Below are 220,521 nucleotides of genomic sequence, written 5' to 3' on the forward strand. Positions count from 1 at the left end.
GTCTTCTGGCTGAAAGTCTTTAAGCTGAGGAGCAAGGGCTGTCAAGGTCAGGCTCAAAATGGTGTCTCGCACATCTGGATTTTGGATGAGGGTGACATTTCTCTGAAAAGAGAAGGGGATCATAATAAGGTCAGAGAGGAAGTTCTGAAGTCTTTGTGGAAATGCGGAGATGAGGGGGAGCTTATCTAAACTAAATCTTTGTACTTCTGTACAGCAGGGATGCCTCAAGGCATGAAGCATATCAGAAATGGATCATTTTCAGTTAAACACTTGAGCAGGTTTATGAAAGAACACTGTTAACATTTGTTGATGTTTGCGCTGAGGTAAGGTTACCAATGAGAATTCACCTGCTTGTTGATGTTTGCAAAAGCCTGGAAGAATTGGTTGAGCTGCTCATAATCACTGGTCTCTGTCAAGCTTGTCAACACCTCCCTTACAACATGTGCATCGTTTAAAGCACCACTGTTTGGATCTAGGATTAGATCAGCCTTTTGCGATGGTGAAAGAACGTCCAGAACTGCCAGCTATGGATACAAAAAAGTAGAATTCATGAAATGCATGTCTTTTGTATAATTTCCAGAATTTTGCTTTGCTATTCTCAAGAAAGACAGGAAGAGTAATAAGAGTAAAGCTTACCGTAGAGATGTTGAAGTCTTTGAGGTCAGAGTATGATGTATATTGGACGAATGGACCCAGATTTGCTTTAACCCATTGGGCATCACTCTCATTTTGTTGCCTGCAAGCTAAGGCATACAAACAAAAGTTAGGATGTGCCAAATTTAGGAAGGTTTTTGACAGGTAGACATGAAAGAATATGTGGGCAAGTTTTTTGTCTGAGTGCTTTTCAAGACATTTCACACTGGAAAGCACATAACGCACCCTATGTCTGCCCTACCTGGCTCATTGATGGCATTTTCAGCATTTCTTAGGTAGCCCAGCAGACCATGTGTGATCTCTTGCCGTCTGTACAGTGGCATCTCCTGGATAACTGAAGCCAACCCACTCACACTGCAACAGTTGAAAGAAAACGTTCTCATGCTGTTCTTTGTCAGTATTGTCATTTTCATTTGCAACAAAATCTTGATTGCTCCAAGAAAACTACTCACATGACTTGGTAATTCATGCAGCTGATGTTTGTGGTTGTGTTTATGAGCATTTCTGGAGTAAAACTGGCAAGGATAGGAATCAGTTTCACATGGAACCAAAGTTCATAGTCGTTTGTCGTGAAAGTGGAGAAATGTGGACTGATGATGATGAAGGTCGTATTCATGATCCGATCTCTCACAACAGGCTGGAAATGTGGGCTCTGTCATATTAAAGTGGAAAAAGACATAAGCAAAGGTGAGATTGCATGTTGGAAGTACACCCATACAACATGGTACAAAAGCTGTAACCATTTGTTTTCTAAGATACAATAGCCAACAATGGATGTAGCGGTTGAGACCTATGTTTTATTCTGTGTTTACTTCTGGAATCAAATATCTGCATTGTCCTCCTTCACCCTTTTAGGAGGCTAGCCTACCTGTCCATTGGCTGTCAGCTGTGTCAGGAATTCATCCACATTTTTTAGAACATTGCCCTCTTCAAGTTTTTCAAACACAAGATCAATAAAATCTGTGTTATTTGAGGCTCCAGAGCTCAGTAGCAGCTGTGCCACCTCAGAGGGATTGAGCGTTGACAACAATCCAGCCTACAACAGGGAATCAACATAATATCAGACAACAGTAATGACCAATGCTGTGGGTAAAGGAATAGTGTTTGCAACCAAAGAAAGTGTGCTCTATGATTTGCTTGTATTTTTGATATGGCAAAATAAACTCCTGTGTTTGTCTTCTTAAGTCTACAATTTTGTTTTCCTGTTCTTAAGGGAGGACTAGAAGTGCAATGTAGGGCTTACCGTAGAGATGTTGAAGTCTTTGAGGTCAGAGTATGATGTATATTGGACGAATGGACCCAGATTTGCTTTAACCCATTGGGCATCACTCTCATTTTGTTGCCTGCAAGCTAAGGCATGCAGACAAAAGTTAGGATGTGCTCAATTTAGCAAGGTTTGTGACTGATAGACATGAAAGAATTTAAGTTTTTTGTCTGAGTGCTTTTCAAGACATTTCACACTGGAAAACACATAACGCACCCTATGTCTGCCCTACCTGGCTCATTGATGGCATTTTCAGCATTTCTTAGGTAGCCCAGCAGACCATGTGTGATCTCTTGCCGTCTGTACAGTGGCATCTCCTGGATAACTATAGCCAACCCACTCACACTGCAACAGTTGAAAGAAAACATTCTCATGCTGTTTTTTGTCACTATTGTCATTTTCATTTGCAACAAAATCTTGATTGCTCCAAGAAAACTACTCACATGACTTGGTAATTCATGCAGCTGATGTTTGTGGTTGTGTTTATGAGCATTTCTGGAGTAAAACTGGCAAGGATAGGAATCAGTTTCACATGGAACCAAAGTTCATAGTCGTTTGTCGTGAAAGTGGAGAAATGTGGACTGATGACGATGAAGGTCGTATTCATGATCCGATCTCTCACAACAGGCTGGAAATGTGGGGTCTGTCATATTAAAGTGGAAAAAGACATAAGCAAAGGTGAGATTGCATGTTGGAAGTACACCCATACAACATGGTACAAAGGCTGTAACCATTTGTTTTCTAAGATACAATAGCCAACAATGGATGTAGCGGTTGAGACCGATGTCTTATTCTGTGTTTACTTCTAGAATCAAATATCCGCATTGTCCTCCTTCACCCTTTTAGGAGGCTAGCCTACCTGTCCATTGGCTGTCAGCTGTGTCAGGAATTCATCCACATTTTTTAGAGCGTTGCCCTCTTCAAGTTGTTTAAGCACAAGATCAATAAAATCTGTGTTATTTGAGGCTCCAGAGCTCAGTAGCAGCTGTGCCACCTCAGAGGGATTGAGCGTTGACAACAATCCAGCCTACAACAGGGAATCAACATAATATCAGACAGCAGTAATGACCAATGCTATGGGTAAATGAATAGAGTTTGCAACCAAAGAAAGTGTGCTCTATGATTTGCTTGTATTTTTGATATGGCAAAATAAACTCCTGTGTTTGTCTTCTTAAGTCTACAATTTTGTTTTCCTGTTCTTAAGGGAGGACTAGAAGTGCAATGTAGGGCTTACCGTAGAGATGTTGAAGTCTTTGAGGTCAGAGTACGCTGTATATTGGACGAATGGACCCAGATTTGCTTTAACCCATTGGGCATCACTCTCATTTTGTTGCCTGCAAGCTAAGGCATGCAGACAAAAGTTAGGATGTGCTCAATTTAGGAAGGTTTGTGACTGGTAGACATGAAAGAATTTAAGTTTTTTGTCTGAGTGCTTTTCAAGACATTTCACACTGGAAAACACATAATGCACCCTATGTCTGCTCTACCTGGCTCATTGATGGCATTTTCAGCATTTCTTAGGTAGCCCAGCAGACCATGTGTGATCTCTTGCCGTCTGTACAGTGGCATCTCCTGGATAACTGAAACCAACCCACTCACACTGCAACAGTTGAAAGAAAACATTCTCATGCTGTTCTTTGTCTCTATTGTCATTTTCATTTGCAACAAAATCTTGATTGCTCCAAGAAAACTACTCACATGACTTGGTAGTTCATGCAGCTGATGTTTGTGGTTGTGTTTATGAGCATTTCTGGAGTAAAACTGGCAAGGATAGGAATCAGTTTCACATGGAACCAAAGTTCATAGTCGTTTGTCGTGAAAGTGGAGAAATGTGGACTGATGACGATGAAGGTCGCATTCATGATCCGATCTCTCACAACAGGCTGGAAAATTGGCATCTGTGAAATTGAGGTGGAAAAGAAGCTAAGCAATACAGAGACTGCATGTTGTAAATGTACTCATACAACATGTCACAAAGGTTGCAAACAAGTCTTCTCTATGATAGACTCCTTGAAGAGTTGTGTAGCGGTTTAGCAAATGTCTTATTCTGTCTTATCCTGCTGGAATAAAACACCAGGATTGTCCTCCTTCACCCTTTTAGAAGCCTAGCATACCTGTCCATTGGCTGTCAGTTGTGTGAGGAATCCATCCACATTTTCTAGAGCGTTGCCCTCTTGCAGTCGCTCAAACACACGATCAATCAAATCTGTGTTATTGGAGGCTCCCAAACTCAGTACCAGCTGTGCCACCTGAGAAGGACTGAGGACTGACAACAATTCAGCCTACAAAAGAGAACCAGCATAATATCAGACAGCAGTCATGGAAATGTTCTGGGTAAAAGAATTCCGTTTACAGGAAGATGTACATCTGCAGTTGGCACTCACAGCGGACAAATTAGGATTGAAGGCTTCCAAGTCCTGCACAGTTGCAAAATCAGAGAAGTCGCCAAGGTTTGCCTTTAGCCACGCTTGGCTCCCCGTGATAGATGAGACACAGCCAGGATCTGCAGAAAAAGCAAGAAAGTTATTGACAGGGTAATATACCACATGTTGTCATGGAAAAACCAAAGTGAGCTTGAGTTTCTCCTTTTACCTGTTGAGTCATTTCTTGACAAGAACGGTTTGATGAAGTGAGTGAAGACTGCTTGCTGTGTGTCTCTGTCCATGGATGCCTTTTGGCTTCCAAATGCCTGAATGCTACATTTGAGAGAAAGCTTTCAACATCTAAACTTCTAGTCAACTGCACATTTGCAGAACAGAGCTATATGTCTCATATTTACTTACACAGTCTGGTATGTCTGGCAGCTGAAGTTTTTGGAGCTAAGGCAAAATAGGAAGTTGAAAGATGGAACGGCCAGAAACGGACGGATCTTTGTCTTGAACCAGCTGGTAATGAACTCCTCACTCTGTAGTTGTGCCTGGCTGAAGTTGTCAATTCTCACTTCTCCAAGAGCCTCGAGCACATTTGACGAGGTCGGGTAGGTGTTGTTGACGGCCTTGAATTGGCAGAAAAATAATTGTAGCTGGACCCAAACTTCACGCAGGGAAATGGCAATATTGTGAAAATGTGATTTTGTACTTACCATGTTAGCAAATGTCTCAAGGGCCTGGTCCAGTACAGCAGAGGCTTTTTGGAAGAAAAGCTTCCAGACTTCTACTGGGTATATGTTTTGGCTTTTCAGTGTGCAGTTCAGCAGTGTGACCAAGTTGCTGGATGTGAGATAGGGAGCCTTGAAAAAGAAAATTGACAAAGAATACAGCCATTTTGTCAGAGCTCATGGAGATTTGTCTCAGGACCATAATGGGCAAAATCCATGTTCTGTTTTTGGAGTTTAAAAAGGAATCTTACAGAGGAACAGGCATGTTCTGTGATGGTGAAATTGCACAGGGCTGCCGAGGAATTGCCAGCTGACAGGATTTGCTCAAGTTTTGAACTGTGGAAAAAACACAATAAATTGAAATCCAATGTCCCCTTAATTACACTGTTAACAAATTTTACCTAGACAGAATCAACATTGAACAAAACGGCATTTCACCCACCCATCAACTCCATTACAAATGAGATTCACTGTGAAAAGAGAATGGTTGTGTGTCAGATAATAGTCCTTCAGAATGCATTTATATCCTTAGAGTTGAAATGTGTACTTCTAGACAGACTTACCATGAACTGGGGTCACCTTGCACTGAAGACAAAGAGAATATGAGTGTTAGTATAGTGGAAACATCTTCTTCAAGTGTAAATACCTTGACTTTGTCACAGTTGGCCCAATTAGTGTGCCAAACCTGGATCAAATATTGGATAACCCATGTAAGACACCCCCCACACCCACCCACCCACCCCCCAAAAAACTAATCTTACCACAAAGGAAGCTGGAACTGAGCAGCCTGTTTGAGAAGAAAAAGAAAGGAAACAAATCAATGGAGTAGTCATTACAGTGCTGGTACTGGGCTTTTGGGAAAAGTTTAGTCAGGAAAGCCCATTTGCCACATACGTGGGAATGTGTCCTGGAGGTACTGCTTGCTTGATCTCACGCCCTGTGAAAGGTCCAGTGGCAATGCTGCCAAACTCTGCGCAAGACCATCGTATCTAAAGGAAGAAAAGAATTCATTGTGACTTGTCAGGAGCCTCAGCTTGGCATTGTGCACACCCAAATGTCTAACTGTGGATATCAGAAATATCTTACACAGCCTGGTAGGATTCACAGGTGATGTTACTGGGGATCACCCGCAAGCTGCTAGGAAGGATGCTCGCCATCACAGGAACCAAATAAACCTGGAACCACTGTTGATAGTCTTCTGGCTGAAAGTCTTTAAGCTGAGGAGCAAGGGCTGTCAAGGTCAGGCTCAAAATGGTGTCTCGCACATCTGGATTTTGGATGAGGGTGACATTTCTCTGAAAAGAGAAGGGGATCATAATAAGGTCAGAGAGGAAGTTCTGAAGTCTTTGTGGAAATGCGGAGATGAGGGGGAGCTTATCTAAACTAAATCTTTGTACTTCTGTACAGCAGGGATGCCTCAAGGCATGAAGCATATCAGAAATGGATCATTTTCAGTTAAACACTTGAGCAGGTTTATGAAAGAACACTGTTAACATTTGTTGATGTTTGCGCTGAGGTAAGGTTACCAATGAGAATTCACCTGCTTGTTGATGTTTGCAAAAGCCTGGAAGAATTGGTTGAGCTGCTCATAATCACTGGTCTCTGTCAAGCTTGTCAACACCTCCCTTACAACATGTGCATCGTTTAAAGCACCACTGTTTGGATCTAGGATTAGATCAGCCTTTTGCGATGGTGAAAGAACGTCCAGAACTGCCAGCTATGGATACAAAAAAGTAGAATTCATGAAATGCATGTCTTTTGTATAATTTCCAGAATTTTGCTTTGCTATTCTCAAGAAAGACAGGAAGAGTAATAAGAGTAAAGCTTACCGTAGAGATGTTGAAGTCTTTGAGGTCAGAGTATGATGTATATTGGACGAATGGACCCAGATTTGCTTTAACCCATTGGGCATCACTCTCATTTTGTTGCCTGCAAGCTAAGGCATACAAACAAAAGTTAGGATGTGCCAAATTTAGGAAGGTTTTTGACAGGTAGACATGAAAGAATATGTGGGCAAGTTTTTTGTCTGAGTGCTTTTCAAGACATTTCACACTGGAAAGCACATAACGCACCCTATGTCTGCCCTACCTGGCTCATTGATGGCATTTTCAGCATTTCTTAGGTAGCCCAGCAGACCATGTGTGATCTCTTGCCGTCTGTACAGTGGCATCTCCTGGATAACTGAAGCCAACCCACTCACACTGCAACAGTTGAAAGAAAACGTTCTCATGCTGTTCTTTGTCAGTATTGTCATTTTCATTTGCAACAAAATCTTGATTGCTCCAAGAAAACCACTCACATGACTTGGTAATTCATGCAGCTGATGTTTGTGGTTGTGTTTATGAGCATTTCTGGAGTAAAACTGGCAAGGATAGGAATCAGTTTCACATGGAACCAAAGTTCATAGTCGTTTGTCGTGAAAGTGGAGAAATGTGGACTGATGATGATGAAGGTCGTATTCATGATCCGATCTCTCACAACAGGCTGGAAATGTGGGGTCTGTCATATTAAAGTGGAAAAAGACATAAGCAAAGGTGAGATTGCATGTTGGAAGTACACCCATACAACATGGTACAAAAGCTGTAACCATTTGTTTTCTAAGATACAATAGCCAACAATGGATGTAGCGGTTGAGACCTATGTTTTATTCTGTGTTTACTTCTGGAATCAAATATCTGCATTGTCCTCCTTCACCCTTTTAGGAGGCTAGCCTACCTGTCCATTGGCTGTCAGCTGTGTCAGGAATTCATCCACATTTTTTAGAACATTGCCCTCTTCAAGTTTTTCAAACACAAGATCAATAAAATCTGTGTTATTTGAGGCTCCAGAGCTCAGTAGCAGCTGTGCCACCTCAGAGGGATTGAGCGTTGACAACAATCCAGCCTACAACAGGGAATCAACATAATATCAGACAACAGTAATGACCAATGCTGTGGGTAAAGGATTAGTGTTTGCAACCAAAGAAAGTGTGCTCTATGATTTGCTTGTATTTTTGATATGGCAAAATAAACTCCTGTGTTTGTCTTCTTAAGTCTACAATTTTGTTTTCCTGTTCTTAAGGGAGGACTAGAAGTGCAATGTAGGGCTTACCGTAGAGATGTTGAAGTCTTTGAGGTCAGAGTATGATGTATATTGCACGAATGGACCCAGATTTGCTTTAACCCATTGGGCATCACTCTCATTTTGTTGCCTGCAAGCTAAGGCATACAAACAAAAGTTAGGATGTGCCAAATTTAGGAAGGTTTTTGACAGGTAGACATGAAAGAATTTGTGGGCAAGTTTTTTGTCTGAGTGCTTTTCAAGACATTTCACACTGGAAAACACATAACGCACCCTATGTCTGCCCTACCTGGCTCATTGATGGCATTTTCAGCATTTCTTAGGTAGCCCAGCAGACCATGTGTGATCTCTTGCCGTCTGTACAGTGGCATCTCCTGGATAACTATAGCCAACCCACTCACACTGCAACAGTTGAAAGAAAACATTCTCATGCTGTTTTTTGTCACTATTGTCATTTTCATTTGCAACAAAATCTTGATTGCTCCAAGAAAACTACTCACATGACTTGGTAATTCATGCAGCTGATGTTTGTGGTTGTGTTTATGAGCATTTCTGGAGTAAAACTGGCAAGGATAGGAATCAGTTTCACATGGAACCAAAGTTCATAGTCGTTTGTCGTGAAAGTGGAGAAATGTGGACTGATGACGATGAAGGTCGTATTCATGATCCGATCTCTCACAACAGGCTGGAAATGTGGGGTCTGTCATATTAAAGTGGAAAAAGACATAAGCAAAGGTGAGATTGCATGTTGGAAGTACACCCATACAACATGGTACAAAGGCTGTAACCATTTGTTTTCTAAGATACAATAGCCAACAATGGATGTAGCGGTTGAGACCGATGTCTTATTCTGTGTTTACTTCTAGAATCAAATATCCGCATTGTCCTCCTTCACCCTTTTAGGAGGCTAGCCTACCTGTCCATTGGCTGTCAGCTGTGTCAGGAATTCATCCACATTTTTTAGAGCGTTGCCCTCTTCAAGTTGTTTAAGCACAAGATCAATAAAATCTGTGTTATTTGAGGCTCCAGAGCTCAGTAGCAGCTGTGCCACCTCAGAGGGATTGAGCGTTGACAACAATCCAGCCTACAACAGGGAATCAACATAATATCAGACAGCAGTAATGACCAATGCTATGGGTAAATGAATAGAGTTTGCAACCAAAGAAAGTGTGCTCTATGATTTGCTTGTATTTTTGATATGGCAAAATAAACTCCTGTGTTTGTCTTCTTAAGTCTACAATTTTGTTTTCCTGTTCTTAAGGGAGGACTAGAAGTGCAATGTAGGGCTTACCGTAGAGATGTTGAAGTCTTTGAGGTCAGAGTACGCTGTATATTGGACGAATGGACCCAGATTTGCTTTAACCCATTGGGCATCACTCTCATTTTGTTGCCTGCAAGCTAAGGCATGCAGACAAAAGTTAGGATGTGCTCAATTTAGGAAGGTTTGTGACTGGTAGACATGAAAGAATTTAAGTTTTTTGTCTGAGTGCTTTTCAAGACATTTCACACTGGAAAACACATAATGCACCCTATGTCTGCTCTACCTGGCTCATTGATGGCATTTTCAGCATTTCTTAGGTAGCCCAGCAGACCATGTGTGATCTCTTGCCGTCTGTACAGTGGCATCTCCTGGATAACTGAAACCAACCCACTCACACTGCAACAGTTGAAAGAAAACATTCTCATGCTGTTCTTTGTCTCTATTGTCATTTTCATTTGCAACAAAATCTTGATTGCTCCAAGAAAACTACTCACATGACTTGGTAGTTCATGCAGCTGATGTTTGTGATTGTGTTTATGAGCATTTCTGGAGTAAAACTGGCAAGGATAGGAATCAGTTTCACATGGAACCAAAGTTCATAGTCGTTTGTCGTGAAAGTGGAGAAATGTGGACTGATGACGATGAAGGTCGCATTCATGATCCGATCTCTCACAACAGGCTGGAAAATTGGCATCTGTGAAATTGAGGTGGAAAAGAAGCTAAGCAATACAGAGACTGCATGTTGTAAATGTACTCATACAACATGTCACAAAGGTTGCAAACAAGTCTTCTCTATGATAGACTCCTTGAAGAGTTGTGTAGCGGTTTAGCAAATGTCTTATTCTGTCTTATCCTGCTGGAATAAAACACCAGGATTGTCCTCCTTCACCCTTTTAGAAGCCTAGCATACCTGTCCATTGGCTGTCAGTTGTGTGAGGAATCCATCCACATTTTCTAGAGCGTTGCCCTCTTGCAGTCGCTCAAACACACGATCAATCAAATCTGTGTTATTGGAGGCTCCCAAACTCAGTACCAGCTGTGCCACCTGAGAAGGACTGAGGACTGACAACAATTCAGCCTACAAAAGAGAACCAGCATAATATCAGACAGCAGTCATGGAAATGTTCTGGGTAAAAGAATTCCGTTTACAGGAAGATGTACATCTGCAGTTGGCACTCACAGCGGACAAATTAGGATTGAAGGCTTCCAAGTCCTGCACAGTTGCAAAATCAGAGAAGTCGCCAAGGTTTGCCTTTAGCCACGCTTGGCTCCCCGTGATAGATGAGACACAGCCAGGATCTGCAGAAAAAGCAAGAAAGTTATTGACAGGGTAATATACCACATGTTGTCATGGAAAAACCAAAGTGAGCTTGAGTTTCTCCTTTTACCTGTTGAGTCATTTCTTGACAAGAACGGTTTGATGAAGTGAGTGAAGACTGCTTGCTGTGTGTCTCTGTCCATGGATGCCTTTTGGCTTCCAAATGCCTGAATGCTACATTTGAGAGAAAGCTTTCAACATCTAAACTTCTAGTCAACTGCACATTTGCAGAACAGAGCTATATGTCTCATATTTACTTACACAGTCTGGTATGTCTGGCAGCTGAAGTTTTTGGAGCTAAGGCAAAATAGGAAGTTGAAAGATGGAACGGCCAGAAACGGACGGATCTTTGTCTTGAACCAGCTGGTAATGAACTCCTCACTCTGTAGTTGTGCCTGGCTGAAGTTGTCAATTCTCACTTCTCCAAGAGCCTCGAGCACATTTGACGAGGTCGGGTAGGTGTTGTTGACGGCCTTGAATTGGCAGAAAAATAATTGTAGCTGGACCCAAACTTCACGCAGGGAAATGGCAATATTGTGAAAATGTGATTTTGTACTTACCATGTTAGCAAATGTCTCAAGGGCCTGGTCCAGTACAGCAGAGGCTTTTTGGAAGAAAAGCTTCCAGACTTCTACTGGGTATATGTTTTGGCTTTTCAGTGTGCAGTTCAGCAGTGTGACCAAGTTGCTGGATGTGAGATAGGGAGCCTTGAAAAAGAAAATTGACAAAGAATACAGCCATTTTGTCAGAGCTCATGGAGATTTGTCTCAGGACCATAATGGGGCAAAATCCATGTTCTGTTTTTGGAGTTTAAAAAGGAATCTTACAGAGGAACAGGCATGTTCTGTGATGGTGAAATTGCACAGGGCTGCCGAGGAATTGCCAGCTGACAGGATTTGCTCAAGTTTTGAACTGTGGAAAAAACACAATAAATTGAAATCCAATGTCCCCTTAATTACACTGTGTTAACAAATTTTACCTAGACAGAATCAACATTGAACAAAATGGCATTTCACCCACCCATCAACTCCATTACAAATGAGATTCACTGTGAAAAGAGAATGGTTGTGTGTCAGATAATAGTCCTTCAGAATGCATTTATATCCTTAGAGTTGAAATGTGTACTTCTAGACAGACTTACCATGAACTGGGGTCACCTTGCACTGAAGACAAAGAAAATATGAGTGTTAGTATAGTGGAAACATCTTCTTCAAGTGTAAATACCTTGACTTTGTCACAGTTGGCCCAATTAGTGTGCCAAACCTGGATCAAATATTGGATAACCCATGTAAGACACCCCCCACACCCACCCACCCACCCCCCAAAAAACTAATCTTACCACAAAGGAAGCTGGAACTGAGCAGCCTGTTTGAGAAGAAAAAGAAAGGAAACAAATCAATGGAGTAGTCATTACAGTGCTGGTACTGGGCTTTTGGGAAAAGTTTAGTCAGGAAAGCCCATTTGCCACATACGTGGGAATGTGTCCTGGAGGTACTGCTTGCTTGATCTCACGCCCTGTGAAAGGTCCAGTGGCAATGCTGCCAAACTCTGCGCAAGACCATCGTATCTAAAGGAAGAAAAGAATTCATTGTGACTTGTCAGGAGCCTCAGCTTGGCATTGTGCACACCCAAATGTCTAACTGTGGATATCAGAAATATCTTACACAGCCTGGTAGGATTCACAGGTGATGTTACTGGGGATCACCCGCAAGCTGCTAGGAAGGATGCTCGCCATCACAGGAACCAAATAAACCTGGAACCACTGTTGATAGTCTTCTGGCTGAAAGTCTTTAAGCTGAGGAGCAAGGGCTGTCAAGGTCAGGCTCAAAATGGTGTCTCGCACATCTGGATTTTGGATGAGGGTGACATTTCTCTGAAAAGAGAAGGGGATCATAATAAGGTCAGAGAGGAAGTTCTGAAGTCTTTGTGGAAATGCGGAGATGAGGGGGAGCTTATCTAAACTAAATCTTTGTACTTCTGTACAGCAGGGATGCCTCAAGGCATGAAGCATATCAGAAATGGATCATTTTCAGTTAAACACTTGAGCAGGTTTATGAAAGAACACTGTTAACATTTGTTGATGTTTGCGCTGAGGTAAGGTTACCAATGAGAATTCACCTGCTTGTTGATGTTTGCAAAAGCCTGGAAGAATTGGTTGAGCTGCTCATAATCACTGGTCTCTGTCAAGCTTGTCAACACCTCCCTTACAACATGTGCATCGTTTAAAGCACCACTGTTTGGATCTAGGATTAGATCAGCCTTTTGCGATGGTGAAAGAACGTCCAGAACTGCCAGCTATGGATACAAAAAAGTAGAATTCATGAAATGCATGTCTTTTGTATAATTTCCAGAATTTTGCTTTGCTATTCTCAAGAAAGACAGGAAGAGTAATAAGAGTAAAGCTTACCGTAGAGATGTTGAAGTCTTTGAGGTCAGAGTATGATGTATATTGGACGAATGGACCCAGATTTGCTTTAACCCATTGGGCATCACTCTCATTTTGTTGCCTGCAAGCTAAGGCATACAAACAAAAGTTAGGATGTGCCAAATTTAGGAAGGTTTTTGACAGGTAGACATGAAAGAATATGTGGGCAAGTTTTTTGTCTGAGTGCTTTTCAAGACATTTCACACTGGAAAGCACATAACGCACCCTATGTCTGCCCTACCTGGCTCATTGATGGCATTTTCAGCATTTCTTAGGTAGCCCAGCAGACCATGTGTGATCTCTTGCCGTCTGTACAGTGGCATCTCCTGGATAACTGAAGCCAACCCACTCACACTGCAACAGTTGAAAGAAAACGTTCTCATGCTGTTCTTTGTCAGTATTGTCATTTTCATTTGCAACAAAATCTTGATTGCTCCAAGAAAACCACTCACATGACTTGGTAATTCATGCAGCTGATGTTTGTGGTTGTGTTTATGAGCATTTCTGGAGTAAAACTGGCAAGGATAGGAATCAGTTTCACATGGAACCAAAGTTCATAGTCGTTTGTCGTGAAAGTGGAGAAATGTGGACTGATGATGATGAAGGTCGTATTCATGATCCGATCTCTCACAACAGGCTGGAAATGTGGGGTCTGTCATATTAAAGTGGAAAAAGACATAAGCAAAGGTGAGATTGCATGTTGGAAGTACACCCATACAACATGGTACAAAAGCTGTAACCATTTGTTTTCTAAGATACAATAGCCAACAATGGATGTAGCGGTTGAGACCTATGTTTTATTCTGTGTTTACTTCTGGAATCAAATATCTGCATTGTCCTCCTTCACCCTTTTAGGAGGCTAGCCTACCTGTCCATTGGCTGTCAGCTGTGTCAGGAATTCATCCACATTTTTTAGAACATTGCCCTCTTCAAGTTTTTCAAACACAAGATCAATAAAATCTGTGTTATTTGAGGCTCCAGAGCTCAGTAGCAGCTGTGCCACCTCAGAGGGATTGAGCGTTGACAACAATCCAGCCTACAACAGGGAATCAACATAATATCAGACAACAGTAATGACCAATGCTGTGGGTAAAGGATTAGTGTTTGCAACCAAAGAAAGTGTGCTCTATGATTTGCTTGTATTTTTGATATGGCAAAATAAACTCCTGTGTTTGTCTTCTTAAGTCTACAATTTTGTTTTCCTGTTCTTAAGGGAGGACTAGAAGTGCAATGTAGGGCTTACCGTAGAGATGTTGAAGTCTTTGAGGTCAGAGTATGATGTATATTGCACGAATGGACCCAGATTTGCTTTAACCCATTGGGCATCACTCTCATTTTGTTGCCTGCAAGCTACAAACAAAAGTTAGGATGTGCCAAATTTAGGAAGGTTTTTGACAGGTAGACATGAAAGAATTTGTGGGCAAGTTTTTTGTCTGAGTGCTTTTCAAGACATTTCACACTGGAAAACACATAACGCACCCTATGTCTGCCCTACCTGGCTCATTGATGGCATTTTCAGCATTTCTTAGGTAGCCCAGCAGACCATGTGTGATCTCTTGCCGTCTGTACAGTGGCATCTCCTGGATAACTATAGCCAACCCACTCACACTGCAACAGTTGAAAGAAAACATTCTCATGCTGTTTTTTGTCACTATTGTCATTTTCATTTGCAACAAAATCTTGATTGCTCCAAGAAAACTACTCACATGACTTGGTAATTCATGCAGCTGATGTTTGTGGTTGTGTTTATGAGCATTTCTGGAGTAAAACTGGCAAGGATAGGAATCAGTTTCACATGGAACCAAAGTTCATAGTCGTTTGTCGTGAAAGTGGAGAAATGTGGACTGATGACGATGAAGGTCGTATTCATGATCCGATCTCTCACAACAGGCTGGAAATGTGGGGTCTGTCATATTAAAGTGGAAAAAGACATAAGCAAAGGTGAGATTGCATGTTGGAAGTACACCCATACAACATGGTACAAAGGCTGTAACCATTTGTTTTCTAAGATACAATAGCCAACAATGGATGTAGCGGTTGAGACCGATGTCTTATTCTGTGTTTACTTCTAGAATCAAATATCCGCATTGTCCTCCTTCACCCTTTTAGGAGGCTAGCCTACCTGTCCATTGGCTGTCAGCTGTGTCAGGAATTCATCCACATTTTTTAGAGCGTTGCCCTCTTCAAGTTGTTTAAGCACAAGATCAATAAAATCTGTGTTATTTGAGGCTCCAGAGCTCAGTAGCAGCTGTGCCACCTCAGAGGGATTGAGCGTTGACAACAATCCAGCCTACAACAGGGAATCAACATAATATCAGACAGCAGTAATGACCAATGCTATGGGTAAATGAATAGAGTTTGCAACCAAAGAAAGTGTGCTCTATGATTTGCTTGTATTTTTGATATGGCAAAATAAACTCCTGTGTTTGTCTTCTTAAGTCTACAATTTTGTTTTCCTGTTCTTAAGGGAGGACTAGAAGTGCAATGTAGGGCTTACCGTAGAGATGTTGAAGTCTTTGAGGTCAGAGTACGCTGTATATTGGACGAATGGACCCAGATTTGCTTTAACCCATTGGGCATCACTCTCATTTTGTTGCCTGCAAGCTAAGGCATGCAGACAAAAGTTAGGATGTGCTCAATTTAGGAAGGTTTGTGACTGGTAGACATGAAAGAATTTAAGTTTTTTGTCTGAGTGCTTTTCAAGACATTTCACACTGGAAAACACATAATGCACCCTATGTCTGCTCTACCTGGCTCATTGATGGCATTTTCAGCATTTCTTAGGTAGCCCAGCAGACCATGTGTGATCTCTTGCCGTCTGTACAGTGGCATCTCCTGGATAACTGAAACCAACCCACTCACACTGCAACAGTTGAAAGAAAACATTCTCATGCTGTTCTTTGTCTCTATTGTCATTTTCATTTGCAACAAAATCTTGATTGCTCCAAGAAAACTACTCACATGACTTGGTAGTTCATGCAGCTGATGTTTGTGATTGTGTTTATGAGCATTTCTGGAGTAAAACTGGCAAGGATAGGAATCAGTTTCACATGGAACCAAAGTTCATAGTCGTTTGTCGTGAAAGTGGAGAAATGTGGACTGATGACGATGAAGGTCGCATTCATGATCCGATCTCTCACAACAGGCTGGAAAATTGGCATCTGTGAAATTGAGGTGGAAAAGAAGCTAAGCAATACAGAGACTGCATGTTGTAAATGTACTCATACAACATGTCACAAAGGTTGCAAACAAGTCTTCTCTATGATAGACTCCTTGAAGAGTTGTGTAGCGGTTTAGCAAATGTCTTATTCTGTCTTATCCTGCTGGAATAAAACACCAGGATTGTCCTCCTTCACCCTTTTAGAAGCCTAGCATACCTGTCCATTGGCTGTCAGTTGTGTGAGGAATCCATCCACATTTTCTAGAGCGTTGCCCTCTTGCAGTCGCTCAAACACACGATCAATCAAATCTGTGTTATTGGAGGCTCCCAAACTCAGTACCAGCTGTGCCACCTGAGAAGGACTGAGGACTGACAACAATTCAGCCTACAAAAGAGAACCAGCATAATATCAGACAGCAGTCATGGAAATGTTCTGGGTAAAAGAATTCCGTTTACAGGAAGATGTACATCTGCAGTTGGCACTCACAGCGGACAAATTAGGATTGAAGGCTTCCAAGTCCTGCACAGTTGCAAAATCAGAGAAGTCGCCAAGGTTTGCCTTTAGCCACGCTTGGCTCCCCGTGATAGATGAGACACAGCCAGGATCTGCAGAAAAAGCAAGAAAGTTATTGACAGGGTAATATACCACATGTTGTCATGGAAAAACCAAAGTGAGCTTGAGTTTCTCCTTTTACCTGTTGAGTCATTTCTTGACAAGAACGGTTTGATGAAGTGAGTGAAGACTGCTTGCTGTGTGTCTCTGTCCATGGATGCCTTTTGGCTTCCAAATGCCTGAATGCTACATTTGAGAGAAAGCTTTCAACATCTAAACTTCTAGTCAACTGCACATTTGCAGAACAGAGCTATATGTCTCATATTTACTTACACAGTCTGGTATGTCTGGCAGCTGAAGTTTTTGGAGCTAAGGCAAAATAGGAAGTTGAAAGATGGAACGGCCAGAAACGGACGGATCTTTGTCTTGAACCAGCTGGTAATGAACTCCTCACTCTGTAGTTGTGCCTGGCTGAAGTTGTCAATTCTCACTTCTCCAAGAGCCTCGAGCACATTTGACGAGGTCGGGTAGGTGTTGTTGACGGCCTTGAATTGGCAGAAAAATAATTGTAGCTGGACCCAAACTTCACGCAGGGAAATGGCAATATTGTGAAAATGTGATTTTGTACTTACCATGTTAGCAAATGTCTCAAGGGCCTGGTCCAGTACAGCAGAGGCTTTTTGGAAGAAAAGCTTCCAGACTTCTACTGGGTATATGTTTTGGCTTTTCAGTGTGCAGTTCAGCAGTGTGACCAAGTTGCTGGATGTGAGATAGGGAGCCTTGAAAAAGAAAATTGACAAAGAATACAGCCATTTTGTCAGAGCTCATGGAGATTTGTCTCAGGACCATAATGGGCAAAATCCATGTTCTGTTTTTGGAGTTTAAAAAGGAATCTTACAGAGGAACAGGCATGTTCTGTGATGGTGAAATTGCACAGGGCTGCCGAGGAATTGCCAGCTGACAGGATTTGCTCAAGTTTTGAACTGTGGAAAAAACACAATAAATTGAAATCCAATGTCCCCTTAATTACACTGTTAACAAATTTTACCTAGACAGAATCAACATTGAACAAAACGGCATTTCACCCACCCATCAACTCCATTACAAATGAGATTCACTGTGAAAAGAGAATGGTTGTGTGTCAGATAATAGTCCTTCAGAATGCATTTATATCCTTAGAGTTGAAATGTGTACTTCTAGACAGACTTACCATGAACTGGGGTCACCTTGCACTGAAGACAAAGAGAATATGAGTGTTAGTATAGTGGAAACATCTTCTTCAAGTGTAAATACCTTGACTTTGTCACAGTTGGCCCAATTAGTGTGCCAAACCTGGATCAAATATTGGATAACCCATGTAAGACACCCCCCACACCCACCCACCCACCCCCCAAAAAACTAATCTTACCACAAAGGAAGCTGGAACTGAGCAGCCTGTTTGAGAAGAAAAAGAAAGGAAACAAATCAATGGAGTAGTCATTACAGTGCTGGTACTGGGCTTTTGGGAAAAGTTTAGTCAGGAAAGCCCATTTGCCACATACGTGGGAATGTGTCCTGGAGGTACTGCTTGCTTGATCTCACGCCCTGTGAAAGGTCCAGTGGCAATGCTGCCAAACTCTGCGCAAGACCATCGTATCTAAAGGAAGAAAAGAATTCATTGTGACTTGTCAGGAGCCTCAGCTTGGCATTGTGCACACCCAAATGTCTAACTGTGGATATCAGAAATATCTTACACAGCCTGGTAGGATTCACAGGTGATGTTACTGGGGATCACCCGCAAGCTGCTAGGAAGGATGCTCGCCATCACAGGAACCAAATAAACCTGGAACCACTGTTGATAGTCTTCTGGCTGAAAGTCTTTAAGCTGAGGAGCAAGGGCTGTCAAGGTCAGGCTCAAAATGGTGTCTCGCACATCTGGATTTTGGATGAGGGTGACATTTCTCTGAAAAGAGAAGGGGATCATAATAAGGTCAGAGAGGAAGTTCTGAAGTCTTTGTGGAAATGCGGAGATGAGGGGGAGCTTATCTAAACTAAATCTTTGTACTTCTGTACAGCAGGGATGCCTCAAGGCATGAAGCATATCAGAAATGGATCATTTTCAGTTAAACACTTGAGCAGGTTTATGAAAGAACACTGTTAACATTTGTTGATGTTTGCGCTGAGGTAAGGTTACCAATGAGAATTCACCTGCTTGTTGATGTTTGCAAAAGCCTGGAAGAATTGGTTGAGCTGCTCATAATCACTGGTCTCTGTCAAGCTTGTCAACACCTCCCTTACAACATGTGCATCGTTTAAAGCACCACTGTTTGGATCTAGGATTAGATCAGCCTTTTGCGATGGTGAAAGAACGTCCAGAACTGCCAGCTATGGATACAAAAAAGTAGAATTCATGAAATGCATGTCTTTTGTATAATTTCCAGAATTTTGCTTTGCTATTCTCAAGAAAGACAGGAAGAGTAATAAGAGTAAAGCTTACCGTAGAGATGTTGAAGTCTTTGAGGTCAGAGTATGATGTATATTGGACGAATGGACCCAGATTTGCTTTAACCCATTGGGCATCACTCTCATTTTGTTGCCTGCAAGCTAAGGCATACAAACAAAAGTTAGGATGTGCCAAATTTAGGAAGGTTTTTGACAGGTAGACATGAAAGAATATGTGGGCAAGTTTTTTGTCTGAGTGCTTTTCAAGACATTTCACACTGGAAAGCACATAACGCACCCTATGTCTGCCCTACCTGGCTCATTGATGGCATTTTCAGCATTTCTTAGGTAGCCCAGCAGACCATGTGTGATCTCTTGCCGTCTGTACAGTGGCATCTCCTGGATAACTGAAGCCAACCCACTCACACTGCAACAGTTGAAAGAAAACGTTCTCATGCTGTTCTTTGTCAGTATTGTCATTTTCATTTGCAACAAAATCTTGATTGCTCCAAGAAAACTACTCACATGACTTGGTAATTCATGCAGCTGATGTTTGTGGTTGTGTTTATGAGCATTTCTGGAGTAAAACTGGCAAGGATAGGAATCAGTTTCACATGGAACCAAAGTTCATAGTCGTTTGTCGTGAAAGTGGAGAAATGTGGACTGATGATGATGAAGGTCGTATTCATGATCCGATCTCTCACAACAGGCTGGAAATGTGGGCTCTGTCATATTAAAGTGGAAAAAGACATAAGCAAAGGTGAGATTGCATGTTGGAAGTACACCCATACAACATGGTACAAAAGCTGTAACCATTTGTTTTCTAAGATACAATAGCCAACAATGGATGTAGCGGTTGAGACCTATGTTTTATTCTGTGTTTACTTCTGGAATCAAATATCTGCATTGTCCTCCTTCACCCTTTTAGGAGGCTAGCCTACCTGTCCATTGGCTGTCAGCTGTGTCAGGAATTCATCCACATTTTTTAGAACATTGCCCTCTTCAAGTTTTTCAAACACAAGATCAATAAAATCTGTGTTATTTGAGGCTCCAGAGCTCAGTAGCAGCTGTGCCACCTCAGAGGGATTGAGCGTTGACAACAATCCAGCCTACAACAGGGAATCAACATAATATTAGACAACAGTAATGACCAATGCTGTGGGTAAAGGATTAGCGTTTGCAACCAAAGAAAGTGTGCTCTATGATTTGCTTGTATTTTTGATATGGCAAAATAAACTCCTGTGTTTGTCTTCTTAAGTCTACAATTTTGTTTTCCTGTTCTTAAGGGAGGACTAGAAGTGCAATGTAGGGCTTACCGTAGAGATGTTGAAGTCTTTGAGGTCAGAGTATGATGTATATTGGACGAATGGACCCAGATTTGCTTTAACCCATTGGGCATCACTCTCATTTTGTTGCCTGCAAGCTAAGGCATACAAACAAAAGTTAGGATGTGCCAAATTTAGGAAGGTTTTTGACAGGTAGACATGAAAGAATTTGTGGGCAAGTTTTTTGTCTGAGTGCTTTTCAAGACATTTCACACTGGAAAACACATAACGCACCCTATGTCTGCCCTACCTGGCTCATTGATGGCATTTTCAGCATTTCTTAGGTAGCCCAGCAGACCATGTGTGATCTCTTGCCGTCTGTACAGTGGCATCTCCTGGATAACTGAAGCCAACCCACTCACACTGCAACAGTTGAAAGAAAACATTCTCATGCTGTTTTTTGTCACTATTGTCATTTTCATTTGCAACAAAATCTTGATTGCTCCAAGAAAACTACTCACATGACTTGGTAATTCATGCAGCTGATGTTTGTGGTTGTGTTTATGAGCATTTCTGGAGTAAAACTGGCAAGGATAGGAATCAGTTTCACATGGAACCAAAGTTCATAGTCGTTTGTCGTGAAAGTGGAGAAATGTGGACTGATGACGATGAAGGTCGTATTCATGATCCGATCTCTCACAACAGGCTGGAAATGTGGGGTCTGTCATATTAAAGTGGAAAAAGACATAAGCAAAGGTGAGATTGCATGTTGGAAGTACACCCATACAACATGGTACAAAGGCTGTAACCATTTGTTTTCTAAGATACAATAGCCAACAATGGATGTAGCGGTTGAGACCGATGTCTTATTCTGTGTTTACTTCTAGAATCAAATATCCGCATTGTCCTCCTTCACCCTTTTAAGAGGCTAGCCTACCTGTCCATTGGCTGTCAGCTGTGTCAGGAATTCATCCACATTTTTTAGAGCGTTGCCCTCTTCAAGTTGTTTAAACACAAGATCAATAAAATCTGTGTTATTTGAGGCTCCAGAGCTCAGTAGCAGCTGTGCCACCTCAGAGGGATTGAGCGTTGACAACAATCCAGCCTACAACAGGGAATCAACATAATATCAGACAACAGTAATGACCAATGCTGTGGGTAAATGAATAGAGTTTGCAACCAAAGAAAGTGTGCTCTATGATTTGCTTGTATTTTTGATATGGCAAAATAAACTCCTGTGTTTGTCTTCTTAAGTCTACAATTTTGTTTTCCTGTTCTTAAGGGAGGACTAGAAGTGCAATGTAGGGCTTACCGTAGAGATGTTGAAGTCTTTGAGGTCAGAGTACGCTGTATATTGGACGAATGGACCCAGATTTGCTTTAACCCATTGGGCATCACTCTCATTTTGTTGCCTGCAAGCTAAGGCATGCAGACAAAAGTTAGGATGTGCTCAATTTAGGAAGGTTTGTGACTGGTAGACATGAAAGAATTTAAGTTTTTTGTCTGAGTGCTTTTCAAGACATTTCACACTGGAAAACACATAATGCACCCTATGTCTGCTCTACCTGGCTCATTGATGGCATTTTCAGCATTTCTTAGGTAGCCCAGCAGACCATGTGTGATCTCTTGCCGTCTGTACAGTGGCATCTCCTGGATAACTGAAACCAACCCACTCACACTGCAACAGTTGAAAGAAAACATTCTCATGCTGTTCTTTGTCTCTATTGTCATTTTCATTTGCAACAAAATCTTGATTGCTCCAAGAAAACTACTCACATGACTTGGTAGTTCATGCAGCTGATGTTTGTGATTGTGTTTATGAGCATTTCTGGAGTAAAACTGGCAAGGATAGGAATCAGTTTCACATGGAACCAAAGTTCATAGTCGTTTGTCGTGAAAGTGGAGAAATGTGGACTGATGACGATGAAGGTCGCATTCATGATCCGATCTCTCACAACAGGCTGGAAAATTGGCATCTGTGAAATTGAGGTGGAAAAGAAGCTAAGCAATACAGAGACTGCATGTTGTAAATGTACTCATACAACATGTCACAAAGGTTGCAAACAAGTCTTCTCTATGATAGACTCCTTGAAGAGTTGTGTAGCGGTTTAGCAAATGTCTTATTCTGTCTTATCCTGCTGGAATAAAACACCAGGATTGTCCTCCTTCACCCTTTTAGAAGCCTAGCATACCTGTCCATTGGCTGTCAGTTGTGTGAGGAATCCATCCACATTTTCTAGAGCGTTGCCCTCTTGCAGTCGCTCAAACACACGATCAATCAAATCTGTGTTATTGGAGGCTCCCAAACTCAGTACCAGCTGTGCCACCTGAGAAGGACTGAGGACTGACAACAATTCAGCCTACAAAAGAGAACCAGCATAATATCAGACAGCAGTCATGGAAATGTTCTGGGTAAAAGAATTCCGTTTACAGGAAGATGTACATCTGCAGTTGGCACTCACAGCGGACAAATTAGGATTGAAGGCTTCCAAGTCCTGCACAGTTGCAAAATCAGAGAAGTCGCCAAGGTTTGCCTTTAGCCACGCTTGGCTCCCCGTGATAGATGAGACACAGCCAGGATCTGCAGAAAAAGCAAGAAAGTTATTGACAGGGTAATATACCACATGTTGTCATGGAAAAACCAAAGTGAGCTTGAGTTTCTCCTTTTACCTGTTGAGTCATTTCTTGACAAGAACGGTTTGATGAAGTGAGTGAAGACTGCTTGCTGTGTGTCTCTGTCCATGGATGCCTTTTGGCTTCCAAATGCCTGAATGCTACATTTGAGAGAAAGCTTTCAACATCTAAACTTCTAGTCAACTGCACATTTGCAGAACAGAGCTATATGTCTCATATTTACTTACACAGTCTGGTATGTCTGGCAGCTGAAGTTTTTGGAGCTAAGGCAAAATAGGAAGTTGAAAGATGGAACGGCCAGAAACGGACGGATCTTTGTCTTGAACCAGCTGGTAATGAACTCCTCACTCTGTAGTTGTGCCTGGCTGAAGTTGTCAATTCTCACTTCTCCAAGAGCCTCGAGCACATTTGACGAGGTCGGGTAGGTGTTGTTGACGGCCTTGAATTGGCAGAAAAATAATTGTAGCTGGACCCAAACTTCACGCAGGGAAATGGCAATATTGTGAAAATGTGATTTTGTACTTACCATGTTAGCAAATGTCTCAAGGGCCTGGTCCAGTACAGCAGAGGCTTTTTGGAAGAAAAGCTTCCAGACTTCTACTGGGTATATGTTTTGGCTTTTCAGTGTGCAGTTCAGCAGTGTGACCAAGTTGCTGGATGTGAGATAGGGAGCCTTGAAAAAGAAAATTGACAAAGAATACAGCCATTTTGTCAGAGCTCATGGAGATTTGTCTCAGGACCATAATGGGGCAAAATCCATGTTCTGTTTTTGGAGTTTAAAAAGGAATCTTACAGAGGAACAGGCATGTTCTGTGATGGTGAAATTGCACAGGGCTGCCGAGGAATTGCCAGCTGACAGGATTTGCTCAAGTTTTGAACTGTGGAAAAAACACAATAAATTGAAATCCAATGTCCCCTTAATTACACTGTGTTAACAAATTTTACCTAGACAGAATCAACATTGAACAAAACGGCATTTCACCCACCCATCAACTCCATTACAAATGAGATTCACTGTGAAAAGAGAATGGTTGTGTGTCAGATAATAGTCCTTCAGAATGCATTTATATCCTTAGAGTTGAAATGTGTACTTCTAGACAGACTTACCATGAACTGGGGTCACCTTGCACTGAAGACAAAGAGAATATGAGTGTTAGTATAGTGGAAACATCTTCTTCAAGTGTAAATACCTTGACTTTGTCACAGTTGGCCCAATTAGTGTGCCAAACCTGGATCAAATATTGGATAACCCATGTAAGACACCCCCCACACCCACCCACCCACCCCCCAAAAAACTAATCTTACCACAAAGGAAGCTGGAACTGAGCAGCCTGTTTGAGAAGAAAAAGAAAGGAAACAAATCAATGGAGTAGTCATTACAGTGCTGGTACTGGGCTTTTGGGAAAAGTTTAGTCAGGAAAGCCCATTTGCCACATACGTGGGAATGTGTCCTGGAGGTACTGCTTGCTTGATCTCACGCCCTGTGAAAGGTCCAGTGGCAATGCTGCCAAACTCTGCGCAAGACCATCGTATCTAAAGGAAGAAAAGAATTCATTGTGACTTGTCAGGAGCCTCAGCTTGGCATTGTGCACACCCAAATGTCTAACTGTGGATATCAGAAATATCTTACACAGCCTGGTAGGATTCACAGGTGATGTTACTGGGGATCACCCGCAAGCTGCTAGGAAGGATGCTCGCCATCACAGGAACCAAATAAACCTGGAACCACTGTTGATAGTCTTCTGGCTGAAAGTCTTTAAGCTGAGGAGCAAGGGCTGTCAAGGTCAGGCTCAAAATGGTGTCTCGCACATCTGGATTTTGGATGAGGGTGACATTTCTCTGAAAAGAGAAGGGGATCATAATAAGGTCAGAGAGGAAGTTCTGAAGTCTTTGTGGAAATGCGGAGATGAGGGGGAGCTTATCTAAACTAAATCTTTGTACTTCTGTACAGCAGGGATGCCTCAAGGCATGAAGCATATCAGAAATGGATCATTTTCAGTTAAACACTTGAGCAGGTTTATGAAAGAACACTGTTAACATTTGTTGATGTTTGCGCTGAGGTAAGGTTACCAATGAGAATTCACCTGCTTGTTGATGTTTGCAAAAGCCTGGAAGAATTGGTTGAGCTGCTCATAATCACTGGTCTCTGTCAAGCTTGTCAACACCTCCCTTACAACATGTGCATCGTTTAAAGCACCACTGTTTGGATCTAGGATTAGATCAGCCTTTTGCGATGGTGAAAGAACGTCCAGAACTGCCAGCTATGGATACAAAAAAGTAGAATTCATGAAATGCATGTCTTTTGTATAATTTCCAGAATTTTGCTTTGCTATTCTCAAGAAAGACAGGAAGAGTAATAAGAGTAAAGCTTACCGTAGAGATGTTGAAGTCTTTGAGGTCAGAGTATGATGTATATTGGACGAATGGACCCAGATTTGCTTTAACCCATTGGGCATCACTCTCATTTTGTTGCCTGCAAGCTAAGGCATACAAACAAAAGTTAGGATGTGCCAAATTTAGGAAGGTTTTTGACAGGTAGACATGAAAGAATATGTGGGCAAGTTTTTTGTCTGAGTGCTTTTCAAGACATTTCACACTGGAAAGCACATAACGCACCCTATGTCTGCCCTACCTGGCTCATTGATGGCATTTTCAGCATTTCTTAGGTAGCCCAGCAGACCATGTGTGATCTCTTGCCGTCTGTACAGTGGCATCTCCTGGATAACTGAAGCCAACCCACTCACACTGCAACAGTTGAAAGAAAACGTTCTCATGCTGTTCTTTGTCAGTATTGTCATTTTCATTTGCAACAAAATCTTGATTGCTCCAAGAAAACCACTCACATGACTTGGTAATTCATGCAGCTGATGTTTGTGGTTGTGTTTATGAGCATTTCTGGAGTAAAACTGGCAAGGATAGGAATCAGTTTCACATGGAACCAAAGTTCATAGTCGTTTGTCGTGAAAGTGGAGAAATGTGGACTGATGATGATGAAGGTCGTATTCATGATCCGATCTCTCACAACAGGCTGGAAATGTGGGCTCTGTCATATTAAAGTGGAAAAAGACATAAGCAAAGGTGAGATTGCATGTTGGAAGTACACCCATACAACATGGTACAAAAGCTGTAACCATTTGTTTTCTAAGATACAATAGCCAACAATGGATGTAGCGGTTGAGACCTATGTTTTATTCTGTGTTTACTTCTGGAATCAAATATCTGCATTGTCCTCCTTCACCCTTTTAGGAGGCTAGCCTACCTGTCCATTGGCTGTCAGCTGTGTCAGGAATTCATCCACATTTTTTAGAACATTGCCCTCTTCAAGTTTTTCAAACACAAGATCAATAAAATCTGTGTTATTTGAGGCTCCAGAGCTCAGTAGCAGCTGTGCCACCTCAGAGGGATTGAGCGTTGACAACAATCCAGCCTACAACAGGGAATCAACATAATATTAGACAACAGTAATGACCAATGCTGTGGGTAAAGGATTAGCGTTTGCAACCAAAGAAAGTGTGCTCTATGATTTGCTTGTATTTTTGATATGGCAAAATAAACTCCTGTGTTTGTCTTCTTAAGTCTACAATTTTGTTTTCCTGTTCTTAAGGGAGGACTAGAAGTGCAATGTAGGGCTTACCGTAGAGATGTTGAAGTCTTTGAGGTCAGAGTATGATGTATATTGGACGAATGGACCCAGATTTGCTTTAACCCATTGGGCATCACTCTCATTTTGTTGCCTGCAAGCTAAGGCATACAAACAAAAGTTAGGATGTGCCAAATTTAGGAAGGTTTTTGACAGGTAGACATGAAAGAATTTGTGGGCAAGTTTTTTGTCTGAGTGCTTTTCAAGACATTTCACACTGGAAAACACATAACGCACCCTATGTCTGCCCTACCTGGCTCATTGATGGCATTTTCAGCATTTCTTAGGTAGCCCAGCAGACCATGTGTGATCTCTTGCCGTCTGTACAGTGGCATCTCCTGGATAACTGAAGCCAACCCACTCACACTGCAACAGTTGAAAGAAAACATTCTCATGCTGTTTTTTGTCACTATTGTCATTTTCATTTGCAACAAAATCTTGATTGCTCCAAGAAAACTACTCACATGACTTGGTAATTCATGCAGCTGATGTTTGTGGTTGTGTTTATGAGCATTTCTGGAGTAAAACTGGCAAGGATAGGAATCAGTTTCACATGGAACCAAAGTTCATAGTCGTTTGTCGTGAAAGTGGAGAAATGTGGACTGATGACGATGAAGGTCGTATTCATGATCCGATCTCTCACAACAGGCTGGAAATGTGGGGTCTGTCATATTAAAGTGGAAAAAGACATAAGCAAAGGTGAGATTGCATGTTGGAAGTACACCCATACAACATGGTACAAAGGCTGTAACCATTTGTTTTCTAAGATACAATAGCCAACAATGGATGTAGCGGTTGAGACCGATGTCTTATTCTGTGTTTACTTCTAGAATCAAATATCCGCATTGTCCTCCTTCACCCTTTTAGGAGGCTAGCCTACCTGTCCATTGGCTGTCAGCTGTGTCAGGAATTCATCCACATTTTTTAGAGCGTTGCCCTCTTCAAGTTGTTTAAGCACAAGATCAATAAAATCTGTGTTATTTGAGGCTCCAGAGCTCAGTAGCAGCTGTGCCACCTCAGAGGGATTGAGCGTTGACAACAATCCAGCCTACAACAGGGAATCAACATAATATCAGACAGCAGTAATGACCAATGCTATGGGTAAATGAATAGAGTTTGCAACCAAAGAAAGTGTGCTCTATGATTTGCTTGTATTTTTGATATGGCAAAATAAACTCCTGTGTTTGTCTTCTTAAGTCTACAATTTTGTTTTCCTGTTCTTAAGGGAGGACTAGAAGTGCAATGTAGGGCTTACCGTAGAGATGTTGAAGTCTTTGAGGTCAGAGTATGATGTATATTGGACGAATGGACCCAGATTTGCTTTAACCCATTGGGCATCACTCTCATTTTGTTGCCTGCAAGCTAAGGCATGCAGACAAAAGTTAGGATGTGCTCAATTTAGGAAGGTTTGTGACTGGTAGACATGAAAGAATTTAAGTTTTTTGTCTGAGTGCTTTTCAAGACATTTCACACTGGAAAACACATAATGCACCCTATGTCTGCTCTACCTGGCTCATTGATGGCATTTTCAGCATTTCTTAGGTAGCCCAGCAGACCATGTGTGATCTCTTGCCGTCTGTACAGTGGCATCTCCTGGATAACTGAAACCAACCCACTCACACTGCAACAGTTGAAAGAAAACATTCTCATGCTGTTCTTTGTCTCTATTGTCATTTTCATTTGCAACAAAATCTTGATTGCTCCAAGAAAACTACTCACATGACTTGGTAGTTCATGCAGCTGATGTTTGTGATTGTGTTTATGAGCATTTCTGGAGTAAAACTGGCAAGGATAGGAATCAGTTTCACATGGAACCAAAGTTCATAGTCGTTTGTCGTGAAAGTGGAGAAATGCGGACTGATGACGATGAAGGTCGCATTCATGATCCGATCTCTCACAACAGGCTGGAAAATTGGCATCTGTGAAATTGAGGTGGAAAAGAAGCTAAGCAATACAGAGACTGCATGTTGTATATGTACTCATACAACATGTCACAAAGGTTGCAAACAAGTCTTCTCTATGATAGACTCCTTGAAGAGTTGTGTAGCGGTTTAGCAAATGTCTTATTCTGTCTTATCCTGCTGGAATAAAACACCAGGATTGTCCTCCTTCACCCTTTTAGAAGCCTAGCATACCTGTCCATTGGCTGTCAGTTGTGTGAGGAATCCATCCACATTTTCTAGAGCGTTGCCCTCTTGCAGTCGCTCAAACACACGATCAATCAAATCTGTGTTATTGGAGGCTCCCAAACTCAGTACCAGCTGTGCCACCTGAGAAGGACTGAGGACTGACAACAATTCAGCCTACAAAAGAGAACCAGCATAATATCAGACAGCAGTCATGGAAATGTTCTGGGTAAAAGAATTCCGTTTACAGGAAGATGTACATCTGCAGTTGGCACTCACAGCGGACAAATTAGGATTGAAGGCTTCCAAGTCCTGCACAGTTGCAAAATCAGAGAAGTCGCCAAGGTTTGCCTTTAGCCACGCTTGGCTCCCCGTGATAGATGAGACACAGCCAGGATCTGCAGAAAAAGCAAGAAAGTTATTGACAGGGTAATATACCACATGTTGTCATGGAAAAACCAAAGTGAGCTTGAGTTTCTCCTTTTACCTGTTGAGTCATTTCTTGACAAGAACGGTTTGATGAAGTGAGTGAAGACTGCTTGCTGTGTGTCTCTGTCCATGGATGCCTTTTGGCTTCCAAATGCCTGAATGCTACATTTGAGAGAAAGCTTTCAACATCTAAACTTCTAGTCAACTGCACATTTGCAGAACAGAGCTATATGTCTCATATTTACTTACACAGTCTGGTATGTCTGGCAGCTGAAGTTTTTGGAGCTAAGGCAAAATAGGAAGTTGAAAGATGGAACGGCCAGAAACGGACGGATCTTTGTCTTGAACCAGCTGGTAATGAACTCCTCACTCTGTAGTTGTGCCTGGCTGAAGTTGTCAATTCTCACTTCTCCAAGAGCCTCGAGCACATTTGACGAGGTCGGGTAGGTGTTGTTGACGGCCTTGAATTGGCAGAAAAATAATTGTAGCTGGACCCAAACTTCACGCAGGGAAATGGCAATATTGTGAAAATGTGATTTTGTACTTACCATGTTAGCAAATGTCTCAAGGGCCTGGTCCAGTACAGCAGAGGCTTTTTGGAAGAAAAGCTTCCAGACTTCTACTGGGTATATGTTTTGGCTTTTCAGTGTGCAGTTCAGCAGTGTGACCAAGTTGCTGGATGTGAGATAGGGAGCCTTGAAAAAGAAAATTGACAAAGAATACAGCCATTTTGTCAGAGCTCATGGAGATTTGTCTCAGGACCATAATGGGGCAAAATCCATGTTCTGTTTTTGGAGTTTAAAAAGGAATCTTACAGAGGAACAGGCATGTTCTGTGATGGTGAAATTGCACAGGGCTGCCGAGGAATTGCCAGCTGACAGGATTTGCTCAAGTTTTGAACTGTGGAAAAAACACAATAAATTGAAATCCAATGTCCCCTTAATTACACTGTGTTAACAAATTTTACCTAGACAGAATCAACATTGAACAAAACGGCATTTCACCCACCCATCAACTCCATTACAAATGAGATTCACTGTGAAAAGAGAATGGTTGTGTGTCAGATAATAGTCCTTCAGAATGCATTTATATCCTTAGAGTTGAAATGTGTACTTCTAGACAGACTTACCATGAACTGGGGTCACCTTGCACTGAAGACAAAGAGAATATGAGTGTTAGTATAGTGGAAACATCTTCTTCAAGTGTAAATACCTTGACTTTGTCACAGTTGGCCCAATTAGTGTGCCAAACCTGGATCAAATATTGGATAACCCATGTAAGACACCCCCCACACCCACCCACCCACCCCCCAAAAAACTAATCTTACCACAAAGGAAGCTGGAACTGAGCAGCCTGTTTGAGAAGAAAAAGAAAGGAAACAAATCAATGGAGTAGTCATTACAGTGCTGGTACTGGGCTTTTGGGAAAAGTTTAGTCAGGAAAGCCCATTTGCCACATACGTGGGAATGTGTCCTGGAGGTACTGCTTGCTTGATCTCACGCCCTGTGAAAGGTCCAGTGGCAATGCTGCCAAACTCTGCGCAAGACCATCGTATCTAAAGGAAGAAAAGAATTCATTGTGACTTGTCAGGAGCCTCAGCTTGGCATTGTGCACACCCAAATGTCTAACTGTGGATATCAGAAATATCTTACACAGCCTGGTAGGATTCACAGGTGATGTTACTGGGGATCACCCGCAAGCTGCTAGGAAGGATGCTCGCCATCACAGGAACCAAATAAACCTGGAACCACTGTTGATAGTCTTCTGGCTGAAAGTCTTTAAGCTGAGGAGCAAGGGCTGTCAAGGTCAGGCTCAAAATGGTGTCTCGCACATCTGGATTTTGGATGAGGGTGACATTTCTCTGAAAAGAGAAGGGGATCATAATAAGGTCAGAGAGGAAGTTCTGAAGTCTTTGTGGAAATGCGGAGATGAGGGGGAGCTTATCTAAACTAAATCTTTGTACTTCTGTACAGCAGGGATGCCTCAAGGCATGAAGCATATCAGAAATGGATCATTTTCAGTTAAACACTTGAGCAGGTTTATGAAAGAACACTGTTAACATTTGTTGATGTTTGCGCTGAGGTAAGGTTACCAATGAGAATTCACCTGCTTGTTGATGTTTGCAAAAGCCTGGAAGAATTGGTTGAGCTGCTCATAATCACTGGTCTCTGTCAAGCTTGTCAACACCTCCCTTACAACATGTGCATCGTTTAAAGCACCACTGTTTGGATCTAGGATTAGATCAGCCTTTTGCGATGGTAAAAGAACGTCCAGAACTGCCAGCTATGGATACAAAAAAGTAGAATTCATGAAATGCATGTCTTTTGTATAATTTCCAGAATTTTGCTTTGCTATTCTCAAGAAAGACAGGAAGAGTAATAAGAGTAAAGCTTACCGTAGAGATGTTGAAGTCTTTGAGGTCAGAGTATGATGTATATTGGACGAATGGACCCAGATTTGCTTTAACCCATTGGGCATCACTCTCATTTTGTTGCCTGCAAGCTAAGGCATACAAACAAAAGTTAGGATGTGCCAAATTTAGGAAGGTTTTTGACAGGTAGACATGAAAGAATATGTGGGCAAGTTTTTTGTCTGAGTGCTTTTCAAGACATTTCACACTGGAAAGCACATAACGCACCCTATGTCTGCCCTACCTGGCTCATTGATGGCATTTTCAGCATTTCTTAGGTAGCCCAGCAGACCATGTGTGATCTCTTGCCGTCTGTACAGTGGCATCTCCTGGATAACTGAAGCCAACCCACTCACACTGCAACAGTTGAAAGAAAACATTCTCATGCTGTTCTTTGTCAGTATTGTCATTTTCATTTGCAACAAAATCTTGATTGCTCCAAGAAAACTACTCACATGACTTGGTAATTCATGCAGCTGATGTTTGTGGTTGTGTTTATGAGCATTTCTGGAGTAAAACTGGCAAGGATAGGAATCAGTTTCACATGGAACCAAAGTTCATAGTCGTTTGTCGTGAAAGTGGAGAAATGTGGACTGATGATGATGAAGGTCATATTCATGATCCGATCTCTCACAACAGGCTGGAAATGTGGGCTCTGTCATATTAAAGTGGAAAAAGACATAAGCAAAGGTGAGATTGCATGTTGGAAGTACACCCATACAACATGGTACAAAAGCTGTAACCATTTGTTTTCTAAGATACAATAGCCAACAATGGATGTAGCGGTTGAGACCTATGTTTTATTCTGTGTTTACTTCTGGAATCAAATATCTGCATTGTCCTCCTTCACCCTTTTAGGAGGCTAGCCTACCTGTCCATTGGCTGTCAGCTGTGTCAGGAATTCATCGACATTTTTTAGAACATTGCCCTCTTCAAGTTTTTCAAACACAAGATCAATAAAATCTGTGTTATTTGAGGCTCCAGAGCTCAGTAGCAGCTGTGCCACCTCAGAGGGATTGAGCGTTGACAACAATCCAGCCTACAACAGGGAATCAACATAATATTAGACAACAGTAATGACCAATGCTGTGGGTAAAGGATTAGCGTTTGCAACCAAAGAAAGTGTGCTCTATGATTTGCTTGTATTTTTGATATGGCAAAATAAACTCCTGTGTTTGTCTTCTTAAGTCTACAATTTTGTTTTCCTGTTCTTAAGGGAGGACTAGAAGTGCAATGTAGGGCTTACCGTAGAGATGTTGAAGTCTTTGAGGTCAGAGTATGATGTATATTGGACGAATGGACCCAGATTTGCTTTAACCCATTGGGCATCACTCTCATTTTGTTGCCTGCAAGCTAAGGCATACAAACAAAAGTTAGGATGTGCCAAATTTAGGAAGGTTTTTGACAGGTAGACATGAAAGAATTTGTGGGCAAGTTTTTTGTCTGAGTGCTTTTCAAGACATTTCACACTGGAAAACACATAACGCACCCTATGTCTGCCCTACCTGGCTCATTGATGGCATTTTCAGCATTTCTTAGGTAGCCCAGCAGACCATGTGTGATCTCTTGCCGTCTGTACAGTGGCATCTCCTGGATAACTGAAGCCAACCCACTCACACTGCAACAGTTGAAAGAAAACATTCTCATGCTGTTTTTTGTCACTATTGTCATTTTCATTTGCAACAAAATCTTGATTGCTCCAAGAAAACTACTCACATGACTTGGTAATTCATGCAGCTGATGTTTGTGGTTGTGTTTATGAGCATTTCTGGAGTAAAACTGGCAAGGATAGGAATCAGTTTCACATGGAACCAAAGTTCATAGTCGTTTGTCGTGAAAGTGGAGAAATGTGCACTGATGACGATGAAGGTCGTATTCATGATCCGATCTCTCACAACAGGCTGGAAATGTGGGGTCTGTCATATTAAAGTGGAAAAAGACATAAGCAAAGGTGAGATTGCATGTTGGAAGTACACCCATACAACATGGTACAAAGGCTGTAACCATTTGTTTTCTAAGATACAATAGCCAACAATGGATGTAGCGGTTGAGACCGATGTCTTATTCTGTGTTTACTTCTAGAATCAAATATCCGCATTGTCCTCCTTCACCCTTTTAAGAGGCTAGCCTACCTGTCCATTGGCTGTCAGCTGTGTCAGGAATTCATCCACATTTTTTAGAGCGTTGCCCTCTTCAAGTTGTTTAAACACAAGATCAATAAAATCTGTGTTATTTGAGGCTCCAGAGCTCAGTAGCAGCTGTGCCACCTCAGAGGGATTGAGCGTTGACAACAATCCAGCCTACAACAGGGAATCAACATAATATCAGACAGCAGTAATGACCAATGCTGTGGGTAAATGAATAGAGTTTGCAACCAAAGAAAGTGTGCTCTATGATTTGCTTGTATTTTTGATATGGCAAAATAAACTCCTGTGTTTGTCTTCTTAAGTCTACAATTTTGTTTTCCTGTTCTTAAGGGAGGACTAGAAGTGCAATGTAGGGCTTACCGTAGAGATGTTGAAGTCTTTGAGGTCAGAGTACGCTGTATATTGGACGAATGGACCCAGATTTGCTTTAACCCATTGGGCATCACTCTCATTTTGTTGCCTGCAAGCTAAGGCATACAAACAAAAGTTAGGATGTGCTCAATTTAGGAAGGTTTGTGACTGGTAGACATGAAAGAATTTAAGTTTTTTGTCTGAGTGCTTTTCAAGACATTTCACACTGGAAAACACATAATGCACCCTATGTCTGCTCTACCTGGCTCATTGATGGCATTTTCAGCATTTCTTAGGTAGCCCAGCAGACCATGTGTGATCTCTTGCCGTCTGTACAGTGGCATCTCCTGGATAACTGAAACCAACCCACTCACACTGCAACAGTTGAAAGAAAACATTCTCATGCTGTTCTTTGTCTCTATTGTCATTTTCATTTGCAACAAAATCTTGATTGCTCCAAGAAAACTACTCACATGACTTGGTAGTTCATGCAGCTGATGTTTGTGATTGTGTTTATGAGCATTTCTGGAGTAAAACTGGCAAGGATAGGAATCAGTTTCACATGGAACCAAAGTTCATAGTCGTTTGTCGTGAAAGTGGAGAAATGCGGACTGATGACGATGAAGGTCGCATTCATGATCCGATCTCTCACAACAGGCTGGAAAATTGGCATCTGTGAAATTGAGGTGGAAAAGAAGCTAAGCAATACAGAGACTGCATGTTGTATATGTACTCATACAACATGTCACAAAGGTTGCAAACAAGTCTTCTCTATGATAGACTCCTTGAAGAGTTGTGTAGCGGTTTAGCAAATGTCTTATTCTGTCTTATCCTGCTGGAATAAAACACCAGGATTGTCCTCCTTCACCCTTTTAGAAGCCTAGCATACCTGTCCATTGGCTGTCAGTTGTGTGAGGAATCCATCCACATTTTCTAGAGCGTTGCCCTCTTGCAGTCGCTCAAACACACGATCAATCAAATCTGTGTTATTGGAGGCTCCCAAACTCAGTACCAGCTGTGCCACCTGAGAAGGACTGAGGACTGACAACAATTCAGCCTACAAAAGAGAACCAGCATAATATCAGACAGCAGTCATGGAAATGTTCTGGGTAAAAGAATTCCGTTTACAGGAAGATGTACATCTGCAGTTGGCACTCACAGCGGACAAATTAGGATTGAAGGCTTCCAAGTCCTGCACAGTTGCAAAATCAGAGAAGTCGCCAAGGTTTGCCTTTAGCCACGCTTGGCTCCCCGTGATAGATGAGACACAGCCAGGATCTGCAGAAAAAGCAAGAAAGTTATTGACAGGGTAATATACCACATGTTGTCATGGAAAAACCAAAGTGAGCTTGAGTTTCTCCTTTTACCTGTTGAGTCATTTCTTGACAAGAACGGTTTGATGAAGTGAGTGAAGACTGCTTGCTGTGTGTCTCTGTCCATGGATGCCTTTTGGCTTCCAAATGCCTGAATGCTACATTTGAGAGAAAGCTTTCAACATCTAAACTTCTAGTCAACTGCACATTTGCAGAACAGAGCTATATGTCTCATATTTACTTACACAGTCTGGTATGTCTGGCAGCTGAAGTTTTTGGAGCTAAGGCAAAATAGGAAGTTGAAAGATGGAACGGCCAGAAACGGACGGATCTTTGTCTTGAACCAGCTGGTAATGAACTCCTCACTCTGTAGTTGTGCCTGGCTGAAGTTGTCAATTCTCACTTCTCCAAGAGCCTCGAGCACATTTGACGAGGTCGGGTAGGTGTTGTTGACGGCCTTGAATTGGCAGAAAAATAATTGTAGCTGGACCCAAACTTCACGCAGGGAAATGGCAATATTGTGAAAATGTGATTTTGTACTTACCATGTTAGCAAATGTCTCAAGGGCCTGGTCCAGTACAGCAGAGGCTTTTTGGAAGAAAAGCTTCCAGACTTCTACTGGGTATATGTTTTGGCTTTTCAGTGTGCAGTTCAGCAGTGTGACCAAGTTGCTGGATGTGAGATAGGGAGCCTTGAAAAAGAAAATTGACAAAGAATACAGCCATTTTGTCAGAACTCATGGAGATTTGTCTCAGGACCATAATGGGCAAAATCCATGTTCTGTTTTTGGAGTTTAAAAAGGAATCTTACAGAGGAACAGGCATGTTCTGTGATGGTGAAATTGCACAGGGCTGCCGAGGAATTGCCAGCTGACAGGATTTGCTCAAGTTTTGAACTGTGGAAAAAACACAATAAATTGAAATCCAATGTCCCCTTAATTACACTGTGTTAACAAATTTTACCTAGACAGAATCAACATTGAACAAAACGGCATTTCACCCACCCATCAACTCCATTACAAATGAGATTCACTGTGAAAAGAGAATGGTTGTGTGTCAGATAATAGTCCTTCAGAATGCATTTATATCCTTAGAGTTGAAATGTGTACTTCTAGACAGACTTACCATGAACTGGGGTCACCTTGCACTGAAGACAAAGAGAATATGAGTGTTAGTATAGTGGAAACATCTTCTTCAAGTGTAAATACCTTGACTTTGTCACAGTTGGCCCAATTAGTGTGCCAAACCTGGATCAAATATTGGATAACCCATGTAAGACACCCCCCACACCCACCCACCCACCCCCCAAAAAACTAATCTTACCACAAAGGAAGCTGGAACTGAGCAGCCTGTTTGAGAAGAAAAAGAAAGGAAACAAATCAATGGAGTAGTCATTACAGTGCTGGTACTGGGCTTTTGGGAAAAGTTTAGTCAGGAAAGCCCATTTGCCACATACGTGGGAATGTGTCCTGGAGGTACTGCTTGCTTGATCTCACGCCCTGTGAAAGGTCCAGTGGCAATGCTGCCAAACTCTGCGCAAGACCATCGTATCTAAAGGAAGAAAAGAATTCATTGTGACTTGTCAGGAGCCTCAGCTTGGCATTGTGCACACCCAAATGTCTAACTGTGGATATCAGAAATATCTTACACAGCCTGGTAGGATTCACAGGTGATGTTACTGGGGATCACCCGCAAGCTGCTAGGAAGGATGCTCGCCATCACAGGAACCAAATAAACCTGGAACCACTGTTGATAGTCTTCTGGCTGAAAGTCTTTAAGCTGAGGAGCAAGGGCTGTCAAGGTCAGGCTCAAAATGGTGTCTCGCACATCTGGATTTTGGATGAGGGTGACATTTCTCTGAAAAGAGAAGGGGATCATAATAAGGTCAGAGAGGAAGTTCTGAAGTCTTTGTGGAAATGCGGAGATGAGGGGGAGCTTATCTAAACTAAATCTTTGTACTTCTGTACAGCAGGGATGCCTCAAGGCATGAAGCATATCAGAAATGGATCATTTTCAGTTAAACACTTGAGCAGGTTTATGAAAGAACACTGTTAACATTTGTTGATGTTTGCGCTGAGGTAAGGTTACCAATGAGAATTCACCTGCTTGTTGATGTTTGCAAAAGCCTGGAAGAATTGGTTGAGCTGCTCATAATCACTGGTCTCTGTCAAGCTTGTCAACACCTCCCTTACAACATGTGCATCGTTTAAAGCACCACTGTTTGGATCTAGGATTAGATCAGCCTTTTGCGATGGTAAAAGAACGTCCAGAACTGCCAGCTATGGATACAAAAAAGTAGAATTCATGAAATGCATGTCTTTTGTATAATTTCCAGAATTTTGCTTTGCTATTCTCAAGAAAGACAGGAAGAGTAATAAGAGTAAAGCTTACCGTAGAGATGTTGAAGTCTTTGAGGTCAGAGTATGATGTATATTGGACGAATGGACCCAGATTTGCTTTAACCCATTGGGCATCACTCTCATTTTGTTGCCTGCAAGCTAAGGCATACAAACAAAAGTTAGGATGTGCCAAATTTAGGAAGGTTTTTGACAGGTAGACATGAAAGAATATGTGGGCAAGTTTTTTGTCTGAGTGCTTTTCAAGACATTTCACACTGGAAAGCACATAACGCACCCTATGTCTGCCCTACCTGGCTCATTGATGGCATTTTCAGCATTTCTTAGGTAGCCCAGCAGACCATGTGTGATCTCTTGCCGTCTGTACAGTGGCATCTCCTGGATAACTGAAGCCAACCCACTCACACTGCAACAGTTGAAAGAAAACATTCTCATGCTTTTCTTTGTCAGTATTGTCATTTTCATTTGCAACAAAATCTTGATTGCTCCAAGAAAACTACTCACATGACTTGGTAATTCATGCAGCTGATGTTTGTGGTTGTGTTTATGAGCATTTCTGGAGTAAAACTGGCAAGGATAGGAATCAGTTTCACATGGAACCAAAGTTCATAGTCGTTTGTCGTGAAAGTGGAGAAATGTGGACTGATGATGATGAAGGTCATATTCATGATCCGATCTCTCACAACAGGCTGGAAATGTGGGCTCTGTCATATTAAAGTGGAAAAAGACATAAGCAAAGGTGAGATTGCATGTTGGAAGTACACCCATACAACATGGTACAAAAGCTGTAACCATTTGTTTTCTAAGATACAATAGCCAACAATGGATGTAGCGGTTGAGACCTATGTTTTATTCTGTGTTTACTTCTGGAATCAAATATCTGCATTGTCCTCCTTCACCCTTTTAGGAGGCTAGCCTACCTGTCCATTGGCTGTCAGCTGTGTCAGGAATTCATCGACATTTTTTAGAACATTGCCCTCTTCAAGTTTTTCAAACACAAGATCAATAAAATCTGTGTTATTTGAGGCTCCAGAGCTCAGTAGCAGCTGTGCCACCTCAGAGGGATTGAGCGTTGACAACAATCCAGCCTACAACAGGGAATCAACATAATATTAGACAACAGTAATGACCAATGCTGTGGGTAAAGGATTAGCGTTTGCAACCAAAGAAAGTGTGCTCTATGATTTGCTTGTATTTTTGATATGGCAAAATAAACTCCTGTGTTTGTCTTCTTAAGTCTACAATTTTGTTTTCCTGTTCTTAAGGGAGGACTAGAAGTGCAATGTAGGGCTTACCGTAGAGATGTTGAAGTCTTTGAGGTCAGAGTATGATGTATATTGGACGAATGGACCCAGATTTGCTTTAACCCATTGGGCATCACTCTCATTTTGTTGCCTGCAAGCTAAGGCATACAAACAAAAGTTAGGATGTGCCAAATTTAGGAAGGTTTTTGACAGGTAGACATGAAAGAATTTGTGGGCAAGTTTTTTGTCTGAGTGCTTTTCAAGACATTTCACACTGGAAAACACATAACGCACCCTATGTCTGCCCTACCTGGCTCATTGATGGCATTTTCAGCATTTCTTAGGTAGCCCAGCAGACCATGTGTGATCTCTTGCCGTCTGTACAGTGGCATCTCCTGGATAACTGAAGCCAACCCACTCACACTGCAACAGTTGAAAGAAAACATTCTCATGCTGTTTTTTGTCACTATTGTCATTTTCATTTGCAACAAAATCTTGATTGCTCCAAGAAAACTACTCACATGACTTGGTAATTCATGCAGCTGATGTTTGTGGTTGTGTTTATGAGCATTTCTGGAGTAAAACTGGCAAGGATAGGAATCAGTTTCACATGGAACCAAAGTTCATAGTCGTTTGTCGTGAAAGTGGAGAAATGTGCACTGATGACGATGAAGGTCGTATTCATGATCCGATCTCTCACAACAGGCTGGAAATGTGGGGTCTGTCATATTAAAGTGGAAAAAGACATAAGCAAAGGTGAGATTGCATGTTGGAAGTACACCCATACAACATGGTACAAAGGCTGTAACCATTTGTTTTCTAAGATACAATAGCCAACAATGGATGTAGCGGTTGAGACCGATGTCTTATTCTGTGTTTACTTCTAGAATCAAATATCCGCATTGTCCTCCTTCACCCTTTTAAGAGGCTAGCCTACCTGTCCATTGGCTGTCAGCTGTGTCAGGAATTCATCCACATTTTTTAGAGCGTTGCCCTCTTCAAGTTGTTTAAACACAAGATCAATAAAATCTGTGTTATTTGAGGCTCCAGAGCTCAGTAGCAGCTGTGCCACCTCAGAGGGATTGAGCGTTGACAACAATCCAGCCTACAACAGGGAATCAACATAATATCAGACAGCAGTAATGACCAATGCTGTGGGTAAATGAATAGAGTTTGCAACCAAAGAAAGTGTGCTCTATGATTTGCTTGTATTTTTGATATGGCAAAATAAACTCCTGTGTTTGTCTTCTTAAGTCTACAATTTTGTTTTCCTGTTCTTAAGGGAGGACTAGAAGTGCAATGTAGGGCTTACCGTAGAGATGTTGAAGTCTTTGAGGTCAGAGTACGCTGTATATTGGACGAATGGACCCAGATTTGCTTTAACCCATTGGGCATCACTCTCATTTTGTTGCCTGCAAGCTAAGGCATGCAGACAAAAGTTAGGATGTGCTCAATTTAGCAAGGTTTGTGACTGGTAGACATGAAAGAATTTAAGTTTTTTGTCTGAGTGCTTTTCAAGACATTTCACACTGGAAAACACATAATGCACCCTATGTCTGCCCTACCTGGCTCATTGATGGCATTTTCAGCATTTCTTAGGTAGCCCAGCAGACCATGTGTGATCTCTTGCCGTCTGTACAGTGGCATCTCCTGGATAACTGAAACCAACCCACTCACACTGCAACAGTTGAAAGAAAACATTCTCATGCTGTTCTTTGTCTCTATTGTCATTTTCATTTGCAACAAAATCTTGATTGCTCCAAGAAAACTACTCACATGACTTGGTAGTTCATGCAGCTGATGTTTGTGATTGTGTTTATGAGCATTTCTGGAGTAAAACTGGCAAGGATAGGAATCAGTTTCACATGGAACCAAAGTTCATAGTCGTTTGTCGTGAAAGTGGAGAAATGTGGACTGATGACGATGAAGGTCGCATTCATGATCCGATCTCTCACAACAGGCTGGAAAATTGGCATCTGTGAAATTGAGGTGGAAAAGAAGCTAAGCAATACAGAGACTGCATGTTGTAAATGTACTCATACAACATGTCACAAAGGTTGCAAACAAGTCTTCTCTATGATAGACTCCTTGAAGAGTTGTGTAGCGGTTTAGCAAATGTCTTATTCTGTCTTATCCTGCTGGAATAAAACACCAGGATTGTCCTCCTTCACCCTTTTAGAAGCCTAGCATACCTGTCCATTGGCTGTCAGTTGTGTGAGGAATCCATCCACATTTTCTAGAGCGTTGCCCTCTTGCAGTCGCTCAAACACACGATCAATCAAATCTGTGTTATTGGAGGCTCCCAAACTCAGTACCAGCTGTGCCACCTGAGAAGGACTGAGGACTGACAACAATCCAGCCTACAAAAGAGAACCAGCATAATATCAGACAGCAGTCATGGAAATGTTCTGGGTAAAAGAATTCCGTTTACAGGAAGATGTACATCTGCAGTTGGCACTCACAGCGGACAAATTAGGATTGAAGGCTTCCAAGTCCTGCACAGTTGCAAAATCAGAGAAGTCGCCAAGGTTTGCCTTTAGCCACGCTTGGCTCCCCGTGATAGATGAGACACAGCCAGGATCTGCAGAAAAAGCAAGAAAGTTATTGACAGGGTAATATACCACATGTTGTCATGGAAAAACCAAAGTGAGCTTGAGTTTCTCCTTTTACCTGTTGAGTCATTTCTTGACAAGAACGGTTTGATGAAGTGAGTGAAGACTGCTTGCTGTGTGTCTCTGTCCATGGATGCCTTTTGGCTTCCAAATGCCTGAATGCTACATTTGAGAGAAAGCTTTCAACATCTAAACTTCTAGTCAACTGCACATTTGCAGAACAGAGCTATATGTCTCATATTTACTTACACAGTCTGGTATGTCTGGCAGCTGAAGTTTTTGGAGCTAAGGCAAAATAGGAAGTTGAAAGATGGAACGGCCAGAAACGGACGGATCTTTGTCTTGAACCAGCTGGTAATGAACTCCTCACTCTGTAGTTGTGCCTGGCTGAAGTTGTCAATTCTCACTTCTCCAAGAGCCTCGAGCACATTTGACGAGGTCGGGTAGGTGTTGTTGACGGCCTTGAATTGGCAGAAAAATAATTGTAGCTGGACCCAAACTTCACGCAGGGAAATGGCAATATTGTGAAAATGTGATTTTGTACTTACCATGTTAGCAAATGTCTCAAGGGCCTGGTCCAGTACAGCAGAGGCTTTTTGGAAGAAAAGCTTCCAGACTTCTACTGGGTATATGTTTTGGCTTTTCAGTGTGCAGTTCAGCAGTGTGACCAAGTTGCTGGATGTGAGATAGGGAGCCTTGAAAAAGAAAATTGACAAAGAATACAGCCATTTTGTCAGAGCTCATGGAGATTTGTCTCAGGACCATAATGGGGCAAAATCCATGTTCTGTTTTTGAAGTTTAAAAAGGAATCTTACAGAGGAACAGGCATGTTCTGTGATGGTGAAATTGCACAGGGCTGCCGAGGAATTGCCAGCTGACAGGATTTGCTCAAGTTTTGAACTGTGGAAAAAACACAATAAATTGAAATCCAATGTCCCCTTAATTACACTGTGTTAACAAATTTTACCTAGACAGAATCAACATTGAACAAAACGGCATTTCACCCACCCATCAACTCCATTACAAATGAGATTCACTGTGAAAAGAGAATGGTTGTGTGTCAGATAATAGTCCTTCAGAATGCATTTATATCCTTAGAGTTGAAATGTGTACTTCTAGACAGACTTACCATGAACTGGGGTCACCTTGCACTGAAGACAAAGAGAATATGAGTGTTAGTATAGTGGAAACATCTTCTTCAAGTGTAAATACCTTGACTTTGTCACAGTTGGCCCAATTAGTGTGCCAAACCTGGATCAAATATTGGATAACCCATGTAAGACACCCACCCCCCCCCACACCCACCCACCCACCCCCCAAAAAACTAATCTTACCACAAAGGAAGCTGGAACTGAGCAGCCTGTTTGAGAAGAAAAAGAAAGGAAACAAATCAATGGAGTAGTCATTACAGTGCTGGTACTGGGCTTTTGGGAAAAGTTTAGTCAGGAAAGCCCATTTGCCACATACGTGGGAATGTGTCCTGGAGGTACTGCTTGCTTGATCTCACGCCCTGTGAAAGGTCCAGTGGCAATGCTGCCAAACTCTGCGCAAGACCATCGTATCTAAAGGAAGAAAAGAATTCATTGTGACTTGTCAGGAGCCTCAGCTTGGCATTGTGCACACCCAAATGTCTAACTGTGGATATCAGAAATATCTTACACAGCCTGGTAGGATTCACAGGTGATGTTACTGGGGATCACCCGCAAGCTGCTAGGAAGGATGCTCGCCATCACAGGAACCAAATAAACCTGGAACCACTGTTGATAGTCTTCTGGCTGAAAGTCTTTAAGCTGAGGAGCAAGGGCTGTCAAGGTCAGGCTCAAAATGGTGTCTCGCACATCTGGATTTTGGATGAGGGTGACATTTCTCTGAAAAGAGAAGGGGATCATAATAAGGTCAGAGAGGAAGTTCTGAAGTCTTTGTGGAAATGTGGAGATGAGGGGGAGCTTATCTAAACTAAATCTTTGTACTTCTGTACAGCAGGGATGCCTCAAGGCATGAAGCATATCAGAAATGGATCATTTTCAGTTAAACACTTGAGCAGGTTTATGAAAGAACACTGTTAACCTTTGTTGATGTTTGCGCTGAGGTAAGGTTACCAATGAGAATTCACCTGCTTGTTGATGTTTGCAAAAGCCTGGAAGAATTGGTTGAGCTGCTCATAATCACTGGTCTCTGTCAAGCTTGTCAACACCTCCCTTACAACATGTGCATCGTTTAAAGCACCACTGTTTGGATCAAGGATTAGATCAGCCTTTTGCGATGGTGAAAGAACGTCCAGAACTGCCAGCTATGGATACAAAAAAGTAGAATTCATGAAATGCATGTCTTTTGTATAATTTCCAGAATTTTGCTTTGCTATTCTCAAGAAAGACAGGAAGAGTAATAAGAGTAAAGCTTACCGTAGAGATGTTGAAGTCTTTGAGGTCAGAGTATGATGTATATTGGACGAATGGACCCAGATTTGCTTTAACCCATTGGGCATCACTCTCATTTTGTTGCCTGCAAGCTAAGGCATGCAGACAAAAGTTAGGATGTGCTCAATTTAGCAAGGTTTGTGACTGGTAGACATGAAAGAATTTAAGTTTTTTGTCTGAGTGCTTTTCAAGACATTTCACACTGGAAAGCACATAACGCACCCTATGTCTGCCCTACCTGGCTCATTGATGGCATTTTCAGCATTTCTTAGGTAGCCCAGCAGACCATGTGTGATCTCTTGCCGTCTGTACAGTGGCATCCCCTGGATAACTAAAGCCAACCCACTCACACTGCAACAGTTGAAAGAAAACATTCTCATGCTGTTCTTTGTCACTATTGTCATTTTCATTTGCAACAAAATCTTGATTGCTCCAAGAAAACTACTCACATGACTTGGTAGTTTGTGCAGCTGATGTTTGTGGTTGTGTTTATGAGCATTTCTGGAGTAAAACTGGCAAGGATAGGAATCAGTTTCACATGGAACCAAAGTTCATAGTCGTTTGTCGTGAAAGTGGAGAAATGTGGACTGATGACGATGAAGGTCGTATTCATGATCCGATCTCTCACAACAGGCTGGAAATGTGGGGTCTGTCATATTAAAGTGGAAAAAGACATAAGCAAAGGTGAGATTGCATGTTGGAAGTACACCCATACAACATGGTACAAAGGCTGTAACCATTTGTTTTCTAAGATACAATAGCCAACAATGGATGTAGCGGTTGAGACCGATGTTTTATTCTGTGTTTACTTCTGGAATCAAATATCCACATTGTCCTCCTTCACCCTTTTAGGAGGCTAGCCTACCTGTCCATTGGCTGTCAGCTGTGTCAGGAATTCATCCACATTTTTTAGAGCATTGCCCTCTTCAAGTTTTTCAAACACAAGATCAATAAAATCTGTGTTATTGGAGGCTCCAGAGCTCAGTAGCAGCTGTGCCACCTCAGAGGGATTGAGCGTTGACAACAATCCAGCCTACAACAGGGAATCAACATAATATCAGACAGCAGTAATGACCAATGCTGTGGGTAAATGAATAGAGTTTGCAACCAAAGAAAGTGTGCTCTATGATTTTCTTGTATTTTTGATATGGCAAAATAAACTCCTGTGTTTGTTTTCTTAAGTCTACAATTTTGTTTTCCTGTTCTTAAGGGAGGACTAGAAGTGCAATGTAGGGCTTACCGTAGAGATGTTGAAGTCTTTGAGGTCAGAGTATGATGTATATTGGACGAATGGACCCAGATTTGCTTTAACCCATTGGGCATCACTCTCATTTTGTTGCCTGCAAGCTAAGGCATACAAACAAAAGTTAGGATGTGCTCAATTTAGCAAGGTTTGTGACTGGTAGACATGAAAGAATTTAAGTTTTTTGTCTGAGTGCTTTTCAAGACATTTCACACTGGAAAGCACATAACGCACCCTATGTCTGCCCTACCTGGCTCATTGATGGCATTTTCAGCATTTCTTAGATAGCCCAGCAGACCATGTGTGATCTCTTGCCGTCTGTACAGTGGCATCTCCTGGATAACTAAAGCCAACCCACTCACACTGCAACAGTTGAAAGAAAACGTTCTCATGCTGTTCTTTGTCAGTATTGTCATTTTCATTTGCAACAAAATGTTGATTGCTCCAAGAAAACTACTCACATGACTTGGTAGTTCGTGCAGCTGATGTTTGTGGTTGTGTTTATGAGCATTTCTGGAGTAAAACTGGCAAGGATAGGAATCAGTTTCACATGGAACCAAAGTTCATAGTCGTTTGTCGTGAAAGTGGAGAAATGTGGACTGATGATAATGAAGGTCGTATTCATGATCCGATCTCTCACAACAGGCTGGAAAATTGTCATCTGTGAAATTGAAGTGGAAAAGAAGCTAAGCAATACAGATACTGCATGTTGTAAATGTACTCATACAACATGGTAAATGGTAAATGGCCTGTATTTATATAGCGCTTTACTAGTCCCTAAGAACCTCAAAGCGCTTTACATATCCAGTCATCCACCCATTCACGCACACATTCACACACTGGTGATGGTAAGCTACATTGTAGCCACAGCCACTCTGGGGCGCACTGACAGATGGTACAAACGCTGCAAGCAATTCTTTTCTATGATAGACTCCTTGAAGAGTTGTGTAGCGGTTTAGCAAATGTCTTATTCTGTCTTATCCTGCTGGAATAAAACACCAGGATTGTCCTCCTTCACCCTTTTAGAAGCCTAGCATACCTGTCCATTGGCTGTCAGTTGTGTGAGGAATCCATCCACATTTTTTAGAGCTTTGCCCTCTTGCAGTCGCTCAAACACACGATCAATCAAATCTGTGTTATTGGAGGCTCCCAAACTCAGTACCAGCTGTGCCACCTGAGAAGGACTGAGGACTGACAACAATTCAGCCTACAAAAGAGAACCAGCATAATATCAGACAGCAGTCATGGAAATGTTCTGGGTAAAAGAATTCCGTTTACAGGAAGATGTACATCTGCAGTTGGCACTCACAGCGGACAAATTAGGATTGAAGGCTTCCAAGTCCTGCACAGTTGCAAAATCAGAGAAGTCGCCAAGGTTTGCCTTTAGCCACGCTTGGCTCCCCGTGATAGATGAGACACAGCCAGGATCTGCAGAAAAAGCAAGAAAGTTATTGACAGGGTAATATACCACATGTTGTCATGGAAAAACCAAAGTGAGCTTGAGTTTCTCCTTTTACCTGTTGAGTCATTTCTTGACAAGAACGGTTTGATGAAGTGAGTGAAGACTGCTTGCTGTGTGTCTCTGTTCATGGATGCCTTTTGCCTTCCAAATGCCTGAATGCTACATTTGAGAGAAAGCTTTCAATAAATAACATATTCAAAATTCAACATAATTCAACATAATTCAATCACAACCATTTCAAACTTAAATCCCATTGATATTTTAAAACATTGTAATCAACGAATTGGTACATTTTGTCACAACCTCTTCTACACAGAATAAGACCTATATTTCTTTCGTTTATTCATCCACATTTTCATTTCCTTTCATAATTTGATCATTTCATATGGTATTCTAATATGGGATAGTGAACTCTTTTAACCTCAGTCTTTTCATGTCTGGAAAAGTTTCCAACCGCGTTTTACATCGTGGGTAGCAATTTTCAGTTGAAATTCTCCTTTTGACTTATTTTCAATTACATAATTTCTGAATCATTATATAACATTCTTATTTTAAAGAAACACCTTCACAAACGACCACCTTATATTAAGGTGTATGCCTCTTTTACAACAGCTGGGTCACACAGTCATAACTTGTTTGGTCTGACTTGTAATTTAACAATTATGTGATACGCATTTTTCTTTCTTCCTTTTTTTAGTGATTTCAGTGGACTTTGGGACCCTGACATCAACATTCAATGCAATACACAGTGAGAAATGTGTTACATGTTAGAATATTCAATTAAAATTGTTTATGTCTTTAATGATTTCCATAAGCAGTTAACAGCAGTCACCAGCAATAATTGGTAAAATGGAATTTATTCACTTACATCTCTTGGAAAGAGGTGCAGCTGAAGTTCCACTTGCTGAGCTGGTTTAGGAAGTTTCCATTGACATAAGGCAAAAGAGGAATCATCTTCACAGAGAACCACAGCCTGATGAATTCGGGGTCACTGTCATTACCCAAACGAAGGCTGTCCAGGACTCCAAATACATCCAGAACATCAAATCCAGGGACATTGTTGTTCTGTTACAAGACAAATTTGCCATTTACCATTCTTAAAAGCTGTTACATGTTTTACACCTACACTATACTGAAGTAAAGCATTAGCTCATTTACCAGGTCAAAGAACACTTGTAAAGTCGACTCTACAATCTGCCTGAGATTTTGTTCCACCATCCTCGACTTTTCATCTGTTAAGCTTGCATTTTTACCCCTTTTACAGGATAACTCGCCTGTCAGTTTGTCCACTGCAGCAGAGCTCTAAGAACACATAGAGCAGGTGAAAGCACTGGGTTACTGTCAGTAACTTAGCACAAGGGGGAGTCATTTATCAACAATGCTTTGTGGGGACATTTAACAATTTAAGGTTTAACGATGAATTTATCATTTTTTACTCAAATTAATTCCAAAAGGCTTACTCTTTGAGTGGCATCTTGTAGATTTGCTGCATGGCAAGTTTCCTGGAAACCGTTGGTATGAGTGGTGGCTTTGCTTAAATAAGAAAAAACACGGTAACAGAAATTAATAATAAAGTCATCTTTAACTAAAATAACATCCCTGGAATGTATTAGGTCTACAAACTGTTATTTGAGTTTGCATGCCTACCTGTTTTCAGATAAACCTGGTCCTATAAAATGCAAAAAAGAAAATGAATGAACACATGTATTAACATTTTCAAATTAATAATTAATGGAACATGGATAAGAATTATGTTAATGGATTAACTTTTAAAAGAAGAAAAAGGTGACATTTTATTTTATATTCATATAAAATTGCATATGGTTTATATGTATAAAAAAACTTACCTTGTGTTGTGTTGGACTGTAATGTAAATTTATAAAAGAACATGTTAATTCATGTATTTCATTGTATTTCATTGTTTTTGATTTAATTATTTAATCTTGAAAAAAAAAACACTTACAGTTGCAGAGACCAGTCCTGACATACATACTATAGATTTTTTTTTTTATAAAAAAGAAAAGTGTTAGATAAGGATATATATTCTATTAAATGACTAATTGAATGTTCAGAGATACTTACCAATGCCAATAGATGACAGTAGCAGAACTTGCACTGACATTCTTATGCCACCCATCGTGAGAACTCAGTTCTCACTTTTTTTTTTTTGCCCCTCAGTTGATTTTCAGATTATTTAATTTTTATTTTAGATAAAGATGTAAAGTGATACTGGAAAAGAAAAATGAAGTGATAAAAGGGCATTTTAATTATTGCACTGCATTAGATCTAAGAATTTTTGATACAGAAACTCAATAGTAAAGAACATAAAAGTATGACGTTTGAATGACATGTTATACATACACAATGCATACATTTTCTTTTTAATCCCTCCAAAGCTAAAAGCAAGATTAAATAGTATGGATTATTTCTTACTTCTGTACAGTGATTATAAATTAATAACAGAGTATATCAGAAAGCGAGATAAGCCATAGAAAGATGTTTAACTGGTTGAACTCACCTCTCGAACTCCTTCACTCTGTGAGAGAAGACTGAAGATCGCTGTTAGTGGTGAAGCAGGTATATACTGGGTGGGGTAAAAGAAAATTAGAGCAGATGAAGCAAAACATGCTGAGAATGTTCTAAAAGATTCCATTGGGTAAACACATTGCCAAACACTGTGCACAAACAGTATGGACTACACTTTGGATAGATGATCATTATTCAGTCAACAGAACATGGAATTTGCGAAATATGATTAAGGACTGTTGATATGTAAATGCTTTGGTTATAACTACCTACAACGGGGTTAAAGGAAATGTTATGATTTTGGATAAAGTTTGGCAAAATCAATGTTTATGGCTAAAAAGAAAACAAAGAGGATATGATTTTGGGTTACCTAGACCTCCTTTTTTCCACCTCAGTCTCACATTACTCAGCAACTGCTGAGTAATAAAATTGTTACCCCTTATGAAGGCAGTCCATCGTTACCTTTTAGAGTTTACATATACTGTAGTGGTACTGGCAATAATTTGGATGCAAGCATGAACTTTGAAGACCAAATCAGGGAATACAATCTAGCCTCCATTGCTTTTCACTTCCTTCACCTAGGCACCTAGGCAAATCTCATGCATCTCAAATAATAATCTCGTTACCTGAAAACATCCTCATTTCTGTGTCCTTATCACTGACATTTCCCAGATTTGGTACCTTATATGCTTTTAGTCTAGCATAAATCTCTGTTCTGTAATTGGCATGAAAATTCTGGACTATCTGCTTGAATGCTTCCTAAGCTTTTAATTCAGCTGGCTTTTTCTTTTGAACTCTTCATTAAGCATTAGTTCATGGACTTTAGGAGAAGATTTCAAAAACACCTTCCTTAATTTTGGCTTTACTTTTCTTGAGACCAAACATACTCCTTAAAAGCTGAAACACATCACTGTTTCTGCCCAGTCACTGTAGTTGTTTAGTAGTAGTTGGAAGATCGTAAAGAATTTGCTTCTGGGCTCAACAAACACTAGTACAACCGGGTTGATGAGTTTCCAGAGGTGTGGACTCGAGTCACATGACTTGGACTCGAGTCAGACTCGAGTCATTAATTTTATGACTTTAGACTTGACTTGAAAAAATGTTCTAAGACTTGTGACTTGACTTGGACTTTTACACCAATGACTTGGGACTTGAATTGGACTTGAACCGGTTTACTTGAAAAGACTTGATATTTTACCCCAAATATAAAATTTAACATGCATATTATATAGAGATTGAAAATGTGACGTCATTCACGGGTAGAACCGCAAAGGATTCTGGGAACTCGTGGCAAGCGGTACTAGCGCACGCAGGCTTTCAATTAAAATCAGTTATACAGCGATAAAAAGAAACACAAAAATGTCAAGAAGCCGTTTTATTATTAACTGCAATAGCCGGTCGCATGACAGCCACTGGAAGCCGACGGGTAAAGAGATCGGTTGTTATCGGATTACGTCGTTGAAGAGAAATTGTTCAAGCCATGTTTCCGAAGTAACAAAGACGCGACGGATGGCCTGGATTGCAGCCATTCAAAGATCAAATATAACGTCCCAGAACACTCCAGCTCACAGGTTAGTCTGCTCCAAGCATTTACACGAAGGTCAGTGTTTTTTAGTAGTTAATACGTCATTTTTCATAACATAATTGGTGATATAGGTTACAAGCAAGTCTGGCGCTGAACAGAAATTGTCACGCTATGCTCCTTTGTTTATTGTGCATAAACAGTGAATTGTCCTGACACAATATTGCGTTTCGCCTCTGTTATTATGGTACATTGACAAAAACATATACTTTTATTCACAGGATAAAACAGGTTTTTTGTATCACTAATTGCCCAGTACGATTACAGCATACAGTATTATTGTCACTGCTACATTTCTGTAACGCATACCAGAAATTATTTCCACTACTAATTAATTACCGTTGAGCTCAAAGATCCTATTAATAAACGGTTAAGGAATGTGTATTTATGACGACAGTTTGTGAGACTGGTAAACTTATGATACGTACGATGGTCTTTCGTTCTACACGGTGCATTTCAAGGTCCTGCACCCATCCGTCGGTAAACTGTACCTGGGCTTGTTGCAGTGACCTGAAGTTACTAAACTTCATGAGTGTATGCACTCACTCCAAGAACCGTATGATTATAAATATACATATAAATATGCTACGATGAGATAGCTGACTTCATCTAACTAGCAAATGTTGTCCAGGCTACGTTGGTGATGCAGTTTTTTTTAATATGTATGATATTTTTGTCATGCGATTTTAAAGCCGGTCCTATAACCGCATCCAAGAATAACATGCAGCTTATCTCAGAACTGTCGGTGAAAATTATTCTTGGAGCTAGGTTTAATTGAGCTGCATTTTAAAGAGGTGCAATTTCACAATTTGTGTATATTTTCTAAGTTCACTATTTTGTCATGTGTTGAGAAAAACACAGATTTTAAAATTACATGGTCTAATATTTACATTTAGCATATAACTGCAACATTATTTTTTCATTTTTTTTTTTTAAAGACTCGAAAGGACTTGAAATTCAAAGTTTCAGACTTGTGACTTGACTCGGACTTTTACACCAGTGACTTGAGACTCGACTCTGACTTGCCTGACATTACTTGAGACTTGACTTGAGACTTGAGGATAAAGACTTGAGACTTACTTGAGACTTGCAAAACAATGACTTGGTCCCACCTCTGTGAGTTTCAATGTTATGCAAAATCTACGTAGGTTACATCAGTGTCGTTTGGACCTGTTGTTGACATTGTTATATTTTTGACTATAAAACTGGTCAGAAAGTTATACTGATACATCCCAACAAAACCATTCACAAAATTTACAATAAAACAGTAACATCGTCAAGTTTTGGTTTTACAACCGAAAGTAAAGTGAAGCTGTGCAATTACTGTTGTGTCATTACTAAATTATTAAAACTGTTACTCCTTTCGATGTGGAGGAAGCAGCAGCTTTACTCTGAGCCCCTCTTGGATGACTGAACTTCTCACCTTATCTCTAAGGGAGAGGCCAGCCACCCTTTGGAGAAAGCCCATTTCCGCTGCTTGCATCCGCGATCTCTTTTTTTCGGTTAGTACCCACAGCTCGTGACCATAGGTGAGGGTAGTGTCATAGATTGACTGGTAAATTGAGAGCTTCGCTTTTACACTGAGCTCCCTCTTCACCACAACAGACCGGTGCAGTGTCTACTGCGGCTGCAGCACCAATCCGTCTGTCGATCTCCTGCTCCCTTCTCCCGTCACTCGCGAACAAGACCCGGAGATACTTAAACTCCTCCACTTGGGGCAGGAACTTGTCCTGGACCTGGAGTGGGCACTCCACCCTTTTCCGTCTGAGGACCATGGCCTCAGATTTGGAGGTGCTGAGTCTCATTCCCACTGCTTTACACTCGGCTGCAAACCGTTCCAGTGCGAGCTGGAGGCCATCATGAAGCCAACAGAACCAGAAAAGCAGAGATGAGATTCTGAGACCAAAGTGCTTTTCAAGACACTCAAAGACACCTTACAAGCAATTAAATACCTAAAGAAGTCACTGTGATGAGTAATGAAATGTTTATCCCACTGAAAACTGTCACGGTCCTGGGTCTCCTGACCCAGCGTTTTTAGTTCTTTGTGATGTTTGTATTATTGTACTTGTGTGAGTTATTCTATGGTTTCTAGTTTCGATCCCTTGCCCTTCATGTTTCTCTGTGTCCCCTCTGTTCTGTGTAAGTCTGTGTCTGCATGTTTGATTTCCCCTCTGTGTCTTTCGGTTCTTAGAGTCCTCTGCCTTATGGTTTATGTCTCTGTGTTTCTTAATTGCTGTCTCCACTGTGTCAAGTTCGCGTCTCTGTGTGATCCTTCCTGTTTTACTTTGAAGGTCCGTGTCTTATGTGAATGTGTCCTGCTTTGCTTGTCTCATCAGTCCTGATTTCTCCCAGCTGTGCCCTCCTTCTGTGTCTCATTCCCCTCGTTACTCCCCAGTGTATTTAAAGTCAGTGTCGTGTCGTGTCATCCCTCATGCTGTGTGTTTCTACCTGTAGCTCCCTGTGTGTTTTGTTAGAGTTTTTCCAGTTTAGATTTTGTAGAGTTTTTGTGTTCAGCAATAAAAGCTGTCATTTTGAGTTCAGTCCTGTCTCCATTGAGTTTGCGTTTGGGTCCAATTCCTGCCGGCACACAGCCGAACTATGACAAAAACACTACTTCCAGATGAACAGAATCAACTTTTGGGGAAATAAATACAAAAATCACAATATTCCAGAGGCTCCAACAGTTGGAAAACATCATATAATTAAAAAGTCAGCAATACAGAATGAAAGAGAATAGGAACGCTTCATAAGATGTGTTTTAACACTGGCTTTGGAGATAGGGGGTCAATAATGCAAATGTGGTGTGAAAGAGTTCCAGATATGAGGCACCACTTGGCTGAAAGCTCATAGTTCAGATAGTCAGGCGAGCAGGGAATATAACAAGAGCAACCGAAAAGGAAAATCTCAGAGTACAAGAACGAGTGGCCATGTGCAGAAGATCAGAGATATATGGAGGTGCGAGATCATGGAGAGATTTGAAAGTAAGAAACAGAATCTTAACATTTATGCAATATTTTTACAGGAAGCCTGTGAACCTGTTGAAAGACAGTATTAATATTTTCTATAGAAAGGTCTGGTAATACGATGAGCACCTGCATTTTACACCAGTTGATGTCTATAGAGACGTTTGGAAGGATAGAATTGTAATAATCAATCTGACTGTCACGGTATGGCATGGCACACCGTGGAAGGAGTGGGGAAGGAGGACCCAGGCGCGGTGCTCTATGTACAAACAGTGTTTATTTACAGAGTGAAAACAACGTAACAATAAATCCCCGTGTTCTCCCAGACTCCCGTGTCGTGTCTCCCGTGAATAGTCCGTGTGCTCTCTGCTCCCGTGTCAGCACCCCCCGGTGCTCGCTGCTCTCCGTGCCTTCCACGCCCTTCCTGCGGGAAACAATAGCGCAGCTGTCAGGACACTCAGAAATGGCAGGCATACACTTTCTGACTAAACTTAGACAGTGTGACTAACGTGGAGTCTCATGCAATGATCCCGCGTCGGTGGGAGCTCCAAGACTCTCTTAAGTAGCTCCCCCGACGAGGCCTGATCAGCAGCAGGTGTGTGGCTTCGGGTGTGGCCAGTCCCCTTGCAGGGCCACACCCTCCAGGCCTGACGCCGCCTATAAACAAGTGCTCAGCCACCCACACACACATATACACAAGCACAGGGAAGGGGGAGCAACACCAAAATACACAACAATAATAATAATAATAATAATATAATACAATACATGACTGCTCAGGGATCCTGGGTCGCCCAGTCCCAGGGCCCTGACACTGACACGTGACCAGAGCATGTACAGAAAATGCAGCGTTGTATTATGTGGTGACAAAATGTGACACCATTTCAGATATATTCACCTATTAACATTCCAACGTAGCACTTATTCTTTGATGCCAGTAACTGTAATGTGTTAAAATAGGACACGCCTAAAAAGCAAAACCACAGTTAAACTTGTTTTTTCAGGTGCAATTACTGTTGTGTCATTGCTAAATTATTGAAAGTGTTACTGTTCTTCACCCCCGTGACACATTTTCACATATTGTCTAAAAAGAAGTAGTTAAAAGGGGTAGTATAATCTTTGGAACCCAGAATTGTAAACGTCATATTGTGACGTTATTGTTGATCAATGGTTATGACAATTTGCATATTAATGATCAAGAATCTGACCTCACTGCCCATGTTTCATTCAGTGGTGCTAGTTTCAGTCATTTTGCAAAGGTACTGTTTATAAGGTTGGGGAAACCTCGAGTGAGCTAAGACTCAAGAAGTAACTTGGAGGAGTGAAGAAACGTTTCTCCCGCTGAAAACGTTACGTCTAGATGAACAGAATTAATGTTTTTGGGATTTCCTCACCTGGATGATTGAGCATGCATCAAGACATTGAAAATTTGGTACATTCTAGAAAAACAAATTTTGCATTGCCATCGCTTATTAATATCGTATAGTTATCAGATGTTCAGTGATAACGTTTGTTGCCCAGGAGATGCAAAGAGTTGTGAAAATTTTGAGAGGGTTTTGATGTTTATGTTATATCTATTGTGCAGAACCTTCAGGAATAGCGTTACAAAAGACTACATTTTTCAAATGCTCACTGAAATGCACACTGAAAGACTGCACAAAGCTAAGGAGAAGCTATCACAATCTTCAAAGCACAAGCCGGTCATTGGTAAGGTAAGATAAGATAATATCTACAGGGAGTGCAGAATTATTAGGCAAGTTGTATTTTTGAGGAATAATTTTATTATTGAACAACAACCATGTTCTCAATGAACCCAAAAAACTCATTAATATCAAAGCTGAATGTTTTTGGAAGTAGTTTTTAGTTTGTTTTTAGTTTTAGCTATTTTAGGGGGATATCTGTGTGTGCAGGTGACTATTACTGTGCATAATTATTAGGCAACTTAACAAAAAACAAATATATACCCATTTCAATTATTTATTTTTACCAGTGAAACCAATATAACATCTCCACATTCACAAATATACATTTCTGACATTCAAAAACAAAACAAAAACAAATCAGCGACCAATATAGCCACCTTTCTTTGCAAGGACACTCAAAAGCCTGCCATCCATGGATTCTGTCAGTGTTTTGATCTGTTCACCATCAACATTGCGTGCAGCAGCAACCACAGCCTCCCAGACACTGTTCAGAGAGGTGTACTGTTTTCCCTCCTTGTAAATCTCACATTTGATGATGGACCACAGGTTCTCAGTGGGGTTCAGATCAGGTGAACAAGGAGGCCATGTCATTAGTTTTTCTTCTTTTATACCCTTTCTTGCCAGCCACGCTGTGGAGTACTTGGACGCGTGTGATGGAGCATTGTCCTGCATGAAAATCATGTTTTTCTTGAAGGATGCAGACTTCTTCCTGTACCACTGCTTGAAGAAGGTGTCTTCCAGAAACTGGCAGTAGGACTGGGAGTTGAGCTTGACTCCATCCTCAACCCGAAAAGGCCCCACAAGCTCATCTTTGATGATACCAGCCCAAACCAGTACTCCACCTCCACCTTGCTGGCGTCTGAGCTCTCTGCCCTTTACCAATCCAGCGACGGGCCCATCCATCTGGCCCATCAAGACTCACTCTCATTTCATCAGTCCATAAAACCTTAGAAAAACCAGTCTTGAGATATTTCTTGGCCCAGTCTTGACGTTTCAGCTTGTGTGTCTTGTTCAGTGGTGGTCGTCTTTCAGCCTTTCTTACCTTGGCCATGTCTCTGAGTATTGCACACCTTGTGCTTTTGGGCACTCCAGTGATGTTGCAGCTCTGAAATATGGCCAAACTGGTGGCAAGTGGCATCTTGGCAGCTGCACGCTTGACTTTTCTCAGTTCATGGGCAGTTATTTTGCACCTTGGTTTTTCCACACGCTTCTTGCGACCCTGTTGACTATTTTGAATGAAACGCTTGATTGTTCGATGATCACGCTTCAGAAGCTTTGCAATTTTGAGACTGCTGCATCCCTCTGCAAGATATCTCACTATTTTTGACTTTTCTGAGCCTGTCAAGTCCTTCTTTTGACCCATTTTGCCAAAGGAAAGGACGTTGCCTAATAATTATGCACACCTGATATAGGGTGTTGATGTCATTAGACCACACCCCTTCTCATTACAGAGACGCACATCACCTAATATGCTTAATTGGTAGTAGGCTTTCGAGCCTATACAGCTTGGAGTAAGACAACATGCATGAAGAGGACGATGTGGACAAAATACTCATTTGCCTAATAATTCTGCACTCCCTGTATGGCCAATGTTGGGAAATTACTGTTTTGTGTGTTGTGTATATATTGTGTTGTGAAAAATATGAAAAACAAAATTGCTCAGTAAATGAAATACAATATTGTATGGAACATTATGATACAATAAAATATGATACAATAAGGAGCTTAAATCTAAAGTTACTGCTGGTGCTATGAGAGGTTAAAGATTTCCTGTATTTTTCCATCTTTCTGGCAGTGGCACTCAACTGTGTTCAAGTGCTCAGCTACATGAGCATGCATCAGAGTAGGTAAAGGATTTAGATGAATTTTCAATTCAATTCAATTCAATTCAATTTTATTTTATTTATATAGCGCCAAATCACAACAAAAGTTGCCTCAAGGCGCTTTATATTGTACAGTAGATACAGAGAAAAACCCAACAATCATATGACCCCCTATGAGCAAGCACTTTGGCGACAGTGGGAAGGAAAAACTCCCTTTTAACAGGAAGAAACCTCCGACAGAACCAGGCTCAGGGAGGGGCGTCCAGTGATTAATAACAGATATGATTCAATGCAGAGAGGTATTTTAACACATAGTGAGTGAGAAAGGTGACTGGAAAGGAAAATTTAAAAAAAAAAACATCTATTTAAAACAATCTATTTAAAATGAGAGCAAGCCTTTCACTATAGATATCTAAATAATATCCTGCGTGAACTCTACCTAGATTTCATATAATAACTTCTATAAGTTCTAGAAAAAGGTACGTCTTTACCAGTTAGTTGCAATCTGCAGTGGACTGTTTTAGTCAGTAAACTCTCGATGGATAATAACTGACACCTATTCATACTTACAGCATGAAGGTGGAAACATCTTCCATCTTTTGCTTTCTTGAAAGCATGTCATATAAACTCCAAATGGGATTATGTGCATGCTCATATGACTGACTGATGTGAGTATTTACTACATATGTGAGATATTTTTTTCATCACTGATTCATTAGTTTGGGAAAACAAAGCAGGTCCATGAAACTAATCATTGACTTTAATGCTGAGTGAGGGAATGAGGTTTGATGCTAAAACTTAAGAAAGTCATGAACTGATTAAAGCAGAACTACAGCTTTATTAAGGCTAGAGATTGCATTGGCCACTGCACACTGTTCTGTATTCAGTGTTAAGCAACAATGATGCATTGTGGGTAATGTGACAAAACCAGTTGTGCCATGCAGAAAAGTGAGACGGCTGCAAGGAGTTTTTGTAATACTGCCTACTGGAGCAGTGTTATACTCTAGCTACAGTCATATGAATAAATTGAATGGATATCATTGACTTTCCCAACATACCTGTACAAGTAAAAGCTTGTTTTTCTTTGAAATACTTATATATATATATATATAACCCAACAAGAATAATTTCATCAAAGTGATATAAGATTTGACTAAGCTATCCTGCAACTGTCTACCATCTACAAATAGACAGTTGTAGGATAGCTTAGTCCAGCGGTCCCAACTCCCGGGCCTCGGACCGGTACCGGTCCGTGAGTCGTTTGGTACCGGGCCGCGAGAGTTGAGGCTCAGGTGTGAAATGTATGGTTTTCAGGGTTTTTATCGGTTTTCAGCATTAGTTTGTTATCGTTTTTATCGTTAACTCGGTTTTCCTGGGTCTTTTCACGTGTGTTATGAATAAATCTTCTTTTTTTCGGTACCGGTACTAGTTTTATTTTGTTGTATTTATCCGCGACACCTTAAAGGCCGGTCCGTGAAAATATTGTCGGGCATAAACCGGTCCGTGGCGCAAAAAAGGTTGGGGACCGCTGGCTTAGTCCACTCTTACATCATCAGTCACACAATTCTAGAGAATAGTCAACAACTTCCTGTTAAAGTTTTTGGTTTTCAGAGAAACAGCCCATGCATCTTTGTGAACAGTTTCCCACCTGTGAATGCCAGCAACCTCCTGCAACCATTTGCCAACCAGTAAGGAAATTCATACTTTATATTCTTTAGACTAATAAAGGATAGAGGGTCGCTGACTGGTCTCTAGGTCTGTGTAACTGAGGCCTGCCATGACTGGACCAAAGAGTATGAATATTTTCTAGCAGCTGATGGGTTTGATCTTTATTTAGGATTAGTAGAATCTATAAGTTTTTACTGATTGAATAATTACTTAGAAACCTGCAGACATATTACTATAAAAGAATGTGCGGGGGCAGCTGAAGGCACGATAACTGGCGCCTGGTACCGGTCACGGCCACCTCCCATAGCTCAGTGCCTGCAAAGCAAGTAGCTTCTCCTCATCGGTTTTAACTGATCAGATAGATGCAAATTCTCATATAAAAATCTGTGAATTGAGGTTATTCTCTTCTGGAAAGATTGACTCCAGCTAACTCTTTTACAGCCTAACAAATTTCTAAACAGAAGAGATCCATGTACATGATAATTTTTAATTGTTCAGTGCTTTAATAAATAATAATCATAATAAAGTGTTTCAACTGGTGATTCCTCAAGGTGGATAAACAAACACGTTAGCACAACAGGTGGTTACCTGGGAGTCATTGACCTGTCTTGAGACTTAGTTACTATTTTAGCAATCGATTTCACAGTGACTGTCAAACAACCAGCTGCAACCAGCTGTGGAATAAATATTTTTCCCACCCAACCACTCATTGCTACAAGTGACTAGAGTATCTTCTTTTTGACATCCTAAACAAATATTTATATGTTTTCCTCTTATCTAGCTCATTTAGGTTTGTTAAGCTTTTTTGTGCATTGGGCCAGTGTTGAATATATTAGCATGTCATTTCATGCCACATTTCTATTGGTTAGTGGTTAGATTTGTATTGTGGAAGCATCATTCATGGTAATTCTATGTAAGATCCATTACCTAAAATGCCACATTTTCCATAGAGGATACATATTTCTACACTTATCAGTGTTACACTGTATCATTTACTTAACAAAAAATGTCTCAAAATGAAGGAGCAAAAGAAGGTACTTCCCATCACTCAACAGTGTGTTTTATGGCCTTCAGCAGCAAAATAACTTTGTTAGTTCCTCATGTTCTTGTAGAAGACTTTTGGGTCACTCTTCTTTAAAATGCTGTTCATTAAAGTTTGAAGGCATTTGTTTATCCACATCTCTCCTAAGACCCTCCTACAGCATGTGAATCCGGTTGAGGTCTGGACAGTTTCTGGATAATTACGACACCTTGGGATCATTTTGCTATTGCATGATAGAATTTCAGCCAAGCTTTAGATGGCCTCAAATTTGACTCTAGATCACTTTGGTACAGTATACATAGGAGTTCTTGGTCTACTTTATGACTGTACAGGTCCTGTGACTACAAAACAGACATTCCACCACCATGTTTTACAGACAGTATGGGATGTTTGTTTTTCTCCAAACATCTCAGCTATCCAGACAAAATTTTTACAGAGGTCTTGTGGTTTATCAACTTTAGAAACTTAAATCCTCCTTTCTCCTGGCGAGCCTTCCGATACTTGCTCAGGCTTTTTTCTGATTGTACTGTCATGAACTCAAACATTTATCATGCTAACTGAGGAAAGTACAGTCTTGAACTTACGTATTATCTGCACTCTGCATGGTCTGACCTTGGGAAGAATTTGCTGAGATAAAAACTTCTAGGAGGATTGAATGTTCTTGAATGTTTTTTGGTTGCGCTGTACTTTCTTTTTAACATGACAGCAACGACAGAAAAAAAAATCACTCATTTTACTTTAGAATTTACTTTTTTAGAAAATACCAGAGGAATGTAGATATTCTTACAGCAACATTGCTATTTAGACAAAGGCACTATATTTCACACTTGGTGTCAGAAAATAAGACTTATATAAATCAGTAAGAAAGATGTATCACGGAGGTTTCCTACTGCACATTTGACCTGTTTGTAGTTATAATTTCGCAGAATAATTCCACCAGTGTTTAAGTGTTTATTTTTAGACCAGTGTTTTAGTTCCCACACACACCCAGCACATTTTTTTACTCTGATTGTTTAATGAAGTCAGCGAATGAAGTTGAATGAAGTTGTGTTGTTTCTTTACTTACTGATGTTAGGAATTCTAAATTGAAACCCTGCCTTGATGGGGCTGAACAAGATGACTCATATAGCAGCCTCAGGAAAGTTTTAAATACCTACATTAGGAGTACACCAGAACTTATAACACAAACAAAAATGGTCACATAAGACAGGAGGAGTCCACAAAAGTTCGCCACCTCTTTAGAAATGATAAGGATTGTTTCACAAGGTCTCTCATTTTTTATTGCATATTCCCCAAAAGAGTAATCTCTGAAACTCTGCTGTCTAACACAATCAATAGATTTGATTGGTGGTCTTGAAGTATTTCTCTGGCATCTGTCTATACTATGTGTCTGTAGCCATGAAAGTCAGAAAGCAGAGCAGTAGGCAAAAGTGTCCAAAATACCTTATCTGAGAGAAGGGATTTTGCCTGATGAACTGTTGTGAAAAAGTCTATCAGTGTTACCACTAGTAATGTCAAAGTATTAATATCTATATCCTTTATTTATTCAGGTAGGTCTCACTGAGATTAATAATTTGTGAAGACAGTTATGGCCTAGTGGGCTTTGAGATCTACAACTTAATATACTAAAAAGCTTTGTGTAAAGCTTTTCAAAATATAGTTACAAAGTTGCTTACAGAATAATAAAATAGAGCTCCAAGAAGGATACAATGGTTATAACAGCAACAAATATTGAAATAATATAACTGTTCACTGACCATGAGATCCCTCAGATATCAGGTGTGAGGTGTAGACGAAGCTAAGAATATTTCATAGAGGCTGCAAGGTAACTGAATATAGACAGCTCCTGTATTGTTATCAGTAAGACTTGCCTGTAACTTCATTACCTGAAAAGGGCAAATTATGTGCCAATTATTTTATTCCCACTTTCGTGACCACTTATTCTTGAAGTTGTGGGAGAGTCTGAAAGGCATCACATGTAACGCAATGTGATAGGTGGAGTACACACTGGGCAGGTTGCCAGTTAGTCACAAGGCCATAATAGAGAGACAGAGATGCGCACTCGAATCTGCACATATGGGCAATTTAGAAAGGGCAGTTAGCCTAACGTCTTGATGCAAGCTCATTGTGTTATCAGGACATTGCCACACAGAACTAACACCATCCCAACAGACACAGCAGCCATGGAAGAGAAAATGCAGTGTTGGTGTTAAGTGCCAAGAAAATCGCTGTGAATTATACATTGTTGAAACTAGCTAAGCTAATGGCACAAAAGTGTCACCTTGTGCTACTTTTATATACAGAGGGATTTTGGTCAACTCAATGACTGCGAGGTGATGCCCAGGTCCAAATCATTACTTCTCCACGCACTGTGCTGACAGTTGGCATGGTGTTTGGCTTTCTCCAAATGTGGTGCTGTGTATTATGACCAAACATCCTCAATTTGGTGTCATCTGTAAAAAAAGATTACTCTTCAAGTCTTGTGGTTTTATCAAATGTTGCTTTACAAACCTAAGCAGTGCTGCCATGTTTATTGTATCAGAGAAGCTTTCTCATGACAACCCTCCCAACCGAGCTGTGCTTGTTCAGTGTTTTTCCTTCTTGTGCTGTCATTAATTTTAACATTTGAACATTCATTCATACAATCCTTATCTGTTGGGGACTTAAATGTAGTTTAATACTAGTAATATTATAAAAAACAAAAACATCAGCGCCTTTGTTCTTGCCATGTGAATGGGCCAACTCTTTTTTAAAAATAACTGTAAGAAATACTTGATTAAAACAAAACAAAACTTAAATACATATGTCTGAAGTCATAGTTAATGATTCTTGATCATGTGAAGGATAAACTGTCATTAAAGTAAAATGCCACTCAGATAATTCCTGGCATGTTCTTCATAGTGCAGATGTCTGCACTATGCTGTGCTCAGCAGGCTTTTTGTTACATAAAAGAAAAAAATAAAATATATAGTAAATGTTTATATTATACAGGACGTCTTTGTCTTTTGCTTAAACTGTGGGTGTTTTTCTGGTGCAACATATTTAGTTGAACTTACTACATTTTAACCAGATATCAGTCAAAATTCCAATATTGGTTACTTTCTATAAATGTAGAAGACTTTTCTGTGCATGTTGGATGAGGTCGCGATGAAGAGAGTTACAGAAAGAATAATAAAACTTTTCACAGCTTTGTTTCTTGCACTTCTAGGTAGCATGCAAAGGGTTTTCTGTGTTGAGTGGCATCACACAATAAGGCAGACCGGCGCAACCAACACGTTTTTGGCACTCAGTACGTGAAACAGGTGGCTTGTATGAGTCATTTGGACAGATTTCAGAAAAGGATCGTATTTTATTCCCCATTACGGGAAAAGGCTGTTTTGCATCCACTGTGTTAGCAGTGTTGCTCAGGATTCTGCTGCGAGACTTCTTTTAAATACTCACATGTCACACTCCAGCTGCACTGGGTCTTCTTTAAATTCAGACTCCACTTTTGGAATTGGATTTTGGCCTTTAGAGTGCTGCATGGTCATCAGGGCCCTACTGGCTATGCATCACACCGAAGGAGACAAAGCTTTTGCAACACTGGCACTCTCTCCCTCTGAGCGAAAAACTCATCTTTATGAACTTGCTTTAGTTTTTACATTCTAGCAGTTTGTTTTGAAGCACTTTGTAATGTTTCTTGAAAGGTGCTTGGGAGAGTGTGTTCAGGGTGTGGTGTCAGGAGAGGGAGGCTGACTCACACATATCTGAATTCTTCCCTTTCAAGTATGCCGCCGGGACCTGAATAGAGATCTGTGTGTGGTATGAGGGCAACTGAAAATCTGCTGCAGAAATAGACTGCAAATTGAAAAAAACACCACAGGTGTAACGCTGTGTGCGTGGACGTTTATTATCACAGAGCTATACAAGAATTTACTTTTTTTCTTACCTTTTGTGAAATAAAAATTAAAAATCACATGCGTGAAGAGAAATGTTTACATATATAAGTACATAAATATTAGTATTTTTTTCCAAAGTTAAATGTTGCAGATAATAAAATCAAAGAAAAATCATGTGAACTTGATTATAAACTCATGTAGCATTTCCCATTCTGTTGCATCGCTAACATCTTAGGGCTGATTCCCTGTAAAGGAAAACAAAAACATGGTGTTATTTTTATTGTCTCACAGAATAATACTGAAACCAAGGCCCTGTGCTTCGTACGTCGCTTACTACATCCAAGATTAAATGAAACATCCAAGATCAAATCATCGCGCTAACTCTGAGCTCGCTATTCCGGTTCCCCGAACACACCTGTTGTTGACGATTAGTATAGCTGGATGAAGTAATGTGAGATCACTGGGTGGCCCAACAGGGGCTACGCATCGATAGTAGAAACATTGATCGGCAACCCTTTGATTGGTCGGCGAAAATGTCGAAGGAGCGCGCTCGGTATTTTTCGGCAGCAGAGCAAGAACTCTTGAGTGAGGGATTTCAGGAGTTTCAGAGTTTAATTAAAACGCAAGGGAACACTGCAAAGGCTGCAAAAGCAAGGAGAGAGGGCTGGCAGAAAGTTGCTGACAAATCAAACTCGTAAGTAATTCAATAATAACAATAATAATGGAGTGGATTTATATAGCGCTTTTCAAGGCACCCAAAGCGCTTTACAATGCCACTATTCATTCACTCTCACATTCACACACTGGTGGAGGCAGCTACGGTTGTAGCCACAGCTGCCCTGGGGCAGACTGACAGAAGCCAGGCTGCCATATTGCGCCATCGGCCCCTCTGGCCAACACCAGTAGGCGGTAGGGTAGATTTATCATATCACACCATATTATCCAATATTATATTACATTATATTATATTATAATATGTTATATTATATCCCCTTTCACATTAGAGCCACAACAGGACCCACTAGAACATGGGAACAAGTAAAAGTGAAATATAAGAATATTCTACAGAATGGTAATATTTATCACTTATATTGCTTGTCGTCTCTTGGACAGAGACCCTGAAATAATCTGTTTGTTTGTTCATAACAGCAACCAAGAAAAGGGCAGGGCAAAAAAAGACAGGTGGTGGTCCTGCACCCCCTCGTCAACAAGTTGGTTAAGTGAATAATACCCTCACGGGAAAATCGATATCTCTCTATGAGCACACTGTCGCGCTGAGCTAAAGGATCCTGTCTGTCCCGCAATATACGCTGAATTCTGAGGACTCTCCTTATCAATCTTGCACCTTCCGCAATGGGTGGCTCGCGTAAACGGACAGGATATGACTGCGACAGACTTCCCAAATCCACCTTCGCTTTTATAGCCGTGGTCTCTCATCTTGATTACACGAAGTAATTTACAATTACTACTCTGAAATATGAATTACATCTGTAATAATCACATACATGTAATAGAATGTTAATAGTACATTTCCCTTTTTTAGGAAATGACCTGTATGTATCTGTGTGAAATCAATAAAAGGATCAAGTGCTGCATTATCTTTAGTTACATTGATGTTATTTATTTATGGGCTTCGGGGAACCGAACGATCCAGGATCACGCGAAATCGTCAACAATCTCATCCAGCTAACTCACTTAGCGCGGTACGAAGAACAGGCCCCAAATCACTGCAGTCAATCAAAACGCAAACACCCCTGCTAGCATAACTTTAAGACAGACAAGTGTTGTTTTACTGTGCACACCCAACTTACCAGAGTAAACTGAAACTCATATGGCATTGTTCGCTTTCTTGACAGTTATGAAAAATGTGACAGGCAATATTTCTTTCAGTTGATCGACAGAGTCTCAAGTACCGACAAACACAATATAAAATTTTGTCCAGGAACTCGTGCATTAAGACGCTCACTATTACTGCTTTGGAGAAGTTCTGTACTTTATTATTATTTTATTTTTATCTTGTGTTTTAAATCTCGTCATGTTAATCAATTTAATCATATCAAATCAAATTCACATTGCCTTGATTAGAGTAAAGCTATCTTAAGATTAAATTGAGATGATGTTTATTGTACTTGACCTAAGCCCACCCGTAACCACTTTAGTTAAAGCATTTGCTTAACATGAAAGGCAACACAGCGCAGTGACACAGTATCCTTCTGTACTGATTTCTTACTTTATATTTGTTTGGAAGTTTTTAATATTAGATAAAAGTAACTCAAATAAAAATAAAATGCAGCTTTTAAGTGAAGATGTAATTTATTAAGTGAAAAATGTTTCCAAACGTACCTGGCCATATGTGAAAAAGTAATTGCCCCCTAAACTTATTACCTGGTTCTGCTCATGGATGCCATTTTTGAGTCTCTTTTTTATTTTGTTGTATCAGGAACACTGAACTTGACGTGAGCCTGCAGTTCTTTAGTTTTTCTGGGTTCTTTTGCGACCTTATGGATAAGTTATCAATGCACTCTTGTAACCCTTTCCAGACTGATAGATGTCAGTGATTTTATTTCTCACCTGTTTTTAAGCTTCTTCAGATCGTGGAATGATATATTGCATTTTGTTCTATTTAAAAGGTTTCTTGGTTTACCAGGTCTGGCAGTTGTCAGGTGTAGGTCTGGCAAGTGAAACTTAATGCAGCTTTCTAAAAAACATTGTTGATCACAGTTGATTCGTGATTTAACTAGCTGGTCATTTACTTTTTCACACGGTGCCTGGTAGGTTTGGACAGCCTTTTTTCTCCTAATCAATGAAGTCAACATTTAAATCATTTTGTATTTACTCACTTTGGCATTGTCTGATATAAAAATTTGTTTGATGATCTGAAATATTTAAATGAGACGTATACAAAAGAAAACTAATAAATAAGAAACAGGAAAAGTACTTTTATTTAGCATTAGGGGAGAAACTGTACGCCTAAAACATAGTCTTATAAAAATTAGCAGATGGCAACTGGTTATCTTAACACAAGTACAGGGTTCACAGTATGACATTGAAACAGCCAATCAAATAATGATTGACACAGCCATTGGGATGTTCTCCATTACTTTGTGAAGTCCTGTTTTAAAGGTTCAAGTTTAGCATTATGTCATTTTAGCCACCAGTTTAGTTTGGTTTTGTTTGTAATCTGAAGTCACCTTATTTGAATTAGAGGGCAGAAATGTAGCCCAACATATTGTGAAAAAAATTGTTGGGCTACATTAATGAGCTGCTGACCTCGAATTCACTAAATAGAAAAAGGAGAAGTATAAGTTTAAATCACAAAAACCCTGCGTTTTGGGTTCTGTCACTTATCCTACAGTTTTCCTGTAACTCAGATTTTCCTAATAAGTCTGACTTCATGTAAATGAGAATGTTTTATGCTGTTTACATGCATAATAATAAGTGTGTATATTTTTAAATGGTCTATATTGATATACTTATAAGGGATCAAGCAAAATTCTACTATTATACATCTGTTCACAGGTTGGTTTTATTTGAAAGAGTCATTGGAGCCAGGTTTATTTGATATCAGCTGTTGCCAACTTAAGAGGAAACCAACCTGAAACCATTCATCATTTTTTATGTCAACAATGCATGAATACACTTATAGAACAGCTTAATAAAAATGAGCTAAGCGAGAACAACCTGAATGTTTAAGATTGCTGACATAACAGTGAGAGACCCACCTACATTTTGACACTGACAATCTATCAGTGTAAACCTCCAATCAAATTAATCCTTTTGATCATTGAGGTTTAATGTTGACGCAGTTCTCATAATGGTATCTTATTGCGTATTTTATAGTAAGAACATCTTCTGAGAAACACAAACATTTTCCCAGCATTAAACGAATGTGTTCATAGAAAAAAACATACAAATATTTTAATTGTCTTCCTAGAATTACGAACTGCACAGACAAGATTTCAGAACAGAAAAATGCTTTAATGAGTGCAACGTGCTTGCCAAGTTTTTATTAGTGGTGAGTAATTCTCTTATCGTGTTCCCACAAATACCTGAAAACATGAAGGAAGTTTTTTTGTTTGTTTCTTTTTTAAAAAACAGACAAAAAACCAAAACAATGACCGGATTTACAAAAAATGAGAAAACATTTTGTTTACCGTAACAGCCTGAAAGAGGCAGTGTTTGCAAGATCATTTTTAAACACCTGTTATTTGTAATTACCTGATTATACTTTTAACATAATAATAAGTGTGTATAGGCTTACAAGCGTATTGAGTCAGTGATCTTTAGCAAATGGCTCAAACTATGAAGAAACCCTGCTAAAACACTTCACTCTCCTTTAGTACCAGCAGATAGCAGTAAAGCACCACTCAGACAGTAGTTCTGCACAAGCATATACACCCTGCAAAATGGGGAATGTCTGTGGTGCTCAACCAAATCCTACAAAGGTGGATCTGCATTATAAAGTATATTTCAATGTGAATCCCTCACATAAAGTACTGCAGGTAAACATCAAGTAGATAGTTCATAAATAGTTTACATACCTGTTACATTGTGGAGGTTGATTACACCATCGATTGCCCATGCAAACTATGACAGCGGCACCCTTTAATGTGAAACCATGGTAACAAGAGTATAGAGCAACCAGTTTTCGAGATGTAGAGGACAAGATATAATCTCCATTGTTGATCTGTTTAGGAAGGCCACACCGTTTTAAGTCTGGAATTGGGTAAATGTTTCTCGTTAATATGTGGCAGAAAAAAGGAAACCAATTTAAGGCAATGATTTTTTAAATAATAGGCGAAAGATTTGCCAAAAATTTCACAGGCTGACCTTCGCCCATTTCGTCTTTCCAAGCTTCCAAATTCATTGAGGGTATCTGATCACAGGAGACATAATGAGATGGATACTTCCCCAATCTGAAAGGATCAAGAGGAACTTCTCCTATGTCGCTATTATCACAGATCAGATGGGATAGAGAAAATTTTAAAAGTTCCTCCTTCTGTTGCTGGGTAAACACACCATCAGCTTCCCACCAAAACCTGAAAATGAAAAATACACAAGTTTCACTGAAGCCTTGATTTCATTTGAATGTTCAACCTAGACAAATCTTACGTACCTGTCACCATCACGGAGCACTTTCATCTGCCTTCCAATCAGGCAAGCAAAGAGAGGACCAGTTCTTGAGCCAGGCAAAAGCCTTTCAACAAGTCCTCCTGGATATACATCGATGTTGTCGGGATGTTTGTATATGTCAAGTATTCTCTTAGCAACCCTGGAGTCTCCCGCAGCCAGTGACAAATCATCCAATGTCTTAATGCGCTGCAATCCACAGAATTCCCTCCAATCGTTGTATCCTGAAAAGGAATTTTAGCACAGTGTCATTTAAAAGTGGATGTCTTGTCAAGAGTTCTCTTTATGAAGACTACGTACAGGAAGCTATTAAAGCTTAGCTAGAAACAGGAAGAAATGGGACGCCAGCTGTCCAAATAAAACCCATTCAGCAGAACTGCTAGAGCTCACTGCAGCATCGTTTCTCTGATTTCTCTGACACAAAAATATGAGCTTGACCAAATGAAAACAACCCATTGATTTAAAACTAAAGTCTAAGATGGTCTGTCTTGTTTTTAGTTGTGCACAAAGTTGTCTTTCTTATGTTGTATATGTAAAGACATATAAAGATACAAATAAAGAGAGTGAAAAAGATAGTCTTGATAACCGTTTTACTAAAAGTTCCAGGGAAAAGGCATGGTCCTTGGATATGAGATTTAGCACAGCTGCACTGGAACTGCAAAAAGCTTTTTCACATTGGTAATAACTATTCCCAAGAGTCTGATGTGTAAAGTCAGTGGAGTTAAACTAGGCAATGCAAGATTTTGGCACCTTTCAGACACAAGGCAATTCAAAATGCTTCAAAAGATTTAAGTACAGTAAAAAAAGATTAAACTTGCATGGAAAGTCAATAGAATGCATTGCAAAAAAATAGAAAAACGTTGACCTATGAGTGAGCACGAATGCCACAGGCTTTCCTGCTACAGGCATAGGTGCTCTGTGAATCTAAACCAGCACTTTTTACAGCTTTAAATATATTCTCATGCAGCATTATATCACAAAATTAGCATTCAGTTTCTTTTCAAAGGCATGAAATATGAAATAACCAGATAACTTTGAGAACACGTCATATACAGATCAACTGTTGAAAATGTTGAAAAGAATAGCTCAATTTCCATTTTGTCAAACATTACTTGTGAAGCAATTAATACCTTTTAAATTATTTGTTCTCACTTTCATCTTAGTCCCTTTTCAAGTTATCACAAAGCACTTTTTCCCCTCAAGTACAGACGTTGTATTTTAAGTGAATAACAGATTGTGTTCCAGGAGACTCAGTCTGTGCATATTTTCAGTCATTTTCCCTTTGAGATTTCCTGTCATGTAAAAACGTAACTAAGTTGATGCTAGCTTCCCATTCTATAGCTTTAACATCATTGCTAAATGTTAAAGAAAAGTACTGTGACAAAAACGAATGAAAAGAAAAAAGGGAAGCATGTAGAGTGCAGGTGAGAGAATCAGGTGATATTACTTTCTGATTTCCTGAGTTCGTGTCATCATGGAAGCTGGAAGAAATGCCAGACTGCAGGGCAAGTAAAATCCACCTGATTGATATGATTATTAAACTGCCTATCTGATTTAATTATTTATTAACTCAAGATGCAGGAAGCCAGTGACTGGCAACCTATCCAGGATGTACCCCGCCTCTCTCCCTATGACAGCTATATATGCTATGTAGATTGGTTCATTCATGGATGGGTGGATCCTGGTTAACGTGTGCTTATCACAATCAACCACTGCTGGGCTGCTGTGGACAGTGACTTTAAATTGGAACATCAAATTGCTGTAAAACAAGCAGCATAAAAGAAGGCTAAAAACTCATGCGAGTTCTTCCATACAGTATATATGCAGCCCTAACAGATCTCTACAGCTATGCAGATAGTGCTCTCTCACCTGGAAAATGAATCAAAAGATCATTTTTGCTGATTACAGCTCACCCTTTGGTACAGTTCTTCCCCATAAACAAACTGTGCAACCACAGCCTGGATGCCACACTTTTTGCTTTTTTTTTGTTTTTTCTGGCACCCATGTGATTATAATGGATGTGTCCCCTGTTGAGTAGAGGTGACCATTCTTCATATTTAGCAATGGCTGTGGAAATTTGGCATGACATTAAGAATAAAAAAATCAGGAGATCAAATCCAGTCTTTCCACCTTAACCCGACTCACCATACTCTCATTTACTTCCCTTAAGACATGAAGGGATCTGAACAGAACTGCACACAATAACCTAAATCTGACTCTAGCTGCTATGACACTATTGAACTCATCTATCATTCTGCACTAATGCTTCACACGCACCTGGCTGTATAGGATTCTTTCACAGTGCTACTTTCTATATTGCCGTTTTCTTGTGATATTCTGGGGGTTTTTTTTCTTTCTTTCTCATGACTCCTCTTGTGAGGGGATTATTTGAATCTGCAAGTTTGCTCACTTAGAGAAATGCTCACAAAGCAACAAGACCATCAAAAAGCTTGTTGGGAAGATGACAACTGTTGGTGGAGTTGTTTGGAAATGGAAGAAATATAAAACAGCCATCGACAGACCTTAATCTGGAACTCCGTGCAAGGTCTTGTTTCATAATTTTGAGGATGGTGGTGGATCAGCACAAAACTACACAGGAGGAGCTTGTTCATAATCTGAAAGCAGTTGGGACCACCGTCACCACCAAGAACACCACTGATAAGGCACTGCCGACAAGTTCCCCTGGCTAAAGAAGCCATATCTACACGCCCATCTTAAGTTTGTCTGTTTGCCAGTGAACAGAGAAGGCTTGGGGAAAAGTGCTTTGGTCAGATAAATTAAAATTGAGCTCTTTGCAATCAATTCGACCCGTTTGACATAAGAGAGTATGACTCAAAGAGCACCACCCACACAATCAAGCACAAAGTCGGGAACATTATGCTTTGGGGTTGTTTTTCTGCTGCTTCAGTGGACAGGTCCATGTACCATATAATTATCGACAAGAACCTCCTTTACTTTATTAGAACACGATCCTATGGAAGAAGCTGAAGCTTTGAGTTGCCAAACAGAAGCAAAGAAACCTAAAAGTTTTACAGTGTCTTTCGAGTTGTGTAAAAAAAAATGGTGGCAAAGTACAACAAAGGGTTCACTGCAGTGCTTGCCAACAAGGGTTTCCCCACAAAGTAGTAGAGTAAGGTATGTTTTGTTTGGGGATTAAATGCTTATTTCATTCAATGACTCTCTCCATTAAAATAGAACTACCATAAAATTAGAGACAGTTCATTTCTTTCTTTTCTAAGTGGGCAAACTTACAAATTCAAATAGTTATTTTCACCAGTGTATATGAATACAAACTTTATCCTCACAGACTGTCAACTTTAAAAAAGATGCACAGCTATTTCATGCATTGAGGTGTGTGTGTTATATTGATTACCAATCTCAGAAAAAAAGGGACTTAACTTTCAAGCTATAGCTGCAGTCTTTTTTTATACATGTCATAATGAACGTGAAGTTTTGTTTTCCACCACCTGCGTTCTGCCTGTCTGCTCTCTTTTTTGAGCTTTTACCAGCTTGGCGTTCCTCCATGGTGCCTTTTTTTCTTTTCAGGGATAACTTTGATCTTTGTGGGAGCAATGGCATTAATACAGTCAAAACTTTAGAACTGAAACAAGATCATTGACAGGAGCAGAAGGCAGAGCTGGCTTGGGCATGAAAGCTTGGGTAAATAATGCACAGGTGTTTCCGGTGATATAGAGCTTTATGATTGCCTTGGTTTTTATTCTCCTGGTGTCAGGAGAGACGGTAAGAAGAGAAAACGCAGAAATGAGGAGAAAGGACAACATCAGTCACTGATCATGTTGTTTGCATGCTTGGTGAGAGATTAAATAAATTTAATTCCCATACTGTGTTATTATTCCTTTAAATGAACACAAATAGCGTCCCAGAATCAGTGTGAAATGCTCTGGGATGCTCAGGGGAGTGATGTGTTTGATTTGGATCAGCGTAGATAATGTTTTTGTGCTTATCAGGCTTTATGACTCATCTGTCAGCTTTATAATAACAAATCAAGAAAAGCAGGATTGTTTGCCAGATCACTTCTTTTCTTTTTCTTTTTAAACAAATACCAAAATTCATGTTGTTCTTGTATTGTTAGTTTTAAAATTTCACTTCTATATCTACTTCGTCCTTGTGGGCCTACATAGCTCCAAGCTAAAAAGTAATTTATTACAGCACTGCTCATTCCTTATTGTCCACACTGTAAGGAACCAGGAAGCAACAACAGAGTACTCATATTAATGACCACCCATTAAATATGTCAATGGTTTGTCAATGGTCACTAAGAAACACAGTTTGTTGACAAAGGGAAGGACAAATGATGTGGGTTTTTTTTGTTTGTTTTTTTAAACAGGGTGTGGAGTGGTTACTGACGCTTTGATTTGACGAGGATAATCTAATGGCATTTGAATGACAGATCTGACTCTCAGCCAAGATCTTACCTGGGAGGCCGTGATCTCGTCCTCTCTGCAGGTTCAGCGCAGCCAGGTCCATCTGCTTCAGTGTATCAAGGACCACTAGCCTCTCTGTTACTTCATCAACCAACAGCATGTCTGCGCTAACAGCTGACGCTGCAGATCCAATTACGCCTCTCAGGACTGGTTCAATCCCCCCTAGAAACAAAAGCCTATTACTTATTTTTCCAGAGTCATTAGTATTAATTATTATTTATAGTTCATGTGTTGTTGTGGGTTGCTGTTAAGACTGTGACTTTGTATTTCTTTTTTGTTGTTTTCTCTATTAAAAAGATAATATATTGCAATGTTATTAAACTGTGAAAACCTCATTGATTTTTTTGGAATACAGCCCGACTATAATCCAGGGGTTGACCACAATGACAAGAAAAACAACATATGGTTGGAAGGTACTGTTTTCTCTGGACTGGATGCTTTCATTGTTGCTGCTCAGAAATCACTCCCGGGCTTGGATTTGGTACTTCCCAGGGGCCCTCCATTGTCCAAACATTTCTTTTCAGCAAATAGAATGAATGGACTGTTGAGGATGAACATGCTGGTTATCATGACAATACATTTTTATAGTTTTATAAAAGTAATAAACATGGTTTTCAGTTGTAAGGCAACTGAACACAGCAAGGAAGCAGCAAGGTAACAGCTTCAGCCACTGGAGGTCAGCAAAACATCCCAACTGGTGTCAAGATAATATTTGAGGTAGCATAATCCATTTAAATGTGAGACCAGCTGGTGAAGAGCTAAGTAGACCACATTTTATTGTACAATGTCATGGGGTCAGGGCAGTAGAAATAATAGGATCCACAAAGTCAATCTACCCAGATGACATTTCTCAGCAGAAAGGCTGAGAAATGTCATCTCAGTCTTTCTGCTGTGACGCACCCATAGTGAGCATCACAGTGGAGATGCTCACTATGGGTCCCAGTAAGAAAAAGCAACACAAGGTTTTCTGGGTCAGTGAATTGCTGTTAATAGGTTTTTGTGCAGTATGGTTTTAATGTACTATAAATATTATTGTGAATTGGCCATAATATAATATAGTATGAATATTATAATATATAACTATTTGTTTTGTGTTTGTTTTTTATTTCAAAAATGGATGTTGAAGTTTTAAAGTGGATTAAATATCTCTCATTATTTTTATATTACAAAATATCAAATGAGATTCATGAGAACCAATTGCAACGTTCTGACAACCTAAAAGATCGTTTTAACTGCTTCAAAAGACAATGAATGATGACGTATGGAATGGCGATGGCAAGTGGAGGTCGATCGCAGAGCCACTGTGGGGAAAAAATGACACTTTTCACAGTCGCATTCTGTCAGTGCATCAAGCTCCATCCGTGATACTCCTCCAGTGTGTCCAAACAGTGACCCATCAACTTGTTTTTCATTTTCAAGAAGTGGACTAAGTTGCAGAGAGCCAAATCCGACGAGTGGTCCAGGTGGTGAGCGAAGATTCTGTTGGTGTGGGCAAAAAAAAACAAAAAACATCCTGTGTTTTCAGTTAGCTCTGAGCCAGCATGAGATGTCCTTCTGGCAAGCACTGCAGTTCAGATCGTTTCTTCTGAATGCTCTCCCTCAGGACATAACAGTCAAATTTGATACCGGCATTCCCACCCTGGGGGATGAATTTATGGTGCACAGCCTGATGAAGACTAAGGGAAAGAAAGAAAATAAACAAGCATACTCTTGATCTCACTACTCACCTGATGTGCTCAATCTAGGTTTGGAAATTGATCCTTCACACAAAATTTGAGCTAGTTTGAAACAGAACAGAATGTTTGACTTCCAGGATAAAATTGCACACCATATAGCATATGTGGTTGTAACAGTATTTCCAAAAGCATGGTACAGGAATGCTGGAGGCTGTCTGCACATGCCAGAGAACATGATCTTCAATGTGAATTTCAGCCAAGTAAGTGTTCTAATTATTATGGATCTGTTTTTCACACTTTGCACACAGCTATGACCTTAAAATACTTTTCACTGTATGGAAATACAGTGAAAAGTATTTTAAAGTAAAAATGAAAACACCTCAAACTTTTGTAAGCAGACCCAGAAATTCTGATCCTTAGGATATGATAAAAGGTGAGTGTGTCACAGTTGTTCATCGATCCATCCATCCACTTCAGGTTATCCACTTCAACATCACAAGGGAGCTACATGTCGAGCCTATTCCAGCTATCAAGGGGGCAAGAGGTGGGGTGCCAGTCTGTTGCAGCATCAACACAGAGAGTCATGCGCTGACTCATATCTACAACCAATGTAGAATCAGTCGTTAACCTAACCTTATGCATTTGGGGGGGGGGGGGATACTGGAGAAAGCCAGAGTAGCATGCAGACATGAAGAGAACAGCAGAAAGACTGTGCGTGGCATTTCTGATTTTGTTGAGACTCAATGTATCATTTTCATTCCCAGCAGGCAAAAAACTCTAAAAAAAACAAGTATACACAGCCTCAACCTGAATAAGCTGACCACTGAAGTATTTAGTGGCTAGAAAACAACATAATCCAAGTATGAACACTGAACCCACATTCCCCAGTGGTCATGAATACAGGTGGGAATGAATATAATTGTTGTAGGCTTAGAAAAGAAGCTGGTTGCAACATTTTACTTAATAATTTAGACAAAGCATATTATTCTTTTTCAGATTTAAAGACTTAACATACATACAATTGCTCTCTCATATAACCCATCACAATCATCAGAATGATTTACAGTCTTCTTGCTGTTATTTAATATTGAGGAAAACAGTGAATAAAAGAAATGTGGCAAAACAAAATATATGCAAACGTCGGAAAGCTAAGCTACACGGCTGGACCAAACGTCCAAGTGGAAACTTGACACTACTCACTAATACATGTGTCCCTTTGCTGCTGTTTGGGTTTTCAGTTAGTTTGATCATAATGGTCACAATACCAAAATGTTCTGCTGAAAAATGTATAACCTTAATGTTCTGGTCAAATTAAAGAATAGGTTAAAACATGAAGTGGCAATGAATAAAAAAAAGGTCCCTACAGCCTGTACGATCGATTATTCTTCCTGTGAATGGGTGCACTCTGTATCGCTCATTTTCTGGGTTTTTTATAGAAAACAAAAATTCTGATCCTGCTTGTGTAAATTTTTTTAAACTGCATGTATGCAGCTGATTCTGGAGCTGACCTAAAAAGAGTATTTTTCTTCTTCCTCCTTTCTTTCGGTGTGTTTACTGTGCTTGCAGGATGTGTTATTGGTTTCCATTCTCATACGAGTGCACTGACCTTCTTTGACTATTCTCCATGGACTGAATAAAGTATTGTGCAGTCTCAAGTGGGGGAAGCGCTCATCCTCCTGGAAGCTCTCATTCAGTCTGCAGAGGATTGGGGAGATGGTAGCATGGCCGAACCTGAATGCGGCTGCGGCGAACACGTTGGCGATAGAGGGGTCCACAGATGGATCGTATCCCCTGTAGGGACCAATGTAATGTTTGAAGGACTCTGGGCCAATGATTTTTGGAGCATAGTCTCTTAGGGTTATGATCTGGGAATCAAAAAAGAAAACGGATGGACATCAGAAAAAGGGAAAAAGCGCAAAAGATTTTATGTGTCTATCACCAAATTCTAAAGTCTATACTGAGTTTGAATAGAAGCATACTTTACAAATAAATACAAAATATCCTCTTTGAATACCTGAAATGATATCTGTGAATGTGTATATACATACAGCTAAAGGAATCCCTGTAGGATTACCAGTGAAATGTCTACTTGTATAATAACCCTGGCTGTGATTGCACGCTTGTTTCCTCACGGTTTACTGCAGAGAATTTCATCTGTCCTCATCACTATTTATAAATGCCTCACTTCAGCACCCGAATCTCGACTCATGTCACAAGGGTGCAACCCCACACACACAAAAATGCACGGAAGCCAACACATACATTAGTGAGATATCGTCCATCATTTTTACATCAGTTAGTTATTTATTGCAAAGGAAGCACTGGAACCACACACAGTAAAATAACCAATTTGGATTTTATGCACATTTTTTAGATGAAATGATTAGAGCACAATGGGAAAGATGGAAAAACCAGGTATTCCCCTCAGGGTTTATGTGGCCCACACAACCTTCACCAATACAGAGTTTAGCAGGTCTAAACTCTGTACTGCCTAAACAGAAAAAAACAGGAGGAAAAAAGAAAAGTCAGAGAAAAGTCACAGTGACAACTGACAGAAAATCAGCTCAAATTCATATAAGATTTTTTATGAACTCAGGCCACATCACATCTGGAATTTGGCTCCTGGAAAAACAATTCAAAGAGGTTTTGAGCATGACCGAAAAGTGAGAAAAAAAACTTTCCTCAGGTTCAAGACAAGAAACTGAAGTATCTACCAAGTACAGGAGCCCAGTGAGTCATATATTACAGGATAGTAACCAAAACCATATATTAGACTATTGTAGTCCACCAATTACAGATCAGACAGGCTGATCAGACATTACATTAAAACTATCAACAAGTGAAGTTAATAAAATTCATCATCATATTAAACTGGAATGTGCTGCTGGTAACACTGATGCAAACCGTTTACTCATTCCATGGTGACTCAGGCAGCCTTCCATTGCAGACACATGCAGATACATCACAAAACTGCAAAATAATTACTTAAAAACAGGAAATATCCCAAGGTTTGAACCCTCAATCCACAGAGGGCCCACTTTACAATTCACAGGTTGCAAAGGACCAACTGTCAAACACCTTAATGGATCTCATTTCCAGGCCTCAGTGGGTCAAAGCTGTTTTAGCAGCGTGAAGGCCACGTATACAATCTTATGCAGGTGGTTTTCATGTTGTGGCTGATGAGTGTTGGGTTTAGTATTCCATTTAATGAGCTTGTGCTTGTGTTTAACCTTTCACACACTTCATTTTATCTCCTTTACAACATGCCAGGCTTTTTTTTTTTTTGCTTGAAATTTATTCCTCACCTTCTAATTCACCCAGCTGCATTATAAGAAGAAGGCTCCTGGAAATGTAATCCATACTGTACTAGGGGTTAAAAGCCAGGCTATCATGGGATGGCCTTTGATTTTTCTGGCTTGGAGAAAGCCCCAAACCTTAATAAAAGTGCAGTACGGAATTTTAAAAGAGCTCCTTTAATAAAATATCAAGTAAATTCACAGAATTATTTTCTAATTGTTATTGCACGCTGTATGATTTGCAGTTGAATTGCATTTTTCAGATAATGAAGCTCATAAATGTGATGCTGTTCAACAGCTGAGGCTCTTACTTAATGGACTGAAGCACTTTAGGCGAAGCAGGTCTGGCCCTTCAAACTGTATCGTTTTTTTTTCTCCTTTCTTTTTAACAATAATTCTCCCGCTATGTCTCTCCCATTTTACAACTAAATAGAACATAATGATATTGCCTCTACACTTCTGGAAAAGCAAAAGCCCTTCACAACTGTGCACTGTAATTGAAGTCAGAATGAAACCAGATGTTGTTAGCTGATCATTTCTTGTTTCCTGCAAATAATAGACTTTCTCTCTGTATTGAAATGGCTTCTGACCTTTCAGTCTGTTTGTTCTGCAAGTCTTGTAGAGTGATGTTTTGAAATGGCTGCCCACAAACAGTCTACTGGAAACAAAGTACGGATAGTTTCACCTGCCTGCTCCCCACTGTTTTCACTCACAGCCTGAGCTGCAGATTTTATGTTACTTTTTTAGTACATGGGAATATTTAATGATACAAAATAATAACACAAACCTTTTGCTGACTCGGGTGTAAAGCTTTTCATTAAGTTGTTTCCATATGGTGACCTGTTTTCTTCTAATTAGAGTACGTTGTGAGTGTGTGCATTTCTGGCTTTGATTTTTATCTCCATGCTAAAATGTGTAATCTTCAAAGAAATGTTTTCTGTATATACTTTAAACACACCCAGTCTCTGTTAGTGTTGTAGCATACCCGGTGTAGGAGGAGCAATGCAGTACGACAGCCACACGGTCAAAAAATGTAAACATTGTTATTTGCTCGAGAACATATTTGCTCGCATTCCTGTTGATGTCCAACCAGAAGAAAACAAATCTCCATTTCTATGCCAATCAGTTAAATTAGATTTTTATAATTAGTATTCCAGTACAGTTAGAATGGAGGGGGCAACTGACCAATATTTTTGGATTGATAACTCTGACATAAACAGTGTAGCCACAGAAACATACTACGTCTGCAGGTATGCATCAACTGGCATCCGCCTTAAAACACTTCCCAGCCTAATTGCTCGCTACAGTACCTTTGGCCTGAAAGTGGGTTTTTCTGTTAGCAATTACTGATGTAGTGCATAATTTAAAGCATTAAAGTTGTGCTTTTACAGTAGCTTGTCAAGAATAATGCAAAATGAAAACAGCATTCTAAAAAACACTCACCCCGTGTGAGCTTGTTTGTCGGGAACAGCTGCAGGAGGATTTTAAAGTGGGGTGGAGGGGGTGGAGGGCTTCGTGAGAGCTGTTGGGATTCAACCATATGGACCGAAAAGCACAACAAGGAGCTGATAGCTGCTGAAAGGACTGCAGTTAGATGCTTTTCCCCCCAGAGGGACACAATTACAGCAAACTTCCACATTACAGGAAGACATTTCAGTCCTGATATTAAAGATCCTTCTCAGTGGCGCTGCTATGTATGCCTCAATTATTATTAAGAATTAGAAGTTAATAGCTGTGGCAGGTAAGTTGTTTAGACAAGTGTTACTGAATGGTTTCTCGAACACTCTTGCATCTCGAGTGACCCTGTTTAGTTCCTATCTGTTTATTTTGGTTGGTTTCTTTCTCACCTGATCAGTGATTGACAACGTTAACGACGCCTACATCAAGTTCCAGTATTTTTATTTTGCATACAAGAGCTCACGCTTAATGGAAATGAGTCACTGTTAACAAAATTAGTTTCATCTGTGTTTTTTCTCTGTTGGCTCCACAGAAAATGTCTACTGTGGAAAAAAAGCAAACATGTTTGTTTTTTTTCTCTAATTAACAACTCATTAGACTGAAAACCTGATTAACCGTCAACATTTTTACCAGAAAAAGGCACAAAAACTACACCAGTTCCTGAAAACTGAGAATGTCTATGAATAGTCAGATTTGCTTAGGAAAGTTTCACAATTAAAAGCTGGTCAAAATTTCTAAATAATAAGGAAAGGTGGGTCTTTATTACATCTTTTACCAAAAGATTCACTGGACTATCCTTCCTATGAAATGAAAGCAGATAATTACTGCTCTAATTCATGAAAACAGTAAACAAAATGAAGTGGTGCAGATCATGTCAATCTTAAATATAAGCATGTTTTCTGTTTCATGCCATAACCTGCTGATATGTTTTCCATTTTCAAAAATATCCTGTTAAACCCAACGTGATGCTGCTGTAATAAAATCTGCTACTTGTCCAGTTGCTGCCTTGCATGAAGAAAGTAGTGGTTAATAAGTTCTCTAAATCCAGAATATACAGCGTACTAACTGATCGAAGTTCATCTATTTCACGGTCCTGAGTCTTATCTCTTGCAGTTCTCTATTTAGTCCTTTGAGAATATTTTCTCCTGGTGATTCTGACTTCAACTTTTCTTCAGTTCCTTATTTGACGACTTTCGTTCCCTTCGTATCCTGTCTGTTCTAGTCTCATCTTTGTGCTCTGTCTTCTGTATAAAGTCTTTCTTGTCACTATGTTCGTTTCACTCACTATCTTTTTTTCAAGTATGCATTCCTGCATTCTGTTACTTCCTGTTTTATTTTGATAGTCTCCCTTCTGTTATGTTCAGTTTTGCTTCCCTTGTCTCATCAGTTAGATTCAGTTCAGCTGTGTGATTTTCCCCCACACATGTCCACTACCACAGTCACCCTCCTGTGTGTACAACGTCTCAGTCTCCCTTCTCAGAGTGTCAGTTCACCTTCCCTCTGCACTTCTGATGTCCCTTCAGATCAGCTGAGGTAGGTGATTGATCTAAATAATTTTACATTGTTTGTAGAAATCTTAAACAAGGAAAGGAGAATGGAGTTGCATTAGATCATGAAAAATAAGCATATTGTTTTTAGTTTATTATTTCTGGCATATGTTGCATTTTTTTAGTCCAATCTCTGGAATGAAGTGATATTTGAGGACAACAGGTAAAACTGTTGCTGTAAGGAAAAATGCATATGTTGTAGTCCATCTTCTGAACTTTGGGCTTTCATGCGTTTCATACATGCTTTATACAGTCGAGTGTAAAAGCAGCCCGATCCCCTGAAGTCTGTATGAATTTTCCTTTACATGTTTCCTTTCACTTTAAATAATTATTCGATCACAACTTAGCGACTCCTAATCCGGGACTAGATGGTGGATGATGATATTTACTAGAGCTGGGAGATACTGTAATGGTGACTCATTTGGACAATGATTAATTCATAATGATCTCATCCTACCTTTCTTCACAAGTACGTTCTCTGATTCAAACACTGAGAACATTAATCAAACATTAAGTCATCACTGGTTGCTCCAACATCAGTTTACATCAAGTAGTAAACCATCATACCAGGTATTTACTCAGTCGCCCTTAATTACTTCAAAGTTACTCCATCAGTATCAAGCTGTTGCTGTCAAGCCTCATACTTTCCAAATGCTTGTGGGATTACATTTTCTACATCTGAAAAAACAGATCTCCTAGTCTGCAGGCCTTGCTAAAAACAGTCAACAAATCTGTCATGTATTAAAAAGTGCCTTGTAGTTTAGTTTTGAATTCTCTTACTCCCCCCCCTTCTGTACTACTTTAATTCTTTTTTTCCTCCCCCTTTTGTTAAAATAGATAACGTTACATTCTGCTGGTTTGCAGGCTGGTCAGACTAGATAGTCCCTCACTTTTCACTCTGCTTCCAATACAGGGATTTTCCAAGCTGGTCATAGCTTCAGTATGTAAATCCTTTACCTGCCTTTTATGCTTCACCCTCCCAAATTATTTAAAGAACCCTTCCACCTTAGGCCATCTCTTTTTAATATTGTAAATCTCTTTCCCCTAGCATTGTCCCTGAGTCACCTGAAAATACTAGTTTCTAATCCACTGCTGTTGTCAAATGTCAGCACACAAAATCTGACTTATTTTCCCCTTGCTAATAAAATGTTTGGGGAAACTTTAAGATAGCGCCAGGGTCACCGCTCCCCTTCGGTATAAGCAACAAATCCTTTGCATTCAATCATAAAACATTTTCTTTTTTTTTTTTTTTCTTTTTTTTAAATGACATCAGAAACAGCAGTATGCGACATTACGTGATGGCAGAGCTTCAGTTCATCCTTTGTCATTTTTTTTTTTTTTTTTTTTTTTAAATAAATAGGACAGGGGGAATGAATGAGAGAAAGAGGGGGAGAGAAAGAAAGAAAACCAAAGGGGAGAAGAGACGGTGAGAAGGGGGGGAAGAGAGAGAAAAAAAAAAAGAACTCCTGGGTCACCTGTATGGAGAAAAAAAAAAAAACAAACAAACAAACAAACAGAGGAGACAGCAAACAACAAAGAGCAACATAATAATAGAGAAAACAAAGCACCATCACAATAAACTAGCTAGTCATAGATATCAATATTTACTAAATAATAAACGATATTGTGCAGCACGCAAGATAGACAGCGCACAGTGTGCTTTGAGGCAGCAGCCAAGAAAGCTTTAGTCCGCGTCTGTGAATACCCATGTGTGCATACCTGTGTGGATCAGCATGCTTGCATTCCAAAGGTTTCTCCATGTAATGATCTGCTAGGGAGTGTGGGGGGGCCACAGCCCCGTCCTCCAGGGTGTGAAGCGGGTATGGAGGAGATCAAAACTCCAGACATCCAGAGGCCCCCAGAACACAAGAGACCATGGAAGACCAACAGAGGGGCAGCCGCGCCACTGTCCCAGTAAGAGCTGAGGAGAGTCCCAGATGAGGGCTCGCCCAGCAGCCGCGGAGCAGAAGTCAGGGGGAGTTGCAGTGACGCGCCCGTGAGCTCCGCCGGCCCCCAGCTGTGCCTGAGTGACCGAGCCCCAGGCCGAGAGGCCGGGGGCACCCCACCTCCAAAGTGGTCAACAAATCTGTCATGTATTAAAAAGTGCTTGTAGTTTAGTTTTGAATTCTCTTACTCCCCCCCCCTCCCCCCCCCCCCTCTGTACTACTTTAATTCTTTTTTTCCTCCCCCTTTTGTTAAAATAGATAACGTTACATTCTGCTGGTTTGCAGGCTGGTCAGACTAGATAGTCCCTCACTTTTCACTCTGCTTCCAATACAGGGATTTTCCAAGCTGGTCATAGCTTCAGTATGTAAATCCTTTACCTGCCTTTTATGCTTCACCCTCCCAAATTATTTAAAGAACCCTTCCACCTTAGGCCATCTCTTTTTAATATTGTAAATCTCTTTCCCCTAGCATTGTCCCTGAGTCACCTGAAAATACTAGTTTCTAATCCACTGCTGTTGTCAAATGTCAGCACACAAAATCTGACTTATTTTCCCCTTGCTAATAAAATGTTTGGGGAAACTTTAAGATAGCGCCAGGGTCACCGCTCCCCTTCGGTATAAGCAACAAATCCTTTGCATTCAATCATAAAACATTTTCTTCGTTACTTTTCATGAAGAATGTACACACGCTTCCTTCATCATTAATCGCCCTCTGCCTGAAGCTGAAAGGAATAGTCCAATCAGTCATTGTAGTGCACAACGTGCCTGCACCCAACACCACTGAGATGGTAACAGTTTCTGCTAAGCTCTGAAGCCTGGCCTGCCACAAAATGTGTGATCTCATCTTTAGCAGTAGTAAAAAGCGTATCTATTGGATAATAAAGACACGTAAAAATAAATAAAATGAGAGAGCCATCATAGCTGTGATGCCATCTGTTACTTCATTATCAAGAACCTACAAAGAAAGAACAGACTCGTGTTTTGTTTGGAGCAAAACTGAGGAAATGTAGCTGCTTGCATTTACTGGCTGTTTCTGTGGACTGGAGGGACACAGTGCTACAAATACACTGACCAGTTCAGTGGATACGTCAGTTTCCAATTTGAAATCAGGCAGATAATTAACAGTAATTATTTGGGGACATGTTTCTGCACAAATTAATGGTAGCTAGGTTTCTTAGCTGTTTGGTGCTGGGCAAGATTCTTAGAGGAAGCTTTAAAACAACTGCTGGGTAAAGGTGTTGACTGGAAAAAAAATAAGGTGATTCACATGATAATTTTCTGTTGTTCTGTCTCTAGCGACTACAAGCAGAGACTTGCAAATATGTATAATATTAATGTGAACAGTGTTTAAGATAAAATGGTTCCCTGCAGCCAATTTATACCAATTTATGGGCTTAGGAGTTGCAGTTTTCAGATATGAAAACTGCAGCATCACCAGCAATGACAGCAAAGCAGGGAATTCCATGGCTGGTTGATCCTCACAGTCATCAGACTTAAAACAGCAGCTGTCAGGGTCGGACAACTTCTGAATTCATTAAATCAGCAGAGCTTTCCCCATAGAGAAGGCTTTTCACTGTTTATCTTCATAATGTCTCGCTCAGCTCGCAGAGGGAACTGTCATTCTTATACATGGTGCTAAAACAAGAACTCCATCTTCACTTACTGTAAACGGCACAAAAAGCCACATTGCTGAAGATCTCACACGCTTCATCAACCCTAACTCAAGTTTAATTTATTTCTCGACCTCGGAAATCGAGTAGTTGCTGCTTTGGAGCTGTTAGTAATAACCTCAGATACTACTGCAAAAAGACTTATTGAAATAATGCTATTGTTACAGGGACTTAACAACATTGAAGCTAGATAACACAAATCAATTTAACTACAGGCACGTCTTAAAGACATAAATGTCTCGCGTAATTTTCTTTTTCCAAATTCAGACCAAAATGTAGTTATTGTACTGTGCTATAAAGGTCTCAGAAACATGGAGTCTAACAAGATACGCACTCGGGATGGGATTACCTTTGCCACCAGAAACACAGTGAGGAAACTTGGAGTGATTTTTGATCGGGAGAAGTCAACATTCATCTTGAAAACAATGCAGGACTGCTTTCTTTTATCTGATCAGTGAAAAAGAGAAAATCCTCTAAGTGATGTTGAAAATCTAGTTTGTGCTTTTGTTACTTCTTCAGTAAGGTCTTGAATAATTAGACCAGGGGTCCCCAATCCCAGTCCAGGAGGGCCGGTGTCCCTGCAGGTTTTAGATGTCCTTGATCCATCACAGCTGATTTAAATGGATAAATTACCTTCTCAACATGTCTTGCAGTTCTCCAGAGGCCTGGTAATGAACTAATCATGTGATTCAGGTGTGTTGACCCAGGGTGAGATCTAAAACCTGCAGGGACACCGGCCCTCGTGGACTGGGATTGGGGACCCCTGAATTAGACTGTGGTTCACTAAATGCAGACTGGGAGGCAGAGCCTTCAGCTTTCAGACCTCTCTCCTGTGGAACCAGCTCCCAGTTTGGTTTCAGGAGACACACACCCTCTCTATTTTTAAGGTTTCGTTTTTGATGAAGCATATAGTTGAGGCTGTATCAGGCGACCCTGAACCATCCTTTAGTCTCACTGCTACAGACCCATACTGCTATTGTACCTACAGTGTCACTTTTTAATGTCAGATGAAATGACATGATAAAGTGAAAAACACAGTAAATGGAGACAATGTTGTCTAAGACACTTTTTCTGCCTCAGCTTTAGGGATACAAGATTTTTATTTTTAAAAAGTGTATAGGATATAAGTTTCTATACTTGTAGATTGTCACAAGAGCGTACATGTTGTGTGTTGTTTTATTGTATGCCTGCAATTTCTGTGCATCACAGAAATACCAGAGTTTGTTTTCCATGTGCACAGCAGCTTCAGACACAATACAGTCAATGCTGTTATAACCTCGAGTAACTTCAAATGAAAAGAATCGCTTCTTTTCTTTTATACATCTCATTCATATCAGCTCTCCCACGTAATTGTGACACACTCGCATCTGCAGACTCTGAAATCACTGTGCTCATAAATGCTAGATTAGTTTGTTCCCCCTCAGGCATCATTTGTGTTACTCGGCAGAAGCTTTATAGCTGCGAATCACAGTAGCTTTTATTTTCATCATATTCTGCGTCTAGTGTCGTAGCTACGCTTATTTAACAGCGCTGGTGATAGAGGATGGTATGTCCAGATTTTAAAGTCTAAAACGCCCCACTACGTGTGAATCCATTAGAACTTTAGTGGTCTTGCCTTCACATAGATTAGAGCACAACCTGCATTTCGTTTCATTTCTAAACCATCCCTCTCAAATTTGATCTAGTACCCTTTTGAAGCTTTTTCAAAGGTTAGCGTGCCTGTGAATGCAAACGGTGCTTCTTCTGTGGTAATACTAGGCAGTTAATGTTAAACATTAAATAGCAGAAATTGAATTATGTTTGTTTTCCTTGAGCGGCCAAGCATGCAAAACTGAAAGTAGCTTTAGGGTGGGTGTTTGTTCTTATCCTCCTGCTGTTTGTTCTTATCCTCCTGCTGTTTGTTCTTATCCTCCTGCTGCTAAACTAATTTCCCCTTGTGGGACAATAAAGAAATTGAATTGAAATTGAATTGGACAGGGGTTTGACAAATTTTAGATTTAGTTTTAAATGACTAAAATCACTATTAGCCTACTTGAGATGTTTATAATAAAAACAAAATTGGCAATATAAAAAGTCACACAGGCCTGGAGACGGTTGGCAACCACTGGTCAACTAGGAAAAATGTATTTCTTGACCGGTTGGCGAGTGGCTGCTGGAAACTGCTGACTATCAACCTCATGTGAAGGCAGGTGAATCTGGTCACAGAGAAGGTGCTGTGACACAAACTTTCCTGTGACTGCTTTGGTTACTTGCACAGTACTGCAGTTTGCATGGGAGATGCTGACTCATCGCAAGTACTTGCAAAGTAGCCTTGAGAGTGCGAAAACTTGAAAGAGAAAAAGTGTGATGCAACCTGGAAATACAGAGTTTACAGTGCTGAAAGCTTTTTTGCCTTTCTGCTGCAGATTGCTGCTACATTTCAAAATGTGCAACTTTTATTCTGAAATGACAGATTGCAGACTTTGCATAAATGAATCTGAGCAGAATCCAAAATATTAGCCTAATGAATTCATCAAATTAATCAGTCTAATTACCTTTGTGTGCCTACTTGAGTGCTAGTAAATTAACATTTTGGATACTTTCTTTTAAATTCAGTAGTTTGTTCCATGAATCACATGAAATGTCAACTGAAACTGAATTTTTTGTGTCACTTTTTACATCTGATTCAGTTGGGTTTGGTTGTCACTTACCTGGTGCAGTGCACCTATGATCTTACGAGTCTCTTGGTATATCATCTCTGGGCTCCAGTGACCGTTGATGTGTTTCAGTGCCTCTGCAATTCGATTGTGTTCTCTGAGCCACAGCGTGTGCAAAGAAGTCAGAGGCAGACCTTCGCTGACCCGGTTGTCTCCTGCACTGAAGCATTCAACTCTTTCCCCTTGCAGATCTTGGTGGCAGGCTGATGGCAGCTTGGTTACAAATGGGAGATAAGGCCTTCCTTTTGGATCTTTGAATCGGGCATTGACAGCAAGTTTTCCATTACGGCCAGGAAGGTCACGAAGGAAGCTCTCCAGCTTTTGATTGTGGCCGTAGACAGCAGAAGCATCAATGAATGAAGTCATGGCATTGAGCTGTTGTCGCTGCAGGGCTTGTCTTATACCAGACTGAAAATTGACAAAGCAGTCTGATGTGGAGCGAAAAAATGGCATACAGCCTTGTAGACCATCATTCATCTGCAGAGAGGATAGAATCATTTACTGATCATTTAGTGCTTCCGGTAAACTTTAAACTACTGCTGATCTACCACATGTATTTGTTGTCGTCTTTGTCATGGAATTTTGAAGGCCCAATTCACATTTGGAAAAGTAAACGTATGTAATATAAAGCAATGCCTTATCCCAGAGTGAAAGGTGTCATTTTGTCAGATGTCACCTGCAAAGTAGGATGGCATTAAAAAGGACTGACTGGGCTCCTGCTAATAACTAAAGGCAGTTGGAGAAGTTTATAACTCTGGGCAGGTGACCGCTTGTCATCTAGCTAGCTGTAACATCTATGCATGGTGTGAGATTTTTCTCATGCACTCGGTCTCCAGATTACCATGGCTTCCATTTTTTCCATAGTTTAAAGCTAGCTGTCATACAAGTACAGAGGGTCCTATAGTACAAACAGGCCTGGTGACAAAAACATTAACACCATGCTCTTGAACTTTTCAAACAAGGATGCACAGCTCTGTCCATCACCACCACCAGGGAGTTCATAGCAACAGAGATTTTAAAGTTTGTTTGTTTTTAATGTAAATGGGTTTTTTTGGGAAGTACTACAATGAACCTATTACTGTGTTATTTTATGTATTTAAATATGTGATTATCTCAGGATCAAACTGGGTGAGCTTCACTGGGCTGCTATTGTGCAAAAGTCCAGGAAAAAAGGGATTTTTTATTTTTTTTTATTTTTTACACAAACAAGTGCAAGCAACAAAAATAAAGAAAATGATGGATTCTCTGTTTACCTTAATGGGAAAGCACGGATGCACATTTTCACACGTTTTTAAACAGTCCACATCTGACCCATCGGTGCTGGTGCTTTGAGGCGTCAGGGTTATGTCATGGGATATATACTGGCCCCAGTCCGCCAGCAGCTGAGAGTAGGAATCATCTTTCCATTTAGAAGCACTCGTCATTATTTCCCTGCTGACTGTCCGGGCCTGTAGACAAAGCAGGATTTGTATTTTGTAGTGCTCAAGTAATGCAACACATGAAGTATCAAGATGTTGTTCACTCACTGTGAGTCAATAAGAAATGGAATATTAGGACTCTGATTTATTATCTGAAACACTGTAGTAAATTTCAGCAGTCAGATATGGTGGTAAACTGTTGGCTGGATACAAGTGATGCATATTTGATGAGTTCTCCAACTAAAGGCCCTCACTCTGTGTAATGAATGCATAAATTAGGACTAAAATTGAATTCAAGTGTGAGCAAAACGGTTTCATCTGCTTTTTTGGAAGAAATTATGTTTATCCACATGATAAGAAACCAACTGTTTTTAGGTTATGGATGTAGTGTATACGCTAGATGCAATATATAAATGCGGTTCTAATCTATGTCATCTCACACTCTCCTGTGCTCTTCCTAAATTGCTGTGGACGTTATCTGCTGTGAAACAGGTGAGGAAAAATAAATGAAATGCTACATTAACTCAGGGTTTTGCAGGGCGAGCCGGCTTCATTTCTACATTTCTGTAATTTATCCACCAAGACTTTTGTGTCTGTTGGACCGGTATTTTGTAGATTACCGGGGGAAGTTGGAATCCATTATGGAGCCGTTCTGGGTTCCAGCCTTTTGGTTCGCTCTCCCCGTCTTCGTATTCAGCTGGTAGCCATCTGACCAAGGCAGTGTTGGCTGCTCCCCAGCGAGGATTTTGCCTGACAAAGAGAAACATGAAGTGTGTCCAAAAATACTGCCATGCAAAACTGTATAACCCCTTACTGAAAGCATCATCCAGTTTACTGGATTATTAAGGTTTAAAATGGTGCATTCAGTACATTCATATAAATTAAATGTACAGAAATGACAGTATCTGTTTTGACGGTTAGTTTGTGGTTATGATCCTGTGAGAAACATCATCGTTGCTGCACATTGACTTAGGATCATTGCAACAGCATCATTTTTATGCTCTTAAATGACTGTTTAAAACCAAAAAGGATTGCAAGAACCTGTCATGTATTTATTTTTTTGTTGCCTTTTGCCTCCTCGTCAACAGCTGGCACACACACACAAGATAACAAGATAACTTATCAGCTGGCGGCTGACAAACATTTCATAGTTCCAGCTTCTTGATTTGAGAATTTTCTACTTTCCTTTTAATTAGACATCACAAGCGAGGGAAGAAACCAAATGATAATAAATGCTCATAGGCAAAACATGCCCTCCTTTATCACCATAATTTACAAAATTAACATTATGACAACATTAAGGCTGAAAACTAGCATTTGACACCAATCTCTTTAGGAAAGTAAAGTAACAAGGAGTCACCCCCCCCCCCTTTTTTTTTTTGGCCATTATAAAAAAATATATATATATATTTTTTATTTTTTTAAATAACCCCTGTGCAAGGGTTCTAAAGGGTGAGTTTACCCACAGAGGGCAAGACTGCCTTGCACCAGGCAGAAAATATACTCTTTAAAGCTGTAAAGTGGGGTCTTTAAAATGGGCAAACTATAGGCTTTCACATGCTTTTGAAGTCGGACTCAAGTGGGCAGTGGAGGAGTGGAAGTTTTTGAAGGGGCTTAGCTTAGGAAGCAGGTTCACCTGTTCCCCTGCGAGGAAGAGATCGTGGCTCGTGTTGCATTTCAGTAATTAAAAATAATGAGAAATTATGAATATACAAATTATTGATGAATCAACATTTGAAACTTGACAGGTACTTGAATATTCAAGAATGTTGACTAGTTCAGGAAGTTTTTATTTTTAATTGTTTGAGAAATGCTTTACTAAAAACAGCATGCAGTGAAGTGAACATAACTAAATATATTTCATTAAGTTTAAGATGATGCTGATGATTATTAATACATTTATTTGCTACCTGTATGCATCGAAACTATCAAAACAGATAATGGCTTTTCTAATCCTGACATACTGTAGTTTTGCCTGGAGGCCTAATTAATGTGCTTGCTAAGACAAAATTTACATTGGATATGAAATGAAGTTTTCATTTAGGGGAAACGGTTGTTCAGATGTCATTTTAACTACCTGTTGTTGCAGAGTCCTGATATCAGTCGATACTTGTAGAGATGGGTGTACCGACAGGTGGCTGGACTTGTAGGAGGACATTTTGACAGCTCTGCAATCAGCTTCAAATGTTTCCATGACAACAGTTGTTCTTGAGCTAGAGTAACAAAGCAGGCAGAGTTGGACTGATTGATATGAAACTTTTAAATCTGAGCAAACATTATTGAAATTCTGTTGCTGATCATGTGTGGCCGGTTAAACTGTTTTACAATGACAGAACTAGTAAAGGTGGTCTGACTAAAAATGTAATGAAAACTTTTCTAAATGTTCCATCCAAGGTGAAACCGAGTTTCCTAAAAGAAAGTAATTCTACCGGGTGTTGTGAGCTCCTGATTATATCTCTGTTTCACTTTCTTCTTTAGGACACGAAGAGTCTTTTGGAAAACCTCTGCAGCCCTAGAAATGTGCTTCGTCTCAGGGTCGGCTTGCCGAAAAAATTTAAGCATGTGTTGGGAAGCTGAGGGTTTGGTCCACCTAGCGAGAAAAACAGATAAAAGGGCAGTTAGAGTTCCTTTGATCCTTTTCTGCACAGATTATTTGAGGTAAAACTGAGGCGTATTACCGTTGCCTGACGTCGAGTAAGTCTTCATCTACATCATAAAGGCTTTCTTGATGTGATGAAATAAGTAATTCTTTGATGGATGAAGCTGGAAAATGTATTTTTTGATCAGCATGAGACATTTTAAAAATATCATTTCATCTATCATGTTCTTTTTCTGTAATGATGATATTAAATATACATGGATCAAAGTAACTTGTTTCTGAGATGCTACAAAGTAGTTCACACTGGGAGTAGTTGAACACCAAAACATGACTAAGGAGATATACCGTTTGAACTAAAACTAGAAAAAGGAATAACAAAAACAATAATTAAATTGACAATTCACATGTGACGTTTCATTTTCAGTTTATCAGTGAAACTGTTCAAGCATCATGTATTTATGTGAGCAGACTAAAGACACGGAGATCTCAGGGAGAGATCTGGGGCATTAAAACACGATGACGTTAATGCTGCGTAAGCACCGAGCAACACTTGTCCTTTTCCACTGCACAAAGTTCAAGTGGCTCAGTGACGAATGCATGACCGGGGCGTTCCTGCACAGCGGTCAGGATTAAAGAAAAAATGGAAGGGGAATGGTCAAAGGGGTTTCAAGGATGGGGAATGTAAAGTACAAGTGAAAATCTGTAGTTTCTTATTACAGTGCAAAACCGATAGTAATCTGAGTAACAACCACAAGTAAAAAGTAACTAAACTGTTTGACTCACTAACAACATATGAAGGTAGTTAAGCTACAGCCAGTCTTCAAAATATAGTTAAACAACAACAACAACAATCTTTATTTAAAGAGCACATTTAAAAACCAGCGTTATACCAAAGTGCTTAACATAAGAGACAGAGAAGTAACACGAGTATTATAAGGCCTTAGCAAAGTATCAAATATACTCACAGGTCAATGCCACTAATACACAGGGGTAATATAAAATGCATATTAGAATAAAAACATAATAAAAGCACAAGCCACAAAGTACAGCAGATTGTTTTGTTCACTTCTGCCACACTGCTTTGTACTAATGTACAGTACTTTTTAAATATTATGTGGTATTTGAGTCTGTACTTTACTTTAATATTTCAAAATTTTAATATTGATAACTTGAGAACTATCCACATGTGTTTTTAAAAAGGTTGATATTTCTAGTTGTTACAAGTGAATTTTCACTGCTTTTCACATACTTAACTTACTTAACTAACTTACTTTAAAATAAATAGATGCCATTTTGGAACATTAAATTAAGTAATTTGTCTGGTATTTGGTGGTTTGCGTGGGTTCTCCCCCAGTACTCTCCTCCCACAGCCCAAAGACAGTTAGTGGGGATAGGTTAATTGGAAACACTAAATTGCCCATAGGTGGGAATGTGAGTGTTAGCCCTGCGACAGACTGGCGACCTGTCCAGGGTGTACCCTGCCTCTCGCCCTAAGACAGCTGGGATAGGCTCCAGCGCCCCTTAAAAGGACAAACAGAAGCTGGATGGATGGATATTAAATCAAGTAATTTGTCCAGTATTTGCAGTTTTTATTATTAACGTAGCATTCAAAATGTTGGTATTAACAAAATATTAAAATACACATTAAATCATTTGATTTTAAATGATTAAAATAAGGCAACAAAAGGTGAAAGTGTTCACTTGAACTTTACTGTGAACAAACATTGTTTGTTTTAATGTAATAATGGATTGGATTTATATAGCGCTTTTCTAGGCACCCAAAGCGCTTTACAATACCACTATTCATTCACTCTCACATTCACACACTGGTGGAGGCAGCTACGGTTGTAGCCACAGCTGCCCTGGGGCAGACTGACAGAAGCGAGGCTGCCATATCGCGCCATCGGCCCCTCTGGCCAACACCAGTAGGCAAGTAGGGTAAAGTGTCTTGCCCAAGGACACAACGACCAGGACAGAGAGCCCAGGGATCGAACCGGCGACCTTCCGGTTACAGATGCGATTCCCAACCCCCTGAGCCACGGTCGCCCACAATGTAAATGACTCTGTGCAGAATCCTAAATATTTCTATATCCAGTCAACTTATTTAAGCAGTGCATGAAAAAAATTGAAGAAAAAAATACAATAAAATAATTTTCTCTTAAGAAAAATGTGTTGGATACAGTAGATCTGGTTAAATCAAAACTTTAGTAACGTGCCATGCACTGTGATATTGCTTGAATAGAAACTTCTAAGAGGACAGTGCATGGCACATTACTAAAGTTTTGATTTAACCAGATCAACTGTATCCAACACATCCAGCTCTTTTCTCTGAGGGAGAAAAGCAACTTCAGCACCAACAAAGAATTTGCTACATGAAGACAAAGTTCTGGTGAAAGAAAGCTGATAGTGACCCCAAGGGAGGAGTAATCTTTAAATGATTTCTCAGAAGTAAAAACAAGATGAAACTCTTGGGATGATGTGTGAACGCTCCCTCTCAAGGATCTCTGGGTTAGCCTTGTGATGGTGTCAATCCTCTCGTCCATTGAGCGAATGAATTAGATAAGAGGTTACAAAGACGTATGGATGGAGGTTTTTAATGAGATGACTGGGGAAATAATAGAAACGTGGACTGAACCAGCTCCATGCTGGCCAAGTAGCATCCCATCCTTGAGAGCTATGTTTTGATGTTGTTGCATAGTCACTGACCTTAGAATTCATTTAAGGGCACTTAAAAGACCAAAGAACCTATTTCTGAGTAACTTGTGTTATTCCAAAGAGTCCATGTAGCTCAAGTCATGGTCAGGCTTAGCGGTGCCTTTTGGGGCACAATGACCTGACAATTTAGCACCATTTACTTTGCATCCACTGAAGCCCTCAAGGACTATTTATCCACCCAGTGATAGTGTTCACTGTGTTCTTATCTGAAGAACTATACTTCAGTACCAAGTAACAATATGTCCTGATACTGATATCATTTAACCCTCGTTCTCAGTAATAACTAGAGACACTGCCTAAAATATCTCTGCACAGGCTGGTTCATAATAAATGTATTGCACCAGTGAGCAGTATGAATTATATTCCGAAATCTATTTTCTGGGTGAGAAGAAGCTGGTTTCATATACCCCAAATCCTGAAATTATCCTGAAATCATACTTGGTTGATTATAGGTTTCACTCTAATTGTAAGGCTGAAGAAGTTGAAAGCTGCATAAAATGTGCTTTCTTATTCCATTACGTACATTATAGCCGTGCCCAAAAAGAACATCAGTCGTTTCAGTTCTTCCAGTTCAATTCATGAATTTTATCTAATATTTATAAATGATCCAATATTTTTCATGACAGTTTCAGCAAATACATAAAATGCACAAATAAAAATATACTTACCGGTCAGTGTTTTGACATCATCTGCTGTAAAACTTGGAAGAGAAATGCAGGAAATCATTACAAGACAAAGGCAATGAAAGTATGCCATTCTTACTGTCACCAACAATCCAAGATCTGAGAGCTGTGTTTGTGGTGCAGCGTGCACTTGTATACTGAGAAACCTGGGAGCCCAATGCCATGGTTAAGTAAACCAGCTCACACTTGAGTAACTCAGAGACTTGGTGTTTCTCTTGTTCTCACTTGAAGTGTTTTTACATTTTTTTTCTCCTTTCTTCTTTTCTTTCTGTTTTTACATCTTTTGTAACAAACGGCTTGAAAATTCAGTGATTTGTGTTCATTTTAAGTGAAGATAAACTCTCCTGCTAGAGACGTTGCTCAAAAGTAATTGACTAATAGAACTTTAAATACAAGGATTATTTTTAATTATTTATGAAAATCTTTTGCAGTCTGGGACTGTTTGACGTTTCCTCCCTTGAGATGCTCTGCCAGGCCTTTACTGCAGTGACCTTCAGTTGCTGCTTTTTTGTGGGTCTCCCTGCCACCAGTTTTGTATATAATAACTGAAAAGTTGTTCTATTTTGTTGAGATCAGGTCACTGACTTGGGTGCTGAACAGTATCCCATTTCTCAAGAGACTCGGGTTTGTTTTGGGTCATGCACCATGAAGTGCCTTCCTAATCAGGTTTGCATGGTTTGGTTGAATCTCAGCAGAGAGGATACACCTGCACTGCTTCAGCAGTCACATCATCAGTAAACACCAGTGACCAGCTTCCACTGATAGCCATGCATACACATGCCATAACGGTATCTACACTGTGTTTGAGAGATAATGTGGTGGTATGCTGTGGATCATAATCAGGTTTGCTCCTTGCTCTCCCATCATTCTGCTACAAGATAACCGCGGTTTTATTTGTCTACAGCATTTTTCCAGGACTGTGCAGACTCTTTTAGAGGTTTAATGACAAATCTTTCTGGCCTTCCTGTTCTTGAGTGGAAGCAATGGTTTGCACCTTGTTATAAACTCTCTATATTTCCATTCTTGAAGGCATCTCTTCATTGTAAACCTTGTCAATAATATCCGAGAGTGTTCTTTTCTTGGCTTGGCCAGATGTTGTGAAGTTGTTTCTTAACTTCCGTGATGTTTCAGGCCTTTTACTGCGTTCTTTCTTGAAGACAAGATTTTTGATTTGGCCACTAATAAAGATTTTGCTCTCCCTCTCTGGTTATTTTGTTTTATTCGGGATAATGATAGCCTCCTTTCCTTGTACTGACCTCTTTTTGGACTTCATATTCAAAATTAAATGGAAAAGTACAAATGCAAATCCAACACCTCGAGTCAACTTCAGATACAGAGTCTACTTTATTTGGCATGAAATGGGTGACAGGCCTTGTCATGAAACCCCTTGTCAGTCAAATTTCTGATTTCTCTTTAGCCTCTTTCAATTTTTATTAATAAAATTCAACCACATCTTTGTTTGATTTAAAATCAATTGTGGTGGTGCACAGAGGCAGTCTCTACATTCTTGGTGTGAAAAATGAAGAAGTGCACATTTTTGAATTAAAAAACTTTGGAGGGTGACTACACTTTTTGCAGAAAGATATGATTATATTAGTCAATGGATAAAATGCCCAATAACTGTTTGCAACTTACTTTAAAAATGTAGAGCACTCTGTATCATTTATTTCTTATACTAATTTACTAACCTAATATACTAATAAACTCACCAATTAAACATGAAAGAGGATATAGATATAAGATAAATAGTTTAAACCATTATAAATGGATGTATCCACATCTCTTTTTTCATGAAGCCAGCTCCACAGGGCACCTTTAAACAGAAAAGCAAGTGAAACTCGGCTATATGAACCCCAATAACAACCACTTATTTAAATAAGATCTCTAAAATGAGTTTCAATTTCCAAAATTAGCAGTTTAGTAGAGATCCGTGCTGTTAATATCATAAACATTTTTACAATGATGCTATTCATTTAATCCATATTTTAAAATACCATGCAAAGCTGTTGTGCTGAATGTGTTGGCTGCTTAAACAACATTCAACCTAGCAGACTTCCAGAAACGCAATATTAAGGTCATCTACGTACATGTGAGGGCTTGTCAGTACCTTTTTATTTATTTTTTTTCTTCTGAAACATTATTGTTGTAATAAAAAGTACACAATAATAGCTGCAGTCATTTTTGGCAGATATACGGCCCTGCTTCCTTTTTTCCTTCCGTCCTGCTGAGTATATTTTCAGTTTTATATTCCGTCTGCAGGGAACAGTGACACAGAAAGGTCACGACAGCAGTTCCAAAATTTCCCAGAAAATTTTCCATCACAAATACTCCAGTTAGCACACGGTTTCCAATGCTGCAAGTGGAGCCAACTGTGAGAGTCACGGCCCATTGAAAGTTGAGCTCAGTGCTAGAAATTCATGCTTGACATGTTGCTGATGTAACTCCGTGATGCCGTTTGTGTGTTTAGTGACTTCAGCAGTGAGCTGGAGATCATCTCACCTCTTCTTTTTTTTTTTTTTTTTTTTTTTTTTTTTTAAACACGGTGGCTGCTTTTATCTTTCAAGCTGTTTAAGCCCAAACTTTTCACTAAATAAATCAGAGCTTGTAGAGGATGAAGCGTGTGCATTCCTTCCACCATAGCCTGATGTATTATCATGCAAATATCCCATTTAATATCTTTTATTCCATTTTACTGACAGTCCATCTCTAACCGCTGTTGCTTTCTGCAGTTTCCACTTTCACATCTTTTTAGAATAAAAGTCCAGCAGTAAGCACAAACTCAGTCCTTTTGTTTATTTTTACCTGTAAGTTGCATATATACATAAAACACTTACAGAGGGTGAGAGTCAAAACTGAAGCAGCATACATCAGTATGCAGCCTACCCAAGCCACAGGTTACAGACGGCCAGTGAAAGTACATTTTTCATTCAGTTCTGTATAATAATAGAAAATCTCTCGTGTCATCTTCGTAAAACCGAATATTATTTATTTATTTTATTCAGTATAAAACAGTTTGATGTTAATATCTAATCGATTGCTGTGTGGACCTTGGATTTTTTTTCTAGTAATTATCTAGTAGTATGTTAGTAAAAATAATAAATATTTGCTCCTTTAAAAGTTCTTATTATAGGGTCCTTTTGAATATTTTATCAAACAATATATGATACCAGGTTTAAAATGTATAGCGCAACCACCGGTATCACTGCCATAATCTAAAAACGCAGGAAAAAATATCAACTAACAATCTGTGTCAATCCAGCTCAGGCCAAAAGTATGAATCATTACATGAGTGTGTGACATACACTGTGAGGCCCAAACCTAAACACTCACTTCTGTGCCTTGGAATATAAGGGTTTAACTGTTACTTACTCTGCACATGCTCAGTGGGAAGTGCAGAGTTACTGCAGAAATTCTCAAGGACAAAACTGGTTTTGACAGAAGGAATTTACTTTGTGGATGTACTGTAATTTTTTCTGCTGCTTGATGTTTTACTGACTGTGAATTTTCTTACCTGGAGGCTATCTGTTTAAAAATTTACATGAACAACCTGTGCTGTTATAGGTCTTGCTAGCTAGAATGAAATATTGCAACACAGGTGTCATAATGGGTGTCACGTTAAAAAATGGGAATACTTCACTAGAACTAGCTGTAATGTGGCATTCCAACATTGTGTTTTATCCTTGTTACAATCACTTTAACCTGCATACAGGCATCTGTCCACCTATTTTATTTTCTTTCCTGTCGTGTCTTTACATTGCTGTGCTAGCACAGTAGTAGGAGATCTCGGAAGTTGGCTTTTGTATTGGTTATTAATTAAATTTGGGGAAAGTCCTCACACTGCGACCGCTGCTACAACCTACGTAGGAATGCAGCATTTCAAGTTGATCGTTGCGTTGATGATCAAACTGAACACTGCAGTGTTAAATGAAATAATGATCCACTTGCAACTGAACTGGAATACACAGACGTCATACATACACGACACAATATTTGGAATTCCAACAAAGAAGAATATCTAGTTGCGTTCCAGCAGCAGAAAGCTAGTTTTTATAATGTAGCTGCTGGCTGTTGTTAATATTGAGGCAAGGATGATGTACCAGGAAAATGACAGAAAAATGATTATTATCCTGCCCACATGTATTAAATATTTGCCACACCTGCAGTTAATTAAGAATAAGCGAACTGTGGAACTAAATGCCCAAGAGCACACCCATAGCCTTGTCGTTATGATGCACAATGAAAACACAAAAGTCACTAACAACAATCAGTTTATTTACTATCATAAAAGGAAGGGTGGGGCAGCAGCACAAAAACATGACCTGACATGTCCTGACTACCACTGTGGAAAACTGAAGGCCTTTTGGAAAAGAGATGAAAAACCTTAAAGAGACTAAAAGAAGCCCAACTGCCTTCAATTCAACCACTTTAGACTAAGAACACCTACATAGAAAGGTTTAGTCTCTCGCAGCATTGCCTCCAGGACAGGCCCCACCTGTTCTTTTTTTTCTTTCTTTCTTTTCAAAGAAAGGGAAAAAAAGTACATGTGCTGTCATCACTCACCTGTGAGAAGCCAGTGCAAGCTTTTCTCTTCAACGGCACACAAGTAACATATCCTGTTGGGTTCAAACTGCTTGTGACCTTTCGACCAATGTGTATGGAGTTGGAGATGTGGTGTGACAGTTTGAGCAGTGGAAGCAGAACAGCAAAAAGGACAATGGGAATAATTAACTCTGCCCCATAGATGACAAAAATCATTCAATTAACCCGTTAATGAATTAATATGCTGGCTGGAGAACTCCAGATAACTTCACATAAACAAGAAAAGAAAGAAAAACCAACAAAACAAAAACGTCTGGGTTACTATTCCCTGGTTTATTGTGGGTAGCAAAGACAACTGTACCGAGTTAAAGTTCAAGGACCAGGAGACACAGGCTAAAGGAACAGTTTGTAAACAGCTGTCTGTTGACCTTGTACTTGTTGGTATTCTCTGATCAGTGACCTCTTGGTGAAAAGACCCAAGTTACTAACTCACAGAATTAAACTACTCAGTTTAATGAGACTGTGCTGCAGCCCAGTTCAGTTGAAAACAAGTAGTGGAACAGGCTCTTCCAATAAAACGCAGCTACCTGTGCAGCGTTTTCTTTTTGTTTTTGGAAAAGACAGAAAAAGTATTTTTGGCGCACAAATGCAGTATTAAGACAGAAATCAGCAGCTGGGCTAGCAGATTCTAAAGTGTGAAAGTAGACACATGTAGACCCACAGGGAGCTTCAACTTTGTCATCCGAGGCATGTTAAACTCTGCAAGCGATTTATTGAAACTACAGCAAACATGTTATTTAACACTAAAACCATTACAGAAAGTTGAAGATGCACAGTATTTTCACCATATCAGGATGAGATTCAGAAAAAGAATTAAAAAAAAAAAAAAAAAGGACTCTAACAATACTGTGAAGCTTAAAATGTTGTTTGCCAGAGAAATGCAACACTCTGGACGTTTGCCTTTTTATTTGATACAAAAGATGGAAACAGTAACACAAACAACTTGCAATTTATTCCAAACCAGTGAAGTACTGAAGCCTGGCACCAGCGCTGCCTTTGGGAAGTTTCTTTAATTTTAGTCTGGGCCCGTATCAGAGTGCTGTCGAGTCAACTCGGTGGTTATTTGGAGGCTATTATTTTTGCTTTTTATTGTAAGGTGCTTGCGGTACCTTTTCAGACATGACATTACTAGGTAAACCACAGGAAGTTTGGGGGGATTTTAAAAAAAAAAAAAACAAGAAAAAAAGAATACGCTTTCTCATCATTGTTGGAAATATCCCTGTCAAAGGCCTGTTTTAATCCTGTATCCCCCTGTGACGATATCCGCTTCATTTACCCAGCTGAAATTTCTTTTATTTTTAATTCATTTTTAGGTTTTCTGTTAAACACAGCGGCAGCTACATTTTTTTATTTTTTTATCATAGGTGTTAAGTTTCACTCTGAATAATTATAAAATGGGGGGGGGGGCAAACAGAAGAATGGAAGAACTGTATATCTTTTCCCACTGGATATCTCTAGTTGTCTAAAAGTGAAACCTCATCTTTCCTTCAGTAGATCTGACATTACCCACCTCAAGAGTCTTTTACAAAGATGTCTTTTTCAGAAGTCCATACAAAAATAGCAAGAACAAGATATACATATCAATGGGCTCTGTGCATAAAATACTGCTGATTTGCCTCAGGTGCACATCACGATGAGGACGTGTCTTCTTAACTGTTCGTGTAATTTCCAAGGAAGCTTTGACTGCACATAAAGAGAGGGTCCATGGAGGCCACTTTGGCAGCGATAAAAGAATGTATACAGTGGAGGACGGCTGTCAGATTAGCAAACTCCAGCTCCTGAAAAGCACACGTCAAGGACAAGAGACGCACTGATTAGTCCGTTATGTTCACAATCCAAATCACAGTATTTAAAAAAGTTAACAGGTAATTGTGGTTTATTAATTAATTTGGCAGTTGTGGCTGATGCTATCTGCACTCTCCACATCTGTCACAATACTAGGAGTTGCACAAGAGAATGATAACAGTGTATGTCAGGGTAACTAGCTTCTTCCAGCATGATTTATATGCAGCCAGGTCATATTTAGACAATGACTTTTTTTTCTGGTAATTCACTAGAGTGGATTGATGTGATTAAAGTTCAGTCATTCAGCTTAGGTCTAACAAATGTAAGGCAATAATGCATTTAAAAAAAAAATCAACAATCTGGTTCACTGTTAAAACGAAGGAATCAACTGGCAACACTGAAATACCTGAATGACAAGAGCGCTCTCACTCTTGTCAAAGTCTGCAATCAAGAGACACTTTCAGGTAAATACAGAGGTGTAAACCACCGGCTACAATCAAGACCAAGAAGGCCAGATTACAGTTTGTCAGAAAACATCTAAAAGAACCTGCAAGGTTCTGAAAAAAAAAACCTTTAGACGGACGAAAAGTGGCTGCAGGAAACACAGCAGTTTGTGCTCACGGGTTCTAGACTTCTGACACTGGCTTCAGAGAGTTTATTGAAGAAGGATCCTTGAGTCCTTACAAGTCTGTCCAATTACTTAGGCTCCCATTTTCAGAGTTTCACATGTATAAAAATGGCCGTAACTCCTAAACAGTTAATAAAATATTTGAGTTAAACCACTTAAAGCTAAAAGTCTGCAGTTTAATCACATCTTGACTATTTGATTTATGCACGGTGCTACAGAGGCAGAGACTAATTAGAAATCCCGCACTTCGAGTCACAACTAGTGTAAAAGAATCCAACTAGAATTAAACAAGTACATTTAACTTTATTAAATTGGGGCAAGAAATGTTTTATTACCTTCATTTCTATCTGCTTGCTTTCGGGATTCTTAAAAAGGAGCTTTACCCTGGTTTTCCCGTCGTCAGAGGAGCCTTTAAGTTGAGAGAACTTGTATCGCCACAGTATTGTCTACAAGGGAAGGATAAAAAACACAGCAGAGGGGTTTCAATAATGAGCACAACAGGCTGCATGATCAGGAAATGTCATTTTAATGTGCAGTTGAGGAAACACAGCGGACCATCTTTAAAGTTATTTTATGATGGATTTTAACCAGTGCAGAGCTGCTAAATTAAACTCAAACTGTCATTTTAATAAGAGCATACTATTCTTGAAGAAATAAAGGTCTTAATGGAAGAAATTAATTTGTGCAAAATGTTAAATTTAGCATTTTTTTCCCCTCAAATAGCTACAATTAGAGCCTAAGCAAACATCAGTAAGGAGATTTTGAACTGTCATCTCAAAACTAAGAACAGTTGAAGCAGTATGCCAACAAGAATTGTGAACTCGGTAAAATGTCACCTTTGAAGTGCTTTCAGAGCAGGTGAAGCCTGATGCAAAATCTATGGTGAAGCACAGCACATTCCCCTGGCTGCTGCACATGTAGCTTTTGGACTGGTGAGAGAGAATTGACATCCATTAACAAACTGGCTGACACATTTTGTGCATTACATTGCTGTACAAAGGTACTTAGTACCGCTCTGCATTAGCATCCACAGCCTTGCATCAAACCCAGAGAGGAATGGTAGTCTTGCATGCATTCACAGCAGTACCCTGAATACATTTGTAGTATAGATAAATAAATAACCTGCTTAGCATTCACCATACATCTGTGTAAACCCTCCATTATACTGTTTTTATGACAACACAAAGTATGCTTTACTTTCCAGCAGCTGTTTTGATTTGTTATGCTTTGAAAAGCACAGGTGTAACTAATCCAATTAGCAATGGCTGTGTTCCATTTAGCTGTGCCAGAATGATCATGTTCAAGGTTAATGTTGCATTCACTGACATTCACTACACCCAAGTGTCACATGCCAAAATGTCCACTGTAAGAAATGTGTACAAGAATGTTAGAGTATTTGATAAAAGTTCAGAGTATGGATTCAGTTTAATTTTATTTTCTCGATGTCAGCTGACAACAGCAATCACGTCAGTACAATTTTTACTTTTATGTTCCATGAAGCAAATCTGCTCCACCACACCTCAATGTGTGCAACTGGATTGAGATCTGGTGCCTGTGATATGGGCCGCATCCAAATTCTGACCCTGCCGCAACAGAAATCGAGACTCATCGGAACATTCAACATTTTTCTTCTACAGCGCCAAATCGCAACAACAGTCGCCTCATGGCACTTTATATGGTAGACCCCTATAATACAGACAGAGAAAAACCCAGCAATCATATGACGCCCTATGAGCAAGCACTTTGGCAACAGTGGGAAGGAAAAACTCCCTTTTAACAGGAAGAAACCTCCAGCAGAACCAGGCTCAGGGAAGGGCGGCTAGGATAAAGACATGCTGTGTAAGAGAGCCAGAGATTTATAACAAGCATGATTCAATGCAGAGAGGTCTATTAACACATAGTGAGTGAGAAAGGTGACTAAAGCAGAAATACACAATGCATCATGGGAATCCCCAAAAAGGCTACAACTATTGCATCATAACTAAAGATGGGCAAACACTGTGCAATTTGGGTTTTTTTCCATTCCGCAAAACTCAAACTGCACGATTGACTCGCAGGGGTTAGACGTTTGTAGGTCATGATGCAGGGTCTCACACTATACGGCCCGATGCTCTGATGCGACCTGAGTGCTCACACTGTGCATGTAACCTTCATGTTATGGACACAGAAAATCTGTCGCTCGCTCTCCCTCTGTCTTTCACTCACACAGACGCGCACACACCACCACCATCAACTTTGCAAAATTGCTAATGAAAAACATTGATCAGGCAGCTGTGATTGAGTAGCAATGTCCATCCAATTATTTTCACGGTTGTTGTGGTCGTGATAATTTTGTGAGGCCACATCGAAAAGGCTCAGATGAGCTTGCCAAAGTTGTGCCTCCATCACTTGTGTCCAGATCACATGCTGCACTGCCGTGCTGCTCCGTCTCTTCACTTTCATTTCTGTGTTTGCGTGTGCGCAGAGTGAGAGGCTGCGGTGACACCCTCAAGACGGCCGACAGGATTTCAAACAGGTTTGATTTTCTTACGACCAAGATTGATGATCGGGAGCTGGTCGTGAGGTGTTAATCGCTTCTCGTTACCCCACGTATACTACACCATGCACGATACACGATGAAGGCGAAACTCGGGCCGATCACCAAAACGGCTCACGACTCAAAAATCGGCTAAAAATTATCCAAAAATTGCACAGTGTATGCCCAACATTAGGGAGGATTCAGGGACACCTGATCCAGCCCTAACTATATGATTATAGTTATATGACTGACTAACTATACTACTTTTTCTAGTCTTCTATTGTCTAATTGTGGTGAGCCAGTGTGAATCGAAGCTTCGGTTTCCTGTTCTTAGCTAACAGCAGTGGCACCTTGTGTGATCCTCTGCTGCTGCAGCCAATCTGCTTCAAAGTTTGATGTGTTATTCATTCCTAGATGGTCTTCTGCATACCATGGCTGGGTTGCAGCAAGTGGTTGTTGGATATTTCCTTTTTGGGGGACTTTTTTTCTCTTTTTGTTTGTTTGGACCATTCTCTGTAAACACAGGAATGGCTGTGTAGGGAAAAGTCCCAGAAAATGAGCTGTTTCTGAAAGAAACACACCAAGTTGCTGCCAATGGATTGGCTCATTTGTGTAACAAGCATTTGAACAGTTATGCCTAACAAACATTTATGCCGTTGAATGTATATACTGTAAGGTGAAGTCTACAGCAGTAAAGTGAACTATAAGCAAGGTTTTCTTGATCCTTGAATTATGTGGGTATGAGAAAAAATACATTTAGTGTAATTTAATCGACTTTTTTCAAACTCACAATGTTAAAACAAGCAGATGTACGCCAATGAAACATTGCTGTTATTTGGATCCTCATACAAACAGCATGTTCTAATTGTATGATGGACTCATTGTGAGTATAAAACGGTTATATATTTCATCAGTCATACATCATAGGCATTTCCCATGTGTAGAGCTCTTGTGAAAGTCTGACATGTTAGGCTGGCAATATCTGATAAGAAGAGCAAATCTGTTTTTGAAATGTATTTATTTATTAATTTTGGTCTTGAGCTGTTGGCACACCCAGCATCCTGTGCGGCGTTCTGATAATGTCAAGACACATGACACGGGAAATCTATTTTAAAAGGTATAAATTTTTAACATTCATTTTCCTGCTGGAACACAAACAAGCATGTGTTTTCCAATTCTTTTCACGCAAATCTTTTGAAAGCACTGATGTGTAAGCTTTTCAGCCTCTGCGGAGCATTATGCCTCAAAAGGCTTCTCTTGCCTCACGACTTCATTTTTCGATTGTGCGGTCCACTCAGTTGGAATGGCAAGAAGTGTATTCTGATTTTTGTATTTGTGCTATATTTTCGTTTTATGTCCACAGACAGCAGGGGCATGGTGGTTTTTAATTATACAGTGCAGTGTGCAGAGAATGTGGCAAGGGACTGTACAGTCCTTTTACTGAAAGTGTTTTGTGCTCACAGACCTCAACCGCCCTGTCTTTAGTGGTGTCGTGAATTCAGCTGTGAAAGGAATGGGGTGAAGAAATGAAGAAAAAAGGAAACCCACAGTAGCAGGCCAGCTGCTAAGTTCTTTCTGTCACCAAATGTAAGACTCTGTTGTGACACGGTGAGCAGTGACTACACTTCACTAATTGGAAAGGATTTTTCTGAGGGAATTGGCAACATGAAATATTTTTAAAGAAAATCTCCTTAAGTCTGACAGAAGTAGGAGCATGTGTGTAGAAGGGAAAGAAAACACAGGACACAGGGAACGCTCACAAGTGTGAAGATCTGCTGTGTCTGTCATAATTGATCATAAAGGGTGTCGAGGAGATGAAAAAGAAGGGTGGTAACGAAGACTGTGAAGGACGCAGATGCACTTTCTTAACCACTGAAAAGGTGCTAAATACGTACCACAAACAGCTCCAGCCTGAGGCAACGTTTAGCTCACATCTGACCACACCCTGTGTCACTGTGAGGGTAAGTGTACTTAAGTGACCACACCTAACAGAGATGTCACAGTGTACTGCCCTCACACAATGTACAACACAGAGATCGAGGAGAACAGGTTGTGTTGACGCAAGCTGTTCTCACAAGCAGATATGTTAAAAATGTCTGAGCTTGTGAGAATTTGGAACACCATCAGGACAAACTGCCATGTTTGCTGACGAGCATGAAATGTATTTGCTACTTACACTAAATCAAGATGAACTTTTCTAACATTATATGAAACTGAACACGAAGTTGTTTATTCAATGGCTGCATGCCTTCTAACAGGAAGCGGTTAAATAAAGAAATTACCGAGCTAAGGCGGTGGTGACAGGTGTTTTCTATTGTAACCAAAACAAATGGAATCCACCCTGAACTGACCCCACCCTCTACACATCAGTGACTAGAAGAACTTCACGTGCTGGACGACAGCCAGGCACATGGGCTGGTGTCAAGCTGCTTATGTGATGTGTCACTGCCTATTGCTTCTCAAAGACTTCCACTGTTTAAAAGGGAAACGGGTTGGGTTAGTTGGCTTTTAGAACAACATATCTAAACAATGAGTGGATTTGCAATAAAGGCTGTTCGGGGTGGATTTTCATGACTAATTGGTTATGGCTATATACTCAATGATATTAAGCCTTAGCTTTATTTGATGCTTATTAGCAAATGTTAACATGCAAATACACAAACTGAAGATAAACATGTAAAACTTCACTGCAATTGCAAACAGAAAGTAAACAAAAAATATTTTAAGAACAAAAATACAAATTTTTCTAAGAATTCATGCTCATTAAAAAAGACTTTTCAGTGACCTGCAGCATTTTTTTTTTAACCCCACACTGAGGAAAGTAACTCGTAACATTCACCAACACTTTGACTGTATTGAATGTCGTAGCTGCACATAGTGTTAATTTGAAAATCCTCGGTGACACGTTTCTCAAGTTGACAAGATTTTAAGAAAGAAAATGTATAAATCAGTTATCATCAACATCAGGTGCCTAAAGTAACACTTGATTATTTTTATAGCTTAATATAAAAATATTCAGAAATGCCAAATCCTGGGTCATTACCCAAATGTAAAATTTGAACAGCTGATACAGTGCAGCGTTCTGGGTTTTTTAATTATTGCTTTCAAACTCTCTTTATGTTTTAAATATTCAGCCAACATAAAAGTGCCGTGAGACCATATAGAAACGTCGTCCACTCCCCGCTGTACATCGTTTATGTCAACAGGCCGATATCGGTTAATATCAGGCAACAGAAAATGTCCCCCAAAATTTTACCGTTATTATTGTGGAAATTATGATCAGATGAAAAGTTCTTGAAGCAGGTAGACAAAAAATATGAAAGACAATGCACTTAAAGAGGACAAGTGCACCACCTACAGGGAGAAACAGTTTGCAATATTCATCACCTGCAAGGAAACTTAACTTTAAGTTTGTTTGTTTTGTTTTTTTTTACCCCTTCTAGACAATGAGTTGTATTGTTCTCTTGACCTCAGACATGCTGATGTTTGAATCACGAAATTTCAAATTTAGATGCATCACTCCCGTTGCCACTGATTTTCAGTCCACTTCTTGTGTAATTTGGGATACATCGCCTTTTTCTTCCTGTTCCCTTTCCTTAAGAAAGCCTTCTTGACAGCGACACTAAAGCATTTCTGATGAGTTTCAGTGAAAAGTAAATGGTCAGATGCATTTCACAGATTCTGTGTCAGGTCTTTGCTTTATCTTTTCCCATTTATTTATTTTTTCCTAGGGACGTAACTTCATCTGCTGTCGTTCATATGTTTTGGGGTTTCTTTTGTTTTGTTTCTTTTAGGCCTGACCACTTTTCCAGTTTCTGCCATTCTTTAAGGAAACGCTTCACATCATGTCAAGATATGCCATGTTTCCGGCTAATAGAGCTTTAGGAGTAACACTGATGGTGCAAAATTACTATTTTGTGCCTGTCAAACTGTTATCGTTGGCATTTTTTTGCATAGTCAAGTAAAGAAATGAGAAAAATACTGTGTTTTTGCTTTTTTATGCTTGAGGTTCAGTAGCTCAGGCAAGTAAACAAACAAACAAACTTTTCTCAAAAAATGGTCAAGTACAAGAGGTGGACTGAAAATGAGGGAACAAACAGCCAATGTCCAAAGAAAACCTTTGAAAAACCCTGTTCAACACCATATTTACCAAAAAGTCATGTATTTGTGGACAGGCCAAAGCAAGACAGGTTCTGCATAACCCATGACTCTAACATGCTTGGTGATATTTCAGCTTATAGCATACAGCACAAGTGAAATAGTAAATGGTAAATGGCCTGTATTTATATAGCGCTTTACTAGTCCCTAAGGATCCCAAAGTGCTTTACATATCCAGTCATCCACCCATTCACACACTGGTGATGGAAAGCTACATTGTAGCCACAGCCACCCTGGGGCGCACTGACAGAGGCGAGGCTGCCGGACACTGGCGCCAGCGGGCCCTCTGACCACCACCAGTAGGCAACGGGTGAAGTGTCTTGCCGAAGGACACAACGACCGAGACTGTGCAAGCCGGGGCTCGAACCGGCAACCTTCCGATTACAAGGCGAACTCCCAACTTGAGCCACAATCGCCCGAAATATGACAACTTTACTGCTAATCCTGAGTTAAAAGACCCCCATTGGTGCCATGATGGGTTTCATCACCTCCAAATAACCAAAAGATTAAAAATGTGTTAGAGGACACACGCTGGGCAGCTTTGTCTGTTATACCCTGTACTCATACCCATCAGCAGTGTTTATGTAATGCCCTGATCCAGTCAGTTTGAAGGTTAGTATACGTTGGATTCTGCTGAGTGCTCCTCAGAAACCACAGGAGGCTCGCCTAATTGGCTGGAGAACAGAGATTCACAGGCAAATTGAAACCCTTCATCACTTTCATTGGCTTCCCAAAGGACAGTGTCCCACAATTGCATCATTAAAGACTGAAAAAATGCTACATTACCATATTTATGTTTGGTTTCATACTAATAGGGAGGGAAACTGCCCATGCAGCCTCAGCTTGGTCAGAAGCATTGAGTATATAAAGTGTTTCAATGCCCTGTCCAAACAGCCAAAGAGAGATTACCTGTATTCATAATGCCATTCAAATACATGCAGAAATGTTGGGCATCAATCAGCGGTTTGACATCAGATTGCATTGTTAGAGATGTGTGTCAGTCTAGTTGTTTAGCCTGGATTTCAGGCTGTCCTGAATGTCACTCACAATTTGACAATTGACACTGATGTTACATCAAGAGCGGATTCAGCCAATCATTAGCTGGCAAAGAGCTGACTGTGTGACTGCAGCATCAAACACCCCTGCATATTATCGCTCCCCTTTGAAGCTAATGTCTGGCACAGCAGAGGAATGGGATATTGTTAAAGCAAAGAAGAGAGAATGAAATCAGGTCTATTCTTCATCCGTCCTGCAGTTTGGGTTTGCTTCTGTGCTGGAAAAACACGGCCAGTTAATGTACGAATGTGTCCATGCCTTTTGATGTTGAATGCAAGAAAATACATTAACATTCACAGAACTTTCTGACTGTCTTCCCTTTGCTTGTGTACCCCTTTGTCAGCCTACTGTACTGGTCACATCGATCATGTAGCACAGGCTGCATAGAGGACACGAAACCTGGACAATCAAATTAATGCCCTGCATCTTAAGCACCCGCCGCCAAGTTAACAATTTAATCTTTGTATGGCTCTACTCAATAGGACACATTTCACCCACAAATCATCTGCCATTAACATTCTTATTTATAATAATAATGATATACTAGACCATTATGTTATTGAAACTTGGCAACTATCAGCTGCATACAGCAGGATCTTTAACATGCATGAATGAATGATCAGTAATTGACCCTTCTGGATTACTGCATATAATATTCACTGTTCTCTGCATGCGTTATTTCAATGCAAATAATTGCCTGGTGAGTGCCGTCTTCCTTATTTAGTTACAATTTCTATGTCCAAGTTACTTCTGAAACAATGGATCCTTGATTTCAGACAGAAGCAGACAGCGCAAGCTTCACATTTCTTGACAGTAATTACATACTTTTCACAAGTAGATTTTTTTTAAGCTTTTAAAATGCAAAGATAACATCTGCATGAGTTGGTTGAAAACTGTCTCTGGCTGACTATTATCTTTTTCTCAACATTGCAGTGCCCGTTTCTGAGCCAGAGTTGGCCTGATGCCTTTCTCCAGGTTTGAGAACTGAACATAACACAAGGTTACACAGCACAAAGTTCTATTTTTATGAGAAATATTTGTATGTAAAGATGAAATCAGCAGGCTAAATCATTCTTTAATTTCTTTTGCTGCTGCCAGTCTTCGTGGATATAGATAGAATCTGTTCGAGATTAATGCGCAAGATTAGACAATATTTCCAGATAACACAGCACAGAAACCCTGTAAAACAGGTCTTAAATTTGGAGCTAATGGTTTGTTCTACATGAGCAGTACACAACAAATAACATCGACATTGAGGACTCATCCTCTGAAATGGTATTTTCAACAGTCCTCTGGTTCAATTTAACAGTAAACAGCCAATCAAACTGTTACCTTCATCGTTGAATAGCTTTGCAGCACAGTCATGTCAAATAACCGACTAACCACAGACGCAAAGCAGTAACCAAGCTTCCAAAGAATTTTGTTTTGCAAGTCCAGAGTGCCACAGAAATAATCCTAAACTCTGATAGTTTCCATAGCTCGCTTTCACAAAGTGGTGTAGGCAGAAAAGTCTTAAACGTAACACTAGATCAACACTTTAGGTACACATGGGGCCAATAAATGTGCTGTTTAAACCATAAGAGATAAGATAAGTTTTGTTATCTCTTATCTCCCTCTACTTAAACCTCTATAACGTCTCTGACCTTTATGTTTGTAGAAAGGTTGACTCAAGGTGGCCTGAGAAATGCAAGATTTACACTGGCCTCCAGGGATGAGCTACTGCTGCAAAGCTATAATTCTAACAACTGTAAGGGTTTTTTTTTTTTTTTTATCAGAAACATATTTATAAATAGTTGCATTGATTTTATTTTTAACAAATTTTAACAACACATGCCTGTTTTAAAACAGCACAGAGTGCGATATTATTTTATCGTAATACAATATCTTTTAAAGTTGATTTTAAGCGCGATATTCTATAAAGCACAGTGAACCGCCTCTAACTGAGCCAGTCTGTATCTCCCACGGTTCGATTGTTGGCTTTTTATTTTTTGTGCGATGCACAGTGCCTGAAGACATTACAGTCTGGCCTGTTTGGATAGTGCAGCGCCCACAGAGCCTCGCATGAGCTCCGTGTGCTCTGATCTTCTAACTGTAGCAGCAAAGTCAAACGCATGAATTAAATATTTTGTTCAGTGATTCTCCCTGTTACAATGGCAGCGTGTTTGGGGTCACAAGAGTGCTTTAACTCAGCGCTCTCTCCAATCGTGCACATGTGAACATGGAAAGTGCAAAAAAGTGTTAAATACAAACATTGTTGGGTTGGAGCAGTTGATTTTATGCCCCCACCCCCCCAGCATACATGCTGAAGGCCTGATGCCATACATTTATTCCCTTCTTTGTGACTGATAGCACATTTATGGTGGCTGCCATGAGCATTGAACTGGGTTTTTCTACTTGGAAGCGTCTGATCCAGTGTTTTGAAGACCGGTCCAGATGCAGCCTTCTGAAAGGCTTAGGGGTGCAACATGATGTGCAGCTCAGAGCTCACAGATTTGCCAAACCACCAATTTTGTTCATATTGTTCAAAGTATTCTGTTGTAAAACTGAACTAACCCATTTCGAAATGCTTGTATAGATAAAAAAATGAATCTCATCTTTGTGGTTTATCCAGCTAATACCGGTTTCAGAAGTAACACCCCAGAGCGTATGGTTTGTGTGAGGTGACACTGAACAAAGAGTAGCATATAAGCCTGCAAAGCTGCTGTGGTTAATGCCATCGGTCCATTATGCTGTGAATCAACATTGTTAGGGTCAAATTTCAGGTTATTTCAGCTAGGTAGAAATGCAAGGCAAAAACTTATTGACCCAAAATGTATATTTCTTTACACTGTTCCAAGTTAAAGCCTTTTGACTTGAAATAAATTAAAGGGAAGAGTTCCCTCAACTCCTCAAGGCTTTGTGAAAAGTATAGAGTCCTGTCTCGCTGCAAAATATGTTGGTCCACAGAGAAAACTTAGCTTCACTACAAAGGCACTTAAAGTGTGAGCTAGCTATATTTTCATGGCAAATTGTAGGGGTGGGACTGGTCATTCTGAGAACTCAGGGTTCCCTTTTCATTTTGCTAACATATGGTTAACGCAGCGAGAGGGTTTATTTTAATTAAACCCATGACGTTTTCACCTAGAGAAGCAGGGAAATCAGTCATTATGAAAATACGAGGAAACAAAGTCTTAAGAAATCTGAAATTACCTTTGCCTCTGACAACCATCAAAGACGTAGTTTAGATCCTGCCCATTCAACACTCATTCACATTCAGTATCTAAGCAAATGGATTACACAATACTTACATAATGGGATTGTTACAACCCTCAGGAGACCTTTTTATTCTGAAGAAAAAATATGCATAATAAAAACTTGTTTTGTTAAATAAATGATGAAACAAAACTGATTGTTTCTGTTTGTAATAATAAAAACAAATTATCACACTGAGTGCCAAAATCTGCACTCTTATTATTTAAAAATCCACTCAGAGCCATCAAACTCGTTATCTTTGGACCAACAATGCGACACAGTGTATCAAACTGTGCCCATGTCCCTTAAGATCTCACTGATGAGAGGAATTTCTGTTTTCAAGCAGCTGCTACACTCAACTCCTTGGCCACCCATTTTAACAAAATACAAGTACACCACTGGCTTCTTTGACATAAAGTCTATTTAAAGATGTGCTAAAAATAATGGATTACACTCAACAGCACAAAAGTGCGTCCAAAAAAATAAAAGAGAAAGAACTGAATGTCACCTTACACTTTTTACTGCGCTACAAACTTCTGTGTTTAAAAAGAACAAAAGAAGGACAATGAATATAAAATACAACATTATAATCTTAAAAAGCAAATACTGCCCAGAGACTGACCTGCCTTGGCTGAGGGTTTGTGCTCTGAGTGCTTCTTGTTCAATACATGAAACCACAATCTTGGGTAAGCTTGCTGACTTGACAGTTGTCCAGATGACAATCGACATCCTTCACAAGGAGAGTAAGCCACAGAAGGTCATTGCTGAAAAGGCTGGCTTGCTCAGAGCGCTGTATCGAAGCATATTAATGGAAGAGAGAAGTGTGGTTTTAAAAAAAAAAAAAAACAACAAAAGGATGACTGCAGCCTTAAGAGGATTGTTGAGAAAAGTTCAAGAACAAGGAAGAGTTTTACAACTGATACAGGTGTCCGTAAATCAGGAGCCATCATAACACAGATGCCTTCGGGAAAGGTGCTACACTGTTACTAACTTCACCACTCCTGAATCACAGACCTCATTGGTGTCTTACCTGGGCTAAGGAGGAAAGGAACTCAGTGGTCCAAAGTTTCACCTTTTCAGGGAAAATTTTGCCGGATGGACCGGATAAACAGGGGAGAGGCTCAGAATCCAAGGTGTTTGAAGTCCAGGGTAAAATTTACCCAGTGTGCCACGTCCTCTCCTGGTGTTTTATCAAATCCAACACAGCAGAGTGATAACAGATTTTAGACCACCTCGTGCTCCCATCTGCTAACAATCTTTAAAGAGATGCTGATTTCCTTTTCCAGCAGGACTTGCTCTCAGCACCAAAACTACTACCAAATGGTTTGCTGTCCATCATCAACAAGGAAACCCCGACCCAAAAAGACAGATGAGCTGTAGCTCAGCAGTGCCTCAAGTCGATCACCTCCATGGCATGCTGCAGTAATCCATGGTAAAGGAGCAACAAACAAGTATTGAGTTGTGATCTTGGGACATATATTTATCTGAAATTTGAACAATATTCTAATTCGATGAGATGCACTAGTAATAGTATTACTTTTTTCTCTGTAAGGAAAAATAGCAGCATATCAACCTACAGACCAGCTGATCCCGACACTACAGCCCTAGCTACCAGGGTGTTCTTTGATACAGAAACCACATCGCATTCCCAAAAGGGAATATTGGCAAACAGCAGCACAACTGCTAGAGACATTGGTAATTTTAGCTTCCCTTGTGCAGAATAAAAATGTTATGCTGCTGCTCTATGTAAGACGGTTTTCTACAGTGATTTGGACTTAGGAATTAGCATCTGCCGAATTAACTGGAGAATGTAATTGAGTCCTGTGGAATTATGACTCTAAACTCTCAGTGACCACATGAGCTCTCCGGACATAAAAGGATTATACATGCTTCCCAAGACTTTCAGATTGTCGAGTCAAAGATGCTGCTTGCTGGTATTATACCCACGTTTGGTTTGCTGTTCAAAAGTGAAATAAGATGCCATTTAATTATGCCTGGTTCCCATGGTGACCCGGAAAGGATTTTAGATTATGACTGTGTGATTTAAATGGCTTCTGACAGGTGCTCTGCTTTGTAATATTTATAAATGTCCCTACTTAAGGGCCCCACGCACCAAAGCCCTAAGGCTTCATAGTGTTTTTAGCCTTTATCTTTGGCTGGCCGCACTTCAGAGGTGAAAGGGTGGGAATGTAGAAGAATTAAAGGCACCGCTGGCCGTTTCATGAAAAGTCTGACCTGACATGTGCCATACTTTCTTAATTCTCGAGTATAATGGACATGGCTGTGTGGAAGATTTTAAAGTTCCATGAGAAACTAAATGATACAGGCAGAGGCGACTGCATTTTGGCTTTAAGCAAGGAACTCGACATCTGTGCTTGTGATTGTGCTTATTGCAGTAGGTGAATCAAATGTTCTTTCCCCCTTCCTCAATCTGAGGCTGGAATTAAAGAAACTGGGAATTACTGTGGTAATAATGTTCAAATGGGGGAAAATCTGCGAGTCCTCGGATAATTCAGTTGTGAATTTAATGCGGCACAAACGGATTCACAGAAGGGGCTTTATACTGTGGTGAAAACGAAAACGAACAAGTGGCCTCGTTCCATCCTGCGTTCCTTTTCTGCGACGTGAGGAATGTTTTCAGAGCCGCAGCTCAATTTCCATCTTAAAAAGTACAGATGAGGGGATGGATTTGAATTAAATATTAATACTGTTTTCCTTTTCAATAATGAGCAGAAGCATACGGCTGGTTTAACGTGTTAAACTTCAGTGACATTCTTTGATTTATTTGCCTTACTAAATCCTGATCAAGCACATGTCACCGAGGTGTGCAAGTTATATTACAAATACATGAGTCTGATGTCAGTCTTTTTGCAATGGCCTAGCAAGAGGACTCGATATTTTAAAGCTTGGTCAGTGCTATGTTATGTTTTTGAAGCCAGTAGTTGCCAAGTGTGACTTTTAGGATTCAAGCAAGCTGTAATCATAAACTGTGTGGCTACAAAGCACACAAATTTGCTAATTAATGCTAAGTAAGAAACTAAGAAACAGAATGTCATCAGAGGTATTATTAGTATGTATTATCGGGCAAGTCCATGAAAAATATTCCAAAAAGTTCTGGAGGTCCAGTTCAGTGTGACTTCAGTCAGTGCTGTTAGAATCCCTGCCGATGGGGCCCCGAAGCCAAAATTCAGAATCATAAAAGATGTAAAGAAAAGGAAAAAAAACCCGCCCATTTTCACCCAGTACTGTTAAGTAAAAACTACTGTACTAACACCTGGAGGCCCTAACTTCCCAGTTGTGCCCCATTTAACTACTGGAAAGGAGGCGATGTCTGACTCGGTGGGAAAAAAAACCCCATTAATCTAACTTTGAATGGTGAAAAAGAATATAAAAATTCAGCATTTCCTTTTTTTCCTGATTTTATTATATATTTTGTCAATTTCTCTAGTGAAGCAGAAGCTTTAGTGAAGGTTTAAATTATAGGCTAAGACTGTTTTTATTGTACTTTGTTCGCATTTTACTTTCATCAACACCATCAAACCCTTTTTGCACATACCTTTTTGCAGCATCTCAAGATTTCTTTGGGTCCTCTCTCCCTCTCTGTGTTGCCTGAGACTATCATCTTCACTGTGCCATTACTGAAGTTATTTCCCCTGTTCAGGTCTTTTATCTGCTTTTCATGATTTATTTGAAGTTCCACATTTACAGAAATGAAATTCACATTTAATAAATGTTGTGTATGATTCAAGGAAGAAGCCATTTATCGTTTTTTGTGCTCACGTTGCTGTTGATGGTTGTTCCACATAACGATTTTAAATTTGTTTAGTTTTGCTGATTCTGTCTTTTTCCTGAGACCAAATATATAAAAAAAGGTCTCCATTTAAATTCATCCACAGCTTCTAACCCACTAGAAGTAAACATTTCAAGTGGCCACAGTAGAATCCATAGATGCAGGTCATCTCATAAGATGCTTTTTTGGATTCTTTATTATTTATCAGAAAGTTGATTCTCATCAAACGCATTAATATTCAATCAACATTCTCCCATTTTAGAAGCTTTCTGAATTCATGATTGAAGATTAAGCTGACAGCTGTTGACTTTTAAGGAGCGGACATTTACACAAAGAAAATTACGCAAATATGCAGGAAAAAAGGAAAAGCCACGTTTTCATTTTCAGCTCGAACATCAAAGCAGAGAACAGAAAAGAAAGAGAATAGGTACTGGCTAAATAATTCAAACTTTAAAATGAATTATGTGTCAAAAGATGGAAATTTCTCGCAGCGCTGCTGCCAGATATCACACTGAATCCTGCCACAGTTCACACAATTAAAATACTCCAACACAAAGACGCCAATGGCCAAACAATTCCAGCCGCTATAAATCCCAGAGGAATATCCTTATATCCCTCACACATTCATTTGTTAATATTTACACCCAAAGCATCTGTTATTCGCCAGAAAATTTAGTGTCAGACAATTTGTTCATTACAAACGGTGAATTTTTATGCAACCCAAAAATTTGGCACCGTGCAATTATTCGACATACGGTTGAGTATAATGCAAGTATGAGCTATTGTTGTCACTTCCTTTTACACCGGCTTTGCTGCAAAAGAAAGTGACAGTGTGCACTGGAGAGGCAACAACCAGACAACCTTCAGAAAGGGTTTAGCAGGTAGTGTCCACAGACCATTGCTCTCTGCTTATCCCTCCTGACTGATTTTCCTCTATCTTTGCTGGCGTCCTTGTCACTACTAGTAGCATGGGATGGTATCTCCTGCCCATTCAGGTTGCACAGGTAGCCCCACTCCTCCTGGATGGCAAATGCATACATGCTGTTGTAAGGGGTGTCTGCTGTGTCTCCCAGCACAGTCTAAAGCATGTGGAGGAAATGCCCCATTACACAGAAAAAGCTAGATAGAGCTATAGTAGGGCACCAACCCAGCAGCAGGACCCATATCGGCTCATTTCTGTGAAGACGAGCTCTGCCAAAGTCATTCAGAATGACCTCCAGCGTGCTTCTCATGGAGTCTGTTTCTGACTAAAATATCAGACATCCTTTAGTGGGGAAATCTGCTCACAGACCAACAGCGTGCAGCTCAATCCACACTTACCAGAGAACTGGTGCCAATAAGGTGCCCTGTTCTCAAAAGTAATATTGTAAAGTTACAAAGTCCTCTGTTCCCATTTTGTTAGCATGCCACATTTGAGCCATCTGACTTACAACTATTAGAAAGTCTACATAGGACATTACACAAAGCTATGCAGCAATTGAATTTAGCTGAATTTGATTTATATAGCATCAAATCACAAGGACAGTTGCATCAAAGTGCTTTATATTGTAATGTAAAGATCCTACAGTGAAACAAACTAGAGAGAGCGGACACAAATAAGATGCTGGCATAATAAATTGAAAGGCAAAGTGCTGCGTCAAATGTTTTTGGGATCTATGTGGTCTCGCACGTGCTGACTGGATAAAAAATTAGAAGCCAATTAAACTAAATTATGAAAGTTAACATAACTGAGAAAACAGGGGAAGAGCGTCCTGGGTGACTCCTGGCTTCTTAAGCTGTCTGTGGAGTATTTATGTTTAGACCTCTTGATGGACATGAAACAGCTACAACCACAGATTTCTTAACAAAGCCCTCTCCACAAGAGCTTTCCACTTTAAACATTTTTGCTTAAGAGGCAATTTAATGGCTCATTGATGTGAAGACTAATTCTTTAGGTTCCTTGTGATAAATGCGCTGAAAGTAACAATAACATTTATGGAAAACGGAGTGCTGGCTAGTCGTTCTGTTTTAGAAGCAATTAGTTTCTTAATAAGACTAAGTGAAAATCACACTGAACTTCATCACTTTTAAATAACTTCTCACTGCTGAAGCATTAAATTGGCAGAAATGAGCAGTGCTGATTTTTTTTTTTTTTAACTTTTTTTTTAACACATAATGTGGTTGACTAACACCAGGGTGTTGATCAGAAAAAAAAAAATCTAACTTCAAAACTAAAGTGCCCTCAAAAGGTGAAAAGCATTTCATAATCTGTTTATTATTGTTTTGATTTTAAAATCAAAACAAAAATGACAGTAAAGGAGAAACTATCAACTTTTGATTTCCATGCATTTTACTATTTCACAAAATAGGGAAAGTTCGTTAAAAACAACAAGCAGATGAGTTTCTTGCAGCTAAAGCCAAAGGCATACAACACGACCAGAAACCTGACTGACAGAAACGCAGCTCGTCTGAAAGCAAAAAAGACAGAATCATAACAATATATAAAGAACAGCAGTGTGGGAAGATCTGAAGGAAAAGGTACCCAGTGCTAGACTCTGAAATAAACACAGGACAGGTTGCCCATAGCGAACAACTTCAGCTGATGACAGAAAAATCCCTGGAGCTGTGAAGAAGAACTTCAAAACGACAGTCAAGGACGTCACTCTCAGTCTAGAAAGCACAGGTGTGAAAATATCACAAGATCAAGACAAAAGAACGGGCAGCAGACTCCCAGAGACGAGGCTGCAAGATGCAAATCTCTTATCAGCAAGGAGGAATCCATAGGCTGGATTGGCATTTACCAAAATGTAGCGGTAGAAAGTCAAAGTGAGGAGAAAGACGAGAAGTGGCCATGATTAAAACAGGTGTGAAACCAAGACAGGCAATGGGGTGTCACCGACTGGCCTGTGGATCGGACGTTGAACCTTAATTTCAGTATTTTTATTTATTTTTAAAAAAGTGATCTTCCTTGGTAGATTCAGTGCCAGGTAATCATATAACACCATAACTTTAGTTACTTCATAGGAAAAACAAAACTAAACTGATAACTTGCTCATCCTGTTAAAATATTCATGTTTGTCTGTCTTATGAGTTTGGGCGCTTTAACATGGGGGGTCAGTGGGGACCGAGTCACTGACATCAGTGTAACACTGATGAAGAACTGGGTTGGCTTCACTTTTCTGCTTTAGAAGCAGACGTGTGAAACATGAAATGTTTAGCAAATCACGTCCCATCATGGCCCCTTACGGCTGCTCGGGTACATGGATTAGTTTGTTTCCCAGTGTTGATTCATAGCACATAATGACAGCAACAGGCTCTATTCACTTCTAGTTTACCCTGGCTGTTAATAACTCTGTCTCATTGGCTGGCCCTTGTTCTCCCTACATAACAACAATCCTAAACACAAAGCTTTTAATAGAAATAAAAACTGAAGGTTCTTGAACTGGCCATCAACGGATAAAACCCGACTGAGCACATTAGCTTCTGAAAAGACTGAGGGAAAAGAGAAACACGCTAACAATACTGAACTGAGACTTCAGGTTTATCAATGAGTTTTTAGGCTTCAGCACATTTATCACAAGAAACAAATATTAGGCTTAATTGCTTTTTATTCATTTGACCTTCATTGATTAACTTACTTTTGTTCATGTGAAAAAGGAGCCAACATTAAAAGGCTTTTTTTTTTTTCAAAAAAAAACAAAAAACAAAGACAATATATGTGCATATAAACGGTGTCACATAAAAGCTAAAAGCCCATCTCTGCTTTTCTGTGTTGTGTTTTGATCTCAGGTACAAAAGTCTGAAGCAAACATTAAATTGCACCCTCGTGCAAATTAGGATTCTTTTGAAGCTGCATTGTAATAACTAGTTAGCTACATTTATTTAATATTTAATCTGCTAATTTATGTCAATACTTCAACTGATCGTCATTTTGGGGACACTCCTTTTTGTGAAGCTGTTTAATGCTTTTTATTGTTAAAGATCGTGACTATTCAAAGGGCATTTTAACAATGGGGACTGACTCACTTTTGGAACAAGCTTGACAAAAAAGTGCAAAGTGCAAAAGTCATGAACCGCCCCTCATTTCTTTGTATTTTGCTTGGAAAATGTGAAATAGGTGTAGAAAGATGCGTGGAAATACAGAATGAGAGAAAAAAGTTTGTACAGTTCTAACCTTTCAAAGTCAATACCTTACACTGTGTTGAAGAATACAGCCCGAAACCTTTATTGTTCATATCTTGAAGTAGTCTTCAGGAACAGTTCTCTAGGCTTCTCAAAGGACATTCAAAGCTTCTCTTTGGTTACATGCTGGCTGCCTTTTGTTCCATTCTGCTTCAAAATGATCCCACACTGCTTCAGTAATGTTGAGGTCTGGACTCTGGGGGAGACAATCCATGACTTTCCACTCTGGTGTTTTTTACCCAGGCGTGATTTCACTGTGTTGGTATTAAGCTGAGAAATGAAACCTTTGGAAATTCACTGTGAAAGACAATTTTGAACCAAAAATTCCAAATCAGGATTCCTCACGGCTGTTTTTTCAGTCCACTTGTTGTGTTTGGCATACCTTTCATAGGAATGGCTTCATGACAGCAACATAATTTAACAGTAACTGAAGGGTCAGCTGTATCTCTATTTTTTTCTATTTCTTAAAAACATGACTTTTAGATATTATTCATCTACAGCAGGTAGTTTCTTTTTTCAGGTTTGCAGATTCTTCTTTTGCCCTGATTTTATCCAATTTCCCCCTTTTTTTTGTAACACATGGTGAAATATGCATTTCTCTGAAAATATTGAGGTAACTTAACACACAGTGTTGATTATGGAAGTAGTATTTTAGGGGTACGGTAAGAAGATTTATTAAAAAGCAGTTGGGCCTATAGAGTTTGTTTGGGTTGGGTTATATCCAGTCAGATAATGAAAACGGCACAATTTTAATATCAAAGAGCTCCCTCTCTCCATCATTGCCACACACGCAGTGTATATATATATATTTTTGGTAGGCACATGGAAATGCATTCAGGGCAACACAAACACATTATTTCCCTGCTAAATCAGCCCAAATACCAAATGCGCTCAGCCCTCACCTGAGGTAGCTGCAGCTTTCTCTGGATCTGGGTTTAGTATTCAGTGAATCCACTTTAAATATGAAGTGCGGCTCACAGTTGGCATTAGTTAGCCAGCATCAAAGAAATAACCTCCAAACATCTGCCCTCTGATGAAGCAGAGCCGACCACAAAGAGAACGACAAAACACCAGCAGGTGTTTGAAAAATCAAAAGTTGCCCCTGAAGTATTTCACTACAGAACGAGCACAAAAACACAGAGCTTCTGTGGCCTGGCGATGGCTTTAAACTCCTAAACATCAGTGTTAAATTAACATGCAGGCCAATAAAATCTACGAAAACAAAAAAAGACTGAAAATAAAGTGTCTTTCACTGGGAGGTTTGTCTGAACATTGGGAGGTGTCCAAGATGCAGCATTATATAGCGCCAGCTCAAATGCACTACAAAGAATTCGTGTGACTCATTGTCAGGTCCTACACCCAAAGTATTTCTGGTTGAGCCTTTTTTTCCCCTTTTGTGTGATATCACTTTGTCTGAAACAGTAAGGTTTGAGTTTTCCTGCTGTATGCTGTAACATTTTGTTATGTATGTTAAGGATGAAACATTTAAACTGAATGTATTTTAATTATTAATTTTAAGTTGCAGTCAAACTATTGGCAGCTGGCCTAGACAGCAAATTACAATGAGCTCTACATCCATATACTTGTAAGTTGCCAAAAAAATGAACTGATCTGTTATTATAATTAAGAAGTGTTTTACACATCTGTCAACTAGACAAGTGATTCGCTGGTTTGACAATCATCACAATAGTTTCCAAGGGTAGCTGCATAGGCAGACACCACTGTGATTAATATAAGCAGGCCTGAAATACGAGAGAAACTGCTCGTGTCAGAAAATAAATTCAAGCGTTGCTCCTAGCAAGAATTAAGGAAACATTTATTTATTATTATCAGAAGAAATCACAGTTCAAAAACCTTTAAAGCTTTTTGTCCCAGCTGTCATTTGTTCACCAAGCCCTGCGATGTGTAACGATCATGTAGCTCGTTGGACACAAACTAAAAGACCAACTTTTTCAGACTTTGATGACAACCAGCCTCCATGAGGGATTTCGGTCTATTTGATACCCTAAATCAAGGGAAAGATACGAAACTCAGTGCATGTTTGTCAAACTGAGAGGAGGAATGGGCTGGATGGAACTGTCAGGGGACCAGTTAAGCCCCATTTGCAAGCCAGACAAATTCATCTGAAGCAGGTAAGGCCTCTGGCATTTTTCTGAGCTGTAACCAGAGAATTCAAAAATGTTGTGGCATGTTAAGCCTGGTGTAGCCATACGACTGAATAATGATTCCCTCAGACCCAAATCCAATCTCTAATTTTATTTGCACTATCTGTGCCACGAAAACTCTTAACTGCTCACCGCGTCAAACCCGAAACACCAAATCATGTTGGTGAAATTCTATTATTAAAATAACTGTTTGTAAATGTCTTTGTATATTTAAACAGAAACTAAAAAAAACCCAAAACTTACAAATATGACATTTTTGACAGATTTCAAGTAATGGTTATTCATAACAAAACTGGAATTAACAAAGGTTTCCTTAGTCAAAAGAAAAGACACGCCTGTAATTGCCTGTAATTCACCAGTGGGGAGATAATGTGTTAGATTTTTATATCACAGAAAAGTACTGATTGTTTTACTGATTTAGACGTCTTCCAAATGTTCTCTTCTGCCTGCTCCCTTTAGAGGTTGCCACAGTGGATCATCTGCCTCCATCTCACCCCTATCCCTCCTGTGTCACACCAACCCTCTACCGTGTCCTCCTTCATTACAGCCATGAATCTTCTGTGGTGTACCTGGCAGGCCCATCTTTGGCATCCTTTGTCCAGTATATCCTCTATCCCTCCTCTGCATATGTCCAAACCATCTCAGCCTCTAAACTGCTCGGCCTGACCTGTCCCTCTGATGTACTCATTTCTAATCCAGTCCATTCTGGTCACATCCAATGAAAATCCTAACATCTTCAACTCGGCCTTCTCCTTCTGCTGTTAGACTCACTGCTAGGCTTCTGTCACAAATCATCCCAGAGACTTGTCTCCAACTGCTCCACCCAGCCTGCACTCTCTTCTTGACCTCTCCTGTGCACTGTCTATAGTTTCAGCTGGTTGAATACAGGTATTTAAATTCATCCAACTTTGCATGTTCACCTTTCCACCTGCCTACCTCTCATTCACACACATGTATTCTATTCCTACTCTCACTACAGATTTCATGAGTGTCATCTGTAAAAGTCCACAGAGACCGCTATCTCGTCTCATCTGTTAACCTGTCCATCACCACTGCAAACAAAAGGGGTTCAGAGAGCTTTTCTCTAGATCTACAAAGGCACAGTGCAACTCTGTCTGATCGTCTCTATTCTTCTCCATCATCAAACATCAAGCAAACATCACAGCTGTAGTGTTCATTCTCAGCATGAAGCCCTAACGCATGTCACCGAGTGTCACTTAACCTAGCTTCAACAACTCTTCATGGCTAATCAGCCTCATCTCTTTCTAGTTACTACAGCTCTGCACATCAACCCTGTTCTTGAAAATTGGTCTCATTCTTCTACTCTTCTGGCAGTTTCTCCAAGATTGTCAAAGGAGCTTGCAAAGAAAAGCGTCTGGACTTCTTTAAGTTGCTTGAAGACGTTTCACCTCTCATCCAAGAAGTTTCTTCAGTTCTAAGGTCAAATGGTGGAGAGTCCCAGATATAACCTAGTGGGAGTGACCCCCCACAGAGGGACAAAAGGACCCCCTGATGATCCTCTAATCGCCTGAGCCAAGGTGTGAAACTGGGTGTGAGTCCCAATCCGCCAGAGTTTCGGGTGTGTTCATTGTGAAACCTGGCCCCACCTTATCATGCGAATTCCTGAGGTCAGATGGCCCAGGATGTGAGTGGGCGTTAAGGCGTCTGGGAAGGGATCTCAAAACTGGATTATAGATGGCAGAGAGTTGGTGTCGTAAACCCCCGCCTCTGTTCAAAGATGGTCGCTCACAGTGGACATAGATGGCTTCTTTCACTCCTCTTTCAAACCATCTGTCCTCTCTGTCCAAAATGTGAACATTGGCATCCTCGAAAGAGTGTCCTTTATCCTTAAGATGCAGACAGACTGCTGAGTCTTGTCCTGTGGAGGTGGCTCTTCTGTGTTGTGCCATGCGCTTGTGAAGTGGCTGTTTGGTCTCTCCAATGTAGAGGTCTGAGCATTCCTCGCTGCACTGTACAGCATACACCACATTGTTAAGTCTGTGTTTTGGCGTTTTGTCTTTCGGGTGAACCAGTTTTTGTCCAAGATTGTGTTAAACACTCGAGTTTAAAAAACACCACATCCTCTCTTCAAGACATCTTCATACCATCACAGGTATGCCACCTGGATAAACACGGCTTTCCACACTTCATTCCTTTACACAGCTACCCTCGCTTCCACCTTACTAATTCTCTGCACTCCACTAACTTAACTCCATCCATTTCTATCTCTGTCTTTAATCATCCTAACCTGCTGCACATCCTTTCCAGCTCATTGTCTCCATCTAACCAATCAACACAGATTTTTCTTCTTCTTTAAGAGGTGTTCAAAAACTCATGTATCAAATATAATATACACAGTTTTAATAAATACAGGAAGTAAATGATGAATGCAAGTCACTTCCTCAAAACAAAAGGTGCAATGACAATAACCATAGCTATATCATATAGGTGTTACAGAAGGATTTAAATGGCTTTCAAATTTTATGTTAACATTTTTGTGCTGTTCTGTTATGTTAAATGGACCAGTGCACGATTGTACAGGAATATTACACACAAATGCAATTGTGCTGTAATGTTCCTATGCAATAATACTGGTATTAAAGGATTATAAAGCTCCATTTTCAGACTGTCATGTTTGCATTTGGAAGAGTACATTTTAGTCATCATCCAAGATTATTGATGCTATTTATCTTCCTTCTGGCTCTAAAGCCCAACGGAAACACAGAGTTGTGCTGTGGTCTTAATTTCCACAAACATTCAATACTTCGCGTTCCTCCTTTGAGTTGAGAAAAAGGTGCTTTATTTTAGAGGCACTCCATTCGAACTAATATTCAAACAGAAAATACCCAAAAAGGGTCCGAGATCATTTTATATGAAAGTACTCACTTGTATTCGCTGCACTTCCAAGAAGACCGCCCTTTGGAAGGACTTCTCCCAGATAGCCAGGTCAGTGGCCAGCTCTACCCTGAAGGTGTGGCTCTGGCCGTGGCCGACCAGAATACTGAAGCACAGAGACTCCGTGTCCTGCTCAGGAGAATGCTCCAGTCCCAAGTAGAGCCTTGCCTGGAGCCAGCAGTCCTCTGCCATCCACAGCTGTAATGCAAGCTTGTAATTACTACATACTGGGGGAAAGGTACGCTGTTATTTCACTTTCTACAGCTGATGTAAGTAGAAGGAATCACTAGTATTTCTCTATATTCGCAGATTAAACAGATGAACCTTCTCTGTGTACATGCCTTGGTTAGACAGCTCCCTGAATCACTATACGACATGCTCAAAGAGGAAAACTGACATCTTTAAAGAGAGCAAAGAAGTGATCAAAATTTGAACAGCCCTGATGCACATCACAGCATCCTTCTCATAACTTACCTTGTGAACCTTGAAAAGAACCTCATAGAGGTTATATGTTGTTTCAGCATGTCCCCAGTCAGCAGCACTGATCTGAGAAATAAACATCAAGGAGGATGAGATGAAGAGGAAGCGTATACAAACAAGCTTTTTTGCACTTGTTAGCAGCACTTCCTCATCCACATAATAAATGCAAATGAAAGTTAGGCAGGTCACTTTGTTGCTTTCTGTGAAGCCCTGGATGACTGCCAGTGTCAGGGAGCAAAATGGATTGATCCTGCTGCACTCGGCACGGGGAGAACATTTAAATCATGAAAGTAACGCGTAGATTTCAAAGACTACAGCAAAATAAACCAGAGCCTTTAAAAACTAGGACTTCCAGGTTTTGTTTCACAAATAACAACTTTAAATAATCCCTCAGATTTAAATTGGGATTTGTAAAAAATCCAACTGAGAATATTTTTTTATGGCCACAGAAAGAAAAATTTAAAATGAAAGTGACGGCTGAATTTAGTAGACATACAGGCTTACTGCATGTCCAACGCAAGGCTGGGAGCTTTATTTGGGGTGTGCTTAAACTGAGATACAATGTTATGCACAAAGTGCGGTCATTTGATTTTTTTTTGCCAAGTGGACACTATAAGCCTGATGATCAGTCATCTGAAAAGGTTACACGTATGCTAATAATATTAAATATCTGTAGTGTAGTTGATGTTTATAATCCTCTTTGGTAAGCAAAAATCCATCCTTTTTTTTCTTTATGCTATTTCAACATTAGCTTTAGAATTACCTGAAGTAAGTATTTTTGATGATTTAATATTTAACATTATTAACTAAATTTCATGACTAGTCTTAGATTTGTACTTTCATTAGGTGTTAGCATCAAGCTAACTGACCAACTCCTAGAAATCAGAGACACATATGCAAGAGTTATGTTAGGAGTTACTGTACAATTGAGTAAATAATCTTATGTAACTTAAGTTTAGCTCCTTGTTTAGTTTGGTTTGGTTTAGTTTCACAACAACAAACAATCAGCATTATCCTAGAAGGAGCTTTTATCATTTAAATCTTAAACATATTTATACGTCTGACTCCAAAGTACAGACTGGATAGAATAGTCATCCTCAAATGACTACTCTGAGGACTATTCTTGATCTTAGGAATTAACACAACTTTTTGCAAAAAATTGAAACTATATATATATATATATATATATATATATATATATATTAAAAAAAAAATAAAATTACAATTACACGGGAATAGTCAGTAGAATTGGTTATTTTTTGTTAGGTTTCAGACATCTGTGTGATGAGCATGTTGGTCAGTTGATCATTTAAAAAGCAAAAGTGAGTTGTGATTCTTACAGATATTTAATGTGGAGCTATTGGTTTTAATTGTGGTGTTCTCTTGTTTTTGAGCCTTTTTTTTTTTCTTTTAATGTAGTACGTCTTTTTTGTATGAAATTTTTTTTTTTTTTATTAAATTTCGTCACACTCCAGGAAGAGTAGGTACTGCTATTGCAGGAGCTAACGGGGATCTTAATAAACTAAACTACTGAATTCATGAAAATGTCTGCTGCATCTTCTGCAACATTCAGTTTGCTTGTGCATAAAGAAAATCCTTAATTTGTTGATTGATTTTGTTTAGGTATTTAAAATAATTTTCCAGTGTGATAGCATCTAATAAGATCAAAGAAAGATCCATTATGTCCCAGGTAAACAAAATTAGTTGTGAAACTGTTCTAAAATGGGCAGCACGGCAGCACGGTGGTTAGCACTGTTGCCACACAGCAAGAAGGTCCTGAGTTCAATTCCACCATCAGGCCAGGGTCTTTCTGTGTGGAGTTTGCATGTTCTCCCCGTGTCTGCGTGGGTTCCCTCCGGGTACTCCGGCTTCCTCCCACCGTCCAAAGACATGCAGTTTGTGGGGATAGGTTAATTGGATAATCCAAATTGCCACTAGGTGTGAATCTGTGAGTGAATGTGAGTATGAATGGTTGTCTGTCCTTGTGTGTTGGCCTTGCGACAGACTGGCGACCTGTCCAGGGTGTACCCCGCCTCTCGCCCTATGACAGCTGGGATTGGCTCCAGCACCCCCCGCGACCCTGAAAAGGATAAGCGGTAGCGGATGGATGGATGGATGGATGGATGGATGGATGGATGGATGGACTGTTCTAAAATCGTTCCTCAGTGTATTTCCACTTATTTAATCACAATGAACAATGTCTACTGCCTCTTTGTCTTCTTTACGATAGGTTGTGTTGTACTGGTCCTATAAATAACAAAACAACAAAACATCCCATACAAAATCAGCTTTGCATGAAAAATCTAAATGACTGAATAACACGTAGCGACAGCCGTAAACATCCCTAAAGACTCCTTACTGTTCGCGCCAGGCGTCATGTCATGGACGTGGTGGTGAAATGACAGTCGTGGTGCAAAATCACACACTGTTGGTTTGGGTATATTCATTCGGCCATGTTTTATCCCATATGCGGAAAATTTTGGATTTAAAACAATAAAAATAAGGCCTTTTTTTGGTTTCCAACAGCTAACATTGTTGAAGTACTAAAGTAAATTTTCTCTTACTCTGCTGAGCTGTTACTGTTGACTTCTTTTTGACACATGATAATTGATACTAATAAAAACATACTGCTGAATATTCAAGGCCTCTCGGCCTCTGGGATATTGGCTACTACCATTTTTCAACACAAGCTAGAGGACACGTCTGGCATTTCACAGCCCACCAGCTGCATAATGTCTTTAGCTCAAGGAACCATAACTTCAGTGACTTCACAATACATCCATTAGTATTGTTCATTAAAAGTACAGCTGCTCACTTCTTTTGCTCTCATCCTGTAAACATGATTTGTTGGTCCTATGACTGGCCTATATCTTAACCAAAAAAACCCTTTTCATTTTTGTAACTGATCTGCGTTGTGTGTAGTGTACTGCAGTTCTCTCCTGCTCCCAGCCTGTAGCTTTTTCTCTTTATTTAAAAACTACGAAAAGCTACAAAAAGGTTTGGGGTTTTTTCTTCCTAAGCTCACCTTCAAAAACACCATTTCTGTGTCACAATTTTTTTTTAGCCTCTGGCATACTCTTTGTAAAAGACTTTCCTGCAGCACTTTAAAGAACAGTTTAAAAATTATACTGGCCAAAATATTATCAGCACTGACAGGTGAAGTTAATAATGCTAATGATCTCATTACATTATAACCTTCTCCTGGTAAACTTTAGGTTCTGCCATTTAATGGACATCAAATCTTCTAAAGACCAAGCAAAATCCCCCACGCTAAGAGTACGACCCAGCTGCAGAACCCACAAACCAATATCCTAGAACTTCACAGGACACCCCCATAGGTCCTTTGTCCATGCCCTACCAGGTTAAATCTGTTTTCTTGGGAATGGGGGGGTTGTGCCAGATTAAGTTTTAATGTTGTAGCTTATGTATGTGGTTGAGTATACCAGACCAGAGGCCTCTCACCCAGTGTTACTAAAAATCTCTGATGGTTATGATTCTTTTTCCTGTAGTGATGTCTCAAGCACAATGATGCACAGGTTGCAACAAAGGGCCCGTTTGATGGTATCAGCAAGTGTAGTTTAAACAAGGCCAGGCTCTTGTTCCTGCCATTTCAACAAACAGCTGGGGTGACCATCACTAATGTTAACACAAAGCATCAGTGTGCAGAGGGAATTGTAAAAATGCACTGTTCAGACAGCCGTGTAACCTGACACAGAAACAGAGCCAGTCTGGAGACTCGAGCAGAGGATGGAAGTCAAAAGGAATGCAACAGTGTGCCTACGTGAGTTGCAGAAAGCATCTGCATAGATGATGAAATGCTTAATTTCTTGCACATATGCAAATGGACAGTGGGATGTCAAGTAGCAAGGGCAAGGTTAGCAGAGCTCTTTAAGATATTCAGTACATGGAAATGCTGTCAGTGTGCTAATGAGTACAGAGAGGCAGCAATACTGGCTGTTGAGCTATGTAATATCCACATATATACAATGCTTTTGTCATCTTACTGACCCCTCAGAGAACTTTAAGCATACATTCATATAGCACTTTTATTCTATACATTTCACTCCATCAACCTCACATATGTAGCCAATTTAGAGTCACCAAATAACCTTACATGCATGTCTTCAGCGTGTGGGAGGAAGAAGCTTCTCATCTCATGGTCAGGTAATGGTCTCTCAGACCTACTTGTTGATTTAGCTGTAAATATGAAAAGTGTCTCATACAGCTGAGTACCAGTTGGCGGGAAAAGGGGAATAAAAGGAAGCTAGCAGGACTCACTGTCCATACAGCTGGCCACTGAAGAAGGCTGCATATCAGAAGAAAGGCAACTGATATGAGTGTTCCTGCAAAATTACTGAAGTGAAATGCTGTTAGGTAGTTATTAATCCAGATGAGTGGACTGGTACTTGTTTAGCACTTTTCCTAGTTTAACAGTACTTTTTACTACAAGCCTCATTCACCCAGTCACGACTCTGATAGATCCAGGACCTTATTCAAGGATACTTTGACATGCAGAATGGAGGAATCCTCATCTACCCTGATCCGCTCTAGCTTCTGACCCACCTTATCTATAGTTAAATTAAATAATCTTTCAATGATCAATACACAGCCTCCCGAGAGAGAGAACACATCTCCACTGAAATGACCTCTCAGTACAGTTCAGTGAGCTATATTACATCTAAACATAAGAAGCCCCTTACAATTCCAAAAATTGCATTTTGTTGACATAAGAGAATTTTTGTCCTTACTGAAACTTGCCTAATCAGGTCAATCATGTGGACATAAATTTGGATTACTACATGTCTTTGGCATTGACAGGAAAACAACAAGGTGCAGTATGACTGTGTCAAAGGCTCTACACAGAGGCTTTCCTTGTTAATGTTGCTTCGCTACCAGACTACTGAATATATTGTTATTGACTCCCCTGGAGGTAGTGCACATTTTACTGTTACTGGAGTTCATCATCTCCCTGCTGCAAGCAGTTCAGCCCTGTCAGAGACTGCCGAAGTATTGCCATTACATGTTAGTTCTGAGGAAGTTATTGAGTGTGACTTGAATTTAGATTTGCTCTCTAAACGTTCTGCTACATTACAACAACATTACAAGAGATTATTATATAATAATTGATTTGTAGCCTTACATGTTTCAGCTACTAAGAAAAAACTGTCTTGTACTTATTAGAAAAGCTAAATCTGATTTCCATTCTTTCAATTATCATTTAATTTTATTCGAAGATATTTTAAAACAATAAAATCTTTAATTCTATATGTTCTAATGTTTTCTTCTTCTTTTTTTTGGATTGATAAGCGGATATAAGATATGTCGTAAAGTTTTCAGTTTAAACTGGACCTCTCCCTGTTTTGCCTCTGTGCTGGGCTAACTGCTCTTCTTATAGCTCATTTTTAAGTTAATTGCAGTAGGTAAGCGTATATAAAGACTAATAACCATCTTAAAGGTTCTTTGTTTTATTCTGTGGATTTCTCAAAAGCATTTAATTCAGTATCGTGACACTCTACTAGAAAAGCTTTGCTCAGTCAGTGCAGATTAACAGGCCATGTTTAATTTGTACTCCAAAGACTTCAGCCCAGATGTCCTTGTAGTTTGCACAGGTGTTCAGCAGGGAATCCAGTCTTGGACCTTTTTTATTCACCATAAAATTTATCTCTGGCACCAAAAACTAAAGTTAACACAGATGGTGCTACTTTTATATGCGACTACCTCTTTCCTTAACATCTTCTTTGCAAATCTACAGCCTGCTTTTGATACATTTCACACATCTCTAATTAAACTAAACTCCAAACTAAAATAAAACCTGGTGCATTCTATTAATAAAGTCACCAGAGAATCTTCAGCCCACCATTCATATCCAAATTTCTTCATGGCTGTAACATTTAAACTGTTAATATATATTATTAGGAGCCCAGCTGAATGCTATACTCATTTTTAAATATTAATGTGGAACACCCACCAAGGAAAAACGGTCTAAAACTGGTTTTTGAGAACACACTTTTACGAGATGTAAGATATTTGAGGAATCTACAGTTTTATCTGCTCTTGAATATAATTATTTTTCTATATTTGCTTTGCTATTCAGCTTGAAGCTGCTCCACCTGCTTTTATCATAACTGTTTTCTCACTCACCACTGCATTTTACATGTGGAATGGTCCTCACCAATCATAAAAGAGCAGCACTCAACATGCATGAGATGTTTTTTTTGGGGGGGGGGGGGGGTTGCACTTTTGGGTAACACGCATGCTGTTTTCTCAGGAAGTGTAAGATGGCTTCACAAGATTAGATACGAGATCTGCTTTTGCAGATCTTGGTGATGGGGGTCGCCCTCTTGTAAGACCCTTCATATTATTTTGGTCTGCTGGGTTTGAAATGTTATCCAGTATTTGTAATAAGTAGATGTGAGCAGACCTAAGGCTTGCAATATCTGGAGTTCCTTTCGGGACGTTTGCACTTACAGGTGCCTGCCTGGCACACTTCAAGCCTGGAAAAACTTTAATTTGCTGCAACTTGTTCAAGCAAGAGAATTTTCTTTATGACTTAAAACAAGCTTTTTACAAAAATTTTTCCCCCCTCTTACAGTATTTTTTCTCTTTCACAATAATGAGCAATTTGAAATGAAAATATTTATGAAGAAATGCTGCACTGTATTTGTTCACCTACAGCCACTGTCGTCAATAGTCATTATTATTATTTCGTGCCTCCTCATAAAATGGTCAGGAAACGCTTGGATTCTGTTCTCAAACTGCAGCTAAGAAGAGATCAAAAGTCTCTGACAATCTGAATTTAAACAGAGCAAATACATGCACACCAAAGTTTGCTACATTAACGAACCATCAAAGAGAACATTAGCTTCTCCTGTGTACAGTTGTGTAAAGGGTAACAAAGACACAGTCCAGCAGGAAGGCCAAGAAAACTTAACTCACAATTAATGTGCACACACTACCTCGGGAGAAAAACCACTGAATAACTGTGATTAACCAGAAACACTTTCTAAATTATATAAGGAGGACAAAAGACACTTTAGTGTCCAGTGGTTTTTATACCAACGAGTGAACAGAACTTCTGGTACAGAGAAGGACAGAATAAAAGCTCGTATGCTCCATTCTGTACCTCCGATATAAACTACTAGAGGAATTGCACTATAAACAATATAATGGCCAACTGTCATTTCTGTTATTCTGATATTACATGTTTATTGTAAAAAAAAAAAAGATTCTGTAAGTATCAACATTACACCATGACACAGAGGTCTCACAACAATATTAAACACAAAATGTGGGCAAATTGTTTTCTTATGTTTCAAAACTTCAGGCTTTTCATCTACTGAGAACATGAGGACCGAGAGTTCTTATTTTTTAATCTGTTGCCTTTGCTAATTACATGTATCCAGTACCACACCAAACATATGCACCATACCACAACCCCTCCTTTCTAAAAGCCAGCTGTAGAAATGTATTTTGTTTATGATTCACTTTAGAAGAAATGATTTATAAACCTGCCCAACTCTAGTCAGGTTTCTGACCCACCACAGAAATGTACCAATTTCCTCTCCATATTGAATAGGAAAATTGAAAAAACAAATTACCGGCGGACTTTTGAAGATATAAAAATATGGTCCTCGGAGTGCCAGGAACTTAAATGTTGAAGATCGACCGGGAGCGCTACCCTCGGGGCATTCGCATGCCCAGCCCATGTGAACAATCTGCAGAGATTCAGAAGGATACATTTTCATTATTTGATTTGAAATAAATAAATGGATAATACACAAAAAGACACACACAATGAAAAATATGTTCTTACTAAGAAAATGGAAAAGAATGGTCTACAGTGCACTGACAAAGTAAGTGAATGGGGGGGGGACCCAATGACGCAGCTCAGAAAACATCCATTTAAAACGATACTTTTCAATACAGTTCTGCAGTCTCAGCTGCACTGCAACAATTTCCTTTTATCTACGCCAGATTGACTTGGAAGTCTCATCTAAGCACACACTCCCGTATCCTGTGGTTAACAACGTCCAGTGATTTCTAAGTTCGGGCCTTGACTGTTTGCTGGCAATACGTTCTATCTAAAGCATCCTGCAGTAAAGTTTTGAGTGAGCAAGTTCTACTTTTTTTTTCCCCTGACAAATTGAATTGAATTTTCATATTGCCCTGATGATTTTGCACAGAGCTGCAGTCGTATGCAGACGATGCCATTTTAAACACATTTATAACATTTCTCACAAAAAACTTAAATAGACATGTGTATAAAGTTACTGCCAACATGGGATACATTGGTATACTCCTAGGAATGTGCTCACCAGTAGTAACTAAATTGAAAACTTGACAACAATAAAAAAAAAAAAAAAAAGGCCACGACAATAACTAGAAACGCTGTTATGGCCGTTCAAAAGGAGCTTTGGACGAGTGTTAAGTGAGATGAATGTAACGGCTAGAAGTGCCGTTTTCTATGAGTCTGTTGTGGCCAGTGCGATCCTCTATGCTGTTGCATGCTGGGAGAGCAGGCTGAGGGTCGCAGATGCCAACAGACTTAATAAACTGATCCGTAAGGCCAGCAATGTTGTGGGGATGGAGCTGGACTCCCTCAAGGTGGTGTCGGAGAGGCGGATGCTGTCCAAGATAAAGACAATGTTGGATAACACCTCCCACCCACTCCATGACATGCTGGTCAGTCACAGGAGCACGTTCAGTGAGAGACTGAGATTACCGAAAAGCACCACTGAACGACACAGGAAATCATTCCTGCCTGTGGCCATCTCCCTGTACAACGCATCCACTTAACACACTGTTTGCTGCTACAGCTACACATGTTTCTTTTCCAAATATTTATTTATAAGTGACTTATGTATGTATGTATGTATATATATGTATATATTGTACTATTCTTAGTTAGCGTATTGTCTGTCTTGTCTTAATGTTGGTTTAAAATGGAGCACTGTAACAAAAAATAATTTCCCCCAGGGATCAATAAAGTATTCTGATTCTGATTCTGATTCTGATTCTAAAACATTGCAGTCTGCAGTTGAGACCTCTGCTTTAGAGACTAAAATAGATATTCACACCCAGAATATGGTCAGTGGAAAATATTTGAGTTAACTTCAACAGGCCATTTCACACATGTCAGGTTTCTGCTCATAGAGCAGGGATACACATTGATAGTGTCGTCCAAGCAGTTGGACGGCATTTTCAGTTTGATTTTCGCCTCTTTTGTGGTCTGAAGGTGTGCTGTCAGAAGGAATTTAATTGGCCTGTTGGTCTTCTGGCAATTAAGCACCTGTTCTCAAAAAGATACAAAAATGATGTGTTTGTGTCAAGTTAGGCAAATAATGACATACTTGATCTTCTGAAGAGCAGTACTTGTTGATGATCTTTATCTATTAAAAGAAACAGAAATTAAACAGATATACAGTTAGAAAACATATTTACATTTCAGATTACATAAAAACATTCTGAACCCTTAATAGCTTTGAATCAAAGAGTTAAAAAGCTTTTGTGCATTTTTACAAACTCTAACCAGTTTTAAATGTCTATTTACATTCTGCGTGTCAAGAGAAGCTAAGGTCTAACCACTTAAATGCTACAGAACTTATTATAAATAAACAAATCAGCTTGTTTGTTAAAACCACAGGTTAAGTGACTCATTTAGTCTTTTAATATAAATGTTATTGTGACACATATGGCCATCGTAAACACTGTTAAAGTCCATGTAGCCCCATGGAACTACATGAAGGCAGTAGCCTTCTCTAGCGGGGCAGTGAACACCACCACACCACACAAACTGCTCAGGAAAGCAAAAAAAACCAAATGTAAATTAAGTAGCAAATATAAATGTATTATAAAGTATTAATGAGGTAATAAAAACATCTGAAGTTGGCAGCACTGCCTGGGAAACATGCTTTCCTGCAAATGAATCTAATAAATTCATGGACACAATAAATGAAATCAGTGAAATAAAGGAAAATGAAAAAAACGCCTCTCTGGAGTGACATGTTGGTTCCCTACCAATCCACAAAATAGCAGACCCATTTTAAAGTCATTGGATGACAGTGCATGTCAATTAAAGCCCACCTTCAGAAAATATAGGTCCAGAAAAAGAGAAGCATTTTCCAAATGTGCCACAGAGGTTATCACTCAGCAGGAAAAATGCTGCAAACCAGAGCAAAGCATTTTCACACTGAAAGCACACCTGGTGTGTCAGCATATCACAATCAGCATGGGGCTCGCGACTTGCTTGTTCCACCTGAGCTACATTCGAAAAGTTCACCGTCACCTGAAATCTTCATATTATTAGATATCAGCAAGCTGCTGCCCAAATATTTATATTTTTTTCTCTATTTCCTCTAAAAGAACATCAAAGAGCATCATATAGTCTTCCACCATGTCTGCGACGGACCCCAAGAGTGTTAAAGAGTCTATTTAAAGGTTGTAGGTCATTAAAACAAAAGTTCCGCTCTCTCCCAAGGTGGCAACACAATTACATCCTGATTGGCCATTTAGCAATCACGCTGCACGTCCGTAATTAGGTGAATGCAGGCATGAATTAATCACACTTTTTAAAAAAGGCAGCTGTGCCATCGATGAGCACGGGCTTACAGTAAGTCTTCATCCTCACCAAAAACTATTCGCATCATCAGCGTGATAATCAAAGTGAAATAGGAGGAAATGAGAGCGAGCAGAGCACGCGCCGAATGACTACTTAGCAGCCATTAATTAGGTATCGAAGAGCATCTTTTTTTTTTTTTTTTTTTTTGTCAGTAGAGGGGGAGAGGTGCCACTGTGAGTCAATGAGTGCTTGCCAGGAAGGGTCTATTAAAACTACTTTAATGTGTGATGGGGGGAACAACTGTGGGCAAAACAGTTTCAAGGGTTCTTTTATTACTGAGCAGATCAAAAGTGGAAAATAATTCACAACCTGAATTTTGTCAAGTTTTGTGATTCCTTCCTTCCTCCCGTTGTGAAACTATTAATGTGCATGTGTAAATCATTCATTTTAAACTTTATGGAAACACGAGAGCATTCGAATCACTCTTTTCACCTTCATTTTTAGTACACACTCAGAGGAAGATCCAACCAAGCCTCTAATGTTTAGAAATGCACTTACATTCTCCTGCGTCAAGTCATTGATATTTGTGGATATTGCTTGGAGCCAGTCTGTGCTTTCTGCTGCAGTGCAAAATTGAAGAATATTGGTGCTGGCTCCATCCAAGGCAAAAACTTCAAAACAGTTGAACCTGGTAGAGTAAAGACAGAGACGAGAGGATCAATGCTGATACTGAACAAGTGAAGCTTGAGTCGTCAAACTGTGAATTTATAGTCTGTAAGCCTTAATAGATGCATTATTACATGTAGTGGAGGGTTATCATCTGATGGCTCCTATGTAAAAACGCCCAACTTTAATAAAATGTTGATGACTGTAATGTTCAGGTTAAAGCTTCAAAACCAATGAGTGACGCAAGCAGCAGCTATCTTTTTATGGACATGTTTAAAGAAACTGCTACTAGCTGCTACAATATGAAAAGGTGAGAGGTCCGCTAAGAGAAAGCTGCCCAGAGGACAAACAACCTTCTGGAGATGGGCACAAAGTACCAATCTGGCTCTGTCCATAGGTAAAATTCAAACACCAGGACCATCACCCATTTTCATTGTAAACTTTGCTAAAACGGACTTCTTTTTTAAAATACTTTTTTCCTCATTTTGTTAGAAATTTTATTCCCAGCTATTTCTTAGCTAGGAGTGGTAACTTTGTGCCATTTTCCCATTGCTTCTGCCAAATCAGTCAAGCTAGCTGTAGATTCATATTTATGTGCTTTATTCACAGCAGCCCTTACGAGATAAGAGTGTTGACAGTAATAATAGTCATAATACTAATCATAATTATTATTATTATTAGGGCTCAGGTTTTCTGTCAAATGACCGCTGTGGAATTGGTCTACTGGACAGATTACCAGCTACCCAACCCAAATATACTCCAGAGGATGAAGAGAGCACCCGGCATGACGGCCAACCAGCTAATAGATGTGAAAATGTAACATACTGCAGTTAAGGTTGAGAAAGCCACCAATCACAAACCATTTACAGAGTAAAGTGAGAATATTAACAGTAAAAATTTGCTTCACGTGTCCCTTCATTTCCTTTCCTTTATTTAGGCCTGTATTTAAAACCTCTTTTGTTACTTTGGAGTGGTTTGCAGTCAAGGGCATTCTTTTACAAATACAATTAAGTTTCTCTGTTGATGGGGTTCTGATGAGGTCATCTGAGGTGAATCACGCTCATCAGCAGAATGCAAAGCTTTGACACTTAATTTCAGTGCATTCGTACGATGCTGATACTTTTAGCTTCGGAGATGGTTGCCATGGAAAAACGGTTATATGAGATGGTTAAGCAATTTTAGGCACTGCAGTGGAGAATCTACAACATTAGAAAGAAGGGGAAAAAAACCTGAATTTTTGAGAAGTGTTGAGCAGCAGCAGTATGATGCTGTTAAGGTACGTGAGATGAAGGCTGATAAACACAGAAACAATAAAATGCTTCCAACGCACAGTGTGAAGAGGGAAATCTTCTTAGGCAGCTCCTAAACCAAACACTCCATCCTCACGCACAGACAGAGCAGCTACTCGAGGTTAGATTATACAAAGTCAGCATTCCTAACAAATCCTCTGAGCATGACTGTTATACTGTATCTGCAACAGGCTTGTTAAAATCGTATGTTCCGCTGCCTGTGTACTGACCCAGTGACTCTCCAGGGGTGATTTTGGCTGGACTGGAATGTCGGTTTTTTTGATTTAACAAGGGTGCAAATTCTTTCTGTCCCAGTGCCTGACCCAAATTTGCCTTGTGTTGTGGTTTGTGTAACTGTGAAGCATCACTAATGGATATTCAGAAAGTCTTTGTTTTTCGAGCAAGCATTGCCAAATGCATCTAGTTGCATTTCAGTGAGTACTGCATGGATAAATGAGCAGCTGATGAGCTCACCTTAAAAATAAATAAATAAAACGGTATATCAATTAGATCTCTTTCAAATGACGTAAAACTTTAGAGGCCATGCAGCACAAGGGCAGATACGAGAGGGAAAAGGCAGTGAATGAGGAGTTGAAAATGCAGAGCTTAATCAAAGGAACGGACAGCTGGCGGCTCAATGGAGAACAGCGCTGTCAGGAGGAGCTGCTAAAGCCCTTCCACCTTCACTGAGCAGAACAAAAAAATCCTTGCTGAGAGATGGGATCTAGGGAGAGTGCGTTTTTTCATACATCTGCGCCATTCCCAGCGGCACAAATTATTGTGTCTTGCCTGCTGACTAGGCAGTAATAAATCCACTGAGACAGAGCATGGACATATCACCCAGTCAACACGCAGGATAACACACGAAGAATATACAGGAAGAAGTTGTTTTTGGGGGAATCAAGCCATTAGTTTCAATATAGTACAAGTGGCAGAGAGAGGGGAAATGTGCCATGGCTACTGATTAGTGAAGCAGGGAAATGAGCAGGCTTTGGGGCATTTCATTCTCGGCATAATGAATGAGAGAAACTTGTTTGCTTTTGATTTCTTACCAAGAAATGCATAGATGTGAGTGCAACTTTGAATCCATGACACTGATCAAACACCCAGCTTGAATCATTAAAGTGCAATATAATATTCCTTTAATTAAAGTTGTGATTTTCACGAAATTAAACCCCCCATTTTTGTCCCAGTTTGTCCCAGTTTAATTCCCACAACTACCAGTCAATATGTTTAGTGGTCATTTGGCTACATAGTCATTTTCTTGGTAGCGTGCAGGCATGAAATCCATGGCAATTTTATCTAATTAACAGTAGCCTTACTTTTCGCTGGTGTGCCCCTATATTAAAAGTGTAAATTGCACAAACGGTGAGCATATAACAGAGTTGAAAGTATACTGGGAACACATTCATCTCTTTGGAATTGAGCTTGAGCTACGGTGCTTAAAAATATATGAAAATTTTAACTTGGTGCATGTATTTTCTGCTGGATTTACTTTCACTGAACAACTGGAGCCCATCCATTTGTTTAATAGTAGTTTTGCAATATGTTTAGTCTACTAATGTTGGTGATGTGATAAAGACAAGGTTATGTACTCAGTGTCAGGCGTGTGCATTACATTGTTGCATGGGTAAGACGGTGGTCTAGTGCAGCAGTCCCCAACCCCCGGGCCTCAGACCGGTACCGGTCCGTGAGTCGTTTGGTACCGGGCCGCGAGAGTTGAGGCTCGGGTGTGAAATGTATGGTTTTCAGGGTTTTTATCGGTTTTCAGCGTTATTTTGTTATCGTTTTTATCGTTAACTTGGTCTTTTCACGTGTGTTATGAATAAGTCTTCTTTTTTTCGGTACCAGTACTAGTTTTATTTTGTTGTATTTATCCGCGACACCTTAAAGGCCGGTCTGTGAAAATTTTGTCGGGCATAAACCAGTCCGTGGCGCAAAAAAGGTTGGGGACCGCTGGTCTAGTGCATCCTTTTTATTATGAACTTCTGAACCTTGGAGATATTTTGGGTATTCAGTAGTGATATCTTTTATTTCCAATGTGCAAAAAGACACCGTCCCAGCGTGGTTGCTGGAAATCCCTCTCACAGAAATGATCATTAAGCTTCAGTTCACCTGAGTGACCTTTCATTCCCCTTTGGAAACTACTAAGAAGAATCTTAGCCAAAAAGTTTAATGCCAAACAGTGAGCAGTTGCGCCTCCACCACGAGGTCTTGCTTTCCCCGTACAGACACACGATTGCCTGTTTCTGCATTGATTAGCAAGTAGCAGTGAGCACCAGCACCCATGAGTGCACTGTTTGCACAAGCTCGTGCTGTTCTTATGGTTGTCTGCTGCGCAACACCAGGAAGCTGTGCCAGATAATCTTGCATTAACTTTCTATCTGACTGACTCTTTTATATGTAAGTGTAAGGGAAACAACTGTAGCTGTAATTACCTGTACTTTTGCCTTGTCAAATGGTGCTGTGTCATCAGGATCTTAAACAATTCTCTACACACAAACTACACATCTTTGCATCAGTGTCACTCAATTGCACCTGTATTTAGCTTCTGAGCCCCTAAAGTAGGTTTGCACACTGCTTGGCATCTTTTCTTTGGAAAATAAACACTTCTTATGTCATGTAAGGAATTAAAAGGGACAATTCATGCAAATTTTCTAAATGATATCATAAAACACTGTAATATTTGTTACTGCCTTTATTTCTGTGATGTTTCTGAGTACCTTCTCAAAAACTGTTTGCAAACCTATTAAGTGCACTTACTCACACTGGCCAAGGATGAAACTTTGATGCATAACACTTTGAGTACATAATTGCTTGCTTTTAGAATTGTTTAAAAAGCCCAGCTGTTAACACAAGTGTGGCTGACAAAGCCCTGCTAATCTGCAAGGTCTCCTCCCTTTCAAATGTATCCATTTTGATAGCTTAAACAAAAGGCTGATAATACGCCATTACGTCACGATGAGGGACATCTCTGACACCTCGGTATTACTGAAAAAATGTTTTCAAAAAGAAAGAAACAAGGCTTGCTCTTCTTTGCTCTTAACATTTTGTTAAGAGTAGAATTAAATTTAGCATTTGAGAGTAAAACTTTGAAAAAGTATCTGGCATACCAACTGGAAGCATACAGCATGTACTAACAAGGACCACTAGAGCATTGTTTAAACTTTCAGATACAAATCGACCGCAGTGTGCAGAGTCCACATCAACTTTAAATGAGACCATGAGTCAACACCTTTCCATCAACACTAATGGAAAATCCTCCAAGTGGGAATGAGATATTAGAAAAGCTTTATAGAAATCATCTCAGGACCTACTCTTGCATTACAGGATATATGCATGTAACAAAGTAAAAATATAATAAGGATAATATTAAATATGCTATCCCCATCCAGGTCTGTGTGAGCCAAACTGAAAAATGAGTGCTGCACCTTATTATTCATTTAATCAAATCAAATGTTAATTTTCTGATAATTAATTCAGCTTTTAATTTGGGGATTTGGATATTTGTTTTTTTAAGGCTTGGACACCTGACATTTCTCTCGCTTACAGCAGTGATTACCACGCTTCACTGTTGTGAATTTGGCAGCTTTTTCGCTGTTTTTATTGACTCCTCATACACCTAGCAAAAAAAAAGCCTAACAAAAAACCCCAAAACAAAAAGAAAAACCGGACAGAACTGCTTTGATTGGAAGTCTTGCTCTTCTGCAAGAACTCATGTTAGCAAGTGCAGAACACCTCTCTCTGTACACAGTGTACTGTAGCTGTTGGTTACAAGATGTCCTTTGAGCAATGATTGGCTCCAACACATTATGCTCGTAGTTACACAACTTTTAGTTAAGCACAGAACAACCTTGTTTGGATGACCTGCACTTCATTCTGCACAGTGAAACTTGTGCAGCTAAATTAAAAATAAAATACATTTATGAGTGGTAGAGGGCTCAGAGAGTCAGAAATAAGAGGTAGCTGAGATCTGGACAAAGCATTCTTAATCTCATTGAAAGGTTTTTACTGATGTTTGACAGTTTACTTTTGGGCAAAGTTTATTCTGATTTCTGATGTCAGTAAAACTCAAAAACTGGTTATCAGAGCGACTTACCAAGTTAGAAATTCACCCTGAATCAGATTTTTGATTCAAAGACATGAATGACCTATCAGTGCATTTTCATATGCAAGTGTTAATCCTGGGCTACAGTGTGCATCTGTCAGCTGAATGAAGACGGCCACACTAGCAGCCTGGCCAGTTAACGTTTAATATAATAATACAAGGAATGTTTAATAGTCAATCCGTAGCTGATGGCACTGTTCTCTTAGATGGAATAAAAACAATAAGTAACCATTAAAAAAATTATACAGGGAGTGCAGAATTATTAGGCAAATGAGTAATTTGTCCACATCATCCTCTTCATGCATGTTGTCTTACTCCAAGCTGTATAGGCTCGAAAGCCTACTACCAATTAAGCATATTAGGTGATGTGCGTCTCTGTAATGAGAAGGGGTGTGATCTAATGACATCAACACCCCATATCAGGTGTGCATAATTATTAGGCAACGTCCTTTCCTTTGGCAAAATGGGTCAAAAGAAGGACTTGACAGGCTCAGAAAAGTCAAAAATAGTGAGATATCTTGCAGAGGGATGCAGCAGTCTCAAAACTGCAAAGCTTCTGAAGCGTGATCATCGAACAATCAAGCGTTTCATTCAAAATAGTCAACAGGGTCACAAGAAGCGTGTGGAAAAACCAAGGCGCCAAATAACTGCCCATGAACTGAGAAAAGTCAAGCGTGCAGCTGCCAAGATGCCACTTGCCACCAGTTTGGCCATATTTCAGAGCTGCAACATCACTGGAGTGCCCAAAAGCACAAGGTGTGCAATACTCAGAGACATGGCCAAGGTAAGAAAGGCTGAAAGACGACCACCACTGAACAAGACACACAAGCTGAAACGTCAAGACTCGGCCAAGAAATATCTCAAGACTGGTTTTTCTAAGGTTTTATGGACTGATGAAATGAGAGTGAGTCTTGATGGGCCAGATGGATGGGCCCGTGGCTGGATTGGTAAAGGGCAGAGAGCTCCAGTCCGACTCAGACGCCAGCAAGGTGGAGGTGGAGTACTGGTTTGGGCTGGTATCATCAAAGATGAGCTTGTGGGGCCTTTTCGGGTTGAGGATGGAGTCAAGCTCAACTCCCAGTCCTACTGCCAGTTTCTGGAAGACACCTTCTTCAAGCAGTGGTACAGGAAGAAGTCTGCACCCTTCAAGAAAAACATGATTTTCATGCAGGACAATGCTCCATCACACGCGTCCAAGTACTCCACAGCGTGGCTGGCAAGAAAGGGTATAAAAGAAGAAAAACTAATGACATGGCCTCCTTGTTCACCTGATCTGAACCCCATTGAGAACCTGTGGTCCATCATCAAATGTGAGATTTACAAGGAGGGAAAACAGTACACCTCTCTGAACAGTGTCTGGGAGGCTGTGGTTGCTGCTGCACGCAATGTTGATGGTGAACAGATCAAAACACTGACAGAATCCATGGATGGCAGGCTTTTGAGTGTCCTTGCAAAGAAAGGTGGCTATATTGGTCGCTGATTTGTTTTTGTTTTGTTTTTGAATGTCAGAAATGTATATTTGTGAATGTGGAGATGTTATATTGGTTTCACTGATAAAAATAAATAATTGAAATGGGTATATATTTGTTTTTTGTTAAGTTGCCTAATAATTATGCACAGTAATAGTCACCTGCACACACAGATACCCCCCTAAAATAGCTAAAACTAAAAACAAACTAAAAACTACTTCCAAAAACATTTAGCTTTGATATTAATGAGTTTTTTGGGTTCATTGAGAACATGGTTGTTGTTCAATAATAAAATTATTCCTCAAAAATACAACTTGCCTAATAATTCTGCACTCCCTGTATAATGGGTCACCAGGCCAGTGAGAACTTGCTGACTTTAACATCCTGATCCAGACTGGTAGTCAGTCTTTTATTATTTATCATCGACTGGAGTTTGGCAACGAGGCACAAACTATCCAGTCAAAATGACCTGAGAGACCTCGCATACTAACCCCAATAAAACAAACAGTGTAAATAAAATGCAAACGCAACTAAGCACAAAGCTAAACTAACTCAAATCAAACCCCTGTCAGCTCTCTGCTGTTGAATGTGTTTTATTCCATGGCCATGATAATTACTGATAGGAACAAATGATTAACATAAAAAACAGCAATATGCATGTTTATTGTTGTAAATGTGTGTAAATGAATAATAAGGTCAGATGTGAGGTGGATAATATAAGCATGGCTGTGGCCCTCGCATCCACACTGATCCGATCTATATTTGTGCTTTCTAACAGACCCACATTTTTTTTCAGAGCAAACTCTGATATTGACCTGCTCACTGCCTGCAGGGTTCCCTATTGACTGGACTCTGGTATTTCAGATTCAGCATCAGGTTATTACATTCAATGTCACCAAGCTCCAGATCTCCTCAATACATTTCTTTGGTCCTACTTACCAATCATTGGACTGCTGATTGGACTAAGCATTTGACAGATTTAGTATTGCAGGACTGTTGCTTCATCCAAATATAAAATTTAGGAGTAAAGGGCAATTCCAGACGCATCGCCTCCTGCTGCGAACTGTGCCGCAGATTCTGTACTTTGGACTGATCAAGCGATACTTCAATAAAGAATATATTTAATAAGGATATCTTAGAGTTACAAAAATATTTTTTACTTTGAAATGTCAAATTGTCTTTCATCCTTAAGATTTTTACAGACAAATCTTAGATGCAACATTTACAGTGTAAATATGAAAGCGTCCTCATTCCTTTAAATGAATTCATTATAATATTTGTTATGTCTTTGACAAAATAATTCTCCATTTCTGGTGTATACCACAAATGAACTTTCTCTGGAGTGTTTAAACTCACCTTAGGGAAAAGAGCTTGGTCATTCACAGGGAGCCCAGAGACTTCCCACCAGGGCAGATGGATGAATTGATTTTTTTTTTTAAACATCTGTCTCCTTTAATACTGTAATGCATTGATCTCAATATACAGTGCCCGGCCAAAAAAAAAAAAAAAGAAGTCATACACAAGACTACTTTGGTGGACCGCCTTTAGCTAAAGGCGAGCATTCACCGTAGCATTGTTTATAATAAGCTTATGCAATCCCAGAAAGTTGATTCTGCTTATCTGGATGCAGCATTTTCAGTGGGGGGAAACATTTCCTCACTCATCTAAGTGACTTATACAGTCCCAGCTGACTGCAGGTTTCCCCAGCCTTATAAACAATACACATGCATAACAATCCAAACCAGCGCCGCTGCATAACAATGAGCATTGAGATTTCATCGTTGTTGATATGCAAACTGCCATGACCATTAATCAATGTCCATGAGTACAAACAATTGGGAAATGGCTGCAATCACTGCACTGAAAGATGTACTCTTAGAGAGGCTTGTTCCTTTTTACATAAATGGCCTCCTTGACTCGCCTCTCCAATGTCAGATTTATTTCAGTTTGAGGTTTTTTTTGCCGAGTAGTTTTTAAGTATTGATAATGATTGGAGAGATGAACCACTGAGTAAAGTCTTCAGCAGCACATCCTAAAGATTGCCACTGAGGTTACAGTTTGGACTGTGGTGGGCATGTGTACAAAAAAAAACTTGTCTCCCTGAATGTCACAGTTGGAGCCTGATGATGAAATCTGCCATGAATCTATGCCATCAGCAAGCAAAAAAACTGCTGATCTTCAGTCAGGAGTCAGGTGACCCAATTTTTTTAGTGTTGCTGAACTCGGACTTGACCAACAGCAGCAACTCCGGATCCTAACAATGCCCCCACAGGTCTGTGGGTACTCGGCATGATAGCTGGTGTGGCTCTAACACGAGGAGGAGCGGCACCTTTTCTAGAGCTTCATACTGACTTACAATATAAAAGGATGGATTAGATAAGCGTTACTACATAGATCATGGATGACATCTTATTTGGTTAGAATTAATTATGTGCTGCAGTTTAGACTCACAGTAGTTAGTCATCTAAATTATTTCACTTCTGTAATAAAATAAGGTTTACACATTTAAATATGAACCTTTTTGGTGCTAATGGAGACGACCTTGAGTATATCTGTTAGGATGAGTAAAAAAAAAACAAAGATGTTGGAAATCACTGAATTAGTAACTTGACAGGACATTAGAGACTATTTAGGTCAATGTTCAATAAGTAATTTAGGAAAGATGCTAAACACTTAATTCAAGCTTTTCAATACTTTTCAATATACGGTTGTCCATTTCGAGAGCTTCCGTTACTACTTTAGCATGCTTTTGTTTTCCAGTGCAGGATTTTTTTTTTCTTTTTAAATTATGTGAGAATCAGCCCAGCTAAAGTTTTGTTAAACTATGTGCCGACCACTTCCTGTAACACGGGAGAACATGAACTTTTATATAATTTTCTTATCACTCGCTGCTGCCTAAGGCTTGAAACGACATAATAACCAATGTGGAGTCCCATAAACAAGTTTAATAAACATTTTTAATTAACTGAGCAGAGCAGAGTCCCATCATTTATTTATCGTTAAGTACCTGCAATTTCTGAATTCTGCAGTTTGACACACCCTGTGGGGACTAGTGCTCAGCACAAGTGGAGGAAATGATAAGGAAAATGGACTAAGGTAAATAATTTCCAATTTGAAAGAAAAGCCATTTAAATGGAAGAAATTAGAGGTTTTATTAAGCTTCCTGTTCATGAAAAAGGTAACTAATAGTTGTTTAGAGCACAAGCTCAAGCACCTAAACTCGTGGTACCAGACTAACTTTGTATCTGCATTTTCTACAGCAGCTCATTTCTTATCAATATCTCTAATAATCATTTTAACAGACAGTTATTTTATTCTTTAAATAGACAACTGTCTTGTTCAAACTTATAGACTCTGCTGTTTTTACCTAACACAAAAAAGGGCTGTGAATATTTTATTTGTGATTTGACACTATGTTACACTAATATACTAATTGATATATTGCTTGATAAATTGATATAGATGCTATATTGATTTGAAATAGAAGTTTGTATGGGCAGTTTCACATTATTTGTTGCTTACAGGCTACAAATAATATGGATATCTGCATATGATGCATGTAAATATCCAGACTTTGCTGTGGCTAAAGCTAGTTAATTACCTTACATGGATGATGACCTCCAGTTTGCAATGGGGAGGTTTGCATTTGAGTGAAATGCAAATTAGCACCTCCAAATCTATGGTCATGATTTTCAGGCAGTAAAAGGTGGTAAATGCATCCTGGGCTGGGACCAAGTTTCTGCCCCAAGTGGACGAGTTCAAGTATCTTGTTCATGAGTGAGGGACTGAGGGAGGGGGAGACTGACAGATGGATTGGTGCAGCGATGCAGATGTTGTACCGGCCTGAATGTTAAGAGAATTCGGCATTAAACCGAAGCTGCTGATTTACCGGTGCATCCATGTTCCATCATCTACAGCCACACGCTCTGGGTAGTGACCGAAAAAAATTATATCATGGATACAAGCAGAGGAAAAAAGGATCTTGGTCCGAAGACTGTCTGGGCTTTTCTTTAGACACAGAGTGTTGAGCTCTATGCTAGAGGAGGGGCTCAGACGAGGGGATACTTCTGCATGCTGAAAGGATCCAGTTAAGATGGTTCGGGCATCTGACCAGAATGCTTTCCGGATGCCTCTATGTAAGGTGCTTCAGACATGTCCTGCTGAGGGGAGGCCCCCGGGCGGACACAGGACACACCAGAGATTGTGTCACTCGGATGGCATAATAATATCTCGGTGTCCCACAAGAATAGCTGGAGTAGGTGGCTTGGAGAGGTGGAGGTTTGGCATCTCTGCTTAGATTGCTGTCCTCGTGACTGGGACTGCGATGAGCAGCAGCAAATGCAAATTGCACCCATCACTTTACACAAATAGGGGACACTCCCAAAAAAGTCTCTCATATTAACAATGGATTTATGGTAGATACTTGAAAATTCAACACGATACAACTTCCTAATTACTGTGAAGATGCTAATGATAATTTTCCCCCAGTGCAGAAATATTCTACATATACAGTGGGGCAAAAAAGTATTTAGTCAGCCACCGATTGTGCAAGTTCCCCCACCTAAAATGATGACAGAGGTCAGTAATTTGCACCAGAGGTACACTTCAACTGTGAGAGACAGAATGTGAAAAAAAAATCCATGAATCCACATGGTAGGATTTGTAAAGAATTTATTCGTAAATTAGGGTGGAAAATAAGTATTTGGTCACCTCAAACAAGGATAATCTCTGGCTCTCACAGACCTGTAACGTCCTCTGTAAGAAGCTTTTCTGTCCCCCACTCGTTACCTGTATGAATGGCACCTGTTTGAACTCATCATCTGTATAAAAGACACCTGTCCACAGCCTCAAACAGTCAGACTCCAAACTCCGCCATGGCCAAGACCAAAGAGCTTTCGAAGGACACCAGGAAAAGTATTGTAGACCTGCACCAGACTGGGAAGAGTGAATCTACAATAGGCAAGCAGCTTGGTGTGAAAAAAATCAACTGTGGGAGCAATCATCAGAAAATGGAAGACATAGAAGACCACTGATAATCTCCCTCGATCTGGGGCTCCACGCAAGATCTCATCCCGTGGGGTCAAAATGATCATGAGAACGGTGAGCAAAGATCCCAGAACCACACGGGGGGACCTGGTGAATGACCTGCAGAGAGCTGGGACCAAAGTAACAAAGGTCACCATCAGTAACACACTACAACGGCAGGGAATCAAATCCCGCAGTGCCAGACGTGTTCCGCTGCTGAAGCCAGTGCATGTCCAGGCCCGTCTGAAGTTTGCCAGAGAGCACATGGATGATACAGCAGAGGATTGGGAGAATGTCATGTGGTCAGATGAAACCAAAGTAGAACTTTTTGGTATAAACTCAACTCGTCGTGTTTGGAGGAAGAAGAATACTGAGTTGCATCCCAAGAACACCATACCTACTGTGAAGCATGGGGGTGGAAACATCATGCTATGGGGCTGTTTTTCTGCCAAGGGGACAAGACGACTGATCCGTGTTAAGGACAGAATGAATGGGGCCATGTATCGTGAGATTTTGAGCCAAAACCTCCTTCCATCAGTGAGAACTCTGAAGATGAAACGAGGCTGGGTCTTCCAACATGACAATGATCCAAAACACACCGCCCGGGCAACAAAGGAGTGGCTCCGTAAGAAGCATTTGAAAGTCCTGGAGTGGCCTAGCCAGTCTCCAGACCTCAACCCCATAGAAAATCTGTGGCGGGAGTTGAAAGTCTGTGTTGCTCGGCGACAGCCCCAAAACATCACTGCTCTCGAGAAGATCTGCATGGAGGAATGGGCCAAAATACCAGCTACTGTGTGTGCAAACCTGGTAAAGACCTATAGTAAACGTTTGACCTCTGTTATTGCCAACAAAGGTTATGTTACAAAGTATTGAGTTGTATTTTTGTTATTGACCAAATACTTATTTTCCACCCTGATTTACGAATAAATTCTTTACAAATCCTACCATGTGGATTCATGGATTTTTTTTTCACATTCTGTCTCTCACAGTTGAAGTGTACCTCTGGTGCAAATTACTGACCTCTGTCATCATTTTAGGTGGGGGAACTTGCACAATCGGTGGCTGACTAAATACTTTTTTGCCCCACTGTATGAGAGGAGATGGCTCTAAAAACAGAAACCCAAATAAATCAGTGCTTCAAATGACAGAAAACGCACAGAAACACAAAGAGAACTGAAAGAAATGGTTGCTACACAAAGGGGAAAAAAATCAATGCATTTCAGCAGTTTATACAAGCCTGCCATTTGGGTTCTATAGGTTATGACTGTCAAATGTGAAACAATATCAAACAACAGGCCTCGTAGGTTTATTTTGTACTACAGTTTCGAAATGACTGAAAAGCCTGATTGAAAAAGCCTGTGGGAAAAAAAACTGTTGTGAAATTACATTGCACAAGAAAATCAATACAAAAAAGGACGGGTATAATAATCAAAAGCCTTTACAAGTTCGACCAGTGTCCTCTCAGTCGCACCTTCTGAGCCACAGCCTCGTAGCTGCGGTGACCTTTTAAGCCGTTTATGCCTGTGCATAGATATTGGCATTAACATCGTCCCGCTTAAATGAAAAGTGCTTGCTAAGCCAACAACTGCGCTCAGTGAACTGTGCGCCTTGGAGGTGAATTATATCATGCTGGATTACCCTTACCTTAATTTATCTTTGCCAGCTTTGTATCTGGAGACTCTGGCCATCAACAAGGGCAGGGAGACGGCATCCAGCCAGCGCTTCTCATACTTTGGTTCATTAGCTGAGGGCGAAGGGGGTGATGGAGCCTGCGTGGAATACATGAACGATGCGTGAGCTTTCTGCTTCTGTTGACCAAATTCTTTTGATTACTGATGGATGATACACAAGCACCATTTACATGCAAAAGAATTCCCTTCTCAACCAGGGCTAATCAGCTATTTTTGTCTGAAGTTCTCACTGTCTGCTTACGCCAAGCATGTCTGAACTTCGATATACTGAAGTTACAGACTCCAGCTGTTTTCTTAAAAAACATACAAATAGCAACAGTTTTTCTTTCCAAATCAAACCCAATTATTCAATGTAAGTGGTGCAAGTATATCTGGTGCCCCAGATATTAACAGAAATCTCCTCTGTAATCAGGGAAATCACCTCCTGTTGCAGTTAACATGATGAAAATAATTGTGTATAGACTCTACATGTAAACTACGTGCACAGTGAGTAAGTTTAGAATAACTGTACTGAAACTAAAAAAATCACTCAGCAGAACCTAAAAATGTCCATATTTTGCTAATGGAGTAAATATTGCACTCTCACTTCTGTAATGAAACCACGTTCTGACTTCAGCACGCATCATAAATCCTTCCCTTCAGTTCTGAAACTGAATAAATCAGTTAGAAAAACCTTTCATTTATTTCAAAATATTCACTTTGAAATTGTTTTGTTATGAGTATAGCAATTGTGTTTGTGGTCAATGATTTTGTGGAATACTAAGCAGGTGTTGGCATCAATTTAAAGAGAACAGGACCCTCCACAGTGTTTGTATAGGCCCAACAGATAAGTGGAAGACGGCAAACTATTTTTAACTTGCTGCTTTTCTTTGGCATTTAGCACGATTAAACCACATGATGTAATCAGTCTTGGTTAAGTTCTTGCTGACTGGATTCTGGACTTTCTAACAGGCCACACAGGTGAGAGTATAAATACTCATGTTTGGTCTCTTCGGTGCCTGGAGAGGAAATGACAAGTTAAAAAAAAGTTTCTCTTCAGTTACAAGGAAAGCAACAAACTTTGTGCACTCAGACCTTGATTCAGAGAGACCACAGCATTACAGGAAACTAACAAAGAGTGCCTTGTAGTTGGGTTTTAAAAAAAGTTTGTAACTAAACCAAAAACTGTTCCTGGAAAAGAATCTTTGTCCAATTGAATTGGTCTGCAGCAGAGCATGACTCCAGACAACAAAGGAACATGGCACAGTCTGATAAAACTAAACAAACCAGGTATAAAATCTGAAGAGTTAAAGCTTCATTTCGTTTAGGAACAGAGCAAACAGGACAAACAGACATTCTACCAATCAGGCTACATACAAAGTTTAGATAAATCAGGTAACAGCCATTCTTTGGTGTCTAAAAAGAAGCTGGAGTAGATTAAGTATGTTTCTATTATCATCTTATTAGCATTCACCTGGGAAACGGTTAGTCTTCCCAGTGTGCCCAGATAAATACTGATTACAGCTGTGTTAATGGAAATGTGCAGCATCGTTTACAAGAGAGAGAAGTTACAAAAACGTCACCTCACTCACACATACTCAAAAACACAAGTGGATCTGCAGAAAATGGTCACATATCAAAGAAAAACGTCCTGTTGACATTGATTAATGACAGAATGAAATTAGTTCTTATAAAAATGTTGAGGTGTTAGGGAGTAATTTCAGGGGAAATACACTTGCCATTTAAATTGATAGGTTTCAGTCATGTTGACCGTGTCTCTCTCAGCTCTCTTTAATGGATTTTTTTTAATAAGTGGTGAGTGCTGGATACAAGCCTCTGGCAAATACAGAAGTGCATTTAGATATTCATAGGCAAAATTAGGCAAATAAAACTAAAATTGCTGTTTAAAAACTGCCTGGTGTATAACAATAATACAATGTGTTAATATGAAAAGGAAATGTGTGTTATGGATACGTGTTGATGGTGGCATTTAACGTGGCATTAGGCGAGTCTTCAAATTACTTTATAATGGACTCCAGAGCAATTCAGCATTACCATAATGGTCAGTGCAGCTCGCTCTGAATTAGTCTGTTCAGAAGAGGAACGAGCATGAAATGTGTATTCAAAATAGTTGTGCTTAAGTTTTCTATATGACGAAAGTTTAAGGAAAAACGATGATGGCTGATTGCTGTATACCGCATACCTTTGAAGCATTATACCTATAACGAAATGCACTCCTCAGCTATGTTACTGGGTGGTGCGGTTTCACCATCACCACCAGCAGCCTGAGCTGTTCGTACAAGCCAGGATGGATCCATGCTTTCATATTGTGTATATAGTTTACTCAAAATTCTGACCCCACCATCTGTATTTTGTAACAGAAATCAAGGCTCATCAGACCAAACAACATTTTTCCAGTATTCTGTTGAATTATGTCAATTTTTAGCCTCCGTTTCTTGTTCTTAGCTAACAGCAGTGGCGCCTGGTGTTATCTTCTGTAGCCCACGAGCTTCAAGGTTAAAGGTTCTGGTTCTTTAGAGAAGCTCTTCTGCATACCCGCGTTGTAACAAGTGATGTCCTTTCAGCTTGAAGCAGTCTTGCCCATCTCGTCAGACCTCTGACAAGGCATTTTCTCTCAGAACGGCTGGAGCCTATCCCAGCCAAGAGGCTGATATCAAGTCTATGTATTAAGTATAGCTGAGTGGCAGGGTACACCCTAGACCCACACCCTAGGCCAGTCTGTCACAGGCCTAACACAGGGCACGCACATTCATACTTAGGGGCAATTTAAGATCACCAACTTTCATATTTTAAAATCTTAATAAAGTCTGGGGAGTTTTAAGGAAATGTATTTCCCATTAACAGTTAAAAATCAATACAGATGAAAAAGCCAAACAACCCTTAACTGGAGGAAGAAACTAACAATGTTTGTGGGAGTTTGTCCATACAAAAGCTTGCAAGGAATCTAGCAACTGAACACCAATTCCTGTCATGAATATAGAACCATTGATATATAGTGACTGTCAAATAAAACATATGATCTTTATTTTTAAATGCGGGCAGTGTTACAAATTCTGACAAGCAACTCGCCAATAAGATGGGAGGAGTCAGGAGGAATAGAAGAGAAGACTGTTTGTGTGCTGTTGGCATGGAGATCTGCATTTCCCAGAACAAAAGTGGTTCAGTAGAGATCCCTGTGGTACATCAGTATTAACGTACACAATTCTTTGTGTTCTTTGTCTCAATTTTTGGTAACAATGTCACCATTCACAGTGCAGTGTGACGTTAGATCATTGAAGAACTCATTGGCTATACTGATCAGTGCAGTTTCAAGCCATCTTTTCAACAGTTCTTCTGGGGTTGTCTGAAGTATAGTCTAGATTTTGTAACAATTTAGGAATATTAATCTTATGCAAACACTTATGACAAAATTGCTGAAGCAAATGTTTCCTACTGTTTTTAATTTTGGTCTATCATTACTATTGGTATCCAAGTAAGAATCGTGCTTTTGCAGCAAAAAAACCACCAGACTGTAACATAATTAAAATCAGAATCAGAATCAGAATACTTTATTGATCCCTGGGGGAAATTATTTTTTGTTACAGTGTTCCATTTTAAACCAACATTAAGACAAGACAGACAATACGCTAACTAAGAATAGTACAATATATACATATATATACATACATACATACATAAGTCACTTATAAATAAATATTTGGAAAAGAAACATGTGTAGTTGTAGCAGCAAACAGTGTGTTAAGTGGATGCGTTGTACAGGGAGATGGCCACAGGCAGGAATGATTTCCTGTGTCGTTCAGTGGTGCTTTTCGGTAATCTCAGTCTCTCACTGAACGAGCTCCTGTGACTGACCAACATGTCATGGAGTGGGTGGGAGGTGTTATCCAACATTGTCTTTATCTTGGACAGCATCCGCCTCTCCGACACCACCTTGAGGGAGTCCAGCTCCATCCCCACAACATTGCTGGCCTTACGGATCAGTTTATTAAGTCTGTTGGCATCTGCGACCCTCAGCCTGCTCCCCCAGCATGCAACAGCATAGAGGATCGCACTGGCCACAACAGACTCATAGAAAATCCTCAGCATTTTCTGGCAGATGTTGAAGGACCTCAGTCGCCTCAAAAAATAGAGACGACTCTGGCCCTTCCTGTAAAGTGCTGTGGTGTTTTTAGCCCAGTCCAGTTTATTGTCAATGTGTACTCCAAGGTATTTATAGTCCTCCACAATGTCAACACTGACCCCCTGGATTGAAACAGGGGTCAAGTGTTTCCTGGTCTTCCTGAAGTCCACGATCAGTTCCTTGGTCTTTGCCACGTTGAGCTGCAGATGATTCTGCTCACACCACGTGACAAAGGAGTCGACCACAGCCCGGTACTCTGTCTCATCATCCCTGCTGATGCATCCAACCACCGCAGAGTCATCAGAAAACTTCTGAAGATGGCAGGTCTCTGTGCAGTGGCTGAAGTCTGTGGTGTAGAGGGTGAAGAGGAAGGGGGAGAGGACAGTCCCCTGTGGTGCCCCTGTGTTGCTAATCACCTTGTCAGACACACACTGTGGGAGACGTACATATTGTGGTCTTCCTGTCAGGTAATCAACAATCCAGGACACCAGAGAAGCATCCACCTGCATCGCTGCTAACTTATCACCCAGGAGGGTCGGCCTGATGGTGCCTCAAATTGTTTCAGAATTTCAAGTTCTAATGGAGCTTCTGACTGATCTGCTGCACCAACAGTCATTTATTCTAAATAGTCCTGCAGCAAAAAATGTTGACAAAAGCTTTGACAGTTGGAAGTATGCCACATTTAAATGCAAATCACACTATACTTAATGTGTAATCCATCTGTTCTTCATTATCTAAAGAGTTACAAGCTTGAGGATCAACTGAGTGAAGCAGAGTGAACATCAAACAGTGAATCGTTCCTGAAGCCAAAGATTATCCATCAGCACAAAATCCCAAAACTCCAAAAAATAATCTGATGTAGTCCCACTTTATCATTGCATGCACAGTAAAGGAAGGCTTGTGTTCACAATGCGAGAAACCAAATCGCCTACCTGCCTTCCTCTGACTTTGAAATGGCTGAAGATGGAGCATTTAAATAGCCGCTAGGTGGACTGCAGTCGAGAGTGAACGGCAGAGGGAAAAATGCCCACCTTTGCACATTGAGACACATCATTGCTGAACTGCAACATGTCGCATGCAGACCCCTGTCAGCTCGCCACCAGTAATAGCAACATTTCTAAAGAAATTATCATCCTCTGCTCCGATTATGTCAACCCCGAACAACATGTTACTTAACTCTCAAGTGGAGCTCTGCAGAGAGTAGATGAGGTGGTAGGAAATGGAAAACTATCAGGCTGTCAGAATGGATTACACTGACAAAGCACCTGCCTCTTCTGTGGAGCTGGAACAGAACCTAAAGCCACAGCCAGTCATTCCATCACGGATACTGATATTTGAGAAGTGTCATGAACTGAGAATAATTATTGGAAAGGCTAGTGAGGACAAAGCTCAGTAAATTTAAGAGGACATTACTAAAATATATAGGCACAGCTCTCTCCTTTCAGCTTAAAATATATTATCAGCATTTTAGTACAGAAAAATATTTTATGTACAGCAATGTAGGGCGCAAAATCAGCAAATTATCCTGAAGGAGTCTTGACTGTCTAAACCATACTTCTACTAAAACAATGAATTAAAAAAAGAGGAAGGAGAAGGGTGCTGCAGTGATTTCTGTGTGGAGTTTGCATGTTCTCCCTGTGTGTGGCTTTTTCCAACCAGTAGGTTTTACTGGTAATGATTTTTTTGGTAGCTCTCTAGGCTTATTCTGCAACATATCCCAGCTGCCATAGGATGAGAGGCGGGGTACACCCTGGAGAGCTCACCAGCCCATCGCAGCGCTAACACATAGATGCTAACACTTATGGGCAATTTAGAACACTAATTGTGCAATTCTAATGAGGATGAATGGCATTATTTGGTATGACCAACTATATTCAGACTGTATTTTTCTGTGTTCATAAGTCCATCAATTTTGACGAGAGCCCCAAAATCACTACCTGACATGTAGCTAAAAATAATGACAGAGTGTCCACTGTGTTTTACAGATGTTTGTAGACACCATCTGTTGTAACTCTCTGACTATTTGAATGAATAAATTTAAAACTCAGATTCACCAGTCCCTAAAAAATCCTTTTTGCCACTGATTTTCACTTCAGTTCTTGTGTAAACTGCGATACCCCAGCCTTTCCTCTGTATTCTTTCAGGCTTAACCTTTTAAAGCCAAGCATATCATATTTGATACATGGGTTTTTGTGAGTTTCTCAGACTTAAAAACTACAATGAATGGCACAATACATTTTTAATGAGCACAAAATATTACTACTCCTGCAGATCTACTGGACAAACTTCTTCAGGTCCTCAAGGACACACGCGATCCTTAGAAATGCCGTTTTTGGCCAATAGCTTTTTGGGATTGACCTTGTTGGTGCAGAAATAATAATTTATGCCTTTCAGGCCATTATCTTTAGCACTTTTCATAGATTGAATTAAAGAAGTGGTAACAAACTGTGTTTTACTGACAGGTCGGTAATAACTCAGCGCCTGAAGATAAAATTTAAAGGTGGTTTTTTGCCAAGTTCTCCATCATTCAGAGACAAACTACTGATTTGTCCCCTGAGTTGGGTGGCTTTTTTCAGCTTGAATGATTAATAGTTCAGTGGTAAGTTGCTTAACAAACCACATTGCTCTGGAAATTGTAAGGTACAAGGACTGGACTATAAATGTGTGTAAAAGCAGTCAATGACCAAAGACAGTTCTTCAGAAATCCTGGAGAACTATTGCTTAAGATCATTTAATAAAATACTGGTGGCCACCAGTGCTACCCCTCAGTCTCTGAGTAGATGCACAAAGTCTCAATTTGATAATCCTACATCACCTCATTCAAGTTATCCAATTAACTGACAAAACTGGTTGTCCATGCTGGCCGGCTGAGGGGTAATATATAAATAAAGAAACGATGAGTGGGATTTCATAAAGCAAGTAAAATTAGTCTCAAAATAATCTAAGAGCTGATTTTACTCAGTCTGATGGACTGATGGAGAATTGGCTGAACCACCAACCATAAAACAGAGCAATCCTAGAAAATGTAGCTTAAGGTATTATTATTATGTGCATCAGTGACTCAGCACTGCTGCACAATGCTGGAAGCAAGGCACTGAAAAAAAGTCTTGTAAATCAGTTTCAGCTGAAGCCAAATTATGTAGTTTTTTAAAAAAAATTAAAAGGTAAGTTTTTGTTGTTAAAACAAATAATGGACTCGTACGTGACATCGTTCCACAAGGAGAATGAGCTGGTGTTCATCATTGCCACGTATTATTGCAATTCCTCTGTAAGGAATTTGTTTGTGTACCAACTTTCCCTCAACTTGGCTTCACGATTTTAACTTTTCCCACATTTCCAGGCTGAGTTTTGACAGTGAATTCAGCAGAATGCAGCCATTTAATGTAAGAGTAAAGAGCAATATGAACTCAAATAAAGGCAATGTCTTTTCTGACAAGAAAATAGGAGCAGCATGCTCCTCACCCCACCGTGCCCCTGGTGGCTGCACAGGATTCGGGTTTATTGGGGGTGCTGTCAGTGAAGAAATTGCAGTCTCTAACTCTCGCCACCATTTCTCCCTGTGTGATTGTTGAGTGTTAATGAAAAATGTGAGTCTAGATAAAAGTCCTCTCTCACAACTGGGGAACTCAAAAGCATTTCCTGTTAGTGCTTTGGAATGTTTATGTGACAAAATATCAATTTTGTTGGAAAATTGTCCCCTTTTGAAACAACATATGGTGACGGTGCTCATACCTTTTTCTTACTATCGAAAGGTCTAAGACTGCTCTTTCGTTGATGGATGTCATCAAGCATCAAGGTTGTCATAATAAAGGAAAATAAAATACACACTCTTAGCTTGGCCATGACATTGGACAGAAACATGATGTGGAATGTAAAATTAATGTCCCAGTGGTGGGTTAGACCGTTTTTGTGCCCATGCTACGAACACTTTTTTCCACAATAGCATTGCTCTGAAATTGATGCATCTTTTCTATAACTTCTGTAGGCCCCCTCGATTGCTTTTTTTCTCCAATTCATTTTGGAGAACAAGATTAGAAATTAGTATATGAGGGAGTCGGCTCAAGTCGAAGACATAGTTAGGCAAGGTTGAGGGTTTGGGACACGTGCAGCAGAAGGCTAGTGGATATAATGGACAAACGATGCGGAATATGGAGCCGTGAGTCAGGAGGTAAAAAGGAAGATGACAGAGTTCCTGGATGTAACGAAGGAGGACATGCAGATGGGGTGGTGTGACAAAAGAGGTTGCTAGGAATAGGGTGAGACAGAGGCACCCTGAAAAAAACGATGAAATCTATATGGGGATTTGACTAAATAAGTCTAGTATGCACTTTCAGCTCAGTTTTGTTGTCCACCTCCTGTAAACAGAAATACCTGAACCTTTAGCAGCTTTAGTCAGTGGTCTGTTTTGTAAAGTCTAAGCAGAACTGAGAGAGGTTAAAATGTCATGTAAACCACATGACAGTGTGTGCATTTGCTTTGTAGTGTAGTTCATCTGAGGCCGACCTCATGCTTAAAGAACATTTCCTTTACAAACCATTTCATATGATGCTACTGAGTTAATTAATTTTCCCCCCAAAAAGAAAATCAAATGACATTGCATGCCATTAAGTTATGTGCTGCCCTACTTTTCCTTAAATCTCTATCTTGAGGCTTCCTATCATTATTCTGTGAACATGAAAGTGAAATCATGCCTTGTACTGCACTAAAAAATCTGAAACACAACACACAATTAGGCCTACTCAAAGAACAAAAACAATAACTCGCATAACAGTCCTCTGTGAGGCAAGCACAATCTCCGTTGACGTGACCAAAAACACTCCAGAGGCCCTCTTTTTTCCATTTTGTATTTTTGCAGCTTTTAAAAATGTTATTTCTGTTCTCGGGAAACTGCTCATGTTGCCAGACAGGTTTACAACTAAACATTTTTATGTAAAGACCCTTTATACAGAGCCAGCTGATCTGTTACAGATTTGTACCAGAATTATTTTTGCATAGGCAGGTATGTGTCAGGGTTTTCTGTGCAAATAGTAAGATCGTCCACAGACCGTCCAGAGACGTGGGCTTCTCCAGCACCTGCTAGAGTTTTAAATGGAAACACTTTAAATCTATGAAAGCTTAAAATGACCACCTGCTGTCCTTCATGATTACTCTGAATAATGCATATGAAATGACAAGCCAGACTGTTTTAAAGCGACCCTTTCCATTATTAATGAATGTATTAATATGGAATTATCTGAGGATTTAGCTTAAAACCAAAATATTATCTTTAGGTAAATAGTTTTGTTTATCCAGGAGAACTCTAAAACACTTTCTCTTTGATGCACTGATGCACACATGTTTTTGGTAGCCGGTGTTGTCAGTGAAGGTAATGAGCAAACTGCATCACGCTGTCCTCTGGTAAGACTGAAGTATCCCCTCTGTGAAGTCAGCTGCTTCTACACTGAAACGTCTCCCAATCCGGCATCCCAGCAGTACACTGTAATCACAGCCATTACCACTGAAGACCAAGAAAGCTCAATGAGCGAATAACAGCTTTGTAGAATGACAGACCTAAATGAATGACTTGGGTCCGTTTTCTTTTTGACCCTTCCTACCCTGTGATGGCAGATTGATTCATCTGCTTCATGAACTCAAACAGGCTCTGTTGCTATTGTGGGCAGAGTCACACTCTGATTCTGCAGCTGTGAAATGAAAATTACACTTTGTTATTTTGCCACAGAGCTATTAAAATAGAGCCACTTTTGATTTAACATAGCCTATGATTAAGCATAAAAATATATACACGGGCACAATATGTAGGGGTTAAAAAAAATGACCAAAACTAACGTGATATAATTTCACAATATTTTAAACTGCTAATACAACATTTGCCCCTAAAAATATGAAAACAAATAGGTTTTGGTGATTTTGCAGGTATTACTCTTAGGCTAAAACAATCTTGATCAGTGAAGCCAGTAAATCTTTGTTTTGACATGAATGTTGGAAACAACAGCGAGACTCTAGCTGAGGTAATTAATTCTCCTCTCTCTGCCAGGGGCCAACTCTCAGATCTGGGACCTGCAGTCTGGAAAAAATAAAAAACACCATCCTAGCATATGTGTGCAGAGGATGTTATGGATTACTTCACATTTAATAACACATCAAAGTCAAAGGAGATTTGTATGAACAACAGCTGCCATGCTAGTGGTCAGCCCTGCTGAGCTACCTAGAGTGATAAATTCATAGTCGCTGAATGAAGCAGAGTTTCCTCCTGTTGCTGTTGTTGAAACAAAGCTTCCTAAAAAGCTGTTATTTTATAACTTTGAGTTTCAACCACAGGTTAAACTGGGATTTAAAAATCTGATACTCCAATAAAGCAACCAGTATATATATTTTTTCTTTCTAAAGAACAACTCCAATAGAGTTGTTCATCAGACTAATAATGACCCCTAACAGTTATAAAGGTAGTTATTTACTCATGTTTGCTCTGTCCAACTCTGCTCAGATTGAATGGATATGTTTGATTAATTTTCATTTCATTTTCATTTATTAGTCATAAGTGTCAACTTAACTGGCCAATTGCTTATATCGGTTGATATCATCAGCCCAGCAGTATATCGGTCGGGCCCTCATTGAAGGAAGCTTCATGGTTTTAGAAAATCTCCTCCTGTGTCTGTTTTCTAATATCAGTGCCATTCTTCCCCTACTAGTTGTCCATTCTAGGCTCAACGGAGGCAGTTAATAGATCAAGTAACGGGTTGAGTACTCCAATAGTGAGACAAAAGGAAAGAAAATTAAAAGATCATTTCTCCATCCACTGGTAACTTGGATGGAGTTACCAGTGGATGGTAACTCCACTGCCGCTACTGTACTTCCATACTAATGCATTTTTTTCAGACTTTAATTCTATTTTATTTATATAACTCCAAATCACGACAACAGTCACTTTAAGGCACTTTATATTGTCAGATAAAGACCGTCCAATAATGCAAAGAAAACCCCAAAAATCAGATGAGCCCCTATGAGCGAGCACTTGGCGAATGTGGGAAGGAAAAACTCCCTTTTAACAGGAAACTTCCAGCACAACCAGGCTCAGGGCGGAGCCACAATCTAATGTAACTAGTTTGGGGTGAGGGGAAGGAAAAAGGACACTGTGGGAGAGAGCAAGGAATTAATAATAACACAAACAAATACAATCGTTCTGGTGTGATTTGTCTGCACTTTGTTAGACATTTTGCAAACCATCAGATTTACTTTAAATTTAATTTATCTTAGATTTTTAAATATCAATATCGTGCACACTCTTCCCAAGCACCTCTTCAAACAGCTGTTTTCTTCAAAATGCCCTTTCCTCTAATATTCTGAGCCACAAATCTCCACTTCAGTAGCACTTACAAACTTTCCACTTGGATTCCTCTATGTAATCTAAAGCTTTACACCGAGGACTCGTTCATATATCATTCAGTGACTGATGGAATATTTTATTTCCAGAAACATGTCAGAAATTGACTTCTCTGTCTGTTGACTGAATCTTCCGATTCATGGAAAAATAAAGAAGTCGTATCCAAAAGCTTCACTGTCAAAACCTGTAACTCTAACAAAATGAAACAAGAATTTAGAACCTGGATTTACCTCACAATATTCACAGGATGGCAGGGAAATGCACAAATATTGAGATTTAGATGCGTTATTTGCCCCTGCTTAACAACATTTCTGAAAACCTCTATTGCAAAAATATTTTTAAAGTAATTAGTCGCCAAGAATTCATCATGATATGATTTAGTTGATATCTTTTTACCTTCTTGACCAGCAAAAGCCCACAAAAAAAAGAAAAAAGGAGTAGTGGAGGTTTAAATTCTAAGACTTAAAAAGCGTTTTCATTATACGCCTCCAAAGAGACATCAATGAAGGCTCCTCTAACCGCAAACAAGGACAGAAGTCTTTTATGAGGCTTCGTATTCATTAAAACTCCTGTTTCTCCTGCGCTTCATGAATGAATTTGAAAAAAATGATTGCGTATCGAACACTTGCAAAGCTGAGATAACCTATAGCTGCTCACTGCTACTAACAACCTACACCTTTCTCATTGTTGTTATGTGCATGCACTTGGGTGATCTCACATAAATCCCAGCATCCCACGACCAGACCTTTGTAACTGGTCTAAATCAGCCACAGCGTGTGGGCGTACTGGGGTTTTGTTATTGCATGTGGGATTAACCTTTTTCAGAAAACAAGCTCAGGTGTAATTTCTATCAAGGTTCCATTACTGTCGCATATTGAGAAACCGTTTCTCCATCAAATGAAAATGTTACATCCACAAGATGTTCATTTTTCTAATTGGAATAACAAGATGGCTCCGGCACACATTTATCTGTTCTCCATCGCTGGGTGTGATCCCGGCAACGTCTCGATGAGATGAAGAGTCTGATAGTCTAACAATGCAGATTTCCCTAATGTACACAAACAGAAGGAAGCAGGGAGGAGATGTCAATATTAGCAGTGCTAATAGTCTCAACTGCTACCAATGCTAATGGCCATAATGCCTCAGCGGTATAGAAAATTACAAGCTACACTCACTGGCCACTTTATTAGTTACACTGGGAATATCAGGTCGGACTCCTTTTTAACTTCAGAAAAGCTTTAATTCTTCATGCCGCTGTTCTGTAACACCCGAAAGGCGCTCTATTGGAGATCTGGTGACTATGGAGGCCATTTGAGTGCATTTGATAACTCACTGATATATTTAAGAAACTAGTTTCAGATGATGTGAACTTTATGACCTGTTGCGTTATCCAGCTGGGATCACCCATCAGAAGACTGGTACACTGTGAGGATAGTTAGCAGCATGGTCAACAACATTACTTCAGTGGGCTGTGGCGTTTAAATGATATCCAGATAGTACTAAGGAGCCCAAAGTGCCGCAAGAAATTTCCCCCCACACCATTACACCAATACCAGCCTGATAATGCAGGATGGGTCCATCCTTTCATGTTGCTTACTCCAAAATCTGACACTACCATCTGAATGTCGCAGCAAAAATTGAGACTCATCAGACCAGGCAGCATTTTTCCAGTCTTCTATTGCCCAATTTTGCTGAGCCCGTGTGAAATGGAGCCTCAGTTTCCTGCTCTCAGCTGGCATGTGTGGCAGCTTGTCTGACACCAGTAACCGTCCCATGTCTAAAGTAAGCCAAAGTTGAAGGGATACCTCAAAAGAAGCACAGATCCAAAAGCACTCTCATCTTTCAAGTGTTAATCACCGCACTACTCTCAGATAATTCACTTTCTTTAGTGTTTTAAACCTGTAGCTTTACTTGAAAGAATCAGTTACCTGTAAGAAGCTGGTAAGACCCTGGCACTAAGCAGGAAAGAGATCAAACCCAAACCAATCACATTTTCATGTGCAACATCAAAAAGGTGTTTCTTACTGTGTTGTTTCCATTTCCATTTAAATGTACACCACTGTCGAACAGCGGGGAGGATACTCGACTGTGATCTGGCCCCGGAGACCCTGAAACAAACAGCAGAATGATTCATGTTTACAAAAATCTTTTGAAGAATCACTGTTAAAGATTTAATCCAACTTCTCACCTTTTCTATCAATATTTGAATTCATCTGGAAACAAAGGCGAGTCATGAGTTGCACATAAACCTCAAACAGCATGTTCCAGCTCGTAGTCTTAAATTATAAGGGTTATTATTGACGTTATTCTGCTGCCCTGCCTTTAGCCATGCAGCATAGATCACAGGCAGAATCCAAAAAGACAAATGCTGCTCGTTGATATGATATTAGCTTGGCGTTGGAGGAACTGCCTTCTGATTCGGTCACACTCTGTAAAGTGTGGCAAGCAGCTCCTGGCCTTTCCTGCCTGTCATTTGTGCCATGGTACAACAAAGGCCGGCTTAGAGAGAATACAACTTGAACCTTTTCACTCTCAGACAACAAAAACCACAATTCACGGGGCCAAACAGCCTACAGCTAAAAACCTGAGCATCTCTGCACTGCAGCCTTCCCATGAATGTTAACACACCCGCATGATACAAAGGTTGGATTTCTCAAAGCGCTCACACTTTGATTTCCGGAGAATGTGGCGATTTATCGAGCTATAAATATTCATGCGTGCCTGTTAGTATTAATTATTTTTCTACATCTGTGTGCTCTTCGTAATTAGATAAATTGTACAAAGTGATTGTTGTGTTTACTGTGGGGACTGAAATCATTTGTATTGCATGGGGTTCATTCATTCATTTTGCTTACAGCTAATTCATAGCAGAACAATTATTAGCGGCTCAGCAGTCTGAGTGTTCGCTGCAAACACAAAACTGTCAACATCTAAAGGCCCAGATGTAATGCAGGAAGTTACAGACTGTGACATTGATGCATTAGCTGTGTTTACTACAGTTAAAGAACTTTATTTGTAAGAGTTAGGAGATAAAATCAGTACCAGTTTCTTATCCTTCCTTTAAAACGGACCAAGAGCTTAGGTAGGTTTAGCCTAATTTAGGATTAAAAGATAAATCACAAAAATCTGACCGTCAAAGGATATAGTAGGTCAGGGGTGTCCAGTCCTCGAGAGCTACTGTCCTGCAGCTTTTACATGTATCCCTACACCAACACAGCTGAATCAAATGGTTGGATTACCTCTTCAGCGTGCCATCAAGTTTGGCAAAGGCATGATAGCAAGCCATTAATCTGCAGGACAGTAGCTCTCGAGGACTGGAGTTGGGCACACCTGTAGTAGGTCATCCGGCTCATGATCTATCACAGTTTAGATCAGGGGTTTCGAACTCCAGACCTCGAGGGCCGTTGTCCTGCAGGTTTTAGATATCACCCTGATTCAACACACCTGAACCAAGTCATTAGTTCATTACCAGGCCTCTGGAGAACTTCAAGACATGTTGAGGAGGCAATTTAGCCATTTAAATCAGCTGTGTTGGAACAAGGATGCATCTAAAACCTGCAGGACAGCGGCCCTCGAGGCTTGGAGTTCGAGACTCCTTGTTTAAATTTTATTGACCATAAAACAACAAATGTGACCTCAACCTTGAGCACAGATTGGACGAGTAGAGATTTCTGTGAACTGTAAACAGATGGCATGAGCTCATCAGTCCTTCAACTAGATGATCTGCATCTCAAAACCACCGACGACCATCTGATTTGTATTAGTTTTTTAAAATTATCTGCATTTGTAAACACACCTGAAACCCCCAACAATAAGTCAGCAGAGCTGATTGAAACAGCTAGCCTGAATTTGCCTGAAGATCAGAAAATCCAACTACCGGCAACAACGGTATAAAGTGCTTTAACACGTAATATATACAGCAAATAGAAACAGCTGTTTGTCTGGCGTATAAAGCCTGCAGAGTGGCATCAATCTTTTTATCCAATTCTGGGGAAGAAAGAGAATTAGCATATGCCCTAAAATATCACTACCTTTTTTTTAAGAAAGTGAGAGTAAAAACATGAGCAGCAGTATTTGAATTTTAAATGTGATGGCAGTTGGTGGGTTGTTTACTTGTTGTGAAAACTGAAGTGAAACTGTCAATGGGACAGGCGATTTTAAAAATCCTTTCTCTACAAAACATCAGACAAAGTGCTCATCAAATGTCACTTGAACCCAAACGAAGGTCACGGGATCTTTGTTTCCCCCATTCAATCCAAAACTCGATTATTTAGATTTTTAGCACAGGAAACCAACAAAAAAACAAACCAATTATATCTGAAGTTTCCAATTATCACAGTTTGGGGATTTTTGCAAAGCAAAAAAACGATCAGAGAAACTAGCAATCAAATTTGAGTTGGTGTACTAATCAATTAAAGCTGAGGTCAAGAAAAAATGCTTTTTGTGTCAGACTCCTGCCATCCCTGCTGGCTCTGTTTTCAGCGCTACAAAATCCAACCACCAACAGCCCTTCTGTTTTTGTTTGTTTGTTTGTTTGTTTATTGCCTTTTCTGAATTTCAGTAATGACATCACCACAGCCCCACCTTGAAATTAGATCAAACCACAGCTACACGGTCCTGATATACAACAGACAATCTTACTTTTGTAGTGTTGAGCTCTGACGCTTGCACATATTTCTCCTGTTTTACACAGTGAATCTGTTAGTAAGTAAACAAATTCTAAAATAACCAAACTTTTGCAGGCCTGTATTTTTTCTTCGCTCTGTTGTCCAGCACTTCATTAGCCATCTACATGGGCCTCACATGTGAAAAACATCTATTTATAATTACTATATTGTTACTTTATTTTCTTATGACACACTAAAAAACAAATGTAAACTTCTGTGTAAAAACATGTTTTTTGACTGGTATCAGAAATGAAAGCAAAGGGGAGGCAGTTAAGATAATGATTTACTGTAATTTGGTGGGAAACTAAAATGCTGCCTGTCATATTAATAACATGAAAACATTTAAAATGACATTTATGCTGTATGTTTTAACTTTTATCTTCTATTTTTATCATTGTGTATATTTCCAGTTTTTATCTGTTGTACAGTGTCCTTGGGTGCTTTGAAAGGCGCTATTTAAATAAAATGTATTATTCTTATTATTATTATTATGCAATGCTTTGTTTTTTTGTTTTTGTTTTTAAATGAAACGTTAGAACTCAAACATGTTTTCAGACATTTCTCACCCGCCTTCACTCTGATGTTAAGTATATGATAAAGTATTGCACAGTGTTCCAATAAATTGCCAAATTTACACTTTACTTTGAGGCTTGGTTTGTGTTGCTTTCTTCCTTGCCATCATTTTCTCACCGCTCTCACCTACATCCTTCGCTCCACACCTTTTATCGGCTCCACCTGGATGATTTTAGTGTCTCCGTTTTCATCTTTTCAAGCTGCTGAAGGTAAGTGCAGCTCTGGGTGTTTCTGACATTACTGCTCGCCTCGGGCCACCGAGCATGACAATTTATTACTCTGAAATGAACGCTCGTCTATCGAACAGGTTTAAAGCACCAAGTTGAGCAAAAAGACAATTTTCCATAAAAGCGGTTCGCTTCTCATTTGCTAAGAATGCTCAGTGCAATAAAGTTTATAGCCGGTTTAAACGGCGTCGATCAGCGTGCGCTTACCTAGAGGCAGTTTTAGAAATGATGGAACTTCTCGCAGGTAGCGAACAGTGATGGTAACCTCATCTCCCGCAGTACGCAAGAGGTGAACCTGGCGGGAGCGAGAGAGATTGATACAGATAGCGAGGGGGAGAGATTGCGAGTGATACAGCGAGATAAAACTTAATCTCATATAAATGAAACAAGCCACATTCATGTCAAGCTGTATGCTGCCTGAGCAAATGAAATGTAGCGGGAGATGAGTGAGGAATATTAAATCAGAAGTTAAAGCCTGGCTGAAGTGGTTCCACTTGAATCATCAAAAGGCAGATTTGGAAGGCCGGCTTTTCGCTCGTGACAGGCGGTGGCAAAGTGACAGCTGACACGACAAAGTAATTACGCTCTGAATGTCTCATTATCTGATGTGTAAGTGACATGTTCTCAGAGATGCAGTCACAGCAAACATATGTTTAATGCGATGAAATCTGCTTCTTCCATGCAGCCGATGAAATAAATGAAAAATTTGAGCAAATGAGACGCATGAACGAAAAGCGCAAGGTCACTTGTGCATGCCCTCGATGCATATCTGCCATCCTCTCCTGCATTATATGCTAGCCCTTTTACTTGAGCCCAAGCATCTGTCAGCGCCGACAGTGTGACAGGCTGCTATTAAATGTGCTGGATTTCGTTCTGAACAGAAACTGCTCATTATATGTTTTGACGCTCTGGAGGTGAATGTAGAGAACAGCTGTATGAGGCTGCACGAGGAAAAAGATATGGCAGACAGGAAGAGCGTGCGTGTGCGTGGGTGAGATGGAGGGATGGTCGCAAACAGCAGAGGGGATATTTAACAAAAGGAAGATGCTGTTTCAGAGGGAAACTGATCAAAATGAAAAGAAAGAAATTGTGAATGTAGAAGGGGGGTGGGGGGGGAACACCGCATACTGGCACCCTCACTTCCTGTGCAGGCTTTGATAATAATCGACTCTTTTTCAGGCTTTTCAATTTGTCACAGTGTAAACGAAAAGAAAAACAGCCTCCTGCCAAGATGACAACTCAGATTGTTGAGGCGCACCTCCCTGTTGATAAACAGCGGGATTTGGTGTTACACCTGGAGGATGGATGGAAGAGTAATGGGCAGATGGAGCAGGGTATTGGCTTTTTGCAAGAGTCAAATACAAAAATACTCACAACTTCCTCGTGAGTACAGTGCTCTACATTAATGCCATTGACCTAAAGAAACAAACAGAGATGAAACACAAACATTTAGTTTAACATAAGACTATTAAGGACTTGTATTCTCACTAACAGGGTCAGAGGTGTCACAGGCCTCCATCTCTAGAATATGACTCGCAGGGTGATGTGCTGTTTAGTCACCTCGGTGTAGTTCTGGACAGGCCTACCAGGTCCAGAATAACAGCTCCTGCACTAAAGTGATTAATATTTATGTATGAAGAACATTTTCATAATCCAAACTAATTATGTGTTTTGGGAGTTTCTTGAGTTATGACCAAAAAATGTTTTGCAAGGCTACGGTGACTTTCAGCTCTCTAAGTCCCAGTTCAGGCCAAGTTAGCAGAACATAAATTCACCAGCCACTTTGTTAGGTACACCATGTTAGAACCCAATTTTGCCTTCACAGCTACCTCAGTTCTTCATTGCATATGTTCAGCCACGTGCTGCAAGCATTCCTAAGCGATGTTAGTTCATATAGATACGACAGCATCACACAGCTCCGTATTTATGATGCGAGTCTCCCATACCAGCACATCCACAGATGCTCTATTAGATTGAGATCTGGTGACTGGAGTCCATTTGAGTACATTCACTGGCATCAGCCTGAATCGTTCATGCAAGGCAGGATGGATCCATGCTTTCATGTTTTTCCAGAGATCTATTGTCCAGTTTTTGTGAGCCAGTCCAGTGAGGACTGCCAGTGCGGTCTTCTGTTGCTGTAGCCCATCTGCTTCAAGGCTGGAGATGTTGAGCATTGATGTTGAGGTGATCTTCTGCTTGGTTATAACAAGTGCTTGTTTGAGTTACTGTTACCTTCCTATCAGCTTAAAGCAGTCTTGTCATTCTCCTCTGACCTCAACAAGGAGTGTTCTCTCTCTCTCTCAGCGTCTAAAGGTGTACCTAACAAAGTGGCCAGTGAGTGTATAGTTGACCCCAAAACACAATGCCTTGAGCTACAGAGGCAAAATAATATGAAGTGAAAATAAGATCAAATAAGATGCTAAATCATTATAAAGAGAATAAAAGCAGATGGAAATTATCTCCAAGACAGGAAAAAAAGAAAAACACCAATCATCACCAAACAGAATTCCTACAAATATCAATATATTTAACGTAAAATGCAAAACTGTAAGTACAAATACAAAAAACTGCAACAAGACGGGAAAAGACACAGAGACACAGTGTTAAAGTTTATAAAAGTCTGTCATAATCTGCTGCAATTTGGAGAAACAACCTTTATATATAAATATATATCTTTTTATTCAGCTTTTTTCCCCATTTATTTATTTTTAAATCTAAGCTAAACTCATTTCACAGATTATCTCCCCTAAAAACAGTCGTCCAGCCTGAGCCTCCCCATGACTCCCAAAGTTTACGCACCAGCCCCTAATTTGTTCGTCTCCTGCCATCCAGGCAAACAGATGCAATATTCTACAATGTGACACTTCAAATAAGCCACTGCAAATACATATGAAACAGCGGTGAGAGATGGAAGCAGTGGCAGTTCTATTCATATTATTATTCGTAATCATTTTCAATATGAATGGTAATATTGCTTTGCTGTCCGTTGAACCTACTTGATATTCCAGATAAACAGCAGATCCAATAAAGCTGCCAGACGGATTCAAATTAACTTATTAAAAAGATTAAATGAATAGCATTACTAAACACTAGACACTAATGACTACCACTCTAAGGACCATCAGCTATTATTCATTGGTGATATTTTTTTAAATATAGAAACACATACATTGAGTGATTCCTGTAGCAATGATGTGTTTTGTTTTTTAAATCACATGCTGAATGATTCATTTGAAAAACATCATATAGCTCAAAAGATTCAGCTACCATTCCTTCAAATTAATAACCGTTAAAATGTGAGCGAAATTGAGATGCAAAGAGCCGCCCCGCTGGGTCGTGACCCCAACCAGCATCCAAGCAAATAAGTCAGAAACTGATACTGACCTGCAACACTGCGTCCCCGACGAACAGCTTCCCCGTCTGATCGGCTGCAGAGCGTCAATCGTCGAGTGTCAGAGGTTAATGAAAACATTATGAAATAATTGCTCATTTCATACACGGTAATGTGGTGGAAATGGCAATCAGTGTCCCCCCCAACCGTCTAATCTCAGACAACATCCTACAGCTCACAGAAAGAACACAGGAAGGCATGAAATTCGAAACTAATCAGGAAATAAACTCATTTGCAGCAGCACAGGAGGAAACAATGAGAGCTGTGTTGTGAAAAGATTCGTAAAGCTGTGTGAAAAGGGCTCTTAACGTCCTCGGGATATCAAGACATGATTTTCTCGCATCAGAAAAAGTATTAGGAAGCGCGTGGGCAAAAAGAAAAATTACCGGGAAATGATTCGCTCACATGATGCTCTAATATGGCTTCACGCAGGGAAACTTGGAGGTCATCAATTCTTAAAATTTAACTGACAGACATGATTAAAGTATTTTCCATCTAGTTAACAGCATGATCATATTACTCTTCCAATCTGGCGATGGTTTACTTCTCCACAGCACTTCATGCTCACTTATCATCAATTAACTGCCCTATTGGACTGATGAGCTGTTGTGAGAGATTACAACAGTTCATCTTTTACTTTGTGCCTCGCAGCAGGTGCACATAAATAAAAAATGTTTTCTTTCTGAGAGTTGCTGAGAATTCGATTGAAACGAAAGGAAAAAACCCGTCATGTCAAGTTTACTTTAACAACCTTTTAAAGCAATCAAAGAGCAGATGTTTGCGGTTTTTAGGGGGTGTTTCGTGCAGCTGGGTGCAGTAAACGGGGACAACGGGGTTTCCGGCAGAGCTTTCATTTTTTCTGATCACGGGGGGAAAGGGGGAAAAAGTCACTGAATACACAGAGAAAAAATAATTACGAAAATCCACAATCTTGACAACAAAAACAAAAATCCAATATTTATTTACATTTGCTAATCGCTTTCTCGGCACGGTGAGGCGGCAAGCATCGGCAGCTCTGCCTCTCACCTCTTTCTAAATAAAATTTTCAGTCCCATTTCCATTTTCACACCATTATAGCCAGACAAAAACACATGCAGCAACTGTGACCATCTCATCTGTGTTTTACCATCGCAGCCCGGCAGGCCACAGTTCTGGAACATCAGTTAAGAAATAGTTGTGTCCATATCAGCCAGTAATTTAGCTGTTTTTGTTATTTCGCTTACAGACACATGGAGGGTGGTTCATCTGACATGACAACAGAGGCTACGATAGACTTTTAGATTCAGGAAAAAGTTGCAGGAAACTTTGAAACGGCTTAATGCACTCCTATCATAGACTGTATAAAAACGTTGGATGCAGTGTCCTAATGAAGCAAAGCTGGTTCTGAGGCGCCTCAGATCTGCACGACCTTAGAGGTTGTTTACAAACAGAAGCCAGATTTTATACTCTGTGGGGAGAATGATCATGCTTCTCAGTGAACATATTCATAATAAGTTCATTATCTCATCAAGTCATCTTCAATACAACACTGCATTCACTTTTAAAGTTATGGTCCCATTTAGAGTAGTTTAGAAAATACAGTGTGATGGAGGCATGGCTGCCTTGTGATTGACAAAGTGCTACTGTATGGGCATGAAATGCATTTGACCTTTTTTGTCATCTTTTTTAAAACAAACAAAAAAACAAAAACAGCCAAAACAACAGCTTGAAGCTTCAAGAACAAGTTATGCATCCATCTTTTATATACAGTCTATGCACCATGTAAAAACTGTGCATACAATCAAAAAGCTGTGCAGTTGTCTCATACATGTTCTGTAACGTTTCCTAAATGTGTTGTAGATGACTTTCTGTGTGTCAGATTTCAAACTGATTATTCGCGTCTGTGTTTTACTTCTCTGACGTTCACATGTGAAAATGGCTTTATACGTACTGCAGTGCGTCCTGATAAATTAAAACTCAGTACAAACTCATGCTGTGAAGCTAATTTTTTAAGAATCAGATGGGGGTATTTTCCGCAACTATCCTGCCTCACATGGATCACACAGCAGGAAATAATCCACTTTGGGCACTTTGCACTACGGGAAATATCTACAGAGTGGTTTATGGCTGGGAATTATCTGAACTGAACAAGCAAAACCCAACATCACACACACTCAGGGCTTTGCATTCTTCCCATGCAGCTCTTTTGGTGAATTCCTAAAAACAAAAAAGTTCATCAAAAGCACTGCATGTGTAAAAACAGCTCAAGTATAAGGATGCTATCAAACTATAAGACTTTTTTAAATCTTACAGACAAATCTTGTCAATTTAAGTACCAATATAATAATAATTTATTATGTCTGTAATCACTTTGAACCGTGAAACTCAACGATGCACTGAAAACCATTTCCAAAGCCACATTAAAGTAGTGAGATGAAATGCTTTCTTACCTACTTGATCTTTAAAAATCTTTGAAATAACCACTGGCACGTTGTGCTCTGCACCTCCCTGAAAAGCAGGAGAGAAAGATGAGGATGTGCATTTCTGAGTATGGGTGGTAAAATTTGCTGCCAAAACAGCTTTTTCAAACAGCCATCTCTGCCACCCAAAGCCTTTCATTTCCACTGTAGTCTCAAAACTTATCTGCTTACTTTGATGCTTAAGCCCAGACCGCCGGTCGCTTGTCTTCGCAGTACAACAGTTCTGTGCTTTAGAAAGTGGGAGTTTCTTATTGGCAAAAGGATATTGTGAACATTGAAAAGTATGCTGGAGTTATGCGGCATGAATTACAAAAAGCGAGCCTGGAGGCCTCGGGTGCACTTACATTTACTTGGGATTCACTTCCACTCGTGCAAACCACATCCAGCTTCTGTATGGTTAATACCTCTTTGGTCAATTTCAGGCAGACATCATAGGTATTGTTGGTCTCCTCATTGTACAGCAAAGCAATTCCAGATTTTGTCTGTTGGAGTTGAGAAGAACATTGACATTTTGCCAAGCAGAGCAATTACGTAGACAATGAACATTTTAATCCTCTTTTCTCAACGTGCCATTTGTGCACCCCGTTCTACTAGTCTAGTTTTGGGTTAATTGGTTTTGCCTGACATTGTGAAACCTTAGTGTAAGGATTTTTTCTTTCAGTTCAGTGTTTCTACCTTATGAAACCAGAGATACACAAAAGTTCAGGCAGTTGTGCCAGAAAGTCTAACTTTGAGGACAGAAATGACAACAGTCAGCCAGATCAAAGAAGCACAGACGTTACAGTTCACGCTTTTTCTGTTTCTTTGTAGATGAAGAACCTTCAAGCATCTGAAAACTGAATGCAGTGCAGCTCAAATTTAACGCTCTTTCTGTTCAGTATCATTATCTGCAAATATCAACAGAAATAAAAGAAGCAGCCATCTCAAATTATTCACCTTTTTGATTAAGCAAAAGACTGTCAGACAATACCTTCTGTAACACTTCAAACGATACGGCTCATATGACGAGATTGAAAAATGGTAAAAAACTATGTTTATATCTCGAAACACAAACTACGTTTAGACCAAGATACTAGCAGCCAGGAAATATTAAAAAATAATTTTGGCCACTTTGGTTTAGTTTATGCTAACAACTTATAATTAATACTAACAAAATACAGATGAGGAGCCTAAATAAGTATTTTTGAAACAAGCAGAGGTTTTGACCCAATAATGGGTCAATAACTGGAATTAGTATACAGTTGGAAACATTTTGCCATTAAAAGAAACTAACTGTAAAATTCATCAGCTCGCTGTCTGGGTTTGACAAAAGCCATGTCTAATTCTGCACCAATCGTTCACCATTCATTCAGAAAATTCAGGCAGTCTGTTGATTTCCATCAAATGTTCAAAGGTCAAAGCTGGTCATGGCATGGACGGAAAAAACAAACAACAGGCAGGTGTCGACATTTTGATGTAGAATAAAGTGTTGCTTAACAAATTCAGAAATATTGAACAGAACAGGAAATTCAAAGTGAGCTGACGGCCCTGCAACGTCTGCATGTATACAAACTAGCATTTTTAAATGGAAACAACACCGTTACACTAGTTACATTTATGTGCATCTAAATTCTGTTTCATTTGTTGCATGGTGAACTTTACACGTTGGCCCGTTACAGTGACCTCACTTACCTGAATTACTGACCCTGTGATGCAAATTGTTACATTCCCCACATGGATCTGTTGGTACGGAAAGTAACAGAATACTAGATGGAGAAACTTGAGGAGGCTGTTTGGGTCGTTTGGAAATTATTTATTGCCACAATGTCAGAAACTATGCATAAATTGGCTTCTGGGAGAGCCAAAGACAACACAACAGCACCCCCAACACAAAACAAAACCCCTTCATCTAACAAACTTTAAACTTTGTCTAAAGAAAGGTGACAGTCCTGCGCTTCAACTCCCTAACAAACTAGTGGAACGAGAGAAAAAGGTGAATATCAAGAGAAACTCTCCTGGCAACTCTGACCACAGGAAACCTGTTGGGAAATGTAACACAAGACAATGACACAAAGGGAAAAATAAATTGACAAGCACAAAGAAGCAACATATGAATCTTCATCAGCAATGACATGAAAGGTGGAAACATCAGGAGCTGCTGGGAGGATCGACGTCCTCACAACTTTCATTTTGGAACTCTTTTTCAACCACAACTAGATATTGAGAATCTATCACCAGCAGGGTTACTGAGCTTCAAAATGTTTGCTTGGCAAGCATTCAGAAAATACAGAAATAACATTTTGTGGCAGTAGATGGTGTAATTTCAGTTTTGAACCAAAATCAAACCCTTTAACAAAAAGCATCCATCCACACGCAGTTACTGAGACTAATGGAAGACAGTGTTTCAGCGCGGTAACATGTTTGCATGCCGATGCCAGAGTTCAGCTAGAAGCAATTTGGTACCTGTGCATTTAAACTAAAGTTAGTAATTATAACTAAGCTTAGCTTCAAACACACTAAAGCTTCAACAGCATTTTATAAACCCATAAAAACAGCCCCATCAGTCCATATACAAGTCAGTTCTGAAAACGGGATACTAGGGAATTGCTTTGGGTCTAACACCGTAAACGTTGGAATAAAGTGCACATTACCTGCAGTGACCGTCATTACTTCTCAAATAAGTTCAACTCCTCTACATCTTTCAGTGACACTGAGCGAATTCTTGGAAAATGAAGCTCTGTGCAGGAAAATTCTTATTCCAAACACATTCTAAGTATTAGGATGGGCGGCCAGTCATGGTGTAAGAATTAACTCAACATGTTTTTCATATTTGGAGAAACAAGAAAATCCTAGCAAATGCCCCAGAGAAGGGCCCAGACAGCATTGCGTTCTGATGAAAGCACCAACAATCTATATCATTTTGAAAATGGTACCACAGAGGGCTGAAATACATTGTTCCTGTAGGTCTAGTCATAACATTTCATAATCTGTGATGCAAGACATCATATAGACAAACGATTATGCCCCCTCTAAACCTCCTCCCCGCTCATATTGGTTGTTTGAAAGGGCTGAATTGATGGAGTGAGTTACATTACTTCCCAAAGCTTCATCACAATTCAGTCAGGAGAGTCAATAAGATTGATGGATGATCTGGCATTTAAACAAATGAAAAAACAATGGTCTACATTTGATGGAAAAACAATTGCCTGTTTGTTGAAGTGACCTGACTGTGAAGTAAGAGTTTTCTACACACAAAGACTAAACGCAGTAACACAAACTACAGGGTGGGCCATTTATATGGATACACCGTAATAACATGGGAATAGTTGGTGATATTAAAGTCCTGTTTGTGGCACATTAGTATATGTGAGGGGGCAAACTCCTCAAGATGGCTGGTGACCGTGGTGGCCATTTAGAAGTCGGCCATCTTGGATACAACTTTTGTTTTTTTTCAATAGGAAGAGGGCCATGTGACACATCAAACTTATTGGTAATGTCACAAGAAAAACAATGGTGTGCTTGGTTTCAACGTAACTTTATTCTTTCATGAGTTATTTACAAGTTTCTCTTTGTTCACAGCCATTGACATGTCGAAGAGGTTAACATGTGAGGAGCGGATCGAAATTGTGTTGATATCTGGTGAACGCAGTAACCGGGTCATTGCAGCAGATTTCAATGCAAGACACCCTACGAGACCACCCATCTCCCATGCTACAGTTAGCAAACTGCTTGCTAAGTTTCGTGAAACTGGTTCAGCGTTGGATTTGCCAAAATGTGGACGCAAGAAAACTGTCACTAATGAAGAAACATCAGTGGCTGTCCTAGCTTCATTCAGCAAGAGCCCACACTAGCACTCGCCGCATGTCACTGGAGAGTGGCATTAGTCGAGCATCCCTTCGGCGGATATTAGCTACTCACAAATGGCACCCTTACAAACTCCAGCTACTGCAGCATCTCAACGAGGATGACCCAGATCGGCGCACAGAATTTGCAGAATGGGCAAAACAAAAATTGGAACAGGACCCTCAGTTCACCCAGAAGATTTTGTTCAGTGATGAGGCAAACTTTTATGTGAATGGTGAAGTTAACAAACAAAACCACCGCTATTGGTCTGACACTAAGCCACATTGGATGGATCCCTCCAAGACTGTTGGCACAACAAAAGTGATGGTTTGGTGTGGTATATGGGGTACAACGATAGTGGGTCCATTCTTCATCAATGGAAACCTCAAGGACACTGGATATTTGAAATTGCTACATGATGATGTGTTTCCCTCTTTATGCATTAAAGCTGGCACGTTCCCTGAGTTTTTCCAGCAAGATGGTGCACCACCACATTATGGGCGCCAGGTCCGAGCATTCCTAGATGAACAGTTTCTTGGAAAGTGGATTGGTCATCGTGGGCCAGTTGAATGGCCCCCAAGGTCTCCCCCTTAGACTTTTGTCTTTGGGGTCATCTGAAGGCAATTGTCTATGGTGTGAAGATACGAGATGTGCAGCACCTGAAACTACGGATACTGGATGCCTGTGCTGGCATTTCTCCTGTGGCGTTGCTATCAGTGTGTGAGGAGTGGGAGAAGAGGGTTGCATTGACAATCCAACACAATGGGCAGCACATTGAACACATTTTATAAGAAACTTGTAAATAACTCATGAAAGAATAAAGTTACGTTTTCACCAAGCACACCATTGTTTTTTTTATTGTGACATTACCAATACGTTTCATGTCACATGGCCCTCTTCCTATTGAAAAAAACAAAAGTTGTATCCAAGATGGCCGACTTCTAAATGGCCACCATGGTCACCAGCCATCTTGAGGAGTTTGCCCCCTCACATATGTGCCACAAACAGGACTTTAATATCACCAACCATTCCCATATTATTACGGTGTATCCATATAAATGGCCCACCCTGTACTACAATGAGTCTCCGATCAAAAACTACACATTTAAGGCTTCAATTGGCTCCCACATCAATGATGATCATAAGCAGAGAACTGGGAAAAGTGCCTTTAAATCAGCACCATATCATTTTTATGTCCTTTTTGACTTTGACCCATTAAAAAGTGAGACACAAATTAAATTCAAAATAGACACTGTGCTGCTGGATTGTTTTGCTGTGATGCCCAAATTCCTGTAGAGCATAACATTCACCTTTTCATAGATGATGCACTCTTAAGTGATCAGAGTGGGTAAAAAAAAGCTCACAATCACAATGTGAGTGGGGTCAACCAATTCTCTGCTGGGAGACTTGAGAATGAAGGTCGAGCTCAGTTGCCTCTAAGGAAGACGGAATATAAATGAAGGCTTTGCGAGAATATACGGCCACTGCAGCAGGAGAGCAGCGGCTACATTCAAAAGACACAAAAACAGTCTAAACGCTGCTGAAATGACAAAGGAAACCAGCTTCACCTCTTGCTTCTTTCTACTCTGTCACTGCCCACCCTCTCAGGCAGCTCCCTTTGTGCAGCCCTTATTGTTTCTTGTTGAATGACAGCACTGTAAAACTCTAAATAATAACACTGTATAATAAACTGACAGAAAAAATGCATTTGGTCTTGTCAACTGCAGATCACACATGACATTCAAACATAAACAATTTCAACTCCATAAACTTTACATAATTGTTCTGAGGGCGCTGAGTCTCATAGGAACAAAGACGTCTAATATAGTTTTTATTTTGCTGCTGACATTACAGAAATGATGAAAAACTAGTTATTTTGCGCTTTAATATAGCAAAACACAAACTGTTAAATCAAAAGATTTACAAGTTTCCAAAATGAAAATCCAAACTTTAAATGGGGCTATAGCCGCTCTTCATTTTGAATGGCAGCTGTGTGCCGCTGAGCAAAGAGCCAAGCTACACTACAGAAGGAAGTTAAAGGATCAACTTCATGCTAATACGATGCATGTGATAGCCAGACAAGAACAATAACGATGAACAACCCGGAGCCTGTGCACGTCACAGTTTCCACACACAGAAGGTGATTTATCTTTATAATATCCTGCATAAATTTAGAAGCATCGACGATCAAGTGTAGGCAGATGGCCCTCGCAGAGATGTGCAAAAGGAACTCTCAGTGCAATCACAATAAATGTGGAGACATCCACACAGGCGCTAAGAAAATAAGTAGAGTTCACAAATTAGAGATCATTTAGGTGAGTATAACTCATAAAAGGCACGCATGCATGCCACTCAAATAAAGAAGACTGCAGCTGAGTTCACTTTAGTGGAAAACAAGAACACAAAGATTGTGAAGTTTCAATGAATACAAACTTGACCTTCAACCAATGAAAATACAGTTTGTTTTTCCCCACCTACTGGTGGTTTATTTTGTTTCTGAAACAAAGAAATCTCCTGTTTTTAAGTCTGTCAGCTCTTCAACAAGCTATCTTTGAACATACCAGATTACATCAGACCGTGCCGTTGGCAAATATATCAGTCAGCAGGGACGAAATCTGCAATATATCAGAGCGTCGGTTTGAGCAAACAGAACTCGGCATAGTGTGTAATTGTGTGGAAACTTCAGGGACAATAAATAAAGGAGTTTAAAGCTGAACACATGCAGCTGTGTGTACAAGGTTCACAACACATTCATGTGACAAATATCAATTTTCTTTTACAAGTCTATCTATGCACGATTTAAGAAACAGCTGCCAGAGAGTGCTTGTGCTTCAGCTGTAGATACAGGATCGAAACACAACAGGCTTCAGAGTTCAGGTATCAGGAAACAGCTGCCCAATCAATGTATGCTAATCACCATCTCAACATTATGTGTTAATGCACTGCAGCGCTTCTCAGAAGTGAAATTGAATATTTTTAGCTGAGGCTTAATTATCCTTTTATCACTCCAACCTGTTTACCAAATTAAAATCATCATGAAGAAAGAATTTAAATGGCACTGGTGAACTGCAGAGGTAGTAAATGTATTATCTGACATCTTCAGCACTAATAATTTGCACCGTGCAGCTTTCCTGCAGTGTACCATTGAAAGTTGAAATCCATTCTGACAGCTGACACAACCTCGACCCGCTGGTTTTATTTGCTCAGCGAGCGTTGACTGCTCAGAAAAAAGGAGCTATGCAAGCAACAGTCCATTTAGAACAGACAAAAAGGCTTCCAATGCTAATGGCCACAAGATAAAACTAAGGGTCCTTTTACATTATGCTAACTGACGCTTACTCATTGCTAATGTGTGTGCCCACTCAAGGTTAGGAATGAGTATCTGCCCCAAGTGGAGGAGTTCAAGAATCTCAGGGTCTTGTTCAGGAATGGAGGAGGAAGAGGGAGATTGACAGATCAGAGAAGTATCTGCAGTAACAGACGCTGTGCCAGTCTGTCATGTTCAAGAGAGCAGAGTATAAAAGCTAAACTGTCGGTTTACTGGTTGAGACCGCAGACGCAAGCAGCAGAAATTAGCTTTTTTCATAGGCTGGCTGAGCTCTCCCTTAAAAATAAAATGGGGTGGGCATCAGCTAGGTGACGTGTTTAGGGCCAGCTGGGAGGAGACCAGCAGGTATGTCAAGCTCCTTTTACATTATGGAGCCGCATACAGCCTACTTTGAACTGAAGGGAGCCAGACCAGTGAAACTTCTCTGTCTGTCGATTTAAAGAAACTTAACTACACGTTTAATCTGTGAGACATTTAAAACTGTTTAATGTGCCAGTTTTTATACATGATGATGAAATGTTGTTGTAATAAATGTAACAAATCTGTCAGGATGACTCTTTGAACTTAAATTGTAAGAAATAAATGTGCAAAATTACAGAAGCAGCTCTGGCATGTCATTGCAACAATGTTAATTGACAAAAAACGCTTTTTCTCTTACTCTGTAATCATTGTAAAAAAATACAAATTTCTCCATCAGATGGTGAAAAACAGGAACTCTTCCAGCATTAACAATTTAACTATCACAACTGCGCATCTGGAAGAAGAACAACATCTCATTGGCGACAAAGATCCGCCTTTACCGAACCCTGATCCTGCCCATTCTACTTTATGGCACGGAGACGTGGACAATGCTCAAAAACGACCTGAGCAAGCTCGAAGTTTTCCAAATGCATTGCCTTAGATGCGTTCTCGGCATTTCCCTTCGCGACCGTCATTTGAATGACACCATCCTCACCAGCTGCGGCAGCCAACTGACGATCAGCGACCTAATCCAGCGCCGCCGACTCTGTTGGTTTGGCCACATTTGTCGAATGGACCCAAGCCGCTACCCCCATGGCCTACTCTAGTTGACCCGCCCCACCGATTGGAGGGTGCATCGAAATGCACCAAAGAAGACATGGATGAAACAAATCCAGGATGATTTGAAGGGCCTTCGACTTGACCTCGAGCAGGCAAGAACCATCGCCTTAGATCGAAAAGCGTGGAAGATAATCGTTGGTCAAGCAAGAGAACCTGCGGCACCTACAGCAGCGTACTGGTTGCGCGGCAGACCACCGCCGCTGGTCGCCCGCTAAGGACAAGAAGAAGAAGAACTATCACAACTATATTAGTATAATATAATTGGTCATGTGAGAAGTCTTTATCAGTAGGAAAAGCTCTCTCTCACAGGCCTGGGTGTCTCTGCTCAGACGGCTGTACCTACCACCAGGTCTAAATTCACCATCAATGATGAGCTTCCAGTTTCTTAAACTAATCCATAGACATGGAGAGATCCTGCAGACCTGATAAAGTAACGCTTTAAAACTGTGTTGCTTTTCATGACAAGCAGGTGATGACAACTCCAAGTGCACTCTGATCACAGTAAAAACTTTCCTGGAGTTAGTTTTGTAAAATATGGTAATTATTGGATTCAGAAAGGAAGATAATCCCGAGTATGCTGGTGCTGCTATGGAAAAGTCATCAAGAATTAAAGCGCAGACACTATTTCCACAAACATACTGGTGAAAAGAAGGATGCACAAAGGTTGAGCTGTCGTTGTGTGGCATTTTCATATCCTCACCAAGTCGCATTGCTGTAAATAGTAAAGATGTAACAAATATGCCGGAGTGATTGCTCTTAAGCCTCAGCATGTAATGAGCCATGGTTGTATGCTAAAATAACTTGTGGGTATTGCTAAATGAGGTACTTAACTGGATTGACAGTCTGATCTTAATAGTGAATTATCCTTTTAAAAGCACAAAAAACACAATCCATTGACTTTTTAAGTCTAGTAGTGGATGTTGTGGATTCCTATGGTGAACATGGATTAACTGCATATTAAAGTATTTAGCGATGGGGACCTTTTTCCCCAGGATGTAGGTAAACGTGTGGGAAATAGGAACTGTGTGAAGGCATTTGGGACCATTAAAGTGCAGCTCAGACCATCACTATTTAGACCATTATAATGCTCCAAACCTCTGAATCTGAATTTTAAAAGTATGTGTCATATAATGACTGCAAAGGTTTGCCCTGCCATACAATCATAAAGTTATCATGCAGTCTGTTATGGTTATTGCGGTACTGTTTTGCCAGCTTATTGTGTAGCTTGAAAACGATAGAGCATAAAAAGAAAACGGCCCTGTGGGACACCTGTACACAAAACAATCTTGTAAGACACCGCAAGCTTGTTGCATATTCTCTTTAGGCAGTCTGTCAGAAAGTCTTTAATCCAGAGAAAGAAAACTACTTTCAACATTCATATCACGCAGGCTTTGCAAAACCGCATTTCTTTGCAGTATATTCAAAGCTGAATTGAGTTAAAATCTTGTGACAGCATATCATATTCATCATGCTGACTGTGGTCAAATTGTGTCCTCTTTCCCCTTTGAAATAAAAACTGTGAGAGTGAAGCAGACATCTAATACAATCCAGTACAACAGCCCTGCAATGAAGTCTGTGCTTGTGAAGCAAAATAAGCAGGTTTCTTTTATTTCTTCCTTTTTGGTATTTTAGAGACATTGTTGGGGAGGCCTGGCAAATATATTTTCTTTAAAAAGCTTGAAAACTTGAGACTAGTCTTAACAGCAACCTAGTCTTAACAATGTAGACAAATTAGATTAAAAGCACATATCAGAAGACGTTCACATTAAGCCTTCATTGGTTCAGTGGGTTGTTGAGTTCAACACCTAAGTCGTCTCTTTACTGGATTATCTCAAGGTTTAGACACATTTTATTGAATCTGAATCCACTTAAAAATGAGAAACTGAGATACTTGTTTGTGGTTCCTAAATAACAAAAAAGCTATGCAAGTGGTTTTTGTTTGTTTTTTACTTCAGCATGATGATCATTCAATATTTGAAAAGATAATTAATGTATCCAATTTTTGCAATTTTGTGCAAAAATACAGAGTTTGGTCAACTGGCTTTGAAGTACGCTGAAACTAAGTTCAGTCAGTTCAGGCAGGGAGTCTTCCTCACGCTCTATCACTAACGCTGCATTCATGTTACATTTACTTTGATTACTAGTATCGTACATTTTACGACATCCAAGCTGTGATAATGACTGGGGGACTCTGAAAGCTATGAAGCTGAACAAATATAAAACAAAGCATTTTTTAACATTCATGGCAAAACTCTTCATAAAGAGAAACGTTGAGAAACGGCTTTTTCAATGATCTTACTTAAAAATGGGAGATTTGAGATCGGCCTGTAGTTGTTCAGAAGAGCCATGCTGATACACTGATATTAATTATGAATAACACTTTCAAAGAACAGCTCAAATGTATTACTACATGGGGGCAAGAAATATATATAGGTTTACTTTTAAAAATCAACACAACCAACTTGCTTTTTAGAGATTTTACCCAACAGAGGTCTTTAAGCGTTTTATTGATAGTTGTTTTTCTTTTTTCTTCAGGTAAAACGAGGCGAAACAGGGGAAAAAAAAAATCTCAGCAGGGCTGTCGGAGTGAAAGAACAGAAGTTGTTTCACAGAAGGTCAAGAATGAGCTTTAGTCAACGTTTGACGGCTGTCCTAGTGTACTCGGTTCATGCTCTCGGGGGTAAATAAATCGGAGAGCGATATGACATTGGTCATTAAACAGATTGGTCACACTGGTCAGGAGGAGTGCCGATGAACTCATCAGTGATGCACTTGAAGAGAGGCAGAGTTCACATTTGATTCATTTTGATTTGATGACTATAACTGTATCACTTAAGACCAGGCAGATACGGGAAATAAAACTGACTTTAATATCTTTGGCTGAAAATGTCAAAGCTCTTTATGACACAGAGCCCTAAAACATTAATGACTACCAACAATCTGAATTAGATCACGACTTCTATGAGCCCTGCACTGTAGTCAGCATCAGGATTTATTTATTAAGCCTTTAAACCATTAAAAACTCCAATTAGGAGTGAATGACTTAATCAAGTGTGAATGTCCTTGAAATATTCACAACCAAATGCCCAAGAGGGAAGCTATAGCCTTGAAGTTTATTGCTGCATTTTACAGTATTTTAACTGTAACTTTATTTTTCTTATAAATTATAAATTTCTTCTGCTTATCCAATCTTATTCAATCCAATGATTTGGTCCACCAACACTGTAGGTGGTTAACAACACCTAGAGCTTGACACTAATGCAGTTTGATATAATTTAAACCATTTTCAGAAAGCAAAAAACAATGCTGAGTATTATAGTTATGGACCATGGTCTCTCTAAAGGCTAGTCTAGAAAACCTCAAAATAACAAGACACACATTTCCGCTTTAAAAGTTTCGTCTCTGCAGCAGAAGATTTGCAACTGCTGAGAATACAGCATCAACATCTTAAATCAGGTTTTGTGCACTAAACCACTAAAGTACACGTTTACAATTGGCCACAGTGCTGGAGAGACTTATTTTGAATCATTTCAGGAACAAATCAATGCATGGCCCTTTGAAAATCTCACTGCCAATACAACAGCACTTAGTTCAATGAAGAGTGTGGAGCTTTTGCTGGAACCACTGTGGAACAACGTATCCTAGTCTGGTAGATGTTTTAAACTAGTAGATTGCACAATGTAATTCATAAAGCGCACAGCTCGCTAGACATCAGGGAATATCTGTGGAATATGCTTCTTAAACACAAAAGCACACTGCTGCTCTGCCAGACCAAATGCACAACAGTTGCTTTACAAAAAGAAAAAACTGTGAAACAGGGTTCAAGAAAAATATCACATTTTTTAGAAGAAACAGCACCTCTAAATTGTGTGAGACCGAGGCTGCAAACTGTCTAAACCATTATCTCAACTGTTTATGGTGTTTGTACCAGGGTATCACAGTACAGGCTCCACTGGGAGTGGGTAAAGTACACTTTTCAGACTTGAAGTGAACCAGAGTGAGATCGTACTTGGCACAACTGAAGTGAAAGCAGACGAAGCATAAAAGTAACCGTATATGCTCAGTGGATCACGAGCACCAGGATGCCTTTTTTTTTCTAGCAAAAAATTGCTGCTATCGACCGTTTCTGTAGGTGGCACATTCCCTGTTCACCGGAAACAAAATACTATCATCATCCTATGAGTGCGCTGAGATTTAGGCCGTTGTATTTCTACCCCTGTGGAGCTATAGTATTTCAATTACAAATAAAACATATTTGTAATATGTGCCTAATCTTTAGGCCAGTCTTGAAAAACTGGTGTTGGGGTTCAGCTTTTTGTTGAATCCAAATCCTTTCAAATCCCTTATCAAAGGTAATTAGGATTTTTTTTCCCCCATTCACAGGTAACTATAGTTATAAATAACTGAACCTCAAAGATTCAATTTAGATCTGTAATCAGCTTTTGTTGCCTGAGAATGCAAAACAAGTTTTTAGCCGCAGCCTAATTAATGTTCAAAACCTGCAGCTCCATAAATGAGGACAGAGCTTAAAATATTTCAATTCATCAAACACATTTAATCAATATTTCATATCTGTGAAAAATAACAAGTACTTACTCTGAATACTGAAGATCAAAAGTTTTAAAAACCTTTAAAATCTACCATGTCTAAAAAGCTATTTCTCATTTATTCATTAAAATTATTATTTTGTTTATCCACAAAATGTTACAGCTTTCAGTTTTATTGACAAATTAGCTTATCCAAGCTACATGTGAGATTGCACTGAAAGCCCTTTGTTCCAAATCTTTGTAACATTGGACAGGAAGTTTCTGTTTCAACCTTTGGGTATAAGCTTCCAAAAAGCCAAACCCACTTTAAAGCCAGAATTTGAGGAACAAGGAATCTTTCTAGCTCCATCCACCCATTTTCTAGTTTTCATATTCAGGGGAAAGGAAAAGTAGGGAACATCCCGTACATTATTCGAGAGGTTGTTAGTCCATTTCAGGCCAACAAGAAGCTGAAGTTCACCAAGAAAACCCACATAGGCTCATGGGAGGAAAAAATATCAATACACGCACGGCACGACTCCAGCTGCCCGGCAGGTTCAAGCACACAAACATCAGTATGCAAGCATGCTCACGTGGGAAAGGAAGCACCTTGATGTTCGGCAGATAATATTCAGCAACACAAACTAAGTCTCAGCCAGATGGTAATTTAATTTTTGCAATAACTGATTCATGAACCAAACCAAATCTGACCAGACGGTTAAGTCTTTATAAAAAAAATAAAAATTCTCAAGTGAATATGTGAACCAAATTGAAAATAGACAAAAAGTGTAGAAAATAATCAGAGGATTAAATCCTAATGACTGGCACAAGGAAATGCTAACCCTGGATGACAGGAATGCCTCCGACAAGTCAACCAACATGAGTTTTGAGACTTTAATATTAACGTGAACACGCAGAACCACGGTGTTTGAGGAAGTCGAGCTTTGTCTCAAACATTTATGTAAAGTTATTTTTCATTTTATCCATCTGCTCATTTTTCCTGATTATCTAAAGTTGGTTTATCCAGATGTTTTTCCCCAGCAATGGTATCTTTCTTATTAATGGTTTCTTATAAAATCTCTCCAGTGAGTTGTGGGTCTACCCTAGGATCTTCTCCCGGTTGGGGATGCCCCAAAGACGTGAAGAGAAAATGCACGAGAGGCATCTTGATTAGACTGTCCACAGCTGTCTCCTTTAGACATGAAGGAGCAACAGTTAAGCCCAAATCTCAAAAGGAAAAAACTCTTTTCAGCTGCTGTATTTGCAATCTGATTCTTTCATCATTACCACGTGTGAGGAGGGGGACTTAAATCAACTAGCAAACGAAAGCATTCACCTTCGGCTCAGCTGACGATCGGGTACAATGCAGCAGTAATGCTGACCCAACATTAATTTCTTGTTCCATTTAAGCTCCACCATTTCAATCACTTGTGAACAAGATCCTGAAATACTTAAATTCCCTTGCTTGGAGCAGCATCTTTTCCTCCCAGAGGGAGCAATCCACCTTTTTTTTGGCAGAGAACTGAAGTGTAGAGTTGGAGTTGCTGACTTTCATCTTAGCTCCTTCACAGCTCGAGTTTATGCCAGATGAAGTCAACAGAAGTACTTGAAAAAGTAAGAGTGCAATGCTGGGTGATTATTAATAAAGATTACAAAGAGTTGATATTACCCAAAACCCTCTTTTAAGAAAGTAGACAATTGCTCTTTTAAGTTTGTATTGTCCAATGAGGTTACTTGGCTGTGTGCCAGACCAATCATAGCTGACGTCTGTAGAGTGATTTCCCTGCATGTATTAATAATACAGCAGGCAGTCCTGCTATCTCCAAGCTTCCTTTCTAATGTGGAGATGACATTTGAGTTTACTTTAGCTGTGGTGGAAGAAGAACTTTCCAGACACTGATAACCTTGAAAAGCACCACAAACACACACACACATGCATAGTTGATACAAACACAGCCAGCAGCCAGAGTTCAACACACACACTTACCAGATGCCCTTTTTTGTGTAGATCAATCATATAATGCCTGAGACAGTCCTCCAGACTTGTACGTACAGTGCAAAATGTGGTGAAATATTTTTGAGTTAATCCACTCACAGCACTCCCCGGTGAATCATACTTTAGTTCCATCAGTTCCGTTTACCATTAACACACCCTCATCATGGACTCTATACATTTTCAGCCATGACTCATGTGTTTTGATTACCCGAGCTGACACCAGTCCTAATTCTCTCTCTGGCTACGAACCGATAAACTACATTCATCTGAACCTAGAGGTTGTGTTGTTAGCATATGAAATATTTACTTGGCTGAAAAATCAAATTAAAAGCTACGTTATGCATGAAAGTTCCCAAAAACACCCACATCACAGCAGTTCACACCATTTAACTGTAAGCAGCATGAAGAAAAACCAACTTAACAACTATTAGAAATATCTGGATCCGCGCAGCCTCGGCGACTCATCTGAAAACAAGAATATCTTTTTTTAAAAAGAAATGACTGAGCTGCGTGTGTGACAAGAACCCATGATGTTGACAAGTGTCACAATTACTACTATTGTCAAGGCGAGCACTTTCATCTGGATCCTTTAAAAGATCTTCGTATTTAAAAATCAGACAATTTAGAACAGAAGATGAAAAGCAAAACTCTGCTCTCTATTCAGCCCGTTCCCCTGTTTTTTTGAGGTCAATTAAAACTACCCTGGGGTTGTGTCAGCGGGGAAATGGCTGTGGCTGTACAACTTCAGTCACGCAAGAACGTGGAACTCTTTTAAAAAAACATGTTAATTTTAAAATCCGAGCAGAGAGCTGCAAGTTGCTGTTATTTATAACCAAGAGGAGAAGTCGATGGATAGAATTTTAGAATAGAATATTCTCATTTATTTGCAAACACATGCCACAGAGGAATCTGGCCCCGCTGCAAAAGAACAAACGCACATTTTAACTGGGATGGTATTTTTGCTCGCCCTTTTTTTGTAAACGATGCCAAAAACTGTGGCAGAGTTACCTCTCGTTTTCAAATACCAGCATGCAATTTGCCTGGCAACTTTGTAGTTTTTAAAAAAGAAAACAAAAGACAGATTAAAAATTTTAATGTGTATTTTTTCTCCCCAAAAATCCATTAAACACAGCCCAGAGATACAGCTGTACTGATGAGCATAATCCATCATTTTAAATGAGACAACTTTGGTAATTTCTCCTAACATGGCTTTAAATGCTGCTAATTACCACATTACTGGAACTATTTTCACTTCTTTCAATCAAGACGCAGTCTTACATAACGGTGAAACATTATGTTACTGCAAAACAAAGTCTCCGTAAATACCTCAGCACTGATTGTGTCCCTTTTTAGAGAGCTATATAGCAAAGTCATTCAGTTCATTCAGTTTATGGTGATAAATTAGATTCATATTCTCATGTCTGAACATGTTTTGAATGCATCTTTGATCACAGCAGGAGGTGATGATTCAGAGATGTTGGCTAAACCACAGTAAATACACAAGTGCTTCTAAAGTGTGAGTTTTCTTGAGCTGAACACTGTTTACTTCAAGGGTTACAGTTAAAGCAAGGACGAGAAAGGGGCTTTTTATATTTACTGTATGAGTACTTGAAAATAGAACAAGATTTTTTTGGGTATATGTAACATTGATGAGGTGAATTCCCAAGTTTGCGACGCACAACCCAAAGCTGTGATGCCAAGGCTGAGAGAAGCCTAATAACAAAATGCCAATGAACATTTCAGAGATCTCAAGCAACAACAAGCAGCAACCTCCGGGGCTGAAAAGTGAAGTCAACACCAGAGTGCCAGAAACTGCAGTTCCCTGAGTGGCCACTTAAGACTCGCTCCAAAGTGAATCGATCATGAGAGTACCGTGTTAAGCAGCCCAGCTTTGCAGCAGAAATTAACGTGGGTGACGGACTGGTTTTGGTCTCTACAGCAAATGTCTCCCCCTATATCGACTGGAAGAGTGGCTGAAATCCCCCTCTCTCCATCTCCACATGCCACCAGCTGTCAGCTCAGCTTCACCTCCACTAATTCAAGTCATTGAACCAGACCTCTCGATTGTAATTATGTAATCATGGCTGGCTGTAAAAGGGAGTCGATCCCTATAGACTCTGATGTTAAAATGCCCAACTTTACAGCATTAAAAAGCATGTTTACAGCCCGGTGCAAGAAATGATCTTGAGCTCTGGACAGTCCCAAAAGGGCTTGTAGTGCCACATTTATTTGGAGCATGTTTTGCATTGCATTGTCACGAGAATGTGCATGTATTAATTTGGTCATTTAAAAATGTCTAAAATGGTTTTATGCGCCAGTCTAATCTGCTAAGTCGCTTTTCCTCCAGTGTAACTGCAGCTACTGGAACACAGAACCGACAAGAATACCATTTCAATCCATCAAATTGATTTCATTTGGATCTGTGTCAAACAGCAGTGATTTCCATGTCTTCTTTATTAGGCAGCAAGCTTTAATGGATTCAGTTTAAAGTTTCATAGCAGTGCAGTATGTGCAGCTGTCATCTTAGAAGCAAAAGGCAGCACTGAATGCCACACAGTGATAAAATAATGAACTGGAATTAAAATGTTTATTTTACCACTCTGTGCACTTAATCACCCCATTAATGATCATTTCTTGTCCTTTTGCAACAGTGTTGCAATTTACTTTTATATTTTCTGCGTTCGTTGTAGATTTTAATCAACATTTGGTGTGTTTTTAGTGGAAGAAGACTCACATGATCTGTGAAACGCCCCTTTCAGATTGGTCAGTTGCTGCGGACACCACCCTGGGAGAAACCCTGGGTAAACTCAGAAAGTTGATCACCAGCGTTGTGTGACCTTTTATTTCTGATCAACTATTTTAGGGTAAGTGAATCCAGATAATGGAATCCTATTCTTGGTATGTTCAGTTAAGTTTTATTTATATAGCGCCAAATCACAGGAATAGTTGCCCCATGGAGCTTTATATTTATGTTGTAAGTAAGACCCAATAATAATACAGAGGATACCCTAACAATCAACCCCTTTAAGCAAGCAGTTGGCGACAGTGGGAAGGAAAAACTCCCTTTTAACAGGAAGAAACTCTGTGAGGGGCAGCCTTCTGTTATGACCATATGGGGATAATGGGAGAGAAAATTACACTGGAAGAGATTAATAATAACAACATGTGCAATGAGCTTCTTAATTTAGGCCCCTGGGCCCTATTTCAGGAAGCCGGTTTAGAAAACTCAGAGTGAAAAACGATACTCAGGGTGGGGTAACCCCGAACTGTCCAACTCGGAATATTCGGTTTCAGAAAGGCTGATAACAATTAGTTCAGTCAACGCGGAGTTGCTTTAACCCCAAGTTATGCGCGCGCACGAGGATACATAAAGCCCTGATTAGTGGAGCACAGATTACGCGAGTCACCATGGAGACGGAGGGAAAGAAGGCGAGGTCAATGTATTTTACAGCGCTTGAGGCCGAAATTCTGATGGCAGCATATGCCGATAACATGCAAATTCCACGGGAAAAAAGTAACACAGCCTCAGCTGCAAAAGAAAGGGAGCATGCATGGCAAAACATAGCCGACAGAGTCAATGCGTGAGTGTTAATTTAAACATTGATCTAGGGATTTCCACCCATTTAACACGTTATTTTATTATATTTTATTTTATTTTTTATTTTATACATTTTATTTTGTGATGTGAGCGCAGATGCAACCCAACAGGCCCCAAACGTTCCTGGCAGCAAGTAAAAATGAAATATAAAAATATAGTCCAACCAGGTAAGGTGTAATTGTATTATGAGCCATAGTGCTTGGTCTGTTTGTCCGATGTAAATCAATTGCAGTTAGAGGCTACATTAATTTCCCCTCTGTAAGCACTTATTGAAATTATCTGAGCACATTACAAGTACATATTTGCTTACTCTGTATGCTCAAATGTGACCCGTTATAGCCAACAGAAAAAAAGCGGAGGCCCGAAAAACAGGTGGAGGTCGTCCACCACCACCACTCACAGAGGCTGAGCAGTTGGCTTCCACATTTGTGATGATGTTGGCAGCATCACATATGATCTTCACAGTGCAGAGAACACAAATTAGCATCCATTACTATAATGAAATAATTTGTTAGTTTGAAATGCTACAGGGAACTATGTACCTGTACATTAATGCTGTGGAAAGACTTCCTGTTCACATAGTCTCCTTCATTTACTGAAGGAGCAATGATTGGAATGTGAGTACCATCTATACAGCCAATCACGCCTGGGAACCGTGAGAATAAATGTAAAATTTAAGTAGTAGTTCAAATATCACCACATCATGTATTAAGTTTCGTTCATCCTGATACCTGCAATTTTGTGGCATCCCTCTTTGATAAATCTTGTGGGTCTGTGACCGGGGAACACAAACGAGTACAGGAGACGTTTCAGTGCAACTGTAACATTCCTGACTGCCCGACAGACGGTAGCCTTGGAAACGTGCTCAGCGTCACCAATATTATACAGAAAGCTCCCGTTTGCAAAAAACCGAAGTGCAATACAAATAATATGTACAGAACTGAGAGAATGTCCGCGATGTGTCACATGGGCAATATTAGGCCTGAGGATGTTATTCAAATAAATTATAGATTGTGCTGAAAAACGGTAACGTTCACACAGGAAATCATCAGGAAATGATAAAATGTCCGAACGCACTCTAATCACTCTCTCCCGGCGGAGAGCTCTGCGGAGAATTTGGGCTTCAACATCTACTGGCTCTTCAAGGAAGGGGCACGCCATGTCCGACACTTCCTACAGTCAGGTTTCCGACAAAGAGGCGGGGACAGTCAGGGTTAGTTGAAGTAAACCTGCTAGGGGGCAGGTTAGCTTCACGGAGTGTGTCGTCATAGTAACTCGCTCAGAATTAATCTAAACTCGCTTTGTGAAACTGAAAACCCAGAGTTTTCGTTAACTCAGGGTATACTTACTCAGAGTTTGCACTAAACCGGCTTCCTGAAATAGGGCCCTGGTCAAAGCTAAATGAAGCACATTTCAAAAGTTGTTGTGTTAGGGTAAATGTATTATATTATTGGCTGCCAGGAGTGTTGTGGAGTGTGTTGCTAGGGAACCTGTATTAAATGTCACTCCTTCTTACTCGTAGTTCTAATCTGACACAAAATAATATAATTTGTCTGTGTTTAACAAATTCTAAACACTAATAATTGGACAAATTCACACTGCAGTGCTGTGCGCTAGCTAGCCAGGCAGCATAACAGCTGGAACGGGCTCCATTACTTCATTCAAGAACAGTAAGAAGAGACTGAGGAAAAAGAAAAGAGAGCAGAGTTTCATGAATAGAACCAAGAGAAAAGCCGTATCTGTTGTTCAGGAGGTTTTCTACTTTTGAAAAGTGAAACTTGTTTTGCTTCTGCAGCTTATGTGCTGGACTTGCACTGTGGGTGGCACTCGGGGAGCTTAGCACTTTGCCCTGTCCAGATAAAAAAATAAAATAAACAGCAGCAGCCAAAATCCTTACTTCACAAACCTTTGTGTGACAGTATATGCAATAAAAGAAAGGGAAGGGACCTGCAGGAAAGCAACTATCTGATGTCATCATTCAGTTGGTTGACACTTCTAAGTTTAAGCTTAGTTTGTGTAGGTAAAATGCTTGCATATTAAGTAAATCAGGCCTTCACTGTGTATCAGTATCTTAGAGGGTCAATAAGCTGTAGCCAGGATGGAGCCGCCTTCACATGAATAGAGCTCTCAGAAATGTGGAGTTGTATCTTCTGCAATCATCTTTGTTCAATCTTCCACTCGGAGTGCCTCCATGGGGAATCAGACCCACTTGATGCATTTCCTCTCTATTGTATATATATTGTTTGAAAAGGCTCCTCTCACGGAGCTTTACTGCTCAAACAGCACCACGGTCCAACTGTGTTAGATAGTACAGCCCCCCCCCCAAAATAAGAGCAACTGGTCTTCAGGTTTTTAAATTGTTGGTAATGAGAGTATAATTTATTCTTTTATCTTCATTAGTCATAAATAAAAACAGAGAGCTGCGCACAGATATGAAATGCATTGTAAACAAAGCAGTGAAAGTTTGGTTTGAGTGGAAAGTTTTCATGTTGCTACTGTGGGAGGAATAATCTAGGGTGAATGTATATTTTGAGGAACTAATGTAGGACTGTTTATATTACCATAATTCATTTATTTCCATTTCAAGGGCGACTCTCGGGCGCCCAGCTACTGTTTCTTTCGCTGCATTTTTTCAGTGCAGTTTGTCTCGAAGAGGTGAGTAAAATGTCCACGACAATCCGCCGTCAGCCGGTGAGGAGACGAGGTAGATTTCTTCGTATCTCGCTTGAAAATTAATGTGGAGGACATTAAAATGCATAAGTTTCCTGCCTTGAATCTAAATAAAAATGCTAATGAAACGCCGTGGGTATTAATAATGTGGAGGACGAGTTTCCTTTTATTTGCTAAAGAAACATTTCAAGACAAACAGTGACAGCCGCAACTTGTTTTTGATGTATCAGGATTTATGACACTTCATATCCTCTTGACATTTAAAAAATTAAAACGCAGTCTAATTAAAGCTTTAATTAACGCCTGACTTTGGACTAAGTTGAATAATGGAATATGGCTGTGCATGATGGTGTGTTATATATGTATCTTTGCACTTCCTACAGGGATTAATTATATGCTTAAAAAAAGGACTAATTTATGATATAACGCTGGAGTGTGCCCTTTGGCCCATCTCACAGTCCTCATGGGATCCTCATGTTCCTGCCATTAGCTCATATGCCATAAGGAGATTAACATTAAACCATGGACCCATCTGAGAGGAAAGGATCTACACGCAGTGTAACAATTTTGTATAGTCCTACTAAACAGAATATAAGGTGGAAATGACTGAAGCAGTCCTAGCAACACGTGCCACATGTTTGCATTCTCTCTCTAGGGTCATTAAATTATTGTATTCATTTTGAAGAGCCTGACTGCAGTGATAGGAGGAAAATTGAATATTGTTCTGGCAATGAAAGAGACTAAATATAACCTTTAAAAAAGAAAAGAGAGAAATAGAATTTCATTTTTTTTAAATATCAAGTCTGATTATTTTGTCTTTTCCAATTACCTGAGTAGCTCTGGGAAAATGAACAGTTAAAGAGAATGCATGTTTCATGCTCCAACAGGAGTGATTTGGTTAAAATATGATTGACTTCCTGAATACAAAAGCAGACTTTCACACTCCACTGGGGTATAATTAAGCTTCTGCAGTTCCTGCCAAGAGAAACCCTCGAGCGGGTGACCACAGGGGGTTGGAAATTTTATGTGACATGAATGCCACTTATTTTTTTTAGCTTTTAAAATGGGACAAGCCTGGGTTTGATTGTCTGATAATAACATTGTGTCACCCTCTTTTTAATCCCATTTGCACTGATCTCCGCTTTCGGTTGTCCTTGCAGCATTCCCCTTCTGTAAATGTTAATGTTGACCAGCAAGTCAATATCCTTAACGGTGAGTATAATCCTGTAAGGCTGTGTGTGCGTAATTATTCCATCACTGTCAATATTTTAACATCAATACTGTGTTTGTAAATGTGTTTGCATTGTGTCAACGGGGGAATCTGTTGTGGGGAGTCTGCGCATGAGAAACTGTAACACACAAAACACATGGCTCATTAAAGTCTGTTTTAATTACATTTAGAGCTGATGCAACCAGTGTACTGAAAGCTCCAACTTGCCAGTTCAAACTAAAGCATCTCAAGAGATGTGATACTAAATGAACTCTGAAAATGTGACTGTACTTGTTTTTATTGAACCAAAATAACTAAAAATACAGTAGTGCAAGAAGATCCAAGGTGTTTAGTACTGTGCAAAAGTTCTTTTAATTCCTTTATATTTTTCTTCCAAGAATCCAGACTTTCCTCTAAGTTGTTAAAGCCGTCTCCAGGTTTTCTGAATATATTTCAGGGGATTTTTCTTCACATTTCCTGCTTTTTCATTCATTTTCAATGTCATCCCTGTACATGAACATTTTCAGAGAAATTTTATTTTTTTAAACCACTTAACACTGACTTATGAATCATTCAGCCACAAAAAGCACCTTACTGAACCAATACTGTTTCTACTTATAAGGGGCAACCTGACAAAGCCAATTTTAGTACCTAATAAAAAAAAATTAGGCAAAAAACCCAAACATTTGTTTTTATTTCTTTAGTTGAATTTCCCCCAAAAATGCCAGTCATAACAACTAGAAACACATAAAAGTAGTACATTAGCACCATCATGATGATTCCTAAAGAGCCAAACATTTGGCATCTGTCAGCATGGTGTACCTTGTGTTGTTAAAAAATGATGTGGCAGGCCTAACAACAGTACCTCAGACAAACAGTATCTTAAAGCCAATTCCTTAAGAAACAGGAAAAACAACAACAAAGAGCTGGCGCAGGGCCTTTGAGATGCATCTGGTCCATTAGTTGATCCATCTGCTGAAATGTTCTCAAACTTTTTTTTTCTTAATTTTTTGGTTGTGATTGTTGGCGGATGGACAGGAGGAGGTCAGGAGAGAGGTATAACAGTGAGTGTCTATGGCCATCTGTAAAACTGTCTCTGTCATTGCAGCCAGTGATCTCACGGATTTTGCCATAATTAATTATGAAAGCAACATCAGATTTGGATCCACCATGGAATACCCCCGGGAACGCTGGTGAAAAATGATCTCAGAAACATTGCCAATCCAGTAAAACCATAAAAACACACAGTTGTCCTTTTGAAGCAGTGTGGGATCATTTTATCGACCAAGAACAGAGCAAAAGGCAGAAAACATCCAGAGGATTGTTTTGAATGCCCTTCATTCAGTCACTGCAATACTGCACTTGTGAAAAAGAAAAACGTCATCGAGACATTTCAGTGCATCAGATATCTCGTTGATGGTTTTCCTCCATGATCACAGTTAATGTTACTCCAGATCCACCACTGCAACAGACCAATCATGTTGCTGTGATGTCAAAGTTCTGTGACTTGCAGGTCAAAGGCAGATGTGCTTTGGCTTCATTTTCCAGTTCCAGAAACAACATCCAAAACATAGCTACACCAACATCATACACTGACGTCATGGTTCTCTATGGATTAAAAAATAAAGCCATGGTAAGGTGAAACGTCAGGTGGACGGCAGGTTGGTGCTGCATCAGCAACAATGCAGACATTATACAAGGCTCTTGAGGTGGAGACGCAGGTCGAGAGCTGAGTTGAAAAGTGAAGCTTTCATTTTTACCAGTCTGTTCCACTACTCACTTATAGTCGTAATAACAGAATGAATGTAAATGAGGTCACAAGCTCAAGGAGCCATGATGAGATTCTTCTGTAAGAATGCTGGGGTCGGGCTTAGTGGTAGGGTGAGAAACGCTGATATCAGAAGCGAGCCGCTCCAACTGCCTTTTTTCAACATGAAGAAGTGCTTCAGACATCTGGTTAAGATGCCTTCTGGGCAGGTGCATCCCTTCAAAAGGTTTTACAAGCATGCCCATCAGTGAGGGGATCCCGGGTAGACCCAGAACACACTGAGGAGGTTGGATTTCAGCTGGTCGGGGAATGGCTTGAGGTCTACCAGGAAGAATTGGAAAGTGCTAGGAAGAATGATTTTTTGGATTACTGTGCTTAGCTCATTTCCACTGTGACTCAACTTTGGATAAGTGGAAGGTAATTGATACATGGACATATGGCTACAACCCATAAACCAAACATTACGATTCACTAGAAAAACCCAAAACTTGGAAAACAGAAAACTGGCACAGCACGAGGGTGAGCATGACCGTTGTTTACTTAAGCATTCTGCATCATGAATTTATTCCCCTAGGATCAGTTTACGGACCGAATCTGATTAAGACTCTGTGGCTCTATTAAAATTAAATCAGGAATGGTTTGAACTTTTCTAGATTTTCGCTAAACTTTCTGACCACAGTTCATTTGTTATGAAGTCAAAACGGCACAAAAACTATCCAGTAATTATGAATTTTGGCACATCTTAGTGATGGGTTCATCAATAAGCTGCTGAAACACAGTCCAGAATCCAGGCAAAGGCAGAGAATTATGTAGGAAGAGTTACATTTTTCAAGTGTTCACCACACAAATATACTGCTTGAACTAAGTCGGGGATGGAGTCTCTCCCAGCGTGCAGAGGCAGGAAAACACCCTGCCTGCCAATCACAGCACTAATATACCGTGACATACAATTCAAACATGGCAAAACTAATGCACACACACACACACTGTAGGCAGAGAGCTGCTTGTATTTGGACAGGAGGACTCAGTTTACTGTATCCACTGACTCTTCAAACACCTTCAGACAATTCAATACAAACCTGAATTATTCCTTACTTTTGCTACACCCTGGTTTACGCAAGTCTTCACAGTAATCACGTCTCAGATGCTTCATCATTAGGGGGCATCAAATATTTGTTGATATGCACCCAGCGTGCTATGGGAATAACAAAGGGAAAAAATAGGAGAGGTGTGCCTTCCCAGCACTTTCATCTAATTTATCAGTGATTGCCAATCACCCAGATAGATTCAGGGCATCTCCGTGTTTGAAAAACCCAAATTTTATGATTGCGGTTTCATGTTTAACATTCCCTTTGATGGAAGATTGAGTAAAAACCCCCTTAAAACAACATAATCCAAATATATATGACATAAATTGGGGAGGGGGGAGTAAAAACGGGAAATATGGTAAAGCACTTTGGATGCAAACTCGAATCCGTCTCTGGAATCTTCCAAGCAGCCTAACTGCATATAATAAAGCATCTATAATTAACACATTTTGGCATTAATTCAAGCCAGATTACCCTGATATTTGAAACTGCTGAAGGACATGCCAAACTACATTTTGTTAATTCCAGGCACAATTAAGTCCATGCTTACCAGCCTGAAACTTTACATTACACTGTCATAAACACGAGTTGTGGAATGGGAGATTCTCTTGCAATTTGCAACTGTTTACTTGTGCTTACTGTATAATCTTAGCCATTACTCAGTGGTAAATGGAGAGTGGAAGTGTGTGGAAACTGAACGCACTCTAAATAGAGTTAAGCTCAAGACTTGTGTGTCCCCAGAGGCTCAGATATCCAGTATTTAATGGCTTTGTGAAAGCAAGGCAGTGGCTTCAATTGAATTAAAGGTGCTGGACGCCCAGCGAAGGCGACAAAAGGACAAATGTAGGTAAAGATGTGCCAGAAGCTGTCCTTTTAAATGAACCAAGAACTTAAAACTTTACAGCAAGGTATCCATGGAAACATGTTTACTGACACATATGAAAAATCAACTGTGGATGCAAGTGGTGATATATAATTTTAACCCTATTTCTGAAGACAGTGCTTGGTTAAGTAATATGTCCTGCAGCCTATGATGGACTTTTCTTTACAGAGCTGACTCACAGAATATGAAAGTCTGGTAAAAGGTCAGGTCATCTGTTTTCTTGCTAAAGTAGCCTAAACATGATATCCTGCTAAATATGAAGCCCTGAAGGAAGCTCGGTGAACTCACGACAAAAGATGGTGATAATAATAATAATAATAATTATAACAATAATAATAATAATAGCTGTATTACAACTGGGGTTCGAGAGCGCTATAACGGAAACAATTAGCAGTCACTTATTTAAACTTATTTTGTTGTCATCTCAAATCGTGAACACTGGTTTGTTTGTTTTTTATTATTGTTACTGTAAAGAGTTAAATTAAATGTGAAAAATAATATCAAGCTATAAGAGCTAAGCTGCTTAGTGCACCTGCAACATAAATGCTACAACCTATCAAATCATACCGGATAATCATTTAACCAAACGCGCCGTTTCATCATAGAGAAGAAACTACGTACCAGACTTAATTTAGGAATTAGCCAATGTAATGATTACGCGCTCGTTTGTTCAATTACACTGTTCAAATAATGTAATAAACAGCAATAAGACATTAGTATAGTCTTTTGCTGGATTCGGCTAATGCAACAATAAATAATACATAAAATAGCCATGTTTCCATAGATATTGTTCTTAAACCTGTAGCACTTGGATACCAGCAGCTCATGCCTAATCATTTATCGTTATATGACCAGCAAAACGCCATCTAGAAAAGTTGAACGTTTGTTTGTTTTTTAAGTAAGAGAGCGATAGTTTTCTAGATGTATGCCGAACTGTACAGCTATTCATGACGCTTTGGAAACGATTGACACCTGAACGCGAGCCTGTGCAGCGTCAAGCAGTTAAAAGCAAAGAAGCATAAATAGTATAATTTTAACGGAAGCTTGGAGCTGCCTTCCACATGAGCGGACGAACTGCCCGAGTGCTCTTTCGGAGTGCCCTAACACGGAAACTGCAAACTGCTGTTAGATTTCAGTCATTCACAGGGAATGACTGAAAGATTTCAGTCATTCCCTGTGAATGACTGAAAGGGTTTACTTGCCGAAGTTGGAACCGGGAGGCTGGCGGGTCGCTCGATCAGCTCAGGTTGCTGTTTCCCGGTAACATTCATCTCCCGTACAACCGCTTTCTCTGTCCGCTCACTTCGACGAGAGTTTCTCAAGTCATTTATCCAGCCGCTGAAGGGAAGTGTTATTCACCGGCGTCCCGCTTACCCACGAAGACAGAAGGAGAAAGCATGCCTGAAAAGCTCGGGGGTTCTTCGAAAAAGGAAAAACAGGAAAACAGCCGTGCGTATCCTGAGATGACCACGATGGTGCCCGCTGCAGGGACGAACTAGGAGCGCCCGTCGCTGCTCGTTTCTCCCCGGCTCAGCCCCAACTGTCAGCACACAGCGGCTCCTCTGCTTCTTCTGCTGCTGCTGCTGCTCCTCATCAGTCTGCATGACTCCCCACCTGCTGCCTGTCCTCCTATTAACCATTCCTGCGTCAAACCACAGCACATTAACCCGTTCACTGATGCTGGAGTCCTGGAGGCATTTTAATCAGCAGAAATCACGGATGCATATTTATCATAATTAGCGCTCGGATCCTCTAATGATGGGCTATATTGCAATCAACAACATTTATGTTCACTAAACAGCAACATTGTCCTTGAACTTTGCGGCCAGGTGAAGGCTCCCCGACTGTGTGAGCACGGTAATTGTTAATGGATACTGGCACAAATTAATTTCTGTGGCATCCTCAAAGCCGCGCTTGAGGGAAAGAAGGCTCATCTTCCTGATGGAGGGTGATGGGTCAGAGAAGGGCTTTTTTTTTTTTTAAGTCAATCTTATCACCGGCTCCTCAGAGCTGGCCTCAGGGATCCAGCCAATGCGGCCTGACTCATGTTGGATTTCAGTGGTATAGACAGCTTTATACACAGAATATGATACCTCTTCTAATAACCATCTTTCTTTTTTCCAGGAGAAATAGAGGTTAAAAATAGACTCACAACTATCTAAGGGCACACAATACCTGAGAGAGGGTTTCATTCTGTGTGGTTACAGCCCTATAATCAGTGACAGACTTTTGTTTTGTATTTTTTTATGTTCCGGATTAGAGCGCTAATGTGGATCTGGGAGAGTAACAATGACGAAGCGCCCCATTGCAATATATTACAGCCTAGCACTTTCATCAGAGTATGAAAAGGTATCATCAGAGGACTGGGAGAGGTGCAATTGTTAGGGAAGCTACTTCAGCTTCATACTTCAATGGCTGGCTTCCCACTCAGCATCCTGCAAAATCTGATGTTTTATGGCTGTTATGGATTTGGGGAGGAGAAAAAAAAAATCTGCTTTCCAACTTATTACTGCTACTGCAAATACAGCAGGCCTTGTGGAGTTGAGTGTGCAGCCTTGAGTTTCAGGTAAACATTTCTTGAGGCAGAACTGCAAAGGTCAAAAGGCTGTGCATAGATGAAGCAGCTCACATGTTAAAATACATTTCTGTATTTTATATTAAAGAAAACCCGTGCAGCTCTGCCCTCAGTAAGAACTACCACTTAAGCCCACTGGAGCACCATTATCTATTTATTGGTGCTCAACCTAAACTGATAGGACTCCAAAAATAAGTCGAGGCAAAACAAACAACACGAAAAACTTTCTTTCTCAGAGGGAATAGTAAAAAAGAAACACGTCTCTAAGACAGACCACAGAGAACCCGAGAATAGCACGGAGCACCCCGGGATAGGCCTCTTTTTTTCCCTCAGGAGACATGATTGAATGTCACGAAGGAAAAGCGCAAATGCAGATAGAAAGAAGAAATGAAACCTGGATGAATTCTATAGAGTCTTGCTGTTGGGTGGGCCACGTGAAGAGATTAGCAGGTGCGCGATGACGGGCAAAATATCAGTTGGTAAAGTGAAAAAAGCGACAGAATGGACTCAGTGTTTTATTCAGTACTACCTGAAAGTAGTAACTAAACCTAAACACTCATCTAGAAAGTGTTTATAGAAGATCCGTTATCTCATACACATAATAGAAACAGAAGGCTTGATGCAGCCATCGGTATCGCCCTTTGGTGGCCATGTCGTGAATTATAAAAACGTACTTTACTTCATTGAATAAATAAATAATGAAATAAGCACAGTATTGTATTTAAGAGTTAAGAAGCTTTTCCCTTCTCTGTGCAAAAACCTATAATTCTAAAACAATTAATCATAATCAAATTTAGCACTGACCTGGATAACAGGGTGTTTTCCTTCAGTTAGTAAATATGCAAAAGCTCCACAACTTTGCAGGGATGCATTAAATGCATCTGGTACCATGTAACTAAAGCAACGGTATCTATTTGGGACCTTTGTTGAATTTGTTGCAGGTAACATTACAACATTACAAGACCAGCAAAGATGATATTGAGCACTAGGGTGGAAGTGGCTCAAATCAAATACCGTGCCATGCTCCTTAGACAAAAACTGGTTCATCCCAAGGCGAAACCAAACAGCCATTTCAGAAACGCATGGCACAATTTGGAAGAGCCTCCTCGACAGGACAAGACTGAGCCGCACATCTGCACCAAAAGGATAAAGGTCACTCTTTCAAGGATGCCAATGCTCACATCTTGGACAGAGAAGACAGATGGTTACAGGAGTAAAAGAGGCCATCTATTTCCACTGTGAACGACCATCACTAACACCAGCTAGCAACAGTCTTGAGGTCCCTACCCAGGCACCTCAGCCCCCACCCACAGGTGACTTCAACAGATAAGATACATAATAGGTGTCAAAGTGCTTTCACCTGAAAACTCAGGTGGTAATGACCAACACCTTTTTTCCACACCTTTTCACCCCTTGGCTCATGTAATGGTATGCTTGATTAACAGGTTAATACATGATTAATACATGATTAACGACCACCTAATGGACAACCTCCACTAGGGTTTAAATACCTGGTGCTCTCCACCTTTTGGTCTTAGAACTAAGAGGTTGTGTAAAGAACTGTACTGTGTAAAGAAAACAAGCAGAAACCAATATCTAAAAGTAATATCAGTACTGAGTAGCAGTAGTATTACTATTGTTTTACTGAAATTTCGGGGCTGCAGGGGACTGAAACCCAACACAGCAAATGACAGGCTGCACAGCACAACCTAAAGCAGGCAGACAGGCTTCACATCTACTACTGTTTCTGAGTTGAGTCTTGTTAAAGCTGTAGCTCAGACTTTAATAAGACTAAGGTATCTGTATGTCACCTCTACATTTCAGTACTTTAAACTTTGATATGTAATAAATTTTTTAGATTGAAGGGAAAATTCCATCCAAGTGTGATGCAGTCCTAACATCTGGTCAAAGCTCCACAGTGCAGAAGGAAATAGACGTCCAACCATCAATCAGTTATTTTTAAAGCGCTCTCCAATCCAAGCGCATCGTGCTGGATCTCACTCTTCCATCTTTAACTTCTGTGATGCTGAAAAAGCCTAATTCAAGGCTTCAAAGTGACTTTCTTCCTCTGATATTATATTTAAAAGTGTTGCTTTTCTCGGGTTGTGTTTTTTATATTGCGGATATATTTTTTTTAGTCTTATATCTGGTGTTGAAGATAATCCTCCATGAAAACCAGTTTGTTCAAAAACCTGTCCCTATTCAGTGATCGCTCCCAGTAGGCTAGATTCTGCCACTCTTTGTCCCTTTTGACTGGAGACTAATGATGCACATGTTCCCACAGTTTTGTGCTCATTTTCCTAAGTTTGCATTTTACATTACAGGTTTATAATGTAGGCATATTTCTGGTGTTGAAAATAATACTTCACCAAAACCAGTTGTGCTCAGATGCCTGGCCTAAATCACTGATCGCTGCTGGTGGGGTACTTTCTTTCACCCTGACCCTCCTTTGTCCCTGGCGACTGTAGAGTAATGATGCACATGTTCCCAAAGTGTTGTTCTTGTTCCCTCTAAGGGGTGTTTGTCAGGGTGAACTTGGAACATCTCAGATGTCACTGTCTGCAAAGTTTTAAAGTTTTCCTCCAGGGGCAGCAGGTGAGGTGAACTTGCTGTTTTGACACGTAAGGGATTTCTTAAACTTTTCTATCTGTTTTTTAACAATACCCAGAACTGAGTTTTCCCCTGATTATGGTATCCAATGTTAAAAGGTAAGTGAATTTAGGTGAAACTGCTGTTTTAATCCTTCCATATCTTAGGGCAGCCTTTGTGTGGCTGAATTCTCTGCTTGGCATTAAGGAATCTGCTGTAAATTGGTTCAGCTTCTATCTTTTCTGTACTGTAAAACCTTTTCTGTTCAAATTGGAAAGTAATCAGACGGTAATCCTCTGCAGACAATAAGAGGGGCATGGTTCCTCCAAGTTCACCCTAAGGTCCAATGCTTTCTTGCATTTCTCCTGGCTTCCTATTCATACCATTTATCTCTTTTTCTACAGTTCCTTCTTGCTTTTAGGAGTAACTTTTGATCCAGAAACCCATAATGTTATGGATTACATAACACTGTACACCAAAGTAAGTCACTCCTCGAGAACTGCTTTCTCATAGGTAAGACCAGCCTTCTCCAGGCTGTGTTTAAATCAGTCTTTACAGTTTTAACTATGTAGTGCATTGCGTTTACTGTTCAAACTCTACAAATTCTACAGACCTTGTAAAATCATATGTCTGTGTGAAATGTAAAGGAAAAACAACATAGTAATTTCTACATTTTTAATTCAAAATATTACAAAGGCAACATATGAAATGCTGCAACTGCATAAAAACACACAACTGTGTAGCAGATGGAACTTAATAGGTTCAGCAACACTCCTGAAAACCTCTCTCACTGAACAAATGCCCACCAGCTACTTCATTAGAGACCTGCAGGTATCACTTACTTCAGTTAAGGTCAGTTTTCCTGATTCAACAATTAGAAAAAGACTGGGCAAAGTTTGCAAACCACTACTGATCAAAAAGAACACAAAGGATCGTCTTATATTTGCTAAGAAAAAAAATGTCTTCATGAGCCCCAAAACTTTGGGGAAAAACTCTGTGGAGTGATGAGATAAAAGCTCAACTTTCTGGAAGGTTTGAGTGGTGTAAAACTAACACAACTTTCATAAAGAGACCGTCATACGAACAGTCAAACATGGTGTTGGTAGTGTGATGGTGTGGGGCTGCTTCAGGATCTAGACAGCTTACCATAATTGATGAAATCATGAATTTTGCTCTCTACCAGAAAATTCCAAGGGAGAATGTCCGGCCATCAGTTTGTACTATGAAACTCAAGCACACTGGGGTTATGCAGCATGCCAGCAAGCCCACCTCTGAATGGCTAAAAAACATTTTGAAGTGGTTTAGTCAAAGTCTGGACTGAATATGATTACGATACCTGGGTTGATTTTAGGAGTTTTAGTGTGTCTGCAAACCAGATGACGTCTGAATATACAGAGCTGCTGTGTGGAGTTCCTCAGGGCTCTGTGCTGGGACCTATTTTGTTCTTAATTTACATTCTTCCTTTAGGCCAGATAATACGGCAGTTTCCTGATATTTTTGCTAATGACAATCAGCTTAATATTGCACCAGACAGTGCAATATTAAACAGCGACTGGGTGATTTAGGTCCCTCACAGAGGCATAACCTCAGAAATCTAGGTGTCATTTTTGATGAAGCTTTTTCTTTGGAGCAGAACTTAAATCTGTAACCTGCTTTTTTTTTGATAATCCATGCTTTTGTCTCTACAAGACTGGACTATTGTAACAGTGTGTTTACCTGTCTAAACAAGAAAGGGCTGGCTCGTCTCCAGGTTGTTCAAAACTGTCAGATTACTGACTTGCTCAGAAAAAGGAGCTCATATAACTCCTGTTTTAAAGTTGCTACATTGGCTACCAATCAGATTTAGGTTCCATTTGAAGATTTTAGTTTTAACCTTCAGAGCACTACAGGGACAGGCCCCTCTGTATAGTGCTGATTTGATTCATAGTCATACCTCTTCTTGTAACTTGAGGTCATCGAATCACAACTGCGACCGTGGCTCAGGGGTTTGGAAGCGTATCTGTAACCGGAAGGTCGCCGGTTCGATCCCCGGGCTCTCTGTCCTGGTCGTTGTGTCCTTGGGCAAGACACTTTACCCTACCGCCTACTGGTGTTGGCCAGAGGGGCCGATGGTGCGATATGGCAGCCTCGCTTCTGTCAGTCTGCCCCAGGGCAGCTGTGGCTACAACCGTAGCTTGCCTCCACCAGTGTGTGAATGTGAGAGTGAATGAATAGTGGCATTGTAAAGCGCTTTGGGTGCCTTGAAAAGCGCTATATAAATCCAATCCATTATTATTATTATTTTAGTGGTCCCCCACACTTGTTTCAGAACTCGAGGGGACCGATCTTTCCAAGCTGTTGCACCAAGACTGCACTTCCTCTATTTCTACGGTGTCTGGACTCAGTGGAGACCTTAAAAGGCCATTTTCATTTCAAAAAGCTTTCAATTAGACCAGAGTTTTTATGATGTATTTATGTCTGTACTATGTTTTGTTACCTTTCTTGTGAAGTACTTTGTGACATATGTCTGTGAAAAGTGATATGAATAAACTTTTACTTACTTACTTTTTACTTTAAACAGCCCATTCTTTCTGGACGAACGCTCGACTGTGGCTGAATTTAAACAATTCTGAAAAGAAGACTGGGCCAAAGTTCCCCCACAGTGATGTGAAAGTCTCATTGTTATCACAGACGCTTGATTGCAGTTCTTGCTCCCAAGAGTGACACAACGAGTTATTAGGTTTAGGGGGCAACTACTTTTTCATACAGGGCCAGGCAGGTTTAGATAGCAATTAAGTGCGACAAATATGAGGGGGGGAAAAAAAGAGTAAGAAATCAGGAAAGGGATAAATCCTTTTTCACAACACTGTAACTAGTGCTTTAGGTCAACGAAAATGAATTTTTTAAGAGGTGAACATTTTCAGAAACTTCATCTCTGCATTTATATGTGGACATTTGTGCAATTGCCTTTTAATGTCAAATTTGTTCACCGTCATTTCCTTTTCTGATGTCAGACTGTGTGTCGTGTTGTTTTTTTTTGTTAGAATGACATTTCTGTACAGTTAGTTTTATATTGCCATCTGTTGCTTTTTGTATGTGGATGTGTTTTTCAAAATGAAAACCCTAAAACAAAATTCAATGGGTTGTCTGAGGAAGGAAAGCCACCCAGCAGCTGAGCTTTGAGAGCTTTTATAGAGCACTGGCACGCTGAGCACTCAGGTGTTACCAATGTCACTGATTGGAAATGAGCCACACCACCTCTCCAATGCCTGCAGATGAGACCCGCCACACATCAGGCTGAAAGGAAAGCTGGGTGGAGTGGGTTATTACAGTGATAATAAACAAGCATTCCGACTCCACAAACTTAAAGTGACAGATCCTGAGCTAATGCTTATGTGAAGAGCTGGAAATGCATTTATTGCATGTAGACGAGTGTCGCACTCCATTTTCCTGCTTAAGTCAAATGTCTCGATCATCTGGCAGTTGACGAAAGGAATCACCCACTCCATTTTCCGGCACTTTCATTATTGATAGGTGTTTGTCAGCCGAGATGGATTAAGTGGCGTCCTGCTGAGTCTCTTGGCTAAGACGCAACCCTGAACTCATACTGCTCTAAATTCAAAATTTTCCCCTGGGAGATTTGTTATATGCCAGCCTCCCTCTATCTGTCTTGCCTTTTCCAAACTGTTCGATGGCACAAGAAATAACCGTTGAAAGCACACAATCCTTGTGTCCAACATCCCCAGCTGAAGCATTTCTGTGTATTTTGTCATTATTTTAAGTTTTATACGCCGAGAAGTCCAAATACAATTCCCCCTTGTGGGGTCCAAGTCAATAAAAGTGTAATGGAAGTCAGCCATGGGTGTTAGAAAAGTTCAAATTAAAGTCTAAAACAGTGACGAAATGGACTTGGTGCAATTGCTAATACTACATAAATAAGGGGTCAGTGCCCTACTCTAAAGAAACAAATGGTCAACGTTACATTTATTTGATATGACCTTTAAATCTTCAATGATCACAACACACAGCCAAAAGTAAAGGTCAAAGATATTCAGATGTTGTCTGCAGGTATATATATATATCTTTATAGATAGATACACAAAGATAACTGTATAGATGTAATTAATCAGTTTTATTGCCATGTGGGAGTTTGTACCAGGACAAAACAACACAACGTGAGACGGAGCTCTCTGGGACAATTTAGGAAGCGTGCGACTCCAGAGGATAAATTATCAGCGGCCTGTTACAAAGATGGGCTCTGAGACAGCACTGCACCGAGCCAGATACCCACCTTAGTGCTTAAGTGAGTCCATTAAAATTTCATGCTCAAATCTGAACGGGTGCACTAAGGTCTAAAGGAATTAAGACTTAGCAGTCTCTTGCCTGTGTGTCTTGGGTTCATAATCTAATTTACTCAAAACTGTTTGTTTTTAAAGGCCTTTGCTTACACGTGGAGTACCTATTACAATTTGAGTTCTCAGCAGAGCTCTATATTTGATAATGATTCCTAAGGACATTTGTCAGAACTCCTCGGACGAAAATACTAAATGAAGTTGCAGAGATAGTATCGAGTATAAGAGTCTCCCCTCTTAATCGCTCATATCCACTATTTAAGAAGTGGTGATTAGCCCATAAGGCTTTTAATGCAAATACTCCTTGGATAAAACATCTCACGTTCTCTTTTACATAAATCTGAATAATCGTGGGTCACGGAACAAGCTGTGATAGCAGACATATCTAAAGTTCATGTTGTGCCTTGAGAGATGTTTAACTAAACCAACCAGTCTGGATGAAATCAGCAAAAAGAGAGGATTTGGGAGGAAGGTTATAACTGCAGCTAAAGTGTGAAGATGTGCACCCCTACCCTCCACAGACCTTCATTTCATTAATGATTCACACGAATGAGCAGAATCAACTTTCCCGTATGACATTTGCCAGCAAAGAGTTGTGCACCCTTTAGCACCCTGGCTACCTCTGCTGAAATTGCCTTTTGTAGACAACAATGCAAGCCCGTGTGTGTGTGTGTGTGCGTTCCTGAGATGATGAAGCTGTGTCAATGCCATCTGTGGGTTGTCTGGATGAACCTGCAGACTTTATCTCTCGCTGCCAGAGATAAGTCTGACATGTGCCACAGAAAGCGGTCAGTGGCTTGACATGCCTTCTGGTCTTGAAGGTGTGTAATTTCCTGAAAGAATTGACTGGTTTGAAACATTTTCTGCTAGTACTGAGTGTTGTCACATTCAGAGTTGCACTGGACTGACCTTAGCAGGATCTAGATTCTCTACGTCCATCTGCTCTTTCATAACGTCCACTGAGAAGCAGAAATGCTAATATCAGTGGTTAAAATGTGCTTTAGTCAGCTACTTTGGTCTCTACTCATTCCTGCAGAAAATATCTGTAAATGTGTGGCTGCAGCTTACTCACTGTTGTTAACTTTGACTGTGAATTATCCCCCGTCTAGGAGATGTCTGTGAGATGGGTGATAATTCTCTGTAGGTTTGTTCCTTTTTGTTGACTTGGAGGCATCAAATGAGCCCATAAACACAACGCTGAAATTTCTTTAGCAAGCAGCAACCTCAGACTGAAAATGTACTTAGCACCGAGGTGTCAAAAATAGCAAATTTTGGAGTGGCCACTTAAGGCTACAAAATATTTTCAGTCCCTGTGAATCCCATTAAAATTATAGAAAGGGGATGACCTGTTTAAAGTCGCAGGACATCGCAAAAAAAAGTATTTTCCTCAGTTTTCAGGAGGATTTTAGGCCTTAAAGTTATCCACAACTTATAGTCAAGGTCGACGACTTTAAATACCTGGAGCCAACAATATGAAAGCAACAAACATTGCACAAGAAAGGTGAAGAAGAGTGTCAAGGGTGATTTGTGACAGGATACAAGCAAGAGTGAAAGGGAAGGCTTGCGATATGTTATTGAGATTTGCTATGATGGATGGTTTGGAGGTGGCGGTGCTGAGCAAAAGACAGGAGGTGAGGATGCTCAGATTTTTGTTGGGAGTGACCAAAATGAACAGGATCAGAACATAAGAAGGACACCTCAGGGTGAACGACTAGGAGACAATGTTAGAGAAGAAAGGCTGAGATGGTTTGGACATGTGCAGAGGAGGGACAGTGGCTATATTGATGCTGAATATAGAGCTGGCAGACAGGAGGAAAAGAGGAAGACTAGAAAGGAGATTCATGGATGTAGGGAAGGAGGACATGTAGAGGTGGTGGTGTGACAGAAGAGGATGCAATAGGGTGAGATGGAGGCAGATGATCTGTTGTGGTGGCCCTTAAAGGGACCGGCTGAAGGAGGACAATCATCATCCACATCATCCCCTTTAGCGATGCAGTAAGAGACTTTATAACTTCTAATGTAAAAACAGTCATTATTAGTGCAGCTTTAAGAAAAGCTGTTGGCACCATATTATTAGTGGACTAACAGCAAAGCCACAAACCAAGTGTCCGTGAATCCAGTGGGGCATAAGTGGGACAGAAGATAGCCACTACTACTACTAGCTAGTTGGCCTGAAAGCAGATTTCCTTGGCGTTAGTACAGAAGCATTACATTCAAGCTAGCTTACATGAAAGAGATGCGGCAGCTGGCGCAGATGTTCATAGCGGTTCAGTTCAGACAACACGGTCGTCAGTGGGGTCATCACCGAGTGAGGAAAGCCCCTGAGGTACCATGTGCGCATCTCAAACAGAGAATGAGTAAGTGAACACTTGAGAAAAGCCACATCTGACTATCAACTACCAACTTCCCCTTCTAATGTTTATGAGGCATATTGTTATAATGAATTATTAAATCAGGTAAAGCCAATGAGGTGGAACAAGCAATTACAAACTCAATCAAAAAGACGCTCAAATCTCAATCTGCACATTTGCATTAAAACAGGTTAGCAGCTGTACGTCATAACAGCGCTCTCTGGTATTCAATTTAATGGACCTGACTTTATTGTCCCACGTGGGCACATTTGTTCTGTAGGGCAAGGTTTAGAAGACAGCTTTGAAGAGGTTTTCAATATCCTTGAAAGTATCATGCCTTTGCTCTTTGTTTCCATCATTAGGCTAATGAGGCCTCTCATAACAAGATGATGATTTGAAGATGTAAAGAAAAAATATTCTTCCCCTGGAAAGCAATTTTCAGTAATGGCTGAGGGAAATAAATAAATAAAACTCTAATTATTAACAGAAAAAAATCGGTGTCAGTTTAAGGTGTTCAAAGCGGTCTCGTGTGTTGTTGGCAGGGCACAACCTCAGGTCCAAAACAGTTGTGAAGCTGCGTAACTTGTAAATAAATACAGAATGCAACTGTGACTATAATAAGGCCATTTTTTATTCACAAGAGAACATAGAAATTCAATATTTTGTGAAAACGAAGAGCTCAAGTCTAATTAGGTTTAGAAGCAAGACTGAGTATAAAAAGAGCATCAAAGAAATAGCCTCTAAAAATATTGGAATGAATTTAGAATAATGTTTTATCACTATGAGAAGAATTTTATTTAATCATTTATGTTACAATAACATCAAAATATTCATAAAATTGGAAGAAATCTCTGTGTGCAAGGGACAAGGCCACCGTTCACCCTGCTATCCACACATGCAGGCAGGGACCGCTGGTATGAATGGGCTGACAGGGCTAAGCCCTCCTATCTTTTTCAATAAAAAATAAATATATTTATATAAATTTCAAATAATCTTAGAACAGATTACTTAAACGCTGGTGTAACGAAGTGCAGCAACAACACCAAATAGTCAAAAGAAAAAAACCCCCCCACAGGATTTAGCTACATTGGCTTATTGACTATGTGCACGTTAGCATATGCTACTTCCGGTGCGGAAACTCCTGTGGGGAGCTTTGTTTCCGGTGTCCTATTCGCGCCCTGTTTACTGTCTAAAACAAGTTAAGCAAATGAATGAATCAAGCGGCGATTTACATGTCTATAGATGTCTCGGGCATTTACCCAATATATCTGTAAATGATGTTCATCGACTTGTCGATATTTTTCCCCCGCGCCTCAGAGAAAAAGAGAAAAGGGATTCAAATGTTATATTTCTCAGCTGTTATGTTCTAAAAATAACCAGCGATAGGTGAAATCAAGTAGCCAATTTTATTTTTTGACGGTGCAAAACGTTTCCTGGACATCGTGGACATACAGTACTGCACTTCAGAGTCACACTGCAGCGATTCTGTACTGTACAGGAGAGACGTCACGGAGGAGATCGTCTGCAGCGATCAGGACGCAGGACACAATGTGATGTAAAAAAAAAAAAAAGCATGCAAACTTGCACTAAAAAAATCTGTGAAACAGCGAGGTGAAAGGTGAACCGCGTTATAGCGAGGGACCGCTGTAATTTTTAAGGTAAGCCACAACATACCCTTCGTAAATACTAATGTATAGAAACCGTTACCAGCAATCATTCATTTTTTGTGTAGCTTTTTTCACGGTTTGTTAACATGCTGTGTAGGTGTGTACTTGACTAGCTGATATCGACATAACAGGGAAACATCTGGTTTGACTATTCTTCACCTGTAGTTTGAATGCTGAACATTTGCCTGTTTAGATCATGAGACCAGTCACTATACAGAGATGTGCTTCTGAATGTGGACGATGTGTCTTCTGCTGCAGTGATGCAGTTCTGCTTGTGTTGAGTGATGTAAACAACTGATCGATCTAAACTCTTTAAACGTCAAAATTGATCATTAGATTTTTTATGACACAGCAGTGGTGAGTGTTCCCACCTTCTGCTCTTTGTAACTTAACGCAATCTTTCCGTTTTCGAGTTTTGGACATGATTTTGGAGTATATCTTCGCAGTAGCGATTGACCGCAAAGTAAAGCTACCGGAAATGCACAACCCCATATCCGGTCTCAAACCAGGAAGTTAGCATTGTGTTTTTGTTTTGTTTTTTAATACGTTTTATTGACAAAGCACAAAATACAGATATACAAATACAAAATAGCAAACACAATGTCAGGGGGTTCGTATAAAAAAGCAAAATAGACAGTGATATTGAACAGGGAACATAGGTTTATGGTTTTGACAGCTTTTTGATTTTGAGAATGTTGTATGGTTTTAACATATTGTTTGGTTTCATTTAAAAAGTACCGAAAGGATGGTTTTGCGTTAGAAAATTTCGACTTATGTATATGAAATTTAGCCAATAATATCAATAAATTAATCAAATAAAATTCGTTTGCCCTGTGCATGGGGTACTTAAAGAAACCGAACAATATTTTCTCGTAACAAGGAGAGAACTCAGAAAAGATAAAGGAAACAACAAAAACACAAAATTCAGGAAGTTAGCATTGTCTCGTGCACATAGTCAATTCTCAAAGCATATGCACCGCAGCATCAGCTACCATTCATCTTCATGGAGTAGTGAGTGACAGGCGTCAGGTCACAGCCCCTTAATTTGCTGTTCAGCCCAGAGGCGGGAATTTTGGCGAACGAGTGACAGGAAGCGAAATCAATATGGCGGCAGCGACGAGCGTTAGCATAACCGAAGTGGATTATTTACTTAGTTGTATATTTTCTTCTATATCTTTGGACGAAAAGGTTAAGAGACTGGGACCACATCATCGAAACGATGTTCAAATAACACAAACGACAGAATCGTAAAGTTTGTGTTATGTGGTTTCAACGAAAGGACTAGCTAACGGAAAGCAGGAATTCACTTTACTGTGTCCCATGCCTGCTTTTTGGAGGAGACACAGCTTGAATTCAACAAGGAATTGTGGATTTGAAGCATTTATCTGACAAAATTAGGAAACACGAATGAAGCACAAGTCACATTGGAAATAGGGTAAAGTTAACATCGCCTGCCACCTGGATGAAGGACACCGCATTGCTTTAGACTCTAAAGCACTTGGTGTCGTTTGACTTCAACGACAGGGTGATTAACATGTTTGCATCCCAGAAAACTCGATGTTGTGATCTTCACTTTAAATAAGGTAAGCCGACCCCCTCTCCCCTTAAAATAGGGTAACATACTTCTTTCCTGTTGCCTCTTACTCATCTTTAAAGATCAATATTTTCCTGCTGTAGATACCAACTCCTTTTGTTGGTGATGTGTCATTTAAGTCAGTATGTTGTAAAATAGTTGTGACATTGTAATTGTAGTCTATTGGCAGATTTTACATTTTTAAGTACATCCCTGGCAAATTCAACAGAATTTGAATAGATTTTCCTGGCATTCTGCTCATTCAGCCATCATTCCATCCTTCTTGCATATTTTGTTTTTCTAAAAACAAAAAAAGGGCTAATGTGCACAGAAACAACCTAGTCAAAAGGTGTGTGAGAGTGTGTGTGCCTGGGAATATGGGTATTCCTCTATATAGTTTTGTTAGTGTTGCTTTGACAAGGTCTTGTGGCTCTAAAGTGGCATCAAGGATGTGATGTCAATATATATATAAAATAATATATTATTTTACAGTAATCAGGCTATATTTCACAAATGCAGTAACATCTGCAAACAGCAGTTCTGGGCGCTTGTGGTAGTTTATTTGACCTGTAAATTTACAGGTGCATTGTGGGATTTCTAACAGTTGTGACTGGAGGCATTTCCAGTGGCAGGAAGTGACTTATTTGGTTCAAATGTTATTTCAATATTTTACTCTTCATGTTTTTCTCTCTTCTCAAAATGAAAGAAATCAGAAGAATAGTGTTTCTGTTGGTCTGAATAAATGATAGCTTCATGCAACTGCGTTTATGGAGACGCTTGTTTATCTTCCCCTCAACTTGTAATTTCAGTGGCTGTTTGAGAGTGAAAAACTCCACTGTGCATGGGGAGGAACTACTGAGGAGTGGAGGAGAGACAGGTGAGCTATTTTATTCATAAAATGTTGTGTGAACAAACAAAAAAAACCACAGAAAGCAGATGTTGTGGCATAAGAACAGAACAGGGAGAATAATCCCAGCTGTTGTTTCCCACACCAGCAGCACTAAGCATGTTGTGTTTGGGCCACACAGTTTAGTTAACTGCTCTGCACTGCAGAGCTGCTTACTTCATGCTTTTCCTAATTTGACCAGCTACACGGTCAGCAATCTAGGAGCCGTCTTTGATGTGGAGTTTTACAGGGATTCATCCCATGTGAATGCATAAATCTTGGAAGAATGCACTTTGATGCATTGTTTCTGTATTTTTCGTCTTTAAACGAGTCTTCTTCCATGCACGGGTTTGATAACCACCGTCAGAGGACACAGTGACAAAGTTTTGCTTCCGGGCGGGGGCATGGCCTCTATTGGACAGAGGGGGTTGTTCCATTTCAAATCAACCAAGCCTTCTGCTTGACCATCGATTTGCATAAATAATTTTGAACATTTATGATTGCTGTGAAATTTTGGCTTCATATATCATAGTTTTCAAGATAGATTATTTTGAAAAGTTGTTTATTGACACACTTCCTGTTTTTCACACATTGAAATCTGAGGCAATGCTCGAACACGAATATTTGAGAAACTATTAAAGATAAAAGCCTGAACATTTCACTGGTCTCTCTCACCATCAACGAGAATCAGGATCTGTAATTTGGGACAGACACTACAAAAAAAAATGTCTCAGTACTGGCTAGTTAAAAGATGGAAAAGTTCCATATTTGATCACACACTGATTAAAAAAAATGTTTAAGTGTTGAGATGATCCAGAAGTGTGCCACAGCAGCAGCTTTTCAACCAAAACACACCACCTGGGAGCCTGTGACTCACTGTACCCACTGAGACTGTGTACACTCTGTAATTAGTGTATTTTAAAGGCTCGTTATTGGTCATGCTGTGATAGTCAGTAGTGTGTATGAACAGATCTGTGTGTTTGAACCTTCTATGTGAATTTATTTGTACACAAAAAAGACAAAAAACCTTAAGTAAGAAGCAGTGAGATCTTAAATCAGTTAAATTAAATTCTTAGCACATGAAAATTACAGTAATTTAAAAAAAAAACAGAAAAGTGCAACAAAAAACCACTTCCTGGATGTAATCACTTATGGGTGTCTTCTTATAATTGCAGTGTTTCGCAGCTTGGGCTGATGGATCCAGGTAAAAGTCTCATCGAGATTTAATTTTCCAAGAGAGACCTGGCCGTCATGGAAGCAAAGGTTACAACAAATACAACATATAAACAGAAGAAGCGAGCACAATTTAAAGCAAAAGTACGTTTCCAGTTTTACTGGGAAACTTGTATTTTTCAAAGATCAACCCCACACTGCTCTCAGGGACTATTTGTGTAGTTGTGGAAAAGTTGTGACACTGAACTGGTAACATTTACAACTGATCCTGATAATTATTGTCACTAATGTTTATATTGCTATTTTGAATAATCTCATCAATGTTTATAAAGCATGCTTTTATCCTTTGCTTCTTATTCTATTTTTCTTTTACTCTTACTGCATTGTGGGTTTCAAATGATAAAGCCTTCCCTGTCTGCTTAGACTTGAATCTGCTGTAGTCACTGTTTTATCTGTAGGGTAGGTGTGCAGAGAACTTAATGTGTGCCCAGCCTAACCCTCCTTTACCTTTTTGTGCTCCCAAATCCATACGCTGGTAACACTTACATCTCTTTTAAAAACCTGCAGCCGACTCCTTGGACCTGGGGAGCGTTTCGTGTCAACACGTCTAAGAAAAGAGACAGTGCAATGCTGCAGTGTTTCATTCTTCACTGTATTCACTTGCTTCTTTCTTCAAAATGTTGGTATCGCAGTCTCTGTTGCTTGTTGAAGTATTTTGTGCATGAATGCTGACAGATTTTGGTACCTGCTCAAAGAAGGTCAAATAAAGCTTTCAACATGGTCTTTGCTCTTTGTTCTGTTGGCCACAAACTTATTGAGTAACATACTTGGTTAAAAATCTTGATTTTATTTATGTTAAAAAAAACCCAGAAACCCCCCCCCCCAGCTTGATTAAAGCAAGTTACTTATATTAGCTATTCAGATCAGCTGGACACCAATAGTGCTCATAAACATCACGAGGACTCTAACCACAAGAAGATAAACTACCTAAGCCAAGGAGGTGACGACATGTCAAAGCACGTGTTTCCTGCCAAGACATGAACAAGTACACCTACCTTCTGCATCTTCCACCAAAGTTGATTGTTACTGCCTGAATCCATAGGGTGACCTGAGCCTGAGAAGTGGTGCTAGAGCACAGCCACAGGGGGGATACAACAGGAGGATGGTTTGTAGGTTCCAGTTCCATCTTCAGCTTCTTAGACTTCCTCCAAGATAAAGATCTTCTGACTCGCTTTGTTCTTCTGAGTGGGGGGTTGTGATATTACCCCCACTGTTCTGGCGTCCTGACTCCTCCTTGTCGTAGCATATGTAGCACTTTCTAGGTCTAGGACCCTACTGGATACAGACACCCCAGGCAGGAATCGAACTTGTGACTCCCACTACAAAGATGTGTAGTCTTACCACTACGCTATCCAGCTGCTGTCCATGAATGTATCTATGGTCCCTCCTAAAGTCCAAGGGCCCTGACGTCAAAATTTTAGACCCCCCCTTTATGTAAGCACATACACCCAGGCTTTCTGCTGTGTAGCTCGGGGCAAGAGACCAAAAATGACCAGTAAAGTCTTCCTTGCAGGATCCAATAAAGAGCAGTCATGTCGGAGGTGATGTGATGACATCTGATAAACAAGAAGTCAAGCTGCTGCTGTTTGAACTAGCTCAAGGTGATATACTTGTTTTATAGTGCTATGCTCTCACTTGTATTCTGTATGCTGCTTTTGCTTCAGCTTGTTTTTTTTTACCATCTCATCTTCCCAAGGTCAAAACTACTCGAGGCTGAAATTGAAATTGTCACAATATTTTAAGTATTACTATTCGAAATGTAATTTGAAACGCACGTTGAAAAGCTTGTATCCAACCTGAACTTTAAATTAGGTTTCTTTTTAAAGAATAAATGACAGGAATGCATGGATCTGGACTGCTTTTTATTAATGGGTCAGGCTGCTGCTGCTGCTAGTGTTGTAATGGGGTGGGGGATATTATCCTGGCACACTCTGGGCATCACAGCCTACCTGAGTACTGTTGCTGACCACGGTGAACATCTTCTGACAGCTGCTTCCAGCAGGACAACGAACAATGTCATAAAACTGAAACTGTCTCATGAACATGGCAATGTTCACGGCAGTGTACTCAAATGTGCTCCACAGTCACCAGATCTTTTGGTAAGTAACTACAAACGATTATGAGGCTGCAAAATGAATACAAATGGGTTCAAAGAGACAAAATGAGCACAGATGGAAAAACAGTGCAAAGTAACACAAAATGAAACAAAGAGACTTAATAACCTTAAAGAGATGCACAACAACAGCAAGGCTAAAAACTCATTTCATCTTTTAGTCTAGGTGAATTCTCTCCTGTTGTCCCAAAACTCAAGACATACTCTGGCACCTCAACAAAGACTCGAGCGTGGCTCTCATGCGGAGATGCCCGGCATTACTATGTGGCAATGACTTGCAATTTTTGCAATTGCATTTTTTTTCTTGCTGTGATCAAACACAGAAGATATAAAAAAACATGCTAATTAACGACTTTCATGTAGTTTCTCACCCAGTTTGTGAGGTTAAAAGGAACCCTGGTGCTTTTGTCCAGCTCAGTTTGGTGAAAACCAGAGCGACTGGTCTGCACCACCACCAAGTTTGCACTTAGAGTTGGCAGTGATTTTGAAATTAATTCTACAATTAGTTTTTCAGAACGGTGTTTTGCACACTAATCTGTCAAATGGAGATTGTTGTCATCACATGTAGGCGACCTAATGGTCTTTGTTAGTCTTCCTGGACCTGGTAACTCCAGCAAAGAGCGTCTGAGCCAGACGGATCCAATATAAGCTGCTTGACATCTCTGGCCACTTCATGACTTTTTAATGTCTTCTATTCCGTTTCTATTTTATAATTCAGGAACACAGCAGTACACTAAAGGGAGGTGTCATTAAGGTGTTCAGTTTGTAGGACGACTGGCTTTTGACTCCATCTACTGGTCATTTGCTTGGCTCTCATG

General features: G+C 40.0%; 2 protein-coding genes and 8 long non-coding RNA genes across 11 annotated transcripts; 1 reads left to right on the forward strand and 9 right to left on the reverse strand.

The window, feature by feature from the left end:
• Positions 1 to 2,151: 2,151 nt before the first annotated feature.
• Positions 2,152 to 3,378, reverse strand: LOC143414095 (uncharacterized). Its single transcript, XR_013094651.1, has 4 exons — positions 3,153 to 3,378; positions 2,778 to 2,945; positions 2,362 to 2,561; positions 2,152 to 2,263 (listed from the first exon to the last, which is right to left on the reverse strand). It is a non-coding gene; the product is annotated as an uncharacterized LOC143414095 (long non-coding RNA).
• Positions 3,379 to 8,350: 4,972 nt separating this feature from the next.
• On the reverse strand, positions 8,351 to 9,592 carry LOC143414094 (uncharacterized). The gene is made up of 4 exons (XR_013094650.1): positions 9,367 to 9,592; positions 8,992 to 9,159; positions 8,576 to 8,775; positions 8,351 to 8,477 (listed from the first exon to the last, which is right to left on the reverse strand). It is a non-coding gene; the product is annotated as an uncharacterized LOC143414094 (long non-coding RNA).
• A 4,983-nt stretch (positions 9,593 to 14,575) lies between these two features.
• LOC143414096 (uncharacterized) lies at positions 14,576 to 15,802 on the reverse strand. Its single transcript, XR_013094652.1, has 4 exons — positions 15,577 to 15,802; positions 15,202 to 15,369; positions 14,786 to 14,985; positions 14,576 to 14,687 (listed from the first exon to the last, which is right to left on the reverse strand). It is a non-coding gene; the product is annotated as an uncharacterized LOC143414096 (long non-coding RNA).
• Positions 15,803 to 20,794: 4,992 nt separating this feature from the next.
• LOC143414050 (uncharacterized) lies at positions 20,795 to 22,016 on the reverse strand. The gene is made up of 4 exons (XR_013094616.1): positions 21,791 to 22,016; positions 21,416 to 21,583; positions 21,000 to 21,199; positions 20,795 to 20,901 (listed from the first exon to the last, which is right to left on the reverse strand). It is a non-coding gene; the product is annotated as an uncharacterized LOC143414050 (long non-coding RNA).
• An 18,683-nt stretch (positions 22,017 to 40,699) lies between these two features.
• Positions 40,700 to 41,477, reverse strand: LOC143414111 (uncharacterized). The gene is made up of 3 exons (XR_013094658.1): positions 41,321 to 41,477; positions 40,905 to 41,104; positions 40,700 to 40,806 (listed from the first exon to the last, which is right to left on the reverse strand). It is a non-coding gene; the product is annotated as an uncharacterized LOC143414111 (long non-coding RNA).
• Positions 41,478 to 44,622: 3,145 nt separating this feature from the next.
• LOC143414129 (uncharacterized) lies at positions 44,623 to 45,500 on the reverse strand. Its single transcript, XR_013094679.1, has 3 exons — positions 45,398 to 45,500; positions 45,023 to 45,190; positions 44,623 to 44,806 (listed from the first exon to the last, which is right to left on the reverse strand). It is a non-coding gene; the product is annotated as an uncharacterized LOC143414129 (long non-coding RNA).
• Positions 45,501 to 54,191: 8,691 nt separating this feature from the next.
• LOC143414153 (uncharacterized) lies at positions 54,192 to 54,714 on the reverse strand. Its single transcript, XR_013094682.1, has 2 exons — positions 54,443 to 54,714; positions 54,192 to 54,357 (listed from the first exon to the last, which is right to left on the reverse strand). It is a non-coding gene; the product is annotated as an uncharacterized LOC143414153 (long non-coding RNA).
• A 13,297-nt stretch (positions 54,715 to 68,011) lies between these two features.
• Positions 68,012 to 92,035, reverse strand: tpo (thyroid peroxidase). Its single transcript, XM_076877870.1, has 12 exons — positions 92,019 to 92,035; positions 91,759 to 91,919; positions 91,407 to 91,542; positions 89,950 to 90,079; positions 89,165 to 89,359; positions 87,906 to 88,388; positions 76,905 to 77,163; positions 73,614 to 73,784; positions 69,164 to 69,401; positions 68,878 to 69,086; positions 68,589 to 68,763; positions 68,012 to 68,096 (listed from the first exon to the last, which is right to left on the reverse strand). The coding sequence occupies exons 1-12, from the start codon at positions 92,033 to 92,035 to the stop codon at positions 68,057 to 68,059; spliced, it is 2,214 nt and encodes a 737-aa protein (XP_076733985.1). The 3' UTR covers positions 68,012 to 68,056.
• Positions 92,036 to 98,145: 6,110 nt separating this feature from the next.
• On the reverse strand, positions 98,146 to 201,986 carry sntg2 (syntrophin, gamma 2). Its single transcript, XM_004559341.3, has 17 exons — positions 201,588 to 201,986; positions 174,761 to 174,898; positions 174,588 to 174,644; positions 174,387 to 174,444; positions 171,951 to 171,994; positions 169,941 to 169,982; positions 168,774 to 168,861; positions 165,125 to 165,207; positions 151,552 to 151,676; positions 137,909 to 138,038; positions 136,143 to 136,181; positions 134,391 to 134,507; positions 126,787 to 126,858; positions 126,304 to 126,510; positions 103,175 to 103,267; positions 102,674 to 102,784; positions 98,146 to 101,703 (listed from the first exon to the last, which is right to left on the reverse strand). The coding sequence occupies exons 1-17, from the start codon at positions 201,654 to 201,656 to the stop codon at positions 101,575 to 101,577; spliced, it is 1,602 nt and encodes a 533-aa protein (XP_004559398.2). The 5' UTR covers positions 201,657 to 201,986; the 3' UTR covers positions 98,146 to 101,574.
• Positions 201,987 to 214,730: 12,744 nt separating this feature from the next.
• Positions 214,731 to 219,432, forward strand: LOC101467309 (uncharacterized). Of its 2 annotated transcripts, none has more exons than XR_013094513.1 (4): positions 214,731 to 215,481; positions 216,281 to 216,348; positions 217,533 to 217,674; positions 219,104 to 219,432. It is a non-coding gene; the product is annotated as an uncharacterized LOC101467309 (long non-coding RNA). The 2 variants fall into 2 exon arrangements; XR_001342399.3 differs by lacking the exon at positions 219,104 to 219,432 and adding an exon at positions 218,098 to 218,299 and having other exon boundaries at positions 214,747 to 215,481.
• Positions 219,433 to 220,521: the final 1,089 nt, after the last annotated feature.

This window comes from Maylandia zebra, linkage group LG19, assembly GCF_041146795.1.
Source record: "Maylandia zebra isolate NMK-2024a linkage group LG19, Mzebra_GT3a, whole genome shotgun sequence".
NCBI classification, from domain to species: Eukaryota; Metazoa; Chordata; class Actinopteri; order Cichliformes; family Cichlidae; genus Maylandia; species Maylandia zebra.

What these genes read in the sequence shown, in the direction of transcription:
- sntg2 (XM_004559341.3), bottom strand. Translation starts at nt 201,656, where the DNA reads ATGAATGTTACCGGGAAACAGCAACCTGAGCTGATCGAGCGACCCGCC. An exon ending in ATTTCTAAAACTGCCTCTAG is followed by an intron (nt 165,208 to 168,773) that starts GTAAGCGCACGC and finishes TGTTTGTTTCAG; the next exon opens with GGTCTCCGGGGCCAGATCAC. An exon ending in TTCTTTTCAAGGTTCACAAG is followed by an intron (nt 126,511 to 126,786) that starts GTAAGTTATGAG and finishes CTTGCATTACAG; the next exon opens with CTGTGGATGGCAGAGGACTG.
- tpo (XM_076877870.1), bottom strand. An exon ending in ATGGATTCCAACTTCCCCCG is followed by an intron (nt 89,360 to 89,949) that starts GTAATCTACAAA and finishes CTTTGTCTACAG; the next exon opens with GCCCGGACAGTCAGCAGGGA. An exon ending in CAACCTCCACAATGTAACAG is followed by an intron (nt 68,097 to 68,588) that starts GTATGTAAACTA and finishes TCATGTTTTCAG; the next exon opens with GTATTTGTGGGAACACGATA.